Source organism: Hippocampus zosterae, chromosome 3 (genome assembly GCF_025434085.1).
Source record: "Hippocampus zosterae strain Florida chromosome 3, ASM2543408v3, whole genome shotgun sequence".
Lineage (NCBI taxonomy): Eukaryota > Metazoa > Chordata > Actinopteri > Syngnathiformes > Syngnathidae > Hippocampus > Hippocampus zosterae.
This window is the reverse complement of record NC_067453.1, coordinates 26,518,136-26,774,966: the sequence shown is the minus strand read 5'-3', so window position 1 is coordinate 26,774,966 and position 256,831 is coordinate 26,518,136. Positions and strand designations below refer to the sequence as shown.

Genomic DNA, 256,831 nt, shown 5'->3' with positions numbered 1-256,831 from the left:
CCCCCAGTTTGCCAGCCCACCTCTGGTCAACCACACCCTCATATGGGTGAACCATGCCTTTGTCTGGACCTGCGTGTGTGTTCGATGACCGTGCTGGACGTGAAAGGGTGCTCTGTGTAAAATAGTGGCTGCGGCGCTATTCATAGATTTAGCATCAAGGTAATTGGGTACATTTCCTGAAGGCTGCTTTTCAATTCGGACTCCACTGTTGCGGTAGTCAATCGGGGGCGGCTGGCAAATTTTCGACAGCGGATGAGGCGCATTTCTCTTTGGGGAGGGGGTGGCAATATAAATGACCTTGACCACGGAGATGCTTTGGGCACGTGCGGCGTCCTTGTCGGTACAGAGAGGGGTTTGAGAAGCGTTCGCTTCATCTTCAGGGTTTTAGGTTGGGCCTCAGTGACAGATTAGTTTAGACATGTGCTATTTATGTCTGCTTATGGTTTCCAAGGCTTAAAATAACACTGTTCCTCTTATGGAAACACGGTGCCCGTTTGTTTAATGTAAAGGCACACCCACGTTCCCCCTTCCCCAACCCCTAAGACTTTTATTGGAAACATTTTCAGTCATATATATATATATATACTGTATATCTTAGAATTTGATTTTTATGTTGTTTTGCTTTCTACCGTCTTTGTTATTAATTTTATGTCTTATCGTGGGTTTTCTCCGGGTGCTCGGGTTTCCTCCCACGTTCCAAAAACACACATGGCAGGCTGATTGAACGAACACACTAGGTGAGAGTGTGAGCGTGCATGGTTGTTCGTCTCTGTGTGCCCTGCATTTTGGCTGTCAACTGGTTCAGGGTGACCCCCTCCTACTGCCCGAAGACGGCTGGGATAGGCTCCAGCACCCCCCGCGACCCTAGTGAGGATTAAGCGGTTCAGAAAATGGATGGATATTTGTTGTTGTCCGAATTATTTCGTTGTTATTGTTGTGACTGAATTTCCCTCGTCAAAGTTAATTAATTAAACATCTCTGCCTGGCGACTGTACAGTATTGCGCAGTAGTAAAGTATCAGTAACCTGACTCAAGTTCCTGCTCCACCCGCGTTTGGTGAAGTGCTTGAGAACGTTTGGCACCAGATTTGGTGATCTCCAACGAAACTGCTTTAGATGTCTGTCTTCTCGCTAACAGAAGGGGGCAGTAGAGGTCCACCTCTCCTCCTGTCAAGCCGCACCTTTAAGTAGGTTTGGTGCCAAAGTAATTGAATATTTATGACAATAGAACGCTCGTGGCAAGACTCATGTGTCACTGATGATAAATAAAGGCCGGGCCTGTTAGGGTACCTCTTGTCAGGAAATGATGGGGGGAGGGGGCCAGGCATTACCCTCTTCCTCCTATTGTTGTCACCTGGGTGCAAACACACAACCAAACAATTCAAAATCCAACAATGTGGACCGTTACCAAGGTGATGGACAACAGTCAAGAACAACTTGCTCCCCAAGTGCGCCCGAGCGAGGCCGATGGCGAAATCAAACTGCAAAGTGGGTGCGGAGAGTAAAAGTGGTCCCGAGGCGTCCGTTACATAAGAGCGTCATGACTGTATATGAGGAGAGGTGACTGATGAGACCCGAGGCTCCTGATGAGAAGAGATAAGAGTGGCGTGGGCTGTCAACCTGCGGAGGTTCTCACCGAAAAGAAGAACAAAAGGCGACTTTTTTTCCAACTAATGTGCTGAGTCTACGCGTGGACTCACCCGCCACCCACACGTAGTACCGCTTCCGCTTTCACTTCCTGATGATTTTAATAGTTGTCGGCATATAGAGAAGAAGTTGCCAGATATTATTAGACGCGAAGTTCCGCTCAAGAGGTTTATGGTTTGGAGCTGATTGGAATCGGGTTATGGCTTGCTCCAGGCACTCCGGCTTGTTTGCTTCTCAAAAGGATTTTGCCATACGTACTCTATGATGGACTCGCAACCACTCCAAGGTGTACCCCGTCCTTTGGCTAAAGTTAGCTCCAGCTCACCCGGCTCATGGCGACTGCATTCGGTAGACCTCAACCATCGTTGAAGTGAGAGCCAATGGAATTTCCGGCCCGGGGGGAGAAAAACGCTTATTGAAGCTATTTACCTGTGCACTGAACTTGTTTCAAACATTCAGGTTCAGGTCTAAATTGCGATTTTTGAAACTTTGCAATAAGCCGTTGACATTGGACAGAGTTACATATAATAATGAATAACCCGATTTAAACGCCAACGCGCAGATGTGGGGAAGCAAATAAATGTCATTGAATCGTTTCGAAACCCGTGTATCGAAACTCGTATCGAATCGTCTTTTGCGGAGAGATGCACACCCCGAGTATATACTGTATACGTCGTGTATCTACATACAAGTTCATTCCGCTTTTGAAATGTCAAGAAAATCGATGCTTCATACCCTCTGAAACCGAACCGTACCGTGTCGAATCGTAATCCCACTGAATCAGACAGAATCGAAACGCTTTTATGCACCCTGTAAGCTGATAACATGGTAAAATGTCCACTTTGGTAACCGGTGTGCATGAAAGGGTTCAAATTGAATTGTATCGCCGCCCGTATGTCGAGATGTTTTTTTTTTATCGGAGAAATTTCAGTTCATTTCAACGGGCAAAATTGAATTGGGACACAGGTAAATTATGTAAGTATGTATCATTCGCAGCTTCTGCATATACTCAGCCATATACATATACATTCATTCATTCATCTTCCGAGCCGCTTGATCCTCACTAGGGTCGCGGGGGGTGCTGGAGCCTATCCCAGCCGTCTTCGGGCAGTAGGCGGGGGACACCCTGAATTGGTTGCCAGCCAATCACACAACCATTCGCACTCACACTCACACCTAGGGACAATTTAGAGTGTTCAATCAGCCTGCCACGCATGTTTTTGGAATGTGGGAGGAAACCGGAGCACCCGGAGAAAACCCACGCAGGCCCGGGGAGAACATGCAAACTCCACACAGGGAGGCCGGAGCTGGAATCGAACCCGGTACCTCTGCACTGTGAAGCCGACGTGCTAACCACTGGACTACCGGGCCGCCCTTATACATATACATCACCCGCAAATAACAATTAAAAAAAAAAAGTACTGTACTAATTCTCATGACACGGGCAGCAATGTATCCAGCTCCACCCGTTCGATACCGTACCGTAGTTAGCATCGAAGGTCGAGCATCCAAATTCAATTCACCAAAAAACGGAACTGCACCGAGTTATGCGGACTGTGAGTGGGGTGCCAAAAATGCAAAGACTCAAATTTCTGTGCTTCACCTTTCTGAGATTAAAATATTGTCTCTCAACAGAACTGAACTGCACCGACTGGTTGAAAGTCGGAGGTCCGTTACGCCCTCGCTCGTGTGGACATACGGGCCCGCTCGGAGACCTTTCATGTTCACCGAGCCGTGTCATGGCTTTCGCCCGTTGGCCACACGAGCTCCGGGGGATGTTTGATTTGGACCCCTGGTTTAATAATTTCACCTCAGCAGAGGCGAGGGTGATGTGTTTACACACTGCTCACTTGAAGGAAATGCTGACTTTGACGCAGGCGTTAAGTTGCATGTTACGCTCAGGGTCAAAGTTGTCGCTAGCTTGCGTTTTTCCGCATCACGTTTATGATCACGGTCGTGAGCGCAATATTTTGATTCCGTTCTTATTCCGGACATTTACAACTCTGAGGAAAATTATGCATTCAGGGCCCTAACTGCAATTCTCTGTTCTGTTCATCACCTGGAAGTTAACAAACGTGCATCGAATTCTGCGGCACAAATACTGTGGGGGCGGCGTTGAGATTCAAAGTGAATCATTTGCAGAAATGGCGGCTACGCTACCAATAAAAAAAAAAAAGGGACAAGGTGGCCTTTCGGGGTATTTTGCGCCATTTCAAATCTGTTGACTTTCGCACGTACTGGGAAGCCTGAGTTGCTCTCATTAATGATTTGCGGGTGTGTGTGCAAGGTGGTGGACAATAGAAATACACGCACACATTTCCCTCCGTTTCCCGACCACTTCCCGCCCTCTGAATGTTTGAGAGGATTAGTCAGTAATAAGTGACATCAGGCTGAAAATGTGGACTTTGACCCCCATGCGTACACCCACACCGACTGCCGAGTCATGCCGCTATAGCGTTGCACCATTGGGGGGAAAAAAAAGAGAATGACATCATTGCAAAGGGCATGCGGAGTCTTTTGTCCGTTGGGTGCGCAGGCATCTGTGTGCGAGTGTGATTCAGAGGGGTGCAGACTCTGACTCACCGTCTGTCTGCCAGAGGTGGCTTTGCAGTTCTTCCTTTGCTTTCCCGCCAAAATCTCTCCCCTCACTGCCCCCCCCCCCCCCTCCCTTAAAGGTTTGTTCCATCGAAGAGCACCCCCACCCCTCCCTTTCCTCCTTGGGCTTCTTTTCTATCAACTCTGAACTTTGACCTCCTGCCTCTGTTGACTCAAGAGGCCGGCACAGGCCACTCAGAGCTCCTCGAGCCGTTGCAGACAATCACCGCATGCGTGCGTATGTGTGTGTGAATGTGTGTGTGTTTGCAATGTTGTTTGTGTGCTACTATGACTTGTAAGTGTGTAGTCCCACCCACCCCGCCACTGTCTTAAATCAGGGTAAATTCAGATTCTGAAGTAGGACGGTATCCAAAAATTGTACTTGAGTAAGGTTACTTCAGCAAACTACAACTTTATGACTTGAAGAAACTTTGTGTGCGCTCGTGTGAGTGTGTGGCTTCATTTGATTGCTGAAACTGTGTGTCACAAGTCTCACAATGTCTCACAAGTCTCTCCGACAAACCGAAGCATATTCATCATGCAAACAATAGTGCAGGGAAATTAAAAATAGCCAGTCTGTAGGTTGGAGCTTCGCGCCGGCATGGGTGCGTGAGAGTGCCCCGTTGTTGACCGTGCGTGTGTACTCGTTATAGAGAGAAGGTAGAAGTGTGAATTATTTTTTTTTCTTTTTCAAGTCCAATGTGACAGCCAGTGTGTGGTCGGGGGCTTGGCTGCTCTAGAGCGCCTCGTTGTTGCAGCATGGGTTTATTCCAACCACCAGTAGCTTTAAACAGGATATATTTTCACAGCTTAAACCTATGTTTATTTTCAGACATAAAAAAGATGCTGGATGAAATTGCATTCATTTTTCGAGGTCGTAAAAGTCGTGTTTGATTGACAGCTGATCACTAAGTGGGGCGTGGTTTCAGCATGATCAGCGGACACATTCACAGCGTTTTGTGAGCTGAGAGAAAAGCTTGATTTTTCTTTTTTACAATTTGAACCCTTATTTTATATATCATATATATATACATATGATTTCTTTGTTTTTAAATCATTCAAATTTGACAGGATTGTTAACAACACTCTCTCTGTTGAAACGTCAAATTTAGAAAAAAAATGTTGTCCATTCCAGAGGGACTTAAAATATCACAGCACACCACGAAACAGAAAACTGTCACCAACTGACCTAGCGTAGCATCAATTCACTCTCAGTTGATGTAAAAAAAAAAAAAACTCTGAACAGTCTTGACCCGCCGGGCATAGCCCAACATATGATGTCATCAGGGTCGGAGGGGAAGTGGCCAAGCCAACGCAACCAGATTGCCTTTGGCCTTCAGAACAAACCCGATTCTATTGGACTCCTGCCCCCGCTGCTCATGTTACAGAGGGCAAGAGAAACAGAGACGTTGCAGTCAGAAGTGACCCATAGATCATTTTCTCCAGTGACGTCTGACGGTTTGGCAACCAAGCACTCAAGAACTGACCCCCCCCCCCCCCCCAAGTTCGGTTCCAATACTATTGCAGCATTTTTTGACTTTGTTTTGTCACTTTGCAGTCAGGGACAAAGCAAAAAATGCCACATTGAAAAATATGACAAATAATAATAAATCCTAAGGGCGGCCCGGTAGTTCAGTGGTTAGCACGTTGGCTTCACAGTGCAGAGGTACAGGGTTCGATTCCAGCTGCGGCCTCCCTGTGTGGAGTTTGCATGTTCTCCCCGGGCCTGCGTGGGTTTTCTCCGGGTGCTCCGGTTTCTTCCCACATTCCAAAAACATGCATGGCAGGCTGATTGAACACTCTAAATTGTCCCTAGGTGTGAGTGTGAGTGCGAATGGTTGTTCGTTTCTGTGTGCCCTGCGATTGGCTGGCAACCGATTCAGGGTGTCCCCCGCCTACTGCCCGAAGACAGTTGGGATAAGCTCCAGCACCCCCCGCGACCCTAATGAGGATCAAGCGGCTCGGAAGATGAATGACTAAATCCTAATTGGCCAGCATCTCTTCTATTGGATGTCGTCGGTAATTTTTAAAATCATCGAAAACATTTCAGAAAAAGAACAGCACTACAATGCTGTTCTTATGACACTTGATGCCCAAATAAGAGATGAAACTAACATAGATGGAAGTGAATAACACGGACCGGGGCAAAAATTGCAAACAAATGAGAGCTGCGGAGAAATGTGATGGCAAGGCTAATAAGAGGTAGTGATACAGGAGGAGGAGGAGGAGGGTGTGTCCTCTTTCCTTGCACAAAGTGCCATTGTCCGCTGAGCCCCGCACACGTCAACAATGGCTTTGAGTGACAGGAGGCTCCCAAATATCCTCGGGGTCCGCAATGGCGCCTTTGTTTCCTCGGCTCGCATTGTGGCAGACAAAGGGTGCGCTGCGGCTGGCAGTGTTGCGGGGCGACTTTCAAAGTGTAGTTTTCCAAGTAACCGCTTTACACACACATACGTCGGTCAACAGAGGGTGGAAAAAAAATGGGAAACGATACACTGATTAGCCTGTTCCATGACACACGAAAGACCACAACACGCCACGCCATGCGTAGGGCCAATGACGTGCGACTGCATATTGATCGAATTTTCCATCAGGGTGCACCGAAACCACTTTTTTCCAGACCAAATACTTACTGTACAGTTGAGTAATTGCCAGGACTGATTATTGATACTTGATCAAAACCATTGCTGCTTGCTTGTTTATTTTGTAATTAAAATAAAATGCAGTTCAGAAATTATTGAACATAGAGTACATAGGCATAGGTTTCACTCAAATCTCACCCACTCGAAAAAGCGCACGCAAGTAAAGTGAAATTGGAGTTGGTGGGGCAGTTAGTGACACATACATCGATGCACTTAGAGGTGGGGCGAGACAAATACAATAATTTTGAAATGAACTCTACAATGGACAGGGAGCCAGTGAAGCCATGCAGGAATTTGAGTTATGTGCTGTCTCCTCTGAGCTCCAGTTAGGAAGTGAGCAGCAGCATTTTGGAGCAACTGGAGATGCTTCATGGAGTACTGGCTGTATCCAAAATAGAGTGCGTTACAGAAATTTGATTTCCTGCAGAGAGGTCAAGAGTGGCTTTGAGGAGAGAGCGTTCAGGGTCTCCGGGGAGCCGAAGTCTATCCCAGAGGACTTCAGAGGCAAGGTAGACTACACCTTGGACTGGTCACCAGTCAGGGCACAAAACTCAAGCCCCATTGTCTGCACCCAAAGGTGACTGTACTACGATGCCATCAGTCCAAGGTACCATGGCAGTGCCGAGACCTCCTGGAGCGGGGTGTATGGGATCTTTGAGGGGACAAATCGTAGCCTGCCATCTGTTAGCTCACATAGCGTAAAAGCAACCCCCCGTTTTTCGCAGTGACACTACCTGGCCTACCAATCAGATTTGACGTGAGACAAGCTCGGCCCGTCCTTTTGCGAGCGCTCGCCAATCCATGACACGCACGACCACAAAGCCCAATTCCCCTTCCTGCTTTCCTTCTCTGATCCCGAGGAACCAGCCTGGGCCGCGTCCCACTGTCAGATGTGGCCTAGCCAAGTGTGGCGGAGTCTGCCTGGTTTTAACGCGGCAGGGGCCCGGCGGAGGCCATTGTGCGAGGTCTTGCAGCGCAGCGGGTCGCCGGCAGAAGCCGCCCGGCGGGAGTCTTTGAAGCCGGGCCAGCGGGGTCCAAGTTTATGGGGATAGTTGGGATGTAGAGAGGAGAAAAGAAGGAAAGGGGCGGGGTGAGGTGGCTGAGAGGGAGCCCCTTGGAGAAGCAGTTTAATAAAGATATTTAATACCACAGAGGGGCCCTGTTTTGACTCTTTGAAGGGACATGGGTTTCAAAAAAGGAGGCCAGACAGCTGATTGTAGAGACAGAGTCCAGAAAAAGGGGCCGGGGGTGTGGGGGGTGGTCTAAGGAGGATGGCACATAAGGGAGACAATAATGAGGGCAAAAGGAGACACATAAAAGCAAAGCGAGTGGTACAAAATAATTGCCAACCTTTTTTTAATTAAAAGCTCCTTTTGAAGAGACAATTTGTCAGGACTCGTGTTAGCCTAAACATCGCGTCTCTTTAGCTCCACCCGCAAACCATTTGGAAGCTTCGAAGATCCGGTGGATCAGGTTAAACTAAAGTCCAGTTTGGAGAGCAGATGCTGACTCAACAATAGGAACTTAAATTTAATTCCTTGGTTTGATAAAAATCATTTTTTACTGTACAGTGAAGCCCCGTTTATCATTCCGGAATGATCTACTGCAGGTGAAAATCTGCGAGACCATATGCGAGAGATGCACCGACATCATTTTTTTTTTTTCATCTGGAGTATATTGGAGTGTCCACTTACAGCCTAAATGAGACGGGCTATTTTGACCATTCGTTCTGTAGATGTGTTACTCGCCAATGGACAAAGTGCTTGACGTTAGAAACCTGCAGTTGTTTGTTTAAATGCAAATTTGAGCTTCTCACACGTGAGGGCATTTATTTTGGAAAAATCCATATCGAAAAGACGGCTTTCAAAACCTTGTTTGCAGCAGTGTCGCAATGAACAGCGATATTGACGAGGTAAGCCACTGTTCCTCGAAGGTAAAAATAACTAACCAGTCTGAACTTTAATGACGGCATAATGCAAAGACGAGTCACATCGCAGCTGATTTGAAGGCCTTTGTTTTGCACATCTTTTGCGGCGGTCTTGAGGCAATTTTCGAGTGTTGGACTTTCGAGGTTACACTGTCCGACATAAATTCCGCAACATTGTGCTGACAAAGCAGCTCTGGTTTGACCCGTGCGCTGTCCCATTACGGCTGAAAGGGGCTTGTTGTCCCGTCTGGCGACTGTGGGCAGATTTTCAGGTCCATTGTGCCCTCGGAGACCACTAGCTCTCCTCCATATTCATCCAAGCAGGGTGGAATCTAATAAAACGCTCGGCTCAGGGGAATCAATTGTTGTCCGTCGTCACACGGCAACAATAGTTGGGCTATGCAGGCCATGCGGAGATGACCCCCAAATAAATCGACTATTGAGAGTGTAAATTTGAGGGTGGATGTAAAGCCTGTGAACAAGCATGTGGGCAGTGACACCGTCCTATCACGCAGACATTGAGTGGATTTTTAAAAAATTCTATAGCTTACCGAAATATCCATCCATCCATCCATCCATTTTCTGAACCGCTTAATCCTCACTAGGGTCGCGGGGGGTGCAGGAGCCTATCCCAGCCGTCTTCGGGCAGTAGGCGGGGGACACCCTGGATCAGTTGCCAGCCAATCGCAGGGCACACAGAGACGAACAAACATCCACGCTCACATTCACACCTAGGGAGAATTTAGAGCGTCCAATCAGCCTACCATGCATGTTTTTGGAACGTGGGAGGAAACCGGAGCACCCGGAGAAATCCCACGCAGGCCCGGGGAGAACATGCAAACTCCACACAGGGAGGCCGGAGCTGGTATCGAACCCGGTACCTCTGCACTGTGAAGCCGACGTGCTAACCACTGGACTACCGGGCCGCCCTCTTACCGAAATAAAGCTTTTTTTTTTTTTTACTAAAATTAAAATTGAATTATGATTGTTATCCATTAACCCTGTCATGCACCCTGCAACCTGATAACATGATAAGTCAGGGGCGTCAAACTCATTTTAGTCGCGGGCCAATTTCGAGTTACGTCTTCCCTAGGAGGGCCGTTAGGACAATGAAACCACAAAATTATTACTTGTACACAACAAATTGATAGATTACCGTTTTTTAAAATCAGCCAAGTGTAATAGTTTGTTCAATTATTGTTCAAGTGAGAGTAAACGGGGTAACAAAATTGCTGCAAAATCTCAACGTTATTTATTACACATTACAATTCGAAATTTCCGTACAGATTTTAGCAAGTTGACGCACACGATTTGCTTTCGCGGGCCACATAAAATGACCTGGCAGGCCGGATCTTGAGTTTGCGTGATAAGCTGTCCACTGGGGTAACCGCTGTCCTTCAAAGGGTTCAAATAAATAAATAAATAAATAAATACATAAATACATAAATGAGAAATAATTTCATACAAATGTGGTTCGAATAAATTTATGGAGCACTTTACAGGATGGGAAAATATACAGGCAGGAAATTGTTCTTCATACTTTGCGTAAAATCTGAGCTTCCATGGAAGCTCTGCACACCGCACCGAAAACATAAGCTTGTTTGGTTGCAGTTGAACAGCAATCATCATAGCATGGCGGCTAATTCCGGGCTTGTCACTCCAACGAAGTATCACGTCTAATCGGCCAGCGCTCTCCTTTTGGCTCATTGACTCGCTGACTGATTTGCTCATTGTTCAAAAGACATTGTGACATCCTCTTTTGTGTTGTGTGTGTGCGCGTGCTGGCATTGGTCGATCCAACCGGGCTGTCTTTTCCATGCTGTGACAACGAGGCACTCTAAAGCGGCCAAGCCAGCACAAAGCACCTGTTCACTCTTTAGTGGTCACATAACGCTTCCTATTCTTCCACGCTTCCGTCCGTCTGTGATGTGTACACATTTGGGGCTGACAACGAGGCACTCGAAAGCAAATGTGCCTGCCAACTGTTCAAAAGGAAGATGTAGATACACCCGATAACGGCTGATCCCAACAAAGGTGCTCAAGTTCTTACATGTCGGGCGGGGCAACATATGATTTGGGCCCCATTTTAGCCCCGTCCATTAAAAAAAAAAAAAAAAAAATCATGAAAATTGAAATGCTGAAAAACAGTTGGCTGCTCAATGTCCACCATTGAGTATGACGTAGTTCTTAGTGTTTTCACGTTTTCAGGAATAACCTTAAAAAATGTGAAATACGTTTAAAAAACAAATCTCTGAATCTTAAAATCTCTGTTCCCTACGACGGCAACTATGCTCCATTTCAATGTGCAAGTGGCTATTCGTTGGCCTTCTGTGCGCTCGTTTGTAGCATTTTGGATTGCGCTTACGTATCGGATCCCTGGAATGCGCGCACGTATTCAGCCGCAGATTTTTTTTTCTTCTGGAAATTCCAATTAAATTGTCCGCAACCTAGAATGGACACCCTTCCAAAGCAGCAAGTAGAAGCGCTTCCATAAAGGAGAAAAAAGTTCTCTCTGGCCGAGGAGGTGCCGCGACCTTGAATGGCCCCCCCCCCGTGTCCATTGTGCTTGTGGGCTGTTGACTTGTCTCATTGTGACACTTAATGGAGCAAGAGATAAGAGTAGCGGCGCTGTTTAACGCGGCAGTCGCCCTGGCTCCAGTGCTTGCGGCCGGCCCAGTGGTCTGTGTCTCGGTCTGGCTGCAGGCTGGGAGGTGTCGGGTTACTCCACTTGAACAACAATGGGCCTACGGCCTGAGTCAGCACTATCTGGCCGCTGGGCCCTCCCCGCTACTCGCCGGCTTTTTCCCTCCAACGAGTCGAACCAGCCAATAGCGACCTGGTATCGCGGAGGGAGAATGCACATGCACACCAAGTGCAAACAGGAGGAAGTCAAGTGGGGGTTGGGAGATTTTGTGAGGGGGGCTGGGGGGGGGGGGGAATGCAGTGCAGGATCTGTGCAGATGCGTGACATACAAGCAAATTCAGTTTAGTTTTTAAATGGAAATAGTATCATTTGAAGATATAGTATATGCCCCTTCCTGATTTCTGTGTTCACATACAAAGGTTTCAGTTCATCAAACCGATTTTAATATCACACAGAGACCGCCCAAGGAAATACAAAATGCAGTTTATAAATGCCAATTTAATTTATTAAGGCACAAAAAAAAAAAAAATCCCGAACTACCTATCCCTATGTGAAAAAGTAACCCGCGCCCACACAGTTTTGGGAAAGCGGAGTTCAATTTCACAGGCTACACCCGAGCACCAAAATTGTTTAATCAAGAAATCACAAAAATAGAATCTGTCATAAATAGCGAAGTAGGCTACAAGATCTCAAGAAACACATGCATCACGCCACAATCTGAAGAAGTTCAAAGACAAAAAAAGTTATTGAAATCCATCAGTCTGGAAAAGGTTACAAAGCCATTTTCGGGACTCTGGGGCTTCACCAACCCACTGTCCGAGCGATTATCCACAAATGGAGAAACCTGGGAACGGTGGCAAACATTCCCAGGAGTTGTCGACCAGTTAAAATTACTCCATGAGCACGATGACGACTAATTCAGGAGGTTGCAAAAGAACCTAGAACCACACCCAAAGAACACCAGACCTTGCAGGCCTCAGGTCAGGTCAGGTCAGGTCAGTGTTCATTCAAGTCAAGATGGCGCCCGAGTAGGCAGCCGTCAGCAAGTGCTCTCATGAGCCTTGCTTTTTTTGTTGTTCTGGTGTTTCTTTTGTCACTTTGTGTTTGTTGTTACGTCGTGTGGACTTGATGTGGACCTTTTTCAGCATTTTTTGGCCACGACATTCATCAAGGAGGAGACTCTGTGCTTGGTGGTTGCGCCTTCTCGGCAGCATGGGTATACCAGCACTGTTTTTGACTGGAGGAATGTCGGCGCCATTTGACTGTCGTTGCTGGGCGCTTGTGTCTTGCGCCTGTAATGGGCAGCATTTTTCACAGCCCCGCTTTGTTCAGCGGAGAGATCGGTGCTGTTGAACGGTCTGCGGCTGGATGGATGGAGGTCTTGAGGAGCCGACGATGAGAAGAAAGGAGCGGATGCGGATTTGGAGCTGGGAGTCGCGGCTTGGAGTTTGAAGCGGATTATGTGGGACAGGAGAAGTGAACTAATCTCTTTTCGTCAATGGACGCTACAGCTTCGTGTTTGCTTTCAAAACTTTGCTTGTAGCAGACGTGTGCACATTTTCAGCATGATGTCTCTGATCCACTGGTGAAAGGACACTTTGATCCTCTCCTCTTTCATCTAGAACTGCTTCAGACAACAAAGTGTATGCAGAAAAGTGGTGAAGATTGCACGACTGTCTCTGTCCTATGTGTTGTCTTGTGTTATTTTTGTTATTTTGACTTCAAAATGGCGCCGCGAGAGTGGCTGCCTTTCCAGCAGCTCCTATTTTTTTGTTGTTCTACTTCTTCCTTTCATAACATTGCTGCTGTGAATCTGGAATTTCTCCATTGCGAGACTAATAAAGGTTTTCTTAATCTTAATGACGCTACCATAAATAAGACACTGGCCAAAAATGGCATCCACGGGAGACCACCAATTATCGCAAACGTTTGATTTCAGTTATTGCTGCCAAGGGCGGCACAACCCGTTTTTCACATGGTGACAGGTAGGTTTGGATTTGTGTGTGTGTGTGTGTGTGCGTGCGTGCGGCATCCCTATGACTGTTCTTCCTCCTGATTCTTGAGCTCACTTCATGGTCAAAATCCGAAAAATCCGAGTCTTTAATCCACAATTTGCCTTCTAGTTGACGTGACTACATGATGTTGCGTTCAAATCCTCGCCGCTTTGTCGGTGGTCAGTGGAACTGAACAGATTTTTGGGCACGGAATCCCATGTTTTCATGTGGATTTGCAGGATGTGGTTACAAGTTCAAAAGCGTCTTCTCAACTCCCCGCACACCATCTGCTGTCCTATGTAAGCTAAACCGCCTTTATTTACACAATAACTTATAGAAAAGATGAGCCGACACAATAGACGCCGCAAAAAGAAAGGAAAAAAAAAAGACGTGCGATGTTTTTATGTATTTAATCCTTACTTAGACTTGGTGTGTAATGTAATACTCTTCAGTCGGTGCCATGCTTGTTATGCGTGATTGTGGCCTCACAAAAGGACTCGTCTGGCTCGTGAGGAGACGCTTTGTTATTGATGCCATCGAACGGATCGTATCCAGCCATCTCTTGACAAACTCCAGGAAGTTAATCTCAGCGAGACCAAAAGATTGTAACATCTCCCGGCTCTTGTTTTGCCCGAGGTGGAGACAAAGGTGTCAAATGATGCTGTGTGGCAGCTGTCTCCTTCACGACCGGCGCGGTTTCCGGGGCAACAGTATGCTTACGAGACAACAGCATTTCAATGGTCGGAGCATGGCAGTGCCGAAGAATTCCTTCGAGTTCGTTTGTATTTCGTTCGACTTTCGTTCCTCAAATTCAGTTTGTTTTGATCATTTTTTTAGAGTTTTTTTTTTTTACGCAAGGGTTTTTTTTTTGTTTTTGCATTCACCTTTTATTGGTTTTAGTATTATATTTAGTTTTTCATTCCTGGAGCATTTAAATGAACTGGTTGACCGACCTGCGGCTTTCAAATGTCACACAAATAAATTTGGTGGTCGAGATACTGACGACGTAGTCGCCACTCCACACACTTCCTCCTGACACCCAAATCATAACGTCCTCTTTCCTGCAGCTCCGGCTGATTTCCTGCAACCTAGTTTTTAGAATCGCCTGTGTGCGTGCGCGTGTGGTGTGTGTGTGTGTGTGTGTATGTGTGTGTGCGTGCGCGTCTGTCTGTCTGTCTGCCTGTCTCCAGCACTCATTATTCGTTGATGGTTAGCTCGCTGTGGAGCCAGCTGAATTCCTGGACTGCTCTATCCTAATTATTTGTAACTTTAAATCAACCCCCCCACCCCCCCGCGCGCGCACACACACACACACACACACACACACACACGTTCTGTCGACAGACTCCTAAATGAACACCATAAAGCAGAGAGGGGGCCGGCTCCAGATTACCCCACCTCCCACGCACCCCCTCCCCCCCACCCCGAGGGCCGCTGTTGCCTCACCCTGGCTAAGAATGCTCTGTTTAAATGTTGGACATTTATGGTAGGTGATATGGAGGGTAAAGTTCAGAGGCCAGGTCCAACACACTGATGCTGTCGGTCGGTAGGAAGTACCGGTAGATTCTCTGAGATGAACATGAAATTAGTTTCTCCGATAAACCTCCTTCATCCTGTAGGGTTGCTAAAAGAAAAATCTTTAACAATAATGGCTTGCTGCACCCGCCGCACCCACTACAAGAAATCAACTCGCGTCTGGTTTTGAGGAATCCAGCTGTTTCTTCGAAAATGATTCCGAGTTTGGCACAATGGGAGGAGCCGCTTTGGCCACAGGCCATGTTGAAAATGATGGTTAACTTCCAGGAACACGAGTACTTGAAGTAAACTTGACTTGTTGGTCTTGATCACAGTGCTGCGGCAAAAACAGGGACAAAAGCCGTCGGTAGACAATGGTTACAAAAAAAAATACAGAAATTAGCATCACTGTCCAATTCTTGCACATTCGAAATTGGACCATGAATTACCATTGCAAGCACGACATTTTGATTTGCTTTTTCTCTGCAGAGTCGTGGATGGGTGGGAGGCAGGGATGGGCACAAAAGACTAATAAATACAAAAATATGCTCACAGGATCTTTTCCATGCAGGTGTGAAAAATATCCTATCAGTCCTGCAAACCTTTCTGTCCCAGATAAATTGCAAACTTCACCAACAATCGTTGCTCCGCAGTGGGATAGGTGCTGTGGGTTACACCCCATGTTGAGAGGTACTGCTGCGCCGCTGTGGGAGTGGTCACAGCCGACTTCAATGACTAGTTGCACACTGGAATTCAATTTTTGGGGTTGAATTTTGCTAAAATATAGTACATATCAAACATTTCATTTCAACACACTTCTCATTCAGCACGCCTCCAAAGTTTTGACGAGCGCTCTAATGTCAAATAAAGCTACATTTGGTATACAATCAGCATGTGGTTTTTTTTCTCGTTAGCTTTTGCCCATTAATTTTGAGTCATCTTGAGGGAAAGTTGGAGGTTTTGCCTCCAACATGGTGGTTTTGGGGATTTTTTTTTTTTTTTTTGCGGTAATGGTTTGAGTACTTGTGTTGTTGTGTTGCAAACGAATGGCAGCCACCTGTTGCAAAGTCAAAACCTCCGACCCCCTATCACACACGTGTGTGTGTGTGTGTGTGTTAAGGATCCACCACTTCTTTCCTCTCCTGACACCTCCTCCAGCATGACCAGCTGTGTGGATACAACGCACGGAGCGCTAATTGAGAAGGAGGAGCGATAGTAAAGCGCGACTCCGGACGCTTGTCTGCGGGATGTTCCCCCATCGCGCATGCGTGCGCACTTGAGTTGACAAAGGCTTTTGATTTTGACGCTTGCATGTTTGGTTCCCTGCGTCTAATAATGTTTAGGCAACAGCTGTGAAAATGAGAGCTTCGTTTCCCATCACAACACACATCAAAACCAACATCGTGGAACTTGTGTCATAACGGTGGTCATACATTTGGAAATATTGATATAATAATATCAAATATTGGCGCAAAAAAATAAATCGGTTTGGGAAATATATGCAAGTGCACAACAGAAATAACCATCAAGAGTCAAAACTGTCCACAAAAGGCACAGCCTAAAGTGCAATGACACACTCGATACCTCCTTGAACGACAGAAATTCACAGAGCCTCTTGAAATAATCCCGAGAGTCAAAAGCGAGCTACAATCTCTTGGCCCCCGTTGTCGTTCACTCCAGCAAGAGCCAATCACGTGACACATTTCAAATGCTTCCCCCAGCCTAACACGCAGGCATCATTTCATCTCATGCAAAACCGTAAGATTTTTCTTGAACTCGTTCCAGGTTTCTGTTTTTGACGCAGTCGCTGTGTTTACTGATTTTTACACGCACAACTGAAAGTCACGACAGCAACGACAAACACTCTTATCTCGGATTTCAAGTCAACTGATGTGGGTTAATCTGTTGTCGAAAGGATTTAGGCTCAGCACTGATACAGTTTCCAAGAGCTCCACTGCCACAACTAATGAGAGCCCTAATTAAAAAACAAAAACACAGCTCTCTTTCTAATACAATTAGCAATATATTTATTTTCATACAAACCAGTGTGTGAATTTTTTGTGTTCAGTTGTTCAATTATTTATTGAGCACTTTTCGCAGAGAAGATTCCCAAAGTGCTTATCTATTGTTACGCCTCTGATGCGCCGTGTCAATAAGGCTCAAGAGAAGAGCCGCGTTAAGTGGCATCATCCCGTTATTTTCAAGCCTGCTATTTTCCGGCCATTTGTCACGTCGCGCATTACGCCGGTAGCGCTTCCAATCCCAGCCAGGATTGTTATCCTTGCAGCATAAATGGGAGGACTGAAGTGGATAGATAACACACAGCACAATGCCGGACCACAGGCCACACACGCAACGCAACTGGAATAGCCACCTCACGCAAAAAGGCAACACGCACAAACGTGGGTGGTCTCTCCACTGCGACAAGGGGTTCTTGATAGTCCTGTTTGGAGGCATCGACCGCTAAACCAGAAACACACACGCACACACATCCATACACACACAAACGAGCACACGTAGCCTCGCTAACAACGGCGAGGCACAGTCATGTGGTCCCTTGGCCTCTTACTATACAACGCTGATGAGATTATGGCGGTTTTCAGTGGCTTTCAGGGCTCGGCGCGTGTGTTTGTGTGTCTGCTTTTGTTGAATAGTGTCTGCTTCGTGGGTGTACAACTACCCCCAAAAAAAACCAAGAAAAGGTTATCAAAGGTGTTCCGTGTTAGCATGGTGTTAGCCATCTTTCAACTGTCAACGTTGCTTCAAGTCCCCGTAAAGTGAAATCTAAGATTTCGTAGTTGATGTGACACATCAATGACAACTTTAAACTAATCCATGGGTTTTATTAATTCTACAATGATCAGTTGATATCCGGAACGTCACTCAGTTGAGTGTAGATCTACAGATGCTAATGCTAACATCTCCTTTGTTTTGCTTCAGTAGAAGGGCACTAAGCGTGTGTATTTGTGCGTCAGCGTTTGTTGAATAGTGTCTGCTCTCTGAGCGTACATCTCCCCCTCCAAGCCCCCCACCCCCCAGAAAAACCACTCGGTTGTTATTCTTGAAAAGACATCAGAGTTTTCTACGTTCGCATGTATTGCATCATTCAACTGTCACAGTAGTGATTCAAGTCGCTGTAAATCTGTGAAATCTGAAATTTTGTAGTTGATGGAACACACCACAAACGACTTTAAACTAATCCTTGCTTTTATTAATTCTACAATAATCAGTTGATAACCGGAACATCACTCAGTTGAGTATAGATCTACAGATGCTAATGCTAACATCCCCTTTGTTTTGCTTCAGTAGAAGGGCACTAAGCGTGTGTATTTGTGCGTCAGCGTTTGTTGAATAGTGTCTGCTCTCTGAGCGTACATCTCCCCCGCCAAGCCCCCCCCCCCCCCCCAGAAAAACCACTCGGTTGTTATTCTTGAAAAGACATCAGGTGTTTTCTGTGTTAGCATGTATTGCCATCATTCAACTGTCACAGTACAGTGTTTCAAGTCCCTGTAAAGTGAAATCTGAGATTTCATGGTTGATACAACGCCTCACTAACAACACTGCTGCACATCAACATGGTTGGTTAGACAGCGTGATCATTGCACAGATGTGCCTTAGGCTGCCCAGCATAAAAGGCCCCTCTAATGTGCAGTTTTTGTGTAAAATGTGAAAAATGTGATTTTTTTTCTTCTTTTTCCTCCATAAAATAGTGTCTTAACCATGAACGCAGGGTGTGTGTAAGAGCACAGACAGCTGCTGGGTTTGCATGAAAGCCCAACACCTCCCTGCTTGGCCACAACACTCGCTCCCTCATCACACACTGTCTCCACCCACACTATTTTTGGAAAAACAAAAAGTCTGGATTTGCTCATGAAGGACACACACTCACTTAAAAAAAAAAATCCCTCTCTTGTCCTGCCACTCAAACGCCAAACACACTCTTTATTTTGTCATCGGAGAGTACAAATGCACACTATACGCCCCTCCGCCATCCTTTCTCCGTACATGGCGGCCACAAATAAACACTTACTCTTGTTCCTCAATTCACCGACTCATTATGAGGAAAAAGGCCGTGAGACTCAAAGCGTCATCATTCATGTTCAAATGAGCGTTTGTTTGCTTGGCCACAAAGAATCGCAATGGGCTTTTCATTTCAATTATTGTATACACTTTACATTAAGCACATTGTTTGTATATTTTTGTTGGGTTTAGGTGCCAAGGGCTCGCTGCCATGCTGGATAAAGAGCAGATGGTGACCCGGACTGGGCAAGAAAACCCATTCAGTTGCTCCGTGATCTATTCAGCTCCTCCACATCCGAGGCAGCAGGACGACAGGTTGGTTTGGTTTTTGAACACGCCGCTGTCACAAGGCGAGAAAAAGGAACAAAAACTTTTGTCCGGATTCAAGTAGGCAGCCTGGCGCGTCCACTTTTTGAAAGAAAGAAATGGCCCTGCACCAGAACTGCCTTGAATGACTTCATAGTTATCAATTGAAAGCAACAAATAGTAAAATGATAATTCATTCAAAAAAATCTAAACAAGGCAATCTCAAATTAAGTTAAATTCATACCCCCCAAAAAAAGCACCCCCCCCCCCCACCGTACCCCCACAATAGAAGCAGTTTAATTTCAAATACCAGCTAAATTCACAGTAGAATCTCTTAAAAATTAATAAGCTCTTGAATAAAAGCGATGCATCCATAACTTGGATGCATGCATAATTTGACCCCCCCCTCCCCACACACACACACACACCATTTAACAAGCATTCAAATTGATCATTCAACCATGTCACACGTCCTGGAGCTGCTGCTGCCATTTAAAAAAAAATGTAAATACGGTGTCCGTCATTTCCCTCCAACATGTTCGCACAGCTCGCGTGGTGTGAAGTAACACCATGCTTCTCATGTTGGCTCGCTGGTCCGCACGTGTGTTTTTCCGCAACTACGGAGGGAGGAAAGAACTGAGGGAATGCGGACAGATACAAGACTGCCGGCCATCTTAACACCTCTTTAGCACCGAAGGTCTGCTAAGTCGAAGGTTGACTTCAGATGGACGCCATGACATTTGAAATAATAATTGGACCGGTCCTAAAAATATACCCCCATTCAAAATTCCGATTTTTCTTATATGACAGATAAATCATTTCAAAACATCTCCCACCATGAATGGGAGCTACAACCCATATAACTCTATTGACAAATTCATTCATTCATCTTCCTAACCGCTTGATCCTTACTAGGGTCGCGGGGGGTGCTGGAGCCTATCCCAGCCGTCTCCGGGCAGTAGGCGGGGGACACCCTGAATCGGTTGCCAGCCAATCGCAGGGCACACAGAGACGAACAACCATTCGCACTCACACTCACACCTAGGGACAATTTAGAGTGTTCAATCAGCCTGCCATGCATATTTTTGGGAATGTGGGAGGAAACCGGAGCACCCGGAGAAAACCCACGCAGGCCCGGGGAGAACATGCAAACTCCACACAGGGAGGCCGGAGCTGGAATCGAACCCGGTACCTCTGCACTGTGAAGCCGACGTGCCAACCACTGGACTACCGGGCATGCCCGCCCTTTAACATGAATATCCCAATTTGAACAGGGGTGTGTGGACTTTTTACACCCATTGCACATCCTTAAAAATCGGTCGAGCTTTTGCTTTGACAAAAGCGCAATCCCTATTGAACAAGGATGCCCAAATCCAGTCCTCCGGGACCCCTATCCAGCCTCCTCCAACGCATCTGCATCTCATGCAGCTTATCAGCACACACCTGATTAACGGTCCTGATCGTTTGAATCAGATGTGTCGGAGGAGGGAGACATCGAAAACTGGCTGGTTTGAGGACCGGACTCGGACATCCTTGCTGTAAATGATCTCCAGACTGAGGCTGAACAACATGGCAACAAAAATGTCCCGTTTTCACGGGTGCCCGTGGACGTTTTGTATTGGATATCAATCAAAATGAACAGGATTCTTTGTTCAATACATATGTACGTATCACATGGCAGATTCGTATACCTTGCTCGGGGGCCGGCGTTTGCTTCCGCCCTCCACCCTATCCTGCCTCCATTGTGTGGTCGCCGGGAGCGACAGGTGCTATTGTTCCCCCGCAGACGGTTGCCGCGTTGGCACACTTCGGAGGTAGAGCCTGTCCGCCGCGCGCACACGCACAAATACACACAGTCACTTTCCGGGCTATTTCCGGCGCGAGCTCTTCCGAGACAGGCCATGCCGAGACGGGAAGCGGCGTCGGGGTCACGTCGGGGCTACGCAGGCTGGCAGGTGTCTCGTCTGTAGCGTTTCCCGTGAGAAGCGCGATTGTTTGTCTTCTCTGTGTCTCGGAAGAATTGAGTCAACAAATTAAAAAAAAAATGTCTGTTCTCCCTTGGAAAAAAAAAAAATCATTCAAAGAAGGAAAATGTGTCTCCACTTCTTCCAGATGCAACAAATCTGGCATCTCCACGTTGCATCTTTGATTGTAATCTGTTAGGACAGACAACAGCTGTCATTTCAAGGCGGGCACCACGAGAGGCCACAAAGCCAACAGCGCGTTGTTGAACATCTTGTACGTGCATTTCTTTTTTTTCAATTTCCCCTCTCACGACACGGCGCGGCGGGCCACATGTGGCGTTGGTGTATGTCTTCAAACGCTTCGCAGCCAGTGTGACTTAGACGCGGGAGAGAAGTCTGTGTGATCAAAATGGCAGAGAAATTAAATAATTACACACACAATTACGCACAATTACATTGATAAGCTTGAAAAGCCAAAACGAAGACAAATAGCAACTGTCATAGGACCTTCAGTATCACATGAAACAGATTCAGGAAGCTTTGCACTACAGGAAAACAACAACATGCAACTATTTGCTTCAAATAAATACGCTCTGTTTAATTTGTTCCATGACCACACCCGCAACTCAAAACACTCGTATCTCAAAGCGTCTTCTCCCAGTGAAATAACTGGAAATGCCATTAATCCGTTCCAAACAACAAAAAAATTGTTTTTTTTGTTATCGATTAAAATATGCTCTAGAATATCCATCCATTCATCCATTTTCTGAACCGCTTAATCCTCACTAGGGTCGCGGGGGGTGCTGGAGCCTATCCCAGCCGTCTCCGGGCAGTAGGCGGGGGACACCCTGAATCGGCTGCCAGCCAATCGCAGGGCACACATAGACGAACAACCATTCACACTCACACTCACACCTAGGGACAATTTAGAGTGTTCAATCAGCCTGCCACGCATGTTTTTGGAATGTGGGAGGAAACCGGAGCACCCGGAGAAAACCCACGCAGACCCGGGGAGAACATGCAAACTCCACACAGGGAGGCCGGAGCTGGAATCGAACCCGGTACCTCTGCACTGCGAAGCCGACGTGCTAACCACTGGACTACCGGGCCGCCCTGCTCTAGAATATATAATATAATATAAAAACAGAGCCCTAACATAAAACGGGTGTTAACTTGGGAACGTCACATTTGTCACTGATCAGCGCCGTGATGTCATTTTCAGTCAATTGGCAAAATGGCAGCCTCCTGAAATGTATAAAGAGCTTCTTTCATATTGCACAAAGGCAATATAAATCAAAACGGAACACTTTTGACTTCACTTGCCCTTTAAGCAAGAGGGGCCTTGCTTGAGGCTGTTGTGAATAAGCAACATGTTTTCCCTTTGTTTGATGTGTAGTTTGACAGTGAACTTCAAACAAGAGTGGCAATAAACAGCTTGAAGTCTCTGGAAGATTTTATTTTATTTTATTACTATTTGCCAAGCTGCTGAGTTCAGGAATCCGTTTTGTGAAAACTGCAGCTACATTTTGTCACAGGAAAAATGTGATTTGCTTGATTCTGTATTTTGCGCATGGGATTGTCTGGAATCTCAAAGAAGAGGTAGGAACGGATTTTGGGAACAGAAAATGTTCCCAAATTCGAGAACGACCCATATTGTGGCTTTCAGCACACTCAAATACGCTTACGTTTTATTTTTCTTTTTTTAATTAAGCCCGTTGAATGTATACGGCCCCTTGAAGTCGGGTGCTCGTAGTCGACCTTTATGCATTTACGTGCCTACTTGACGTATTTGTGCAACGAACAAGCAGCGCAGTGTTTACCGTCTGCCTCGGGAGAAACCAAACAGAAGGCCAGCAAAATGGATTTGCAAATTTAGGGGTTAAACACGCGACCTTTGGCATAAAGACTTCTGTTATTGGCTTTCATTGGAGGCGGCGCATGATCACACACACACAGACGCACACACACACGCACACACACAATGATCCTTGTTCAAACATATGCATACAGTCTAAACAAGCTCCCAAACAAGGCGCTTCAATGTGAAACTCCCGTCGGACCTTTGAAGCGTAAGCCGAGGCTCAAGAGGCGGCGTGAGCTCGCGTGTGTGTCACAAAAAAAAATCCCTCATCAAGGCGGCTCGTCACACTCGCAAACATCACACGTGTCTGCGGACAGCAGGATTATCGGTTCGGGATGAAAGGTCAGGCGCGGCGTTGTGCCTGGGATCAATGGTTAGGCTCGATGATTCCTACTGAATGGATCTTTGCCAAAAGGATTATTTATCTTTGATGCGTAGATGAAAATAAGATAAGATATCCTTTATTCGTCCCACACTGGGGAAATTTACAAATGTGATGACTGAATTATGTGTTGTAGGTACTGGTATGATCCAAAGCTAACACCGTTTCACGTGCTTTAGTAAACACGCTTAAAAGTTTGGTCCTTCAGGTAGCTCGGATGATTTTCACCAGAGAAGACTTGTGAGGGAACTGCAAGTGCAAGATGAAGGTTGAAGTGACAAACAAACATATCAACAGAATCTAACCATCAAATGAAAACAGTGCTTGTTTGATTGAACTCATCCAGTGCCGTAAAACATCCAGTGTCAAAACGTGCATGGCAGGTTAATTAAGATATCCTTTATTTGTCCCGGTAGTCCAGTGGTTAGCACATCGGCTTCACAGTGCAGAGGTACCGGGTTCGATTCCAGCTCCGGCCTCCCTGTGTGGAGTTTGCATGTTCTCCCCGGGCCTGCGTGGGTTTTCTCCGGGTGCTCCGGTTTCCTCCCACATTCCAAAAACATGCGTGGCAGGCTGATTGAACACTCTAAATTGTTCCTCGTGTGAGTGTGGGCATGGATGGTTGTTCGTCTATGTGTGCCCTGCGATTGGCTGTCAACCGATTCAGGGTGTCCCCCGCCTACTGCCCGAAGACAGCTGGGATAGGCTCCAGCACCCCCCGCGACCCTAGTGAGGATCAAGCGGTTCGGAAAATGAATGAATGAATGAATGAATGAATGGGGAAATTTACAAATTTAATGGAACACTCCAAAAGCTGTCCCTAAGTGTGAGTGTGAGTGCGGATGGTTGTTCGTCTATGTGTGCCCTGCGATTGGCTGGCAACCGGTTCAGGGTGTCCCCCGCCTACTGCCACAAGACGGCTGGGATGGACTCCAGCGTGGCCCGCGACATTTGTGAGGATAAAGCGGATTGGAAAAATGGATGGATGGATGGATGGATGAATGACTCTATATGCGTATACATCTCCCAGAAAATGAGAAATAAGCTGCGCAGTAAAAAAAAAAAATGAACAAACAAAATTAAATAATATTGAATAAAATAAATACAACCGGGCGGCCCGGTAGTCCAGTGGTTAGCACGTCGGCTTCACAGTGCAGAGGTACCGGGTTCGATTCCAGCTCCGGCCTCCCTGTGTGGAGTTTGCATGTTCTCCCCGGGCCTGCGTGGGTTTTCTCCGGGTGCTCCGGTTTCCTCCCACATTCCAAAAACATGCATGGCAGGCTGATTGAACACTCTAAATTGTCCCTAGGTGTGAGTGTGAGCGTGGATGGTTGTTCGTCTATGTGTGCCCTGCGATTGGCTGGCAACCGATTCAGGGTGTCCCCCGCCTACTGCCCGGAGACGGCTGGAATGGGCTCCAGCACCCCCCGCGACCCTAGTGAGGATCAAGCGGTACAGAAGATGAATGAATGAATGAATAAATAAAAGATTTAAAAGATTTGATTTATGAGTGAGGGAAGCGGCCTTAGAAAATTGATACATGCCTTGAAAACAAAGAGAGGCCGGGGGGGGGGGGCTAATGCATTAGCAGGTTAATGCAGTGTGCTCATTTGTGGGGAAATGGGACACGGTGCGTGTTGTCGATTGTGAGGTTGTGGGTGGGAGCCGTGTCTCTTTCTGGCACTGACGAAAAAAAAAAAAAAGCGGAGCGGAGCGACTTCCCAGAAGTGCTGCCCCCTCTCTTCCTCTGGGAAACCATTTGTCTTTCACGAGCGCCACGCCAGGCCACGCCCCTCTGGAGTTTCACCTTTTAACAGCATCCCTCGAGGACGCCGCAGTCGCTTTCCTCACGTTCAGGAAGACTTGACGGCCTTTTAGCGCCGATCAATTGCTGTCGTGCCATCGTGCTTGCGCGTGCAACAAAGGCTCACCCCGAACCGATCGCTGAGGCCGAACAGGACTGCAATGTTGTAACATCTTGTAACTTGTATATGCGGTGAATCTTTTTCTCCTGTCGTGTGACATGATTGCATAATATTGTCAGAATATCATCTCACGATTCACTCCCACCTGCATTTCCCCGGCGCCCCAAAAAAGAGAGAGAAAACTAAAGATGAGGTCAATTGTCACCCTGTCTCAGGAGATGTCCTTGCCCTTAAACAGGATGTCACACATTAAGTTTGCCAAATGGAAAGATACCAGGGCTTCCCTAAAGGAAACCAGAGAACGCAGGACACCGGATCACCGGCCGGGTCGTCGTCTCGATATCCGCAGGTACAATAGAACCCGCTCCACTAAGCGCTATTCAGCGCAGGTAAGGGATACGACGCGAATGTACCTACACTGAATAGACGGCTAAGTATCTGCTGTTCTTTCTTCACGTGGGATTGTGTCATGGTGGCGCAGGAAACGGGGTGAAGAGGCGGGGGGGGGGGGGGGGCCAAGAACAACGCTTTCACCTGCAGGTGACATCATTGGCCAGTGGAAGTTTCTCGCGTGCCGGCGTGTCCCATGCCTTCTTCATTCTCCCTATTCCGTTCCCCGCATGCGTGTTTGTTGTGGTTTCAATTGATTTTGGGCACTCTCACATCGTATGTTGTCAACACAAAGAGCGAGCCACATCAAAAAGTAGAGATTGCATCGACTCCAACTCAATAGTTGTGTCTCCTTTAGTACTTTTGTATATGTCATTATTTAACATAGCGGCCCGGTAGCCAGTGGTTAGCACGTCGGCTTCACAGTGCAGAGGTACCGGGTTCGATTGCAGCTCCGGCCTCCCTGTGTGGAGTTTGCATGTTCTCCCCGGGCCTGCGTGGGTTTTCTCCGGGTGCTCCGGTTTCCTCCCACATTCCAAAAACATGCGTGGCAGGCTGATTGAACACTCTAAATTGTCCCGAGGTGTGAGTGTGAGCGTGGATGGTTGTTCGTCTCTGTGTGCCCTGTGATTGGCTGGCGACCGATTCAGGGTGTCCCCCGCCTACTGCCCGGAGACAGCTGGGATAGGCTCCAGCACCCCCCGCGACCCTAGTGAGGATCAAGCGGCTCGGAAGATGAATGAATGAATTAATTATTTAACATTAACGCTTTCATTTAGCCAAGTGATCACATGCATGTGGTGAAGATCAGATGTGACGCATGCAAGAGCCCGAGTGTTGTTTGTTTGTCAGCTTTGGGTGGGTGTGGGTGGGGGGACTAACAGCGGGACGGGGGGGGGGGGGCGCTTATGTGTATTCTGAGGATTAACCTGAACCTGTCAAGCGTTAAAACTGGATGAGTAAATCTACGGAAATCAGAGGATTGACCTGAATCTGTCAAGCGTTAAAACTGGATGAGTCAATCTACGAAAATCAACATTTTAACTGCAGAAACGTATTTGAGAGTGTTTCAAAATGCTCTTGAGAAAGGAGAGAAAGAAACTGGATTTGGCGACAGCACCAATTTGCCGGTTAAAAATCATTGACCAGTTTCAGACCCCAGTTCGAGACTGTTGGTTTAAGATCACAAGCCGGGGTGGGGAGGGGGGGTGGCAAGACCGTAGAATGGGATGTACAAGAGCCACTGGGACCAAACACCATCACTTCAGTCTTCCTTTCATTGAAATTCAAGAAATTCACCGCCATTTAGATGATAACCACAACAACAACTACTACAAAACGACTTTATCAGCTACTTTATTCCGCTAGCCAGGAGATATGTTAGCATCTACCTTAACTTCTGCCCATTAGGGCTGGCGTTAAGGCAATTAAGACCCAGCAGACTCTACCACGTCATTTTAGCTGTCATTAGCATCGATTAGCATTTGAATGACGACGAACAGTAGCGTTTTGAGTCGGCAGGCTCCTTCCAGCGTCTCCCCGTGCGCTCTTGTGTCGATCAAACGAGCCAAACAACTGCACCTTTGTCCCAGTCGTGTAAGTCATCGCGTCGGCCACATTCCTGCATAGATAAAGAACACGGACGACTGAGTGAGACGTTTGTTTGAAGACACGTTTGGATCATGACAAATAAATCCGCTACTCACCTCATAACAAATAAATCTGCCACTCAACTTCAGTTTAGTCACCTTAGGCTGAATTTTATATCGAGATAGATAACAGCTGTGTATGTGTGGCCGCGTGTGTTTACTTACAAAGACTTTTTTAGAATCTTGCCCGCCAAATACATTTCGACATTGGGTTTTTATTTGAGCTGTCACAACAAAAGCCACCAAAAATATCTCGATAATCAAGTTGACCTGTGAATGAATCACTGTGAGTGAATCAATCAATGAGTCTTACGGTGAATATAATAGTACAATATCCTCCTAAGGGGCGGCCCGGTAGCCCAGTGGTTAGCACGTCGGCTTCACAGTGCAGAGGTACCGGGTTCGATTCCAGCTCCGGCCTCCCTGTGTGGAGTTTGCATGTTCTCCCCGGGCCTGCGTGGGTTTTCTCCGGGTGCTCCGGTTTCCTTCCACATTCCAAAAATATGCATGGCAGGCTGATTGAACACTCTAAATTGTCCCTAGGTGTGAGTGTGAGTGCGAATGGTTGTTCGTTTCTGTGTGCCCTGCGATTGGCTGGCAACCGATTCAGGGTGTCCCCCGCCTACTGCCCGGAGACAGCTGGGATAGGCTCCAGCAACCCCCGCGACCCTAGTGAGGATCAAGCGGTTAGGAAGATTAATGAATGAATATCCTCCTAAGCTCTATGTGTTCAAACAGTGAAAGGTCATCTCTCATACTCAAAAAAAAAAAGTCTGCATTTGAATATTTTTAAGAATTTTTATTTCATAAATGAGTTTCGCAATGTGCTTGTAAAATCACACAAACATTTGACACAACTTATCATATCAACACTTTCAGGTTTCTGGTATATACAGTACGTGAGCATGAGCAACTCGAGATGTGTCAGGGCATGTTCACCATGTCCTGTCCACCAAGGTACGTACTATAATCTGGAGTTTACATGACAATGACTGATTGCTACATTCAAATCGGTATACAAGTGAAGTTAAAACATGTCTTTGCGTGACAGAGATTCCTTGATTTTTTTTTCAGTGACCACTCTTTCATATCACAGATCCACTTTCCCAACAAAAATGAATGAACATAACCCAAATAACTCAAAAAAACAATTTTTTTGCAAAGAAAAAAGATAAATTACATGTGATAAGAATGTGCAGCAATACCACAATTAAGTAGAATGTCAAGAATTAAACAGCTTGTTTTTTTTTTTTCCCACCAGTGGACATTGTGCTGCTCCTTCTGATGTGCTCACTTTGGCCACAAGGGGGTGGTAATGTTTTTCTTTTCCCAGTGCATTTCAATGATCATCAATTACATTTGGATTTTTAAGATGCGTGGGCCAACCCGATACCTACGCCCCACGATTATCCGGCGTCAAATGTACGTAGATGCATATAATAATAAGCGTCAATTTGATCATGAACACAGAAAAAGATGCAGAGGAGCTGCAGTAATATTGATACAGTCAAAAGGTTTATACCTTGCTGCAGTATTGATGCCACTTTCAATTGACCCCATTACGGTGTATTCACATTATGTGTTAGCATTAAGCTAGCAGACATTCATAACAACAACAAAAAATGAATGTGGTTTGGTTCAATCAGTTCATTCTTTGTTTCATGTTTAATTTTACACTAAAATTCCAACCAGGCGTGGCTACAAACTGTTCGCTGTTTGCTAAAGGGCACACGAGCAGTTTAGACATCATTGTTAGAAAAAAGATCACTCTTAAATCTAATTTTTGCTAGCAACAAAAATAAAATTTTAACAATCAACGCAGGGACGGCTCGGAAGTGTAAGGGGAGGCACTCGTAAAATCACGCGGCGAGATATTTTTTTAATGTTGAAGTAAACTCGGCTGAGCTTGTTAGCGCAGCCTTGCTGCTATGAGCCAATCTGACAATAATCCCCAGCGGTTTGCCAGAGTGGAATTCTTTCCCATACAACTATACTCACCATTTGGACATCTTAAAATATAAACTACTTAAGCCGAAACCTTCCCTCCCTCTAAATATGTTGCACTATAAATATTTGGCGCGTCTGATTTATTAATAAAAGTCCATTACAGGAGGAACATTTTGTCTTTGTTGACATGATGAATCTCATCTTTAAATAAATGTGCTCATAATCCAAATAAACTTGCAATAAAGATTGTTATCTTGATCTTTCTCGTTCCTCTCATCACTCGTTCCTGCTGCCACTTTCTTTCCGTGCATGTACCCCCCCCCCCCCCCCCCCCCCCCGCGCCCCCCTCCCTTCCACTCTCTTCATGCACGTTGGATGAGATTCAATTCCGTGCGGCCCACAGGAGAGCGGGATGTGTTTATTCTTGTCGAGCCTCGGGCCATACAGCTGCTCTTGATATTAACCCTGAGACATTTTGCGCTATGCATCACATCAGAAATGCAATATCTCAGATGGAGAGATTTTTTTTGGCCGTGGGCCACTGGATGCTCGGGTCAGGAGATGTTCTCCCCATTCTGGCCGGGTCGGCTCTTTTCGTTTCATGTGTTTGCTTGTATTGTATATTTTGAGCTCAGTGCGTGTCTTATGCATGTTGAAAGCATTTTGTCAAAACGTGTTGTACTCATTTCCGCAAAACTTTCTCAGGAAGGAAGATCACATTCATTTTTTGTATGCATCCAATTTTTATTTTATTTTTATTTTTTTCAGGACACCTTCTGAATTGATTGACTCAAAGCTTGCCTGTAGCTCAGGTTTTGGCTTGCAACACAAAGTGTCCCAAAAATTGACCAAGCAACGGCTTGTAACGCGGGAAAAAAACTTATAAGTTTGGGCACCCGTAAATCAAAGAACAACTGTATTAGGTAAAAGTGACTTTTGAAATGGCTCGTTTACAAATACTTACCCTCCCACCACCACCTCCATCACAGTTTACAGGTTTCACTTTTTGAAACAATTAATAATAACTGTATTTTGGTCCAAATAAAATTTTAACGCTTTGAGGGACAGCGGTTACTACAGTAGACATCCTATCATGATATCAGGTTACAGGGTGCATGAAAGGTTTAGTTAGATGTAATTCCACGATCGACCATGTTATGGCGGCACACTTATTTAAGTTGAGACGGTATAAATTTGGACAAAGTAGAACAAAACAGGATATAATTCAGCACAAAATTGTTCTCTGTAATCCTGCTATGATCCTGCATTTTACGCCTACAGAAAGTGACCACCAGCTTCTCATTTTGTAATGGAAATCTTCAGGCATGGTTATTGATGTGTGGGAAGTTGGGATTTGTTGACATAAAGGGCGTGTGATGTAAATTTTACAACAACAAGCCTAGAGAGTATTTCCAATCGGGTATTTAAATATCACGGTTTTCATGTGTGTGGGTGGTCTGGAACGTAAACCCTGCAATAGTTGCCGCGGTTGGCTCTCTGGAGTATCTTAGCACCCATCAAGTTTGAAATTAAACAACAATGTGATTTATTTATTTTTTTAACTTTAATTGTGCCGGAAATGTGTCTGTTTAGATTATGGCAATAATTTCATGTCACAGTCCAAGTCATGCCACCCTGATATTTTCCTTTCTCGTGAGTGACGCGTGGTGCAGAGGTTGGCAAATCCTGGTCTAGAAAGTCAAAAGCTTGCCACAGTTTGGCTTTAGCCACAGGTGCTTTTGCCACATCTGATATGAAGGTCACGAAACCGTTGCTAATTGTTGGAAGCACAGACAAGACGTTTTAGAGCGGCTCTTAAACGAGTGCAGGGTTGACAAGTAATTTAGCAAACAATAGCAAAAAACAAAACAAAAAAAAAGCAAGTCATTGGCACGCACATTGGAAAACACTCATACACCCCCCCCACCCCCCACACACTCTTCGAGTTGTATTTGTAATTGAATCCTCATGTCAGCAATTGCTGCAATTGTTTTTATAACCCAAATTCAGCAAATTATTTTAATGAGAGGGGGGACAGAGGCCTCGCTGCACCAGCAGCTTTCAAACTACCGTTTTATTAGCCACTTAATTCAAAACAAATGTTTGTACTCGGAAGGCTGCATAAGACGCCTTGACATGCTGTCGTCTCGGAGGGTAAGCGAAATCAAGATCGCATTGTGCTCCCGTTTTCGGGGGGGAGAAAGTATTTTTCACGATAAATGGACAGCAGCAAAATGTGTAACAAATATACTAAACACACACTTGCTAATAATGTGTTTTTTTTCTTTATGTTGTCGGTCATGAGCTAGGCTAACACTATATACCATATACTACCGTATATCACACAACCAAAAGTCAAGCTTTATAGCATCATGACTCCGCTTATCACACATCATTCGACTCGTTGTCGAATAGTTTGAGTTGTCGACTCCATCAGGACATTGTTTACTTCGGCTCGTTACGTCTCAGGCCTGCATTTATGCCAGGGGTGTTTGTTCTTATTTTTATTTTATTTTTTGCTTGGACTGAGTGATGATGACATGACCGGCTCTTCCTTGCGATCATGTGATGGGGGAAAAAAAAAACTGGGGTGGGATTTAAAGCGTCGTCTTTATGTGCTTCATGGCAAATTTCCCTCATAAAAGCCAAAACAACCTCAAAGCAACCAAATTGCAGTTTGGGGGTAGGGGAGGTCTGGAGGAACATGAAGGGCGCATTTAATGCTCCGGGCAAAATCAGTCTAGGGAGGCTTCCAATCCGGCTCCAGTGGTCTCACAGTTTGTCTGCAGACATATGTGGCGCTCAGCGTGCGATTAGTGCCACTATAATTTGGGTTTAGTCATCGTTTGGTGGTAAACACGGCGGCTGATGCCACACTGGCTGGAGGAAGCACAACGGCGTCCCGCCTGGCTGACTTCTCCACCCCCCTCTTCTTTTGGTTCATTTCTTGATGCAATTTGGCCCAGGCGACTCGAACGCAGATGAAAACCTGAATACCTCAATAGACAAGTAACCACAGTAAAGTTACGAGTCGATTTGCGATGTTCCAAGTGATGGATTTCCCCCTCGTCTGACTTTGATATAAGGCTTTACACCAAAGAGAAGCGTCGGTAACAACTTTCATTATCGCTTCCTTTGATTACAAGGGAAGGACCCTTTGCTAGGCATCAGAGGGAGTTTTGGACTTCCTAAAGTGCACCCCCCCACCCCCCCAACCGCCCCGACACGCAAGCCTTCCGACGAGTGCCGAAAGTGGGTGGCATTAGGCAGTAGTTAGTTATGTAATGACAAGGCTCTCTGGACAGTGAGCCAGATGTCGGCTGCCGACGGTGAAGCGGGACTCTCGAGCTCACTCCACCTTTTAATTTGCTTCCATTTTGGGATTAGAAATTAAAAGAAACCAAAGCAATCAATCAGGACTTGGACCAGATCTGGATTCTCAATTCTTCACCTCATTTTGGTCAGTTTCCAATTTTGTAGGAACAGTTTGGCGTTGGCACGCCAAAGAAGGTCAGTCAGTCAAGTCTGCCATTGCTGACTTTGGTGTCAAGTCATGTTCAAATCGAATGGAGACGTCGTGATGGCAAACCCTCATTCAGGCCCTACATTAGTGTCCTGTGACCTCACCTCCAGACAAGGAGACATCATGGCCATCCTTTCCAATACTTGCCTCCATTTCGTGTATTTTCTGCTTTGGCTTTATCTGATGGCTAAATCGTATCTGCTGGACCAAAGTTTTGTCAGTTCCATTTGGGGCGAATCAAATTCGCAAGAAGAGAAGGAAGCACTAGTAGCCTGTTTCTGTTCCCCGATTTAGGGGCGTAGTCAGTAGAGCTGATTACTTGTTTCCACCCTTCAGCTTTACACCTGAATGCTAGGTGGCTACATGTTAGCACTGGTCCCTGATCTGCATTTTTTTGTGGACTTTGTTTGCATTAGATTTCGTTTTGTTTCACGCCCCCCCCCCCTTGTTTCCCCATTTTCACGTCTTGCTCGTTTCTCCCTATTTTTGTCAGCCCTGTTCCCTTTGTTGATCGATCAGCCTGTAATGTCTTGTCAAGGTGTGCCCTTATTGTCTCATCACTTTTCTTGTCTTGAGCTCCCTGTTTTTTTAACGTCTGTTTCTGTCGGTGCCAGTAATGTCGTGTCATGTTTTGCTGCCTGGTGCAGTGAGCCGCTTCCTTTTATTGCACTACTATGCTGGCCTTTTTTTGTTTTATGTGAATTAATCCTCAACACCGCATAACCTTGAACACTGACACTACTGCAGAGAGAAAAATCTGGCAGGATGGTCCCCCCCCCCCACCCCCTCTCCCAAACCATGTCAGTGCCATTGTACAGAACAGCAGCGCGGGAGAAAAAAATAAATGGAAACATTCTGCTTATAGGCACTTCAAAACCAAGCTCCCTTGGTCCTCTGATATCATTTTGACCCCACTGCGATTGTATCAATCGAAGCTTGGCAACATTTTTGACCCGATAAAAATCTCCTGCTGTAGTAACGAGTCCCATTTCACCGGCCCAAAAAAACCCGTGCAAAACCTCAATCTTCTCTTTGAAGACTCACATGTTGTGTCTTGCTCACGACACTCACTTGAGCCCTCGCCGAGAACTGAGAGGTTAAGACTTGTGACTTCCTCCCACATGTGCAGGTTAAAGTACTGCTTTTTTTCTTCAGAAGAGTGGGGGCGGAATGGGTTTTTTGGCGCCAAGGCTTGCCAAAATAAGAATTCCTTCCTCCCCCGCACACATATCTGTCCTTGGCTCTCTTTCAGTATTTGAGATAACTCTGCCGTACAGTCTACCCATCCCCCTCGTCCTCCTCTTTACACACACACACACACACACACACACACACACACACACACACACACACACACACACACACACACACACACACACACACACACACACACACACGCACACACACGTAGATGTTATCTAAGCATTTTCAGCCAAAGCGGTGCGGTAGTGACAGCCCAGACTGATGCTTACATTTACTTTGTGTGCGAAACCTGCAGCAGAGTGCGATTACAACACACCAGCCCTGTCAGTATGTTTTCTTTGTGAACACTCCTGCTTAGGGAGACACAGATCCACAAAATGCATTGCGTGCATGGATTCCCACTCTTAAAGCCAGTGCCCATATCTATGGTGTGTGTAGGTGTGTGGGTGGGTGCGTGTGCGCGTGGGTCGGTGTGTATGATGGAAGCCAATTGAACGAGCTGTCCGGCTGACGTCTCTCTGTCATGATGCGAGGGTTTGTCAGGTGACCCAGAATAGTGTCCTCATACGTAGCCGTGTGTATCTGCGCATGTGTGTGCGACTGTGTGTGTGTGTGTTCATGTACTTTGTACGTGTGTGTGTCTCCACAGAGTTCAAACAAAATGCGGTCAGAATTGGGGGAGAGAAAAAATGTTCAACCTTCGAATAGAAGACAAATACCAATCTTACTTACTATGTCTACACACACACACACACACACACACACACACACACACACACACACACACACACACACACACACACACACACACACACACATGGGTTTTTGCATACAATGTGACGGGGGTCACAACTATGATGGTCTTGAGCTCCACGTCGCTGCCGCCTCAAGAATACCAGACACTAGGATGTGGCTTTTCCCATTTTTTTATTGTCTGCAACACAGTATGGCAAGAAGATAGGTGAAGTCTAAAGTGAAGTGAAGTGACTTCCCTGGTAGCTCTGCCTGAACTAAACATCATCCATAAGAAAACTAAATACACAACAAAACAAAATATACAACATAGGTGATCGTATATTAACTATTTACAAAGAGAAGGAAAAAAAAAAACACACTTCCACTGGTATCTACGTGATGCCCCTGAACGCATCACACGCAGCAGAACGGCCGCACAATGTGCAATAATGGCGGCCGCGACGAACCGCGCGGGTACACGCCAGCCACACTAATAGCCAAATGAAAAATGACACGAAAAACTATATAAAGTACAATCAAAAGGAAAGAAGCATTTCCTGCAACACAGTATGGCAAGAAGATAGATGAAGTCACGGGGGCTTTTCAGTCTCAAAAATAACTGCGCAACAAAAAAAAACAAACAAACACCTGTTAACTCAATGGATAAAAACTTTCATTCGACAAAACTTAAATGAAATAATGACACAAAAAGCAATGTGGACTCGGAACAAATCAGGGAACTAATTAAATACACAGCGCCGTAGAAAAAGGGAAAACAAAGTGAAATATTGTAGTTAAAATAGAAATGAGGGCGGCCCGGTAGTCCAGTGGTTAGCACGTCGGCTTCACAGTGCAGAGGTACCGGGTTCGATTCCAGCTCCGGCCTCCCTGTGTGGAGTTTGCATGTTCTCCCCGGGCCTGCGTGGGTTTTCTCCGGGTGCTCCGGTTTCCTCCCACATTCCAAAAACATGCGTGGCAGGCTGATTGAACACTCTGAATTGTCCCTAGGTGTGAGTGTGAGCGTGGATGGTTGTTCGTCTCTGTGTGCCCTGTGATTGGCTGGCAACCGATTCAGGGTGTCCCCCGCCTACTGCCCGGAGACAGCTGGGATAGGCTCCAGCGCCCCCCCCCGCGACCCTAGTGAGGATCAAGCGGTTCGGAAGATGAATGAATGAATGAGTTTAGCCCCAATCCTCCTTTGTCCCACTATGTACTTAAATAAACCAAAAAAAATCGACCAAATGGTGTATAAATTCTCTGCTTTGATTCAAGAAAATATACCCTGCATGAATTCCTGCCTTTTTTTTTCTTGTCGCATACAGCGATGTTCAGGGGGCTCCAAAGTATTTGGACACTTTTGGGCTTCCTGATTCCCATGTCATCTTCTCCTTCGAGGCAAAATAGAAAAGCGATTTGACACCTCCGACTCATTGCTGACACATGATTTCTTTACAGTGTAAAAGCCACCGCTCGATATCATTCCTCCCACTCGCACACCTGCAGTCAGCCCCCCCGTCTCTACACACACACACACACACAGCACTGTTGCAACCGCAAACCCCACCCAGTCATCAGCAGGCCGGCCTTTGCCCTCGCAGCCTTTGGGGATGGAGGCCGACACAAGCCCGCCTGCATGTATGGATTCAGCGCGATTCACAGCGGGAGAAAACACTGAGCCGATTGTGTTCATCGGGGAGGTTTTTGTTTCATCGTAAATGTCTTGTCCAGCTGGACGCCAAAGCATCGCAGGGTCACGGTTCGAATAGATGTGTCCTGTTTGTCCTTAAAATCATCACGTGTGCTTGCGCGTTGGGCCCCACTTTGGCATTTTTTTTAAATGTCATTTTATGCACCGTGGGCGGCCCGGTAGTCCAGTGGTTAGCACGTGGGCTTCACAGTGCAGAGGTACCGGGTTCGATTCCAGCTCCGGCCTCCCCGTGTGGAGTTTGCATGTTCTCCCTGGGCCTGCGTGGGTTTTCTCCGGGTGCTCCGGTTTCCTCCCACATTCCAAAAACATGCGTGGCAGGCTGATTGAACACTCTAAATTGTCCCTAGGTGTGAGTGTGAGCGTGGATGGTTGTTCGTCTCTGTGTGCCCTGCGATTGGCTGGCAACCGATTCAGGGTGTCCCCCGCCTACTGCCCGAAGACAGCAGGGATGGGCTCCAGCACCCCCCGCGACCCTAGTGAGGATCAAGCGGTACGGAAGATGAATGAATGAATGAATGAATTTATGCACCGTTTAAGATCTTCAATTATAGAACTAAGGCAACAGCATTGCCATGTGGTCGGGTTGCTCCGTGGGGTAAGATGGTCAATTTCCTCTTGACCGTAAAAAAGGCATCAGAAAATACGAACGGAATAAAACTTTGCTCAAGTAACTGAAATTCTGTCATAGACAACAAATGAAAGCCTTGAACTTTGGTTGCCCAAGGCCCGACGGGAGCCGCTGTTTAATTGAAAGCGACCCATCGGACCTTAATGAGGTTTGCTCCCCAACCGGTGGGTCGGCTGCATGCGGGTTTAAGAATCTGCAGACTATACGGCGTCGGCAGCCCACCCGCCGCTGTCCAAATGCGGCTCATTCAGGGGGTGATTAACTGGGCTGGGACCAAAACGACATCGTTGAACTTGAAATGAGCAGTTTTGCGGCGCTGGTGTCCAAATTGCAGAGTTAATTGTTGTTGTTGTTGTTTTTTTTTTTTTTACTCGGGTGATCGTGTTTATTTGCTAGTCGGGGGTTCCGGTTACTCAGCCGGGGCGCTACAGCTGTCCGACGACACACTGCCGTCACTTGTTCTCGTTCTCGTCTGGGGTCGTGACACTGTTAACGATGCTTGAAAAGCTTTAAGTGACTCGACCTCGTTTTATGGGCTAAAAGACAAAAAAAAAAAAATGAGTGTGTGTAATGTGTTGAGGGGAGTTAACCACTGTTTAAACATTTTTCTCAAGACGGTCATGCTGCAAATTCATCCACTAGGATGCCACGCATGGGGAATAATTCTTTCACGGGATCGGAAAGCGAAAAATATTCACAGTATGTAAACATCTTTGAATCGGCTGCCAAAACAATGATTTTGTTTCAAGCCTCAATGGCACAGATGAGAACAATGAACAGTGATATGTAACACGAGACCAGCGGGGTGGCCGCCATCTTGAACTGGTCCTGCCTTTCCACTTCATTTATTTCTATTGGGTTAGAGTTAGGGTTGTGACTTGGGATATGGCTTTTCAACTCGGGTTAGGGTTTCAAACTAGGGTCAGGGTTTCAGAGTCGGTTCACAATATCAGTGGACAATTTTAAACTAGGCGGCCCGGTAGTCCAGTGGTTAGCACGTCGGCTTCACGGTGCAGAGGTACCGGGTTCGATTCCAGCTCCGGCCTCCCTGTGTGGAGTTTGCATGTTCTCCCCGGGCCTGCGTGGGTTTTCTCTGGGTACTCCGGTTTCCTCCCACATTCCAAAATTATGCATGGCAGGCTGATTGAACACTCTAAATTGTCCCGAGGTGTGAGTGTGAGCGTGGATGGTTGTTCGTCAATGTGTGCCCTGCGATTGGCTGGCAACCGATTCAGGGTGTCCCCCGCCTACTGCCCGGAGACGGCTGGGATGGGCTCCAGCACCCCCCGCCACCCTAGTGAGGATCAAGCGGTACGGAAGATGAATGAATGAATGAGTTTAGCCCCAATCCTCCTTTGTCCCACTATGTACTTAAATAAACCCAAAAAAATCGACCAAATGGTGTATAAATTCTCTGCTTTGATTCAAGAAAATATGCCCTGCATGAATTACTGCCTTTTTTTTTTTTCTTGTCGCATACACAGCGATGTTCAGGGGCTCCAAAGTATTTGGACACTTTCGGGCTTCCTGATTCCCATGTCATCTTCTCCTTCGAGGCAAAACAGAAAAGCGATTTGACACCTCCGACTCATTGCTGACACATGATTTCTTTACAGTGTAAAAGCCACCGCTCGATATCATTCCTCCCACTCGCACACCTGCAGTCAGCACCCCCGTCTCTACACACACACACACACACAGCACTGTTGCAACCGCAAACCCCACCCAGTCATCAGCAGGCTGGCCTTTGCCCTCGCAGCCTTTGGGGATGGAGGCCGACACAAGCCCGCCTGCATGTATGGATTCAGCGCGATTCACAGCGGGAGAAAACACTGAGCCGATTGTGTTCATCGGGGAGGTTTTTGTTTCATCGTAAATGTCTTGTCCAGCTGGACGCCAAAGCATCGCAGGGTCACGGTTCGAATAGATGTGTCCTGTTTGTCCTTAAAATCATCACGTGTGCTTGCGCGTTGGGCCCCACTTTGGCATTTTTTTTTAAATGTCATTTTATGCACCGTTTAAGATCTTCAATTATAGAACTAAGGCAACTAAACCATGTGGTCGGGTTGCTCCGTGGGGTAAGATGGTCAATTTCCTCTTGACCGTAAAAAAGGCATCAGAAAATACGAACGGAATAAAACTTTGCTCAAGTAACTGAAATTCTGTCATAGACAACAAATGAAAGCCTTGAACTTTGGTTGCCCAAGGCCCGACGGGAGCCGCTGTTTAATTGAAAGCGACCCATCGGACCTTAATGAGGTTTGCTCCCCAACCGGTGGGTCGGCTGCATGCGGGTTCAAGAATCTGCAGACTATACGGCGTCGGCAGCCCACCCGCCGCTGTCCAAATGCGGCTCATTCAGGGGGTGATTAACTGGGCTGGGACCAAAACGACATCGTTGAACTTGAAATGAGCAGTTTTGCGGCGCTGGTGTCCAATTTGCAGAGTTAATTGTTGTTGTTGTTGTTTTTTTTTTACTCGGGTGATCGTGTTTATTTGCTAGTCGGGGGTTCCGGTTACTCAGCCGGGGCGCTACAGCTGTCCGACGACACACTGCCGTCACTTGTTCTCGTTCTCGTCTGGGGTCGTGACACTGTTAACGATGCTTGAAAAGCTTTAAGTGACTCGACCTCGTTTTATGGGCTAAAAGACAAAAAAAAAAAATATGAGTGTGTGTAATGTGTTGAGGGGAGTTAACCACTGTTTAAACATTTTTCTCAAGACGGTCATGCTGCAAATTCATCCACTAGGATGCCACGCATGGGGAATAATTCTTTCACGGGATCGGAAAGCGAAAAATATTCACAGTATGTAAACATCTTTGAATCGGCTGCCAAAACAATGATTTTGTTTCAAGCCTCAATGGCACAGATGAGAACAATGAACAGTGATATGTAACACGAGACCAGCGGGGTGGCCGCCATCTTGAACTGGTCCCGCCTTTCCACTTCATTTATTTCTATTGGGTTAGAGTTAGGGTTGTGACTTGGGATATGGCTTTTCAACTCGGGTTAGGGTTTCAAACTAGGGTCAGGGTATCAGAGTCGGTTGACAATATCGTGGACAATTTTAAACTAGGCGGCCCGGTAGTCCAGTGGTTAGCACGTCGGCTTCACAGTGCAGAGGTACCGGGTTCGATTCCAGCTCCGGCCTCCCTGTGTGGAGTTTGCATGTTCTCCCCGGGCCTGCGTGGGTTTTCTCCGGGTACTCCGGTTTCCTCCCACATTCCAAAATTATGCATGGCAGGCTGATTTAACACTCTGAATTGTCCCTAGGTGTGAGTGTGAGCGTGGATGGTTGTTTGTCTCTGTGTGCCCTGCGATTGGCTGGCAACCGATTCAGGGTGTCCCCCGCCTACTGCCCGGAGACAGCTGGGATAGGCTCCAGCGACCCTAGTGAGGATCAAGCGGTTAGGAAGATGAATGAATGAATGAATGAATGAATTTTAAACTATGGTTAATGTTTCAAAGTAGGATGTCAGTCTCGCAATAGGGTTTCAAATGAGCGTTTCAGACAATCCCACCGCACTCCCATCCTGTTCCCATTCAGAATGACTCCCACTCCGATACCGCTCCCATTTTGGAGGTCAGCCACATTCAAAATGGCTGCCAATCTGTCCAAGTTTTTTTTTTTTCCCCCTGCTGGATAACGCCCCCGTATCGTTCCGATCCTGTGATTAAAAATAAATCTGACTGCGATCCAGTGGGAATCCTGCGCGCTTCCCCTGCAAAAATGTCACCCTTGATATCAAACCAGGGCCGTGCAGAGGGGTGTGGCCAAGAGGGTGAGCATCCACCTGAGGGGGGGGGGCAGATCTGCGACATCTCCACGGCAGCCAAAATTTATCACGGCAATCCCGTCGCTAATCGGATGTTAGATCGCCATGGTCTGCCCCGTCGCCGTACGCACCTCGACGGCGTGGTTAGATGTACAAAGAAAGTGTCATTTCACCCCGAAAATTGGATCACTCCCCCAAGGCAACCCTGATGATTTATCACAGCACTCGGGTTAGGATTAACTAATAATAAATACGCTTCAGCTACTTAATGTCAAAGAAAGGCGCAATTCTGTTCACAATGAACCCGCCTGTTAAGCTACGCTAAAAATAAATCAAATAAAATGGGCCTTGCGCGTGTCTGCCAGTGCAACTTTGCGGGCCTTTGTCATGGCGGCCTTTCCACGTCTACCGGGCCTTCTAGAAATAGCTTTGGCATTTCTTGCGGTGTGTTTATACGGGACGGACGCTTCTTAAAGCGGAGGGTGGGCTGCCTCCCAGTCAAATCACGAGCTCAAATTGTGGTTCGGCTATTCTTAGTATAACGTTGCCTATGTGGAGCCCTGAGTGTGTCTTAGGGTGTGTGTGCGCGCGTGTGTTGGTGTGGAGTCTGCCAAACGGAGACAAGGGGAGGCCTGTGTCCGCCCCCTACCTATTAATTCTCTTGGGGGTGGTGGGTGGGGGAGTGGGCGTCTTTAGGCTAGCCACAGCTAAACTGGGCTGTTTGTATATCCAGGCCCGACATGGACTCGTGCAAGATATGTGTTCGTTGTGTGTGTGTGAATGTTAAGGTGTGGTGCGAGGGAGCCGAGTATGTGTTTAGGGATCCGGGAAATCCGTTGAAATGATGATGATGATGGCTTCTAAATTGCTGACTGACCGTTGATGTCTGTGTGAGAGCGTCACGATACTACTTTTATTCACGGGCCAGTGTTTACAAGCTGCCTGGGAGCAGCCGACGGGGCTGAGAGTAATTTTTGCAATCTTCAAGGCTGTCATGATCGTGCGCATGCTCATTTTCATCATATTCTTTTCTTTTTTTTTTTTTTTTCATGGAGGTTGCAGAGTTGAAATTAGTTTAGCATTTTTATTGATTGTTAGTTTTTATTTCATTTGGACTTTTCTTTTAATTCGATTTGAGAGCAGGTTTGTTTACTTATTTTGAAAATGTTTTAACTCGGTCATACCAGCCGTTTCCGATGATGGTCCTTAAAATCCGTTTCCAATGATGGTCCTTAAAATCAGTTTCCGATGATGGTCCTTAAAATCCGTTTCCGATCAGCACAACTTCCCATTCATCAGGTTAACATGAAGGCATGAAAAGTCTGAAAAGACGTTTAAAAACGTCTTTGGGAGTGAATGAGTTAATTCCGTTTGTGTAAGTTTTAGAATTAGTTTTAGTTGGGGGTTTTTTTGTTTGTTTTTTTTAAATAAATGGAGTATTTGTCATATTTGCAAGGGAAGAAAACGGTTGTGAAGTATGGTGTAACAAAGTCCATCTTTCTTCTGTATGGGCGTACTCTGGAATTACATCCATTTAAAATGAACCCCGAAAGCTCCTGGATGATATTAGTCGACAAAGATGAGAACAAAGGACATCCTTTCTATCAGTCCAGGTAGTTTTCTAAACGTGCAATTTCGTTTCAGTCACTAGTTGTATTTTTTTAGAGACATTTTCATTTTTATTTTCTTGTGCTAGTTTTTTTCCCCAGTTTTAACGATAGGCATTTTGTTCATTTTCGGGAACTAACGAAATAACCTTCGTGTGTTGCGCTTCCAATTATCGAGCAGATTCCTTAACGTTTCTCAAATCAGCTGTCATTAGGTGAGGAAATGAGACGGGACGTTCCAAGTCTGAAAAATATGACTTCATAAAAATATTTTTTTTCTTTGTGACTGATAACATCTCCCCAAAATGTTTAAACCCAAACAATGTATTTACCGTAAACACGAACTACAAGCAATTTAAAAAAGAAGCTACGTCGTGTTCCTCAACATGTCCTCTTGACAAAATAGTACACAGTTTCGGGACAACGGCTGCGACCCGCGTGCCTTCCCTGTAGCACAAAATGTTCTGGGTCAGAGCAAGCCAAGCCTTCCGGACTAAGTTGCAACCGTCTCACTTTGACCGGATCACCGCCAAGATGATCGCAATAACACGCGCCGTCGGCGCAAGCCTGCCCGCTCGGATCAGGTGATGTTTTCACTGAGAATGTGCGGCAAAACAACTTGGCGGGTTCCAAAAGCTCCGGCGCGGGCTCCCATTTGCTTGCCTTTTAATTCACTTCATATCACAGGGCTCCAACTTGAGTGCGACAGTCTTGACATTTGAAGCTGTTCAATCATTTGAAAGAAATGTCGCATACGCTGCCGATCACAATGTCCAATTGGAAACATTCATTCATTCATTCATCTTCCGTACCGCTTGATCCTCACTAGGGTCGCGGGGGGTGCTGGAGCCTATCCCAGCCGTCTCCGGGCAGTAGGCGGGGGACACCCTGAATCGGTTGCCAGCCAATCGCAGGGCACACAGAAACAAACAACCATTCGCACTCACACTCACACCTAGGGACAATTTAGAGTGTTCAATCAGCCTGCCACGCATGTTTTTTTTGGAATGTGGGAGGAAACCGGAGCACCCGGAGAAAACCCACGCAGGCCCGGGGAGAACATGCAAACTCCACACAGGGAGGCCGGAGCTGGAATCGAACCCGGTACCTCTGCACTGTGAAGCCGACGTGCTAACCACTTGGCTACCGGGCCGCCCCAATTGGAAACAGCAACCTGCAAATATTTGATAGAATTTTCAGTAGGGCATCCGAATACCAAAATATGTGACAGCTGCAGCCCTCCAGATAGCTTCAGGTCATCATCATCATCATCTTCCTAACCGCTTGATCCTCACTAGGGTCGCGGGGGGTGCTGGAGCCTATCCCAGCTGTCTTCGGGCAGTAGGCGGGGGACACCCTGAATCGGTTGCCAGCCAATCGCAGCCATTCGCACTCACACTCACACCTAGGGACAATTTAGAGTGTTCAATCAGCCTGCCACGCATGTTTTTGGAATGTGGGAGGAAACCGGAGCACCCGGAGAAAACCCACGCAGGCCCGGGGAGAACATGCAAACTCCACACAGGGAGGCCGGAGCTGGAATCGAACCCGGTACCTCCGCACTGTGATAGCTTCAGGTCATTTCAGCAAATTTATTTTTCAGACGCGCGTACTCAACTGAATGACGGAAAATAATAAGACGCTCAGTCGTACGTTTTTTTTTATTGCGTTTGTCTTCGAGACTTTCTGGCATCCGGTTGTGCAGGGTAATTGTCAAAGATGGCTTTTTAATGAGACAGCTTTACTAGCAAATTCCAATATTCGGACGAGTGTACACGCACAAATTTGTCAAGTCGGACGTTTTAGACTTGAGCTTGCGCACGAAAGGAACTGAATCGATGCGGGGTTGGCGCCATCATCACTCACTTCAAACCTGGAGCTGATCTTTTTTTTAATGACCTTATGATTGACAGCATCGGCCCGGTAGTCCAGTGGTTAGCACGTCGGCTTCACAGTGCAGAGGTACCGGGTTCGATTCCAGCTCCGGCCTCCCTGTGTGGAGTTTGCATGTTCTCCCCGGGCCTGCGTGGGTTTTCTCCGGGTGCTCCGGTTTCCTCCCACATTCCAAAAATATGCATGGCAGGCTGATTGAACACTCTAAATTGTCCCTAGGTGTGAGTGTGAGTGCGAATGGTTGTTCGTCTCTGTGTGCCCTGCGATTGGCTGGCAACCGATTCAGGGTGTCCCCCGCCTACTGCCCGGAGACAGCTGGGATAGGCTCCAGCAGCCCCCGCGACCCTAATGAGGATCAAGCGGTTGGGAAGATGAATGATGAATGATTGACAGCGTGAGCAGCAGAGCTGAGCGAATGCGCGGCCTCGTTGGGAAGGGTTCGGTCTGCGTTGGGCAGGAGACCCGCGCTCGAAAACGTTTCCGATCAGCACAACTTCCCATTCATCAGGTTAACATGAAGGCATGAAAGTGTTTCTTACAGATCAGATGTCGCTCCTCCACCCCGCTACGCGCAACCAGTCGTCAGAGGAATTTTCATTCTTTTCAAAGCGACTCGGCCTTCTTGGGTGGTCCTCGCCATGTGCCGACTCCCGAAGAGCGCGGAGATGTGTGTGTGTGTGTGTTTGTGTGTACACAAGTATTAAAGACTTACATTTTGTCCACGTGGCTTTGCGTTTTTTTTTTCTTTTCTCCATGCCCATCTAATTAGCCTTTTGTAGCTATTTAGGAGGGTGATAATCCAAAGCGGGCAGCAAGTGGTTATGACATAACTGTGTGCAGCTGTAACTTTGTCGGTTGTGGTCCGATTTCAAAAGTAAAACTATCCTCCCTTTTTTGTTACGGGGGAAGGAACATGAATTCTCAGGTGCAAAGGGTTTTGCTTTTGGGGCCTTTTTTTTTTTTTTTTGTAGAAATACTGAAAGGCATCGAACTGCGGGACAAAAAAATTTTGGGGGTCGTATCGCGATGACCGCTTGGATTTTAAATGCAATCCATCTCAGGAGACTGTTGGACCTTCCCTGTTCCCAACCAAAAAAAAAAATGTCTCCCTGAAATATCTGTGCTACTTTTAGCAGTAAATTTAGCTTGATTTATTTTTAAATGTCCAAAAAACAAATTAGATCATTCAACAAATTCAAAATAAAATGTCCTCATCACCATCGATGGCATGTTAGTCTTGGACAAACTTAATGCACACTTTTGTTCACAGCAAAGACAAATTTTGCTCAATCGAAAATGCAATTTTGCATACATTTGCAAAGAGAAATTTTGTTTTTCACCAAATCGAATTGGGAAAAAAAAAATCTGACGACATACTCTTTGTCAAACGTGGACGGCATAAATTGGCATGTTGGGAAAAAAACAAAGCGTACGTTTCTTCGTCTCATTTTTTCATGAACCTCAAAGACAAGGCTTCAAATAAATGTAACATACGTCTTGTAGACATCGTCAATTTGGGGTTGCATTTTCAGCAACATCAAAAACATGAACATCAAAGATCATTTCTGGTTTTGTTTTTGTTTTTTGTTTTTTTGCCGACACCAGAGATCATTTTCCGTCTTTCGTGAACCTGACAGACGTTTTTCATGAACGCCAAATAACTTCATGTTTTATGGTTAAACTTCAAAGACATTTTTGGCATCTTCAATGAACCCGCATTTTGTGTGTGTGTGTGTGTGTGTGTGTGTGAGAACATCAAAGTCAATTAAGTATTCAAAAAATGTACCATGTGTGTTTTCATGAAGCCATATAAAGACAGTTTAGTAACTTTTGTAAAGTTTGAAGAAAGTCTCGATTCGACGATAAACCTCACGTACATTTTTGTCAACGTCAAATCATCAAAGACGACTCGGAGTGACGTCGGGACTGAAGCTCGCTCACATTTCAACCTAGCGCCTCCTGGATGAAACTATTCAAAAACAAACACCAAAAACAGGTGTGTCCGCTGATCCTGTGGTCCGAGATTGGCATCGTGCTTTTTATGAGCAATGTGCAGTCCAGCTGGGCCGCCCCCAAGCACCCCCTTTCCCTCGCATTAACCTCCCCCCCCCCAAAAAAAAAAAAACTAGCGCAGGTGTTCAGGTCAAGTACTCTCGCTGCACAAATCAACTCTACAAAAGAAACCCCAAACAGTTTTGACTATTTACCGTTGTCTTCACCAAGTGATTTCAGGGGAAACTACTCGGGCTTTGCCGCTAAGTAGTTTCGTGCTAAATGATAGCGTGTGTTGCCAGACAGGCGTGCGCTGTGGTTAACGCGTAAACGCTCACCTCATCCAGCCGTCGCCTGCGGTGTGCTGATTTGACATAAACAATTCGCAAGTCTGGACTTGTCTCACCGCTTTCATTCTGGTGAAAGCGTCATCGAAACTCGCAAAAGGATATGAAGGATTCGGTACACGCAACGCAATCAGGTGCTTCTATAATTAGAAATATGTTGACGATATGGGAGCTCGCCGGGATTTCGACATGAATCGCTCGTAAAATGGGATCTGAAGTCACAACGCGGTCTGCTTTGCACATGAACAGGAACAGGTCAACTTAGCCAATAACAAAATTGGAGGTGTTTGTTTGAAGATACTGTGAGCCCCCAGTCCTCAAAAATACTTATTTTCCGCACTATATAAGGCGCACCTTCAATGAATGACCTATTTTAAAACTGGTTTTCATATACAAGGACGGCGGCCCGGTAGTCCAGTGGTTAGCACGTCGGCTTCACAGTGCAGAGGTACCGGGTTCGATTCCGGCTCCGGCCTCCCTGTGTGGAGTTTGCATGTTCTCCCCGGGCCTGCGTGGGTTTTCTCCGGGTGCTCCGGTTTCCTCCCACATTCCAAAAAACATGCGTGGCAGGCTGATTGAACACTCTAAATTGTCCCTAGGTGTGAGTGTGAGCGCGGATGGTTGTTCGTTTCTGTGTGCCCTGCGATTGGCTGGCAACCGATTCAGGGTGTCCCCCGCCTACTGCCCGGAGACGGCTGGGATGGGCTCCAGCACCCCCCGCGACCCTAGTGAGGATCAAGCGGTATGGAAAATGAATGAATGAATGAATATATAAGGACTCATCCAGAGGGAATGGCTTCTCTCTTATGGTCTCTAAATAAGGGCGACCGCATCTGCATGACACGCAGAACAGATGGGAGGGAGGGCGAGCGCAAGGACGGGATTGTATCGTAAGCAGCGCGCGGCTGGGCACCAGATTATTGCAAAATGATTGCAGAGTCTCAACGTTATTTATCACATAAATTGTCCCCGGGCGGGATTGTGAGCGCGGAAGGTTGTTTGTCTCTGGCGCCCTGCGATTGGCTGCCAACCTGTTGCGATAGGCTCCGGCACGCCCGCGACACTTGTGAGGATCAAGTGGATCGGAAAAAGGGACGGATGGATCTATTTCGTCCTATTTTAACCCTTGAGAACAGATTGTCAATTTGCATTGCTGACGCGGCAGCAGACGGCAGAGTAAAAGTAAATACCACGAGATCGACACGTGCTACCGAGTGATGTCGTTATGTCATCAATTGAGGTGAAGTGAGTTTTTTACTCGTTGAGATCATTCCAGTTGTTTGGGGCTGAATATTGAAAAAGCACATTGACCAAATGTGGTGCGGGACTTTCAAAACAATGATTTTATTTTATTTATTTTTTTAATGCTCGAGCAGAAGGTTGGCGGTTTGCACAGTGAGCAGGCAGTGACCGTTGCGCGCACATGCACATTCAAAAGTTTCAGGGAAGTCCATCCTGAAATTTCACCCGGAAGCCAAATATTGCATCCCCGAACACGGATGAGTAATTATTCCACACGGAATACATCAACGGGCGTGCGAATAATGACGGCCTTGTAACGTTCCGCATTATCGCAGGTGTTTTGAGGCCGGATCCAATGCAATAACCCCGGCGCTAATAAAACACACGCAGGTGAAATGTGGCGGCGTTGCCGGCGGACCTCCTCGCCGCATCCCTTACACAAGGCGCCCACAAAAGACGGCAAACGAGCAAACACAGCGCCGGCGAGCAGCTGTGCAGGAAGACCAAGGAAAAGGTGCACTGATAAAGGCCACTCTGTGCCTCGGCCTGACGAGCTGTGCCTTTTTATTTATTTTTTTTTTTTTACAAGCAGACTAGGCGGCCTTTTACTGTCTGCTAACTCAGCGGCAACAGATGTGTTTACACTGCACCTTTATGACCGCTCATTAACGAGCCGTCGGCTTGTGCGTGCGCGGAAACAATGGAAGGTCCGCTCCGGCGACATGTGCGCTCCGAGGCACATTCATTCATTCATCTTCCGTACCGCTTGATCCTCACTAGGGTCGCGGGGGGTGCTGGAGCCCATCCCAGTTGTCTCCGGGCAGTAGGCGGGGGACACCCTGAATCGGTTGCCAGCCAATTGCAGGGCACACAGAGACGAACAACCATTCGCACTCACACTCACACCTAGGGACAATTTAGAGCAGGGGTGTCCAAACTTTTTGCCAAGGGGGCCAGATTTTATGTGGTAAAATGTCGGGGGGCCGACCTTGGCTGACATTCTTTACATTGAACAATAATATTGTTCAACAAATTTTAGTAAGCCAGTCTGTTTCACATTTCCATTTTTATTTTAATTTCAACAATCTTAAGAATTTCTTTTGGTTCATTTGAAACAGGAATTTGAAATATGACATATCAGTCAATATAAACACGGAGTGATGTCTTGTTAACTCGTGATTGATGCCCTCTAGTGTCTAAATGTTATTACTCATTTAGTGAATGCTATTACTCATTTAGCCACTAGAGGGAAGCAGTACTCTATGAAACATCACTCGCCAGTCTACGAGACCTCAGTCAATGCAACACGTGTTCCATTGCGCCCAATCTGCGGGCCAGACGGCACTGATTTTATGACGGGGGCCGAGGGCCGGATGAAATTCGACCGCGGGCCGGATTTGGCCCGCGGGCCGGACTTTGGACATGCCTGATTTAGAGTGTTCAATCAGCCTGCCATGCATATTTTTGGAATGTGGGAGGAAACCGGAGCACCCGGAGAAAACCCACACAGGCCCGGGGAGAACATGCAAACTCCACACAGGGAGGCCGGAGCTGGAATCGAACCCGGTACCTCTGCACTGTGAAGCCGACGTGCTAACCACTGGACTACCGGGCTCTCCGAGGCACAATGTAAAAAAAAAAAACGGAAAAAGAATGTCGACAATGGATCCAGGGATGAATGTGAAAAGCAGGAAATCATTTAGATGATACGCATTATACCTGGATAGGCAAAAAAAAAAAAAAGGCCGCGGCGAAATTGTGTGTGAGCGTTATCGATGGATTTAGATGGACAACTGACTGGACGGTTGCACTTGGAGTGGCGCTCACTTTTGTTGCACGTGGATGTCGTACATGGACTTTTGTTCTACGAACTGCACACTTTCCAGTGTGGCAAAGTTTCATTTCATCATTGTTGTTCCATGAAAGGGTCGAATGAAAATTGCCCCCCCCAAAAAAATGTACCCGATATTTTTTTTCTTTTTTTCTTGAGCACAGCGCAACTTTGCAAAGTCGATACCCCAAATTATATACATATGCAACCCCCCACTGTAGCTCATTGTGGTTCTCTTTCCACTATTTCTTAGGAGAAAATGTATGGCTTGCAAAAAAAATTAAAAAAATAAAAATAAAAAAGGAATTGCACAATCAACATGTTTGAGCACTTAATTTGACAATGGATGTAAAAGGTTGGATCGTCACTTGGACGAAAACCGCGGATATGATGCCAAGTATTCTAGCCTACGCGAGCCAGCAATCATTTTTAAAGAAATGTTGCAAGAGAAAATAACTGTGGACCCCCCCACCCCAACCCCGCATACTCCCATTCAATCATTAAAAGAACTTTTTTTCTTTCCTTTCCTGTTGTGCAGTTAACATTTTTCCTTTTTGCCAAGCATTGTACATTTCAGTCAGTATTGTTGTTGTTTTTTTTTTTTTTTTTACTTCAACTAAAGTAAATGAGTTGAGTCCGTATTTTCCTCAGTCATGTTGGCTGTACTTTACTTACGTACAAGGGCAAATACTTTTTATTTATTTTTTGGTGGGGTGGGCGGGGGGTCAACTCTGTCGAAAGCACCGCAGTAGACCGATTTAGTTGGGCCCGAATAAAACATCCGAAAAGCAAACGCTTGTGATTTTTGATAAAAAAAACATTTGCTGGATTGTTGCATCATCATTTTTTTTCCCATTGAAATTTAGTACCCCGAATTGGGCCCCGGTCTGCCGGGTGTGCTTGCATGCGTGTGTGTGCGTTTATTTGGATGTGAATAAGTGCCAGAGGAGAGATGTACGCACAGAGTAGGAGGAGGAGGAGGAGGAGGAGTGGGTTTTTTGGGGAGGATTTGGGATATCACTGTTTGCTCTGGCCCGCTTCCAAAGGACCTCTGGGCTTCTCTCAGCTGGCTATAATAAGAAATGGAGACGAGCGGAAGGGTGAAAGTGACCCAAAAGGAGACGGCAGAGCAGGGGAAGATGCGGCGCGCAGAAAGACGTCGGCCGGCTGAAATAGCGGGCTGGCTTGTCCGTCCTTGATTTGCTCGCGCTGCAATCGAGATGGAGGAGGAGGAGGCGAGTAAGTGGGAAGCTGCAAAGAAAAGTCCAGCCATCCTTTTTCTGATCCGTTTATCCTCACAAGTGTCGCGGGGCATGCTGGAGCCCTATCCCAGCCGTCTTCGGTTCAGTAGGCGGGGGACTAAATACGAAATAAATATTTCAACGTCCTGTACAAGGAGTTCAAGTATCTTGGGGTCTTGTTCACGAGTGGGGGTAGGAGGGATCGGGAGATCGACAGGCGGATCGGTGCAGCGTCTGCTGTGATGCGGACGTTGTATCGGTCTGTCGTGGTGAAGAAGGAGCTGAGCCAAAGGGCGAAGCTCTCAATTTACCGGTCGAGCTACGTTCCAACCCTCACCGATGGTCACGAGCTATGGGTCGTGACCGAAAGAACGAGATCCCGGATACAAGCGGACGAAATGAGTTTTCTCCGCAGGGTGTCCGGGCTCTCACTTAGAGATAAGGTGAGAAGCTCAGTCATCCGGGAGGGGCTCCGAGTCGAGCCGCTTCTCCTCCACATCGAGAGGAGCCAGATGAGGTGGCTTGGGCATCAGATTCGGATGCCTCCTGAGCGCCTCCCCGGTGAGGTGTTCCGGTCATGTCCCACCGGTAGGAGACCCAGAGGAAGACCAAGGACACGCTGGAGAGACTATGTCACCCAGCTGGCCTGGGAACGTCTCGGGATCCCCCGGGGAGAGCTGGAAGAAGTAGCTAGGGAGAGGGAAGTCTGGGCTTCCCTGCTAAAGCTGTTGCCCCCCGACCCGGACCCGGATAAGCGGTAGATGATGGATGGATGGACGTCCTGTACACAACAAATTGTTGGATTACCTGTTGTGAAATCAGTCAACTATCATCGTTTGTTCGATTATTGTTTGAGTGAGGGTTTACGGGGTAACAAAATGATTGCACAATCTCAACGTAATTTATGACACGTGACAATTTGACATTTCGGTACACGTTTTAGCAAAGCTCATGAAAGTTGACACCCATGATTTGCTTTCGTGGCCCACGTCAAATGACGCGGCGGGCGGGATCTGGCCCGCGGGCCTCGAGTTGGACACCTGTGGTCTACATGAAGCCCTTCGTGGTCAATTTTCAATTCACGGGGGGGAAAAAAAAATCACACAATAGATCGTTAAAATGTATCAACGTAAACCTGCTACTTGGAATATGTTTAAAAAGTGTGTTTTGAAAATGTTTTAACACTCTCTACGTTGTGGCTTTTCAACTTTGGAGGGTGGGTCGAGAAATAGATCAAAAAGAATGAAAGATAAATCAAAATCACCCCCCCCCCCAACCACCACCACCCCGCCCATCCCCCAGAGGCAAAAAAAGCTTGAGGTCAGTGGCCACTTTGGGCTTTCTAATCACTCCCACTTTTGGGGGGGGGCGACGGTGTTCTCATTTCCAGGCGACCTTGAATGCCCTGCGCTGTTGAGCAATCTGGGCTGTAGCACGTGCAAATGCACAGCAGGCGGGGGTGGGGGGGTGGGGGGGCAGGACACTCGCTTTGTACTCCTTCCACTACTTTCCAAACAGCCTTGACGGATAACCGCAAATGTCAAATTAGAGACTAAATGGGGGGGGGGGGATACTCCTTACCTAGCTGCAAGAGATGAAAACATGTCATGGCCCAATCATTTTACGTCTCCCGCACACTTTAAAACACATTCAAGCTTTTTAACTCATTTAGTGCCAAGAACGTTTTTTTTTTTTTCACTGCACTTCCAATGCCATCATTTCAAACTTTATTCTATACGTCAATTTTCTTACTGCTCTGTCTCTTTTGCGCTAACATTTCCCCTTCCTGATATGGTGACACTGGAAATGCTTGTTCTTCGCCGCTGTTGTCGCTCGCTAGCCGATCTCCTTCCAATTTTCATGTCGTTTGCCGCTTTGAAAATAATCACCTGGGTCCGCATTATTAATTGATCATTTTGTTTTGTTCTCATGAACCTCTGTTTTTTTTTTTTCTTTTCTTTTTTTGGGGCGAGGTGGCTCAGGCCTCCTCGGTGCAAGTTTGGGAACAGGAAGACGATTCGGGAGATTAACGAGGCAGGAAGGAAGCAGATACAAGACGTACTTCTGGGGCTACGTTGTAAACATTTGTGGACAGTTTTAATGTCATGCGCTTGACGATAAGGATGGCCCTCTGATCACTGCGTCTTATCATTCCGAGTAGTGGAAGCACTCAGGGGGCAGGTCGTTATGCAGATCTGACACCCCCCCCCCCCCCAAAAAAAAGGCCAAAACAAAGCAATGTCTGTATGTCTGTGACAAAAAAAAAAAAAAAAACATCTCCGTCCCGGGGGTGCTTTTGTTGGTTTGCTTTGCTCACCTTCCCCTTTCCCCGCAAGGGTCTCCTCAGGCCAACACTGTCTTAAAATCTTAGCGCTTTCCTTTGCAGGGCGAGGTGAAAATCCACTTGGATGCAAAATAAAGGCGAGGATTTCATCTGTTAGTGCCACAGTCAAAAGGCCACTCGGAGCGATGAAATCTCTCTGCTTTAAAAAGTCACTCCAGCGACCGCAGCTATTGCGCCGCTATCAAATTAGCCATAATTGTTGTTTGTTTATGATACATTGGTGTGTGTGTGTGAGTGTGTGTGTGTGAATACAGTTTAACCCTATAACCTGATAACATGTCCACTGTCCCTGAAAAGGATCTCAGTATGCGCCCTACCGTCCTCCGCTCTACCAACTGAGCCATCAAAGGCGACAGTGAAGCTCTTGTAATACTTTGAAGGTGATTATAGGCCGAGTAAGGGCGGCCCGGTAGTCCAGTGGTTAGCACGTTGGCTTCACAGTGCAGAGGTGCCGAGTTCGATTCCAGCTCCGGCCTCCCTGTGTGGAGTTTGCATGTTCTCCCCGGGCCTGCGTGGGTTTTCTCCGGGTGCTCCGGTTTCCTCCCACATTCCAAAAACATGTGTGGCAGGCTGATTGAACACTCTAAATTGTCCCTAGGTGTGAATGTGAGTGCGAATGGTTGTTTGTTTCTGTGTGCCCTGCGATTGGCTGGCAACCGATTCAGGGTGTCCCCCGCCTACTGCCCGAAGACAGTTGGGATAGGCTCCAGCACCCCCTGCGACTGTAGTGAGGATCAAGCGGCTCGGAAGATGAATGAATGAATGAATATAGGCCGAGTAAAGAGCAAAAGCCTAGATCGACAACGACGGCGTCCCCGTAGTGTCAAAAGTTACTCCTTGGAGCCTGATTTGAACCAGCGACCTAAGGATATCAGCAGGCATCACTACAGTCCTCCGCTCTACCAACTGAGCTATCGAAGGGTACATAGACTCGCTTTTATTACTTTGAAGGTGATTAAAGTCCGAGTAAAGAGCGCAGAAGAGGCCAGGACCTCAAGGGATGCTGGTTCGTGACGAGCTGGTCTGATCTCTCCACTCCAGACATGAATGGCCCAGCAAATCATCCATCCATTTTCACACTGTCCTCATTTGAGTCGCACCGCCGTAGGTCATGCGCAACAACAAGTCTGTCATCCGCGGGCCACGACTTCACACAACGGTCACATGGGGGCATCCTTGAACCGGCAGTCAGAATCCTCCTCACTCATGGGCCCTATCTGACACACACACACACACACACACACACACACACGCAAAAACCCCACACTTACCCTCACCAAGTGCCACCGGGCCGCCTGCACTGCCCTCATTGAACAACATTCTCGATTTTGAATTCCTTTGTGAAAAATGTTTTAAACTTGCATTAAGTTAAGTACTGGGCATTGAATTCATTCATTTTGATCTCTCTCTTTTTTTTTAAACATAACAAAAATCTGACATTTGAACAGGGCTGTGCTGCTTTTTGTTGTTGTTTTTTGTTTGATTGTTTTTTTTATTGACTCGATATCTTGGGGCGGCCCAGTGGTTAGCGCGTCAACCTCACAGCACGGATGGTTCGACTCCAGCTCTCCCCTCCCTATGTGGAGTTTGCATGTTCTCCCCGGGCTTGCGTGGGTTTTCTGCGGGTATTCCAGTTTCCTCCCACTTTCCAAAAACACGCATGGCAGGTTAATAGAACACTCTAAATTGTCCCTAGGCGAGATTGTGAGTGTGGATGGTTGTTCGTTGGCTGGCAACCGATTCAGGGTGTCCCCCGCCAACTGCCCGAAGACAGCTGGAATAGGCTCCAGCACCCCCCCGCGACCCTTGTGAAGATAAGCAGATGGGAAAATGGATGGATGGATGTCTTGGCTTACCCGTTGTGCCAACAACAACTTAACATACTGCAGCTTTATAATTGCCAATCATCAAACTCAGGACTATCAAAGCGATGCCCCAGCCGTACTTTTCATTCGTGACTAGCGGCTCATCTTTTTGTTCCAAAGCCTCACCTCTGCGACCCTCGCCCGCCTTTCACCAGCCGCGCTCTCTCCCAAGGGGCTCGCCAAATATTTGGGGGACACAGACTGGGAAACGAGGGCAGATGGCTTGCTTCGGCCTCACATCTCTTTCTACTGGGAATTGCAGAAGCCTTTTTGAGCATTCCGATAGAGGCCATGGACAGATAAGTGAGTTATGCAGTTAGCCGCCATCTGGGCCCTGCAGAGCGCCTGGCATGCAGCTGACAAGTGTGTTCGTTCGTCTCTGAGCAAAATGTAGTCGTCTTATTTGAGGGAGGCATTTCCATAGTGATAGGGGGATGGAAAATAAGATCAGATCAGATAAGATAACCTTTATTTGTCCCACACTGGGGAAATTTGCAGTCCACATTGGCAATATTGCACTGGAAGAAATAAAAACAAATTGTTTCATTGCACAAAATAAATGTTTCAGATGGATGCAGCCCTTGATTGATTTCTCGACATTCTTCGGTAATTAAACTTGATGTGTCACATTCGGCTTGGCTAATGGCTGACTCGGGTAATGAATATGTTTGTGTTCGGCGGGAATGGGGCTGGGGGGGGGGGTGATTCTTCTTTGCACAACAAGCAACAGTTTAGCAGAGTAAACAACTCTCCAACAAAAACAGGCTTGACACTGTTTCTTGCCACTCCAATTTGAAGTTAACTGTCAAGCTCAACATGAGACATCACACATAAACATAAGAAAAAGAGAATTAGATGTTGTCAATCCATTTTCTGTGTTGCATCTGAAACAACCCCACAACTTTGATCTCCACTAGCTCAATGTCAACCTTTTGGCATTTTCCATTTTTGAAAATATATGTATTGACTTCTGTTTGTTTTTTTTTTTATTTTAATTCATTCTTAGCGCTTTTTAAAAAACTTTTTTTTCCTTGAAAAGTCTTACTTTTGGTTTAATTTGTATTAGTTTTGGCCTTAGTTTTAGTTTTTTTAATGTATGGAATAATAATAATAATGAATGTTAATTTATAAAGACGGTGTAATAAAGTCAAGTAAATTACAATTGACCTGTCTTCCATACCGACGTGCACCAATTCTAAAATAAATGTTTAAAATGAATTTTATGTGTGTTCATTGACAAAAACAAAGGACATATTTGCTATCATTTTAGTAATTTTTTTTTAATGTAAGATGTAGGTTTTGTTTTTTTTAAAGAGCATTTTTGTTTGTATTTTATTAATGATTTTTTTTAATCTACCTTAAGTTATTTTGTTACTTTTCATTCACTATTATAACCTCGAGGCTCACACAATGCAAAGCACCGTAGAGGCACCGATAGTCACTACATCCCTTTAAGCTACAGATATTTGAACACAAACGGTGCATCAACACATTGAGACAGACAGTTGAACAAAACCCGTTGTGAAAAACAAGTAATATCGCTGCAGTTTCCTGATTTACAGTCGTTATCTTGGTTTTTGGCTTCATGACTTTGTTCTTCTCTCTTCCCGTGGCCACATTGCACACAAGAGAACGCGTCAATCAGAATGTACAAACTATTTTTTTTTTACATTACATGTAGTTATGTAGGCGGCCCGGTAGTCCAGTGGTTAGCACGTCGGCTTCACAGTACCGGGTTCGATTCCAGCTCCGGCCTCCCTGTGTGGTGTTTGCATATTCTCCCCGGGCCTGCGTGGGTTTTCTCCGGGTGCTCCGGTTTCCTCCCACATTCCAAAAACATGCATGGCAGGCTGATTGAACACCCTAAATTGTCCCTAGGTGTGAGTGTGAGTGCGAATTGTTGTTCGTTTCTGTGTGCCCTGCGATTGGCTGGCAACCGATTCAGGGTGTCCCCCGCCTACTGCCCGGAGACGGCTGGGATGAGCTCCAGCACCCCCCGCGACCCTAGTGAGGATCAAGCGGTATGGAAGATGAATGAATGAATGAATGTAGTTATGTTATTGCTTTATTTGAAAGTATATATTATAGAGTTCTATTTTTCCTTACTAAAATCTTTTTCGTTGGCACGTGCCTTCCCCTTCATTTCAATGAATTTTAAACCGCAAACACGGTCATGGGAGGAATGAGACTGGAAACTCAGGGTACCGCTGTAACTCAAACATACGACTAGCGCCATCGCTGTCTGGTGCTGACTTGTGAGTGCATCTTTGTACGGATTTTTTTTTCCTTCTCTTTTTCGTCTCCCATTGTGGACAAATTTGGTGCCATTCTTGTGCAGCTGACGGCGTCTTAATGGAACATAGCATCTGTTATGAAACAATGGGGAGACTGCAAAAGATGATGGCAGGGGACCATGTTCGCCTTGCCAATTTCCCCTTTTCCCATCGCCGGGGGGCTTTGTGCGCCGTCCATTGACGCCGCTAATTCTGATCCGCGCTTGACTTGCCGCATATCTGCCTGTTGTTATCCAGCTTGAGGCGCGGCCTTTCAGCCATTGTGCATACGTGTGTGTACAGTTTTACAGAAGCCCGCATCCCATTCACGGAGAAGCGGCCGTGCATCTGCCCTTCACTGAGTGTAATTGTTGCAGTGCTGAGCGGTGCCAGGTTTTGCCATTCGGAATACCGTGCGTGGCCGAGTCCCAACAAAGTGCGCTCCGAAAAAATAACAGGTGCGCGCGGTGGGATATTTCACTTCAAATTATCATCGAAACTCTCCGGTGTCTCCATTCATCTCCTGCACGTATACCCGCTTTGTGTTTCACCAAACGGGCCAACGTTTCACACGATGTAGATTTGGAGAAGCTCATCATTACTCGTCTTACGAGTTTAATTCGTTCCGTAAACACGCTTGTAACACAAAACTGTACGCACTCACTGAAATGTAAATGCCATCAATCACCTTGCAAAAAAAAACATCAACAAAAATTTGCAGAGCAAAATTTGTACTCTGCAGTGTTGTACTTTATGAAAACTTGCACTTACAGCATCGCGTAATGAAACAGAATTCAAATCGTTCAATAAGATCCACGAAGCAATGCAACTTTGTCAACACTGATCCAACTCTTGTATTGGATAGTAGGCTGCGCTGGTGTGCCTAATAAAGCGGCCAGTTCACACACACACCCCATTTTGCAATTTTCTCTGAAATCCAAAACGCCTAATAATCAGAGTAGATGAATATTGTGATTTTTTTCTTCTACAGTAGTTTTTTTTTTCTTTTCCCTTGCCCTCCTGATGGGTTTAGATCAGGGGATGTCGTTCATGTGTAAAACGTGGGTGGGCCTGTGGTACCCTTTAAGACATTTATCTGATTGCGGGTCATAATAATGACATGATGATAAATAATAATCAAATAAAATGTTCTTGATTTGAAATCTGAATCGTCTTTGATTCTTGTTTAAAAAAAAAAAAAGTTAATTAATCCTGGACACTTTGAGTCATTCCCCAGTGTTGCCAAGATGTGTTTTGGTCCCTGCAAAGCCCACACACTGTGGGACATTGGTCACTTTGAATGACCCCCTCCCCGCGTTACCATTTGCCTGGTAGACATGTGGCCGTTTCATGTCTGCCGGCGTTGTGTACACAGCGTGTCACGCTGGTTAGGGCGCGGTGGCATTTCTGGACGTGTAAGCCGCACGCATCCACGGCCTCGTGCACAATGTGGCTGAATGCTTCAATGTGGGATGCATAAAACACACACAGACGCTTTGCCTTTCTGCTTAAGTCCTCATCAAAGCCGCCCTCGCCGCGTCTCGCTCCCTCCTCGGCCATCCATCCGTCTACGTACAATTTTGTGTGTCCGTGTGTGCTCACATGCGTCTAAATAGGCCCTTCCCCGCTGCGTAATTGCAGGCCGCCCATCAGCCCATTGGCTCTGCGCTGCGTGGCGACTAAAAGATGTTACGCTAATCCCCCCGGCATAAAGCCTTGGGTCAAGCAGCTAGCGGCACTTGAATTCAACTCCGGGACGGCAGCCGCAAATTAGGACAGGGGCGACAAGACCCCGCAGCATTCTGGGTATTGTTGTGAGCTGCCAACCGGTCTCAAAAGACCATGGCCCCCGTGAGAAGGAGCAGCCGGGGGAGACGAGGAGATTGATGGCGGCCCGGTGACCTGCCGGCTCCCTGATAAATTCATATCAGCGCCAGACGCTGAACACTAGGGGCCCGTATTTTCGCAGACAGGCGCATGTGCCCTGTGTGTAAAAGCTGCCACGTCTTCATTGTCGTGCTGGGGCAAGTCGAGTTGACCGTGTTTGGGAATTTGGCAGACCGCGCTGCGCCAAGCTGGGCGTTGCGGCAGACGTTTTCGTTTACACGTTCTCGATTTGGTGACAGAAAATAGACGACATTTTACACAGGGTTAAAGCAGGTCTAAGTTGTGGCGCAGGTGGTGTGAAGCGATTTTGGTGGATTCAATGGAAGAGCAGGAAGGCAGATTCTGTCCTCCGCTGAAATGTGGAGAGGGCATCATCGTATTTCATTCATAAATAGGCGTGCATCGAACCCTATGAATTATTGTCGAAATCAATTCATGGAACGGCGGCCCGGTAGTCCAGTGGTTAGCACGTCGGCTTCACAGTGCAGAGGTACCGGGTTCGATTCCAGCTCCGGCCTCCCTGTGTGGAGTTTGCATGTTCTCCCCGGGCCTGCGTGGGTTTTCTCCGGGTGCTCCGGTTTCCTCCCACATTCCAAAAACATGCGTGGCAGGCTGATTGAACACTCTAAATTGTCCCTAGGCGTGAGTGTGAGCGTGGATGGTTGTTCGTCTCTGTGTGCCCTGTGATTGGCTGGCAACCGATTCAGGGTGTCCCCCGCCTACTGCCCGCAGACAGCTGGGATAGGCTCCAGCACCCCCCGCAACCCTGGTAAGGAACAAGCGGTTCGGAAAATGGATGGATGGATGGAAATTCATGGAACTTGTTGTTATTGTTATCACCTTAAGCATCCATCTCACAGCGGGACAGCAATCAGCTGGGGGTGGGTGAGGGAGGGATTGGCTGGAGGCAGTGGACTGTTGTCAGACACGGACACTCGATTACGGGTCGAAAGCTGTCTCCAATCCACAGTAGCGGACTTTACAACATCCGCAAATGGAAATTTTCTTGTCCTTCCGCCACGTAGCCGTGCGCCGCATCCATTGGATGGCTGACAAGTCGGCTGTGTTCCCACCCACAGCGGCGCAAACGCCACTTTCAACCTGCGAACGCCTGCCAAAATGCCAAAAGAAGGAAAACTCCACCCTACGTTCACTGTGAGACTGCACGACACGAAAAGAGGGACCCTTGGGCTTTTCTTGGAGCAATTAGACCCTTCCCAACCTTGAAAACATGCCCTCAAACCATGTGATGACTTCTCTCGCCCACTACTTCTCTTAGTGCCGCTTTCCCCTTGACAATCCTGCTACGTTTTTATGGCGTACTAAAAACGCTACAATACGATCTGCTGTATATGCAGATATGCAGAGCTCCATCCCTGAATGTGCGCGTGAGTCGCCAGCTGTCGTTGTTTTGCGATGATCGGTTCCACGTTGCGCCGTGCGGCGGGCCTTACGCTGCTTTTCATGGACGGTTAAGTCCACTTACAGCACCATGACTGATCCTATTCCAAGATCGCTTCACCAAGAGCTACAGCGGTGTTTGTTCTCTATTAGTCCTTTTCATGTATTTGTTCATGAAATGCCTACTTGGTAAAAAGGGGTCCTTAAAACAAGATCTTCGTCAACAAGGTTAAAAAACCCGTCGCCGGTGTACCCCGGCGGCGGGACCGGAGCTGTTGAGTCTGATGAAGGATGACCCTTTGTTGGGTATCTCATAAAGGCCTCCGTGCCGCCCCTTTTCATAAGAGCCGGCCAGCAAAAGTGAGGCGTGAATAGCATTAGTGCAAGTCATTGCACCCATAGCGGTGTGGCCAGGCCTGAAACGCCGCCTGCGAGGCCTCCACGCCAACTTTTAGACGGTGAAATGATTGAGGGAAGAAGAAACCCGCCTCGCCAATAGAGGAAGGGCGAGGAAGGAGGCGCATCACGATGGATGGATGGATGAACGGACGAGATAAAAATGCCGGCAGCAGACGTCTGACAGAAGCCTCATATCCCCCGCGCAAGGCGGGAAGTGAAAGGGAACAGGTTTGCCTCCGAGGGGCTGAAAGCGCTCCAGACAAAAGGCGCCCCGGGGAAGAATGGGGGCGGTCAGGACTGGCACTGGGCTGGAGTTAGATCTCATTTCTCAAGTGTCCGGGCACTATCTGTCTCCTCCTCACGCCCCAATTACTGCCACATAGAGCGAACCCCCCGACTCTCCTGCGGAGCCGCATACGCTCGTTGGACTTGTAAAGCCTGAGATGGATTCGGACGATGGGTTTTTGACATCACTGGAAAAAAGCTGCTGTAGACCACCACTCACATTCAGAAGTTCACATGCAGACTAGCCTGTCAACCCACTCACTCGTCCGCACTCACTGCCTGCCCCGCTCACCAAGGTTGCGGGGCAGGCTGGAGCCTATCCCAGCTGTCTTCGAACAGGAGGCAGAGGACACCCTGAACCGGTCGCCAGCCAATCGCAGGTGCACGCAGAGACGAACAACCATCCATGCTCACACCCACTCCTAGGGACAATTTGGAGTGTCCAATTAGCCTACCATGCATGTTTTGGGATTATGGGAGGAAACCGGAGTACCCGGAGAAAACCCACGCAAGCCCGAGGAGAGCATGCAAACTCCACACAGGAAGGCCGGAGCTGATACTGTCATTTCATTTTATAAAATGACAATTACATTCTATATTATTATGTTTTTGTACAGTACTGTGCTATTTTTCATCCAGCAAGATCACGTGCCTTAAGATGGTCATTCGTTCGATTGATTTTCCACTGAGGCCTGTTCCTAATCATTTGGTTCTTCGACAACACGAGTGAGGCCAAATCTTGCCCGTTGTGTTGCCAAAAAAAAAGCACAACATGAGAGATTGCACCATGGAGCTAAACATTTGATCAAATGCGACAACGGCAACGTGGGCTGAATTATCTTCGTATTTGCTCCCATTCGAGTTTGCAGTTCAACACGTCCGCAAATGTCTTCATTCAATTCACAAACTGCAGTGGGGGGGGGGGGGTTGGAATGACTTTCTGACATCGCTCAAAAAGCCACCCAAAATTAGAAATAGCTCTTGGTCGGAAGAAATGCATTCCAAACAACTGCAAACTATCATCGTAAGCATGTGGTTAAATGTAACGTTTTATTGCTGTATGATCTTTTGGGAGAGCAAAATACCACCAAGTGAAACCACAACGATACCGATACAATAATCCCTCGCGATAAAAACGTTACTCCTTCATGGCTTCACTGTTTCGCGGATTTTTTTGCGTATACTTAAAAAACGTTTTTTATTTTATTTTATTTTAGGTTGGGCGGCCCGGTAGTCCAGTGGTTAGCACGTCGGCTTCACAGTGCAGAGGTACCGGGTTCGATTCCAGCTCCGGCCTCCCTGTGTGGAGTTTGCTGGTTCTCCCCGGGCCTGCGTGGGTTTTCTCCGGGTGCTCCGGTTTCCTCCCACATTCCAAAAATATGCATGGCAGGCTGATTGAACACTCTAAATTGTCCCTAGGTGTGAGTGTGAGTGCGAATGGTTGTTCATTTCTGTGTGCCCTGCGATTGGCTGGCAACCGATTCAGGGTGTCCCCCGCCTACTGCCCGGAGACAGCTGGGATAGGCTCCAGCACCCCCCACGACCCTAGTGAGGATCAAGCGGTTAGGAAGATGAATGAATGAATGAATGAATGAATGAATGAATTATTTTAGGTTTTTTTTTTTTTTTTTGCTGCTTGGCTAAGGAACTGTCAACTCGTGTGAACAGGCTCCACACCTCATCGCTGTACAGCTTGCCAAATTTTCTCCGTGCCAAAACCCACCATGTTGACGAAACGCTTCTGTGCAATGTTTCTAAAAACTGTCAGTTGTTTGGTAGTAAACGTTTCGATTTATTTATTTACTTATTTTTAAATGCTTGTGTCTGAAAAAAAAAAAGAAGTTTAACCTTATGTTCCATTCAATACCGTCTTAATAAAAAAAAAAAAAGATGCCCACTTCGCAGATTTCACTTCTCACAGGCTCTTTTTGGACCATAACCCCTGCGATGATAGAGGGATTACTGTCGTGTCACTCAAAAGTGTGCATTATGTTGTCTTTCTATCGGCTCTTGTTACGGACAGGTGTACCTAATATTTTGGCCAGTGAATTCACAACATAGCTCTTATCATGGGAATAATCTCAATAAACACGCCACCATCGTCCTACCGTTAAATATTCAATTGAAAATGATTTCTTCCCTTTTTTTTTTTTTTTTTTACCCCAAACAGTTTTGAATGTTTTTAACAAAGAACACATCCTTTGCCGAGCACGCATGCGCATACACGCACACACAGAAAATAAGATATTTTGTAAAGCCGCCACAAGTTCCCTGTCATGCCGGCCTCCTGCGTGGATAAAGCCGCCTGCAGGCCCCTTTTGTCCAACGCCAACATGAATACAAAGTGGATAGAAGAGGGCAAAAGGGAAAATTGGCATTGTGGCAAGTCTGGAAATGGAAAGCGAGTGAAAGTTGTGAATGCGTGTGCATGTGTGTGCGTGGTTTTTTTTTTTTTAATTCTGAAACACGTTTTTTTTTTTAATATATTTTAACGGAACACAAAAAATAGTCCTAAAAGTCACAAATTAGTTCATTTGTCATACAGGATGTTTAAATGCAATAAACATAAGTCCATCCTTTGTTTGTTTATTGAATGTATAAAAAGGTAACAGAAGATGTTGTGATCGAAAGCGAAAAAAAAAAATCAAAAAGCAGTATAAGAACTAAACACCTCACCTCGCCCAACCCTTCCCTTATTTTTTGTATATTTAGGCTTATTTGTTATGAATACAATAATAGGTTAATCAGACAGTATACCCCCCCCCCCATTTTCTCTTCACTTTATTTAATAATTTATTATTTTGATTATTAGTACAAATACTACTATGTTTTTACACTACAAATACTACTATGTTTAATTGTACACAAAATCTAAACGCTCAAGCCTGATTGCAGCTCCCCCCCCCCCCTTCCAGGGGCCTTTTCTCAAAACTAGGAGTGTTTATTTGTCCAGGAAAGACACACTTCTCTCCTTTGTTCGATCGTGCAGTCACGTGGTGTGCGTGTGCGTGTGTGTGTGTGTGTGTGTGTTCCTTTGTGTCTATGAGAGAGAGAGAGAGAGAGAGAGAGAGAGAGAGAGAGAGAGAGAGCGAGAGAATGCGTGTGTGTGTGTGTGGGGGGGGGGTGTATGTGTGTGTGTGAGAGAGACTTGCCTTAAATCGCAATCAGGTAAACATTCGTAATCCACTCAAACACTCCCACAGGCCGACTTCCAGCATAATCTAACGGGGTCATATACAAAAACTGGAATTTTGTATTATTTTTTAATAATTGTTGTGTTCTTGTGCTTTTAGTTGCCAGTGGTTTGCAACTACAGTACCCCGTTACTAATATTTTTTCCCCATCTCCCATTGCAGTGAAAAGTAACCAAAATGTCCCGAAAGAGCTTTCATACTATATGGTACGATGCCATTTTGTAAATTCGAAAATGTTTGACTTCTGATTTGAATTTGAAGGTCGACTAGCATAACAGTGTTTTTTTTTGTTTGTTTTTTGTTTTTTATAAAGAACACAAAAAGAAAGGGTGACATTAACTAGACGAATGCTAAAGTAGAGCTTAATCTTGCGTCAACTTAAAAGTGTCCAATAGTGTCTGGTCTGCACTTTCAAAACAAACACCAGGCTAAATTTAGCATCCCATTCATCACGCTGTAGGGTTTAAAAAAAAAAGAAGGTGTGGGTGTAAAAAGGGGGGTCAGGGAGCTTTAACTCTGTGACAAAGCCTCATTTGCAGGTCAATGCGATGGCACACTCGCCTCTCGTCTCCGTGCAGCTCGCCTTTGTTCCCGCTCGCCTGCGCCCATGCCAGATGGTCGTGGAAAATGCTAATTCTCCCGGCCCGATTTGCCTCCTTTCTGCATTTAATTGCACACGGTCTCGCTAATTGTGTGCTGCTGTCGGGTGGAGGAAGATGTGATTTAAAGTTTTAAGGGTTTTTTGGGGGGTGGGGGAGGGGCTCTAAAATGACGGTTGGATTTTTTAAATTTTTTGCAGCATGAATTGGATTCACTTTGGTTGCAGGCCTCAGCGTCCTGCTCGAACGGGGAACAATTCGAGGGACTGCGTTGTCTATGCCTCCTTGCTCTCTTAATTGTCCCCCCCCCCCCCCCCCAAGATGATTATATTATTTATTGGCTGACAGCAAAACATGCAGTATGCTTGATTGCCCTTAAAATGAGTATCATGTGATATGGCTTAGCTGTTTTTACTTATTGATTGATTTATTTTCAAAAATACAATTCATTGTGGACTTAGAGTGCGTTATGTTCTGCGTGGAGCGCCGCCTTTCACTGTGTCTATCTAAAAAGTACGATTTGGGGGATATATTTAGAAATGTATGGATGCATACATTTTATACGGTAAATGTAAAGAGTTTAGACATCCCTGTTCAAATTTGGTTTTGTTAGAAAAAAGAGCAACATCATTCAGTACCCCCAAAAAATAAGATTCCACCGTTCATGTGACCTGTAACCTGTACAATTTCGCTGACAAAAGTCCATCTGTTTTAAAGGGTGGATGAAAAATAAATAATGCGGTTGCACAAGTGTGCACACCCTCTCTTAACCGGGATGTGGTTGTATCCTCCAATCACATTCAACCTCATGTTGCACACGTCTGCAATCATTTCAAGTGCATCTGATTAACCCTGAATAAACGTCTGCTGTTCTAGTAGACTTTTTTGTTGTTGTTTTTTTTTTTGCTTTCTAGCAGCGGTAATCACACTGACTGGTATTTGGAGCAGTTCACAATTCCCTCCACCTTGACGAAGGCCTCAGCTCTCGAAGAGGAAAACGAACCTCAGAGCATGATGCTGCCATCACCTTGTGACACTGTAAGTATGCTGTTCTTTTGGCAATGAGCAGTGTTGTTTTTGCACCGACACCAACACCGACTTTTGGCCAAAAAGTTCACAAAAAGCCCACTAGAACATCTGAACTTTAATATCTTTTCATGTTTTCGTGCTCGTGATTCCCTTAAACGATCCCATTGCAGAAATGTCACGATGAGGTAACGCATCCCGCACAAATACGCCAACGCGAGACTTCTTCGTTGCGTTCAAAGGTCATATGGGACACGGCGGGCGAGGGCCTCACGAGAGTGATCCCCACCCCTTCACCCCACATCGGCAGCTGCTTGTGTTATTATATTCCATTGAAGGCTTGTTAGTGAGAACTGCCATCTTCTCCCTTTGTGGCCATCAAAGTGGCCCAAATTGAGTCATAACAGCCACTTCCTGCGCATAGATCATATTAAGACGTATGAAAAATTGGATGGACGGACGGACGGACAAACTGCCTTTAGCAGGAGCGCTCGCATTGTATTTTATGTGGTTGCACAGCTGAAGAGAGGGAAAAACTGGAAGGTGACCCCCATTAACTCCGAAGGGGAGGTACCCGAGCCCCCGAATGTGTCCCTTCTCCAACACTTCATTAAAGTAACACATGAACAGCTGTTGTCTTTAACATGTAAACTATTGAGATTTTAAAAGTCTACTCAATGACCCCCGCGGCTTCCCGCGGGCATATGTGCGGTAATTAGCTGGATATAGCCATAGATTAATTATAATATTTTTTTTTCGGCCATTGGTATCAATGGAGCAGCCAGACAAAGTGTCTTTTGTTCTCTGATGCGGGACATTCTGTGGCCGACTGAATGGGTCTTGGCTATGTCTACATGGATTTGCCATATGGCAACAAAAAGCAAAGAAAGGAGCGCGAGAGCGCTTTGTGTTGGAAATCAGAACAAGCCCCGGCGGCTTACGGCTGCATAGAGCCGACAAAGTCAGCCTTGCCATCAAAAGTCTCCATTTTTATCATGTCACACAGTCAAAGCCATTCGAGCAATCGCGCCGTGCTTTGGATAATTAGCATAATGCGGCCGGGCATGCGTGGACGGAAATATGTCAATAAACTTAAAAGAAGATGCCGTGTCAACTCGTAAGAGCCTTTCTGACATGGGTTGTGTTTAAAAAAAACAAAACATGATTGACTTTCAAGGTCACCGAGATGTTTACCTGCGTTTAGTAGAACAGCACGAAATAAAATGTCACTCCTCATTCTTTAAATGATTCATGAGACTTTTGGATTCATTCATTAGATGCCGTCCGATCCAACGTCTCGCAAGGTTTGCTGACGTCGATTCAGGAGCACTGACACATGCGGAGCGATTATATGCCGGCCGGCGCAAACAGTCGTCGCCATGAAAGACTCCATCTTCACATCTTCCGTTTTCAATACGACGCGGGGAATAATAATGCACTGCCACATGAATTCATCGAAAGGCTGTTCAAAAGGCTTGGAGGTTAACTTTAATCTGATTCTGCGAGAAACAGGGAGGCTGTTATTTGACATGGATGCTGGCGACTAATCGTGACGTATTTACTATTTGACATAATGCTATGTGGGCTATATCCTGTGTCAACAGCATTATAGTTCGGATACAGAATTGACAAGTGGTTCCCTAAAAACAGCTCAGTGGAAGCTGCGACGCCACACTTCGATGTTGACGGACGCATCATGCGCTCGCTGCGCATTTGGCTTCTTTCATTTTAGTGTAAACTTACAAGTAGGACCCGCTGAATGCTACGTGTCAATAGAAGAGCCCAATTACAAAGACTTTAGGTTTTTCTCCTTTCCAGCTCTGGCAGGTGGTCTCCACGCCCGGTGTATCCACAGTGGAGTAAACAGAGTGTATGTGTGTGTGTGTAAGTGTGTGAGTGGGTCTTTTAGGGGGCTCGTTGAGTGCGGCTGCATGTGGGGGAGTCTCTCGGTTTGCGGACAATGCGGGGATCCAAAGGCAGCTGCTGCTTCTATAGAGGGCCAAAGGGCCTTTAAATCCCAGCCTATATCCCACAGCTGCCATGCTGCTCAAGTCTCAATACAGGCCCCTTTAAAAAAAAAAAAAAAAAAAAAAAGCACCCACCCCCACTCGCACAAGGTATATTATCAGCACCTGAGTCCCTCTGTGGATGGAGTGTAATCCACTCACTCAATAGAAAAGAACAGTGACAAGAAATGCAAACGTTGATTTCATAAAAAACATTTTATTCTCACTTTTTTTTTGCTCATGATAGCATTTGCATGGAGAACAAACATGTTTAACCAAAAAAAATGGCTCAGAGACACAAAGACAACTAGTGTACGCTACAAGCTACATGATTGCAAATACACCACCAACAGAAAAATAATAAAATAACATACGCCGTACGGCTAAATCAAGAATTCACTTAACGCGTATAAAAGAAACATAAATAAATTATAAGTTAAAATAGGTTTTAAAATATACATAGAAGATATAACCCAAAGACACATTACTTAATTATAGGCTGATGTCTCTATAAAGCTGTACACTTTTGGCCAGTGTAGACAATTGAAAGTCTTTTTTTTTCTTACGGATTGCACAGATGTTAAAAACACTGTCGAGTGGCAGCAACAATGAATGCTACATTTGTACTGGATAGAAAAAAAAATATCACTCCCCACACCGAGAGCTCGGCCGGTTCAATCCTGAGAGGCCGGTGGTGTCTGGCCAGCGCTGCTCCACCGCACCAGGGTGGGGAGGCGGGGTGGTGGTTCCGCCGGCTATCGTCCATTCACCCCTTCCTCCTCCTTTACTTTCCTTCCTCCGTCATACATGCCCGCGCAAGCAGTAGTGCAAAAATCCACCTGAGGAGGAGGGGGGAGGGAAAAAGAAAATTGTGAGGTGTCCTCGACGAACAAAATGTAGAAACACAACAAGCGAGACGAGTGTCTGCCTCGCCAGGATGCAAGCTCAGCAAAGGGGGCGGTACCCTTTTTTCCCGCCACAGCGCGTGACGCCATACCCTTCCCCCACTCGCCCTTACTATCGCTCCGCCCTGCCCCTCCCTCCTCGACCTCCCCTTCACGCCCCCCCCCCACACACACACTTCGCTTTTTTTGGGACGTGTTAAATCCTTTCAAAATACGGCGAAGAAAACAAACAAAATCTTGAACCTCAATTGATTATTTAAAGCTTCAAGAAATAACCGTAACACCACCCATCGTAGTACATAGTAGGTTTTGAAATAAAATCGATGAAATAACCAGATGGAATCACCCCAACACAACCCATTATGCAATAACGATTTTCAAAGCAAAGCAAAATTGATCAGTCGACTCATGTAGATGACAATAATGATGAAATACGACAAAATGTTTGCCTACTGAAATCGGTAACATGTCCCAAAAATTGTAAATAGTTATGATTTTCAAGATAAAACAGACAAAGATCAGGTAAACGGCCTTAAGACCTTAAGACGACTAATAATAATGACATAGTAAATATAATGAAAATTCGATTTAGAAGCAAAAAAGCATTGATCTTCAAAATAAAGCCGAAAGGGCTCATATTAAAAAGCCTGATAATGATTTTTAACAACCAAAATGACTGACTGAAATAATCAACACGGTCAGGCTGGGCAGTGAAAGAGAAAAGACCAGATATAACAGTCTTGACTTGTACTAAATAACACGATGTAATTCGAGGACTTAACAAGTAAGCAATAGGTATTGACATTGTTTTTAGAAGTGTACCTTCAACGGATCCTTTTCCTCGGGGTTTGCTCCATGGGAATGGGAGACTTGGAATGATGGCTCAGCTCCACACACTTTCTCTCCGCGGCCCTCTTTCGCTTCACGAAGAAATCTAAACGCAACAAAGCAGAACATTTCAGGCGGCGTTCTTAAATTCGAAATTTCGCCCCGTAGTATCATTTAATGATTATTCAGCCTGGATGCTGCCTCAACCTACCTGTGATGTGCGTGTTGTTATCCGCGGGGGCCGTGGTCGGCCTCTTCTGTCCGCCACAAGGGGCCCGTCTGTGGGCCAACCTCCGAGAGTTGAGCTTGTCCGCGCGGTTCTCTTGGTTGAGCTCGGACGGCGCGCCGGCGCTCCCCTCGGGCGCGGCTAGACGTTGTAGCGCGTCCGGGTGCAGCTTGACGGGCGTCGCGGGCACGCTGAGCTGGGACGAGCCCTGGTAGAAGGCTGGGGTGCTGTCCGAGGAGACCTCCACCCACTCATAGTCTCCATCCAGGGGGGTGTTGGCCTCAAAATTAAAGTTCCACCGCTGCCGGTCGCGCTCGGAAATCTCCCGCAGTTTGACGCTCATCTCCCGACTCAGCTCGTCGTGGTCCACCGGTCCGAAGAGGTTCCGACACACGCCGGTGCGCTTGTGGAAGGGGAAGGTCCTCCGGGCCATCAGCCTCTCCATGGCGAGGTTCGATAACTGGGCGTGAGACATGTCCCCCATAAGGCACAAAAATACAGCGATTTGAAAAACAACAAAAACAAAAATAAGCACAAGATTTCCAATGCGGATTCCTCGTGTGTGTTTGCCACGCTGCGCGCGTGTTTAAATGTACCGTGCTAGTAAAAGTCAGAGAGTATATAACCTCGAGTCAAGCCGTCAGTCAGAGCCGACACCTCGGACGACGTAGTGATTGGCTGCTTCAAGTCCAACCCCCCCCCCCCTCTGCCTCCAAAACACACATACGTACACGCCCCCCCCCCCTCCACCCCAACACACACACACTGAGCTGCCCGCGTGTTTCCGCGCTGCCTCCACGCAATGTTTCCCAATCGTCAAAAACATTTTTTTTCACGGCACACAACCAAGCAAAGATGTCACAAAAAGCGAAAGAGCATTTCATTATTTATGGGGTTGTAAAATTATGGGAATTTACAGCTTGGAAGCTTTCCATGAAAAAAAAACCAGAAACCAACAAAAAGCTAATAGTGAATATAAATATAGATTGTTGTGACGACATATTTTAGCATAAGCCAAACTATAATGACCAAATTTCATTCAAGTATCGTTGAATATGAAAATGATTACCTGAGGGGTTTTACCAAAATTCAGAGAGCAATTTGAGGGAAAAGGAATTTGGATTTGAATGGGAGGCTGTTTTAGGGAAGGGTGGGGGCATACATTGCAGTAAATCTATTTGGAACACTGCTTTTCAGGCATATAGCAGACAGAGCAGCAAAAGTATACACGCTATGCATTCACGTAACAGAACATATACTAGTGCTAAATCGCGCGCACACACACACACACGCACACGCACACACACATAAAACAATTTTCTTAATTAAGGCCATGGATTGGAAACATCTCCAAATCTGTTGTAGTCTTCGCTATTGCTCTTTAGTTTACGTCAATCAATCAATCAATCAATCAATCAATCAATCAATCAATCAATCAATCAATCAATCAATCAATCAATCAATCAATCCAATCAATCAATCAACCAATCAATCACAGTAGAGAAGTCGAATGAGTACATTTTGCGTATTGACAAAAAAAGCAGACTACACCACCATAAAAGTAAAAAGTCCTTGGGGTGCGGGGGGAACAATACTCGAGTAAACTACAGATACCTGAAAAATGCATTTAAGTACAAGGGAAATAACAAAGTGCTGTATTTGTACTTCCTTACTTGCCACCACTGACAGCAGAGTGCCAAACCCTCATTATTTGCTTGAGAGATTCTTATTATATAATTTGATAAATTATCAGATCAATAAAATACCATTGGCATCAGAAAAATATGCTTTAATTTATTTTTTTTAGATGTATCAGTATTTCCCATATTACAACAACACAGCACTGCCTCCAGGCTTCACTCCAATCTTGCAACGTCAGACCTCCTCTTGAGATTTTTTTTACTTCCTAACGCTCAGCGTCAACTTGAGCGTAAACAACCGGCTGACGTTACACAATGCATACAATACTGTTTTTTGTGAGGCTTCTTGTCACACCTTCTACCTGCTTTGAAGTGTGCTGTATTGCAGTAGTAGTAGAGTTGCATTATAACCACACCAAATGTGTGCCAAATGCTTGTGGGAACAGAGTCGCGTGGGTTGGGATTTAATTACATCTTAGAATGATTGCATCTTCAATTGAATCCAAACCAGGTTTCATAAACCCCCGGGTAGATTCTCCATTCTGATAACTTCAGGTGCAAAGAAAAACAAAAAAAGTGACGGCCAACGCCTTCCTGTTGGGATGGTGGGCACACAGCGTCCCCCAGCGGTGCAAAACATAAGAGCAACTTCGGTGAAACAAAGTGAGAAACTACTTTGGTAAACGTTTCTTTCGCTCGTGTGTGTTTGGCGCAATATGACATAATTTTGTGAAATGTCCTGTTTTGCCTTCGGCGCGCATACAGGTTCAGATCTCAGAATTGAACTCGCGTTGGTGTAATGGTGTTATTTAAAAAAATATATATCGACATTCACATTGTGCTGAAACAATCAAAACTCTCGTTAAGGATAGATTTCCATTATTTCACAATGGATTGACTTTGATTTGATTAAAATTTGATTGGTTGTATTTATAATGATGTAATGGTTGTTTATGTTGACAAGATCAAATCAATTGTCATTTTAATGAACGGTTGGCTGCAATACCGCAACGCCAGAGATGTCGCGACAGTCGATTCATGCGTGGTGCCATGGCGCCGTCTAGTGGCCAAATGTGGCAAAACTAAAACTATCCATCTGTCCGTACATTTTCTAATCCGCTTTATCCTGACGAGGGTCGCGGACTCGCGGGCGTGCTGGCGCCTATCCCAGCTGTCATTGATCAGCAAATGAAAAATAGTAATGAATTATAATTATTTGTAAAACCAAAACGCCTCACTGGCACCTTGGAATCCGACGACTGTATATATTTTCTAAACAAAGGGAACACAACTACGCTAGTTGTTACACTTGACGCCCGGGGAAAAGCACATAAACATGATGCCCCCCAAAATTGCAGGTGCAAATGAAAGAGGTGGATGTCCCATAACCCCGGTAGGCAGCCCCTGCCTGCACGTTCTACTTGAAACTCACTCACGCTAAATGTCAAAGTACTAATTATAGTCATTTGAAGGTTAAGGTCTCAAATAGAATCCACTTTGGCGTATTATGTCCCCCCTCCACAATCTTCCGTCTGAATGAGACACAAAAGGAACAACTAGTAGCAGATGTTTCCTCACACTTGTTGTTGGAACACATTAGCGTTGGTTTTGCATCCGGTTTTTGCTTTTTCTTATAATTTTCAGGTGTGTGTTGTGCTTCCACCCTCCGTCCCACCAACAGACACACACACACACATCCACAACTGACCTGAACCAACTTTGTCTTTTGCTGTCGAAAGGCTGCGGGCAACACCACCAGGCCTTTCGGCAGCAGGACTGATGGCCATTCGATCCCTGTAAAAACTGCATGCGGCCTTTTAAGCAGGACAACCTACTGGGACACACCCAACTAAAGTGGTTTCCTCAATGAGTTAGCTTCTGTTTCCTCAGATAATGACCCACTCTGCCAAATTATATATGAGCGGGTCTGTAAGTATAGATCTTGCGGCAACAATGAGCTCTGGATTCTTGTCATTGGAGGCAGGATACAATAAAAGAAAGAAAAATGCCTGCATCTAAAGAAACAATGGTTGCTAAAAGTGTTGTCTTTGCACATATGTGAGGAAGGTTTTTTTGTTTGTTTGTTTCAGGAAGCTAATTGCATGTAGTCAAACACAATCCGTCAGCTCCCAGACCCCGGAAGCCTTGGGCTACTCCCGCCATTCATTTATTCCTTAATTATAAAGCCTCCGACTACAGTTTACGATCCACTGCAGCCATTGTTGCTCTTCATACTCACAGATGTAGTGTTTCGCAGTGATATCACACGTACAATAGAATACACTTCAGTCACAGGAATGAGAACAGACCTGGGCATAATACGGCCCACAGGTTACATCCTCAACTCAACTTTATTTAAAAACAACCAAATCTACATACAAAGTGTTGTATAGAAAGTAAAAAGCAGACGTATAGAAACAAAGGCAGTTCAAACAATACATTAATTACATAAAAAACAGTACTCAGTATGTAGAGCAGCAACCTATTTTCACTTTTGTTAATTTAGTGACTTTTCCGACCCCAACTATGTAGGAAAAAAAAGAACAAAAACAAAACGAGCGGCAATGGCAATTGTGGTATTTTGTTGTCTGTCATGTCGGCGGTATTAGTAGAGCGAAGTTTTTTTTGGCGACGTAGTTGGTGTAAAAAGTTTCATAACCACTGAGTTAGCGGTAGGTACGATCTGTGTATTCTTTCAGCTGTAAAGTATGCTGTTTTTTAAATTATTTTTTGTGATAACCACGTGGAATCTATATGTTTTCCTACAAGAACGTCACGTGATTTTATATTTTTTCTTCCACTGTAGAGTACTGTACTGCACTGATTCTCAAACTGGGTTTCGCAGACAATAAAATGCCATGAGAGGTCGTCTGCAGCGAATTATCTCATTTTATTAAATTCCTCAGATTTTTTAAAAACAGATAATATATTTGTACGTAAGCTTTTTCATATTGCCGACCTCCCCACAAGATCGTAATACTTAGCGTGAGGTTCGTCTCATGATATCATGTCGTGATTTTTGGTTTTTGCGTATCATTTATTATTATTAACTCTTGTAAGCATTTTTGTGACATTTTCTTTAAGTTGCGAACTGCGGGATGTAGTTTTTATAAAGTAAAATAAGTGGAAGGATAAGGCAGTAAATACATTTTATTTCCTCACGTATTAAATTATTTCGTTCCGGAACGGAGGGCAGCGCTGTAGTACAAATTGCTGGATAAAATCCGTCAATAAAGCTAGAGTAGAAGAAGAAATAGGGGGCCTGCGCATGCGCAAGGACGTCTGTACTCCAGCGCTGAAGCGCCACTTGTGGCGGTCTTCTTGGCTCGTATGAAGCGTTCCATTCAAATAAAAACAATTATTCCGCTCCGTGAGCGGTAAAGTTGCGCGACATGACTCGACGTGGCCGCATTTCGGAAAGTCGCGTCAAACGATGTCGTACTCCAACGACGGTTCCCGAGGTTAATCCGCTTTGGACGTCTCAATTATTTGTCTGGCATGAGAGGCGCGAGTGGTGATCCCCTCTCTCCGATTTAAGTCGCAGACAGACAGCGGCGGCGAAGCTTTCAACATGAAAAAATTATTCAGTTTCTCCAAGAAGAAACAATCGCCGTCCCGTACGGCCGACAGAGGCAACGCACTCTGTGTGGGCTACGAGGTGAAAGAGAAAGACCTGGGCAAGTTTCTCAAGGCTGCCTGGCGCGGAGATGTGGCCAAGTTGGAGCATCTCGTCAAGAGCAATGATGTCAGTCAGCTGGACAAGCACAACAGGTCAGTGAGGGCTCCAATTTCTTGTTCACCTACACTTCAGAATATCCACCCATGTTAATCATCAATCCGAAAGTCTAAATTTGAGCAAATTCTCCCGAATGTCTTCAAACCACGATTATTGTCATCTAACGAGTGAGCCATTTCAGAACTTTTATTGAAATTAGTACGAATGTTAATCAACATTTAATATAGTTACCATCTCCACCTCCGACCGCTGTAATATGCTCATTTTCGTGACAAAAAGCAGTTTTGGCACCCGCCCTCCCCTCCCCTGTTTAATTTGTACCGCAGAGGAGGACGTCGTTGATGTCAGATTATCTTTTCTGTTTGGTGGATTGGCTTTAGCCCTGTCAAATATTCTGTAAAAATGTGACAGAACCCAAAGGGCAGGGAACGCTGAATTAGACATATATCGGATTTAATAAACTGTGTTTTATTTATTTCAGTTCTTTTCTCTATCTGTGTTTTATTTATTTCTTGATGATAGAATGTTACGACAATTCATAATATATTTGAAGTAATCTAGGTATTAAAATAGACGTAATATCCTTTCTTTTCATTTCTTATGTAAATTATCTCCACTATTTTTTATAAGGGCTAACTAGGATGCATTTTCAGAAATAGATGACACATTTACTTATTTTATTTCACAGTTGATCATGAAGTGGGCACTCAAAAGACCCAACTGTTTGTATTCATGCCCTTAAAATATAAATTTCCCATGCGCCTCTTTTAAACTAATTGCATCACCTCTAAACCGGTATTGCATATACATCTAATTCCATTATGAATATTGTCTTTTATCCTACAGAACAGCCCTTCACCTCGCTTGTGCCTGCGGACATGCTGAGGTGGTGAGATTTCTCGTGGAGAAAAAAGCCAAGCTCAATTTATGTGACAATCAAAACAGGTCCGCCTTAATGAAGGTACTGTCAGCCGTGAGACACTTGGATAAGTTGACATTTTTGATGAACATCAACGATTTTCACGATCATGTCAATTCTCCCTCATTTTATCAGGCAGTGCAAGGCCAGTATGAACTCTGTACTAATATTCTGTTGGAAAACCACGCTGATCCCAACCTGGTGGACACAGAGGGAAACTCGGCTTTACATTTAGCCTCAAGCATCTCATCCGTCTCCACCGTTGACGCCCTCGTGGATCATGACGCTGACATCGACGCCCAGAATAAGGTGAGTGCCATTATTGCCGGACATAAGGGTAGAAAAAAAAACCAACCAGCTTTTGGATCAAGGCTTTCTGGCCACTATGATGAGAAGTATATACGGTACAGCGGAATACTGATTCACTATTGTTGTCTTAAAGTGTCAATCAGTTCTCATATCCAGGCAACAGTTTTATTTTCCAAGTGCTTTTGTAGTCTATCTTCCATTCATCCAAGGTTCCATACTTTGTTCCTTCTTCTTCATATCGTTAGCCTATATAGCATCATTGCCCTCATCATATTTGAATGTGGAACCAAAAAAATAATAATAAAAACTGTCCAGTTGCTTTTGATTCGTCGTTTGCAGATTAGTATGACCTGGATGACTGAGAATCTAAAGCCATAAAGAAAAATACAATTTTTAACATGCACATTGGTGCATTTTTTAAAATTGCTATTATAAGATTAGATGAGTTAGAAATGACGGTTGTATTGATCTACATTTTACGGCAAAATCTAATTTTTAGGAGGGGATTTCTCCGCTGACGGTGGCAGTCCAAGAGGACCACATCGAAGTGGCCGAGATTCTGTTGAAGAAAGGTGCCGACGTCAATATTTTGGACAGAGATCGAAGGTCGGTGACAAATAATGACTCGTGGAATGTACAGTATTGAAACCATCCTAATGCAGCTTCATAAATGGCTTTGTTTGTGCGCGGCCTCTGAAAAAAACTACAGGTCGGCGTTAATGATAGCTGCCGGCAATGGTCACGTCAGCATGGTGCGACTGCTCTTGCAGTTTCATGCAGATATTACTCTGAAGGATAACAAAGGACACTCGGCCGAGGATTACGCAGTGATTGAAGGCCACCACCCGTAAGTTTCGATTTGGACCAGTCAAGGACTGACACCAAAAGTGCTTTATACTCTAATGAAGCCTCTGCTTAAATGTCAACCTGACAGGTTCTAGCTTGCCGTCAATCTCAGTGTCTTGACTCTGTTGCAGCTGCGCCATCCTCATTACTGAGCACGGTACCCTACGGAATCAGGCAGCCTCTGTGTCTCATCCTGGTCCAAGCAAAAAGAAGTTGAAATCTGAGTTGGGCAAGGCTTCCCGAGCTATTGAAACTGACTTCCCTGTGGGAGGACCGGCCACCGACAAAGATGGTGAATAGTTTATACAAGATCATGAAATGCCATCGCTGTTCAGTTCAGTTCAGTTCATTTCAGCTCATGATACGTTAGTCAACCCCGATCTGGGTGCGTGTGACAAATGCTAAAGGCTTTTTCTCCGCATATGACTCTTTATGATGAGCAAGCTCCTTTCTGTTCGCAAGGAAGCGACCGTTTGCCGTTCCCAAGTTAACTGGCTGCAATGTGTTAAGCCCCGCCCTTTACTTTACAATTGTGGGACGCCAATTGAAGAGCGCCGCAAAGCAGTTTCTTTCTTTCTTTCTTTTTTGTTTTAAATGATTGTCATAAATTTTGTGTATTTATTCCTTACAGTCATTGACACTTCGCACGAGTGGTTAAAAACAACACAAATATCGGATTAATACGTGACTAAAATAAATCATGTATAACATTTTTCAAGGTCGCTTTAAGATGTGCTTTTAAATAGGACTGTTTTTCATGATCATAATTATTATTGCTATTGGCAAAAATGTTTACTAAAGCGAAGAGTTGTGCTCAGTGGAAACCGTACAAGAGTTTATTTATACGTAAAATGGCATTCCATCTGTCGTGAGTCCGTTTTTTTAAAGGTCACTGCATTGATTCAGACTTGGAGGAGAATTCTCAAGCACACTCACTAAGCCGGTGAGCTTTGATTCCTTTTCACTGCATGAAACGTACACACATTAGTGACCGTCCACCTTCCACCTCTTCTTTCCTGTGATTATAGGGTGTCAAAAAAAGGCGTCGCCGATGAATGGGCTTCCTCTGATGACGACTGCGAGTCACTCAGTGTTGAAAAGGTCAGTCAAGTCAACATCAACAATGTACTGAAATGTAAAAAGTCCCGTTTGTTTGCATGTAACCTCCTGTCTGCTTTTTTTTAAGTGAGCTTCTTTGTTTTATTTTTTGTTCCAATTTCCTTTCAGACTCCACCAAAAATGAACCTCAGGAAAATGCTTGAATCAAAACGAGGAAAAGGTACTTGCCAACAATTTTTCCGTGCAATCCTCCCAATAGTTGATTTGGTGTCGATGGTAATTGAATTCATAACGTTCATAGCCTTTGCAGTGCTCGACAAATCCATGAGTGCTTCCGAGTCTGACAGTGACAATAGTCCCCCGAGAGTTGCGTCCAGTAAACCCCTGAAGCCCCCCGTAGGACCCTCACCTGCTCCTTTCCTTCCCAAATCCTCCCAGATGACCTCTACCCTTCTCCTAATCTACTCAAAGGTACATGTTTATGATTCTGTCGCTTTCCTTTGATGCCGTTCCTCTCCTTTTTTCCCCTTGCCCCCCCCTCTAAATATTTCAACAAGCCAAACGTCTTTCGGAACCTGTCGAGGGAAACCGTGTTATCATAGAGCGACTGTCAGGAAGTGAGTCGAGTTCCGAATCTCGAGCCCAGAAATCGGAAGATGATGGCTCTGAGGAAGAAGAGGAAGTAGATGAAGATGAAGAAGAAGAGGAGGAGGAGGATGACGATAATGAGGAAAAGGAAGAGGAGGCGGAGGAGGGGAGTGAGGATGACTCTGATACAGCTTCTGTTCAGTCGAACACTTCTTCAGAAGACGCGCAAAATCCCCCCCTTGCGGAACTCGATCTTGATAGTGGGAAAGCTCCACAAAAACGTCATTCTGATCGTATTCCCAGTCACGCCAGTGTGACTCCAGATAATCCTTCGCGAGCATCTGGTATGTCACGTTCGCAGATGTTACGGTCGTTGGACGCGGACCAGGATTTGGTCGTGTCAGCCGTTAGAGTGGAATCGAAATATTCCGACGAGGATGACGAATTCATGTTGTCACCGAATCAAACGACCGTTTCGAAGTGCAGCGCGAGGCCCGGCGGCGCACAAATGGACGATTTGTCAAAGGAGCGTGATGACAGCAAAGAAACGAGCCCTCAGATCAATCCTCAAACAAGTCAAAGAATTATGCTGGCAGAAGGCACAAAGGGAGACGGCGAACCGGACACGGAAGGTGGCGTTTCCAAAAATGAAAAACGCAAATCATCATGGGGCTCCTCCTTAGAGGAAACGGACAGTGACGGCTGTGAGGAACACCATGACATCACAAACAGGACCACGTGGCCAAAAGGCGGCGAGGCTACATCGCCAGGAGGGACCGGCTCATGGCCCAGAACACCCCACGATCCACAAACGCCCCTTGATGAAATAGCGCCACCTCCCTCTCCACGTTTCAAAAACAGACCATCAACAGCAGATTCTGATTGGGATTCCTCATCAGAAGAAGACGGGGCAACCGTTGCCGAAATTCATGCAAAAGTGACATCAGAAGAGCGGTTGGTTGAACCCTCTCCGTCATCCAATGAAAATGGCCGCGGAGAAACCCTCAGCGAAAACACCCCTAGAACCCGAGTCCAACCATCCAAATCCTCGCACGGCCAACCAGCTGATGAGCAACCTGAGCTGAAACCTTCCACCACAACTAATTTGCAACGTTCCCCACAAGGCGGGGATACCCATCCTCCCGTTGAAGAGTCCGCGAACAAACTCAACAAAGAGAAGATGGCCGTTATTGTGTCAAGCAAAACTGACGCCGCTGGCGATCACCCGGATGAAAGCGTGTTTTCCGAACCGTTGCCTCACACCGACATTGACGATGTTGATTTGGACTCGCCCGATGAGGTAGGGAGCTTCAGAAGACACGGCGAAGGTGTCACCGTGCTGGCACAGTTCGTTTTTGTAGCGGGTAGTCATCGATCTAAATGTATATTTAGATTTATCACTAGAGTTGCTTGTACTTTGGGTTTTTGAATCTTCTACAAGTTGTCTCTTTGTGTTTACGGTGACTCAGCTTTCCCTGCTTTTTTTTTTTTTACCCTCGCAGTCCATTCCCACCGATCAAAATGTCTCATTAGCTCATATTTGTATACAGAAAGAGGAGGATGAGAACGATGCTAGTCACGAGGACCCAGACGGTGATGATGAAGAAGATGACGACGACGATGAGGACCAAGGGGAGGAAGAGGAGGAAGGAGAAGAGGAGTTGGCAGAAGATGAGGAGGAGGACATCTCAGATGATCAACTAGAAGGGAACAGAAGTCTCCCGGATGGTACGACAGACGTCCCTGAAAAAAGAGACGCATCCAAAGACGCAAAAAGCGGTAAGAGCAGTTCAGGTGTCCCTTCTTTCTGCGGTCGGCGAGTACCAGTGTTCCCTTAAATGATGCCATGCCTCGATTAAATGCCGGGTGCATGCATTGCATGCACACTTACCTCAAACAACCTCTCTTTTTTTTTTTTCCAGGGGTTGCCTTGACTTAGAAGTTTCTGATAATTTGTTCAGTGACCACCCTCAAGTTTAATAAGAACAATATTAAGAATACACTCCACAGCAGGCATGTCCAAAGTCCGGCCCGGGGGCCAAATCCGGCCCGCGGCCGAATTTCATCCGGCCCTCGGCCCCTGTCATAAAATCAGTGCCGTCTGGCCCGCAGTTTGGGCGCAATGGAACACGTGTTGCATTGACTGAGGTCTCGTAGACTGGTGAGTGATGTTTCATAGAGTACTGCTTCCCTCTAGTGGCTAAATGAGTAATAGCATTCACTAAATGAGTAATAGCATTTAGACAGTAGAGGGCATCACTCACGAGTTAACAAGACATCACTCCGTGTTTATATTGACTGATATGTCATATTTCAAATGATCCTTGCAGTTGTGGATATGTGTATTGCTTGTTCATTTCCATGTTGTTCGAGTCAAAGGTTTTGTGACTATTGAAAAGTCATGGTGATACATTTTATCTTTCAAATCAATCAATTTGCACTCAGGAGACTTCCGTTTAAGAAAAAGTCAAGTGAATAAGCAGTTGCATGTGATATACCTGTTTCAAATGAACCAAAAGAAATTCTTAAGATTGTTGAAATTAAAATAAAAATGGAAATGTGAAACAGACTGGCTTACTAAAATTTGTTGAACAATATTGTTGTTCAATGTAAAGAATGTCAGCCAAGGTCGGCCCCCCGACATTTTACCACATAAAATCTGGCCCCCTTGGCAAAAAGTTTGGACACCCCTGCTCTACAGTATTGTACTGTACTAAAAAAAAACAGTATCTGTAAAAATAGAAATAATTTGTGCAGTTCTTGTAATCATTGTGTGGCTCCTTCCGCTGTACATGCATTGGCCACCAGGTGGCGGTTTACAACATCTGATTATTCCCCGTCTCAGTTGACTTGGGGCAGTCGGCAAAGGTACAGACTGAACCGGTCGCCAGCCAATTGCGAGGCACACATAGACAAACAACAAAATTAAATTGCTGTTGTGTTGTTGTTGTTTGTTTTGGGTTTTTTTTTTTTTGCTTGCTTGCTTGTTCAAGTATTTGGTGTCGCATAATGTCATTCGTGCCTGTGCTGCAGGGAGTCAGAGCCTCTTCTATCTCATCACACTCATCATTCACACCTATGGACGATTTAAAGAGTCCTCAATGAACTTCACATTAAAACAAGTTTGCGGGAGGTAATCAGACTGGCTTTGTTGTATGGTTTTGAGGTGGTAGGTGGCCAGGAGACAGAGCTTCGATGTGGCGCATTTGAAGATGCTGAGATTTTCGGAAGCAGCGACGACCTCTTCAGTGGGACAGCGCAGACCAGAAGGTGTGGAGGCAAGGATAGAGAGGCCAGATTGAGATGCTTTGGATATTAGAGGTCGTGGCAGAGGATATAGCGATAGAAGGATGCTGGAAATGAAATTGCCAGGTAGGAGACAAAGAGAAAGACCGAAAACGAGATGTGCAGATAGTTGGAGTTGGGACAGAAATGGAGCGGACATGGACAGACATGTATGTTAGGTTTATCATCCATGTCTTTGGACTGCGGGAGAAAGCCTACGTTGCTAATCTGCATTTGTTTACTTTAGGCAATGTATAAATCAATCAATCAATCAAAGCCCCACCTCTTACAAGTGCCTTGGCCGCTGCAGCTGAGTAAAGCCGCTGTTATGGCTAACGTGCTTGTCTGCTGCCAATTGACATGTATGATATGATACATCTGCTTCCCACGTTATTCCTCTTTCATTTCCATGATTTGAATTAATGCATTTATTTTGAAAATCTCAGGTGTTTGTTCAGAGTCGTGTCTCGAGAGGGAAGAGGAAGAGCAGGACTCTTGTGATTCTGAGGTATAGTACGTTGAATACACACATTGGTATAAATGTTCTTTCAGCTCTTTACGTAAAAAAAACCCTCTTCTTTTATTACTTTTTAATCACTAGCATGAAGACCAGAAATTGCCACGTACAGATCAACAAACCGTACACGCACAGAATACTGTTGGAGAGAAGATGGAAGATGGTAAGCTGTCATTAACTTTTTTTTTTAAATCCTTTTATGTTCGAGAAACCGGTTTTCCAAATACATTTCAGTGTTGTGTGGTTTCATGTAGCCAAAACAACCTGTTGCATTTTTATTTTTGTAGACTTGTTATATAATCCCTCATTTTTAAGAGGGGCAGGAGGCGGGTGGATGCCCGAGCCTTGGTGGAGTAGAGGCAGGCAAAGAGGTAGCCTGCGAGTGGGTAGGAAATGTCAACGGTCACCGTGTTGATTTTGGGCAGCGGCATGTTACCTGTGCACGATACCTGACCATCTACTCATGAACGCTTTTCACAGAATGCATGCGGCGTACGTGCACGGTTCATGAATGGCATTCTCGCTCTTCAAACCATCACTCTGCTTCATAGTTTGCCAAAAAGGGGAATAGCAAGTGGGGAGTCAGAGCGAAAATTGTCAGCTGCAATTTAGATGTTGGTGTGAAAAGTGTCTGCGATGCTGAGTTTTTGTCACCAAAACGAAACATGGAATCTAAATCAGTGGTTCTTAACCTAGTTTCGATCGAACCCCAGGGATTCGCAGAGTTGGTCTCAGAGTTATAAGACACACCCGACTGATGATGTTAATTAGTTATGACACGCCCACTTGGCCATCACTGGCTCTAGATGATCACATGACATTGCTTGTCCAATCTGTGCTGTGGGAAATTTAGTTCGCTTAGTACTCAATGTGTGACTGTCATGATAGTACGTCGTACAATTAAAAATTTATTTTTAAAAAAGTATAATTATCTCTTAAAAAGTTATTAACTTTTTTTCTGTTGTAAATAAATGTGTTTTTTTTAATATATCTTGGGTTTTATTTAAAAAAAATTGTTTATTTATTTTTCACTCATGGAGGGTTCAGTGAATGTGCAGATTAACTTGTTGGGTTTGGTACTTCTAAAAAGGTTCAAAATGCTTAAAATTTCTTAATCAGGTATTTTCATTAACCGTCATCTCATTTGCATGGCATCTTTCCTTGAACGTCTGTGTCATGGAGTCCATCCATCATATTGGAAGTACATAGTTTCTCTTTTTACTGTCTATTTGTTCATGAAAGTGCTTCAAGTTTCATACTCTCAATTTGATCACCTTGACAAGATGCTAATTTATAGCTGACCCCTCAAATGTTGTCACTGAACTGTTTCCACTTCTGTCTTAGTTAAAAAAAAAAAAAAAACAACTTCTTCTGGCAGACCAGCACGAGCTTGTTTGGGCTGAATGTAACACGGTTCAAATTACGACCTGAAATGACGTCACTTTGCAGGCCTTGGTGCTGTTCCGTCTGCTGCTGAAAGTAAAGACACCAGAGATGGTCAAAAAGAGGATCCAATGCGAAAAGAGGTAAAAGCTCATCACCAGAATGACGGTACTGTATTATTTTTATTTGTTTTTTGAATATATGTAATAGTAATGGCTGATTCTCACACTGCTAGAATGAGGAAACCAAATGGGGACTGCTTTTGAGCAAATGTGAAGGAAAAAGCAAGGAAAAAACAGGTCAGTAAGTTTACAAACCTGAGACAATACTTCTTCTGTTCTTTTGAATACATACGTTTTCTTTCTTTGCTTCTTTGACAGACCTGATGGAGGAACTTGGTTTAGGAGATTTTGACTATGCTGAAGGTCAGAATGACTTCTTATCAAGACAAAATTGTTCAGCTTAAGTTGGAGCGGGTGGGTCAATTTTTTGCCCTTTTTTCCGTCCCTTTTACAGATGCATCAGACTGGGATACATCAAGCAATATCAGTAAGAAAAGCCTGCCTGGAGGCACAGAGACTCCCCCGACACCCGAAGAATTGCCACAATCCTCCATTAAGGAGAAGGAGCCCGATGAGTCACCAAGAGCACCCGTCGCTCCTCCGAGGAGGATCGGAGCAGACGAGAAACGGGTCGCCGCTCCTCATCCACAGCCTCGTTCCAAGAAGGCGGTGCCTCAAGAGAGTGACAGTAAATCACTTTGCACTTTTCTTCTTATTTCTTTAAACTTGCCATTCAAGTCACATTTCAACAATCTTGTTTCTTTTGCATGTTGTACTTCAGATTTGGATTGTGGCCAAGACATTTCGGCTTCATCATGCACGGCGGCCAATCGGCACCTTCGGAATGCGAACAGAGATGGTAAAAAGTCCCACAACTCTTTTCTTAGTAGTCCTACATGTGCACATGTTCTCTGTGTAAAGACTCTGCCTGTTCTTCGGCTACTCTGAAGTTTCAACAGAGGCAGAAGACAAAAGATGCCATTTGCAACATGACAAGCAGCAAGAAGAGGTGAGAAATCGCTCGCTGATCTCTCACACAATGCTTATTTCAATCGTCACCACACCACACATTCCTTCACACTCATGGAGAGAAATTTTTAGGCAGGAAGATGGGGGGGGGGCTTCAACATGGTTTGACTTTAAATTTCTATATAAAAATAAATAAAAAAATATATATAAATCTGGGCGGCCCGGTAGTCCAGTGGTTAGCACGTCGGCTTCACAGTGCAGAGGTACCGGGTTCGATTCCAGCTCCGGCCTCCCTGTGTGGAGTTTGCATGTTCTCCCCGGGCCTGCGTGGGTTTTCTCCGGGTGCTCCGGTTTCCTCCCACATTCCCAAAACATGCGTGGCAGGCTGATTGAACACTCTAAATTGTCCCTAGGTGTGAGTGTGAGCGTGGATGGTTGTTCGTCTCTGTGTGCCCTGCGATTGGCTGGCAACCGATTCAGGGTGTCCCCCGCCTACTGCCCGGAGACGGCTGGGATGGGCTCCAGCACCCCCCGCGACCCTAGTGAGGATCAAGCGGTACGGAAGATGAATGAATGAATGAATGAATGAATGAATGAATGAATGAATATATAAATCTGCACCTGGCTTTCCTCTCCAAATCGTGTAAAGGGTTGTTCATGTCATTAATAGAGGGACTTGCGTATCGGGACACCTGGTGATGAGATCTTTGGAACGGTGTGCCCTCTGGAATTATAACATCTTCCATTCAATTTCGGCAAATCACACATCCGATCAATTAACATACTATGTTGGCAATAATTTTGCTGAACTCACATGATGAAAATGTCGGCCATTGTTTGGGAAGATAATAGTGAAATGCCTTGTTTTGTTTTTTGGGTCTTGTTTTGTGCCCGCCCCCAACCTCCCCTCAAAAATAAGGAAAAAGATCATGCATTCGAGTCATGTGACTTGGATTCAAGTCACCCACGCGCGTCTGAACTGGCGGGCTTTGTTGGGGGAGGCCATAACGTGGTTCGAGATCAGCAAAGACCCCATGATGATGTTCAACCGCTGACCCGGTATGAGAAGCTTTGGGAAGAAGTGGAGATGAAAGAAGCAAAATCCACCGTTGGATTTGAAGAGCAGTTCAAAGCAGAAAGTTTCGCTGATGAAATGCAGGTGAACGCATCCTCTGCTGAAGAACAGTCAAGCGACGAGGAGAAAGGAGATGCCATTTTATGCCTCGCTGCTCGCGCAAGGAAACTGGTCCCACTTTCTGTCCCGGAACAGAGGGCGTCTGCTTCGGACGAATCTGCGTCGGATTCTGCTGACTCCTTCGAGACCGAGGAGAAGATACCGGACTGCCGCTTCCCTGCTCGTGAGAGCATCATGGTTGAAGAAGCCCTCCATCGTGAGGCACCGCAAGCTGACAAGGCAAAGGAGGAGAGCAGGGTCGACTCCACTGGCCGCTGTAAACCTGAGCTTCGTCACAAACCTCAACTAGACGAACCTGAAAAATACCACAACAACTCGAAGAACCCGCCAGAATTTGCTAGTTCTCAGCCCCAGAGGCTCAACAGACAGTCTGCTTCTTTCCCTGTTGTTGCCCTTCAAGACTTTCAAGAGGACGTGAAGTTGAACCAGGAAGTCGAGAAAGAGGTAGAAGATGGACCGCCCGGCTCCTTTAGTTCCTTTCGATGTTTGCTGTCCTCTCTCATTATATTTTTTATGAGGGGGGAAAAATGCTGATTGGCTCCAAATTTGTCAAACAGCATGAACATTTGACCCTTTCGTTGTGTTATTTGACCGATTAAAGTTTCTTTAACTATCCACCCTCATTTCTCCTTTATCCTCATCCCACATGGCATTTTTATGCACCGCGATTTTCATTTATTTATGTATTTATCGGGAATATTCTCTGATGATTTGGACCTACAGTGGATCTAAAAAGTCGCCTTTGACAAGTGCCATTTTTCTTTCATTAACTCCGTTTGCACAGTTTTGTTTCCATCTCATGTTCAAATGAGTGTACGCTTTGAGTTGTTGTTTGTCTTTCCACAATGTTGTTAGCGGTAGACTATTGCATCCTGCATGGACTTTGCATGTGTTGTAGTCCTTAATTTGCTGAAAGAATATTTCCGTGTGCGTTTCTTTGTCAAGTGCGAGTTCCCGCTTTTAGCTCTCCAAAGAAATTCCAAATGACCGTGTACGCCAGACATGTAAAACAAAATACGAGGTCCAACCTTTTTTCGCCGTTGCTGTGGTCTTTTCAGGCTGTCAAGGAGACTCCCGAGGCTGCGGTTTCAGTGAAAAATCCGAGTGCCTTCAGTGGCACAGGTGGGAACGCCTTCGAGGGGTTTGCCATCGAGAAGCCCGAGGTTGGCTCAGTGAGCCTCAATGAGACGTCGAGTCAGGCTGAAGACTCCCAACAAACACGGAAGCCTCTAACCTCTGACACGTATGTGATTTCTTGCACTTGTTTTTTTTTTTTTTTTCCTTTTTTAAATAGTCTTGACATTTGTATGTTAACATATTACACATGGGACAAATAGAACCCATTAGATTTTATTGGAGAGCCAAATAAAGGATGTAGCAGAACAGTATGGTTTGCAATGTTCCTTCAGATTAAACCCTCTTTTCTGCCTTTTCACGTTTCACTCAATAACTGCTTTACATGGGGTCACTGTCATCCATTTTACGGACCCCTGTCTGTGTTTTTCTTTTTTTTTTTTTTCTCTATATCACGAGAAGCGTACCGGTGGAATCCCAACTCTCACATCAGCGGACCTCCGGCGTCGGCAAACCCAAAGAACAAGCTGTACAGAAGGTCTACGCATCCAGAAGCCCTCAGACTGACAACAGAGAGCTCTCATTGTTTGACGACAGCACTTTAAGTGACATGTCGGATGATGAAGCAAGGTGTGTATTGTGCCTCATGACACACATTTGATTTGGAAATTGTTCATTTTCAATTGTTCATCCCCCCCCCCCCCTCTCTGTTGGCAACAGGCATAAAACTAGAGACCCGAGAACAAAACAGGTAATTTAATTTTTGTGCCTTTTTTTCAAGACTGAAGTTCAATACTGTATGTCGATTACGGCGACATTTTTGCATTTATTCAGCAGTCAGAAGAAATTGAGATGTGTGAAGATATTGACGAGCTCAATTCGTCATCCGACGTGACCACAGATGATTCAGACTTTCGCTCTTCAGGCCATCGTTGTAGCTCTCTCTTCATTCAGAACCTGGATTCACTTGTGACTGGTGCGGTTCGTTTATTCAAACAATTGAACTGAACAGATTTCCACATACATAAAAAAAAAGCAGATCACTTCAGTATTACGGCTGTCTCATTCATCACAAATTCCCCGTCATCTAAGTAGCTAGTCTTTATTTCTCAGACTCCAGGAGCATGGTCAAGCTGCAGAACATTTTCCACAAATATGAGCGCTCCATTCAGAAGGCCAAAGGCCTTCACAGCTTTTTTGCCAAAAAAGCGAGCCTCCTGGAAACGGATAAGGCTGAGCTACAGCACTCTCTGGATGAGGTGAATGATGTCAAATCGGCCTTGGAGCGCACTCAGCTGGACTTGCAAACGCAAGTCACCAACCTCAAGTGAGAACTACTTTATTCTCTTTGTATTATTATTTTTTTCATAATCTTTGCTGTCTCGCGGTTGCGGTGCAGATTTCAGCTAAAACAGGAGCAGGAAAAGGGACGTAACGCCACCATGATGTACAACACCACCGAAGATAAGCTGAGGAGGACAAAGGAGCAGCTGCAGGTCGAGGTTCAGGAGAGGCAGAAAGTGGAGCTGGCTCTTCTGAACTTGGAGCAGGAGATGCGAATACTAGTAAACAACACGAAGCAGGTACGACGCGTGCGGTTGTCCCCATCAGAAGCTGCGAGTCGGCATCTCATGAGACTTCTGGAGGCCATTCCGTAGATGATGTTTTTTTTTTTTTTGTATTTATCCTTTATCGCTCCAGCTGGAGAAGGACTACAATCAGACCCAAACGCTGTTGGCTCAGGAGCGCAGCGCTCGCACAGTGCTGGAGAATCTGCTCAGCAGTCATGTGCGCAAGCAGCAAGAGATCGAGGAGGAGAACAAAACGAACATCAGCAAAAGTCACCAGGTACAGCGGCGGTAGTTTTGTCACCCTTGCGAGCCATTGCTGCGATACTACAGAACAAGAGTCAGTGAGGATGGTGGTGGACGTGTTTCACGTATCTAAGTTAAGCCAGTTGGTCAAAAAATTGTGTAAGTCAAAAAAGTTCAACGAACATTTCATCCGTTTTTCAAATACTTTAAAAAGAAATGAAGAGAAAAACTTTCAAATACTCATTTTTTTAAATTATATACTGTATACAAATCGTATACTGTACATGTGTTTATATATTGCCATCGATGCAACTATACATTATAATTATTTCGACAGTGTGTATATAAGGGATATATATATATATATATATATATATATATATATATATATATCCCTTATATATGTCTGTGTTTATATATATATATATATATATAGTAAACATAGTGTATTTTCCCATTTTAAACGTGTTTACAGTATCATATACAGTATGTAACCTGAATTAGTAGTTTATTCATCTTTTGTTTGCAAATGAATACAAAATCTTACAGTATACATGGAAATATATTTTAAGGCTTGATAATATTATGTAGAGGGCCTACAAATTTCATATGTTCCCCTTTTTTCCTTTCTTGGGTTAAAAAGTCTGTTTAAATTCTCGTAAATCTGTGGGCATAAGAGGGCGTTGTGCGACTGAAGTATTTGCGTCCATGCATTTTTCAACATTCATAGGCCTTGTCACAGCTCACGGAGGCCAGCGACAGGGAGCGGGAGCTGCTCCAGCAGATTTCTATATTTCACGAGCAGCTGAGCACCCTCAGAACTGACCTGGAGAATTCCCAGGCCAGCAGCAGCATCAAGCAGAGAGACCTCCAGGAGGAAAATAAAGCCCTCAAGGAACAACTGGAAGAGGCCAGGCAAGCTCTCAAAGCCAACGGGAACACCATGAACCAAACCGCCTTGGACTTCAACAACCAGACGGCCATCATGAAGTCCGAGTTGACCGTCACCGCGACTCGCCTGGAGAACGAGCGTCAGACCCGAGAGACCCAGGCGGCGGAGTTGGAGTCGGTCCGCGCTCGCCTGACCGCGGCGCTGCAGGAGGCCGAGCGCTCCATGGCGGCCCGGTCGGACGCAGAGAAAGCTCTGCTCCAAGAGAAGGAGGAACACCGTCGTCTTAAAGACAGACTCTCGAGTGAGTAGCGCGAATTCTGTCATGACAAAAACTCTGGACAAGTTCAGGTTTCCACCTCAAGATTGAAACGACAAATAATGGGGATGATTATTGATCATTGCAGAAAATACTTAAGTCCATAAAGAAAAACAATGTTGCACATTTTTGACTGCAATTATTTTATAACCGTTAGCTTGTGAATCCAGCCAAATACGCCAATATGTCAGGTCATCACCAGGCAAAAGACGCTCTAGGCCTCGACTTGACTCTTTTGATCCCCCCCCCCCAACAAAAATGTTTTTTTTTTAGTTTTTTTTTTTTACCCGTCACACACCTACTTCTGTTCTACCGGACTTGCATCCTAGTCGACTTATGTCCTTGTGGACAAGTGTCTTTCTTTACTTGTCCAAATGGACTTGCATCCTTATCTACTTGTGTCAGAATGTATTTGCAGCCTAGTGTACCAGTATCCTCGTCCACCCGTTTACCAGTCTGCTTGCACCCTCGTGGACTTTTGCCCCTGTCCACTTGTTTCCGAGTTTACTTACATCCTATTGGACACAACATTGCAGAGTGTGACCTATTCCGGGTCGTGGAACAACACTGACTCAGACTTATCTGTACAGGTGAGGTATCCAGTCAGCACGAAGCAGTCAGCAGCCTTTCCCAGAAGTTGTCCAAGGCAGAGGCGCACGCCAACGGCATGGAGAACGAGGCCCATCGGGTCATGCTGCAGCTGACTGAGAAAAACCTCCTGCTGAACACCGTGCAGCGCGAGAGCGACCAGATAGCCACGCGCGTTAAAGAGCTTGAGGCCGCTCTGCAGGCCGAGAAGGAACTGGTCACTCGGGCCGCAGCGCGCCAAGAGGCTACACAGGAGCGCCTAGCCCAAGTGCAGAGTGAAGCCATGTTGCTGCGGCAACAGCTGGAGGAGGCTCAAAACAAAGGTGTTGCAAAGGAGAATGCCGTGACAGACGCCCAAAAGTCTTTCAGTGACATTTTGTCCAAGCTTCGCGCCGACTGTGAGGACAGAGTACAACTCGTGCAGGACCGCAATCAAGACCTGGCCGCAAAAGCTGCTGAACTACGAGAACAAATCCACCAGTTACAGGAAGAGAAAAATGAGAGAGAGGTGAAAGCACAAGCTGAAACTTTTCACCATCATGACCACATTAAAGTGATTTTTGTTTTGTTTTCTTCCTGGCACAGGCAAGTCAGAGGCAGCTGCAGCAGGAGTTAGCAGACTCATTAAAGAAGCTGTCCATGTGTGAAGCCTCTTTGGAGATCAACACCCGCTATCGTAATGATTTGGAGGAAGAGAAGACTCGACTCATCAACGACATGGACAGTCTTAAAGAGAAGGTCATGACGGGGAACAGCGCCGACTGACTTTTCACCTCATTGGCTCATTTGTGGTGCTGATGAGAAATGAAAACACGCACTCGGCATTTTATTTTTTTAAACAGTGCTGATCTTTTCTCTCACTCAGATGATTGAGCGAGAATCCCAGTGCCTTCAAGGTGAGAAACATGTGAACGACCTCAGATGTCGTCTGGACGAACGAGAGAAAGAACTCGGCGCCGCCACTCAGAAACAGCAGGAGGCGCTGTCTGCTGCCGCTGCCGCCAATGTCGTAGTCAAACAGCTGGAAGAGGCTGTGCAAAGGTAAATGTTGACAGTGTGTTCTCACTGTGCAACAGAGAGCACAGTTTTCAGTCGGGAATCAATCCTACACACTCTTATTTTATTTATTTATTCATTTGGCGTCTGCCGCTGTTGTGAAAGCGCTATATAAATCAGCATGTATTGTATTGTATTGTCTAGGCTGGAGATTGAGAATGTCAAGCTCGAGGCTGCTGCGAAGCAACAGGCGAACAAAATTGAAGCACTTCAGAAAAGCTCTCAGGAGGAGGCAAGGGTGAGTGCAACTCATTTGCATTCACACTTTTATAATACACAACGACATTACTTGTACTCTCCCGATTTACATATTTAAGCGCATGTATTTTGTTCCCAGCTATCTGACAGTGCGAATGGACAAATGGTTGGTGTTTTAGATTTTGATTTAGTTTGTCTCTGACTTTTGCCAAATGAAATTCGGGGCCGATTCTCTGGTGCCTTTGAATATATTCAGCTCACACCATGCAAACAATTATTCAACGTGGCACCCATTCATTGTTGGAGGTTTTTATTGCTGACCGCACTGATTCTTTTCCTTTCGATGTCTGGGTCTTTCACTTCTCTTTTTCGAGCTGCATGATGCATGTTCCAATCTATCCGGAGTCCTCAGTAGCCCTTTAAATATTCAAATCAGCCATTTGCTTCTTTATTTTCAATAAACACAACACTTCAGGCACCATCATATTAAACTGTAACGTTTGTTCTTGCCTCTGTAGGTCAGAGATCGTTTGGAAGATTTGGTGACCAACCTACAAAGTAGTAAGATGACTTTAGAGGACCAACTCAGTAAAGAAGTGAGCGCAATATTTACTTTAGCTGTTTTATTAAGAATTGCATTCGATAAAAGCAGAAATGGAAAGAGGTGCCCACACTCTGGAAAGTACTTTAATAAAAGTACAGATACTTGTTTAACGCGACACTGATCACTAGCCTAAGGTAATAGACTAGTAAAGTCAGAATTATTGTCCCTTTTTGAATAAAAAAAAATAGTTTTAAATCCTTTGTGGAAACCGATTTAATGCCGTGTATTAAGTTTTTTCCAAACAAATGTCTCGCTTATGTATATTTTCTTTCAATGTGTTCAGGTGCATAAGCAAAGCATGTTGTCGAACAGCGCCCACGACTCGCAGGCCATGTGGGAGGAGGAGCTCAAGAGCCGCTCCAAGTTGGGACTTCGTCTCGCAGAGCTCGAAAAGGAAAAAGGAGAACTCAGCAGCCAGGTGAGTGTCATTCTGATTTGAACCACCAGAACAGTGTAACAGCAAACACTCCTGTAGTCTTCATACCTACCCCCCTCCCCCTTTGTTGATGGCTTTTGTGGTGTGTGTTAAGGTGGAAACAGAGAAGAAGAAAGCAAAGAAAATGGCAGAGCAGAAGAAGGCTGTCGATTATCGATTGGAACAAGAGATGGAGAGAAACACAGGGCTTCAAAGGGAAATAAACAGGTGAGTCCTGAGCACCGCCTTTCATTTGTCTCACCTGGGACTGACATGGCCTCCCATTTCATATTTGCAAACAGCACCCCATGGGAGAGCAAGCATCTCGAGGTATAGAATAGTCCCGATTTTGACAAAATTAGAACTTTTTTTCTTTCATCGTTGCAGTGGCATTCAAAAGACACTTGACCTTTGAACCCGATTGTTGGGTCAGACGAATTTTTAGCATTAGTTTGTTTTGTAAACATCCCATTGTAGTTCACACTAATGTGTTTTTTCTCTCCCCAAATTAATTTAAGGCTACGGACTCTATGCAAAACGGCAAAGAGGACGGCGGAGAAAATGCGCGGTGGCGGCGCAGGCGACTTTGCTTCTCCGCTCAGCAGTCTAAAGGTGGACCTGGGAAGACCCAGCTGGGCTGATGGAGCTTTTGATGGAAGAAGAGAAAAGGTTTAGTTCATCTGATGCATCGCTGTCATTTTAACCTATGTCACCCACACAGTATTTGAGCGGTTTTATCAAGCCCTTCTGGTCTCCTACAGGGAGAGCTGGAGAGGGGAGCGTTCCAAGGCAGCCTGTCGGACAGGAGGCTACTGGAGGAGGAGGTGCTCAACCTCAAACGCAGAGTGGAGGCCTCCGAGGTCGAGCAGAGGCAGATGGAGCAGTATCGGCGAGAGGTGGAGGAGAAAGCCCGGCAGGAAATTCATCATAAACTACAGGAAGTCAACCTTTTCCTGCAGGTAGAGTATAAAATAACGAGTCGGCTGACTTATGTGGTGCACCTGCTCAATCAAATTAAAACAAAGGTAGATTGGATATTGATGAAGTTTTTTATTTATTTATTTATTTTTACTCCCAGTCTCAAGCGGCAACCCAGGAGGCACAGGACCAGATCCAAGCGGCCAACGAGGCCAGCCTGCGCTTGAAGATCCAAGAACTGGAGAGCGAACTGAACCGAGCCCGAGCCTTCCAACACGACACCCTCAGCCAAAGAGAGTCCGCGCACACGGAGCTGGAGCGCTTCGAAGAACTCTACCAAGAGGAGCAGAAGCTGCGCAAATCTCTCTCCGACGATCTGAAACGGTCTGATCGTGGCTGCTTTATAAAAAAAAAACAACATTCAGCTCCAAGTCACGTCGTCAACTATTTGTTGTTTTCTGTGTACAGGACTAATCATCAGTTCACGGAAGCCAGTTCCAGGTTGGTCAACGAGCGAGGCGGGTCTCTCCTCACCCCCCCTGGACCGCCGTCATCTGGGCTTGTGGTCCCTCTGGGCGGCCCGTCCAGAAGCCTTTCCCCTCGGCTACTTGGCCCTGTGGCGGAAGGACAAAGCAGTAGTGTGGAGGACTACCTGATCATGGTATGTTCACAATAATACGCCGCACAGTGGTGCCTTGACTTGTAGTACGAGTGTCCCAGTGTATGAGTTTTGAAGTTCCAAAGCCAAGGTGATATCATCTTAGTAACGTCCTCTCGACATAAGATGCCGTCATGTCTCTCCTGACGTTTCTTCTCTAAGTACGATCCATTTCAATCTAAAATTGTCGCCTCGAACTGTCGACTTGCTTCAACCTTTGTGGTTTCTCCTTCAAGGACACTTCTTTTCCTCCGCCCCAATGCCTGCCGCTTATTAGGTTGCCGATGTCCTTTCAGCAAGACCAAAATAAGTCGAGATTTCATGAAAATCATATTGCAAATTGTTGTTTCCTTCAGATGCAGCGCCAGTTGGACAGAAGCATATCAAGGGAACTCAACAAAGGTGCGAGAACAATCCCTCGACAACGGCTATCGCGTTGTATTTTGCATCCGCATCCATTTTTGCCTCCTCAGCCTCGGCGGAACTTGACGTCTCCTTGGCCCGCATGTCTCCGGTGGGCTCCGCGGCAAGGGTGGACCTGGACCCCGTTAGCAGAGCAAAGCAGCAGTACTTGGAAGTCCTAAAGAAGAACCATGAGGTCTAAGAATCACTCGAGGGGGTCCCAGGAGTAACGCGTTGAGGTAGAAATGTTTGGCTCCCGTGTCACCACTGACCTCTTCATGTGTGGCTCGTCAGTAGATGCCGAACAATTTACTCTTATCTTGCATCATTAAAGGGAGTCGCAGAGAAATATTCAGTCAAAGGTCACTTTTAATCAGCAACTAGTATTCGAATGTTATCGTTATTGATAATGTTGCTTGTTTCACGGTTGGTCATGGGAACGAAAAAGGTCCTGGTTAACATATTTCTCAATGAACACAATTTTGTTTTTGTTTTTTGAACAGAGGAACCCCAAGTTAAGTCTGTATTCATGTCACTAATTTTAAAGGGGTCGATTTTTTGGAGGGGTGGTGGCGCACCCAGGAGTTTTCTTTCTGCAGCGTTGAAAAAATGTACAGGATGTTTGTCTGTTAACCAATACTGTATATAAAACTGCAAAACCCCCACCTTGCTGTAAATTTCAGGGGTTTAAGTTGCATGAGAAAGCCAATAAAATGACTTGAAGTGAACTTCAAAATGTCACCGAGTTGGGAACTTTCAAAATTGCTGAAAAACCAATAGCTTAGGGCAAGGGTCCTTTGAAATTATTAGATTGATTTATTCATTCATTCATTCATCTTCCTAACCGCTTGATCCTCACTAGGGTCGCGGGTGTGCTGGAGCCCATCCCAGTTGTCTCCGGGCAGTAGGCGGGGGACACCCTGAATCAGTTGCCAGCCAATCGCAGGGCACACAGAGACGAACAAACATCCACGCTCACATTCACACCTAGGGACAATTTAGAGTGTTCAATCAGCCTGCCACGCATGTTTTTGGAATGTGGGAGGAAACCGGAGCACCCGGAGAAAACCCACGCAGGCCCGTGGAGAACATGCAAACTCCACACAGGGAGGCCGGAGCTGGAATCGAACCCGGTACCTCTGCACTGTGAAGCCGACGTGCTAACCACTGGACTACCGGGCCGCCTAGATTTATTTATTTATTCATTTATTGTTTGAAAATCAAGTCCTTCGTTTTCCTCAAATTACACTTAAAATGGTGGCTTGTAAATCTTGGAAAGGACACTCTCGACAAAGTTAGCAAGATTCCCTGAGTAAATGCTGCTATTTGCAAATTGCAATCAAGGTAAAATGATTTCATACGTATTTCATCCAGAACAAAAAAAGATGACACAAATAACCCATCAATAGTTTCTCTGTTGCCTCATTTCATTCAACCACATTTATCCATCCATTATCTGAACCGCTTTATCCTCTTGAGGGGCCGTCGATCCGATCCCAGTTGACTTGGAACATGAGTGAGCCGGTTTAAAAGTGCAAGAAAAAGGAAAAAAAAAAGATTTTGCAAAATGAAGTATTCCTAACAATTCATCTATTCAAATCTCTTTCAAATAGCATCTTTTCAGTCCTAATATGTCGAAGCAGTTTAATAGATATAAATACTACATTTGACTATTCATGATAAGGTACACTTGGGTTATTTACTTCAACACAACAAAAGTATTTCAAAAGTGTTCTCCTTAAACCTGCTGATACGTCGAACACCGACACATTGTTATAAATCGGCGTCTTGACTGAAGAAACGGCAATATTTGCAGCTGACCTCCACTGACGCAATTCTACGTAGTTTACCTTTCATGCAGTTTATAACGAGCAGTAATTGCAGGCATCTTATTCTCATGACAGGGAAGGGGCCGGGGGGGACGAGTGCCCCCACCACGCTTGTCTTTTCCATTGGCTTTGATCCACCCCCTTCTCGTGTGAGATATTCAGATGTGCTCACATTTATTTTGGTTTTCTTTACCACAGATGGGCACATCTGACAGACTGACTATTAAGTGTTATTATTTCTTTCTCCTACCCCAGCCCTCCCCCAATTGATGCCACTTCACACACTACATGTAAAGCTCGCTTTGATTGAGGAGGTTACAAGCATCAGATTTACATGTGGCCAAGAATACAAATAGACACATGATGAATGAAAATGTGGGGAGTTGAAAGGATTGAGGGTTTTTTTTTCTAATGAAAGTTATGACGGTTAAAAACAAAGCTCTCCTTGTCGGGTCATCTTTTTGTCATTGATGCTTAGTCAAAAAAAAAAAAGAAGAAACAAAAGCAAAGTCTTGTCATGTGCAAATACATAAATTTATCAAACTTTTTGCTGTTGCCTTAATCCAGGTGTGGGGATTTTTTTTCTATCAGGAAGCACACTCAAGAAAAAATGTGAATTAAAATTAAGGCTGAATGATTAAAAAAGCGGTCAATTTTTTTTCCCCTCATTATTGTGATTGCAATTTAATCTGCATGTAATATTAGTTATATATTTTATTGAGGTCCTCTTTCTGTTTACTGTATTTGTTTTAACAAACACAAGCATTTGATTGATCGATCAACAATAAACGATATCAAATCATCATGCAAATATTTGGCCTGGCTGTGTAGCCTTATGCTTAAAAAAACAAACAAAACAAACAAAAACTCACTTAATGTTGAAGACACTTTCGTCATTTACTTCAGTTTGAGTTGTTAACTTACTTAACACTTTGACTTGCGGTCTTTTGTATGCCGCAAAAGGAACCTAGATAAGAATTGTATGTTTCTTCAAGTTTTTATCTTGAAACATTTTCTTGTTTTGAACCAAAAACTAAATGATTGTTTTTAATTATTCCTCAAATAATCATGATTCATATTTTCAATATTTAACCGTGCAGGCCTACACCAGGGCATGGTAAGGTTGAATCAAAGCAATCTTCTCATTTGCTGACCATGTGTTTTTTTTCTAATTGTTTTTCAAAATTGACTTTTGCCATGACGCTATTAACTCTCTCAGGGACTGTGGTGACTACAGTGGACGGCTTATCGAGTTATCAGGTTAGCGGGCATGAAAGGGTGAAGCTCGCTTCCCTACCGCCAATAGACTCTACGCAACAAGGAAGGGCTCTACTTTAGGTACACTCACGTTTTGTGCCTGCGTTTGTTGACGTGTTTATATGCAGTCCAATCTTGTTGACTACAATATTTCTTTTTCCCATGTTGTCTGGCCAGAAAGGTGATTGCCGTGGTCGCCGAGAAGATGGTGTCAATGTAGCCAGAATAATGTAGCTGCTGAGTGGAAGTTTGAAGTCCTCGGTTGTGGCTTGAGAGTAGAACAAATTGAGACGGACAAGCGGAACAAACGCGGGTGTATGTTTGTTAGCGTCCACCCGCTGCCGTCCAAATGAGACATCGCCACTCTTTCTTGTCAGCAGCAGAATAACAATTGTCTTAAACGCCATTTAAACGCACCTCCTGGCTCCCCCTCCAGACGGATTGACAATCATTTTTATTTTTTTATTGCATGCCGTTTTATTTTTGGCTGTTTACTTTCTGCTTGTCATCCCACTTGACGTCCTTTTTAAAGAAAAACCGTCATCCGTCGAGAAGATCTTAGGCAGACTTAAAGCTTTCTTTTATGTTCTAAGACAAATACGTGAAGGGATTCAAGGGGGGGGGGGGCGATGACAGACTCGGTGTCGCCCCGCTCCTCGGCTCCTCACGTGGAAGTCAATGCCACGATATTACAACAAGACACTTTGCTCTCCGATAACGAACAAGGAGGGCCCTTATGCAGGTCAGAGTCATTAAATGGCGCTTAATGTACGGAAACGATGTCTCCCCCCCCCCCCCCTCGAAGTAAATAGTTTTGAAATTAAAAAAAAAAATCAATTTGATGAGTCCCACGCTGGCTGTCCAACAAAACTTCACTGACAGATAATTGGCCCTGGCGCATTTATTTTAATACTTCAAAAGCGACTCACTGTTTTGTTTCTGTTTTGTTCCAAAACCTCATAGGAAATAAGTTTTTTTTTTGCCGACACTGTCATCATCGTAACAAATGAGATGATTAAACGGCACCTTTACATGCTCACTTATGTGGAGCACAATTTCAGCTTGGACATGAGAAGGGTGACCGTCCACTTGCACAAAGGTATCAACCCCAAAGTTCCATCGTTTCATCTCACTGCATCCTCATTCTTATTTTTTCCCACAGTTCTTTCTCAGTCCCTGTCGTCTCCTAGTTGCGGTGGCAAATCCGACAGCACTCAATGCAAAACTCCAGACACTCTGTCGACTCTCCACAGGACTGGAAGAGGACCGAGTGGCAATGGGCGTGGCAGGCGAGCTCCTCCACGGGCGCCCGGGGCAGCGTGCCGCAGGAGCGGGCGCAGGCGCCGCAGCAGCAAGCGCAGAGTCTGAGCGTGCCCGACGCGCAGGTCTCCAGCAGGGCCAGCAGCAGCACGGAGCATTGGCAGGAGAGGCAGGCCAGCAGCAGGTGAGCGCACGAGTCTGATGGACACAAACACTCACTTTGAGTATCTGCCCCATGCAATTATATTCATATATTCCCAATAAACCATGAATTTCCGGTATTTGTATGTTGCCGATGGATTTATCGTCCAATCAGATTTCGGCCGCTACATGTTGCCGCGTCGATGTAATCAGTCCAAGGCCTTCAGAATCAGTATTGCTGGTTGATGTCACTTAAAACATATTAGCAATGTGACTGTTTCTTAAACCAATCAGATTTCCAATTCTTCCTCACAGGGCCAATTTGCTGGTCCATTATAAAATTGACATTTTTCTGACCTGTACTTGGTTGGTCAAGTGTGGAAAAGGGGAGCAACCATAGCTGATGCAACAGTTTTTTTAAGGCTGGAAGAGTCGTTAATTCAACACAAACGCGATGAGCACACTCACGCGGGAGCTGCTGTCGACCACAGTTCCTACCTGGCCACTCGCACATCAGACTCACCAAGGTCATCACAAAATGTTTTTGATCTGGTCTATTTTTCCGACTTTGTTTTCCCCGAGATGGGCCTGGAATAGGCTTGAATGAATAATTTGAGTAAGAAATATTATTTTATTTCAGACATGCTAGTGCTTTCGCCAGCTAACGGCTCTACACTGATTCGTTGATCCTCACGTCACTCACCAGGCCAGACTCCGCCTTTTAAAGCTGCAAAAAGTGCAGCTGTTACATTAGAACTTGAGGACGAGGAGCCTAAAGTGGGCAAAAATAATACCTGTACTTCACGTCCCGCTGCATGTTGTGTTCAATATTGCAAAATGCTATCAGAGTACTCAATTCTGAAATGGTTCGATGGCTGGATTTATAAGCGGGGCTTCACTGGTCACTGGTTCACTGGCTTCACTTAATGATCCTTGAGCTATTTTGACAAAATCATGTCACCGAATTTTTATTTGGACACCTGGGCCCTGTTTTGAGAATTGTGAAAACAGTCGACCAAAACATACTTTTAATAAGATTTCTTTTTGTTTATTTTATTCCCCCCCCCCCCCAAATGCATTTCTGTGGCTGTCAGTTATGTACACATTTTGTCGCCTGTAAAATGTTTGTCCCTCTTTTAATATGCTGATGACGACTCGACTGTGCAGCTCCTCTTCTCGAGTGAACAACCAGAGGTCATCGCGTGTTCTAAAAGCCTGTCAGATAGCATCAAATCCGCAGCGTAATTGTTCCATTAACCCTAAAAGGACTCTCCCGTGTTTTGTTTGCGGTGCCAGGGAGAACTTGAAAGCCGCACTGATCATGTGCGATTGCGTTTTCTTAATCACAAAAGCCTTGTTCAGCCCTCCAGGGAGAGTCATCAAGAAAAAGGAAAAAGGCCACAAAGCCTCGCCGGTGATGAGTTTCCACCACAAAGAAGCTGTCGCCGCATAATTGCGCCCTACCCCAATTGGGTGCGTGTGAAATTGCCTACGTTAACCCCCGTGGTATGTTCGCGTGGATCTTAACGCGATGCTACCCGTTGTTTTAGTGCTCGTTTCCCGTTTTCATCCTCACAAGGACCAGTGGAGAAGCTTCTCCCCGTGGAGAAGCGTTTTGGCCTTTTCCCAAGTTAGCCACCTGAGTAGTACTCCCCCTAACACACACACAAATATGAATATAAGGTATGCTAATAGCTACGTGGAGACGGAGAAACAAACATCCTTATGTATTTATTTATTGTGTATCTTCATAGCAAGCACATATTCACACTGATGAAAAAAAACGACCACATGCATTGGTTGTTTTTTTTTGTTTTTTTTTTTTGCTTTTTCCTTTGGAGCTTCTCTTGCAAAGAAAAAAATTGGCTCTGAACAGATTCCTCAAAACTGACGATTTGACCCCCCCCCCCAAAAAAAAATCGACTGAATGACTGATTGTTATTTCGAGAAAAAAAAGTAAGAAGAACTAAGCCCCACCGTTTGGCAAGTGTTAGCGACCGTAGTAAAAGTTTTCGTTTTTCGGAACGAAAATCAAAAATCATTTGTTTTTGATTTTTTTTTTTTTTTTTGCCAACAGCTTTAACGCTCGGAAACATTTTTTTCTCGCGCCAAAGAATTTTTAAACACATTTTCTTGAATGTGTTTAAACCTGATTGCGCTTACCTGCAGGTGTAGCAGCAGGTGGTTTTGAGTCCGCCGCACTGCGAGAGTCGCGCGCTATACCCGAGCTGCGCGATCCAACGCTGTCGTTCGGGACCGCCGGGTCACATTGCGGGCGGTTGGCTGCGCGGGTAACACGTGGAGTGCTGTCGCGCACTGCAGAACTCGCTTGTGGCAAGGCTGACCCTCTCTGAGGCTGCGCTGCACGACACGGACGCACGATGAAGCTTCCTCATCCAATATGTAAAACAAACCAGCAAGTGTGTAAGAGTCTATATGTTACAGTCACATCACTGTTGACAAATTTCCACCTACTGTCGATGAGATCTGTTAACATGGTCACGGGAGGGTCTTCTGCTCTAAGTTGAAATGTTGCACTCCCTGGCATACATCAAAAACAATTTCTAGTCACCTGATTAGGCACAACTCCTGCTTGGCGTTTGCATATTAACCTCACGCTCGCGCGCCGCTTAGATTGGTTGACAGAGGACGTTGGAAGTTGCACGCGTGAAGAGTATTCGCCACGTTTCATGAACATTACATTGTAGAAAGTGTAAGGAGAGCACTTGCCTTCCTGAGTTTCGTCTTTTGTTTGTTGGCCCACCAGTGGAGATTCACCCATCCTCCTTCAAGACGTCCCCGGGCTCCTCTTCACGAAGACGAAACCCCACCCGACTAAGATGTGGGCCCCACTTTCAGGAAAAAGCGTGAGTAACCTTCTGTTCCGCTCGTGTTGCACTTCCAGCCACAGTGACTCTTCCTTCCCGTTTCCTGGCAATGCGCTCCAAACAAGCGGATCAAACATGGCGGAACGCCTTCACACGATGGAGCCACATGCCCCGCATGGATGTTAGCTTTAACGTCACAGCCTTTGGCTCACTTAGCGCAAGTCGGCCGTCCATTTTCTTGGCTTGTTGTGGGGCTGCGAGTGGGCCGAATCTTATCCCGGCTTTGGATATGCACCCTGGACTGGTCACCAGCCAATCGCAGGACACATATAGATAATAATAATAATAATAATACATTTTATTTGAAAGCGCTTTTCATCTCACTCAAAGACACTTTACAAGAGCATAAAAACACAGGATAAAAATGTGCATTTAAAACAAGCATACATAATTTACAAAAGTTCATTTGGATGAACAAAAGAAAAATTGGTAAAAAAGATTAAAAGGTAAGGTAAAGGTAAGTATTAAAAGATAAGACAAGCAACTGCTCACATTCTCATCTGTTGACAATTTTAGAAGCTTTAATTTCTATTATTCCAAGATGGGATCGGAATTCAGATCTTTGGAAGGCAGATGGGCTGCCTACACATTTGTTTAAAAAAAATTATATATACAATACAATACATGAAATACAATACAATGCAATGCATGCTGATTTATATAGCGCTTTCACAACAGCGGCAGCTGTAACAAAGCGCTTAACAAAACTGTTAACATAAAGTAAAATAATAAACACAACACATAACAAAACACGGACAGTCATGCAGTCCTAACCACTTTTCCGTCACACGCTTTGTGTTTGAAGTATATGTATATTTATTTAGTTATTTTCGGGCATCTTAATGAGAGAAAGTAAAATGTAAAAGTAAAATTTGATCAAAAAATATAAATTATTTTCTATGGATTTTTTTTCTATTAAAAAAACAAAACAACAATATTAAATAAACTCTTTATCCTTAGAGCCAAAATAAATAAATAGAGCCACGCATACGGTATATAATAGCAATTATCTTAAAGCGTAGTAAGTATTGATCTGGATGATTGGCTGATGCCTTGTGATTGGACATGTGACAGCTTCATCATCATCTTCATTTTCCTCATTATTATTATTACTTCTCCATGAGTAGAAGATGCTTGATAATGATGCTTTCCAAAGTACTTGACAGTGTGTGTGTCTGTGCATGTGTCTGTGTGTGTGTGTGTCAGATGAAAGATACAAACGCGCACGCACACACACACACACACACACGTGAAAAGCGTTGAGGTTGTCTTCTCGGTAAACACACAAGTGGCGGGAGGGTGTCATAGTAGTGACAGCCAATCACCTCAAAGGCGTCGTTGGAGGCGGGAGCAACGCGCAAGCTAACTTGTGATCAGCCCAGACAATTACTGACATTAGTCACAACATGGCGCCTTTGTTCTCACTAGCCTGGTGAAAGCTGCACTTTTCAGCTTGGATGAGACGACAGCGTGCCGCCGACGCCTCAAGCTCTCAATTTGACGCTTTCTTGAGTGTTTTTCGCAAGCCGCGATGATGCGCCGGAGCCGGGCAAACTTTTAAGAGGCAATATTCCAAAAATGTTGATCAAAATGAGTTGAAAATGAAACATTTCGGTTGTTCCAAAACTGGGGGGCAATTTAGAATTGTTTGGGTTTTTTTTTTACTTTGAAATTTTTGGGGGGTTCGTTTTCAAGTATGATAGGTCATAAACGGTCATAATTGCAGTCGCCCATCAATGGTACACTTTTTGTATGAGCTATTTTTTTTGTCATACAATCTGTTTGGTGTGCAGGGTTGTTTCGGGTTGCCTAATCAGGCATATGAAAAACATATTTAAAAAACACTGAAAAAATCCTTGAAAATAAAAAAATATATTTTTGAATACACTTTATCGCTTATACTTGTTAGCTTTTTTTTTAAAACTATGCTCAATAGTCCAAAACAAATTATATCATAAAAAGAAAACCCTTGATATGATGATGGTTGAGTGAATTTCAGTGACTCATTCCACCACGACTAAAAATGGAGCAAATGTGAAGAATAAAAAAGAGGTCTCACGTCTACCCACGGCCGGTGCAATTAGCTTGATGATGTCATTTCTGCTGAGCGATGGAGTTTATTTTATTTTTTTTAAATTTGCTCTAAATGGCTAAAAATGTTTTCGTAGCAGGGTTATGTGTAAATTGAGAGCCACAAACTTGGCGCACAATTATTACTCTTTCAAAGATGTCTGTGATTTCGGAGGGGGAAAAAAAAAAAGAGCCCTCGACTAAAAATCACATCACAAAATCTGCAATGATGCTCACTCGTTTTTCGACGCCTGGCCAATGACAAATGTGCTCTTTTGCTCATTTAGCATCATGCTGCTTGTCACTCGGCATTCATTTGCATTCATTCATTGATCACAAACACCAAATCACTCTTTGGGTCTTGTTTTTGGATCATTTCATTTTGTCCAACCATGATCCAAACTAAAAAGTAAACAAGTGCATTTAACCTAACATAGCAACCCCAACATGACTGGATATCGGTCTCCATAGCTCCATCTTGGAGCTTGACCGGGTGTTTTTTTTTTCCCCACACCGACATGGGCTGGTGCAGTCCCCACTGAGGATTGTTGCTTGAACTGAAGAAACGTTCTAAGACGAGAGACGAAAACGTCCTTCAAGACAACCAGAACAGTCCAGTTGCGATTGATTCGTTGTCCTGAGAATGAAATAACCTGGAGGAACGGTGAATATTCTTGAGCTTGGTGTCAATACTCATCATGACGCTTAAGTAGACACCTGCACTAAAATAGATCACATTGACACACTGTATGTGAATTTAATAAAAAGTCCTCAGTCAATAATGAATTGATGATGATATTTATTAAGGAGACACATATTGCAAAGTCATTATTAGATGGTTCCACAATTTAGGGCGACGGGGTGACTTCGTGGTTCCATGGTCTGCCTCACAGTCGCGAGCCCCTCGGTTTGAACTTCAGCTCTGGGCTAGTCGTGTGGGGTTAGCTTGTTCTCTCGGTGCTTTTGGTGGTTTTCTTCAGATGCTCCAACTTTCTCACACGTTCCCAAACACATGCACGCTCGGAACATCGGAGCATCTTCATTGTCCATAGGCGGGAATGTTTGTCTTAATGTGTCCTGTGAGGGACTGGGGACCAGTCTGGGGTGTACCCCGCATCTGGGTCACCTGGGATAGGCTCCAGTGCAACCGCGACCCTTGTGAGGATAAACAGTATCAAAAAAAAGTAGAGGGAGGACCACAATTGACACCATTACATAATGTAGAGTATATTTCACATCCAGTGTTTAATCGTAAAAGATTAACTCATCGGAGGAGTCACAACAAGTCGTAATCGTTGATTTGAGTCCTGTTGAGCTGCGGTCCGCCATTGTTCACCGTCACGGGTTCTCGGCAGTGAGAGTGTAACATGTTCAAGTGAAAGCTGTCAGGGAAAAAATATGTATATTTTTTTAATGTTTTTTTTTTCTGAGATTTTACACGCACCTTTCAGTTTCAAATTCGGCAAATGGTCACCATTGTGCTGGCGAGTCCAAGCTCTTAGTGTTTCCGTGCATGAATCCCGGCGACGTTGCGTCTGTAAATGACGTCTGAGAGACAAAAATAGAGCTAAATATGTTTTCTCAACCATTTCCTGTTGAAAGTGAACACGTCTTACCTGTGAGCGGGCATTCGAAACCGATCCAAAGTGGGCGCTCCTCATCAGTAGTGAACTCCTGCGAGAGAACCATTTCATCATGAAAAATCTATTTACTACGTGATTGGGATCTCAAGTTAAATCAAAATTAAAAAAAAGATCCGAAGATGGACCACAAATAGCCCAAATTTGCACATGAGTCACACCCATTGAAATGCATGGGGAGAAAATAACTATCGTTATTTGTTTTTTGTTTTGCACTATAAGGCGCATCGGGTTTTAAGGCGCAACTTCAATGAATGGCCTATTTTAAAACTGGTTTCATATATGGGGCGCACCACATGATAAGGCGCATAGAATAGAAGCTACAGTAGTGGCTGCGGTTGCTTTAAGCATCCACTAGATGGAGCTACGCTAAAGGGTATACAATACAATACAATACAATACAATACAATAGTTTTATTTCTATAGCACTTTCATAACCGCTGTAGCTGAAACAAAGTGCCTTATAGAACATTTAAAATACTACGTCCAAGAAATCCGAATATAGATCCTTATACAAGGCTTTGTGGCAATGAAGCGGTAAAAAAAATTTCAAGGCGTTAAAGCGACTCATGATTGCGCCGCGTGTCTGTTGAACTACCCCGTCATCTTCTGCGACCGCCGCCGCTGGTATTCCGCCTCGTCCACCGTCCACACGGCGCCTTTCGGGTTCTCCACACGCACGAAGCATCTGTGCAGGCTCAGGTTGTGGCGCACGGCATTCTGACACCAACATGACAAATATTTTGAGAGAAAATGGAACCACAAAATCAGCTCGGAGAAAGACGATATCAATTATTATGGAAAGTTTACTTTTTAATTGCTTTATACAAAGACAGAGGATATAAAAGTCTGCACACCCCTATTCAAATGTCCGTTTCTTACGTGCGTTTTTTTACCTTCCACGTGGCGGCGTTGCGGCGGAAAAAGGCGAAGGTCCTCGTGAACCAAGTATAGATCTCGTTTAGCGTTAGCTGTGTGTCTGCTGATTCTACAATGGCCTGTCAAAGGAAAATGTCACCGAAGGGAAACTCGCTGGTTCTCATTAGATTTACTGTATGAGAACTTCAGATGAGAAAGAAATCAATGACAGGTGTCCTGGTAGATTGCACCTGTCTTATTAAGGTTGCGTATGTGAAAGGTGGTCTGATGTCAGCGTTCATGTCGAGGTCATGTTCTTTTTCTGTGAGAAGAGAGGAACGAGATGAAAACAGTTAGGAGTAGAAGAAACAATTTAAGATAAGATAAGATATCCTTTATTCGTCCCACACTGGGGAAATTTACAGCCTCCAGCAGCAAGAATGTATGTAGAAAGAAGAAAGGAGAAAGAAATTTGTAGGTCTTGTTGAGAATTAAACATTTTTACAATAATTTTTGGTCTGTTTTTGTGTGGGGCTGGGGGTGTCTGTCCATTTTTGTGGAAATTTAAATTTAAATTCAGTGGGACTTTTTTTTTTTTATTCGGGGAAATATATTACCATCTTCGGAGGAATTTTTTTTTGCCTGTTTTTTTATTTATTTATTATCTTCCGAACCGCTTGATCCTCACTAGGGTCGCGGGGGGTGCTGGAGCCTATCCCAGCTGTCTTCGGGCAGTAGGCGGGGGACACCCTGAATTGGTTGCCAGCCAATCACAGGGCACACAGAGACGAACAACCATTCGCACTCACACTCACAACTAGGGACAATTTAGAGTGTTCAATCAGCCTGCCATGCATATTTTTGCAATGTGGGAGGAAACCGGAGCACCCGGAGAAAACCCACGCAGGCCCAGGGAGAACATGCAAACTCCACACAGGGAGGCCGGAGCTGGAATCGAACCCGGTACCTCTGCACTGTGAAGCCCACGAGCTAACCACTGGACTACCGGGCCGCCCGCCTGTTTTTTTTTTCATGACTATTTTTCTGGTTGTGTTGAGGGTGTTTGTCTATTTTGGTGGATTTTTTTCGATTTATTACAGCATTTGGGGATAACCTGAATGTAATTCAATACACGCACATCCCAAAAGCATACACTTTTCAGGGGGCAAAATGCATTTTTGTTGACCCTTAACATTGCATCACCACAAAATGGACCAAATTTAGAAATTCCGGCAGAGAATATATGACCTGTAGAGTAGGCCAACCGATGATGGCGACGTCTCACGGCCCCAGCGCACGATGTAGGAGAGAGTCTCCCCCGCGGTGGGCTGTCGACGGGGGCCAGCGATCGGGGAGGATTCGGCGAGGGTGGGTCGCAAGCGACCGAGCTTGCCTGCAAGTGAACAAAAGGAGGTGTGAGGAGGACACCATGAATGAGCGAATGGATTGGCTTGTTTCAGAGGTAATTATCACACAAATGTCAGGCACAACAGGAGGTCCATTAGTCGCAGGGCGAAACTGTTTCGGGTGGTTTGTTATATAGGAGACGAACTGCTGATTTGGTTTATGGCCTCAATGCTAAGTGAACACGACAGAAGAACTGAGAAAGACATGACTGATTTGTAGTGAGTCGCAATTGATTTTTACTGTCAAACTAAACATAAAACAAAGAGAGTTACATGTTGTGGATTTAAAAGTACCACAATGCAAAGCACCATTGACGGGCTAATAAATAACATTATTCGTGTTATCACAACCCTTTAAGCAATGGATATTTGAACACAAACGGTGCATCAACACTTGTAGACAGACAACAATACTTATAGACATATATTCATATAAACATAAAACACAGTTCTATCATGGAGTGTTACTTGTCCTCACTGGTGAACGACGGCGGCAAAGCATCGCTGTCACAACCGTATAAAAATGCGGCAGAGAAAATGTGATGTTGCACAACTTTTGTCCACACAGACATCAGCCTATGCAAGTTACCTGTACCTGCGGACAAAGTGAGTCGGCAGACACGCCACGTGGCGTCAAAGGTCCGAAATGGGATTCCGCAGCGGGCGACAGCTGAAGGTGAGCCGTCATCGCTCGCAGGCGCTCTCGTTCCTTGCACAGCTGAAGGAACAAACAACGGCGAGATAATTGACATGGTGCAAGCTCATCGGCGCCGCCTACAAGAAACGTGTTCAGCCGTGGCACATTTGAGAGCAGGATCTTATGACTAGACGATAGCGGTGTACCTAATATTGTGGCCAGGCCCACCTGAAACTCCAGCTGTTGAACCACTTGCATCTGGACTCGACACTGTGCTGCACTTTTGTCATCCAGTGTGTGCTCGCCGCGCATGTGCCTGCAACACACACACAGATGAGAAAAGAGGGTCTGCGGCCACAAATTGATCATCAATTTTTTAAATGCGCCTGGGGAGCATTTAAAAAAAATCTGACCATATGACGCTGCTTGGCTTTCGTTGAAAAGACAACAAAAGTTTGAAGGTTTTATTCGCACGAAAAAAAAAAAAAGGCTACCACCTACCAGCTAAAAAAAATTATCTGACACTTCTTTACAACCTTTAAAAATAGTTTTGCAAATCAGTACTCAACATTACGTGAATCACAATTTCTGAAATTTATATTTGCGTCATTTCAGTATTTTAAGTCTGAACATTTTTTTTGTACAGCAAACTGAGAGACATCTCTCAAATCATATCAGACTTTAGATTTTAAAAAAACAAAACATTTGATTTTAGACATTTTTCTAATTTCAGTTCTTTTGTAGATCACATTCCCCCCCCATTTTCCAAATATGTAAATTAAAGAAGTCGGCAGTAGTAGCTCAGCTAGCTGGATGAATGAACATGAATCATTCCACTTACGTGATAAACTGGCTGTAGTTTTGGCAGGTGGACTCGCACCCGGGCCAGTTGCACACGCCGTGACCGTACAGGACATTTGGAGCTCCGAAGTCAGCTTGACTGAAGCTGGATGAAGAACCACATCAGGTGATGCAAACATTTTTTAAAAATATATATAACTCATGTTTTATGGTCTTCGCGTTAGCCCGAGGAGAATTGTGACAGCAGCTCGCACGTTTGACTCTCACGGCTTGTCGTCTTCTTCTCAGCGCCTTTGTGATCGCGTTTGACGGCGTTTTGTGCTTCTTCTTCTGCTACTGCTGCTCCTCCTTTTGTCATCTCCTTCGAAACCTCCTCCAACTCCACTGAGCTGATAGCGGCTAATCGACAAACGTTCGCATCATATAGCTTTTCGTAATGAATGAAATATAGAATATTGAAACTGGATTTTTTTCAGCAGTCAACGTCAGCTGATGCATTTCAGACCGAACTACTACAAATTTTTTTAAATGCCCCGGCCCTTACACACACACACTAAACAGTTTGAAAAATATTCCTGAATGCCCGTTCTTGCTTGCTTGCTGTCAAAAAAAAAAAAAAAAAAAGAGAGACCACATCCTACGTTGTGCTTCGAGATGACATTTGGTGCTATTGCGATACATTGAAATCAATTCTGACTTGCCCGTATTTTGCAAAAATCCATTGAAAAAAAATTCCGGAATCAAACTCTGCACTACAGTGCGGGTGCAAAAAGAAGAAACATGATGTGGCGGCGGTTCACAGCAGCTTTACCTGCGGGGGGGCGGGCTGATTGCTGTTGATGAAGCTGCTGCTGGATGTGCAGGAGCTGCTGGAGCGCCAGCTGCTCTGGAAGGAGCTGGCATGCAGACAAAACACCGCATATCGACTTGTCAAAACAAAACAAAACAAAAAAAAGTTACGCCATTAAATGCATCTCAGTCTTTACCTCTTGGCTTTTTTTGAGCGGCTGCTGCTGAAGCAAGCGCACGTTCATCTGCTGCTGTTTCTTGTAAAACTCTTTGAGATGATGCTGGAACAGGAAAATCAGAGCATGAGCTGACATCAAAAGCGATGCTTGACTGTCACGTGTGTCGGCTCGTCAACTTTTTACACCTCGAACAAGACTTGGTTATTCGTCGGAGACAAATTGGAGGTTTGTCACATGATGCCGTTTTAACTTCTATGTTCTCTATTGGACTTAAAAGTTAAATACAACTGAACTGTACTTCGCAACTGTACTGTCCTGGATTTACAGTCGGTTCACTTCACGTAACTTGGAACGTGTCAATGTTTAATTGCTCCCTTGACGCTGTGCTCTCTACTGGAGCAATTAATTGACTGCTTGATTTGATTTGAGCAGCTTCGGTCAAAAAAAAACAAAAAGCCAATGCAGAGTTTTACAGGAAAAGGCGAAGGGTGAAGTCGCCGAGTATTAAGCGCTTACACAAAATTCATCATCTCACACAATCAAATTAAGTCATGAAAAGAATGCGGGCGACTCGAAAGGTGGAGACTGGTTATCACGTCGGCCTCACGGTGCAGAGGTGCAGGGTTCGATTCAGGTCCGGCCTTCCTGTGGCGAGTTTGCATATTCTCCTGCGTGGGTTTTCTCCGGGTACTCCCACATTCCCAAAACGTGCATGGCAGGTTGATTAAACACTCTCAAATTGTCTCTAGGTTTGACTTTGAGCGCGAATAGTTGTTCGTCTATGGGTGCCCTGCGATTAGCTAGCAACCAGTTCAAGGTGGTCCCCCCGCCTGCTGACCAATGACGGCTTGGATAGGCTCCACCCCCCCCCCCCCCTCCACGACCCTTGTGAGGATAAGCCAAATAGAAAAAGGGGAAATGGTGGATATATGAAAAGAAAACAAAACCCGTTTTTTTTTCCCTGAAACATTTTCCGCCCCGCTAGCCAACAAAAGTGTAACCCCTTTCTTTTCCATGCTTGCTTCATATTTTTAGTCCGTACTTGAAATGTAAACATCCTTACATCAATGCTGAGTAAGAAGCTAACCGTTTTTTTTTTGTTTTGTTTTTTTTAATGAATTAGGACCGTTGGGATACCTGGTGGAGGATGAAGGCCTTCTGCTTGTGCTGCATCAGAGCGTGCAGCTGGCCGCTGGACAGAGGCCGCGTCACCTGACGAGGAGTCATCATGGCCAGGAAGACCTTGACAAGGAAAACCGTGGGCCGAATGACAAGAGGTCAGCTAATGACACACGCACGCGCCCAGTCACACGAAGACAGCGTGGCTGTGTTACAGCATCACGGAGGCTAAATGAGGTGGCCTCCGGGTTGAGAAGTTCATTAAGCGGCACAATTACATGCTTGTTGTGAGCCCGAATGGAAGTCGGACGCCTGTTCATGAAGGTGAGCGCACGCTGAATGACAAGGGAACTCGTTAACATGTCAAGAAATGACCGCTCGGCAAGATTTGACTTTGACGTGGACTGAAGACTCTCGCAAAAATATGCAGTATAGAAATTGCTGAAAAAAAGGGAAGACTGTGTATGAATTGAATACATTTTTCTTAGTCGTCAGAAAAATAAGAAATAAAATGACCACCCCCTCCCAAATAAATCTTTATGTATATCATCAGTTTATTTTTTTGACCTTTTTCGTGTAGACATTTGTAAAATGTCTGAGTATTTTCAAAAATGCCATACAAATTTGATTCATAGTTGAGAAATTAATGTACAATAACGACAACTAATGTACCAAATATTTATTTGGTTCATCGTCTGTAGTAAAAAAATGTTAGCTCACAAAATCAACAATCAACCGAGTTGTTTGCATTCCTGTTCTGCTCGCTGGCACATTGGCCTCATTGCTTGTTGCTAGGCGGAATTATTACAGCTTCACTGTCCCTGCCCCATTGGCCAGTAAAGAAATCTAAGTATGCCAGTCGATAAGGATTGGAAAAAAACGAGGCAGCATTTATTTTGCAATCGGATTTGCCGCTCTGCGTTCCCTCGAAAATTATCTAACGCGCTGCTCCGTTCTTCTGATCAAATAATGGAGGACTAGAAGAAGGAAGTGCTACCTGTTTAAGACCAAGATTGTCCAGAGTGCCTCCTCCTCCTCTTCCTCCTGCTTCTGCCACCTCTCCCCCGGGATCTCGGCGAGCATCTTCTTGGTTTGGGCGAGGAACACGAGAACACTCGGGCATTACACTGCGAGTTTGCTGCTGGGGAGGAAGAAAAAAAAAGTGGGCACAAGTCCTGCTTCTATGCAAGCAAGAGAAATAGTCCTTCATTTGCTACATTTGGAAAGGGTTAGACAGAAATAGATTAGCAGCTTTATTTTTAGAATATTTCCACGAATATAAAATATTAGCGATCCAATCCTCAATGACCGCAGGCTCACAATTTGTCAAGTTCCAACATTGTACACCTGGTAACAAAATGATCGCAACCCATAAAATATACAGAAACACTCTTGATTGACAAATTAAGCAATTTGTTCATCGCTATGCATTGCGCGCTAGCAGTTTTTTAACATATGCAGATGGTCATTTTGATCTCAAGACTAGTTAATAAATTTTTTTTTTTAACTACTAATCATAACCCCTCAATTTGATTTTCCTGGCGTTTGCATTTCACACACAAATTACGTTTTTTGGTTCTTTGCTACATTTTTGAAGAAAAAGATTTTATGGACAGATTTTCATGAAATACAATTGCTGTAATATACAGGAGCCAACATTTTGTTTTTTTTGTTTTTTCAATCGCTATTCAAAATCTGCATTTACAGAGATCATCAAAACTTCATATCATTAGCCTAATTATAATTGCGTGTTATCACAATGGTAATTAAAAAAAATACAAATTTGCATGCTAACATTTTTTTTTCCTTTTTCTTTTTTTTTTCAAACAGGTGGTAGCAATCCGCACAATTTGAATCAGGGCGATTGCCCTCATCTTGTTTGTCAAATTTCTTTTGCAAACGACTTGGCAGACGAAGGATATGTTCATGAATGCCTTTGAAGTTTGCAGTTGTGTATCTGGGCACGGCATCCGACTGTTTCTAATATTTTGACCCTTGTGGGTGGCCAAATAACCAAAGTATTTCGAAACACCTCAGTGTGACGCGGTGCCCCTGAAGATAACTGAAAACCTCAACAGAAAACGCTGTTAAAGGAATAAAAAAAAAAAAACACGGCTTATTTGTGGGGATGGGGGGGTTAAAGATCATCCCATCCAGTATATGTACGCGATACGCTCGGATACAAAGTAAAGCAGACTGAAAATGATTATATTTAAATTATTACTCAAAATATTTCCGCAATCTCGTACATACAAAGCGCACTTACTGTTCCGGAGTTGCGGTGAAGCGAAGCCCGCGCTCGGTGTTGACGGAGCTGCCGAGAGTGAGGATGACGATGAGCATGTGATGAAGAAGCTACCTGAGTGGGAGGCGCCGCAATTTAGACAAGGACGGTGTGGGTGGGCGAGGGGGGGGGGGAATGAGCAAATGAGCAGGCGTTTTAGATCTATTTAGGACTTGACTGTTACATCTCTCGTAAATAAATCTTATCAGAGAGAGAGAGAGATTCGCAGGAGACACAATTGAGTATAAATACACAACAAAAAAACATGCACGCGTTGTTTATATTTGTCTTTGGGACAGGACGAGTATAGTCTGTTGGAGTGCGTGTCCTCATTTAGAGCATCCGTCACACTCTTAATCAAAGGCCGATTTAGTTGTTTGAACAGCAAACGGGAAGTCAATTGTAATCGGAGGAAGGTTCAGGTGTACAGAAATTGACACTGTTTTTTTTTTTTTTTTGGTGGGGGTGGGGGCTTGTAATGTTCAAAGTGTTCCACTTTAGTAAGGACAAGAAGGAGCTAGTCAATTGAGGCTGTCGAGCTGCTCCACTGTCCCACGGCTTCCGATCACCCCCCCCCACCCTTCCCCCCCATTTGTGCACTCCTATTTTGAGGCATCATTATGTCAATCAGTTATTAAAGCATTGACAAGCTGGGAGACGCACCACCGCCATGATAGCAATCTGAGAACCCTGGGGCCATTAATTTGGTGTCGGCTGACCCCCCACCCCCCACCCCCCCCCCCCCCCCCCCGAGGTCAAAGAGGGACTGCGGCCACTTGCGCAAAACTCCTCTGACTTCTATTGTTCTTTTGGATTTAGTGGCAACTTTGCCAGATTGTACTGAGCAACTAAAACAAAGGCCATATAAGCCGACTGTTTTCTTACATGATACAGTGTGTTTTAAGATATGAGTGACCTTTTGACCTGCGTTTTTTTGAGACACGAGCCATCGGGACAATTTTTTCGCTTTGGCCTGCGAGCAAAAATGTGAGATGCGGGCACCGTGTGTGGCTGTGAACTCAACTCATGTTCACAAAATGCAGCAGATTGTAAACTCCCCTTCAAAGAAAAAGCTCCTTACTCTTTAATGCCACTCCCAGACCAAATGATCTGTCAAACATACAACAAAGAGAGTTACATGTGGATTTGAAACGACCCAACTCGGCCTTCTGCTATCTTAATGCTAGCACACAATGTAAAATGCCATACGTGGGCTAAGGAATTGCATTGCGCAAGTCACAGTGTTGTAAAACCCTCCAAGTGACAGATATTAAAACGCAACCCATGCATCAACACTTGGAGAGTCAAAGGCATATCTTCTTTATCCTCTGCAAAAAAAAAGTGTTACAGCGTCTTCCTGAGTCACTTACAGTAGTTGCCATTCTTTTGTGTCTGCATGGCGATCTTACACTGGTGCCAGTGACGATGTCATGCATACCGGAAGGTTCAAGCTGTTTCATTCTTTACTTACTATTTAAAATTCTTATTGTGTTTTTATAACTATTCTGTGCAATTTTCATAATTAAAAACATGACTTTTTTATGGTGAATGTTGGAACGGATTAGTGGCATTTCCATTCATTTCAATGAGGAACGATGATTTGAGATACAAATGTTTTAAGGTATGAGCATGGTCACAAACAAATTAAGCTCTTGTCTCAAGGCACCACTAATTCAGTTCCATTTCATCTTTTCTCGTCATTCATCCATTACAATAAGTAAAGCGAGATGTTGTGACATTCCGTGTGTATTCTTTGAGCCAACCGTAGAGCCACAATCTCGTCTTTTTTTTCCTCTATGAGGTCATAAGGCCCCTTCAATCTTCATAGGTGAAAGAAAATTCTTCATTAGCTGATTGAGGTACACAGCTAACCCTTGTGGCGCTGGTGCCATACGGACGTGCTGCTTGTCTGCTGCGAGGGGAGGACGCAACACAGGTAGTAAAAAAAACAAATAAGAAAATTTATATCAAGAGCGATAAGAAAGTAATGGTGCTACGTGCGCCTAACGGCGTCATGGGACAATCAGGAGGTCGCGAGAGCCTCGACCAAACGCTCTGACTCATAGAGGCGGCGGGATGATCTTTTCTGTGCCTTCGCTTTAACTACTGTACATACTTGAACTCCCTTCCCACCTATTTTTAGTGTTGGCCCTTGCCACAATGTCACGCGTAACTCGACGCCATCTGTTAAGTCAGAGCTTGTTGAATGTCACTTGACAGAGGCAGGGGCGGCACGATCACCTTCCTGTCCGCTCTCCCCAGCCCAGCGGGCCCATGGACTCTGAGGTTCAAGCCAGACTGTCCCGGGCCTGTCGCCTCCTTTCGCCGGGCCCGGACATGGATGAGGACGAGGGCGAGGTGGTGATCAGCATCAGGCCCAAGTCCTCTCCTCTGCCGCGGCGAAGGAGCTCGCTCTCTGACGAGGACTCGGAGCCCGAGCTGCCGCCTTGTGCCTCCAGGAGAGTGTCCTTTGCCGACGCCAAGGGTCTAAGTTTGGTGCAAGTGAAGGAGTTTGATTTGTGGGATGTGCCCAATCCGCCGGGAATGGAGCGCCTGGATGACGAGGGACTGTCTACAGAGGAATACCGCCTGTCTCCGCTGACTTTCCAATCGCCGTTGTCTCCGGAGGATCTGCTGGTTAGGGTCCAGGAGCAGAAAATAGAGTTGGAGTCCCTGGAGTTGATCCCGGGAACCAGCACGCTCAAGGGGCTGATCTGCGTCCTCAACATGTCCTTCCAGAAAGCCGTCTACGTGCGGACCACTTTGGACTGCTGGGCCAGCCACTTTGATCTCCTGACCGAGTACATCCCCGAATCCGGCAACGCTCAGACGGACCGCTTCTCCTTTAAGCTCACCTTAGTGCCACCCTTCCGAGAGCAGGGGTCCCGAGTTGACTTTTGTCTGCGTTACGAGACGCCCGTGGGAACCTTCTGGGCCAACAATAACCACCGGAACTACGTCCTCTTCTGCCACCAAAGAGCAAAGGAGCCGAGGGAGAAGCCCCAGACGCGGACTGCGCAGAAGAAAAGCTGTCTCAAAACTCTGAGGTACGACGAGGCACTCTAACAGCGCACCGTAAAACAAGAGTGCGGATGCGTTGTCTGCATACATTGATACGTTGTTGAAGAGGAAGTGAATTGCTCTGCTTGACACGATACGTCGCCGGCATAGATAGACGTACAGAGATACAAAGTGACCCGAATGCGGTGCGAAATCTGGGCGTGTTGACACGAACACAAAGCTAAACAGGCGGAAGCAGTTGATACGTCGCGTCTGTCGTCCGACGGGTGAGCCTTTTATTGTGCCTCTCATGATATGTTGTTGGCATAGATAGATGAACGACCTCTTGTTTGGAGTCAATATTTTTGGACGAAGTGAAATCGGACAATCTCACGGCACGGCCGAGGATTTCTCTGACCGCAGTGGTTGGGAATCACCGACGTGTGCCTGCCAGAGCCTTGACCAACTCAGCTACCACCAAAAGTGCTCCCTAGACCCGATTTTGCAACTTCTGTGAACAACAGTTTGACAAGTGACTCCCAAATTGCGTCTAAACTCGCTTTGTGTTTAAATTGTAGAGCTGACAGTCAAAACGACACTGCAGAAACACCATCCCAAGAAAACCTGTCGGCAGGTACACCCTTGATGTTTTCTTTCATCTATGAATCAATGCATTTATGGAGAAAAAAAATGAATCCACCAAGCCTTTTTCTTCTCTATAGACAGCGCACCAAATGGAGAAACAGTTGACAGTGAAAAGTGGAAAGTGGCCCAAGCTCCGCATCGGTCGGATGACGACGGGAACAATTTACAGGTACACTGATGACGACAACTTACCAATTAGGCGGAACGCGTTAGCTAGTTTTGCATCACATTTACCTTTTTTTTTTTCATGGATTAAATTTGGGACTACCACAAAGTGTCAAGGATTAATGAAGCCTAAGCATCACTTCTTCCGACTTGTTCGCCCCCGCGCTCCCAAATAAATAAACTCACGAATGGAACTCGTGGCCGCCTTGTGATGTGATGTTGGCGTTGTTGGAATTCAGTGGGCTAGAATTTTGCTGTGTTGCACACATTACGTGGAGGATGGCAACCGAAGATACAGATACATTTGCGGGTTTTAAGAGGGATACACATACACACACACACACACAAGTTGTGATTCATAATTCTTCCTTTTGTTGATGGACAGGCTGAGAATAGGTGGAACTGCAGTCGAAGAAATCAGCGAAAGGCTGCCCGGATGGCTCGCGTGAGGGACTACTTTTCCGGAACAGACGACGTACTAGATGAGAAAAGCGATGCAACGCGTCCAGAGGACGAAGGCAAAGATGAAATCCCGGTGGCGGTTCAGGAAAATATGCAACGTTGGTGTGAAGAGGAAACAAAATTCGAAGACTCTCGCGGTATTGTGGAAAAAACTTTCGGGGAAATGCCAAATCAACAAGATGAGGCACAGGCGCGTCATAAAGCGGAGACACGCGAGGATGCCAGTTTGACTTTATTCTTCCAAGGCGAGGCGAGCGCAGACATGTCAAACGATGAGCCTCCACCCACTGAACGTCGCCGCCCTTTTGTCTCCGGGGCAGAAGAGACGAATGAAAGCTGCCCAAATAAAAGCAACGGCTTCCCTTTTGAAACGGCGGGGACTCTTCTGTACTGTCAGATGCTTGGCACGGAGGAAAATAATTGGACACGTCCACAACAGACCGAGGGTGAAGACCAGCCAACCAGCCTCAAAGTTCAAGCAAATGTTATCGGGAAGAAAAATCACCAGGCCGATCCGAAGCCTGCAAACTCGTCAGAGTCCATGATGAAATCCACAGACCTTGAACAGGAGCATGTGATGGAGAATGCGACTCAAGGTTGCTTTGATGGCAATTGGAATGTTCCTCTCCCGGAAAACGGCATGTGGAATGGCGCCGAGGACGCTTCTGAATGGAAACTATCGGCTCAAAGAAACGTCAACATAACCCCCTTTCACAAAGATGTGAATTTACCATCGGGGGTTTCGCACGCAATTCAGGTGTGCGCACGTCTGCCAATGGCAGGAACTGTCGCGATGAAACTCAAATGTGCCATTTTTGTCCCCTTTTCAGAATCCGGTTAGCGACAACGTGGATCAGAGCGTTAGTTTGGGGCGCACCGACTGGTCTGAAACGGAAGAGTCTGATGCGGAATCGGTGGAAAATACGCCGAGCCGTGAAGCAATTTTGGAAGATGTGAACGAGAACGCAACGAAACAGCGCCTTGACGACGCCGCTAGGAATGGTACCAAAATGAGCACAAACCTGATGGAGAGGAACACCGAAATGGCTCCACCCTCAGGGGGCTCACAAACCATTCAGGTACCAACGTGTCTGCCGACGTCTGAATCTTTTGGCCAGTCCTCGAGAGACCCCCTATCCAGACTCGTTCAAGAAGTCCCGCTCCTCCAACGCACCTGATTCAAATGATCCGTAAGCTCTACAGAAGTCCGATCGCGATCCTGACCCTTCGAATTCAGGTGTGTTGGAAGGGAGGGACATCTAAAACCGTCTGGATAGGGGCTCTCGAGGACCGGACATCGGCACCCTTGCTTTAGGTGAAACCAAAAATGATGTCCCGCTTTTGTCACCTTTTCAGAGTCAATCAGAGCCTGTTAGTGACGGTTTCGTGTCTGCAGACCGGTCAGATGCACAAGAGGCTGTGACGAAATCAGACGATAGACAGAATTATGAACCTCTTCAGGAAAATGTGATTGAGAACTCAATCGAAGAGCGCGTCGACACCAATTTGAACGTTCCTGAAGACACTTTGCATCGGGCCAATTGTGTTCCTGGTCGTACGTTTTCGGATCAAACAAACATTAGCAAGAGTCACTCAGAGCCCGTTAGCGACGGCGAAGACGGCGAGGCCATCGCGGATCACACTGATGGCTCCTATCTACAATCTTCTGTGGTAGGATCAACAAGTATTTCACCTTCAGAATCTTTAAACCACACCGAAGTTTTCGGCAAGGCAGTCACCGACGAACCAGAGACGCACGACCCCGCTACCGCAAGAACACCTCAGATTTTTCTTGGACCTCGGGGGGGACCGTGTTGCACCGGAGGTGACGAGAGGCACGGTTTCCGAGACGATGAAGCATTGACGTGCAAAGATGACTCACAAGGTGTCTCGTTTTTAGAAGATGAGGCAAACATTTCTCAAACGGTCAATCTGGATCCTTTTGGCGCTGCAGAGACGGACGAGGCTCAAAGGTGGGAGGCCAAGGTGGAGGAAGAGGAAGCGAAGGTATTCCAGGAGGTGAGCGAGGAGATCCAACACTGTCCACCAATGGAGAAACCAGATGACCTCAAAGAAGAACTTGATATCGCAACTCCGGGGGCAGCAGAGCCTGACGATGTCGAGAATGAACGCTCCAAGATGATTTTTGACATTGGTGAAGATGCCGGAGAAACTGAAGAACATGTCGCCGATATGCGGAAAGGTAAACTAGAGGTTGAGATGTGGCAGGAGGTGGTCAGAGATGAAGATGGGGCGCATATAGAGTTGGTAGATAAAGCGCCAGCCGTAGATCTTGGAAACCAAGAGCAGAAAATCCCAGCGGATGATGTCACGAGGTCGGAATTGGATCTAAACAATCTGATGGACTCTTCCCCGAGTCGTCTGCGCGAGGCAGACGCAGCCGTCGAAGAACCCACCCAACAAAATCCAGATGGCAAGACTGCGACTGGCGATGAGAGTGAGGATGGGCCGTGCGTGTTTGCCGAGCAACCCGAGGGCGACGGCGCCTCGGCCGAGTCCGACTCCGATGACGAGGTGGAGCTCTACATGCACTGCCTGCGTGCGGTCCAAACCAAAGACCAGGGAGCCGAGGCCAGCTTTGGCCTGAGCAAGAGGCCTTCTCTGAGCACAAGCAAACCGCTCTCCTCACCCATGCCGTCCATCAGCGAGTCTGCGGATGAGGAACACGTCGGCTGTCGGCAGCAAACGGAAAACGCAGCTCGGTCGCAGCCGAGTGAACCGGAAAGCGCCGGCACGAACGTGGCAAGGCGAGAGACCTGTTCCTATCGCTCCGTCTCCAAAATGTTGCTCTATGTCGCCTTGTTCGCCGTGTTTGCAGTCACCGCTTATTATTACGACTTTCTTGCGTGTTTTGGACTCTACCTGATTTCTGTGGTCTGGCTCTTGTGTCAAGGAGAGAAACGGCCCATGAAAGACAACTCGATAGGATAAATTCCATTGAGGAAAAAGAATAAGACGATCAAAACCAACATCGACCGGCGTGGTTTTGTCATGATTATTTACATCTTGGTCTTGCTGGTGCAGCGGCAAAGCAAAACTAAGATTCGAACAGTGGAATCTTCAATCACTGGGCAACCAGCTCTATGAACAGAGCCATCGCAGCCTGGCTGGGGCCCCGCCCACAGTCGTTGATAGCTCGTGACCAATTCGTCTTGCTGGTTTCACCAGCTTACATGGTTTAAGCTCCTGCTGTGTGGCGGTGGTTCAGTGGCTGGGGCGGGTTGCCCGATGACCAAAGGTTCGAATGGTTGAATCTTGACTGGGTTTGTTGTGATTTCGTTGCTGGTTTTGCTAGCCACACGAGCAAGACTGGCTGGTGACACAAGCAGGACCAGCACCAAAACAAAACCATGCTATAGTCTGCATTTTTTGTTGTTGTTGTTAGTTTTTCAAAGGGTTGTGGTTGTATTTGAAATTCCAATGCAACGTTCACATCTTCACATCTTTTGCTTGCTATATCGGATTTTTTTTTTTTTATGCCACAGTATATTGTCAAAATGAAGTCTTTTACTCATATCCAAGCAGGAATCGTGTTCGAATAATTTCTTTAAGCAAGATACTTGATGTATCATTTCGGACAGTTAGCTTTTAATTGTAACTACCATATTTTCTAAAATTAGCAACATTTGTGTGCCTCAATCGCTGCCTTGTGTGCTTTGTCCACTTTAATAAATAAAACACCACACCTACATTAATGCCTTATTAGGGAAAAAAATGTGTACAAATATACCCTTAACAGATGCTTCCGGCTCCACTATGAGGAAATAATAGTTTCAGATGACAGTCTAAGCTGACTAAACCTTTAAACTCTTACAGCCATTTGTTTTCTGTAAACTTGAGAGTATAAAATAATCAAATGTAAATGAAAATTCAATTGCGCTACGTAAAGGATGCATTTATGTTCAGATGTGCGGTACAGCGTTTGGAAAGTCACTGAAATTGAATTTTTATGACATTTTAATTAAATGGAAATTCACGTCAGGTGGAGTCAATTCATATTCATCTGTTAGTGAATTGTGGATAGAATTTTATGTGCTGTATGCGTGTGTGTGTGTGCATAAGTGTATATATAAATCAGCATGTATTGTATATAGAGAATCATCAACAATTGCTTCAGAAATTGATCATTCTTTTTGACAATTGATTAATCGTTTAACCTTTATGAATTTCAATTATCTAAATCATGAGAATTTCAGCTCGGTAATGAATAGTATCTAATTTCAGTAGTCTCAACAGATTTGCACTTTGGAAAAAGGTCAACATTTTGCCTGTTGTCTGACATGGACTAAACTAGGTTACAAAATGATACTGATAATGTTTAATGGGTTTGATAATATTTATGGTTGTGTTTGTGTGTCATATAAAGTGCCATATAAAGTTTAGTAGGGCACAGCAGCATTAGAAGAGTTTAAAATACAATTTAGACGTTTACCATCTTATTTTGTTCGCAACTGCCTGGAGCAGTGCAAAGAATCGAAGGGAGAAAGGCCTTCTTGCGTTTTAGAGCAGGGTGTTGACATTTACGAGGTGTCCTGAATGCGACAGCAGAGAAGCTATATGGTTTCATGGCTTGTGATTGGACGTCACGCTGTCACTTCTGAGCGCATGTGAGCCGCAACCAGCCAATCGGCTTGCTTGTTCTTGGCACGTTGTACCACCGGCTCGCCGGTGCAAAGCAGCTGTATTGAGGCTGGGGGGAGAGGAAGAGGAAGAAGCAGGCCACCAGCAGCCGAGCTCACCGGACCGGTGCGATGGACCTTCGTGACGACGTTGATACGGGGGAGACCGAGAGACATCGCGCTCTCTTCTACTTGCCCATTCCAGAAGCGTCCCCGGTTAAGAACGAACAAGAAAAGCTGTCGGGGGTGGTGAAAAACGTCCACAGAAAGCTCCGCAGGAAATACCGAGAAGGTGAGGCCCTCTCGTCTGCTTTTGGCGAACCGAACGCTAGCTTCCCCAAAACGACGCATTCTTTTTCTTTCTCTAACTTTTTATGTGGTTGTTTTTTTTCCCCGTGTTATTCTGTTTGATATATTAACCACGCACACGTTAGCTGTCGTTTATACGGTGGACTGCGGGTCACCGATGGAGGCCGCCTGAAAGCACTGACGAATAAATGAAACACACAACAGGGCAACGTTTGTGCTGAAGCGTAACTTGACGCTGAAAGAAGAACCGTCAAGACCGCAACAGGTTATATAGAGTCCAGTCAGTAGGCCTCCTCTTGGGGACTCGTAGCATGCAGGCAGGCAGGCATGCATGCATGCATGCGCGAGCGTGACTAAATATTTTTTAAATGCAACGGCAGGAACGTGTTGACAGGGCATTCATTCAACTAGACGAAATGTTAAACACAAACCAGCGCTCGACTGAACATTAGCTCAGAAGTTAGACTTGGCAGACACCCGTCGAGGAAATTTCAAATGTGGACTCGCTCTAAATAAAACCACGCGAACTGGATTTTTCAGCATAGCATACCATCCATTTAAGCCACAGTTCGATCATCACGATTGTCGCTTATTTTACGGATAGAAATCTGTCCCAGAAGTGAGCTGTTCCCTGGTAAAAAGGTATCAGAGTGTGTCACAAGTAGATACATGTATCTGAAATGTTTTCATTTTATTTTACTTCCAGATTTTTCTTTTTTACGGGAATATTGCTCCAGAGTTGTTGTTTTTTTTATGCTTGCCAGTTAATTTCTGATCTTGCTTTGCTGAATCATCCATTATGCCTTCACACCGTTCTGCCTTCTTGTCTGTCATCCTTAATCATAAGAATAAGAAAACCTTTATTCGTCTCACAATGGAAAAATTACCAATTTACAGCAGCAAAGTTATGAAAGGAAGAAAGTAGAAGAATAAAAAGTATAGGAGCTGCTGTAAAGGCAGCCACTCTAATAGCGCCATCTTGAAGTCATAATAACAAAATAATACAACACATAAGACCTTCCCTTCAAACTAAGTATTTTCCCCCCTGGCGTTTTTCTTTTTCCAGCCTGGCCTCCTTTGCCTCTTTCTCTTTTTTTCTGCATCCTTCTTTCCTTCACTGTAAACTACTTGTCTTCTTTCCTTAATGTCAACTTATCTCCCTTCTTTCCACCACCTCAGACATACTTGCTTACTTTTATTTTGCCGCCAACCTTATTTTCTGTCTAAAACTGTTTTATCAGTCAGGTTATGGTTTGCGTTGCATCACACCGAGAGTGCCAGTCCGGACAAGTGCGTGCACCGAAATGGGAAGTCTGCAGAGAGGGTGAAACAAACATTGAATCAACATGTCGGCCGTTTGTGGCAACTGTCATGTGTTGCCTTTTTAAATACTGACACAATGTATTGGAGCTGCTGTATGAGCTAAGCATCTGAAACGTTTTTTTTTTTAGGAGTGTCATAGAAGAGCCATTATGCACCTAAAAAACAAAATGTCAACTCATACTTGGGCGCATTCACACTAGGCCGATGGAATTAGTCCTTGTCCGCTGTATCTGATTAGCGAGTTGCACCGTCCAAGATAAACGCCGATTATCAGGAGTCCGTGGAATGAACGGGAAGAGTTGGTCATGAGAGGTCTCCTATGGGAAGTCATATGGCCCCACATTTGCAGAAGAGTGCGCCGATTGAGAAAGATGGCTGAGAAATGCTAAGTTGCTTGTTTTGGGAGGCGCTAGCTAAACCATCTGATTGGCTAACAAGCAAAGTGTGATCCGCTTGAATGACCTCCGGCCGAGGCTTGAAAATGGGCCCGAATTTTGCAACCCGATTCCCTCGCCGCCGATCTTGTTTTCTGATGCCACCCCGCCATCTCTTTCCTTTCCTCCACAGTGGGCGACTTTGACAAGATCTGGCGCGAGCACTGCGAAGATGAGCAAACGCTGAGCGAGTACGCCGTCGCCATGAAGAACCTCGCCGACAACCATTGGGCCGTCAACTGCGAAAAGGAGGGACGCATCGATTGGTGCCACAGGTGAGACTTCCTTTTGGGGGGCACACCCCAGGTCATTTTACTTGGCCCACTGAGGTTTGGAAATAATGCCTGTTGCGCAGAATAAGCCACAGACGCAATTTGTTGGTTAATACAAATGGAGTTGTTGTTGTTGTTTGAAGCTTCATTGAGACCGCGCGCGTGTGTGCAGTGTTTGCCAAGAGTATTTCCGGGATGGCGGCATGAAAAGAATGTTGGAGAAGGATGAGAAAAGTGCCTCTTTCTCCGCCGGTCTGACTGTAGCGTCTGCGAGTGGGCGGCCGTCTTCTTCGATCCAACGGTAAGACGAGTTCTGACTTTCTCAACAGACATATTTGTTCCGGTCGGACAGTTCGCCTGCCTCTTTGCGTTTCGACATTCAAGAATTCCTTGATTCGCGTTTTCCGTGGAATGTATCCTCAGGTAGTCGCTGAAAAACTCCAGTTTTGATTTGCGTGTTTTTGTGCTCTTTGCCGTAAAATGCCACATATGGAGCTGATCGGACAACGCAAACATTTTGAAAGAGAACCTATTCTGTGTTGCAGTCCAGGTGCTCACATGGGGAAAATCCGCCTCCTGGATGTGGGAAGCTGCTTTAACCCTTTCAAGAAATTTGACGAGTTCCTCACCGTCGGTATCGACATCGTGCCTGCGGTCGAGGTGAGAGCATGCCGGTCTTGTTGTTGTTGTTGTTGTTGTTTTTTTTTTTTCTTCCCGTATGTTGTGGAAAAGTCGCCGCATGTCAGCGAAAGCATCGAAACGCGTTGCACTTGTTTTTTCCGGGCGCCTCCTGCGAGGTGACGCGGCCGGGGGATGAAAATGCGAAAATGACGAAAGCGGACTGCCGTTGTGTTCCTTCAGAGCGTGTACAAGTGCGATTTCCTCAACCTTCAGCTGCAGCGGCCCCTCCAGCTGACGGGCGACGCCGTGGAGGCGTTCCTGCGCCACCTGCACAACCCCATCGACGCCCTGCCGGGGCAGCTCTTCCACGTGGTGGTCTTCTCCCTGCTCCTCTCCTACTTCCCGTCGCCTTACCAGCGCTGGATCTGCTGCAAGAAAGCCCACGAGCTGCTGGACCTGCACGGCCTGCTGCTCATCATCACGCCCGACTCCTCGCACCAGAACCGCCACGCCCTCATGATGCGCAGCTGGCGCGTGGCGGTGGAGTCGCTGGGCTTCAAGCGCTACAAGTACGTCAAGTACTCCCACATGCACCTCATGGCCTTCCGCAAGGTGTCGCTGGCCACCACCAGCGACCTGGTGTCGCGCAACTACCCCGAGATGCTCTACATCCCTCAGGACTTCCACCCCGGCGAGGAGGACGAGGGCGGCGAGGCGCAGGCCCGCTCCGACTTTGAGGACGAGCGGCTGGCTTGGGCCTTCGCCGAGCTGCCCGACACGTGCGACTCGGATTCCGGGGAGAGCCAGAGCGGCTCGCTGCCCGGCTTCCAGGAGCTGGAGGACCCCATCCTGCTCCAGACCTAGACCCGGCCCCCTGGCCCGGATCTTCTCCCTTCTCTCCCCCCGTTCTACTGCTGCGCTGCCAAACGTAAACCTGCTGCATTCTCCTCGCCCCCTCCCTCTCCTCCAGACAACTTGCACAGTGTGAAAGAGAAGACGTTTACACACTATTTTTCTCGGAACACTCTCGCTCGACGTATATTTTGATAGTTCGACAGACTTTTTTTTCTAAGAGTTGGAAAGTGAGCGCCCCTCGTATATCAACACTCCACCGCTTCTTCTTGACGTCCAGCAGATCATCTCCCGCTGTGTCTGCATGCTGATGAAGAGCGTGTGTGCGAACAAGACCCCCGGGAGGGGGGGGGGGGTGCACCCCTAAAAAAAAAAGATAACTTGACTGGCGTGATGGTTGGCGATTGCGTTGAAGAGACTGAACAAGTGGGCTCGTTTGATCATGTTAAGCGCATTCTTTTCAAAGACATTGATGTTGTCCGATGTTGCATTTAAAAAAAAAAAGAAAATCCTTCACAATTTATGCATCCTTAACGACAATGTGGTATTTGTAGCATTTTAGGATCATCTAACTGGAGTATTCTACTAATGTGACTTAAGTGTATCACAAGGTACTAATGTTTCAAAGTCGTACATTTTTTTTTGGAGGGTGGGGGGGACGGACCCCTTTATTGTTTATCTTTGTCTTAATACTGTAGTTGTTTTCAAGCAGACAAACGATACAAATATGTCGCTGCCAAACAGACTCGGTGGAAACGGTAACTTTTCCATATGACGCGTCCTGCTCTGTCAACCAACGGGTGAGCAACCGACGAGGCCCTGAGCATTTCATCCGGCCAGCCACGTGATTTCAAAAACAAAATCGAGGCACAATTTAATGCACAAGTGATGGATCAAATGTCAACACAAAAGGTTGCCCACCCCTGGCGCGTAAAAACTGAAGACTGAAAATTCACCAGAACTGAAAATGTTTGCACTAGTTGACCCTCTGCAACAAGCGTAAGGCGATTTTATTTAATGTTTTTTTTTTAATCAAAGCAATAGATGCTGCTGAGGTTTTTAAGCTACCAGCTGAGGGCGGCCTTTGTTGGGTTTGCGCGTGTGAATGACGGCGTACTGGCACTTTATCTCACTGATCCCAAAAGGGCGTTGCAAATCGACCTATTTTCTTACGATGACCAGCAAGACGAGAAAGCGGCACGTCCGGAGGTGCCTTTAGAGACCCCCACCAGCCCTTGCCTCCCAAACCAATCCACCCTCCCCGACAGATGTCACAGTTCAACAGCACACAAAGGTTATTCTTGTCGTATAATTCATGTTCATATCGCTTTTGTTTCAATAGAGCATCACTCGCAGTCGGTGGTATTGTTATGGAGTGGTGCAGTAGTCTTCCAGTGTTTCCCTGAGACTCATTTGCATGGTTTATCATCATCAAACGTTTAACGGTTCAGAACAACGTGTTCCCTGTATGGTTGTGTCTTTTATAAATGAATGTCAGTGGAAGGTGTCTTGTATTTTTTTTAATGGTGCAATGGAGTGCATTATTTGAAATTCACATTTATGGAGGTGATGATATGACTTAACCAGTGCACTTAATTTCAAAAGTACTGTTGCTACTAGAAATGTATCCTATTTTAATCTAAACTATACTGATAAAAAAAATTTTAGAAGACCCCAATTCTTCCAGTTATTTTAACATTCATGCAGTTCCGTGTCTAATAGTACTGTGAAGTGAAAGTACAGTATAGAATACTGCTGAACACAATTGTGGCCTCTTTTTTTTTAATTCGTAAATGTTTCCCAACTCCGTTGCAGACGTTTATGTGTGTTCACTCTTCGGTCCAGTTCTTCCCAAACCAGGGTAAATGAGATTCTGCCTTTTTGCGTAATTATGAAATTTATTTTTTTCCAGTATGAGGGAACCATTTCCATTTATTTTTTAACCTCTGCCGTTCACCACCTCAAATTTTTACGACGCAAGCTATTCATTGGACTTCACCTGTCATTCATTGTCAGACAAAACCACTGCTTTGGTGTATTCTAAAACGTTTAACCAACCGCACGTGTCAAATTGTACGCAAAACTCCCAAACAGCTAATCAAGATAGCCGGCTGTGATACAAATGTTACCATGTTTATTTTCGCATACTTTGGTCCTTCTGTACATACTTGCAGTAATTATTTTGACATTTAATCTTCAAAGTCAGTTCGGGTGATTTTTGCACTGAATGAAAAGCGGCGCTTCTCTCGAGACCTTTTCGGTCCCTCGCAGCTGCCGTAGCCGACGCTCGGTCATCAATCATGGCGTTTTGAAAACTTTCGACGCTCCGAAAGTTCCTGAACTGAAATGTTCTTCACGAACTGGCAGCAGGTCCCACTCTCTTTACAAGTCTTCCAATCCAACAACTCCGCGGATATCCACATCGGGACGAAAAATGCCACTCTCGTAACTTACCGGCGATCGTTGTTATGCGCGCTAGCGTCGACCGGCTCAAGATGCTAACTTGAACTAGGCTAGCCACTTTCGCCAAGTTAGCAAACAAGCTAAGCCTTGGTTATCTCGCGACGTTAATGTCCTCAATGTAGAGCCGACGCCGTGTTGAAACATCGGCGTGTCTGTTTTCGGCGTGTCTGTAGTCCGTTGCGGCTTCGAATGGCGCGTTTCCTTCGGTACTGCGTCAGCCACTGCTTGCAAGCGGCAATGACCCGACTTGAAGGTGCACACGGGGAAGGGAGCGTGTGGTCGTCGGTCCGCTGCCTGGGCTACATGTCCGGCCTCAACCTGCTGGTGGCGCTGTGCCTGGGTCTCTTCGTCCGCTGGGAGGAGATGGCCGAGTCCACGCTACTGGTCATCATCATCTTGGCTTTGCTCGTCCTGGCGCTGGCCGGCGTGTTGTACTGCTACTTGGGCACGGAGCGGCTCAGCCTCAGCCTCCTGTATCTTTGGTTCGGCTTTCTTCTGGGCCTTCTGTGCTTCGTCAACAGCCCCGAGCTGGAGGGCAACGTCAAGGAGCAGGTTGCCAACGGTCTGCTGCTGTCGAGTGTGTCCCTGAGGACTCTGTGGGCTCTGCTCGAGAGGATGCTGGGCTACTCGAGAAGCCGGCCCGCCTTCGTCACCTCGGCCGAACGGCTTCTGCTGACGGGTTTCGCCGCCGCCAGCACGGTGCTGCTCCTCCACAAAGCACTGAGCGTCACGGTGCTGGCCGGCGCCCTCTGCGCCGTCACGGTGGCCCTCAGGATGAAAGCGGTGCTGGCGCTGACCAACCTGGCGTGCTTCATTGCCATCGGCGTGGACTTCTTCCTCAAAAGCCTTCAAGTCCGAACCAACCCGTACGCCCTGGGCTGCTTCTTCGGCCTGCTGGTTTGCGACCCGCTGCTGGACATCTACTTCAGCGGCCTCTCCGTGACCGAGCGCTGGCAGCCTTTCCTTTCCCGAAGGGGCTTGTGGCGGCGCCTCACCCTGCTCCCTCTGCTGCTTCTGGAGGTGACCTTCCTCGTTCTGTCGGCGCAGGTGCTCGGCCGCTTGGACCGCTGGTACCTGACCATCCCGGCGTTCGCAGCCTGCGCACTCTTCTGGGCCATCTGCCACTTGGTGTTCTTCATCAGCCTGTGGGGCTTTCACAGCAAGCTCAGTGACTGCCAGAGGGTTTGCCTGAGCCAGGGTTGCGGGGCCAGCCGGCTGGATAAGATCATGGCGTCCAAGGGAATGAGACACTTTTGCCTCATCTCCGAGCGCCTGCTGCGTTTCACGCTGGTGTCCACCATCGCCGTTGCCGCTTTGTCCTGGCAGGTAAGCGGCGCCGCCTCATCGCGAGACCCGCGGCGGCCTTTCCGTATCCAATCGAGTCGCACATCGGATTCCCATGTCCTGTCGGAAGTTGTCCTGAGCCGCGTCTCCGTTACATGCAGGTGTCCAGCAGCATCTTCTTGAGCACCTTCTTGCTGGTTCTCTCCCTGGAATCCGTCGTCCACGGTCTGTTCCACGAGTTGGGCAGCAGCCTGGGAGGAACGTGTGTGGGCTACGCCGTGGTCATCCCCACTAACTACTGCAGGTACATTTTGTCGTAGTGCAAGTATTGCATTGTCCAAACTTTTTCACCACCTGAAAATGACTTGGCTCATCCATCGAGTACTACCTTTTCAACATTGACCCGTAAAAGCAGGCCCAATCTGGATGTTGGCGTACTTGAACACAAATGGTAGCAATTGTACATTTAGACAGAGCACACAACAGCTCTCCTACGCATAGATTACCGAATTGGCCCGAATATAAGACGGCCCTGATTATAAGACGACCCCCTCTTTTTCCAAGACTCGAATTTGAAAAAAAACGACTTTTTGAACATCAAATGCATTTTTATACAGAAAATAATGAAAGTACATCTGTATCAAAAGATAACAATAACAATACAATACAATACAATACAATACATGCTGATTTATATAGCGCTTTCACAACGGCGGCATGTTATTTTGCCTCATTCAAATCTTAATATCTGAACGTTTAAATATGTTAACCAAAGTGCAATCGCAGTCGTGAATGAATGGCTTCTGGTTTTTTGAAATGAAAATGACATCATAACTTGTCCTCAGCGGCCGGTTAACCCACTTTTCTCCAGATTGTCGCCACGTTTCTCCATTTTCTATTATTTTCTTCTCTTTTCTTTCTTACCGCTCTTTTACCGCTCTTTTTTATTTTCCTTATTCGCGCTACCGCTATTTTTTTATTTTTAATCCTCGTGACAAAGGGGTTCACTTTGGCCTGGGGAGTAAAGTTCAGCATTCGCTTCAATGATATCTGGCGCCATCTAGCGTCGCGAATGCGTATAATGTCTCGACCCCGAATATAAGACGACCCCCACTTTTTCTTCGTCTTATTTCAATGCAAAAAAAACACCGTCTTATATTCGGGCCAATACGGTGTTAATCTCAGCGAAGGCTGACGAACACGACTGCGGCTTGACGATCTTCCGCCCGTGTTTTTTTGCGTATTTGTATCCCGTGGCAGTCCCGACGGGCAGCCCGTCCTGCTGCCCCCCGAACAGGTGCAGCAGCTCAACCTGCGCTCCACGGCCATGCTGAGCAACATCCAGCGCTTCTTGGCCCAGCACCTCATCGAGACGTTCGGCTGCGACTACTCCACCGGCGGCGTCACGCTGGAGGCGCTGCAGGCCAAGCTCAAGTCCTTCATGGAGCTGCGCACGGCCGACGGGCCGCGCCACGACACCTACGTGCTCTTCTACAGCGGCCACACGCATCGCACCGGCGAGTGGGCGCTGGCAGGTCGGTCACTGTTCTCATGACTTCTCGGGTCCGGGTGATGGAAGCTCAATCGTGCTTTGCCCTCGGAAGGAGGAGACACGCTCGGCCTGGATCAGCTGTTGGACTGGTGGCGGGAGAAGAACGGCGCCTTTCGCTCCCGCCTCATCCTGGTGCTGGACTGCGACCACTCGTTGCCCACGGTGAAAGCGGCGCGGCAGGTGGAGGGCGTCCACGTGGCGGTGCAGGCCGCCACCTCGCCGCGGCCCGCCGAGCAGCAGCGGGGCGATTTCCTTTCGCACTGGGTGGCGTACAATTGCGACGGGGACGGCGGCCTCCCGTGGTCGCGGCGGGGCGGGGCGCCGGCGGCCATCTACGGCGTGTCGCGCCGCTGGAGCGACTACACGCTGCACCTGCCCACCGGCAGCGACCTCACCGACCACTGGAGGGCCTACTTCCCGCGCGTCACCTACCCGGTGGTCCGCTTGGCACTGTGGTGCGGCGGCCTCAGCCTGCTGTGGCCCTGCGGCGCCTGCCTCAGGTGCCTCAAGAGGGTCAAACTCAACTGGTTTCCTCCCGCTGTTCTTGACACCAGACAGGGTTTCAAACTGGTCCGAGCTTAGGTGGGGAAAATTGCTCGCAGCCATTTTGTGACGCCCGGCAGCTCCTTTTTCGTCTTCCCAACCAGCAGCCATTTTGTTACTGATCCCAAAATATAACTGTGCTGCGTTGAATTTTTTTTTTCTTCCCCATGTCGCTTATCCTCATTCGCATCCCGCGTGAGTTGAAGCCTATCACAGATGAATTTGGCCGAGCGACAGGATGCACCGATACAGCGTCCAGATACTCCTCGTACTTTTGATATTCCAATTACCAATTGACACAAAAAAAAATGCATCGAGTCAGGTCTGATTTATTTATTTCGTTGCCTTAAGAATTAGTGACCCGATATCGGCAGCCGACGTGAGTACCCGATGCCTTCCAATAATAACTGATACATGTTCTCGGGACCTGCCCATCTGTAATTAAGTACAGGTGCCGCTTTCATTTAAATCCCTGAAAATGTGTATACAAAGATCTTTCTTTGACATGCAATTGATAATATGCCAAAGTTATACAGGGACAAATATTGTCTTAAATATCAGTTGCTGATATCAGAAGCCTCCAGGAGTACCCAATACCTTAAAATAAGTCCCGTCATGGTAACCCGATGTTACCTAAATGGCATGAGGTACATACGGCCATTATGTACATGTGTACATGCCATTGGCGACCAGTTGTGGGTGTCACCCGAGATAGGCTCCAACTTTGTGACCTGAATGAGGTTTAAACAAAACAACAAAAAAAGGATGATTGTGAGAGTCGGAGCGTTGATACTAGTTTGCACTTGTTTTTTCCAGTTGTGTTTGTTTTCCTTAATAGTGTTTAAGAAATGTATTTGACCAGAAGACACCTTCCAGCATCATGAAGCGCTTGAACTTTATCGTATTTCATGGAGCATTAGGCGCACCGTATTATTAGGGGAAATACCAATGAATGGGTCCATTAAAAAAAAAAAATCATACATAGATGCACTGTCGATTGTTGTGAAAACTAAAGGATGTCGTGTGCGCCTTATGGTCTAGAAAATACAGTAATTTGCCATCGTATTCAACAAATAATAATGTGCTCTTCTCTTTATTTTTCAGTGTCATGAAAATTAATCATGACAGGTGTACATTAAAAATGTCATTTCGGTCAAATGTCGAAATGCCGCTCATCAATTACAAATGCTAAGCAGTGTCAAGCAGACATTGTTTGCTGGTCTAATACATCTGTTAAGCACTGTCGTTTTGATCGCCATTGTAAATGACAAATTTCCCACGTGCCTTTTTTTGCTCACTGTGATGACACCAAAGTGCTTTTTCGACACAGCCTTTTTGACAGCCTTTTTGAAGCAACTTTTTGTTTTTTGGAAGACTTTTGATATTCGATGTTCCCCCTTGTCTATGCATAGACTCGAGCCAGTGATCATCATGTGAAGAATTTCACACTGGTGAAAGTGGAATTTCAAATTGAAACTAGACAGACCCTTCACATGGAAACGTGTTTATTATTTCTGCTATTATTCACGTTCGAATGTTTTTACAATAACTTCTTGAATAAACATTTTTAAATTGCCTGGTAATGTAGTATTGTAATTATTATTATTATTATTGTTTGAAAGCTTGAAGGCCTTCACACGGTCTGCCACTTTTTTTTCAGCCCACTTTTTAATCACGCATATACATACTTACTATACATGGTCGGGTTTTTTTTTCAGCTAAAAACGCCTTACAATAAATACATGGTCGTTTTTTCGTCGAAAATTGCCCTACTATACATGGTCGTTTTTTTCGGCTCAAACTGCCTTACTATACATGGTTATTTTTTTCAGGTTAAAACGCCTTGCTTTACATGGTCGTTTTTTTCGTTGAAAAACGCCTTACTATATATAACCTTTTTTTCGGCTAAAAACTTACTATATACATGGACGTTTTTTTTGTCGAAAATTGCCTTACTATACATGGTCTTTTTTTTCGGCAAAAAAGCCTTACAATAAATACATGGTCGTTTTTTCGTCGAAAATCGCCTTACTATACATTCTCGTTTTTTTCGGCTAAAAACGGCTTATTATACATGGTTATTTTTTTTGGGTTAAAACGCCATGCTATTCATGGTCGTTTTTTTCATTGAAAAACGCCTGACTACACATAGTTGGTTTTTTTCAGCTAAAAATGCCTTACTATACATGGTCGTTTTTTTCGGGTAAAAACGCCTTACAATAAATACATGGTTGTTTTTTTTTTCGTCGAAAATTGCCTCACTATACATGGTCGGTTTTTTTCGGCTAGAAACGCCTTATTATACATGGTTATTTTTTTCGGGTTAAAACGCCTTACGATACATAGTTGTTTTTTTAGTTGAAAAACGCCTTACTCATATATATATAAAACTTTTTTTCGGCTCAAATCGCCTTACTATACATAGTCGTTTTTTTCGGGTTTAAACGCCTTACGATACATGGTTGTTTTTTTCGGCTAAAAATGCCTTATTATACATGGTCATTTTTTCGTCTAAAAACGGCTGACTATACATGGTCGTTTTTTTCGGCTAAAAACGCCTTACAATAAATACATGGTCGTTTTTTTCGGCTAAAAACGCCTTATTATACATGGTTATTTTTTGGGGCTTAAAACACCATGCTATACATGGTCGTTTTTTTCATTGAAAAACGCCTTACAATACTTTTTCGTTGCATTCTCGTTTTTTCGTCTAAAAACGCCTGACTATATAAATGATCGTTTTTGTCGGGTTAAAATGCATGGTCGTTTTTTTTCGGCCAAAAACACCTTACTATACATGGTCCTTTTTTTCGGCCAAAAACACCTTACTATACATGGTCGTTTTTTTCGGGTAAAAACGCCGGACTACAGATAGTCGTTTTTTTCAGCTAAAAATGCCTTACTATACATAGTATACATGGTCATTTTTTTCGTCGAAAATCGCGTTACTATACATAGCCGTTTTTTCCGGCTAAAAACCCCTTAGAACATGGTCGTTTTTTTCCGTCGAAAATCGCCCATAAAAACCTAAAGTTAAAAGAGCCCCTTGAGACCCAAAAAGTGCCGGCTCTTTGCACTCAACCGATCCAAATGAACCGGATCACTGAAAAGAGCCGAAAATCCCATCACTTAATCCGGTGGTTTGACGGCTTCAAAACTGTTCTACCTGTGGCATTAATTTGACATTTCACCCGAAAAATGTTCAACTTAAATGCATTCATTTGCATTTTTCAGTTAGTGTAATCAACAATTTATTAAAATTCCAGTAAAAATGTTGAATATTTTACTATCTATCCGCAAGATGGCGCACATACTCTATCAATGAGGCGATGCTTTTCACTGACACACATTCCGTCAAGAATAGTCGAGCTACGAGGCGTTCTGTGTATTTTTATTGATAACATAACAGCAGCACGTCCCAGGTTAAGTTGCGTTCTCAGACCAAGGTACAAATGGAAATATAGCAAACCAGAAAATGGCTTCTGATATGTCAAACTATGATTCTTTTCGTTTTTCACACTTTGGTATCTCAACTTATATCCAAAATGACAAACTTACAGAAAGCATTTAGATGTTTGTTTGTTTTTTTAATAGTAAAGAGGGTATTTATTGCAAATTCTATCGTGACTGGAAAAAAAGCAGACTAAGACTCACTGATATGGAATGTAAACACAAAATTCAAAAAACTCGACTTAAATAAGGTGCAAATAGTTGGTGCTTGAAAAAGTCCAAATGTGTTTTATGGCTTCAGAAATGAAAGCTCTCCAAGCTTTTTTTTTGGTCTTTGAACTAAGCAGACATGAATAGTTGATTCAAGTAACAGGACACCTTTGTGATCAAGTTGAGCACTTGTGAAGCCTTTTACCACGTCACCGCCCAATATGCTTGCTAGCCCAACAAACCAAGAATACCTCAGCACAAAGGTTTGAAAAGCCTCCCCAAACGCAAAAGAGCATTTCCACTTCTTCAGTAGCTTCGTATGGACTTTCCAAAACAGAAACAAGCTAGAATCGGAAAAAAATTCAACAACCTCACCATTTTCCAATCCCAAAAGTGTTTCTTTTTTTTCCCAGTTGTGGTTTTATGTTGCTATGCTGTTGTTATGCTCTGCTGAGCAGAGCGCGATTGTCCTGGTGGTGTCTTCATACCTAATACTGTACAATCTAGTATTCGACATCTATATTTGACCCTAAAAGATACAATGCAAACCAGCCTTACATGTTTCAGCAGTTACTTTTTTCTCCTCCCCCTTTTCCACTATAGCTTTTTATTTTTGGAGGCCAGCCTGGCAAGAGTTTTGAATGACGACCCTGATAAGCGATTGAAGGACTTTTGAGTGTAAGCTGGAGTGATAACGTCAGACAAGAAAGTACCGTCAGCAAGCATCGGTTTTGATTCTTTTGTTCACCTATCCTTGGGACTTTTTTTTTCTTTGGTGGTGTGGCATGAGATTTTCCAAATGTAAAATGAACCACTGAGAAGAACGACGGTGGGCTGAAACATGCCCCCCCACAGTGTAAAATGAAGAACTAAGAAGCAGAGTGGGCTGCCTTCATTTTGGTCCTTTTGCTGGGACGGTGATGGTGCACCAATGGTTTCAGTCCAAACACCAAATACCGGTCAAATTTATGAATATTCAATGAAAGATGAGACAAAACTTACTCTGAACATGCAGATGTACCAGAGCAAAAACAACCCCCCCCCACCCCCCGCCCCCAACAATTCACTTCTTCACTTGTCTTTCTAAAGGAGAGAGAGAATTAGCCCACTCTCGCTCTCAGCGGCTCAATTTTACATTGGGAAAAACATGAGAGAAATGAGCCAGCTGTACTTTCAAATACACTACTCACAAATATATTTGGATTTCAGGGGAAATCTTACGCTGAACCAAACACAAAAAAACAACAACTAACCGTTGCAAGATGAACCAAATTCTGACCTTTTGAAACTGTTCAGTGGTTGACTACTCTTTGCGCAACTTACCGCATTCCCAACGAGAGGCCAAACGGCATAAGTCACAACAAGTCAGACAACAATGTGCCTTGACTCAACAAATGTTGGGAAACACTGTTTTACTTACGGACGCCGACAAGAAAATTTTTTTTTAAATGCAGCGCCGGATAGGCGACCGTTGCCCACTGTGCGGTCGGCGCCGTTTGTAGCACTGCGGTTCAGAGTGATGCATTTGTGGGAACTGCCGACACTCTACCGTTTGGTCTCCTTCCTCCTCCGTCGTCTTCGTCAACATTCCAAAATGTGGCGTATAAATAACAAAATGTTCCACGTATGACACCTGAATAGGCATGAAAAATAAACAACAACAATCAAAATGGACACCGCGCTTCTCCGCGCAAGCGGCGTCTGTCTTTGCGTCGCGCTCGTTTGCGGGCTCTCTCGCTCACTCAGGACTTCCTGTGGCGGAGGACGTCGGAGCCGCCGTTAAGTTTGCTGCGGCCCGATGGGGCGCCGTTGCCGAGGGGGCGCTCGCGGTCGCCGGAGTCCTCCTGCTTGCGCCGCCGCGTCTCCTTGTAGCGGAGGGTGATGTCACTGCACGGCAAAAAAGGACACCACGTCAACGGGCTGTCAGGAAATCGTCGTCTTTCATTCTTTATGTTTATTTTCATTTATGTCATTTTCTTTGGCACTGTCATTTTTCTTCAAACGCAATGTTGTTTGTCTTATTAAAATTGGTTTTTAAAAAAAGGTTTTTGTGGGGCCGGAAGGGATCATTTCAATTCATTTCAGTTGAAAGATGTATTTCAGGAAAGTCAAGACACCACTGGATGCATTTGAAATCATTTCCATGAAAAAAATTAATAACAAATATAATTAAAAGATGCAAATATTTCAGGGAAATGTGTTGTTGTGATTATTTTAGCCTTTTTCTTAAAACTAAAATAAATGGGCTCATTTTTTAAAATGCAGTTAAAGTCAATTGATTTTGAACAATTTGATTATATAACTGGTTCCTTACATACACACACAAACACACACACACTCACACACACACATGCACACACATGCACATGCACACGCACACGCACACACACACGTACATTAATACATTTGTGACCTGTTTTTGAAGAATTAAAACATTTTCAGTTTGGATTTTCATGAAATAACTGACAAGCATGAATTCTTAAATTAAAATGAGGCTCGAGTCAGAGCACCGTTTTCGCCATTCTTCTTGAAATGTGTTCCGAAACGTTATGCATTTATCTCATTGACATTATTTATCCAAGTTATGTACTTATTCTCAACAATTTAATGAAATATTCGCCCAGCCAGCCACTTCCCTCGTATCAATTATTCACCCGACGCATTTCCAAGGCCAACTGTTTTTCAGCGCAACGTTGACCTCATTCCTCGGCCCCGCCCCCCAGCGTTTGACACGCCGCGCCGACTCGTTACCGGATGAAGAAGCGCCACAGCGTCCAGACGAGGATGACGAGGAGGCCCAGGATCCAGCACTGCGTGATGAAGAAGGGAATGGGCAGCATGATGGTGTTGGGGTCGTACTTGAGCACGATCAGGAACTCGGTGACTGTGATGGCCGCCACCAGCCACGCCTGCTGGCCCAGCTTCTTGTGGAACTTCCTGCCGGCGAAAAAAAACAGAAGAGCTGCTCAACAAAGGGGGGGGGGGGGGGTGACGGCGGAGTTGGTGCGCAACGGTGGCCCGCGCCGATTATCGACCGGAACTCACGGGTCGTCCATGAAGTCGTAGATCTCCCTCATGGCCACGCCCCCCACGTTGACAAAAAACACCAGTCGCAGCAGGACCAGGTAATGTTCCGGTGGCATCCACAGCACGAACTTCAGGTAGAAGGTGTTCAGCTCGGCCAGCAGGAACTTCAAAAACATTACAATAGCATTTCACATATTAGGGAAAAAGTTAAACATATGTCACCTTGAAAACAATGCCAGCCCTACCGCGCACTTAATCCGACCTTGAGAAGGACTGAACAAAATAGTGCAGAACAAAATGCAGCCAGTAGTGGAAACAAGACAATTAAGAAAGAAAAAAAATTTTTTTTTTTTTGCACGTTTGCTGGCACCGATGCAACTAAAGCGAATAATGAGTTGCCATAACCCACGTGGTGATAGTAGTCAACGCTGACCGTTTATATCAGGCACAGGTGTCAGATTCATGGCCCGGGGGCCAGATCTGGCCCGCCACATCATTTGACGTGGCCCGCGAAAGCAAATCAAATATGTATGAGGCTTACTAAAAGGTTGACCAACATATTTCAAATTGTCTTATGTAATATATAAGCGAGCGATTGTACGATTTCTTCTTTTCAAAACCCTCATCACAGTCACTTAAACTATTATAAAAATGTAAACTATTCTTGACTTCCTTATATGGTTTCACAGTGGCCCGCTACAAATTCCCGAGTGCTGTTTCACAAACTGGAATAACCCTTCAAATTGCTTGCTCGGAAATACTTTTTTTTTTTTTTAAACACTCATCCTTGTCCGGCCAAAATGGCCGCTCGCAAACCAACGGGGACGGCTCACCCGAGCGTCTCTTACCATGAATATGATGCCTAACACGGCGAGCCAGCGGCGAAGGTTGGACGCGGGCTTCCACTCGAATTTCACCCAGCTGTACGGCGTGAACTGGAAGGCGATTCGCTTGATCTTGCCCCTGAGAAACAACAACGCCTTGCCGAAGTTGTCTCACCTCAAAGGAAAGAGGCAGCGGCGTGACCAAAATCTTACTTGTAAGTGGGAATGTTCCAAAGGCCCTGCCACTGATACGGCTTCATGGACAACCAGGCCAGCGTCTTCATGCCACAGTAGATGCCCAGACCATTGCACAGCAACACATCCATGATCCACTGGGACAGCAAATTCATCACACATCCTCTAACGTCAACCATTCAAATATCAAAGCTGCCAACGACGACAACGACAAATGCACGTACGTGATCCCACCAGCATTCGGAAAAGTTGGGCAGCTGGTGCTCCAGGCTGTACTCCAGGAACTCAAACATGACACTAATGATCATGCACATCCACCAGTCCCGAATCATCAGCGTCTGCGGGCAGGAAGAGTGAAAAGTCGTCAGCGGGATTTCGCCCGTGGGATGGGCCGTATCGCGGGAGGGCAACAGTGCAGTCTGAGCGTGTTGCGGGCCACGCTTACCTTGATATACCACCCCAGGAAGTGAGCCGGGACAAAGCCGTCCATCTTGTCCTGTCAGGAGGTAAGGGTGGGGGGAATTACGTCGAACAAATTAAAAAATGCATTCTACTGAGTGTTCCAAATACAGCTTATTGTGAAACTTTGTTTTCCTTTTTTCCAGGCTAAATAAATTTTTAAAAAAGGGGAAAATAGAAGAAGAAACCGTATTTCCCGCACGATAAGGCGCTTCGGAGTTTAAGGCGCATCTTCAATGAAAACAGTTTTCAGATATAAGGCGCAGCGCATTACAAAGCGCATAGAATAGAACGTTCAATAGTGGTTGCGCTACGCATCCACTAGATGGAGCTACGCTAAAGCGAATACAATACGATACATTTATTTATATCGAGCTTTCACACCCGCTGCAGCTGGAACAAAGCGCTTTGTAGAACATTTAAAAATAAGACGTCCAAGAAATCAGAATGTTGATCCATATATGAGGCGCACCATTGGCTTTTGAGAAAATGGAATGCTTTTAGGTGCACCTTATGTTGCAGAAAATACGGTAAATAAATAAATGTATATGTTTGAGGATGTTGCGGCAATTATGTCAAAATATGTTTGTTTTTTTCAAAATGAAGCCCAATTAATTATGTATACCAAAGACTTTTGTTTTGTTTGTTTTTTTTTGGGGGGGGGGACGTACACGTGTGTAATATGATCCGAGTAGACCATGGAATGAACAATTCTATAAATTACACAACAATTAGAAAAAAAGTTGTACCCAGAGGTTGTGCAAAGGGTCAGTGGTGTTGCCAGGATCGTAGATGAGACAGTTTCCTCCATAGTCTCGCTCGGGAAGAGGCACGCCCAGTTTTGGGTCAATGTATTTCATGAACTGTCGCCCGTCATGCACCGTCTGGAAAGAAACAACATTTAGAATTTGAGCTGGAATGAGAGCGACACATCGATATGAACAGTGAGCCAACCGAGCCAGTGGAGACGCGCCAAGTCGCACGATGGGAACGTTTTGGTTTTTTTTTTTGTAATGGCAAGCATTAACAGAGTGCATTCTTGGACACACGTCGTCCAAAACGACTTGCACCGAAGAAAAACAGAAATGCAAGACTTGTTTTTATGGCCATTCTTCTTGAGCTGCATTAAAAATACGGTCAGAATTTGGTGTACTTGGACAAACGTCTTTTGAGTTCAGCTCAAGAAAAATGAGTGCAAAAGTGTCGCATTTCTTTTTTGGTTCACCTGATGAAATTTCTTTTCTTTGCAAACACAAAAAAGAAGTGACTATTTCGCGACGAATGGTCGACCCTGGCGGTCATATCTCTCCACAATTACTCGACTAAGGACCAAGTAGTTGAGAGGGAGGACTTTTAAAATCATTACAGGCTCTCTTCAAACATTTTTCATGCTCACCTGAAAGAGGATGAAAATGAGGAAGAGCTCGTAGACGACAGTCACGCAGAGCCAGAAGCGCCAATAAGCTGCAGAGAGACACCCAAACAATCAGCGTTGGTCGTCTCTTGTTATTTTCTTCACCCAGTTATTGTATCAATGGCCGCAATTGCAAATAAATGTGTTCATCACACTGATCCAGCGAGAGATACAGGTTTGCTTTTTCTTGAAAAGCCCTACGGGTATTTTCCTTGGTTGTCTGTGCCAAAGAGTTTCGAGTCGGTTGCCATGAGGTGAACAACAAGTGCAAAACTGCCTCGCGGCGTTGAAGCACGTCTTTTGATCCGCATAAAAGAGGCAGACGGGAAACGGAAAGCCAGGAAGATTAACCCGACGTTTGCGGGCTGCGTTCAACACCCACTTATCTTCCTTCCTTCATTTCCCGTTGGAGCCGCAGGAGGTCACGGTGATAAGAATGCTGGCGCTTGAAAAGGAAACGCGCGTTGGGAAAGGCACATTGAGAAATCCTGTCAGTGGGTTCGACCAAAAAGAGGAACGAATGATGCTCGCGACTTTTGATGAGGTCTGGAAAAGAAACTGTACAGGTACAAGCTTTGTGGGCATCGGGCTGCCAACAAAACAACCATCGCTGCATACGAAGTGCTGTACACAAATCAATGAATCAATAAATTGGTTTATTAAGGCCCTTGGAGGACGACAGAATTTTTGATAGCAGTGTGTCGAGCCCCACTGGTTTGATTTCATGCTAGCTAACCAGCTGAACCGGCATTTAGCAACATGACAGGCTAAACGGGTCGGCGAAATTGAGCGGCCCAGATGGCGTCCTTCGAGGAAATTCAAGTCCTGAAAGCGAAACGTGACCGTAAGCTTGTATCAGGATTCCCACTCTTCCACGTGCTTTTTATTTATGGACCATTTAAGGACTTTTGAGGGCTAATTTAGCATTCTTTTTATCCATTCGGCAGGGGATTCATGATGGATTTAATGTTCGCTCAGCGATATGCGGGCTGAACAGAAAGCCACATATCACTGAACTGGTGTTCAAATCATTGCTGCCAAAGGAAGGGCAGATCGTTATTTTTAGGGGCGATCAACTAACCCTTTATTTGACATACTGTATGTCAAAAATATAATTTTCCTACCTGTATTACAGGTAGGCAAATAAAAAAAACTTGAATTCATTCTCAAATAAAGTACACTAAGAATTTTTTTTATTTAGAAAATATAAAACTTTTTTTAAGGATTTTTATTGATTTTTGAAGCTTTCCCTGAAAATTAAGGACAATTAAGAACATCATTTTACAACTTTTTTTAATGGATTTTTAGGCATATTTTTTCACAAATCTATACTCTACTGTCGGTCAGTCCCCACGTGCGCCCCCCCCTTTAAAAAAGTGATAGCTTTGGAGATGCGAGGATTCCGCTAGACACCAGCGGACACATCCCTCAAAGATATTAGCACATATTGGAAATTGTAACCTTTAGCCCCAAACATTGCACCCCTTTCTCACTTTGCCATTTCGGGTGAGAATTTTTGGAGGGTCCCAGACCATACTAGCAGTGCTCGTCTTACCTGGATGCGGTCGAGTGAAGGGTCCGTCTTTTGCTTGTGTGACCCCAAAACAAAGGAAAACCAGGATGCTGGCCACAATCCCCCTTGAGAAAACCAAAATGAGAGAACGACGTTTAAACTATGAGGCAAACGAATGATAAATTGACCGATGACGTTTTAATTACATTTTCAATGGGATATTGAGAATTTCAGTGAATGTTCTGAACTCCTGGTTCAATGCCTGTGTGAGTCACGCTGCCTGGTGGGTGTTTTTTTGCATTTTATTTCGCCCATTCACACTTGAAAAAGGCCCTGAAGACATCCGAATCTATGCAAATGTTACTCTGCAATGCGGCTTACGACACCGGACGTCGTCCATTAGATTAGCAGGCACTCGTTAAAGTGCGTGGTGACGGGATGGGAATCGACGGGCTGCCTGGGTTCAGCGGGAACAAGATTACGTAGCAAAGCTTAGTAACAGTCGGCCCCTGCGAGCGTGTGCGTGTGTGTGTGTGTGTGTGTGTGTTCGTCCACTTCCAGGAAGAAGCTGGACCATCTTTATCCGCCAGCCAATCGGCATCGACCGCGACAAATCTTTGTGAAGAGCAGTCCCCGCTAGTTGCGAGAGTACAATGAAGTGAACTTTTCGCTCGTTTCTGGCTCACAAATCAGATCGGAGAATAGGAGTCAACAAACAAGCAGACACTGACCTCTTTGTATTGAAGGCCGTGTCTTGCGGCGTCTCCTCGAGGAGCGTGATGTACACCAGCGCGCACGTCAGGATGAACAGAACGGTCACGGTGTGGGCCCGCCTGTCAAAATAGAAGCGGAGTGTTACAGCGGGGCGAAGAATCCAAAATAACACGCACGGACGGCCGTGGAAACGTTGACGCATGACATCGTTCCCCTTTCTTTTCCCGTTATAAAATGATACCGTATTTTATGCACTAAAAGCTTTCCATTTTCTTAAAAGCTCACAGCGCGCCTTAAAATCACATGCGCCTTGTGCATGGTCATTACGATAATATTTTGACCCCAAAATGGCTCCTTGCTCGAGACATGCCGACAACGCAGAGTTCAAACTGAAGACGATCGGTCACGCAGTTGAACACGGAAATAGAGCAGCGGCAAGAGAGTTCAACGTGAACGAGTCAATGCTACGACTTGCTGTTGGTTAAGTGAACTGTGTCGCTGCTTTATTAAATACGTTTTACTGACATCCGATCGTTCTGTTGGCGTTTCATTGAGCGTAGCTCCATCTAGTGGATGCATTGTTGCTTGCGTCTTATAATGCGGTGCACCCAGTGTATGAAGAAAATGACAAAATAGGCCATTCTTTGAAGGTGCGCCTAATAATCCAGTGCGCCTTTTAGCGTGGAAAAAACTATTTATAAATATAAAGGTACTATTGAGCTAAATGAGGATCTATAAAGCCACACGGACACAAATCAGACCACCGCGGCATAACCCAAACCCAGATAGCTTCACTCTCGCCGAATGCAGGAGGAGGTAGCGCCTACCCCGCAAGGGCGAACATACCAATGAGCAGTTTATAATAATAAGAATAATACATTTTATTTATAAGCGCCTTTCAAGACACCCAAGGACACTTTTCAATAACAAAAAACACAAAACAAGTTTAGACTTTTTCACATTTTTATTGGCGGAATATCTGATCGTCAATCATCCCGTTTTTGTTGTTGTTTTTATTTATTCTTCTTCAGCGGGGTGCCGTTTGCCGTGGTGCTCTTGTGGAGTTCGGAGCGACACACACTGCTGTCTGCTGAGTGATCAGCAGAAAATTCGCAGCGTTTTTATGCATTACAATTGAAAACAACGGGCTAAAAACTTAAAACTAAATATATATAGCAGACTACGACAGAAGGAGAAATCAAGGCTGCCTCGCTTGGTGTGCTCTGTGAAACTAATTTATGTTTCCACCACAGGTACTGCTATTGGCTCATATGGGAGAAGTGAAGTTTACATAAACCGGTGAGCAATAAGCCAGTTTATTTTCCCCTCCCTGAAAAAGCAATGCCAAGAAAAAAACAAAAACACGACACACTGCTCTTTGAAAATGCTAGCCAAAGAGAATGTCAGTTTTTCCGGACTGGCCACCTCTTGCGCATTCAAGTGTACGTCAGCAGGTGCAAGCTCAACCGACTTTGCCAGTTTAACAGAAAAGTCGTACCCAGTGTCTTGATGCCGAATCACAAATGTTGGCAAACATCCCGAAACCGTAAACGCACGATGATCGCACTTCCGTCAACATCTGACGTGACAAACAAACAACAGCATTTGCCCTTTTCGACAACAGGGTGGGAAATGCGAGCATCCGGTGTCATACCTCACGCGTCAGTCACGCTGTCCTTCCATGATACTCCCTACAAATGCGGGAAATTGGCAACATTCGAGATCGAGCCCGCTTCGGTTACGCTGCCGCTTGAGTGAATTGAAAATAAAAGAAAGGAGATGAAGAAGAACGGAGGGTAAATTTTGTTTACGAGCAGATAGACGGCTGTATGGCGGCAAGGTGTTTGAAGTGAATGAAAAAAAAAAAGCCAACCGGCGCGAGCATACAGTACAGTATTACTTAGCGAACTATATATCTATAAGATTGTTACAATAATAACCAATTGAGAATATTATCGTGATCATACTCGAGTTCTAAATTCTAATTCTATGGTAATTTATGTCAGTGTATATAGCAAGTCAGCTGCCGTGCACTGTTGATGTCGTCAAAGAAACAGTTCTTGAATTTATACAAAGGCACCTTTGTCTTTATTTATTTTATCGTAAATAATTTGAGAGATTTTGTTCATTCCAAAAGGAAGGCACATAATTGTAGTGTTTCAAATAATTTGATTGGTCAAATATTTTCTACATTTTTGTACCTAAAAATAAAGGAGCAACTGAATAATTGTGACGGCAATACCTAAATAATTGTGATATTTTTTTTTTTTTGCATAATCGAGAAGCCCTATGTATACAGTCCATGTAAAAAAAAAGTATAAACCATTTTCACTCCCTTTTGCCCAAAGTGAATTGTCCGTTCACAGGCGCTCGTGGGTCCATTGACCTCAAATTGACCCCTGTGCTCCATCATGTGCAAGCTGTATGAACACACGCGTTCGAGGTCAATCAAGCATGCGACAAAATGAAACGTATAAACATGATAACATTGTGTTTGTCAATTCTCCATCAACAATAGATTGTTATGTCACATTTTATACAGTATCTACGATGTACAGTATATCGTCACATTGCAAAGCTCTACGTCAAGGTGCCACTATAATAGCTTTGGTCAATATTTCACTCCAAGTAAGTACATTATTGAGCAAATTGAGATCAGTATTTTGGGGGATGTATTTGAGAAAAATAAGTACCGGGACCGTGCCTCAATCAAGGTTTGAAAACACTTCTGTAAACAGTTGACATGGGCCCGAAGCACTCACCAGAAAAACGTGTTTGTCCCGTCGTCGTACACTTCGCACTCCGTGTTTTTCCGCTGTAGGCTCTCCCTGGAGCCCTGCTTGGTGACTTTGGCTTTAAGCGTCGAGCTCGGATCGGGGCATCCGGGCTCACCCACGGCATCGTTGACCGGCTCCGGGGCGAACCTTCCGGCTGCGTTCACCGCGGCCGCGCAGCTCCTCCTCGCCTCGAGCTTCATGGCTTCCGCCGTTGCCTCTCAAAAGGATCAACCGGGCCGGCTCGACTGCTTTAAAATTCTCCAGTCAGGCGTCACTCGTGTCAGCCGCACCCAAGCGACTGTGATGCACCCTGACGGGAAAGAAAATAGTGTTATTCAGCCAAGAGACGAAGGAGAAGATCAGGAACCGCCTCCCACTACTACCCGAGACTCCGCAACAGGCCAGGCAAACCAGGCAATTGCATAGGGACACGGCGAGGACACCGTGTAGGGATTTGCCACATGGGGGCTCTTACTACCTGTTGCCGGTTGGCGACTACTGTAGTAGGGGGCCTTAGGAGACGGCTGATATTGGTCCATATCAATGACACAAACTGGAACCCCGTTGAGACACTGCAAGGACACGTCAGGAATCAGGAAACTCCCAATTGGGGCCCGTAGAAGGAGCCTTGTTTATTCTAAGCAGGCTTTGGTTGCGTCGATTATTTAATCCGGGATCTATTTGTTCATTCCTCGTCCAGGAGCCCCAGGTGGTCTGGAAACGCCCCACTTGACAAAAAACATGTTGTCGACATGTCTGTGTAGATAGTCAATCAACCAGGACATGGCACTTAGCAAAGGTTGGCTCAAGGCAACTTGGCTTTTCTTGTTTTTTTGAAAATGTTTCATCTTCAATCCAAAGTCTTCGGGTTTCAATGTTTAAATGTGTGTCTTGAAAGAGGCGAGAATGAAACCATCTTTGTGAAATTAAGTTTGCTACAACTTTTAATAACGAGTCATGAAAATGATAAACAAATGCAGGGGCAATTATGGAATATGATGGGACATTTTTTTAGGCTAGCTCTTCACGTGGAACCAAAGAAGTAACAAACGTAATTATGTGCGTTTGGATGGCAAAACAATTCAGGTTATTCACTACAGTATTTCACTTCATAACAAGACAAAACACTTGATGTTGCACTTTCATCGACGTGGTTTTATCATTACTTCACCGATGTGGGAAACCCGAAGAGAAATGTGAAGAAAACAAGTTCGAGACCCCATGACCTATTGCCCACTGATAACAACACCCTCCCGACACCTTTTCCCTTCAGACCTTGTTCCACCGGAAGACGAGCTGTTTTGCCACCAGGTTAGTTTGCAGGACGGTCGTTCACAAGCCACAACGCATTGAATGAAACTCCCAGGGGTCACACCCACCAGATGCATAAATCGAGACTCCGCACCTACAACTTGTTTTTTGGAGCAACCTTAAAGGTGAAACGTCTCCCAAGCATTGGAAAACTCAAGTTGCCTGATTCAACTTTTTTGGACGGAGCCCAGACTTGTCAAGACAATTCGAAATCTCATTTTTTACATAACAACAAGGCCGGGCTGTCGACCGTGTTAATGTCACGAGTTAATTTTCTTCTCGGTGTCTGACTAAGAGTTGAAATAAATCACGGCGACAGCATTTTTTAAAAAGAACTGTAAATCCTCGTCTCGTGCATTTGGCTAGCCACATTGGCTAATGGTAGCATGCTGTGTTTGACCTTGTCTGCCAGGATTTTAACTTATCAGTGGCCTGGAATGCCCACTAAACACTTGTCAAGGCCGCGTTGGAGCTGCTTCCCACACGACAGCATTCGCGTTATATTAGTCATGTTACCGGAATATTAAGTGAAAAAAGAAGTAACTTACCGACTAAATTTACAGTGTCGGTGGTTCTGGGCGGTTAGTGCGCCACTTGGACTCCATCGATACAAGCATTTCAAATGCAAAAGCCATCAAATGACGTCGGTTTTGCAAGAAAACGCGGAGTACGCGTTACGATGAACAAATCCAGTTTCAATAAGCCGAGTCCAGAAAACGTCACATAGGGCAGGGAGTCTTTCATTTCGATTCACAGAAAGGAAACCGCCCCGATTCCCTCATTTCAAAATAAACGCCTCGGAAACCTTAAGTCATCAATTAGATTTTATTTTGAAGTCCATATCAACAAACACCAGTACAGCACTGTAAATTTCACCAACTTGCAGCATTGTGGTGTTCATTACCGACAATTTAGGACTTTTGTTGCTAGATTTAGCAACTTTATAGACTACAACTTTTTTCCCACAAAAGCAACGAGCAACATTTTCGGTGGAATATTTAAAAAGGGACTTAAATGCTAAACACGTTTAAAAACAACAACAACAAAACGAAATGAGGGGGCCTCTTCTCTGCATGTTTTCCATCTCTCACCATAGCGGCCCTCGAGGACTGGAGTCTTGAGACCCCTGAATCCGATTTTTTTTGTACTGTGCTGGATTTAATTTTATTATCAAATGAAAAAGTTGAAGCCAGTTACATTATGCAATTTGATCATTTTCAGTCATTTTTGCCATTACAGGGAGCCCCCCCCCACCACTTGGATAATTACTGTTGTAAATAATAACGTGATGACAGACATCACATAACGGCAAAGTCATTTTGCTACTTCTTTAGTAATCCTCCTACCCCCAGTTGAATTTATATTTATTAAATGGCTAATTATCCAGAAATAAGTTGAATTCTTGTGTAGTTATGACATACTATTTTATCATCACCTTGACCAAAAAAATGCAAATAAAAATAATCAAACATTCCTTCAGGACAGGTTTGCCCACACTTGCTGTCAAAAGAATGAGACACGAGAGAGCCCTGTCGGTCGTTTAAGCTGGCTAGCCTTGCAGCAAATAAAAACAAAACATATAAACCCGAGAGGAACTGAATATCATATTTAATAATAAAATTAAAGTTCAACGGTGTGCATAAATTGCATATGTATACATAATGGTGATTTAACAGCTATGTCTACCAAATATCTTTCAGTTTGGGGTGTTGCACACATTTATTTACAACGATCGGCTAATTTACAGGATTTACAAAATTTCTCTATTTACATCATGACAAAAAAAAATACAAGATATGTACAGAAAAATAACATGACCACAAATACAAAGGACAGAACATGTAACGGTAAATGGCAAAATAAATGCAGCAACATATGAATAAGTCACAATCCCTTGTTCCCTAAAAAAATAAATTATAACACTAAAGCCAAGACAAACATCTCCCCTTATGATGGCACATATCAATAATTAATGATACATACATCAAATGAAAAACAGCAATAACAGATACAAATCCCAAACGAGGATTATATATAAAAATCTCTACTGTATGTTGCTTATAAAAATATCTCTTTTACGATGCAAGATACAGTAGGCGGTAGAAACACCCCAATTAGCCACCTTAGTTACATTTGCAATCTCACCAGATCATAAACGTTGCCTTTTCATACTGGTTTAGACCGACACCGCCAAGGGAGGTAATAAAAGTGCGAATTGTGGTTGTACTTGGCGGCGTCATTAAGATTGCACTCGATCACATGGAGCCGATTGAAATTGTGCAGCCGGCCAATTGTCAACAGTTCAAGTACTGTGTCACATCAGGGGGTGTAGCTAAAGGCGTGAGTGCTTAAGTGCAATGTGCATTGTGTGCGCGTACTTTTCTCCATTAAGGGGAAATTGTAACCTTGGTGGAACATGACAGATGAGGTCGGTGCAGTCTGTATTTGAAATGTAGCGCCAAAATCACAAGAGCAATGGTGGGCTAGGGCCATGCTCCTTAGATGCATTTATTCATCCAAAAAGAGCCAACAGCCAGCAAGCACTACGAGCTCAAGTGGAGTCGTCTCAGTCTGATGCTTCTGAAGTTATCAGTCACATCTTTCTCGGCTTGTTGTTACTGCAGGGACATTCCTCGCGGTTGTTCTTTAGGACCACTGAAGCACTGCTGCTTGGTTCTGGTAACAGGGTCCGGCTCCATCCTTGAGGCATGCGGGCCATGTGCACATCAAGAGTCGCTTTGGCTGAGGAGGGGGATGGGTTCGGTCACATGACACGACGCGGCCACAAATCATTGTCAGCCAACCACTGAAACGGCGCGGCCAACAATGCTGGAGTGAATTCAGAGTCCTCACCCTTGCTCGTCTTCATCGATTTCCCTCAGTCTGCTGCGAGGGTTCTCTGTGTTCAGCGCTGGAAGGAAAACAAATCGACTCATTTTCCAAATGTTGTGTTTCCACGTGACATTCTGTCTGTTAAATGGAAGCTAAGGTACATACAGGTGATCGTTGTGAAGGGGACTGGAGTTTTTACTCTGCTTTGATTTCTTAAGTAACATACAAAAAACACACACACACACATACACACTGAATCATTTGCTGTGCACCAGAACACCTCACTCCTACAAAACATGTGCTTTGATATCCATACCTGACAATTGAAAAAGAAATCGCCCGAGTAGTTTATAAATATGATTATATGTGCATGTTGGGCATTTATTTGGAAAAGTGTTTGATTTTGAAAGGCAAGTACACGCACAAGCATTCGTTTTTGAAGCAAGAAAAACCATAGCATGTTGTAATAACATGTTTCATCTCTATCGTTTTTTTTGTGATACGTGATTAAATAGAATGTAAAGAATGGTTTGTGCATCATAATTCAATGTGACCGTGCGAGTCCTCGTGGTGTGCACGCGCCCGCCACTTGGGGGCAGTATAATACGGAGATACAGCATACATAAATATGTCAAACCAAAGCTTGAAATCGGATGTAAGAGCTGCTGCTGTTTATTATTATTTTTTTTTATTGTGCAAAGGATAATGAATTTCAAGCTGAGCAGACCCTCTTAAGACAAAGCTATGGAAGTCTGTTTTTAGTTTGAGAGTAAACGTTAACTGTGAGCTTGAATGAGCTCTCTTTTCGAAAAAAATGTTCACGATATGCTCAAGTGAGCCAAGGCAGCTCCCATCACCTAAGCCCCGCCCTACCTCAACCGAGTGATTTCATTCAACACGATATAAAACGCAGGGTAATTCGCCGTCATTTGCGTATTTTGACAGACGGGTGTCACACACCTCACAGGAGTTTGCGTAAATTGTGGGGAAAAAAATACAATGTGGCTCCATTAAAAAAAGCATGAGGGCACATGTCTGTACATGTGGACAAAAGGCTTTGTCTGTGTTGGTGTCATAGGCAAAAGAACAGGAAGAATACATACACATGTGAAGAAGACTTAACCTTTTCCATAACTTGGTACAGCTGATATTTTCAAAAGAAACACCATGAGTCATGAAATAACAACGTCTAATAAAATCACAAAAAAAAAACCTACACACACACAAAAGAAAATGTTTCACACAAATGGTGATGAGCGTCTTTACAAACCTTGGAGAGGTAATCCTCCACATTGCTGCTCGATCCTTCAGCCACAGGGCTGAGGATTCTGGAGTTGCGCATCCTGTACGGTGCCGCCACCGTGGTGGAGGTAGAAGCCGCGGGGCCGGCGATCCCCGGGATTGCTGACGACACAAGAGACTTGCAGCGCTCGCTGAGCAATTTGGAATTGGCTTCTGTGAGCCGGTTGTTACTCCTGCAGACACGAAACAAGCATTTTTGCCTCCACTGAGAAGACTGACAATGTGTTCACACTGTTTGAATAGAAACACAGTGCTGATATTTGGTCCGTTTACAATGTGATGAATGAGATTTTTTTGGTTTTGTTTTTTTGGCTCGCGACCTTTGTGAAGATAAATCGGATCAGCTAATGGATGGATGGATGGATGTTGTTTGTATTCTAGAGCAGGCATGTCCAAAGTCCGGCCCGCGGTCGAATTTCATCCGGCCCTCGGCCCCTGTCATAAAATCAGTGCCGTCTGGCCCGCAGGTTGGGCGCAATGGAACAGTGTTGCATTGACTGAGGTCTCGTAGACTGGTGAGTGATGTTTCATAGAGTACTGCTTCCCTCTAGTGGCTAAATGAGTAATAGCATTCACTAAATGAGTAATAGCATTTAGACACTAGAAGACATCACTCCGTGTTTATATTGACTGATATGTCATATTTCAAATGATCCTTGCAGTTGTGGTTATGTGTATTGCTTGTTCATTTCCCCGTTATTCGAGTCAAAGGTTTTGTGACTATTGAAAAGTCATGGTGATACATTTTATGTTTCAAATCAATCAATTTGCACTCAGGAGACTTCTGTTTAAGAAAACGTCAAGTGAATAAGCAGTTGCATGTGATATGCCTGTTTCAAATGAACCAAAAGAAATTATTAAGATTGTCGAAATTAAAATTAAAATGGAAATGTGAAACAGACTGGCTTACTAAAATTTGTTGAACAATATTGTTGTTCAATGTAAAGAATGTCAGCCAAGGTCGGCCCCCCGACATTTTACCACATAAAATCTGGCCCCCTTGGCAAAAAGTTTGGACACCCCTGTTCTAGAGGTTACTGTCCTATATGCCAGTAGTAGCCCAAACATATGCTGTTTTTTTTTTTTTTTGGATGGATTGTTCACTCGTTGCCAAACTGTCGCTTCTCATGAAACGAGTTGCGTTGCGCTCACGGCCGTCACAAAGCGCTCGCATCTCAACTTGCTTTTAACTGAGCCGAGCGCATTCGTTTTGCTCAAATTCGAGCGCCGCCTTCAAACCTTTTGAGGTCGTTACTGAGGGACTTGCGCAGCCACTGCTCTTCTCTGTGCATCTGCCTGTAGCGCTTCAGCTCTTTGTGTATGGCGTCTCTCTGGGCGACGGTGTCGTGTTGGATGCTTCGCACGCGTTTCAGTTCGCCCTCCAGTTCTTGGATTTTGGCGCGCAGGCTGACTTCGGTGGTGGTTTTTATCTGGTCTTGTGCCTCCTGCGTCGCTGCCTGGGACTGGGAGAGCAAAGCCAACAAACGATGACGACACCGTCGTCTTGTTTTGCTTTCGTCATCATTTTGGTGTTATTGTACCTGCAAGAATAGGTTGACCTCGTGTATTTTCTTCTGTATTTCCTGTCGGGCCTTCTCCTCGATTTCACGGCGGTACTGCTCCACGTGCCTGTGCTCCACCGTGTTTGTCTCCACTCTGCGTCTCAGGCTCTGCACCTCGTCCTCCAACTGCTTCTTATTCTTCTCCAGAAGGTTGCGGAAGGACGTTTGCCTCTTCAGCTCGGCTTGCAGCTCATTCACCTGGTCGCGTTCGGTGTGAAACAAAATAGAAATTGTGAGGCGCTGGTGCACTGTCGATGTTTAAAGCGGCGCAATCGATTGGTCCACAAACCTTTTCTCTCTCTATTTCGCTTGCTTGGTGATCACGCAATTTCCTCTTTGCACCCTTAAGTAGCCCTCGTTGCCTTAACGCAGTCAAACAAATAAGAACATGCTGTTGACAAGCAGTACATGGTTCAAAAAGAAGAAAAAAGAAACATCTCATCAACACCTAACTAAAATTTTTAGAGGTTTCCAAAACATGGGCCCAGGGTACAAATTGTAGAAGGGAAACAAATAGAAAGCTTTGCGCATCACATAAAATCACCCCACTTATTCATTCATTCATTCATTCATCTTCCGAGCCGCTTGATCCTCACTAGAGTCCGCGGGGGGTGCTGGAGCCTATCCCAGCCGCCTCCGGGCAGTAGGCGGGGGACACTCTGAATCGGTTGCCAGCCAATCGCAGGGCACACGGAAACAAACAACCATTCGCACTCACACTCACACCTAAGGACAATTTAGAGCGTCCAATCAGCCTGCCACGCATGTTTTTGGAATGTGGGAGGAAACCGGAGCACCCGGAGAAAAACCACGCAGGCCCGGGGAGAACATGCAAACTCCACACAGGGAGGCCGGAGCTGGAATCGAACCCGGTACCTATGCACTGTGAAGCCGACGTGCTAACCACTGGGCTACCGGGCCGCCACCTCACTTATTCTCAGGATGAAATAAATAAATACATTATCCGGGCCCTTCAGGCACTGCAAAGTCATTTTTGGTTGACAGCAGATGACAAAATGTCCGCCCCGAGGAGGATTTTGCTCCTCCATTCGTTTGACACAAATCAATTTGACCAGAATGTCGCGTTTATGCTGGACTGAACATCCGTCCATCCATCTTCCGAATCGCTTTATCCTCACGAGGGTCCGCGGGGGGTGCTGGAGCCAATCCCAGCCGTCTTCGGGCAGTAGGCGGGGGACACCCCGAATTGGTTGCTAGCCAATCGCAGGGCACGCAGAGACGAAGAACCATTCGCACTCACACTCACACCTAGGGACAATTTCGAGTGTTCAATCAGCCTGCCTCGCATGTTTTGGGAATGCGGGAGGAAACCGGAGTACCCGGAGAAAACCCACGCATGTTCGGGGAGAACACACAGGGACTCCACACAGGGAAGCCGGAGCTGGAATTGACCCCGTCGGGCCGCCCATACGACAAACCGCTCACGCTAATGTGAGTCTTCTATGTAACGTAGCAATCTAAATTGGATTTGCTTTTTCCCAAATGTGTGTGTGTGTGTGTGTTGTACTTTGATATGACATTATAAAAAGAGAACAAAAGATGCTCGGCAAACAAAAACGTGAAACTGTGGTGTGTCCAGTACCTGTGGATAACCTCGTCCCGCTGTTTGACAGAGATTTTGGTGGAGGCTAGTTCAGACGCCGCCTCCTTGTATTTCTGAGTAGTAACGGCGAGTTGTTGCTCTTTTTCATCCAGACGATTCCTGAGATTGGTCGCCAGTTTCTCAGCGTGATTGCAGTGGGATTCCCTTTCCTCCAACTGCACGGCATAGCGCAAGGCTCGTCAGCAAAATAAAATACGGCGTTTTTATGACTCTTGTTGAATCTTGTGTATGTCAGTTTCAGGAACACAAGCAGTACCAGGGAAAGAAAAAAAAAAACAGGAGAAAAACACGATTTGGGTACCTTTCTTTTCAGCCGGTCCACTTCTTTGTAGAGTCGAGCTTTCTCTTCCTCTGATTCGTTGCGATATCGCTCGTGGAGTTCGAGAGAGGCTTCACACTTTGAGAGCTTCATCAATGAGTCCGCCAAGTCGGCCTGCAACTGCTTCAGACTATCCTGGAGCAGCACAAAACCCAGAGACAACGTTTAGACCGGGGGGGGGGGGGGGGGGGGGGGAAGGATCGCCAAAGTCTGAGATCATTTGACTGTACCTCTTTGTCCTTTTTCTCCTCCTGTAATTGGTGGATATGTTCTCGAAGTTCAGCGGCCTTGGTCGCGAGATCCTGATTCCTGTCCTGCACGAGTTGTACTCTGTCTTCACAGTCTGAGCGAAGCTTGGTCAAAATTTCGGTGAAACACTTTTGGGCGTCTGACACGGCGATCTCCTTTGCAACGCACTGTTTTTGGGCCTCCTCCAGCTTTTGCCGCAGCATGATGCCTTCGCTCTGGGACTGGCCGAGGAGCTCCTGCGTGGCCTCTTGGCGCGCTCCGGCCCAGCTGACGAGATCCTTCTCGGTCTGCAGAAGCGCTTCTAGCTCTTTGACGCGTGCGTTTATCTGGTCGATTTCACGCTGCAGGGTGGCGATCTGCGCATTTTTCTCCGTCAGCTGCACCTCCACTCGATGGACTTCGTTCTCCATGGAGCTGCCATGTGACTTGGACTTGGACAGCTTCTGGGATAGTTTGGTGAACGCTTCTCGTTGATTGGCCATCTCACCTGTAGAGAGCATTCAGTTGGTCAAGTCAAACGATTGGGACTTGCCTTTTGCTGTTTAGCCTGATGAGACAAAACACGCGAACGAGCTCGCTGGCCGTCAAGACGCGTAGATGACGATAAGAATTCAGTAAGACAACCGTTCATACTCACAACTACAACATTTTACTCTTCAATAAGCCTAACATGTTAAATATAATTGTATAAATTACATAACAAGCATGTTTTCGATTGGGGGTGGGGGGGCGCCTGTAGAAAATCCACACGAGCGCCTGGGAGAAAATACAAACACTACACGGGGGCGGGGCCTGAACTGAAACGCTGACCGAGAACCTCAGTCATGGGCGGACGGATTAATGACTACATCGAATCATTCATTCATTCATTCATCTTCCGAGCCGCTTGATCCTCACTAGGGTCGCGGGGGGTGCTGGAGCCTATCCCAGCTGTCTCCGGGCAGTAGGCGGGGGACACCCTGAAACAGTTGCCAGCCAATCGCAGGGCACACAGAGACGAACAACCATTCATGCACACACCCACACCTAGGGACAATTTAGAATGTTCAATCAGCCTGCCACGCATGTTTTTGGAATGTGGGAGGAAACCGGAGCACCCGGAGAAAACCCACGCAGGCCCGGGGAGAACATGCAAACTCCACACAGGGAGGCCGGAGCTGGAATCGAACCCGGTACCTCTGCACTGTGAAGCCGACGTGCTAACCACTGGACTACCGGGCCGCCTACATCGAATCAAAAATAGGAAAAAGAAAAGTCCAACAGCCCCCGCCGCTACTAACTTGCAAGTTTGTCTTTGAGCCGCTGCTGTTCTTCCTTCTCTTGGAGTAGAGCTTTGTCCATTTCCACCCGAAGTTGCTCGGCCTCTGCCAGGCGGGTGCGGACGGCCTGAGCCTCGCTTTCCAATACGCTATGAGCTTGATACTGAGCCTCCAGTCGGGCGTTAGCGAGGGTCACTTCGCACTTCAATCCCGTAATCATGTTGTTCCACTCCAAGACACTTTGGGCCTGGTTGTCGCTTGTAAGTCGGAGATCTTGGCGAAGCTCTTCAAGCTGCTCCTTGAGGGCTTCGTTCTCTTCAATGAGGTCCCTTTGTTTGTTGCTGCTGTGCGCCTGGGTCACCTCAAGTTCTGTCCGCAGATGCTCCTTGAAAGATTAAGGGTGGCAAATTAGGCTTCAAAATTGAGGTCGAGATACTTTACGCGCGAAAAAAAAAAAGCTAACAAACGAAACAAAATATTTTTGTGTACTTGATCTGAAATATTCAAACGACAGTACTCCCGAGCAGAAAACATTCGAAAAGGCTTGAGAATTACCGCGTTATGTTTGGTTCTCTTGTAGTCTTCTTCCATGGTCTGTTGCTTGCAGTCCTGACTCTTGAGCTTTTGCTGCAACTGCGCATTTGTGCAGCGTTCCTGAGACAACTGCACGTTGGCCTGTCGGAGGTCCTCTTCAAGCTGGGGAACAGGAAACGCAAAGCACAAGGGCAAAAGGTCAAATCATTTCCAAATCCGCAACAGCGTTCGGACAATTCCAAAATCACCGCCGCCGTTCTTTCTCACCTTGGTATTGTTGAGTTGGGACATCCTGATGGTATTAAGCCAATCTTCCTGCTGTTGTTTCGATGCCGATCTGTTCATGTTGACCGAAAAAAAAAAAAAAAAGCTCAGCACAGCCCAAAGACTTTGTCAGCGACGAGTGCTTCAAGAAAAAAAAAAAAAAAGGTTTTACCTGAGGTTTGCGAGCTCCGTTTCCATTTGCATACGTTTGTGCTCCATGACACATTGATCATCTTTAACCTCCTCCATTTTGGTCTTTAATTGTGCCTTCTCCTCTTTTAGTTTGGTCACCTTGACCGCACAGCCATGATGGTCTTTTGGCTTCAGAATGGCGTGCTTGTTTTGTTGGCCTACAATGTCCTCCAGCTTCACCCTAAATTGGTTATCTGGTGGGGAAAAAAAAAAAAAGTTTACGTGAGGAAGTCTACAGCCTATAAACCGGGTTGATACATTCATTCATTCATCTTCCGAGCCGCTTGATCCTCACTAGGGTCGCGGGGGGTGCTGGAGCCTATCCCAGCTGTCTTCGGGCACTAGGCGGGGGACATCCTGAATCGGTTGCCAGCCAATCGCAGGGCACACAGAAACGAACAACCATTCGCACTCACACTCACACCTAGGGACAATTTAGAGTGTTCAATCAGCCTGCCACGCATGTTTTTGGAATGTGGGAGGAAACCGGAGCCCACGCAGGCTCCCGGGGAGAACATGCAAACTCCACACAGGGAGGCCGGAGCTGGAATCGAACCTGGAACCTCTGCACTGTGAAGCCGACGTGCTAACCACTGGACTACCGGGCCGCCCGTTGATACATAGGTATTCTTTCAAAGTTTTAAAACATTCTTTTCATATTGTTTGGTATTGTAACAAGGGCTAATTGAAGGTGTTGAGGGGTAAAGGACATGTGTGGGATGGGGGGGGGGGGGTGTTTGGGGGAGATCACCTTCCTCAAGAGTCCCATCTGATGAGGACGTAATCTCATCAAGCTCCTCGGAGATCTCCATGTCGTCGATGCGCTGAATAAACAAATAGGACGTGTTAGCTCAATTCACACTGTCCCGCACTGAATTTCACTTTTCAAACTGACGACAAGTGAAAAGACATCCCATTCGTTTTGTTTACCTGTTTTTTCAGCTTCTGCTTGGGGTGCGACCTGTTGCCAACAAACAGAAAGTTCTCGTTAGAAAGGTGTATGGGTTTATCCCAGTCAAATTAACTTCAGTCGGCATCTACCACTAACACGAACCCTACGGCGGAAGCTCCAAAATTGAACGCCGCAAAAAGTCAACAATTTGGGAGTTTGATCAAAACTGTCCTTAAAAATACGCCTCAAAAGTCAAACAAAACTTTGATGATTCGTGATATTACCATACATACTTATAAAAATTCTACTCGGCGATGTAGAGCTTTGCAAAGGTTTACGATGCCAGCAGTTATAGCTCGGAAAGAAGCGCCTCTGCATTATTTCCGATGCAATGAAAAGATGAACAGTAAACAAGCGTCGCACGACATTGTGTTCAACTTTGAAGGTTCCTCACTATTCTTAATATTGTCTTATTTAGAAAATATAAAACTCTAAGCATATACTTTTAACGGGCACTCTCGACAACTTGGATAAGACTCGAGAAGAACACTATTGTACATCCGCGCCAAAGGGTACGACGATAAACACGGAGATGCCGCAACCGGTATCTACCTTCCTTCATCATCCGACCCATCGCTTAAAGTGTCATCGTTCACAACGAGATCTCGGCTGCTCGGAACGACTCTGGTGGAGTGAGCCTTGCTAACTACTTCCAGTTGTGAGATCCTTTCTGCCGTCTGTTCTTCGGGTCTGTCCGCAATGGAGAACCGCTGCGGCAGTGGCGATAACCCCAGTGGTCTGCTACGGAAACACAAAGCAAACTGTAAGATCCGTTCGACGCACCCTTGAGCCCTACTCCCAAGCAGAAAATTGCTCATTAATTCTGTGAGTGCATTTTTTGTCCGCATCTGGAAAAAAAAAAAAATATATGTATTTTTTAATCTGATTAGAATACATCCTCATTTGAGTTGCGGGTGAGTTGGAGACTATCCAAGCTGACATCAGGTGAGATCTCGATTGGGCAAACCTATAAACAAATTACAGTCTCCAATGAACCTAATGTATGTTTTTGCTATGTGGGAAGGAATCCTGCAGAATCCAGAGACCCCATGCAAGGAAGGATGGAGCAAACCATTGTAATTTAAGTCCCTGTCAAGTGAGAATAAATGTCTTCTACAGTAAGAAACACCCGAGAGAAAATTCCAATGATTAAGTCAAAATTGTTTCACTGAAAGACTCCAGAGGCTGGAATATTGGCCACTGGTATATCACAACGCTTTTTTTCAGGCGGCGACAACAATGAGCCCTAAAGCGGCCACGCTGGCCTGAAGCCCCCGTTCCACAAGCATAAGTAGTCTTTTGATTTGACGGGGGCGCATCAATGGCTTGGTCTGCAAATAGCTGCTTCAACTTGTCCACAAGTGTGAATGTGCGACTGAATGAATGTTTTGCCTAACTGTGCCTTGTGACCCGTTCCAGGGTGCACCCTGACCTCTCACCTGCGGTCAGATGGATTAGGCTCCAGCTCACCTTGTGACCCTAATGAGGACAAGAACTAAAGGACTAATTATTAGGAGCAGTTAGTGGTAGTATGTACAGTGCTACCTTGACTTCATACAAGTTTTCAGTTTTAAAACGTTACTCGGTCCTTTTTTAGCTTTGCATTATGAGCACAATTCAGACATGACTCAGCAAAAAAAAAAAAAAAAAAGCAATTAAGGGACTGTAATGCCATCACGTGGGCCCGTTTTCCATCATCTGGGCTCCACACCGGAACAGCCTTGCTTAGTCCTGAGTGTTAGGTTTTCAATTTCTCGTTTTCAGTGACATGCGGTTATACTGGAATCGGTTCTCGGAACCTGCGGCCGTGGCGCCACATATCTTGTCATTTCTTAAGATAAGATAAGATAAGATAACCTTTATTCGTCCCACACTGGGGAAATTTACAGCCTCCAGCAGCAAGAATGTATGTAGAAAAAAGTGATGAGCCATTTTCTGGTTTTAAACCATTGAGACAGAGTTGGCCGGCACGTCATAACAATACAGTATATACAGTACATATAATTGTATTGTACAACAATACGCAACCATGTTTACAATTTCACATGTTCTAATGGTTGAAATAGAGAAGCTTGGGCTAAAAAATTTCAAGAGCGTGCAAAATGCTTGCCGAGCCCCTTCAACTTAAATGAGCTAGGAGCCTTCCCGCTCAGCCGGCCCCCGCCTTTGGGTATTAGACACCAGAGAATGAGGTCGGCAAGCCGTTGACTTGGAGAGGCGGTCAAATGAATGATTGAACTTTCAATTTAGTACGAATGTGCATCGGTCGCGAGCTTTGTGTGCCACTAGAAAAATCACAATTCCACTATTTCATCCATTGTACATACTAATAAATAAATGATCAAATATGGTTACATATTATTGTAAAACACAATATATGTGCACTGTATTTGGGTCTCAACGGTGGTTGGCCGGCTGCGTCCCGCTGGCTTAAACGCAGAATTGGATTTCTGTCTATAAGTAAAAGCTTCTGTGCAATTGATGAGCTGTACTTTAAGCTATTTACTTGTTAAAAACAATACAAATGTTATTACCAACATGTTGTAATTCCAGGTTCCGACCAAACACGAAATATCGCGTCATACGTTCTTTTGTTCGTGAGGTAACTACACCAAGGTTGCTTTGAGTAGAGATAATGAGGTGTGAACATTGCTCGTCAATCTGGTGACTCATGGTTGGGTTAGCTTCTAATTGCTATCTTGGTTGAAAATCCAACAGCTCTAACGAGGTCAATCTACTCACCATATACGTCAGGAGTCACCTATGTGCTGGTCGTGGGCATCGGGTAGCCCCCAAAGAACAGATCAACAAATGCGTTAATTTCACCTCGCTTACAATATATAAAACAACTTTCTTACATTCCCTTCTGTTTTTTAAAATAAATTCACTGCGTGTCTTTTTTATTTTGGGGGGGTGACGGATTAAAGGTCTCTAGATTCATTTCATTGGAGAAAACTGATTTAATGGGAGATTGGAATGGTTTGGTCGCGAAAAATCATGAAGTTATAAGTCAAGGTAGCAGTGTACTACATTGTGGCAGCAAGTTGGTGTGTCGGCCATTTTTTTAAAAAATGTGAAACTGCCAACTATATATCAGAGGGTTGCAAGTACACGAACCGTTGCACATATGCGCGATTAAAACCACTGCGGCTAAATGGAGTTGTGCATACCTTGCTGCCTGCTTCCTTGAATGCAAAGAGGCGTCAGCTTGACTTGACATTTCTTTGCTTCTTAATGAACTGCCTTTGCGGCTCATCGAACTCTCAGTTTTCTCACTTGCATGTCCTCCGGATCGTCTTCCACCAACGTCGCTAATACTCTGATTTTTCATTGAAACAATCGGAGCAGGCTCTTTGGTAACCTGAAAAGACCACTGCAAGAGGAGTTCGTCAAGGTCAGCCATCGGGTTACTTGAGACTTTTTCAACGTCACCCGTTTACATTTGCTTTGCTTAACCTTACAAGTTACCATTGCTACCAATGTGTCAAGCTACTCAACATTTGTGTTTACATAGGCGAGGTTGGAAACAAAGTTGGCCATTTACCCAAATGAGAACATGGTCTTCTTGTGGTGCTCCCTCAAAAAGATAATGCTAAATATCTTTTTGTTTAAATAGAAGATTGAAGCACGCCTGCTTGCTTTGACGGAATTATATTACATTAAGTATCGAAGAGAGCTCCAAAAAATTTCCTCGAGCGATTTTAATAGACATTCTATCCCCTGCGCATAAATAGAGCAGACTTTTCAATACATTACAACTTGATCATCACACAGGTTGAACACAGATGTACTGGCTGACACAGACGGACGGGTGGGTTCCACACATAATAAATCCCATTTGTATGATTTATGACAGTCAGCCCAATATTTACATGTTTGCTGTTTTTCCCCCCAATTGCGAATGCCATAACCTTTCGCCCTTCTACTTAGAGGATTTGATGTGCTTTAAGTGATAGGGGACACTAAAAACTTTAGAGAACTGATATAAAGCGTTGACATCATCTTAATGATGTCACTGCCCCCCCCCACCCCCCCACGACACCGACGCCCCCAAGCCCGGGGCACACACCATGTTGCTTCTTAAGAGGATACTTATACAGGAAATATACTGCATATCAGAAATTACCTCCGTATTTCTCCCCTTTGGTTTACTGCCTGCTTCCTTGTCAGATTGCAAATGACTTCTGATGTCTCTCGACATTCTTGAGGTACCAGGGGAGCCTGAGAAGAGAACGTGCTTACAAAGAGAACGGGACCCGAGTGTGCGAGTCAACCTGTTGACAAATACTCCGTGAGTCTTCTTACCTGGCCCGGGGAATTCTTTACAATGCCGATCTTCGGGTTTGGGCTTAAAGCACGATACAAATATAACATCTTGGTCGTAATCAGATTCTGAAGAGTAGAAATGACCAAATTAGTAAAATGTGAAGAAAATGTTTATACTCATGCGGTGGTGCCTCGAGATACTCCTATTTTTAATCATCTTTCCTCATTGAAATGATTTGGAATAAACCGTCTTTTCCCTATTTCCCCAGGAAATAAAGCTAGTAACGTGCTTTTTTTAATAAGGAAAGCAGCACTTTTGAGAACAAAATTATAAAATAATGAAAAATAATTCAAGGAATGAAAGTTCAGGTTTTAAGGCATCCTTTCGATTAATTCGGCGTGCCTTGGCCACCGGGGGAAAAGGACAATACAATCATATAGACACAAACGAAGCGTCACTATTACTCTCAATAACTCAATTATGTTGAAAGCACATTAGCCGTTTTTGTCAGAGGATCAAGAATATACGCCTGTAAGTATTGTAATTTTTGTCTCTAAATGTGGGCAACTGGTTATCCACCTAACAGGTCAAAGATTGAAAAACATGCATGGTAGGTTAATTGAAGACCTAACTTGTCTGTAGGTGTTGAAGGTGAGTGAGAAAGTTTGTTTGTCTACATGTGCTTTGCGATTGGGGTAAGGATAAGCGGTATGGCGAATGAGGGGTTAAATGTGTTGCTCTGCCATTTTTTGTTCAAATATCTGTTTCTTTAAAGAGTTAATGCACCGCAACTACTGATGCTAGTTGTTAGCCCATCTGGCCGCTCTCATTACGTACGCGCATTAAGCTAGGAGGGCAAAGTTTGCTTGTTTGAAATACACAAATTGTGATTCTCCTTACTTTACATTTAGTTGGACAGTCAACGTCAACTGGGAGGAACATGAAACAGTTTGAATGGCACTTTTTCAAGAAACGATCCGCAAAAATCGACCCCTATCTAGAAAAGATCGTACGCCGGGTCACGCATATCTCAAGGCACCACTTTATTAAGAAATATACTGAAAAGAAATGAAGGTTGTACAAAGGATGCTGGATACTCTCATGACAAACCCTTATAGGAAAAAACATCCCATATCATGTAAGTCTAAAAAGTGATAGAAAGACAAAGGCCTGTCTGGAACTTACTTTCACTCTCCGGAAATATCTTCTTTCTGGGTCGTGGGCTCAAGTGTACGGCCTCTGAGATACTCCTGCCAGATGCCTTTGGCTGCACCTCCACCTCCCTCACCTCCGCGGAGGACGTGGAACATTCTGGGAATTCCTCGGATATCTGAGAGGCCACTGAGCCTTCTGGCAGAGTTCTCTTACTGACGTTGCTGGTTTTATCCCAGTCTGATGCAATGGCAACGAGAGCAAGGCGTCATATAACGAAGACCTCAAGGTAACGTGACACGTAACATGACTGCTCGCTTTTTTTTTGTTCAACTCACTATTCAAAATTCATAGCTTTATTTTTACTTTGAATACTGCCACGCTGTCTTTCACTGCAATAAAGTGCAAACACTTACGGGTACTTTATACAAGATGAGTGAACCTCACCTGAACCAGGTTCTTCCGTGTCTGTCAGAAAAGCAAAGAGATGTTAAGGACAATCTTGCCATGGCTTAGCTATTGATCGCCAACTTGAATACTGTTGAGTAGGGTTACTCCACTTACCAAATTTTGTGTTTTTTTCTTTTTCCAATTGGGTCAAAAACTTGATTAGTTGGCTCATGTCACTCTGGTTACAAACATTGTTTTTTTTTAATGAAAACGAGAATCACTATATTCATACGGCATTCTTCTAATTAGGCCTACCTGTTTACGCTTTGGATCCTCTTTGTGTGCACCGGCGGAGTACACGCGGTCAACATTTAAAGCTGCAGGAGTGGACAGAAAAAAATGTTTTTGTTCAAAATGATATGCACAGGGTTGCATTTAACCTTGTCAGCTGCCATTGCACCTTGAGGGACAACAATAGTGAAGGGTGGAGCAAAGCTGCACCGTACGGTCAGCCATTTCCAATTCTCATTCAGACTAGAATACATCATCAACGCTTTAATTAGCGAACCTTTATTCTATAACTTAAAATACAAAGGATGCATAAATCAAAAGTGTTTACCATCTTTGCTTGAGGCACGTTCCAGGGATTTCGACCTTTTTTTACTTGGACTTGGCGGGACCAGCAAGGCGGCATGTTTCCTCCTATGCTCCATGATAAGGACGCTACAACTAGAGGACAGTCAAGAGAATGGAAACGTCAGCATGCCTCTGCGATGACGACAGGTGAGAACAAAGAAGCTCAACCTACGTATCGTGGTATTCCAACTCGGCATAGTCCTCCGCTGAGTGTCCTTTGCTGTCCTTCAATTCAACATTGGCTCTAAACTTTAAGAGCAGTCGCACCATGTCGAAGTATCCGTTGCCCGCAGCTATCATTAACGGTGACCTGGAAGTTTTGTGGACAGTGCACAAACAAAGCCGCTTAACAAGAGGTGAATTTAAATGTACAAGAAGGGTGTCACTGTTTTGGTTATCCGACCTCCGATGTCTGTCCAAAATATTAACATTGGCACCTTTCTTCAACAGAAACTCTGCCACTTCTACTTGGTCCTCTTGGACTGCCACAGTCAGGGGTGAAACGCCTTCCTGAAAATAAGCATCAGAATTCAAGTTACATGTAACAACCAATGGGGGGAATGCAAGTAAAGCGGAACAAGCCGAAAAGAAAAAACAAAAAAAAACAAACATGTTCACAACTTCACCGCACACCAAATATCATCTGATGCACCGCAATGGAAAAACTGAAAATCTTCATAGGGCTATAAGGGTCCACTTACAATGTGCTGCTACTGCATTTTTAACCTCAAACACATAGTTGTCAAAAAACTAGCGCAGAAAATGGGCAACGATAAAAGAGGTTATTAGAATATATAAAAAATGGGGCATGTTTGTTTGTTGCGCAATTAGAACAAGTCGATAATTTGGTAAAAACATTGACCTTTATGACAACTGACCAATCGTATCGGTTTGTAGAAAAATACAAACTGACTATATGAAAATAGTTTTTTTTCTGAGAGTGACAGTGTAAAATTATGAATATAATTGAGCACTACTGTAAAACAACAATGTATCGTATTTGACGATGCCGTGGATAGGGCTCGCCGTTAAAACATGGAGAAAAATTAATCATGCCACCACATGTATTTTTTTATTGGCTGTTACATCTGCAACGTCAATTTAAATTTTACATGGTGGGCCACTCATGAAAACTAGTTGTACAAAGCCTGCTTACTGCGCAACAGTTGAGTGAGTTAAGGCGTGTTGATGTCAGACAAGTGGTCAATAATCACCAGATTTTTGATGTTGATGTCAGCGCCATGCTTCACGAGCAAGATGACGGTGGACATCAACGGGATGCTTGAGGCCAGATGTAAAGCCGTGTTACCGTCTGTGTCCACCAGGTTGGGGTCGGCTTGGTTTTCCAGTAGAATGTTGGCGCAGAGATCATGCTGTTCTTGCACTGCCTGATTAAATAGAACAGATGACAGATTAGGAGAAAAAAATAAAACATCAATGAACGAAATGGGTTCCAAGTGTGTAGATGTCCAAGCTTACCTTAATTAAAGCAGACCTATTTTGATTGTCACATAAATTGACCTGGGCTTTTTTCTCCATGAGGAATCTCACCACCTCGACATTTCCGCGGGCACAAGCAAGGTGAAGTGCTGTTCTATAACATGACAGATTACTTTTCAATATTTCTTTTTTTTTTTTGTAAAACTATAAAATGTCAAATATGAAAGTGAGCATATTTGAATTCAAAATGTTCAAAATTGAGAGATCTATTGAAATTGCTTACTGGTATTTAAATATTAAAATAGGTCTATGGCAATTTATCAGTGTAACCTTGGGCAAAAATTGGACACCAGTGAGTGACAGGGCACAAAATGACAACCACACTCACTTCGTGGGAATGATCCCACGCTGCCCGCTCAGAAGTTAGGAAAGTGTCCCGTGGAGATCTTAAATCTGGAGCCCTTTGTATTCATTATACACCTTATCTTATACAGTCACATCTATCGGAGATTTAGAGTCTTCTATTAAGACTCTAAATCTCCGATAGATGTGAATGTGAGTAGGTGTTTTGTCTCGCGAATTCACCCAAGGTCAGCTCGAATAGTAGTTTTAGCTCTCCATGACCCCAATTATGATTTTTTACGTAAGGGAGTCTGAATCTCGAACAGATCATTTCAATTTCCATAAATTAAAATGGGGAAAATGGACTTCATCTGAACCAATTAAATGTTGAATAGCGTTCCGAAGCTGATTGTGTTGATTGTGTTTTACAGATTTTTAGTTATCTGTAAAAACCACCACGTTTCAAGAGGTTTGACGGTTTTGGCCTCATTTGACAACATTGAAGATAAGATGGCCAAGTTGTATAGTTAATTCAACAAATACACATTGGGAGCTATGGCAAACAGCACACTTGTACCAACACTGACCTGCTTTGCTTGTCAACTTGATTGATATCAACGATTTTGACAAGCTGCTCCAGCTTGACCATGTCACCCAGCCAGGCAGCCTTGTGAAACTTGCCCATCTCGTTTTCTCTTATATCACTGGCAGTGGTGACTATGGAGGCGCTGTCAGATGCATCAATTGATGATGTCTTCCTCCTTGGGAACTTGAATATTTTCTTCATCCTTGCACAGCAGCAAAGCGATGCTTTGGCACCGCCACACTCTGCTACTTAACTGCTGTTAAAGGATCACCGGTGGCGGCTCTCATCCCTTAACAAAACAGACAGATTTAGTTCAGACTCAGTGTTACTTTTCAAAGAAGAAAAGCCCATGTGATGATATTTGTATGTGGGCTTTCTCCAGTGGTACGTGAAAGAATTCCTGCCTGAGAACCACTTTTGAGCGACAAGAATAAATTTGTTTATGTAAGTTTTCATATCGTTTGAATTCAATTTTCACTAAACTGTTTGAGAACTTAAGAAGCTAGATAGAGAGAAGTTCACAAAAATGCACAGCAACAGTACGACAAATGTAGGAATACATAAAATAGAACTGTAGGCTACAGCATTGATAGTGGGGGAGTTTTCCATGTATGCACTATGCACCTAAATAAATTAATTGCTGTCCCTCAGAGATAATAAACTTGTTTTAAATGTGGACACGTGACGTTTCAAGTTTTGATGCTACCGTGTTAACATTCCAGCTAGCCTACTTGAAAATGTTATCTTTATATATCTTTAGATACACTTTATGAAGGGGGGCGGCTGTTTTCGATAACCACTTGGGCCTACGCTGCTGCATTTTATTGTTGGTCTCTATGGTGGTACTTGGAGATCTTAAATCTGGAGCCCTTTGTATTCTAAAAAGTTTGAGAACCACTACGCTCATACATCATGTGACGCGTCCCAGCAGTAAAGCTGTCAAATACTTTATTCGCAAAACGGTTTGTAAGTCATAGTGGGACGATAGCTAGATAATTTGCGAATATATCTAATCATTTCCACAAGCCAAAATATATGAATAACAGAGTTAAGGGTGAATACATACCCACACTTTCCTTAAGTGAGCAGGATCGTCGCGATAATGTAACTCTAAACTCGAGCTCGCTGTTGTGACCATTTTCATGATCAACCACAAAAACTTTTTGTGACTTTCTGTGAGGCTTTTTTTTTGCAGGTTTTGCAAGAAATGTAAGTAAACAGTCAAGGACGAAAATCTCAGACGCGTCATGATATCATTGATTTCGATGGCTTTATTGTCACACGCGTCTATGCATATAAATTATTAGTTGCCTCTACCGAATGATGTCATTTAAAACGTCAAAGTTTTTTCAAGGGGGGAAGTAGACTGCTTTCAATTCACTTCTTAGACAGATATTTAGGTAATTTATCGCCAAAGAAATCATTGAGTAATGATTTAGGAGAGCAAACACGCGGTGTTGGGGTCTTTTATCAACGGCGTAGTAGAATGTGCTCATTCATTTTGCTCACCCGCCGTGTCGCACGGGTCGAGGTGACGAGACAACTTCGTCGTCTTGGTCAGTTGCCACCACGAGACGGGTTGTTGAGTCATTGCTCCCTATGGCGGGCTTGCCTTCTCATCCACTTCTGGAATTGGATGACGAACATCTTCCGAGTTTCAAAATTTAAGTGTCCATCGTCTTCATTTACAGAAGAATTGGGAACATAATTGGTTTAATTTATTATTTAATTGGGTAACCCCAATCATTGGTCAAAGAAAAGAAATAGCTGTGACACTGAAAACAGTATTGTAAGACGGCTCGAAGAACTCCAGTTTTTCAGTTAGACAAAAAGAGCAAGACGACACCTACTGGTCAAGCAAGAGTAAGTCGCCATTGCAAAGGCGCCAAACAGAATGGTCACAATGGCCACTGAGCTCGATGATGTCATCGTGCAACAAGAGGTACTGTACTTAGAGACTGAAGAATCGCAGAAAAGCAGAGTGGTGGTGCAAAAAATACTTAAATATTGAAGAGCGGCACACGTGCATTCCGAAGTTTGGAGGTTACGTGTAAAAGACAAAGTGCATTTTAGGTCTTCTGAAATTCTAGTCAAGCTGAAGACAATAGCGTATGGTATCGTAATTACTGATCAGATTTGTACTCAGTGATTATCAAAAGGTTTCGGTCTATTACATTTGTTTATTTCAGATTCCGAGTTGATAAAATCAATTATGTTGAATAAACCGTTTGAACTGACTACTTTCCAAGACAATGTGTTGCCATGGGTACACAATTGTACATGCAGACTTGTCAACCTCAGCAGGAGGGTGGGGAACAATCCACTCTGTGGTCAGTTCTTGCATTGCACAGGTTTATTCATTCATTCATTCATCTTCCGTACCGCTTGATCCTCACTAGGGTCGCGGGGGGTGCTGGAGCCTATCCCAGCTGTCTCCGGGCAGTAGGCGGGGGACACCCTGAATCGGTTGCCAGCCAATCGCAGGGCACACAGAGAAGAACAACCATCCACGCTCACACTCACACCTAGGGACAATTTAGAGCATCCAATCAGCCTGCCAGGCATGTTTTTGGAATGTGGGAGGAAACCGGAGCACCCAGAGAAAACCCACGCAGGCCCGGGGAGAACATGCAAACTCCACACAGGGAGGCCGGAGCTGGAATCGAACCCGGTACCTCTGCACTGTGAAGCCGACGTGCTAACCACTGGACTACCGGGCCGCCTGCACAGGTTTATCCATTCAGTTAATACCATTTGTTCAATTGGATGAGGTTTTCTAAATCTAAAAGTACAGACTGAAATTGAGACATCAAAACATTCAGTACAACGAGCACCAACATGATGAGCCCAAACTGAAAGTTTTACTCTCTATCGGAGTTGCGTTTCACCCATTGACAATCTAGATCAGAAAGAAAAGTGAATCCAATAAATGTTGAGACATGAGACATTTTTTGATATTGCTGTTCTTTTTAAGTTTAGTTTCAAACTTGATGTCACTTGCAAAATGCTCATTTCAAAGGAGTAGATGCAGTCTTCTAATACAGTCAATGTACTATTACTACGGTGACCTAACACCATCCAGAAGCAGCTGGACTAAATTGGGTCGAGGTGGCATTTTAACCAAACCACCTCCTCCTCGGATCGTCCATCGTGTCTTGCTCCAAACTGGTTATACCTCATGGTTCTTCTTCAGTACATTCGCATACTGTTGCCTTGCTCTACTCACGGGTGACACACAGGCCGGAGACATGTCCAGTTTCACAGAAGCTGCGGAAGGAGGACGCACCTTTGTTACATTTGATATATTCTTCATAAGGCGGTTGGTTCTTGAATGTTTAGAAAGGCGCCGAAGAATCACATTGTCATCGGCTGTTCTACTGCTTTATACTCACGATTGGCTAATTCTCTTGACATGGCTTCGTCCAGATCTTGCCGCATCTGCAGAGATACAACAGAATGCACTCAATAATCATGGCCACGTAGTCAATCGTCAACAATATACCCATGAAAAGAAACCACTTCTGTTTTGCAGCGACTCGTCATTCTAACGAGTGGCAAAGAGCCTGCCTGCCATTTTAAACTGAGCAATTTCATCACATAATATGAAAGAAAAATGACCATCTATAAAATCGAAAGAAGTTGAGCGACCAACACTGCAGTATTACTGCTAAGTCCCCCGCTGCAAAGACACACCATCAATGAAAAAGTCACTAATGTTGAGGAAGTGAAACCAAATAACCGGCGCATAGTTTGGACACGCTGTATTCACCAACCTTGGCCAGGTAGTCCTCCACACTGTAGCTCGGTCCTTCGTTCAAAGAACTGAGGGCTTTGGAGCAGTGGCATCTGTATTGGAGGCCCATTGCGTTGGCTGCCGAAGCTACGCAGCCTCCGTCCAAGGGGGGTCCTTGGCTACGTCTGAGACTCAGCAACTCCTCCTCCAGCTGCCTCTTGGTCCTCTCCAACTGGCTGCGGGAGGACACTTCCTTCTCCAGCTGCGCCTGAAGTTCGTTCACCTGGCGAACTAACTGAACAAATGAAAAAAGACTGTCAACACTGAAACACACTCCGAGCATTGCCGTTTCGAGATATCGTCGCTGTCCTGTGAAGAAGGCGTTTGTCCATTTCTGTCTGATTCATTTATATTTATACATTCGTGAGCTGTTTGTGTTCCGGCACCCTGAACTGGTTGCCAGCCAATCGCAGCGCACACGTAAGACGAACATCCATTTGCGCTCATAATCACACCTAGGGAGAATTCAGAGTGTCCAATCAGCCTAAAATGCTCGTTTTTAGAAGGTGGGTGGGAACCGAAGTACCCGGAGAAAAACCACACGGGCAGAACGTGCAACCGCCATATGTGGAATTGAACCCTGCAACCTCTGCACTGTGAGGTCGACATGCTAACCGGTCGCCCACCGTGCTGTGCTGCCTTTGATAATGAATATGTAATATAATAATATACACAAGACATCACAATACAATTTTATTCATGTGGCGCTATCAGATATATGAGCAGGTTTATCACTGAAAACGCTGCAGTAGTGGGACAAACCTTTTCTTTGTCCGCTCCAGTCATATGCTGATCCTGCAGTTTCCTCTTAGCGATTTTAGCAATCGATTGTAGCCTAAATGCAGGAGTGCAATACAGATCATTGAATCAAGTGAATACAGACACTCTTTGTCAAGAAGTATTTTTAGCGAAATAAAAGAGCCACCAAACCCAAATGACAATTGAAGTAATTCACAAACCAAACCGACGCTGGCAATCCAGCATGAATGTTCAAAAGGTGTATTTATCTTTGACAAGTGTGAAGCCGAGCTTTGCAATCACCTGTACGATTCCTTTTGAATCTCTGAATTTCTCTTCATTTCCTGTTCCAGACGACAGTCTGTCGCCCTTTTTTGCTCTGCTAATTCCTCTGCTTTCTTTTTCTCCATTTCCACCTGAAAGACGTGTTCAATGAGCATGTCTAACAATCCTCAAGTGGTGCAATTTCGCGCCCACCTGGGTGTGGATTTCATTCTTTTGCTTTTCGAGCTCCGCTAGACGCAGTCCTAACTTGGAGCGGCTCTTCAGTTCCTCTTCCCACATGAGTTGGGTGTCCTGGGCGTTGTTGGACAACACGCTGTGCTTTTGCACCTGAGCAGAAGAACCACAAAAACATTTCTACAATATTAGTTATATTCTATGTTCGATAAGGGTGACAAAAGTGCCGCTCACCTCTTTGCTGAGTTGGTCCTCCAGCATAAGCTTCCGGCTTTGAAGATTTGTCACCAAGTCCTCCAATTGAGCCCTCATCTACAGATTTTTGGGGGTTTTGTTTAACAATATAAAGGTTATATTTTAGCTTTTCTGTGGGATTCAAAACGCATATTCTTGCTCTCCATAACCAGGAATTGAGGACGACGACGCATCCCGTTGGGCGCTGACGCCGAGAAAAGACGACGCCCCCGTGCAGCGCTCACTCACCCTTGCGTCCTCCTGGGCCGCCTTCTGAAGTGCATCAAATTTGTTGGCGTGTTGCTTTGCAGAAGCCTCCAGCCTGATGTTGTTGAGCTCCAGTCTAACGCAGCAGACAGTGATGTGACATTTTGGGTCAACAAAACATACGAGGACGGTCGTTTCATTGACCTATCCGTCACCGGGCGGGTTGTGTGTTGTCGGTGTGCCCGCTTTACCTTTGCACATCCTCCTCAAGCCGTTTGGTGATGTCATTAGAGGCGTCCGCAGCAGCCTGAGCTTCCTTCTGTTTCCGCGCTGCAATGCTCAGTTCTTTTTCTCTTTCGTCCAAAAGACTTGCTCGCTCCATCATTTGCTTCTCCGCTCGAATGCATTGGGCTTCCCTTTCCTGCAGCTAAATTTGAACCGAGGGGCATTTTCAGCAAACTGTTTGAATTTCCCTTTGCAGCCGTCTGCTTCCAAGAATTTTGCTTGCTTTCTGCGCCTGCTCATGCTCAATGAGCTGCGATTCCACTGTCGCAAGCAACCCCCCACCCCCACCACCCCACAATTCCAGCTTCTATACAAAGAAAGTGTACCCCCCCCCCCACACACACACACACACGATCCCAGCACTTCAACGTTTGGCAAGTGATGCAGCTACACCGACAAATCCGTCAAACTTGCTTTACCTTTCCTTGAAGGTTTTCAATGTCACGGAGGAGCCGAGTTTTCTCTTCTTCCAAATCGGTGCGATACCGTGTGCTGAATTCCAAAGAAGCTTCACACTTTGAGAGCTTCTTTAATGAGTCATCCAACTCCTGCTGCAGCTGCCTCTGACATGTCTGTGACCCCAGAAACAAAGTCAGAATTACTGCATCAGGTCGTTTACACACACAAAAAAGTTGCTCGCTCCTTTTATCCACGACTGATCTTACCTGTCTCTCCGTTTTCTCCCGCTCTAATTTACGAACGAGAATTTCGAGTTCAGTCACCTTACAGTTGAGCTCCTTGAGCCCCACCTGCGCTTGTTGCACCCTTTCCTCGCAATCGGCGCGGACCTTAAACAACGTGTCGTTGAAACCCGTTTGGGCGTCTGTCAAAGCGGTCTCATTTGCAACGGCTTTGCTTTGCGCCTCCTCCAGCCGCTGCCGCAGCAACGTGGCTTCGTTCTGAAATTGGTTTAGCTGCTCCTGAGTGCTCTCTTGGCGCGATGCAGCTCGAGCAGCCAGCTCCTTCTCGGCCTGCAGAGCGGCTTCCAGCTCCTTAACGTGCAAAGCCGTCTGCTCGCTCTCGCGCTGCACGCTGTTCAGCTGCATGGTCTTCTCGACCATCTGGACCTCGTATCGACGTGCGTCGCTCTCCATGGTATTTGCGTGTGCCTTCATCTTGGACAGCTTCAGGGACAGTTTGTTGACGGCTTCGCGGTGACAGGATACTTCGCCTGGAAAGAAACAAACCTAACTCATTCGCTCCCAAAGACGTCTTTAAACGTCTTTTCAGACATGGTCCAGAATTGGTTGGTACTGAATGAGTTAATAAGACAAGTCGACCCGCCGCAAGAGCAGAGGCGCAAAAACTGACTCGCAAGGCGTTGGTGTTCATCCTTCTCTTGAAGCAGAGCTTTCTCCATTTCCGACCGAGCTCGCTCAGCCTCAGTCAGGCGGGCGTGGGTCAACTGAGCCTCAGCCGCTAAGTTGTTGTGGGCCTGTTGCTCCGTCTCCAGGCGGTCAGTCGCTAGTTTGAGCTCATACTTTAATGAGGTAATCGTATTGTTCCAGTCCATGGCATTTTGGTTCTCATTGTGCTGTACAAGTTTGAGTTCGTGCCGAAGATCTTCGACCTGGTCCTTGAGGTCCTCATTCTCCTCGGCGAGGTCTCTCTGTTTGGTGCTGCTGTCGGTCTGTAAGACCTCAAGTTCGGATCTCAGTTGCTCCTGAAAGTTAAGAGAGTTGCACTTACAGGAGACGCGTCGTGCATGTTTTCACAAAGTTTGAAAGTTCTTTCCTGGTGTCTTAATAAGATGTCTGTGTTTCGTCAAAACAGCTCAAGGATGAAGAATTACAGCAAGTATGACGCAAGGCAAACGTCTACCTGCTTTGAGGAGACTGTCCTGTCTCATTAAAAGGCGCCACAACCCCCGCCACCCCCCCCCCCAAAAAAAATCAAGTCTGTACCACATATCAAAAGCTAACTTTCTGGGTCTAATACAAATCTCAATGCAGCGCTGTATGCCTTATAGCTTTGTGATGATAGGCATGATTATATTACATCCCACTCTGTCTCAATGATCAAACTTGTATTGCAGTCTTTACTTTTGTCTTGTCTCAACTACTGCCCAAAAACAAACTGCGGACAAACTTCAAATGGCGCAGAACCGCAGTAGTTCTGCAAGATAGAAAGAACTGTTGGGTGGATGCAAGTGGCTGTGATGGATGATGTTATCAAAGACTGGCAGGTCGTCTTGTGACATTTCCGTTTATTATTGCAGATAATATAGAGAGCAGTAACCTATTTGCAGGACAGAATCAAAACTGAATTGATTGATCGTTGTGGTTGTTGTTGTTGTTCGTTTATTTCAATCTAAAAAGAAGTGTCTTCACATTGGTGAAGACCAACGGGGATCCTAATAAACGTGGAACTGTGAGGCAATCCCCTCCGTGAGTCGTCACCTTACCGTGGTGGAGGGGTTTGTATGTCCCGATGATCCTAGAAGCTAAGTTGTCTGGGGCTTTATGCCCCTGGCAGAGTCACCCATGGCAAACAGGTTCTAGGTGAGGGGCCAGACAAAGCACGGCTCAAAGACCCCAATGATGATTACGATAAATGGATCTCGGTTTCCCTTGCCCGGACGCGGGTCACCGGGGCCCCCATGAACAAAAGGCGAAGATCTCAATTTACCGGTCGATCTACGTCCCAACCCTCACCTATGGTCACGAGCTATGGGTCGTGACCGAAAGAACGAGATCCCGGATACAAGCGGCTGAAATGAGTTTTCTCCGCAGGGTGTCCGGGCTCTCCCTTAGAGATAAGGTGAGAAGCTCGGTCATCCGGGAGGGGCTCAGAGTCGAGCCGCTTCTCCTCCACATCGAGAGGAGCCAGATGAGGTGGCTTGGGCATCAGATTCGGATGCCTCCTGAGCGCCTCCCCGGTGAGGTGTTCCGGTCATGTCCCACCGGGAGGAGACTCCGAGGAAGACCAAGGACACGCTGGAGAGGCTATGTCACCCAGCTTGCCTGGGAACGACTAGGGATCCCCCGGGGAGAGCTGGAAGAAGTAGCTAGGGAGAGGGAAGTCTGGGCTTCCCTGCTAAAGCTGTTGCCCCCGCGACCCGGCCCCGGATAAGCGTTAGATGATGGATGGATGGCTGGCTGTGAGGCAATTTCAGAACAGTTTATTCAGACACATTTAAATGAGGTGACAATTACCTCGTTACTTTTGCTCCTTTTGCTCTCCACTTCCATCTCTTTCTGCTTGACCTGTTGACTGTTGACCTTCTGATGGAGTGCATTCAGCGTGTTATGATTCTGCGCCAAAAGCATTTCGGCCTGATTCCGATCCTCCTCAAGCTGGGCACATGAAAAACATTTTTTTTTAATGTCAAAACAATACAAAAAAAAAAAACTAAACTACCCATCCGATGCTGCTATTTCTCACCTTCTTAATGACACTTTCATTCGACACAATAGTATTCATGGCCACTGTGAGCTGAACTCTGTGATGAGCAAATATGTCCAGAAGTCAATGCCGCCAATTAATTTCACAAAAGGCTATTATTGAAATCAAAGGTACTGCATTCAGGCAAACGATAACATTTCGTTTCGGGCAGAACACACTTGGTGAAGAGAAAACAAAGCAGTTGTTACGTGAGGTTTGCGACGTCGGTTTTCAACTCCATGTTGCTTTGCTCCAAGAGACGATTTGAAATTTCCAGTTGTCTCAGCCTCTGTCTTAGAGCGCTATGATGACCATTTGCTTTCAGCAAGTAGCGCTCATCGAAGTCCCATAAATTCTTCTTACTTCTGGAGTCTGAGGAATATCAACATGGCACATGCCAGAAATAGAGGAGCAAAACGTCAGTTGGCTTTCCAATTCACAGTACCTGTGGTGACTGCATCCAGTTTCCGAACGTGGAGGGCAATGTCGGAGTCTTCTGAAATGCCGGCATCATCGGTATCTTTGGATATCTCATCATCTTCGGTGGTCTGATGAAAGAAAAAGGGCACGCCATTCACACACTTGGAACTTTGGCCTAAAGCAGACTTATGGGACAGCGAAAAATAATGAGAACTTTTGAACACTTGAGAACTTACCGTGAGAGTGCTCGGTGTTCTTTTCAGAAATTCCGCCGATTTCCACCTGGCGTCGACAAACAGAAAAAATAGCGGCTACTGCAGAAATTGCACTTTGCCTCGCAAATGACTTTCTGTTCAAACGGCATCTTGAACTGGCATAATGTCTCACTGTCCCGTAAAAACATACTTCTAAAAACATGCTTTCCATGTCGGTTTCAAAAAAATGTGCAAATATAATTTTTTTATGACATAGTTGTGTTTGTCTGAACATACACATCCAGTGTAACCTATACGTTCATAGAAAAACGCATGCGGGCACAAATACCTTCTGTCATCTTCCGACAGATCGCTTAAGGTGCCGTCAAACCCAAAGAGATCCCTGCAGATTCCACTGATGTCAAAGGTGAGCTGATGTGCGAGTTGTGATTCTTCTGGATGGCCATTGGGTCGGATGTTCAAGGACAACTGATGTGCGAGTTGTGATTCTTCTGCAAGGCCATCGGGTCGGATGTTCAAGGACAGCTGATGTGGGAGTTGTGATTCTTCTGCCAGGCCATCGGGTCGGATGTTCAAGGACAACTGACGTGGGAGTTGTGATTCTTCTGCAAGGCCATCGGGTCGGATGTTCAAGGACAACTGATGTGGGAGTTGTGATTCTTCTGCCAGGCCATCGGGTCGGATGTTCAAGGACAACTGATGTGGGAGTTGTGATTCTTCTGCAAGGCCATCGGGTCTGATGTTCAAGGACAGCTGATGTGGGAGTTGTGATTCTTCTGCCTGGCCATCGGGTCTGATGTTCAAGGACAACTGATGTGCGAGTTGTGATTCTTCTGCAAGGCCATCGGGTCGGATGTTCAAGGACAACTGATGTGCGAGTTGAGATTCTTCTGCCTGGCCATCGAGTCTGATGTCCAAGGAAAGCTCATGTGTGAGTTGCGATTCCACACTGCCGCCCGAATAGATAAGACAATAATCGTTTTTTAACATATCGCACGTACAGAACCTCACACATTTTTGCACTTGGCAGATGTATAAATCATTGTAAACATGAAGGGAAATCAAGTGTAATGTGAAAGGGGCACATGGAAAATGATGCATACCTCTGAGAGGTGACAGCTTTCTCTACTTGTTGAGAGGGTTCAGTTCGATCGGCTAACCTGGTCTCAGGTTGCTCATTTGGAGGTCCCTCTGATGCCCTTCCACCTGCGCCAGAGGGAGCACTGAGATTCGCCATTGTCCAAGGAGTCTCGTGGGCCAACTGAAAATAAGACGTTGGCATTGATGACTTGCAACCTCTGAAGTAAATTTATCACATGGACGACACAGCTCCAGTGTGGGGATGGAAGGCAACAGCGTCTACTACTACGGTGGTCACGTGAGACACAAAGAGAGGCTTCATGCCGTTTCATGCCACTCCCACTTAGTCAAACTAAATATATGTGCTGGAGCCTATCCCAGCTGTCTTTGGGCAGTAAGCGGGGGGGGGGGGGGGGGGGGGTTATACCCTGAACTGGTTGCCAGGCAATCACAGAGACAATTACACATTGTGTATTTAAAACAACCAGCGAGTGCTTGAAGCATGAGCCGCTATCTTAATGCTAACAAATAATTTTCATGGTTTGTATTGATAGTTGCAATTTTCGAACCCTTTGAGCTACGGATATTCAGAGACAAATGGGATAACAGAGAAATCTTTTGGGGTTTTGGAGGGAGGGGGGAACAGATTAAAGGCATTTCCACTCATTTCAATGGGGAAAGATGATCTGAGATACAAATGTTTTGACCTATGGACGCCAACTCATATCATAACGCACCACTGTAAAGGGAATATCAACCTTACCTCAGGTTCTTCTAACTGAATGCTGTGAAAAGGTCCAACTTTGGCGTCGTCGGCTGTGTCGTGACCAGCGGGGAAACCTGTGATGACAAAGTCGACACTGCTCTCCTTCTTGGTGAGCAACTCTGGAGTCTCACTCCGGGGTGGTGCTTCTGCTTCCCGAACTATGATGTTCTCACTACCGGGCAACTGACATTCTGGTATCTTCTCATCTTCCAGGGCCCTACCAGAGGATTCCACCACAAAGTCTTCTGATCCAGACAGCCAATGGTGGGGTAGATGAACTGACCGAAGAGACTGCACATCCTCTTCATCGCTTGACTCTTCGTAGGGCGAGGTGGCGTCACCCTGCTTTTCTTCATTAATGCTTACCGATTTGGACAGTACGTTAAACATCTCCCTAAAACTTTGAACAACATTACTTAAGATGGATTTCTCCTCCTCCTCCTCCTCTTCTTCTTCACTAAGTTTCTCATTGCAGATCCCACGTAGAGCTGCCTCCTTATAAGGTGGGGGTGGCAAAACAAGACGGACCAGGAAAACAAGCTTTTACCTGAATGCATAAAATATGTCTGCAAAATCCATTTCATACATGGATACAACTTGATACGATCTTAAGATTGGTTCAGAATACATGTCACATGTGGGCTTGAGAAGTGCACTGGGTGACAAGATCGTATCCTTAAAAACAAGAACTTTTTGACAATGATGTATAGCATGCCATGTGCCTCACGCAGCATTCAAAATAGACTTGTGTGTTGGTGACGTGATCACCTGTTGGTGCAGCTTGTCAGAAGAAAAACAATTTTTGCCGTCACTTTCCAGTGTTGAGACTTCATTGCCGCCTTAAGGAGAGGTGAGACCTTTACATCGAGACCATGCACTCACTACTCAGACGGCCAAGAAACGGCGAGTGTTTTTACCTCCTCCGAGTGCTTCCCGAAGCTGCCGTTTGTCTGTTTTGGTCTCATTACAAAATGAAATCAAACTGTCTTCATCCCAATCTGATTCTGAAGAAGTGCGATTGAATGATGAATGAACCTGTACTGGTGGCCTGTTTTAATGGTGTGCACATTTAATAGTGAAGTGCAAATCAGGAAACGAAAGGCCAGTTGAGTTTTACCGTCGCTCTCTTGAAGAATCACATTTGGGGAATGGAGACGTGCAGGTGAAGTAGGAGATGCGACAACCTTTGTGTCGTCCGGGCTGATTGTTACTGGCAGAGCAAAGGGCACTTTTGGAGACACATAAATCACCTCTTCTTTAAGCGATGGACTGGGCTGAAATTCCTCTTTGCATGCAGGCAGATTTCCATGACTGGCATTGATAGATTTGTCCATCTCTGATTTTCAAGTGCAAAAAAACACAGGCACAAGTTGTGGCATTTAATGATGAAACGTGCAATGGATTTGGCTGTTAGTGGGGCAACCACTGAAACAATTGTTTGCGTTTCAACTGGGGCTGCGATTTTACACTTCTAAGAGTTACCTTCATTACAGTCAAATTGTCCAAGACCTAGCTCTTCCATAGGTTCTGTCAACCAAACCAAGTAAGATGTTAAAGACAATGATGCATGCTAGTAAATAAAAATCAAACAGACTTACCAAGCTTTTCGATGCTTTCTTCTTCACATTTGCTTAAAAGCAGCCCCCATTTGTTCAGGTCAGTCTAGAGAAGGGGAGGAGACGGAGTGGAATTTATATATTTTTTTAAAATCCATTTAGCCTGTATTCTTATGTTAGGCTTACCTCTTTTGGTTGAAGTTCCTCATTTATACAATGCTCAGCTCTTGCCCCAAAAAGTTCAGCAATCGGTGAAAAGATACCTGTTAAACAAATCAAAAGCAGTAAGGTCTACATTGCCTGAAGATGATGTCATTTAACGCTCACGAGAAGACTAAAATGAAAGCATAATTCAACGGTCTTGACCAAATACATCAAGGAATAGAAAATTGTTTGTCCAATAAATCCCTTTCCAGTTTTCTTAGCGAATATGACGTCATCGTGAGTTGTTGGTGCAGAATGGTGGGGGTTTGAAAACGCAAATGCAGGCGGACTAACCGTGGAGAGCATCGTGAAAACTACTTTTAAAAACTGACATAATCACACGGAAAGGAACTTTTTGATCATTTTGGGATTACAGAGTGAGAGGAAGACGTTTGAAAGTGGCCCGGTGTCCGTTGGCTCAATATCCTGCGAGTGGAGACACGCAGTTTTTTCACGAGACTGCGAGTCTTTGGATGCTTTCAAATATGTGATAAGTGGCCATGAACACATCAATTTAACTGTTATGAAATCCACCTTTGCAGTGCGAGTCCCGTCTGGCTGTTTTTTTTAATTTGGTTATTGGATACCAAAGGTATCGCCGCAACGAACGGCTGGCTCAACGCGGTGGACAGCTCCCGTGCCACCAACTTCCTCACCACCGTTAGGCGACACTAATTTTACCACCGTATCATTTTCTTCTGCGTCAAATAAATTTGATGAAACGTCGTCGGCGTATCCCCATATGCCTCAAATGTAAGTCTGTAGGCCGATATGAAAAAAGAAAGCTAGCTTCCGATGCGATTTGACGGTTTGAGTTATCCCGCCTGCCGGCGATTAACATAAATAAAATAGAATACTGCATGACAATTATCAATTGAAAATGAGTCAACGGAGGGGATTCCACTAGACGTCATATTTTTTAAAAATGGACACATAAAATTAACAACAACCCGCGAAGCATTTTTTTCTGCAAGGAGGGCAAAACAGACCTTGGGCGACATGAACAGAAGCTCTTAGCAATAGGAGTTAGTTACCAGTTACGAACTAGCTAGCTAGCAGTCGTCGTAACAAACACACCTTGCCATTATTCCACAATTGCGGCCCACTTACTCGACATTTCAATAGAGGTTTGGTGAAACAAAATGGCCACGACAATTAACCAGAAATGAAATGAGCACCGCAAACGCGGCCATTCCTGATGTCCGCGTTCCAGTCTGTACGTTTAATAGCCTGCAGCCATAGGCTCTCCCAATGTTTTTGAAACGGCCGATTTTCTTTTGGAATTCAGAAAAATGTTATCCCATTTCCACTTAGATGTGCACACCCGTACACACAACAGCTTGGCGTGTTGATTTATTTCTGAAATTACTGAAATACTAAAACCTCAAACCGCAACAAACAAAATCGATCAAACGCGTAAATCTGTCGTTCTTTTGACACCAATTGTGTGCGCGCAGCTTTTGATGACGTGCACGGAACGCGATCGATTGGTAGTTTGCCTTGTCATTCTTAAATACTTTTACTGCTTTTGTAAACACTACACATCGGTGTTATAAACACTCCAGTTCAAACTAAGTGATGACACACAAGGAATTTAGTAATGTAAGGTCATGTAAAAGCATCACCATCTTTGCTAGTAGATGGTCCTTCCCAAGCTTCGAGGGCTTCGGATGGGTGATGCGGCTCGAATTTGATGGTCTCGTCACATTCAGCTGCAGGAGCCCGGGAGAGCGCCTGGTTCCTTTTGGTTCCGTACTCAGTAATAAGGAAGGCACAGCTATAACAGAGTCACGAAACTGACATTGTCGCCATGTTTTGGGTCTAAATGCCTCGCAGGGGAATAGGTTCAACAACACAGATTAACACAGTGGAACTGCTGAGGGTGAACCCAACACAGGCTTGTCGAGTTCCGATTTGTTCCAATTCAGGGTAAAAATTTCCCATAGAAAACAATGTGGGTCAAAGAAAAGCGACAAGTCATGTTTTAAGCAACATATTAAGATTTTTTGATCAAACAAGTGTAAAAGTAAGTTAACCGCTGCATAATAAAACTAAAATGTTGTGCAGTTGTGCCTTGAGATAGCAGTGACCCAACTTACGAGTGTTTGGAGATACGAGCAGTTGTTTGGTCGATTTTTTTTTTTTTGCCTTGACTTGCATGCAAAAGCTTGAGACACAAGTGCTGTATGGTTTCAGCGAACTCAATTCAACTCACTTAAACAAGCAGCAGTTTGGCAGATAGTGAACAATTCTTCAATTAACAGGCTTCAGGCTGTTTATTGCTGCTCCCAGTTCAAGTTTACTGTCAAATTAAACCTAAAACAGAGAATTACATGTCTTTTTATAACAACCACGTAACTTTCCTTTTAAAGTGTGAGGCTAACACATAACGGGAAACACCATGGACGGCAATGAATAGCATTGGTGTCTTGGTGTTATAACCCTTTAAGCAACAAATATTTCAACCCAAACAGAGGAGCAACACATGGTAACAGATTACATAATAATAATAATGAGAGGCATATATTCTTCTATTCTTCATCTTATGCGATGAACAACTAATAATCGGTGTGACTTGGTGATGAGCTGAGATATTCTCTGAAAATACGTATGTCTACATTTTACTCGCCCGAAAAGGTCAAGGCAAGCGCATGAGAAAGAGCAGCACAATGGCCATTCATTCATTCATTCATCTTTCGAACCGCTTCATCCACACTCGGGTCACGGGGGGTGCTGGAGCCTATGCCAGCAGTCTTCGGGCAATAGGCGGTGGACACCTTGAATCGGTTGCCAGCCAGTCGCAGGGCACAATAATGGCCATTGCACTCAAGCAAATAATGCAGCAAACAGGATTTTCTTTTTTACATTCCATTGGATTATGACATGACTGTATTTTTGTATGTATAAATACCATGTTTGTTTTCTGTTATTAAAACCACATTACAAACATTTTTTGTTGTTGGGCAAGTGGGACCAATTAACGGCACTTCCATTCATTTCAATGGGGCAAGATGATTTGAGATGCGAGTGTTTTAAGTTACAAGTGTGATCACGGAACAAATTTAACTTGTATCTCAAGGCACCATAGTAAAACAAACTGCACAATTTTTTCAAAAATTGGGCTGGGTTCTACACTAAATAACCTTAAAATGAAATTGTTCCACTGCAAGATTTGAAGAAAAAGATTGGAAGAAAATATGTCTTGAAAAATGTGAGTAAGGACAAGAACGTGAACTTACGGTCGGTGGCCATTCGCCAGAGCGTGATCCTCAGCCGATAGTCCTTTGTTATCCATCAGTGTAAAATCGGCTTTAAACAATAAGAGCATTCGCACCATGTCCATTTGTCCATTGGCTGCAGCGATCATTAATGGTGACCTGTAAGTTTATTTTAGGGACCGGTGCACAAAGTAACCACTTTTAACATGTTGAGATTTTCTTAAATTACAGGATGGATTTGTGTGTCATCGTTTTGCACCAACCTTTTGTGTTTGTCTAAAATATTAACATCAGCGCCTTTCCTCAAGAGAAACTCGGTCACTGCAATGTGGTCTCCACGGACTGCCATAGTCAAGGGTGAAAGGCCTTTCTTCAAAATGAAATCACAGTCATCGGAACTTACTCGCGCAAAGTATGCTGCATTTTAATGTCTGTCATGTGTGTTTGGGACGGACGAGGAGAGAATCACCAGATTTTTCACATTCAGGTCAGCGTCCTTCTTCACGAGCATGATGACGCAGGAGAGTGATGGGATTTTGGCGGCCAAATGTAGGGCTGTGTTTCCATCTGCGTCCATTAGGTCGGGATTAGCTTTGTTCTCCAGCAGAATGTTCACACACAGATCATTCTGGCATTGCACCGCCTGAAAGCATGAAGATAAATCGACAGCCACTGGTGACAATCAAAATGCATCAGGAATGAAATTGTCTTGGGGTCTCGGCTCACCTTCATCAAGGCGGTCCTCTTTTGGCTGTCGAATAGATTGACCTTGGCTTGTTTGCTGAGGAGGAACTCCACCACCCCAGCATGTCCGTTGGCACAAGCCAGGTGAAGTGCAGTTCTGTTAACGCGTGAGAATGTTTCTGCCAAGCAGGAGTTTTTCTGACCACATTTATCTATATCTGTGACGTCGTTTTTTTGGCACTCACTTACCTATTGTGCTTGTCAACCTTATTAACGTCATTATTGCACATGGCATGCCATCGCAGCTTGCCCACATCACCCATCCAGGCAGCCTTGTGCAAATTTTCCATCTTCCTTTTTTTCACCTTGTAGCCAGCAGTGGTTGGACCACCGCTGTCTGGTGCACTAGTTGGTGCTCGCATCTTGTTGAAGTTGGCAAATAATTTCTTCATCTTCACCTCAGCAGTAGCACAGCGACTTAATTGATGAAAAATGATCAGCGATGGCAAAACTCCTTATTCCTGAAAATAAGTCATGCAATGACTTATGTGGTTGCAATGTTTGTTTGTTTTTCTTCTTTTTCTTTCTACCCACAATCTTGCTGCTGTAGACTAAATTTCCCCAGTGTGGGACAAATAAAGGATATCTTAATCTTAATGCTTTTAAGTCTTGGTAACTGCATATAGTTTTGACATTGGTAAATTAAATACGCAGAAATGTGAAACTGATGGGTCTATCTAGCTAAGTGATACTGTACTCATAAGTCTTTCACGACTCGAGTAGTAATAATGTTACATTGTCTCCCTCTAGCCGTATGCATCAGAATACATGAATTAAGGTCACATTACCAATGCAGTAATGTCACAGTGGCTTCAACTTTTCTAAATCCACTACAGTGCATTTTTAAATGCAGTTCAGTTGTATTCAATTTTTAATTGCATTTACGTTTAATCATTTTGAAATGTTTGCGTTTTCACCTATGTATTTAGGTTGAAATTCTCGTTTCATTTTTACATAAACCTGTAACATCATACTGACTCGTAATGTTATGGTGTTATTCTGTCTCCATTACATGATTTCCGTAGGAAAAAATGAGCATATACGGTTAATAGGGTATGCTTGCCTCCCCGCCCACCACCACAGTACAGACACTATACAAATATACCATTCTTATTAAACTTGTATCATCAAGAAAAATAAAGATCCTCGTAAATATTTTTTTACCCTTACATGCGCACCTCAATACCCCGTGGCATTGGAAAATGTTGCGTTTGTCACGCGCATGCGCAACTCCGTACCCCGTGGCATGGGGAAAATGCTACGCTAAATACCTAACATATTTGAAAAACAAATAAGGCGAAGTGTTAAAACGATTTGTGTGATTAACGACGCATCTTAAAAACGTGATGTTTTTGGTTGTGGCGGCAATACGCTTCCATAAATCTTTAATAAAAACTGACCTGTTTAAATGAAGATTGTGGTCTGCGTTCTGACTGGCTTTGAAGCAATGTACTTCGTGCAACATCTTCCGACTGACACCGAACACATTCAAACAACAGTGGTGGAGAAGAAGGCTAAAATGATCATAAAAGCCACCAACTATGGTTTGTCAATCACTTCGTCAAGACATGAAAGTGTTTACTTTTTGGTGCCACTAAGAAAGCACAGGCTTTTGCCACCCGGAAGTAATTGACGTCAGAGTAAAAGCCGTCAATGGCTGCCAATCTATTAATTGAAAATAAGTAGCCTACTGCCTACTCATTATGCGGTATTTGAATTAATTAACCAATCAACAGAATGTCTTTGACATCGAACATACAACATCTGGATATTCCAGCAACCTATCTGTATTGCAAAACTTAAAGAGTCTGTTGCTAAAAACTTAACCAATGTCTAATGTACTAAACAGGCGAAGCCACCTAGCTTACATCGTGACACACTTTATTCGACAGTTTTGGAAGTTTACATTTACTAATAGATCAAATAAATATAAACACAAAAGGAGGGTGTTTTACATACCCACGTTTCCCGAATGGGAGGCTGGCTAAAACGATTTGCCCCACGTGATTTTCCTAGTTTCATCTCCTTTTTTGTTCAAGCACAACTTCTTGCTTTTTACACGTTTCAAACGTATTATTTGATTAACGCATTATAAATTAATTATAATGTATTTTTCTCGGCGCATCGGGAAGGACGAAACTGCCGAACGCGCCATGGTATAAACTGAATGCTTTTCGGTTGCTTTGCTGCACGCCTCAAAGCCGAGAAATTCTCTGAGGTCTCCAACTAATGACGTTTTTTAACGCCACATTTAAAGAAGCAGGAGGCCGAGAGTCTAAAGAGGCAAATAAATGCACTCACTTCTCACATATTCTTGCAAATTGACGTCACTCCTTTTTGAAATCATTAAAAACAAAATAAGGTACGGTACTTCCGCGTTTTCACGACAATTACAATTCCAGAGAGCTTCCCCTATTGGTAGAAATGTTTCACCACATTTTTTTAATTCACCAGGAAAATTAAAATCAATCCCACAATCCATTTTCATGCTTCGTTTACCATTCAACTATGTGAGTGGCGACGGTCTGTTCAATTAAGCGTCGTCCCAGTTGTTAAAATGTAATGAGCATGAAGACTCTTTGAACATATGGATCAAACAGCTGCTGTGCTCCCGGTTCGAAAACAGCAAGCTGTGCAAAAAGTATACATTAAACAGTTAACGATGTGCGATCCAGTAGCGCGGCCGTCTTGCGCGTTCCGGTGAATTGATGTGAGATTCTATCATTGACCACTAGATGTCACCGTTTGTCAAGAAAATTTCTGAGATGGCTTAGAATGCACGTTAATGCCGAGATGCGTTCAGAAGAATTGACATGGAAACTTGGACTACGAATAGGTTTTGGAGATATTATACTGCATCATATGATACTGATTTGGACATTGAAGGCTGTTATCGCAAACCCCAGAGACAAAGCAATAAAAGTACTGTATTTTGAGGCAATGTCATTACATCATTGTTTTTCCATCCATAATCAAGATACCTATATTGTCCTAATTAAAGCTACGGCAGGGGCACATCGACAAAGACATGGACAATTACGAAATAATATGAGACGAATTAAAGCAAACATCAATTGTTTCCTTCGGGGAAAAAACATCCGCGCATCCATTTTCCGATTCGCTTTATCCTCACAAGGGTCAAGGGCATGCCGAAGCCTATCCCAGCTGTCTTCGGGCAATCGGCGGACTCCACCCTGAGCTGGTTGCCAGCTAATCACAGGGCACATATAGACAAACAACCATTCACAATCTCAGTCACACCAAGGAACATATAGAGCACACGTGTCAAACTCAAGACCCGGACCAGATCCGGCTGACCACGTCATTTTATGTGGCCCGCGAAAGGCAACCATGTGTCACAACTTGCATGACCCTTGCTAAAATCTTTCAATATTTATATGTCATGTCTTTGTTTACCGTTTGTTGCTTGTTATTTGCAATACTAGTGTAGCCTATACTACCTGAGACAAATTCCTTGCGTGTTTTATATACTTGGCCAATAAAGGTGATTCTGATTCTAATTGTGACTTTATATTTGCGTCATGCTTTGAGCCCAAAGTGGAAGATCAGCATCGTAAATAAATCCTTGAGCCAGGTAAAAAGACTCAAAGGTTTATTTGTAAACAGCAGATTGACTTGCATACTCAAGTCCTATTCTATTTGTTTTCCCCTTGTGCCTCAATAATGTCAAGAAACATCGGAGATCATTTGAAATTTAGCGAAGCAGCCAGCTGAAAACAAAAGGGGAGAAATACCGAGATGAATCCAATTACTATATTTTCAGTTTAAATGTCCTCTTCAGAAAGAACAGCAGGTGTTCCCCTTACTTGGCGGCGTTGACCTCGTGGGGGGGCTGTGACATCATTAGGATGATGTCACTGCTTTATATCAGATCTCTCAAGTTTTTGTGATCCCTATCGTTTAAAGCACATCAGATCCTCTAAGTAGAAGGGTGAAAGGTCATGGAATTTGGACTTAGGGAGGGGAAAAAACATGTAAATGTTAGGCTGACTGTCATGAATGATACAAATGGGATTTATTAGATATGGAACCCCCCCATCCTTGTTCGGTTGTGTGATGATCAATTCGTAATGTATTGAAAAGACTGCTCTATTTATGCACAGTGCATTTTTGTCTATTACAATTGCGCAAGCAAATATTTTGAGCTCTCTGTGATAATCAATGTAATATAAATCTCTAAAAGCAAGCAGTAGTGCTTCACTCTTCTATTTTAACCACAACAAATCTTTCACATTATCTTTCGAGAGGACCAGAAGAAGACCATGTTCTCATTCTGGTAATGGCCAACTTTGTTTTCAGGCTTGTGTATGTGAACACAATAGTTGAGTAGCTTGACACATTGATAGCAATGACAATTTTTTAAACACTCCAATAGGGTTAGTAGATATCCTTTCATCACGCCGAAGTACAGCGAGCGTAAATTGGTGACATGCATGGAACATAGATTAAATGAACCCAATAACTGACCCTGACATACCTTTGTACATTGGTAGCACTAGTGACGGTGGTGGAAGAGGATCAGAGGGACATGCAAAAGAGAAAGGGAGCTGCAAAAGCAATTCGGTGAAAAGCAAGGAAATGTCAAGTCAAGCCGACACCTCTTTGTATTCAGAGAAACAGGCAGCAAGGTATGCGTAACCGCCAATTTGAACAAGCAGTTTTTGGGGGCACACTGCTTGGATTTTCCCATCTGTACCCAATTTTTAGGTAGTTGGCAAGTTCACATAAAAATTTTACATTCGGCAACTTATCAAAAACTTGCTACCTTGACTTATTAATTTAATTTGTTCCGTGACCAAGCCCAAAAGTCATTCAAATTTTATATTGCCCTTATAATAAATCGGATTTCCCCAATTGAAATAAACTGGAAAATCATGCGCACAAGATATGGGGCACAGCACTTCAAGCTGAGATGATCATAAAGCATCAACACCACGCATCTTGCATGTACACATCATAAATCAATGTTACGTAAATGATCAGTCAGTACAATATTCAACACACACTCGCACATGCGTGGCATATTGAGCGATGTCTGTCGGCGGCGTTGGCGATGGACTAAGAAATTGGGTTGTTTTCCGCTGGCTGGGTGTGGATTTTAAGCAAACGGTTTACTTTCACCCAAAGTTGGTTTAATTGTTTTGACAGAGCAGATTGGGTTGAAGATTGGATCTGAGTGGTCTGAGAAGCCAAAGCTGATTGGTGTTTTGGACACAGTTTTGTTGTGTTCTGAAGTCGATCTAACGCAACATTCTGAGTAAATGTTGGTATTAGTAGCTGACCAAATGATTGGCACGTCTGTGTCATAGTTCTGAGGTTACGGGCTCAAATTTCTGCTGTGAGCTTCCTAATGTGGGGTTTCGACAGCACACGTACCAGAAACATACATTCGGTGCATTGAAGACTCATTTGTTCATAGGTTTGATTGGTGCTTTGTTGTATTCAATCTACGATGAGTCCCGCATCTCACCCAATGTCAGCTTGGACAGTTTCCAAGCTCACCCAAGACCCGAATGAAATGGCGTGTGGAACGGATCTTGCCGCTTGACTTTCATCATGGCGTTTGCCTCGTGTTTCCTGAGCAGACCAGTGTCACAGAGGCTCTCCATTGCGGACAAACCTGAAGAGCTGGCCGCAGAGAAGATTTCACTGCTGGAAGTACTTAGCAAGGCACACTCCGCCAGAGTCGTTCCGAGCGGCCGAAATCTCACTGTGAACGATGACATCACTTTAAGTGACGATGAAGGAAGGTAGATATGCAGCATCTCGTTAAGTAAACCGATATACCTTTCTGACAATAACTCTGTTTGTTGGTGACAGGTCGCAACCCAAACAAAAGCTGAATAAACAGGTAACCAATAGAACGAAATGGGTTTTCACGGAATCTGTCATCGATCTTAAAATGCAATTTCAAGACACTTTGCAGTCTGGAAAGTGTCAATTCAGAGAGCATGTTTTGTTCACACCTTCAGTACCTTGACGAAATGGGCATCTCTGAAGAACTTAATGAGATCACGTCTTCGACAGATGCGATCCTGCATGAAGGTGAGCTTCAAGCCCTCTGAATGTGAACTTGACACCTCCATGCTGGTTGCAACACCAGGCAATATGAAAATATTAGAACATCTATGCATCAACCTGGTCTCGAGTCTGTCGACTTCCTCGTGCTATCGTTGGCTTATTTCCACCAGATCACCAATTTAGGGTGAAGCTGGATGATATTCTGAGGCCGAAAGACCATCATGGCTGTGCCGAAAAGGTGACCAAAGCGAAAGAGGTGAAACTGCAGTCGGAGGAGATGAAAGACGGTCAATGTGTGGAGCACAAACGCGTGCAAAAGGAAAGTGAACTCGCAAACCTCAGGTAAGACCTTTTTTCTTGAAGCACTCGTCTCTGACAAGGTCTTTGGGCTGTGTCGAGCGTGTGGTTTTTTTTTTCCCGGTCAACATCAACAGATTATCATTGAAACAACAGCAGGAAGATTGCCTGAATACCATCAGGATGGCCCAACTCAACATTCGTGAGGTGAGGAAGAACGGTGACAGTGATTTTGGATCGGTACGGCGAATTGTTCAAACGCTGTTGTGGGTGTGGAAACGATCTGACCTTTTGCCCTTGGGGCTTGCATTTCCTGTCATCCCAGCTTGAAGAAGGACTCCGGCAGGCCCACATGCAGTTGTCTCAGGAGCGTTGCACAAATGCAGAGCTGCAGCAAAAACTCAAGAGTCAGGACTGCAAGCAACAGAGCATGGAAGAGGACTACAAGAGAAGCAAACATAATGCGGTATTTCTCAAGCCTTTAAGAGCGTTGGCATTATGATGCTGCTCTGGAGCCATTTCAATATTGAAGTCCAGATATTTCAAAATCGAGTATTTATTTAAATCCAAGGTCAAATTTTGGTGGGCAGAGTTTTGAATAGGTGTGGAGTTTGCATGCTCTCCCCGGGCCTGGGTGGGTTTTCTCCGGGTACTCCGGTTTCCTCCCACATTCCAAAAACATGCATGGCAGGCTGATTGAACACTCGAAATTGTCCCTAGGTGTGAGTGTGAGCGTGGATGGTTGTTCGTTTCTGTGTGCCCTGCGATTGGCTGGCAACCGATTCAGGGTGTCCCCCCCGCCTACTGCCCGAAGACAGCTGGGATAGGCTCCAGCATCCCCCGCGACCCTAGTGAGGATCAAGCGGCTCGGAAGATGAATGAATGAATGAATGAATGAATATATAATATATATATATGTATATATATGGGCGGTCTGGAGCTCCAGTGGTTAGCGCGTCGATCTCACAGTGCAGAGGTACCTGGTTCAATTCCAGCTCCAGCCTCCCTGTGTGGAGTTTGCATGTTCTCCCCGGGCCTGCGTGGGTTTTCTCCGGGTGCTCCGGTTTCCTCCCACATTCCAAAAACATGCATGGCAGGCTGATTGAACACTCTAAAATGTCCCTAGGTGTGAGTGTGAGTGCGAATGGTTGTTCGTCTCTGTGTGCCCTGTGATTGGCTGGCAACCGATTCAGGGTGTCCCCCGCTTACTGCCCGGAGACAGCTGGGATAGGCTCCAGCACCCCCCGCGACCCTAGTGAGGATCAAGCGGTTAGGAAGATGAATGAATGAATGAGTTTTGAATAGGACGGCCTGGTGGTCCCTCTCATTTAAGATGAAAAAAATAAAATAAAATAGTACCTGAGAGATGGAAGAGCCCATCCCAATCCTTCCAAAGGCAGTTGCAAATTATTCAGACGACTCCAGGCCTCTTGCGTTGCCATATCAACCTCAAAAACATTTCCTCCTATTCATTGAACGGGTTCCGGCTCATTTCTATTGGTGGGATGTGGAAAAAAAAAAGACAAAAATGTCCGAGATCGTACAAGAATAATTGTTCGAACACTGTTGTGGATTTGGAAATGAATCGACTTTTGCCCTTGCGGCTTGCGTTTCATGTACCCCAGCTTGATGTGGACCTCCAACAGGCTCACGCGCAGTTGTCTCAGGAACGCTGCACAAATGCGCAGCTGCAGCAAAAACGAAAGAGTCACGACTGCAAGGAACAGACGACGGAAGAGGACTACAAGAGAACCAAGCATAATGATGCAAGTCTCAGTCTCATTTTAGAACGTTGGCAATTTGCTGCTGCTGCTGCTGCTCTGGAGCTGTTTGAATATTGCTGATCAGATCAATCTCTTTTTTTTTTTTTCTTTTAATTTCCCATATCCCAACAATATTTCAACCCGAACTCACCACCCTTCATCTTCCAGGAGCATCTGAGAACTGATCTTGAGGTGGCCCAGGCGCACAGCAGCACCAAACAAAAGGACCTCATTGAAGAGAACGAAGGCCTCAATGAGCAGCTTGGAGATATTCGCCAAGATCTCCGACCGACCAGTGACCACCAAAGTACCTTGGAATGGAACGATATGATTGCGGGATTGAAGTGTGAGGTGACGCTAGCCAATATCCGACTGGCAGAGGCTGAGCAGCTTCGGTTGGAAATGGAGAAGGCTTTGCTCCATGAGAAGAAGGAACAGCAGCGACTTAGAAAGAAGCTTGCAAGTTAGTAGCGGTGGGGTTGTTGAACGTTTTCTTTCGCCATATACAGTTCTACGGGAAACTAGCTGTTCGCACCTTCGCCTCACAGTGAGAGGCTCCGAGTTTGAATTTCAACTTTTTTTTTGAGGCCATGACTAATTCCTTTGATGCCTTTCGTACAGGGTGTCTTTGCCATGATGAAAGCTCGCCGATAATTCAGTTGTAAAAGTGTTGACTGACTTGACGAGTCCTAATTCAATGATCTCTCCAGTTGAGAAGGCCAATCAACAAGAGGCATTGACCAATCTGACCCGTAAGCTCTCCAAGGCGAAGGCATATGGCAACTCGATGGAGAACGAGGTACCTCGAGTGCAGTGCCAAGTCTGATGATTAGCAGTGCCACACCAGCACGCCCAGAGACAGCAATCATAAATTCTTCACGCAGACGGGCGGGTGAAAATGAAAAGTTCAAATTGCTCTATGGGTGGTTCGAAGACTGTATGGTCCGATCATACGGTCGATCGCCGACCCACTTTGCGAGTCGATATTGTCTTCAGATAAGATAAGATAAGATATCCTTTATTCGTCCCACACTGGGGAAATTTACAGCCTCCAGCAGCAAGAATGTATGTAGAGAGAAGACATAAGAAAGACAAAAAAAAACAACAAACATCTTTCAATTAAATGCAATATGAACACAAAATGGATAAATCGCAGTACTATTTACAATTTTCCTTCACATGATTTAATTATTATTATGATTGTTATTTTTTATTCATCAGCCTGACAGCAGTCGGTAGGAACGAGCGGAGTGGGAGGGACTGGCCATCATAGCTTTTAGCTTAGTTAGCATCCTTCTGTTGCCCACCGCTTTCGATTCACCGCTTACAATATTACAGACGTACTGCGCAGATAAAATTAACAACCTGACTGAGATTTGTGCTGTCGTTTGTGTGTGAATACGTTCCGAATGGTGAAAAATAGCCATTGCGACCACTTCCTCTTTGTGATATGCCGACACACCCAGAAAGCCCTTTATACCCTTACGATTCCGTTTAAAAAACAAAACAGTTGTGACACAATGAACTCTCCATCGAGTTCCACGCCGTTCATAATGTGATAATACGCCGCTAGATTAAAAAAAACAATGTAGGTTCGTTTCTTCCGTGTCCACGAGGTATTAGTGACGATTGACTTTAATGTACTGTATACTTCCACCGGGTACGACTTTAGTAAGTTGAACGGAACATTTCTGCAAGCTGCGTGTCCAGCGCGGGGTCCGATTTTATTGGGAACGCACGTTAAAATAAAAGTAGACCGAAAACATTATTTCACGCGAGTCGCATGCACTATTTCGTCAGTATATTCTTGCGCGTTAGTCAGCAGGATTTGAAAGGCGCGCAGTTCAATTGGTGATTTCTACCAGTTTTTCAACTAAATATTTTGGATGGGGGTAGTGGCGCTTTAAAATACAGTGTAAAATACAGTAATTTATTTTATGATTATTTTATTTTTTTACTTGAGTGCTCGGTTCCAATTGTGTCTACGCCATCCCGCAGACACAAATGTCACCGCGACTCTCAGTGACTCGGTACGGGGCAATAATATTAGTCGCTCTTCGCAGAGGATAAATAATGTACACCTTTTTGCCATTATGACACAATGGAGCAGACCACGTCTTTCAACAATCTCTTGCGTGCAAAGAATGAACTATCTATTATTTTACAGCACAATGCACTGAGTTTTATTTCATTTTGACCCGGTTTGCAGCAAGTTTATTTTTGGGGTCATGTCACATTTGTGGACGAACCACCCGTATACTAGTCAAACTACGAGTAAAAGTTCAAGTAGTTTTGTATGCGTCAAATAATTAATACAAGGATTGGGTAGGGGAAAAAAGGCCTTTGGTAAAAAATGTCTCTCCTTTGTCATTTAGCTGCTGGAAAGAGAAGCCGAATACATCGAAGCTATGAAAGAAATGAAGGCGCAAGCGAGTCTTTTGGAGGAAAGAAAAAAAGAGCTGATCATTGCGTCGCAGAAACAGAATGAATTTCAGGCCGCGGTGGCGCAGGAGGCTGCGGCGGGGTAAACAACAATACAAGATCCTGTTTTCACTTATCTAGCAAGTTATCGATAGAAAAAAAAATGAACATGTGTGTATGTTTTGTTTTTTTTTTTTTTTTTTACCCGATATGTTGCATCATGTCATTGTGCCACATGAGACTGGAGCTTGACAACTTCAGGATGGAAACTTGCGCAAATCAACATGCCAACACATTCAATGCACTTCAAATGGAGGCTCAAGAAGATGCAAGGGTGAGTGCTCACACTTTTATTCTTTTTTTGCCACAATCGGCACCCTTGAAATGGCACACAACAAAACGGGCAATTTTCACCAGCTTCCGTTGGCAAAACGGAGGCCTAATGACATCATATGCGTTATCGAAGTTTTGGTTTTCAAGTTTGGTTTGACTTTTGAGAACTGTTTCTAAGTACCGTTTTGATCCAACTTTCGACTTGTTGACTTGCTGCGCGGTTGCTGCCGCCGATACCCCGATGCTGTCTTTGGAGTGGAAATGATCAACCAATTATGTTTGAAAAATCTCATCTCTGGTGAACTAGACAATTGAATATAGCAATATTCATTTCTGTAATGAATTTGTTGGCAACAGATGGCAAACCAAACAAATGCTGACAAAAAAGTTAACCAATAAGTGAAATGAATGTTTGGAAAATCCGCCATGTGCTTTGAAAGTGAAATTCAACAGTTTGAATTTTTTGTTTTGCTCACACATGCAGCACTTTGACAACACGGAGATCTGTCAAGAGATATCAGCTGAAGATGTGGCCCGCCCGACACGTCGCAAAACTTCCTTGACTCCTTCAAACCTGAACTCATCGCATTCAGGTAATGTTGGTTGCACTGCCAAACAATGTGTCAATTACCTAAGCCTGCTTTTCGACTTCCTCATGTAGTCGTTTTTTTTAGTCGCCAAAACAGCCATTAAAGGTTAAACTGGAGGAAATTGTAAGCCAACAAAAGTGAGCCAAGTGAAACAGTTAAAGGCGGAGTTGGAAGAACAAAACGGAGGAGATGCTCAATGTGCCACGGAGCGCATTCGCATCGCAAACGGAAACTGAAATGGAGGATCATCATCAGCAGATTTCTCTCGATGTTTCGATGACGTGATGGACCAATGAAGGAATATTTGCAAATAAGTAACGTCCCTCAGGGGCGGCCCGGTAGTCCAGTGGTTAGCACGTCGGCTTCACAGTGCAGAGGTACCGGGTTCGATTCCAGCTCCGGCCTCCCTGTGTGGAGTTTGCATGTTCTCCCCGGGCCTGCGTGGGTTTTCTCCGGGTGCTCCGGTTTCCTCCCACATTCCAAAAACATGCGTGGCAGGCTGATTGAACACTCTAAATGTCCCTAGGTGTGAGTGTGAGCGTGGATGGTTGTTCGTCTTTGTGTGCCCTGCGATTGGCTGGCAACCGATTCAGGGTGTCCCCCGCCTACTGCCCGGAGACGGCTGGGATAGGCTCCAGCACCCCCCGCGACCCTAGTGAGGATCAAGCGGCTCAGAAGATGAATGAATGAATGAATAACGTCCATCAGTTTGAACGTGAACCAAGTTTGGGCAATTTTTGTCGACCGACGCAACTTGTTGCAAATCGACAGAGGCGCTCTGCGCCATTTGGGCGTCAACGCGGCTGACTCCAGTTGTGTCCAATCAAAATTGGAAGTGTTAAGTTTGCTTAGGAGGAAGTCAAAGTTCCCGGATACAAGCGGCCGAAATGAGTTTTCTCCGCAGGGTGTCCGGACTCTCCCTTAGAGATAAGGTGAGAAGCTCAGTCATCCGGGAGGGGCTCAGAGTCGAGCCGCTTCTCCTCCACATCGAGAGGAGCCAGATGAGGTGGCTTGGGCATCTAATTCGGATGCCTCCTGAGCGCCTCCCCGGTGAGGTGTTCCGGGCATGTCCCACCGGGAGGAGACCCCGAGGAAGACCCAGGACACGCTGGAGAGACTATGTCACCCAGCTTGCCTGGGAACGACTCGGGATCCCCCGGGGAGAGCTGGAAGAAGTAGCTAGGGAGAGGGAAGTCTGTGCTTCCTTGCTAAAGCTGTTGCCCCCGCGACCCGGCCCCGGATAAGCGGTGGATGATGGATGGATGGAAGTCAAAGTTTTTGCGAATGATTCTTCCCACGACACACTGAGAACCGCTGCGGTTCAATGATACCACACCGAGGGTAAACTGGCTGAGCTGTGCTCACTCATATTTAAAGGTAATCATATTTAAAATCGTTGGATTACTTACAAACAGGACGGCCGGGTGGTCGACTTGTTAGCGTGACATCCTCACAGTGCAGAGGTGCGGGGTTCAACCCCGGCTCCGGCCTCCCTGTGTGCAGTTTGCATGTTCTCCCCGTGCCTCCGTGGCTTTTCTCCGGGTACTCCGGTTTCCTCCCACATTCCAAAAAACATGTGCGGCAGGCCGATTGAACACTCTAAATTGTCCCTCCCCAGTACGTGGACAAGAGACCCGTGATGACCCGTGTGTAGACTTTATTGGCACATCTTAAGAGTGACAAAGTTGGCAGATGTCTTCGCTGATGTACAGTATTTCATTGTGCAACGCGTGCTCGTCCGCAGAGCCCCCACGTCCGTTGGCAGTGGATGTAGAGGTCGATGATGATGACGATTACATCTGGAGTGATGGAAGCTGTGAGGCGATAGCAGATGGCGGCAGGACACCCGACCAGCAACCGGGCGGTCGCCGGCGGAGGGACTGGCAACGGGAGAGCGACCTGTTCCTGGATCTGCAGCGATGTGGGTTTCAGATGCTGGAGCGGGAGCTCGGCACTCTGAACACCCGCCTCCAGAGCCTCCAGATTTGCGTTCTCCCGCTGCTCACTTCCATCGACGAGAACCTTCGGCAGATTGCGCAGTCGCCGCCGAGCCCAGTCCGGTCCAGGTGGACTCTGAGAAGAAGATGGGGCAGGTCGGGTGGTGAGGGGAGGAGAACGACCGGAGACATGGATAGTCTAATTCCTGATGAATAATAAAAGAAACGTACTTTTATCCTCACATGTTGATTCATCGGTCAAGTGCGGCGCCAGGCGCCCCCTCTCGTCCCGCTCTGCCGCTCTCCACGGTGACCCGGCGCAGCCAGTTTATCCTCTCTGTCATTACTCCTCGTCTCGTCTGAGACGGCAAATTAGCATCCGTGGCAAATAGCGATGTTGTGTGGAACAGTGAGCTGCAAAGAACGCACCCGACACTCGGCGGGCTGCATTGGAATGTTCCACCAGAGCGATCCAGACCTAAAAACAAACCCAACACAGTTTTGTTGTTTTTTGGGGGGTCGTCACCGGTGTCCAGTCGGAAGATAGACGATTCGAAGGAAACTTTAGCGTGTAAGTGATCTTTGTTTTTGACTTCACAGCTTCCAACAAGCAACATGACTTGCAACTCTTGTACGTCGTCATCTGCGGATCAGATGTGTTGACTTCATATGTACATGCGATTTTCTTAACGCCGCCATCTTTCACGCTTCCCTTCGAGGGGCCTTTCTGTTTTGCCGTCAATCATTTTTAATGAGGTGCCGATTGGCTTCTTGACAGAGCGCGCCGAGACATGCCGGGCAGTTCTCAGGCTCGCTAGTGCGCCTTCGGTGTTGACAGGAAAACTAAATCAACGGCACTAAATCAACAGGAGGGCCAGTTTCTGCGTAAACATTCGGCGTCTGCAGTCAGTCAGCGTTTTGTTGGATCTGAATCCCCTGTCAGTTGCCGTGTGGCGTCCCCCCGGAAGAATTTGTAATGAACCAACTATTTTTTTTTTTTAGGTTGGATTCATTTGGTCGGATGACGTTTCTAGCCATCTGGAAATGTTTTATTTATTCATTTCCTAACCACTGAAATGTTGCCATTTCTTCAAGTGCAACGGTATTTCCACAATTTTGAAGTTTAAGTCCTTTCACCCAATGAAGACAAGCATTTGATACACAACAATGATACAGGTTTGCCAAAATGTCACTCAATATTTTTTTTTTCGTTTCATCATTGGAACAAACATGAGGCCATCGGTATCCAGCTTGGGCTTTGCCATTTTTTTTTTTGTTCAGGACACCTTTGTTACTGACGAGTTTACGGTTGTCACAGCTCCTTTCGAACAAGGATACAATCACAACTAGGGACAATTTAGTTTTTTCTGCTTTTTCCCTGTCGCTTCCAATCAGAAATTGGGACGACATGTAATTTTTCTTGTTTATCCACAATGTAACTTCCCTCCACACCCCTCCCATCCTGGAATAATAAAATGTTGCGTTCCTCTCGTCTTACGTCGCAGCATCCTCCGCGAACCACAAAGTCTCTTGCCACTATGACAATCAGTCAGACAGTTTACCCGGATTTTCAGCACGCTTTGTATACACAAGCATTCATGGCATATCCTTTTTTAGGTCAGGGAGAGGGAAAGCAGAGACAATTTGAGGAAGGGGTTATTTCTGCAAGCACTTCATTCTGAGCTAAAAATGAACGCGCCCGAACTCGAGGACCAATCCAGTTTGTGCAATTAAAGCTGCCACAAACCCGAATCCCCTCAGCCGCTGCAAGAGCAGCACCAGATGATCAAGATAAGGGACATTGCCGACTTCCTGCGTAAAACCCCTTTTCGTCAAACCAGTGGACCTTCCGTGGGAATGCTCTGCCCCCATTTACTTCCCATCCTACAGTTTAATGTGTCTTCTTTGGACTGGTGTAACACACACACACACACACACACACAAAATGATCTGCTTTGTCCTCACAACGGTCATAGGGGCTGCTGGAGCCTATCGCAGCTGTCTTTGAGCAGTAAGCGGGGGACACCCTGAACCGGTTGTCAGCCAATCGCAGGGCACACGAACAATCATCCGCGCTCACACTCACACCTAGGAACAATTTTGAGTGTCCAATCAGCTCGCCATGCTTGTTTTTGGAATGTGGGAGGAAACCGGAGCACCCGGAAATAACCCACGCAGTCACGGGGAGAGCATGCAAACTCCACACAGGAAGGCCAGAGCAGGGGTCAAACCCACGACCTCGGCATTTGAGGTCGACGCGCTAACCACTGGACCACCGGGCCGCCTCTGCACTTCAATATGAACGGAAAAAACCAAAAGCTCTTGACTAACGATTCCAATAAAACGATTACCCATTAAGAACTCTTTGTGTTGTCGGTGCAAAAATGGAATGAAAAGCAAAAGTTAATTTAGTTCTTGAGCTGTGACTTTGAGCTGCACTTCTATGCATAGCAGCAATTGATGGCCTCGCTTCACTCATTTTGTATCATACTTTTACTGACGCTGGACTCCACCGATGCATAATTCTTCGATTAGCATCACATTCATGTTTTGGGAATTCGAGTGGAAGCCAGAGAGAGAATACGGACGCCATAAGGGGAGGCCAGAGCTGAGATTCTCATCGCTAACCTCAAAAATGTGTGGCGAGTGCGCTAACCGCTAGTATGCTGTGCTGCTGAGAATAACAATAATCAACATTTATTATAGTTGACCATATTGACCACTTTCGTACTTCGATCCTCATGATGAAAGATGGGACTCGTGTCAATTTCCACTTCATCTCTATTGCATCCTCTTCGACTGACGCTGACGCAAGAGCATTTAGCTCTTTAGCGCACATTCAGTGACACCGTACAAAAATAATAATAATAATAAAAATAGTGGATTAAATCTTTTTTAGTAAAAATAAAAAGTGATCCTCTCGGTTTCTCCACTTTTCTGGGATAGCTGCTTCATTTTCCTCACAGTATGTGTTTATGCTAGCATCTTACTGAATCAGATTTGCACAAGTTCAGTAAGAAAATGAGAAAGGAACGCGGCGCACTTGAAATGGTAATGATAGATGACGCATTTTAAAGTGACTTCGAAGCACCCTGTCACAGTTTTGATGCTTTTCTGGTCACCCAAAAGCAGGAATTGAATCCTAGTAGAACAAAAAGGAAAGTCAACGAGCCACATTGAATCCCCAAAATATGAAGACAACATAACCCAAAGGCAAGATTCAAAGCAACAACCACAAACCGGATGAAGCAAACACAAACAACTGGACTGACGACGGCGGAAAGAAAGCAGGAAAGTTAAATAGAAGCAAACGAGACACGTGGACAAGACACAAGTCGCTGGGGGGAGCGAATTGCGAGAAACGAGCACAGGTGGCCCCTTACGAAACATTCATTCATTCATTCATCTTTCGTACCGCTTGATCCTCACTAGGGTCGCGGGGGGTGCTGGAGCCCATCCCAGCCGTCTCCGGGCAGTAGGCGGGGGACACCCTGAATCGGTTGCCAGCCTATCGCAGGGCACACAGAGACGAACAACCATCCACGCTCACACTCACACCTAGGGACAATTTAGAGTGTTCAATCAGCCTGCCATGCATATTTTTGGAATGTGGGAGGAAACCGGAGCACCCGGAGAAAACCCACGCAGGCCCGGGGAGAACATGCAAACTCCACACAGGGAGGCCGGAGCCGGAATCGAACCCGGTACCTCTGCACTGTGAAGCCGACGTGCTAACCACTGGACTACCGGGCCCCTTACGAAACAGACATGGACAAAAAAAAAAAACAGGCAACACGACAGAACTAAAACGGAATCAAAATGAACAAACAAAACACGGATCATGACACACGTGAATTAAGACTAAGTGAAAACTTTATTCATCGTTTTTTTAATGAGAGGCCCCTGAAAATGTCCCCAAGACGATTGCCGGTGTTTGCCTCATGGTACCTCCGTCACCGCGCGTAAATTTCACACTCACATTCAAACCAACGGACAACGCGAGTTGGTCAATTAAAAATGGATGCCGGCAGTTAGTACTGAATTGAAGCAAAAATGACATAAAAAAAAAAATACATTGAATGATGAGACTGCTTGAAAATAAAAACATCCAATTTAAGAAGTAATATTTGTCGAAAAAAAAAAAATTCTGTTCTCGTAAAACCCAAACAAGAAAAAAAGATCAGCCGTATTTTCTGTATTTTGGCCAAATTGTATAACTGCGGCAAGCAAAGTCGGGCCTATTGTGGAATGTGTGAGGAAGCTGGCGTGACAGAAGAAAAATCCCACAAAAGCACTCGGAGGGGGAACCGTGCAAACACTACACAGGAAAGGACACCACGATTCCAAACCGCAGCGGTGTGAGGCAGCCGTGCGAACCACCACTTTACGATCTCTACGGTCACAATGTCCTAATTATGTCAAATAGAGTGCCCCGTTGTGACTTGGCGACGAAAGCAGCAATAAGAAAAATGAGGTCGCCTCGTGTGACAGCATGCGCACGCGAGGTCGGCCATGGCAGGAGATTGTATTTGTATTTACTTTATTTTAAGCAGGAAAAGTCATTTCAATGTGATGATCTTTTATTTCCTCTCTTCAAACCTAAAACAACGTCTGTCTTCTGCGGGCATGAATTCCAAAAATGAGGCCTCCATGGGGTCGACGAGTGAGGTCACAAAATATGGTGATCTATTTTCGCCCAGCGAGACTTGAGAGGACCCACTCCTCTTGCCTGTGGAAGACACATCAACCGTAACATCACCCAGCCTCCTCGTCCAGCCACCCCTCTTCGTTTCGGACCGCTTGCGCGCTTTGACAAATGGAGGCAGTCGGCGGGAACATGTGGAAAAGATTTTGTTGTTTTCCCATCGAACTTCGTGGCCAGGAACGCGCGGGCAAATTCCAAGTCACACCAGCGGAGAACCAAAAGAGGTTGCGAGGCAATGTGAGGACATCCATGCATGGTTACGCAATGGAAAGGTTTCATTCTATCCATGAAATGGATAGACCACCACGGGAAAAACGTGCATTACATTTTACGATCTTGACCCAGCATATGTTTCGTCTGCTCTGAAATTCTTTGCCGTCTAATGAAAAGCACGTATCTCCGAATGATAAATTTTGGACGTACAGTGGTAGCTCTACTTACGAAATTAATATTTTCTGGAAGAAATTTCTTAACTTGGAAATTTTGTACGCAGAGACGCGTTTTCCATGTCAATGCCCTAATCCGTTCCAAGCTCCCTCCAAAATTCCGACATAAATGTTTTGTGAAGCATTTAAAAGCCTCAAAATATGTAACAAATACATGTTGCAACTAGATTAGTGAACAAGAAATGAGAGTTGTGCATCATGTAAAAAACAAAGAATAAAAAAATAAAAATGATGGTCTTAACTTTTAACTGCGTCCTCATCGTTTTTTGCCCTCTGTAATTCATGTTCTCTCTCAGAAGTGGTTTTTGCCTGGCGTTTTGTAAAGACCCGATCCAAGGACGTTTGCTTTTGTCGGCTTTTAACAATTCGTCAAAAATGTCCAACGCAAACATCAGCATAGTGAGCGATCGCCGGACTGGTGAACACTTTTTCTGGGTGATTCTAAAACTATCGGAATGCCTCATGGGATGTTCTTTGTTTTACTGTTTGGTGCTTTCTACCGTCTTTATTACCGATTTGTTTTACTGTTTATTGTATTTGTTAAATTGCTCCATGTGCAGCGCTTTGTATGCGGCGATGGCTGTTTGAAAGTGCCCTATAAATACAGTTGACTTGACTTGACTTGACTTGACATGGCCCGAAGGACGAATGACGAGGACGCTACATCGACACATCTATCGACACAAATACTCATATGGTAGAGGTCCCTCTTAGCCAATGGGATGCCAGGATGATGCTCGGTAATAGCCAATGGCAGAGCAGCTATTAGTATGTTGCGTTCAGGAAACTCGCAGCTGCGTAGCCCATACAAAGTTTTTACCTTTCGTATCTTGGAATTTCTTCCGTAACAAGAGGCAATATTTTCCTGTTGAGGAATTTCCTAACATGAACATTTCGTATGAAGAGACGATCGTAAGTAGAGGTACCACTGTCGAACGTGTCTGCCCTGGTGGAAAACAGTGTGTTTAATTCTTTTGGTTGTGTCCACAACACGCTTTGCCCAAGGCGAATGTTGGGTCTTTTCATTTCACCATCACGCACATCATCAGCCAGGAATGTGGAATATTTCGACTTTCTAACGCAATCGCTCGAAAATAATACGAATGAAAAAAAAAAAGACGTGTAAATCACTGCTGCCGGTTCATAACGCAGACCAGTTGGCGAAACTGCAGCGTCTCCTGGCACGGTGGTGATATTACGCAACGAGATATCTGCCGTCGACAGATGTGATTTATGAGACAGGAGGGGATCGTTGCTTTTTTTTTTTTTTGTGATATCATGAATCAGTACGATTTTGGAAGTTGTGGAATTTAGACTCCAAGATAAACAGACGCAGTAGAAGTATTCTGTGAATGTTATGGAAAAGACTGCATCGCCTTGGTGAACCCCGTTCTTAAGGCATTCAAAACAACATTCCATCTCTACAGACCAAAGCTTGTGGTGTAAATATGTGACAGCAAAACCATCGGGAACAGCCTGCTAGAACAGCTAAACTTCGTTTGGGGTTAGTCGGCGACACGTCAAATGGCGGCTAATGTGTGCCGACTCCTCTCAAACGTGAGTTTGAATGCATTGGGTTGATTGAGAACACAGCCACATCCCCAGATAGCAGAGGGTGTGCACACTTATGCAGCCACGGTTGCTGTAAGTTTGACTTCCTCTTTTCAGGGGAGTGGTGTAAGGTACAGGTCACACAAATGATTTCTCTTGAGCTCATTTTTAGGATGGCAGAATTTGACATTTGAAAAGGGTGGGTGGACTTTTTATTTTCTTGATCTGCCGTACATATCCTAGTGTGATTTTGAGCATTTATAAAAACACATTCTGACAAATGTTCATTGCTCACACAATGTTCCCGATATGTCAAAAAAAGATCGAAATAAGTCATCATTAAGAGTACTTGAGAGCACTGATAAATGAGCGCAGGAAGCCAATCGCTGTTGTGGTTTGGAAGACGGCCTCCTAATTGATGGCCGCTTTTCCGTTCAGTCATCAGCTGTGCAACCGCAATTAGATTAACGCGCTGCGGTCTCACTCAGGTTCGTGTTTCCACGTCAATCATGTGATGCGTATGTCAGAGCCCAGTGGAAAAGTCATCAGACCAACCTCGCATTATAAAACGCCCTCCGACGGTTGAACTTTGATCTTTTTCTGAAGACGGTCTTGTTAAGAGTCCAGTCTTCGTTACCGTGACGAACAGGGACTGAGCAATCAATGATTGTAGGTGCTGGATTTCTAACCTATTCTGCGCATCCAACAAAAGGTCACTTTGGATTTGGGAAAAATGTTTTTCAGTGGATAACTGTGTAAACGTACTTACAGATTGTGCCTGAACTTGTCAAAAGAAAGTGGATGGAAGTGGATGTGATGATACCCTCTCCACTGTTAGGATTCAAAATGGCTACCCTTCTGACTTTTTGAGTGCTTTTAACTACTTCCGCCACTAGGGGCACTGCACTGCACTGTCAAGCGGTTTTGGGTGGTTTTAACTACTTTCACCACTAGGGGCACTGCACTGTCCTGTCACACAATCACTGGAGGCAGAATACTGGTTGCAAGGAGGGAATCCCAGAAGCCATCGAGTGAATGTCAAACGAGAGAGGCCCTTTCAAAGCCGAGGTGGCTTCCGTCATCAACTATTGCTCGCAAGAATGTCCTCACAGCCCGCGTTTCATCCCATCGAAAAAAATTGCAATTTATTTTGCCACAAGGCTGATGAAGGATCTGTTGGTATGCAGGAGGGAGATAATACCCACTCACTTTTTTTCCTGTTAAATTTTGTTAACAGCGTTAATTGTGGCTGCGTCCTGTTTTTTTTTAACTACTTTGTTGACATTTTGAATAAGAACAGCTAATTTCCCTTGTTTGGCGAGTTAAATGTCAGAAACCATCCCGAGCCGAAAGTTCACCTCACGCTTTTGTAAATGACTACTTTTTAAAATGTCATTAAAATAGGCTGGTTTTTACTGGCATTCAAATGCGCAAAAAAAGGCAAGCTCAGGATGACTTAATATGATTGCAGAAATGCCATGAATGTTTTCTTTTTGCTAAAAGTGTTCGTTACATAGAAACATCTAGGGCATTTAAACCCGTTCTCTGCGTACTTCTGTTTTTTGTTCTTTGTTTTGACTGAAGCCTAGACAACAGGACGAGCGAGGCCCGTCGCGCATTGACGGAGAAATAAATCACCACAGAGAGAAAAGATTTGCCATTTGCTTCTTAGCGAGGTTTCAATTTCTTTGCTTCATTTGTGAACGGACTCCCCACTGTGGACTACCGGGAACAGACACTCATGTTTTGGGGGGAGGGAAAAGTTTTCTTGGCTCACGCATTGTTGACTTGGGGAATTAAAAATAAAAAAAATAGAGAAAAAAAGCCACTCACCAAGTCTGAAAATATTGTGGAAAAAAAAGATATCTCCCATGCATCATTGACTGACCTACATTTTTTTCCCGTGAATGCAAGTCACTGGCTTCCCTGCAGTCGTCGCTGGCTTCCTTGCGGTCATCACTGGCTCCCTCACGGTCGGTCGTCGCTGGCTCCCTCGCGGTCGGTCGGTCTTGAAAAAGTTATTGTCCGGGTCCAAGTTGTTCTCAGGGTCAAATGTCTTGTGGTCAGTAGGGTTGGAAGTCATCACAGGGTTGGAAGGGTCATCAAAGGGTTCGAAGTCCATGTTTTTTGGTATGTGAATTTCCTGCTTCAGTAGGGTCAGAGTTTTTATCGTCGGGTGGTGAACAATTCTCAGTATGCTGCTTGATGGTGTTGAACTCGAACCTGTTGTGTTGGAGTACTGGTGCGGGGGTGGACGATAAGTTTGTCATGTCTTAAGTAGGCAGTTTCCCCCTCAGCTTTTAATTTTGGGAGGAGCTCTTTTCTTTTTTGTCGTACGGCATCTGTAAAGTCTTCGTTGATGTAGATGTTGGAGCCTTTTAAGTATTTAGCTTTTTGTAGGATCCTTGATCTGTCCTTGTATTTTAGAAATTTCACCACAACTGGCCTCGGTCCAGGTCTTCCAGGTTCTTGTCTTCCTGTGCGGTGAGCTCTCTCCACCTCAATTTGCCCCTGTATCAGCAGCTTCTCCTTGAGGATTTTTGAACTTTTTCCTCAATTCCATCAATTACCAAGTTGTTTCCTCTTGACTGTCCTTCCAAGTAGTCCATCTTGCCTGTTAATACAAGCATGCCGTCACATATTTTGTAGAATTCTGTTTGCATGTCTTTGGAATGCCGAGTTTGACAGATTAGATTTTTTTTTTAATGTCGTCTACCTCTTTTTGGGTAAAGTTGATGCTGGTTTTTATTTCTTGGACTTCCCTGGTAAAAGTGTCAAGTCGTGAGTCTGTTGAGTCTATTATCATCTTGACAAATCCTTTGAAATGTTCTTGTTGTTGTTGCAAGAGCGGCGTAAAAAGCTCTTTTTGTTGCTGGAGTAATTCGTTTACTTGAGTGAGGGTCAGGAAATCCTCATCCTGCTTTGTGTCTTGCTTCTGTTTGGGTGGCATTTTGTCGGGTCTCGTTGCTAGCCGGTTGTATGCTAGTTTGTGGTCAAATGCTGTTCCTGGCTGAGAATATGCAGTAGATAGAAAACATGGCAAGGGGGTTCCAACTTGAATTAGTCTCCCGTAACAGGAGGAGGGAGTTCTTAGAGCTGCTACAGAGGAGCAATGCGGGAGGAGGTAGAAATATTTTGGAGAAATAGTGACAAGTCTTTCAATATCCACATACGTCTACTAAAGATGACACCACACCATAATAAATGAACCGTCTGTGTGACTGAATTACTCCGATCACCATAAATGTCCATTTGATGCTTCATGGTTCAAGTGGGATTAAATTGAAGTCAAATGGAAAGTCAATACAATTACTCATTTAAGGCTTTGGAATGGTGTTCAGACGGAGGTCTCGTTGCAAAAAAAAATCGGATATAAGAATCCGATCTATGACCACATATGAAAGGGATACAAGTCATGCATGGGCACGATTTAAAAAAGAACAGACAGGTTTTATTCTTTAATTCTGCACTGCTGTAACATTATCCAATGCAGGAATATTTACACTGTGCTTCAAAATAGGAAAACAAAATAATAACTGTAGTTGAATAATGATTCAATTAAAATTCAATTAAAAAAATTCTTGTTATCTGCTTCATATGAAATCCTCCCAGGCCTGAGTCTACTTCAGATAGGAGCCCTCATCTCCAAGTCCAACTGCAGTCGTTTAACATGTGATGGTCCAGAGACGATGACAAATGTTTTAACTTTTGGACTCCGTGTGTGATTGATGGTCGGTTCCTTTCTTGGCGGAGGTTGTCAGGTAACACATCAACAAGGCAATCCATGATGAACGTCAAATGTCTTTGTCGGCTTTGTTTCTTTCTTTGTCGGCCCGCGTGGTTTCAGCTTATGTTTGTGCGATTTATCTTGAAAAAACTCAGCCTCAGTCATTTACCATTTGGGAGTGAACAGGAGGATGACAGCACCAAAATCAGCACATGCTAACCACGTGACTGCAAAAGCATTGTTTGACTCAGGGCTGTCCAAACCTTTTCTTTCATACAGAAAAATCAAATGACGTAATGGCCATTTTGGCATTCTTTAACTTTATTTTATTGACAGACCCAGGCAGTCACATGAGCGGACAGACTCCGCAACATCAAACAAATGCAAAGATTTCACAGCGACTGACTGATGTAAAAAATGGCAGAAATCTCATTGACCTTACAGATGGGCTCCAGCTCAACCACTGCCCAAGTGACCGATACTTGGAATGGGAGACTCAAACATCCTCTGCCTTTTTCCAGAACACCCAGAGAAAAAATGTTAAGTTGCATTTGAACAACTGCTCACTACCAGGAGTGGGGTTCGAACCCACGTGGACTGGTGTCCATAGGATCTTAAGTCCCACGCCTTAACCGCTCGGCCATCCTGGTCGTGACCACAACATGATTCATAAAAATAAAATATTTGTGTCGGGGGGTTTAATCAGATTTTAACACCTGTAAGGCTCTCCCCCCCACCCCCTTCTCATAATATGGAACTATTTGTTTACTCTTAATTTTCTTTCTTGGACTTTATGCCTCGCTCACACCTGTTTTGCTCTGAATAGCGTGATGACCACCCACTTGCTTAGCTTGCAAAGTCACAAACAAAAACACCAGCTGAATTATGTCGCATGTGGTGGATCATACGGCCATGTCTGTCTCGATTAGCATTCCCAAGCGTATCCTGAAAATACATCTCAGGTTGTGCTATTTTGCAGTCATCTTCAGCAGTGCACAAACAAAAAGACGAAAGCAGCCCTCTCAACCCCTTGTACTTGAACCCCTTGTAATGAAAAGTGATTGGATGTGCAGCAGGGACATGGGGAACAATCCACGTCTCCATCTTCCTGCCGCTTTGATGACCCACAGTAGAATTTTTAATAAAGAGAGAAATGGATGAGATCATCATTTCAGCATTTTTCGCAGTATTTTATAAAATAACAAGACAACAGGAAGTAGAAATGTGGAAGAATTTAATCTTTATTTTATTCATATTTAAAGCAAAATTAAACATATATGTACAATACAATAAGAGGGGCAAACATTCTTATCTCCAGAATATGAATGTGAATTTGATTGGATTAAATGATCAATGAAATTTATAGTTATTCTTTTTATTTAAAAGCCCTCAGCCTAAAAAAAAACAATAAAACCATTCCACAATAGGTATAGTATTATTATTATTATTGTTATTATTATTATACAATCCATCTTTATGTATATGAGCTGCAGTTGTGACAAAGTACTTCACACAACATTTAAAGTAATAATAGAAAAAAGAAAAACCACTAAATATTCTTATCCTGTCTTATCTGATCTCATCTTTTAACTGCTTACATTGTTGAGCGCGCGCGGCAAGAACCCGCCAGAATCGATGTATTTAACGATGTATTTAATTTTATCCCAAAGTGGGAGAAGATCGGAGCTGGTGTGATGAAGAGGGTCACTTTTCCATGACACTGAAGCTCCCACAGATATTAAATATGGAATAAACCCTTCTTTCTTTTTTTTTTCAATTAAGACAGTTCACGATGCATCACACACCAGAGGATTTGTTGAGAAAAAGTGTGGGAAAGCACCCAGGGAAAGTGAATGGAAAAAGGCAGGCACTTTAACCTCAAAAGATTCATTAGAATTGACTTCTCATTCTCCCGTTGCCATTTAAGTCCTTTTTTTAGGCGCCTGGAGGCACTTTTCATTTTTATTGTATGCGTTTGTACATCAAGACTACTAAAACACCCACTTCACTTCACTTGTTTATTCAGGCTGCAAGGGATCCCGTCCAGTATATTTTCTCGTCTGCTCAGAGTTGTCACTGAACGTCTTTTGGAATGTGGAAGGGATTTGAATCAAATCAATTTTCCTTTGACTTTCAATATTTCTCAGATATTAAAACGGCCTGAAGTCCGCAACGTTGCCAGGCTGTGCTTACCTGACTTTATACAAAGCATTTGAAAAATTGGCATGTGGCTGTGTTCAGAAAAAACCCCCAACAACAATCACATTCAAATCCATGTGAAACAACACACCTACCACCATTTAAAGTGCTGAACCCCAAATAAAGTTCAGCTGTTCTAGTATGCTTCTACTGATGTTTTTGTCCTCAGACTGCTTAAGGAAGCACAACTTGACAGACAAAAACCTTTAAGGAGCTGAATGTCTTGCAAGTACCGTGGGAACTGAACACCAAATAAAGTTCAGCTGTTCTGGTATGCTTCGACTGACATTTTTCTCGTTACACCGGTAAGGGAGTCACAAATTGGTAGACAAAAGCGTTTAAGGAGCTGCATTTCTTGCAAGTACTGTGGGAATTGAGCCCCAATAAAGTTCAGCTGTTCTAGTATGTTTCACACTGGGAGACAAAAACTGAAGGAGTTGCATTTCTTGCAAGGACCGGCTGTTTTCTAGTGGATGTGATGACAATCTCTTCTGTCTGGGTTATGGTTAGAACAGCAAGACTAAAATCTTATCTTACAACAAACAAACCTGGCAAACCTGATAGCACAAAAACCCCTGCATGTCAATTGGAACACAAAACAAGAGCAACAAAAAATGCTCCTACTGCTTCATGTCAATGAGAAGTGCTGTTACTTCTCTCAACATGCCCAAGCACCGCCTCGTTGTTGGGCAAAGGTGGATCAGAGCAGTAAAACGCCTACAAAGGAAAGCTCCGAACCGCGTTAGGTTTCTTTTTTTTTTTCCTTTCCTACTTCCCCAAACAGTTGTGCTGCTTCACCTCGAAATCAAGTAAGTAACCCCACAACTAGCTCTAACTTCACGGTAAAAAACAAACAACTCAGGATCGGTCGAGGCCGCGTTACGTTCTGTGCATTCAAATAAATAAATAAAAACACAAGCCAGCGAACAAAAGCTCACGAGATAAACGCAGCAGTCATTTACTGTGTATTTCTCCTAGCGTGTGACGACGGTTAGCAAACTAAAACGACTCTTTGTATTCAAAACACATAACATGGACATTTTAAATGACATTGTCATTGTATTAAAGTAAGTACGGTAATCTTGTGACTCCGACTTAGATTTAAAAAAAAAAAAAAGAACATTCAGGAGAACAAAGGGCATCTCATTTACCGTTGTTTAATTTGAACTGAGGCGGAATTGGGAGGTTTTCATCTGACAACAGCATATTATTGTTTTTTTTTTTTTTAGTACAGTCAATAGTCAGGCACTTGGGGGTTTAAAATGAAGACAATTAGCACTGTGTTGTTTGAAAACATCATAAACTGCTGAAAACAACGGCACGCATTTTTTTAAATAGCAAAAAAAAAATGGAGATGGATCTGGATGATTTTATTTCATGCAACCACTTGACAAAATAAAATGGAATAAACGCACCGTGCAATGAATGTTGCTTAAAGGGGTTGGCCTCGTCAGTCATGTCTGGAGCTGGAGTGTGGCTCATTGTGAGCGTTTTCATATTTACTTTCCTGACTGTCCTGTTCTGTGAGTGTGTCTGCATGATGAACAATTGACTCCTCGATGGTCTGGAACGGCTTGTAAAACTTGGAAAAACTGTGAGTTGGGACACTCGAAAGTCAAGGTACCGTGGTAGCAAACTGTCATGAAAATTCAACGGTTTACGTTGTGCTTCGTAGCCTGCGGTCCCTGCCCAGAAGATGGATGAGATGAGGTTTGATGCGGGCAACGCCGCGGCTCCTTCCGCCGACGTTCCTCCCCCTCTGAAGCAAGGCGAGACGTTCCACGTCTTCATCAGCTACAGCAGCACCGACTCCCAGTGGACCCACTCGCTTATCCAGCAGCTGGAAGCCCAGGGCCTGCGCGTCTGTTACCACGAGCGCGACTTCACGGCCGGTCGTACCGTACTGGAGAACATGTCCGAGTGCATCCAGGACAGCCAGAAAGTCCTGCTGGTCCTCAGCTCGGAGTTCGTCAGGAGCCGTTGGTGTCTCCTGGAGGCCAACATGTCTCTGTTCAGGGACTGCCTGGAGAGGAAGCCCATCATCCCCGTGCTTCTGGAGCCGGCCGTCTGCGTCCCGCTTCACCTGTGCCACCTCACCTACCTGGAGGCTCGGGACGCCGACTTTCTGGCCAAGCTGCTGAAGGTGCTCTTCACCCCCAACCGGCAGCTCCAAGGCTCCACGGTGGTTCCCTACCAGCCTCCGTCCATCTACAACGGGAAGGCCCTGCAGCCTTTAACTGCTGCGAACGTGGAAAGTCTTTACAAGTGGGATGCGGGGCAGTTCAGTGACATGGACGTACCGGACCAACTGCGCCTGATCATTGAAGACCCAGAGAAGTACAGGAAGGCCATCGCCACCATCAACAGTGTGTCTCAACAGAAAGTTTACCCGAAATGGTTACAAGCAATTTTGATGGCCGTCGCGTTTATATTTTATTTTACTTTAGTAGGCCTTGTCGCATTTATGAGCGCTCTCCTCGCGGGGAATCACAGCTCGTATTTCTGGTACCTGGTGCTCTTTTGTCTATGCTGCGTTTTAATTGGCGCACTGGTTCAGGGGCCGCTCATCAAGAGGGATGGTGTGGCTCACACGGTCAAGCAGATGCAAAAGGCAGCCGGTCAGGCAAACGTCATCCTCTGTGAGGAAAATATCTTAATGGGCTGCCAGTCCAATTCAAAAGTCTACATGGTCTACGTTTCTCTGAGTGTGTGTCAGCGGGAGTTTGTGGAGCTCTTCTCCGAGCGGGCCAGCGCGGAGAGCCTGTTTCAAAGAGCTTTGCTTTATTTCTCGTCAGGCTACGCCTGCTGCCTAGCCAAGAGAAGCTTCCCCTTCCCCATGCCTGCATCCCGCGGTCACTTGGAGGGGGGTGTGTGCTTCTGTCAGTACGTCTCCATGCAGCTGACTCGGGGGGAGTGGATGTGAGAGGGCCTGCGCATTGGCCACATCATTAAGTGCACCATGTTGATGAAGTCACATTAATGGGGGGGTTGAAAGGATTGAAATCGGCCTCGTCACAAAAACCGGGCTGTGTTGACTTTTTATAGCCGCTGTAATTCTGAATTTCATCCCGACATCCATTTCGTATGGTTCTTGTCTTCATTGGGGGTCGCAGGTGACTTGGCACTAAGATTGTCTCGTTTTCAAGAAACATTTCGTGCATGTTTTCGGTATGTGGTTGGGAGTCATGGTACTACGAGAAAGCTTACGCGATCGTGGTGAGAGAATCGATTCGCATATCGCTAAAATATCAATACCAAGTCAGTATTCGATATCGGCTCGATATTAGCGCGATGAGCTTGATACCGTCGTTTCAGTTTAGTTCCTGGATCGACTGCTACGGTTTTGTCCAAAAGGAAACAGCCAGGTTGCCGTACTTGCTGCTTTCATCTCAGCCCAGAGCCGACCCACTTTGCAGCCTTGCCTTCCCAACACCGCCTCCTCTCCCCTCATGGGTTGTGCTGTCAGTCATGTGACTACGCCGCACAAACAAGCTGCCAGCTCTGATACGTCCGCCCACGAAACAAAAGCCAAACTAATCTGTATCTCAAACCACTGCCACACAAAGCACAGAGGAATACAGTACATGCAAACTCCAGGTAGCGAGGTCTGAACCCAGAATCAAACCCAGAACCTCTTAATATGAGGCAGATATGCCACACTGTAGATCACAGTGTTGCCATTGTCAGAAATCGTCCAACCTGCGTCATTCTTTCTGTGAGATCAGAAAATAATTCAGGAAAGTTCGTATCAGAGGGAAGCTTCAGAAAGCAGAAGTGTGTACTGTCTCTTTAACGCAAAAAAAAAAGTCAAAAAGCAGAGAAGTGGCCCTGTTTTCCACTTCCTATGTTTACTTTCACTTCTTGCTCCACGGCATTGTGTGGTCACTGTGTGTGGCTCCGTCTACCATGAGCAGGTAGGAATGTACATTGTTGTGCTGTGCACGGATGTATTTTAAGACTCGTTTTCATTCTGAGGAAAAGTAAAAAAAAAAAAAGAAAGAAACTGGTCTTCTATTAAGTACAGTAGCTTCTAACAGCCACACTGGCATTTTGGTGTTTTTTAATTTCTTTCGTGCTCATCTTCCCTTCCTTAACAGAAAGGCAACCCGAAAAACAAGAACTATTTCGTCATGCTGCCCACCATACTGTACATATTGTTTAGCTCAAACTTGCCGACGCAGTGATACGAGTGTCAACCCAACTCATTGCACAAGAAGTAGCACTTGAGCAAAAAGTGAATGATGCTTCAAAAAAGAAGCTTAAATGCGGTTGAATGCCACTCGCAGTTGAAGTTCACTGTCCAACCTAACGTAAGACCAAGAGTATTAAACATTGTGTGTTTTGATAAAACACTCTAAATTGGTGTGGGTGTGAGGGTGGATGGTTGTTCGTCTCTATGTGCCCTGCAATTTGCTGGCAACCGATTCAGGGTGTCCTCCGCCTATTGCCCAAACACCGAACGAACTGTCATCAAAAAGGAACCGGTTACATTGTACTTAGTAGTCTGTGATCTCTCTCCAGAAGATGGATGAGATGAGGTTTGATGCGGGCAACGCCGCGGCTCCTTCCGCCGACGTTCCTCCCCCTCTGAAACAAGGCGAGACGTTCCACGTCTTCATCAGCTACAGCAGCACCGACTACCAGTGGACGCACTCCCTTATCCAGCAGCTGGAAGCCCAGGGCCTGCACGTCTGTCACCACGAGCGCGACTTCACGGCCGGTCGTACCATACTGGAGAACATGTCCGAGTGCATCCAGGACAGCCAGAAAGTCCTGCTGGTCCTCAGCTCGGAGTTCGTCAGGAGCCGTTGGTGTCTCCTGGAGGCCAACATGTCTCTGTTCAGGGACTGCCTGGAGAGGAAGCCCATCATCCCCGTGCTTCTGGAGCCGGCCGTCTGCGTCCCGCTTCACCTGTGCCACCTCACCTACCTGGAGGCTCGGGACGCCGACTTTCTGGCCAAGCTGCAGAAGGTGCTCTTCACCCCCAACCGGCAGCTCCAATGCTCCACGGTGGTTCCCTACCAGCCTCCGTCCATCTACAACGGGAAGGCCCTGCAGCCTTTAACTGCTGCGAACGTGGAAAGTCTTTACAAGTGGGATGCGGGGCAGTTCAGTGACATGGACGTACCGGACCAACTGCGCCTGATCATTGAAGACCCAGAGAAGTACAGGAAGGCCATCGCCATCATCAACAGTGTATCTCCTAATAAAGTGTGGCTTCGGCCACTCTGGATCAGGGCTGTGGCCTATGTTGCTGGCGTGATAGCCTTTCTGTCATTCATGGCAACATTTTTATACGCAACAGGTAACTCATTGGCTAATATTTTGCCTTTAACCCCCTCATATTTTCCTATGGGTGGATGGGCCATAATTATCATATGTTTCTTCTCCGTTCCGATCGGCTTGCTCATTCACCTTTCTCTTTGGAAGAACGATGACGAGAAGCACGTCGTGAGAGAGATGCAAAAAGCCGCGGGCCAGGCCAATGCAATCCTCATGGAGGAGAACGTCCTGATGGGTTGTCGGTCCAATTCAATCATTTATCTGGCGTATGTTTCTTTGGACGATTGCAAAAGGCAGTTTACGGTGACGTTTGAGGATCCGGCCAGCGCTGAGGAACTCTTTAAAATAGCTCTCGTCTGGTTCTCCTCAGGGTACGCCTGCTGCCTTGCAAAAAGGCACTTCCCCTTTCCTCAGCCTTGCCCCGGCCCGGGGCACTTGGAGGGAGGAGTGTGTTTTTGCCAGTACGTTTCCCAGCAACTGAGCCGAGGGGAGTGGAAGTGAGTGTACTGCGCACACCGAGACCTTGTGTCCACCACTCGCGGGCCGTGTATCTTGGCACCTGAGACTTATCCGTGTTCTTGAGTAGTTCAAAACGTGTCTTTCCTTTGTTTCTTTTAACCGTGTACCCAAAATAATTTTCCATGGGAAAGGATCTTTAAAGAGTTAATTCATCTTGGTGATGGTATTGATAAATCAAGTCTCGCCATTTTAAAATTAAGACAGTATTGTGACAGAAAACCAATAGAAACAGTATTTCTGATTAAAATGATGCATCATTTGACAGCATATTCTCTTGTGTTTGTAATCATAATCTCGGTTTTCAAACTAATGTCATATTTACACATGATATCACCGAGCGGAGGCATGTAAATGCTGAACGAGCGGGCCAAGTATCAATCCCTGTGGGACTCCACATGTAACTTAAATGGTGCGTTCTCTATGAGAAGTAAGAAGATTTAAACCTAAGATTTGGTCGCTTAAGAAAGGATCGAATAACGGCAGTCTTAAACGCTGCTGGTACAGTGCCAGAGGACGGTGATAAATTCATAATATTTGAGATGGACGGGCCTAAACTCATCAACAGATCTTTAACGTGTTTGCCAGGAAGCGGGTCGAGAGCGTGCAAGTTGTCTGTTTTGCTGCCTTAACTAACCAGTTTTGTGAGACTTTCAAGAGACACTTTTTTTAAAAATGAGAAAGAGTTGTCAGGCAACTATTAACCCTAATGCTTCAATATACCGTATCTATAAACTGCATTGTTGCTGTATGACAATTCATACCTTCAACAAATTATTGCAAGTTTTCATTAATGCCTTGTAAATTCATACCGTAAAAATGCATCTGAAATTATTATTATTGTCCACCGTCCTGTATCTCTTTGCTTTTCCCGTATGCAACCAATTTCGAGGTGGCAAGCTCTTTATGCAATATTTCAGCCAGACAGAAGATGAGCAATAAATAGGAAGACATCTGAAAATTTGGTCAAGATGTGAAACCAGCACGCCATACTGCAAATGACAGGATCCACATTTGGAGAGGGGATTCAGGATATGAGGAAGTGTGCGAACAAACAGTGGGAACACACACTAATGAGAACATTGGATCATGCAGCCTTCACAGCAGGGTTGACCGGCGGGTCAGTGGTCACGCTGTGTGAGCGACAGCCGTGTCGTGTTTGATGAGCAATGAAAATATGTGTTCAATTAAAATCAGATTAAGAGGCCATGACGCATGATACAAGTGGCAAATAATGGTGGCACTCATAACGAGAACACTCATTCGTATCTTGTGTCATCGCGTGTCAGTGTCAACAGAAGTGTTTATGTCATCGCTTACTGACCTGTTTTTTTTTCCTAATATAAATCAAAAGGTTGAGGCATTACCCCAACAACCTATTTAGTATTGTGTTTGTACTTTTGAAGCGGTGCAGATGTGGTCAGCGGCTTCTGGACAGCTTTCAGGATACGATCGAGGGATGGTGGGAGCGAATTCAACTCAACTCGCGGTCTCAGCCAGCAGCACTTTTGCTGATACGTAGCTAACGACAATTCTTCAAAAAAACAGACTTGTAGCTTTTTATTGACAATCCCATTCCAATAAAAAGCTAATTTAAAAAGCATATATAATGTGTATTTAAAACAACCACCTCACATGGAGTACAGACATACAGTCTGCTAGCTCAATGCTAACACAGAATGCGCAAAGCCATCGACGGGCTCAGGAATACAGTATCATCATTATCACTGCGTTACTAAATGGATATTCTAAAATGGATATTAAAAGACAAAGTGTTGCGTGACATGTAGGAGTGTTCCTTTGGGGGGCCAGGAATTGTGTAATTGCATGAAATGTACTTGAGTAGAAGACTACAAGTCAAAATGATCACCGTCAGCAGGAGGCCCCATTTTCCAAATTTCAAAGTGTATGAAAGTAGCATTTTTGAATGGAAAAATTGAGAACAGACTGCCCGGAGACAGCTGGTATAGACTACAGCACCCTTGTGAGGAGGAATGAATTACAAAATGGATGGACGGATGGAATTCAGAACAGACACATTATCATTTAGTGCAGACATGATAAAGCCTTTTTGTGCGCTGACAATGATAATTACTTCTGCAGTGTGAACAGGGTATCATTTCAGTTAGTCCGCAGAGACATACACATGAATGTGAACGCTTGTGTTATGTTTGTCTGGACCAATACCGAGAGGCACACAAGGTCACGGTTGCGATTGCCTTTGGGACCACAAATGCCGCATTTCCTCAGCGTGGTAAAGCCACTCAATGCACATTCGCATTCTAGGAATAATTATCAGGTGTCAAGTAGGTAAAATACAGCAAACGGACTGAGATAGCAACATGGATGAAACTTAGGCGGCCTGTGACAGAAAGTCCCACGGTCAATTGCCATGAGCGTTGGCAGCCCTTGAGCAAGGCACTTAATACCCCCATTGGGCTTCTCCAGGGCCCTCGGAAAGACCTTTTTACTTTTAACTGATGTTGGGCCATCTTACTGTGCTGATGCCAAAAAAAAAAAAAAAACGCACTGCTAGGCTGGGTTTTGTTTTAGCCACACCCAAACAAAATCCAAACAACTGAGATTTAACAGCAAATATTATCAGGTTTTGAATGCGTTTTTTTGAGCACTTCTTTTTATCCAGTTTATTTAGTGCTGACAAATAATGTCAGACATCATGGATGAGCTAACAGATGCATGAACCAGCATAAGTGATTCTGTCGAACCTAGGCAAATTAAATTAACGTAGCAACAGATTTTCTGACCCGCTTTATCCGCATAAGGGTCATAGGAGATGCTGGAGCATATCCCAGCGGTCTTCGGGCAGTAGGCGGGGGACACCCTGAACCCGTTGCCAGCCAATCTCAGGGCACACCGAGACGAACAACCATCCGCATTCACAATCACACCCAGAGACAATTCGGAGTGTTCAATCAACCTGCCACGCATGTTTTTGGGATGTGGGATGAAACCAGAGTACCTGGAGAAAACCCACACAGGCATGGGGAGAACATGCAAACTCAACACAGGAAGGCCGGAGCCGGGATCGAACCCGCGACCTCTGCACTGTGAGGTCAACGCGCTAAGGCGAGCCTCATCCTCCATGCTGTGTGCGCTTTGCCATGTACTCCACGTCGGCGATGTCAGAACAAACATGATAAGTGGTCACGAGAGGAGACCCGGCTCAGCCTAGAGCAGGGGCGACTTAATTGGGCCTTTGTTGTGCGGCGCTGCCTGCGTCATATGCGGGGGGGACAGATTAGCGCCCACGTGGAATTGTTTGCGACCTGACTTTGGCATGCTCACATGCAGTTTGTTTTTTTTACATCACTCAGTTGACTTGAATGGACTGGCAGTGGTTTAATTTCCAGTTGATGAAAGCGCTGGGGGAGTGATCATGATGAACAACAGTGATAATTATGATTAACATGACCTTTTGCTTTTCCATTGCTGACAGGGCTATGGAGGATTTGGCCAGTGAGCTGGTAACCTTTTTAAAATGTTATTCTGTACGAGATAACAGAGGCGGTCAAATCCGTGTTTGCTGTATTGTTCCAGGCACGTGCACAGATTGTGACTTTAATGACAGAAAAACATGTGGTTGGGCAGTTTGTAAGGCCCTGAGTCAAACTTTAAGCGAGAAGCATTTTTTATTATTTTCAAAATGACTGGCCGCAAGCCGCGCGTCTTGGGGATGGAAACACAGCAGAAGACTCTTCTCAGGTTATACCTTTCGTACTTTCCTATTGGAAAAGCTTTTGTAATCATTTCCAATTCTGTTTGTGTAAATTACAGTATTGATTTTTATTTTATTTTTTGGTTCCTGAAGAAAACATTGCTTCTCGATGGTAAATGATGAATTAAAGTCTCCATGTCCTTTTAGGAAGAAATGCTTTAGGAAGAACGACTGAATGAATCAAAATGCTGTGGCCATTTGAAAGTGATCCAAACCAAGCACGACAAACAAACAACCAACATGCACAGTTCAATTATTCTAAAAAGCAATGAATCACATCAGAGCATATTTTCATCAATGAATTCTGCTTTCATGTGCGCAAGTGCATACATTATAGCCCGGATTATTAGCCCAGAATATTCACTCGATGAAAACCAGAGTGGTGATGTTCTGCCTCTGAGCTTCTCTCAAGAAGCTTTCCCCAATTGTATTGTAATTTCAATTGTAAATTTCCCCAGTGTGGGACGAATAAAGGATCTTATCTTATCTTATCAATGCCACTGTAATGGCAAATGGCAGGAAGTGACATCACTCACTCATCAGGACGTTCTCCAAATGATTTCTTTCTCATCCGCACAGTGTGAGCCAATAACCTCCTTCCGCTTCGGCGAGAAAATGAAGCCCTGTTCCTACTGCTTTGATCTCACATGTTCATCTGCATAGACGACAGAATAGATCTGCATCAATAACTGGATTGATTCGATTACACCTGCGTCAGCAACCATCAGTCACACAGAATGAGAGCTGGCAGAAATGCTCTTTAGGCTCCACAGGGAGTAGAGTTTTGACGTTACCGTGGAAGAATAAAGTGGGTTCTGGGAAGACTTTCTTCTGGGAGGATTTTGATGCATCTGTGGGAATCGTGTTGCCCCATTCATCCAGAGGATAATGTGAGAGGGCCTCGTTGCTCGTCAGCTCTGCTCTAGTGCATCCCAAACGTGTTCACCGGGGTTAAGTTGTTCCCCACCAAACTCACCCGAGGATTCCTTTACCCTTGCTTTGTGCACTGGGAGCCGCTAAGGGAAATTCCCCATATAGTTCCCACAAAATGGCTGGAATAAATGAAGAATTAAAGGGGACGTGTTGTAATGACAACGAGGCACTCTAAAGCAGTCACACACGTTGGTTGTTATGCTAGATTTGTTTTTAAGATAGTTTGTTGTTCAACCTCCTCTCTGCGATGTGCATGCACTTATGGCGGACAACGAGGCGCTCTAAGCCAGGCCAAATCCATGTAGGATGTCATGCAATGGCACTTTTCTAGCTCGGGTACTCAAACCACTTGACACGGTTTAATCATTCACCTACTAGGAGCAACCGGGGGTTCAGTATCTTGCTGAAGGACACTTCATCATGGTCGCAACGGCCAGGGATCGAAACAACAACCTCTGGGATGGGAAATGACCACTCGACCACTGAGCCATAACCCCCCCCCCCCCCCCCCCACCGCCCCAACGGAAAGATGGCAAACCAAAAGGCACTCTAAAGCGGCCATGCCGGCAAACTCCAGCATCCAAAGGGAAGATGTATTACTGGGGTGAAGGTTTAACTAGTTACCTTTTAAGACTAACTGGTCAATAGCATGGATGAGTCAAAAATCGTGTGAAGCCCCTGCGACTATCATACCAGCGCCCTTATTTTTGTCCACGGTGAGTCACATTCATCATTAACGGTGAGATTGCTTGCTCAAATGAGCCGACGCTTGAAGAAGAATGAGTCAGATTCTGATGCATTTGATCATTTGACTCGTACATAACCCGAGAGAAGCCAGCTGTGGCCTCTCCCCGATTCACTTGTGACTTTGTGATGAGTTGTTTTAATTCACTGACCCACATTCTCGTGTGTTTGCATTGAGCTGCAAGGATCGCAAAGACGTTCCAGCTCTTCAGGCGCCAAGTATGTGGCTCTTTGTTCGGCTTTGACTAATGGGGTTTCTTTCGCAACAGCTGGGTCAGATATTCAGAGACTACTAACAAAGCAGCTTGAGATCAGAAGTTTTCAGGTCATATTTCAGCCTGGTTTTACAGGTGAATTAAAATCTTAAGTGACATAAAAGCAAGGTACGAGCTAGCTAGCTAGTAACTATTAGCTAACTCATTCAGCTTTTAACTTTCAGTCGCTATATGTCACTTAAGCTTTTAATACGCTAGCACTATTGTTTGTGATCTTTACCTTCGCCATTCTTCCGTGGGCATTCCAGAATAACTCAACAACTTAAAAGTAGCCCTTCCATGCCACTGAAAATGCCGTCACAACATCCATCCATCCATCCATCTTCTACCGCTTATCCGGGGCCGGGTCGCGGGGGCAACAGCTTTAGCAGGGAAGCCCAGACTTCCCTCTCCCTAGCTACTTCTTCCAGCTCTCCCCGGGGGATCCCGAGGCGTTCCCAGGCCAGCTGGGTGACATAGTCTCTCCAGCGTGTCCTGGGTCTTCCTCGGGGTCTCCTCCCGGTGGGACATGCCCAGAACACCTCACCAGGGAGGCGTTCAGGAGGCATCCGAATCAGATGCCCAAGCCACCTCATCTGGCTCCTCTCGATGTGGAGGAGAAGCGGCTCGACTCGGAGCCCCTCCCGGATGACCGAGCTTCTCACCTTATCTCTAAGGGAGATAAGTTTGACACAATTCTCACTTCCCTTTTATATAATATAACCATAAGCCAAAAATGAAATAGCAGACTAGCTAGCTATGTTACTCACCCTGAAATGCAAGATCTATGCGGATGTAGTTCTCCTTTCTGTTGACGATGGTCCAAGCAGGGCTCGCAGTTTTGTCTCTGGTGCAAACAGTTGGCTTCTCCACAAAATAAAGATGAACATCGGGCCACGTTGTAATCTCTTCCTCCCACTCTGTAATCCCATCAGGATCGCAAAGTTGCAACCTGACAACAAGCAGGAAGCATCGATCAAGCTACTGGGAGAGAATTGCAAAAAAACTGACCACATCACATTTCTGGCATAGGCAGCAAAGACTGCGGATCAGAGCAGGGTATGAAGAACTGAATAAACAAGGAAAAGACGCGCCATCCGGAATTTCAAGGCTTTGTCCCTCTATAACACAAGAGTGAAACGCAAGGCCTCTCAATTATAAGTTAATTAATGAGAACCTATTGACCACCCATGACAATGTAATTGGTAAACGGATGCAGTGAGGCTGAATTCGGCACTGAATTGTACTGTTGTACTTGAATGCCTCAGGATTTAATAAGGAAAAAAATGGGGGAAAAAAAGGTCATCACATTTTTGTCGGAGTAGAATGGCTCTGCGCGTGAGATAGTTCCAAAGCAACCACAACATTCTCCAGCGGTAGTTTAGAATCGCATCCAATTTAATTTAACAATTACTGTTTTTGCAGGTGATAACATACAAATCTATTCTCCAATTTTCTGCGTCTGATCAACAAGTGCAGTCAAATGATCGGTCTCATAAAAATACACAGTAGGTGAGTTTGTGAACACTTTGTAGCAATGCGAATATTGGCGCCCCGATATTCCTTTATGGCCATTGCGTCACTCGCATGGCTGTTCCAAATTGGACCCTGAACGCCTCACCATGAAGCAGTAATACAGAGAAAAAGCAAAGTCATGATCATAAGGATGCAACAAAATATCACTCTGAGTAGATTGTATGCAGCTAAAATGTACAAGAAAAAGTTGTGCATGCTCAACATGGTTCGGGTCAAACATTGCTTGAGTAATCGACACTAAGCAGATGCCTTTCAGTGCTCATCCTGTTATGGCAATAGTCCGTTGAGTAAACTTGCTGCGTCTCGCATTGTAGTTCATATGATCGTAAAAGTGGATGACATGCTTCGTATCTATGTAGCATCAGCCCCCAAACCACAATTTATATATCAAGCGTAACTAAGCAGCAGCTGCTGTCGTTCTCTTTCCATGAAGCAAGCGTATAATTCAATGTCTGGTTTTCTCTACATGGACCGCACACGGGCAGCAGACAAATTGAAATTCATGCTCGTAGAAAATGTGACAATTCAACCTGGATCAGATTTAGTTTTCTGGCTGGCTTATTTTACACAGGAATGTATATTTGATTGTCAAACAAAAGAAAATGAGTCATTTCGGTGGGCGTTTTGCCAAACTTCCAATTTGGGAAAAAAAAAAGAAATAATAAAAAGAACACTGTATACTTTTGATCTAGATCCCAACACTTCCCATTAAAAAGATATCGTCATTGGTCACGGTACACCTGGAACATACAAAATGCTTCTTACTCTTGAAAAAAAATATGGAAGTGGTTTTCATCTGAGACGTATGCAATGCGCGCAAGCCATTGGACATCCATTAAAATGCACATGGTGTCGAAAGTACATCGTCGCCTCCTTCTGGCGCGCGTTATTAAAAAGGGCCACATTCTTCAGAAGCGTGACACATTATAAATGCATGTGACATGACGCGTACCTTGAATTCTTAGAAAGACGGATACGTTTTAGTTGCATAACACCGGCATCCCCAGGTTTGGATTTGATTAGAGTCGACGCCAATGCCGGTACACAAGTGCATCGAACAGGAAGTGCAGAAGGAGTAATTGCAGCATTTTCGTCTGAATGTACAGCGGATCAAATAAACCCTTAGGAATGGCTCTACTACCATCGGTATTTGTCAATGTTTCCTGTTTTGTTAATTTAGTCAGGCACTTGGGTAGACAGCCCAAGGTCCTAACACAGACGATTGACCTGAATTTAAAATGACACAAAAAAAAACAAAGACATAAGTGCTTTTAAAGCTGCTATTATGAATTTATGTTGCTTTATTAAGCAATTTGATATGTTGGGCGGGGGTGTGGGGGGGGGGGGCAATAACGCAGAGGTTGTTTTTCGTCGCGCAAGCTGTGCCCTTTGCTGTGTTTCTAATGCAAATGCTGCACTTGTTGAGCTATCATTTTGTGCCGGCAAAACTTTTGGCTGCCGGTTTTGCTTGCATTTATTGTTTTTTGCCTCGTGCTGAAATAATGAACTAAATTAGCGCAAATACTGTTTGTTGCGATTGTATTGATAGAGTCGGTTACTCTCAGGCCTGCTTTTGGTCTCAAGCAATTGCCAAGCAAAAAAATGTTCAAATTAATTTAATAGGGGAGAGGGTACAAAATAAAAAAAAAAAAAAGAAAACCAAAAACCAAATGGTTATGTACATTCTCTGGCCTTTGATCTGCAACATGGGGGTGAGTATTCAATGCATTAGCTGCTGTTAGACTGTGAAAAGCCCTGGCGACAGTCGACACAACAAGCATTGCCGGGATTTCCGGCCACGTTGACGATGTCGCGTCAGGTCATCATGTCGTATGGCCAATTGGAGCAATCAAGTCCACATCTTAAATTTGATCTCCAAGAATCTCCCCGGGGCCTCCATAAACAGGAGATGGTGAACGGAGGGGAACTCCCCACTATAGTCCTTAATCCCCCTCCCCCCCCCGGGACAAATCAGAAGAGGGACACACAAACACGCTCCAAAAGCTTCAAAAATAGTTCCTCGCTGTGCTCCTGATGTGCGTCTGACACACTGGAGGTCATTCTGGAAAACGCCCCAGAGCCATTTAAACTCTCCAACAGGAAATCTTAATCAAGTGCGGGCCAAAAACAGGAGCAAGGGGGCCTCCCCAGGGCCTCCGGTTTGTACTGTTTACTGAAGGATAATGAAGGAGGGTTTCTGCAGAGTGAATGCAATAAAGATCTGCTATCAACGCGTGGATCAGATAAATTGACCCACTGAAAGCCGAAGTGGGCTAACTCCAATTTTGCAGGGTAAAGATTTCACATTTTATGGCTGCTGCCCCAATGATTGCCGCTAAAATTTTGCGCAACAGTGGTGAAAGTCCGATAATTTGTCATGTCTTTAATGAATGTATATGTTATGATGAAAACAAAAAGTAATTTTACAAGAATAAAATGATGACGTTATGAAGAGAAGTCAGTTAAATTTCATTTGCCAGACTTAAACTGTAATATGAATTTATAAAGTCCCAAGAGAATGAAAGAAGAAGAAAAGGTAGACTGCCGACTGTAGAGTTTCATCATATATAGACTAAAAAAGAACAACTTTTAGATCCAACTTTATTCTGTTCCGAGACGCTTCTTATACGCATCTTAAATAATCTTTTCCCTATTGAAATGAATCGAAATTGAGTTAACCCGTTTTTTCATCAATGGACGCTACAGCTTCTTAGCACGTATCGCATTTTGAGCATGATGTCTCTGATCCAATGGTGAAAGGACGCTTTGATTCTCCCTTTCATCGAGAACTGCTTCAAATAAAAGTCTATGAGGGAAAAGTGGTTAAGATTGCGCCGACCGTCCGTGTTTTGATGTTATGTGTTGTGATTATTATTTACTTTATGCTATCTGTTTTGTAAAGCGCCCTGTTACAGCTGCAGCTGTTGTGAAAGCTCTATAATATGAATCAGAAGGTATTGTATTGCCTTGTTATGTTCAGTGTGTGGTACTGCTGAGTGAAGTGTTTCATAAAACATCATATAAAGCAACCAGAGCATGAAATGTGTTTATGTTTCTAGTGCCGTTTGCTTGCACACTGTCATGTAGTCATGATTCAAATGCAATGGGCCCATTTTCAGTGAGCCGTGCATTCTATACGGTGCTTTGATGGGAGCTGCAAATTTGATTTCATGTTTCGGAAACCCTTGAAAGCATTTTTAGGTGGCGGTGGGGCACAATCGTTTGCCCACTTTTGTCTCACTTGGCAAGTGTTAACATTTTATTCCAAGTTCTCATAGGTGCTTCTGTGTTCATGCATCCACGAAGTACGTACAGTGTTGCTTCATTTATTTATTTCATAAAAATTATTATGATTGTTATTTTTTATTCATCAGCCTGACAGCAGTCGGTTAGGAACGAGCGTCGGTATCTCTCCTTCTTGCAGCGCGGGTGTGTTTTATAACGACATTCACTTTTCCCTCAAAATTCTACGCAAAACTAAGTTGGACTGAGTTTTGATATTTTGCAGTGTCCATGCGTGAGATCACCGATGTAAGACAATGTCACGTTGTGCGCGAAGCGATAGGATAATTGCTTCGTGCACAACAAAAATAAGGAAGTGGATCCCCGAAATGCAGACACCAAACAAGGTCTCCGTAGCAAAAGGGTTTAATATACAAAAATTCACACCGACAAAGTAGTAACATAAAGTGCTGGTCAAAACAAGGACCAGAGGGCACAAAAAACAAATAACAAAAAGCGCTTGCACAAAAGGCAAGGGGGAAAATAAGAATCGCGAAGGCAAACAAAAAACAATGTAACCACTACACGCAAGCGAGAGCCAAATCATAAACAAAGAACCATACTTATAAAATACTGAGCACCGAGAGTTCAAAAAGCGAAACACGACGAGGTCTGTAGCAATAGCAGTCAATGAGCAAGGAAGTAGCAAGGAAGTAGCAAGGAAGTAGCAAGGAAGTAGCAAGGAAGTAGCAAGGAAGTAGCAAGGAAGTAGCAAGGAAGTAGCAAGGAAGTAGCAAGGAAGTAGCAAGGCGAAATACAATACTCCAGCGACGTGCCTATCAGAGGGCTCCTTAAATACAGAGTGGGACTAATCATAGATTGGCAGCAGGTGTGCACAGAAGTCCGCTAATGCCACCTGCTGGCCAGACTGAAACATAACCGTGACAGACCAAGTAAAAGCGTCTGGTTTCTTTTCCCGTTGTGGAGGCAGCACTTTATCACTACGTCCATGTGGAACATACAACGGACACACATTTGACTCCCCGCCCCAAACATGGACAATTTTGTAGCTAACGCTCATTTGTACAAACACTGCAACTCTGATTATCATTTGGCTTTGACATAATAGTGCTTCTCACCTTCTCAGTGTCCACACTGAGAAGGTGAATTTGTGATTTGCGAACCGTTCACAGGACTAACTTCTTAGTTGATCTTCGATCTGCTTGAAATGATCTGAAATAACCCCTTCATGTTTTCGGAGAGTCTTCCGGACCAGAAGTCGAAAAACTAACGGGAAGCTCATTGGGGATTTCTCCGCAAGCATTCCAATGACAACTGTGCTCAATCCGTTCGTTAAATCGACTCTAAATAAGAAACACATATGTGACATAAATCTTTCATCTGGGAGAGATAAGCCCCAGCATACAGTTGTGGAAATCTTCCCTCGCTGCACAAACAGCATTCCATGTTGTCAGTCTGCCACAAGACTCGCACGGCGTGCGAGGTAACACATGGTTCTTAGTAACCGCTCGCTCGTTGAGATTATTTTCTTCTCGTCTCCTTGCGGGAGACGTGCGACGTGTTGAATGCTCGCAAGTCCTTTCAACACCAGCGTGGAAGGGGGAAAGCGAGGAGAAGGCGCGCGTGTCCTCGCCAAACGGGGAGGGATTAAGGAATGCACACTGTAAAAAGAGTTATTTGAAAGTCACACTTGACCCACACATCTGTTGTATTTTCAAAATAAAAAAATAAAGAAATAAGAGAACAAAATCTACCATTTCAAAACTTCCATGTGTTTTGGAGATTTTGTTGCGGTCCGATGAAACCGAGGTCGAACGACTGTATATGTTAGAATAATTGAAAATGATTTGTAGTTAGTCGGAAGCACTTGAAATGCCGGCAGCTGTGTGCTGACTCCCGTCGACGATGAATGTACAGCACATGTGACTAATTCTTTCACACGAGTGCGGCCGCGTTCGGTTGTTCATTTTTACATCGCCTCTCGAAAAGATTCTTCAATGAAAATGCAATTTCAAACTCTACAGCAGGGGTGTCCAAACTTTTTGCCAAGGGGGCCAGATTTTATGTGGTAAAGTGTCGGGGGGCCGACCTTGGCTGACATTCTTTACATTGAACAACAATATTGTTCAGCAAATGTTAGTAAGCCAGTCTGTTCACATTTCCATTTTTATTTTAATTTCAACAATCTTAAGAATTTCTTTTGGTTCATTTGAAACAGGTATATCACATGCAACTGCTTAGTCACTTGACTTTTTCGTAAACAGAAGTCTCCTGAGTGCAAATTGATTGATTTGAAAGATAAAATGTATCACCATGACTTTTCAATAGTCACAAAACCTTTGACTCGAACAACAGGGAAATGAACAAGCAATACACATATCCACAACTGCAAGGATCATTTGAAATATGACATCAGTCAATATAAACACGGAGTGATGTCTTGTTAACTCGTGAGTGATGTCTCGTAGAGTGCTACTGCCCTCTAGTGTCTAAATGCTATTACTCATTTAGTGAATGCTATTACTCATTTAGCCACTAGAGGGAAGCAGTACTCTATGAAACATCACTCACCAGTCGACGAGACCTCAGTCAATGCAACACGTTGTTCCATTGCGCCCAACCTGCGGGCCAGACGGCACTGATTTTATGACAGGGGCCGAGGGCCGGATGAAATTCGACCGCGGGCCGGATTTGGCCCCCGGGCCGGACTTTGGATATGCCTGCTCTACAGGTTATGACATCAATAGTGAAAAACATTTGAGTTGTTGTTTGGAGGGTTTTTTTTGTATCACAAAAACGGTAAATTGAGGGGTTCGTTGTTTTTGAATGGATGGCTCTACTTTACGAAACGGCAAAAGGTCGGGGTGTATTCCGTTTGTACGCAGTTTTATCGAAAGGACGTTTACACCGCAATACGATCGCGAACACACTCTCGGCAACGAAAATCACTTTCCGCTTTCTCTTACTTCAACAGCCAATCAGAAGCTGTCAACATAAAAGCACGTTTACGCAATTATGAAACAACAGAATGCAATTGAGGTCATCTTCACATAAAATGAAATGATGCTCAAAAAATGTAAAAGACAATAATTAATCATATAACACAAGCTGACAAAACCATAGCATTTGAGCAGTGCTGCGTAGACGTTTTATAATTACGTATAATATAATATAAAGACGTATAATAATTTGACAATGTCAACTGTAATCTGGCGGGCCGTGCATTTTCAACCGTAGGCCTTCAGTGACGTCACATACATTAACACAATATAGGCTCGTCAAGGCAGCACAAATAACTGAAAATGATGAGCAGCTGAGATTGAACGAATTTCAGTGTATGAAGCTGACTACAATGCGCCATTATAAATTGCAGGTGAGCTGATTTATTTGATACCTTTTTGTATCTTTGTCATTTTATTTCGTGACCATTGATATTAACGAAATAAAATAACAAGAAGAAATGTAAAATAAAATTCATTTACTCACCAATGTAGTGCCTGGTCACTGAGCTGCAGATCTACGCAAGTGTCCCCAAACGTTTTTAAACGCACAGTAGCTTGTAAGTGCCCAGCCGTGCTCTGATGGTTTCTTTGCTGCCTTGGTAAAACGACTTAAATTAGTAAATTCAGTGGAAGGTCCGTCTTGAAAATTGTGTTGAAATTCCCTGTAGTCCTGCAACCAGATCGACGTCTTCTCCTTCGGCCATTTTGTGTCAAAATGCAGCAACAGCTCCCTCTAGCAGGTGCTAATCCAATCACCGAACGCACGTCCAGTGACGTAAGCCCTTCTAGCTGGCCCTGGTACGCAGACTCGTGATCTGATTGGCTATTGCAAGCTGTACCCGTTCGTTTACAGCGCTCAAGGGCTTGCTCTGTTTAATCCGAAGGCTCCGAGCATGTTTGGTTTACCTGGCAACACAAGCTATCTGAAATATGATTGGTTAAAAACTCTACCAAAATAAATAAGTTATTTATCGAGTAGCTTTCAATGTTATTTAAAAAAAAAACATTGACAGCCACTCGACTAAGTGGAAATAATATGATGTAAAGAATACAGAGAATAATTTTGTTGACATATTTATGAAAATAAAATAACAAATTAAATTTATGTTTTGCTCTGAAAAGTAAAATTAACATTGAAATTACCGGAGTCAGAGAAATACGAAAACTTATCAGTATTCTTCAACGATCAACATAACTGGCATCTCTCATGAGCAAGCTCTTGCCGTGAGTCTCAATACTCAGTACTGGGGGGCGTGGGCGTGAATTTTTTACAGCGTATCAACCTTGATGCTCTGACTTATGATTCGGGTCGAGAGGCACCGCAGCAGCAGATGCAGAGCAGCAGCTCAGCGGGCTCTCTCTCTCTCGCTCTCTCTCCCTCGCTCTCTCGCTCTTTCTATCTCCGTCTCTCTCACTTCGTCGCGCTCCACGGCACCTTATACGGCTCGTCGGGTCACGCAGCCCTCCTCCCGCGCTCCCGCGATGCCCCGTCGCTGATCCGACGCGCACCCTCGGCCCCTCGGTCCCACTTCGCGATGGGCAGCTCCGGCGGCAACGACAGCGTCCCCACGAACGCCTCGGACCCGTTCGCGCGTAACGAGGAGGTGGCCCAGATGGAGATCCTGGTGCTGAGCGTCACCTTCGTGGTGGCCGTCGCGGGCAACGTGAGCGTCCTGCTGGCCCTGCACAACACCAAGAGGAAGATGTCGCGCATGCATCTTTTCATCCGCCACCTGAGCTTGGCCGACCTGGTGGTGGCCTTCTTCCAGGTGCTGCCTCAGCTGTGCTGGGACATCACGTTCCGCTTCTACGGGCCCGACTTCCTGTGCCGGATCGTCAAGCACCTGCAGGTGACCGGCATGTTCGCGTCCACCTACATGATGGTGATGATGACCGTGGACCGCTACATCGCCATCTGCCACCCGCTCAAGACGCTACAGCAGCCCACGCGGCGCTCGTGTGCGATGATCGCGTCGACGTGGACTTTCAGCCTGGTGCTGAGCGTGCCGCAGGTGTTCATCTTCTCCCTGAGCGAGATTCAGAACGGTACCGGCGTCGAGGACTGCTGGGCGCACTTCATCGAGCCGTGGGGCGCGCGCGCCTACATCACCTGGATCACCGTGGGCATCTTCCTGGTGCCCGTGGTCATCCTGGTGGTGTGCTACGGCTTCATCTGCCACAGCATCTGGAGGAACATCAAGTACAAGAAGAGGAAGAGCGCGGGCCACAAGGACGGGCTCATCGGTAAGAACTCGGTGAGCAGCATCACCACCATTTCCAGGGCCAAGCTGAGGACCGTCAAGATGACGTTCGTCATCGTGCTGGCCTACGTCGTGTGCTGGGCGCCCTTCTTCATCGTGCAGATGTGGTCTGTGTGGGATGACAAGCTCCAGTTCACCGGTGAGCGTGAAAATATTGAAAATGCTCGGCGTGCGTTCGAGCCGTGCGCGCTTTCGGTTACGCACGCCTTTTACGCGTGGGCGGCGGGGGGGTCGCTGAATAAGCGCGCCCAAGAGAGAGCAAACGCGAGTTAGTCGACAATCTCGATCCACGTCGTGTTCATTTCGAGTGAAAGGAATAAAATAGAGAGTGAGAGCACATAACCACAAGTAATTAAAACCCGATCTGAGGATTTCTTTAAAAAAACAGCCCTCTCGTTAGAGAGCCATTACTTGGTGTAGTTTGACGTGAATTGAAAACAAGCGAGATGTATTCAAATAAGATGTGATTTGAAAGCAAAACAGTCATTTTGAAGTTCAAGTCTCATTTGGAAAGAATGTTCTCTATAAAATCAAACAGTAGTTGAAATTACAGACATATTTGATTTTTAATGTAAAAAAAAAATCTTACATTTTCTATGACAAGCAATGTCGTGAATGTCCTGTAATTGCCCTAAAAATAATAGTATTTGCATTTCAAGCAGCTCCACGCAACTGTACAAATTCATCCGGTGCTCCTCAATCATTTTCTGTTACGCTCCTCTAAGGAAGCAGAAAATATGCCCCCCACCCCCCATACCTCTGGATAACATTGTATCCTTTTTACTGATACAGGAAGTAAATAATAATAATAATATACATGAACTTACACAAAGAACACACAATATTTTCTTTTATCTCTCCTCCTTTCTTTTCATCGCTTTGAAATATCTTTTCATAGTGTCTCTTAAGTGTTCGTTCACTGCACTTGATATCCGCTGCTGTGTGCTGTGTGAGTGCATACTTGGTGCAAGCCCCCCGCCCCCTAAAAAAAAACCCACAACAACAACAACAACCTTACACCTAAAGCTAAAGAAAGTGCCACCACCACCTACTGTAGGGGATGTGCAATTACACTTTATTCCAGCGCGGCAAAACCACAAAAAGCATATTCCCTGGGGTCACTCGCGCCCCAGCTGGCTTTGCTCGGCCCCACTATTTGGGAAGGACCGAATTAGGCTAACGGTGGCTCAGCTTACACGAGCATGGAATGTGACATGTTACGTAGACTCTTATCTGTGCGTCAGCCTCATCCTGTAAAATAAATAAAATGTGCGCAGGTGTTATCGCTCTCTCACTTCACCGCCATAGGAATGAAACTCAGACAGCCGAGCCTACGAGTCAAGTGAATCAACTCATTCTCTCTCTCTCTCTCTATCTCTTCCAGATTCCGAGAACATGGCGGTGACGCTGACGGCGCTGCTGGCCAGCCTGAACAGCTGCTGCAACCCCTGGATCTACATGATCTTCAGCGGCCACCTCCTGCAAGACTTTGTGCACTGCCTGCCCTGCTGCCAGCGAATGAACGCCGACTTCCGCAAAGAGGACTCGGACAGCAGCCTGCGCAGGACCACGTTGCTCACCAAAACCACCAATCGCAGCCCCACCGGTAGCTCCGGCAACTGTAGGGAGCTAGACAACTACCCCAAATCCTCCCCTCAGGCCGAATGAATGCGCTGCCCGGCAACTGTTTCCTGGCCTGTGGAATGGAAAATGGAAGGTACACAAACATTGTTAGCACGTCCGACCTGCGGGAGTGGAACTAAGAACTCTCTAAAAATTATTTTCCGGCTGGATTGTGTGTGCTTACGTTTGTCTCAAAGGCTCACAGAGATACTGGAGGCCATTTGTGTGTGTGTGTGTGGGAGAGGGGGCGGGGCAGCACAATCGGAAGACAAGTAACTAATGTACCATGGTGACGCATTTGACATTGTTTCGTTGAATCTAGGTGTCTCACGAAAGTTCAAGGGTGATTGTCAGAAAGCAGCGGCATCCTCTCGGCATTGTGCGAACGTTGCGAAATATCGGCATTCTCAATTACGCTGCTATGCGTCAACGGAAACAAGTATTTTTCTCATTAGCGTGTGAAAGCCAGATGTCGACCCCCAGGGACAGAGCTTTGCCACGAATAGTGGAAATTGCATATATATGGAACCCGCCCCCAGACCCCAACCCCACCCAAAGAGTTAGTAAAGATGCCACAAGATACCGAGCACAGTACTTCAAGCCGAGATGATGATAAAGCATCAACACCTTCATATGAGGCCCACTAATATGAGTTCCATACTAGCCTGAATAACTGAGGACAAAATGGCACGTCATCACACACGGGCAAACAAATATGCACACGAGCACTTTACACAAAAAGCATGATGACATTCAACTCACCTTATAGAATTCACACACAAGAATGAATGTTGAAGGATACGAGTGGATTGATATGTTGAAGCTGAGAGACAAAAATAGCCGCAGTGTTGTTGTTTTTTTAAACGTACATTTTATTCATTCTTTAAAACTCCCAAACAAATACAGACACGTGGCGGCCCGGTAGTCCAGTGGTTAGCACGTCGGCTTCACAGTGCAGAGGTACCGGGTTCGATTCCAGCTCCGGCCTCCCTGTGTGGAGTTTGCATGTTCTCCCCGGGCCTGCGTGGGTTTTCTCCGGGTGCTCCGGTTTCCTCCCACATTCCAAAAACATGCGTGGCAGGCTGATTGAACACTCTAAATTGTCCCTAGTTGTGAGTGTGAGTGCGAATGGTTGTTCGTTTCTGTGTGCCCTGCGATTGGCTGGCAACCGATTCAGGGTGTCCCCCACCTACTGCCCGAAGACGGCTGGGATAGGCTCCAGCACTCCCCGCGACCCTAGTGAGGATCGAGCGGCTCGGAAGATGAATGAATGAATGAATGAAATACAGACACGTCTCTCTTCGACAGCGTGCCTTCTCTTCTGAATTCGGCTCGAGAGGCGTTCAATGACCGCCTCACAAAAAAAAAAAAAAAAACGCAGATTAATGATTCTTTCAATGGCACCAAGAAAATCGAAAAGAATGCAGAAAATCCAAAGAGGGAATCACAAAATACATTCTATGGGGGTGTTTGTAAACACACAACAAAGGCAATTTTTAAAAACATCAACATAAACAATTCTGAACCACTTCAGTCTCCTGCAGTTGGAATGATTCAACTTTTTTTTTCCCTACAAGAAGACCAAAGAAATCACATTCCAGGATATGCAGTTAGATAGGTAGATAATCAGCTGTTTGTTTTTCGTCTGTTGGCTTTTGGACTCTCAAGGAAGGAATTGTGCGTCTTGTTTCGGACCAACGGACTATTGGCCCAAATACAAGACGGTGTTTTTTTGTATTGAAATAAGACTGAAAAAGTGGGGGCCGTCTTATATTCGGGGTCTAGACGCAATACCCATTCACGACGCTAGACGGCGCCAGATATCATTGAAGCGAATGCTGAACTTGGCCATCAGGTTTCGCTGAAGTTCATGTGGAAAACTTGCCTAAATGTTTAATTCGTTATTTACCCAACTGTTGCTATTTATCTGCTTGAAATGACACGAGTCAGTGGATTTAAGCTTCAATCAGACACGAAAATCTGTCTTTGGTTTGAATCCATTTATTATTCATTCTTGTCATGTTCAGGGAAAGTCCAGCATTTTAGAAGTGTTGTGTGCTTGTAAACAAATATCTCACATGTTTCAAAGAAAAATGTCATAAATCAGAAATTGTTCAAATGGGCCCCGGGAGTTGATTGCGATTTTGGACTTAGCCCTCTGCGGTCGCCACAGTGAGTCACTCTCATTATTGGTTCGGCACGGCCGTTTGCTATCAGTTCTAAAACATTTGATTGGTTTCTGGAAACTATGTTTAAAAGGTGAGATCGTGTCAAGGCAGTGGTAATGATGTCACGGCATCACTTGATGTACTTTGGCGCCCCTGAATTGCTTTATTTGGTGATTTCGCTCCTTGACGGCTTCTCAGCATGCGCACGCAACTCGGAAGAGAACAGCACGTTCTGGCTTCCTATTGATAGCTCCATTTCAAGCATTTCTTACTGTGCTGATTAGATCTCAATGCAGTACAGGGCAACCCAACCCCCTTTTTCCTGTCAAAGTGTTTACAAAGGCAGAACCACCGCGGCGACTCCGAGGTGTTGAAAGGAACTTTTGGACTTTGTGGCGAAGACGCCACGTCATCCTTCTTAATGATCAGCCGTCCTCTTTTAAAGTGGATCTTATGAAGAAATCCTTTGACTGATATCCGCTTTTGGTGGACGCTTGATAGCCGGATGAGAACGGTCGTTGCGTAATCCCTTTGAAAACGGCAAAAGGTCGGCGAAGACGATTCAGTGTCGCGGCGGAAGGGCCGTCATTTCGGAGGAGCCGGCGTGCCTCCTGACCCCCTCGCAAGCCTCCCGTGGCCTCCTCCGTTACAGGCCCTAGACATTCCTCGCGCGCCACGTCAACTTATTCTCTTCTGGCATCCTGCGCTGATGACTTGCCGGTTGGAGGGAAAGCGGAGCTTCGGATTTACGTCATTTCCCCTCAAATTAATGTTTCCTGCAAGACTGTAAATGGCCTTGGCGCTGCGATACCTCTCAACACGTGTACAGGACTGTGCAAAAGTCTTAAAGCTGCAATTAGATTACATTGGAGGGGGGGGGGGGTTCAATGTTCTAATGACCTCCACCAAGGCGCGAATGGAAACAAAAGTGACAAAAGTCAATACAAACGTTGACCACAATTTGTTCCGTGACACTGGTTTCGACCAGTGTCTCCATTCATCTCTTTTGTTTTATGAAGCGCTTATCCACTTGGAGATGTTGCCAAACGCGATCCCGGCTGACTTAGGGTGAAAGGCAGGGAGGAGAAAATTGGAGTAGTCAATGTTATTTGTATGTTTTCACAAAACAGTCCTAAGTTTTGATTTAGACTCTCGAAATTTTCACAGTAAATGTCGTCAACATCACATTACCGTCAATCTCATCTCTTTCTGAAAAATAAATAAATTTCGCTTTGCAAAAGGACAACCCATTCAGAAATGCGAACATAAATGTGTATTTCGGTTTGAAATTGCTTTACTGAAAATGTGTGGGGAAAAAAAATGACAAATTCAAGTCAGGTCAAGTCAAGTCAAGTCAAGAGTATTTCTCGAGCACTTTCAAACAGCCATCGCTGCATACAAAGTGTTGTACATGGAGCGATTTAACATGCACAATAAACAGTAAGAGAAATCGGTAATAAAGGCGGTAGAAAGCACCGGACAGTAAAATCAAGAACAAATCTAAGTCATGCTGAGTCGAACGCCAAAGAATACAAGTGAGTTTTGAGGCGCGTTTTGAAGATGGGCAGCGAGGAGGCTTGCCGAATGTTCAGTGGGAGGTCATTCCAGAGAGAGGGACCAGCAACAGAAAAGGCTCCATCCCCTCTGAGCCTCAGTTTAGTTCTTGGTACTTCTAACAAAGACTGGTCCACAGACCTGAGGCAGGTGTGTAGGGGCGGATAAGCTCAGTTTGCTGATATTCACGATGTGACAATTATATAAAAAAAATAGCAAACCAATTGATCATTTATTATATCATCATATTTTTATTGTTGAATCAAACCCTTGCTTTGATTGACCTGCAAAAAATTGCTCCTCAAAATTAGAAAGATACTCCTCGCAAAGAAAACATTGATTGACAAAAGTGCTCCGAAAAGAAGAAAAAAAAAACAACCAAAAACCATTAATGAAAAAAATAAGAGCTCTCAGGCGGCCCAATGGTCGAGTGGTTAGCTCGTCGACCTCAAGTGCAGAGGTTGTGAGTTCAATCCCAGCTGCAGCCTCCGTGTGTGGAGTTTGCATGTTCTCCCCGTGCTTGCCTGCGTGGGTTTTCTCCGGGTACTCCGGTTTCCTCCCACATTCCAAAATCATGCATGGCAGGCTGATTGAACACTCTAAATTGTCCCTAGGTGTGAGTGTGAGTGCGAATGGTTGTTCGTCTCTGTGTGCCCTGCGATTGGCTGGCAACCGGTTCAGGTTGTCCCCCGCCTACTATCCAAAGACAGCTGGGACAGGCTCCGGCACAGCACCGCAAACCTTGTGAGGATGGAGCGGATTGGAAAATGGATAGATGGATGGATGATAGCTCTCATTAATCTAGAACTCCTTCATCACAAGAGACTCACAGTCCATGTCTTCACAGTACACCGACCAAGTACTGTTCACAATACCAGCTCATGCTGTGAGATAACCCAAAAAAAAAATAGGACACCTTCCAAAATAAGACCGGGATAATATCGCATCAACCCGTAACTCTCTTGCCATTGGCTACATGTCCCCAGCCCCACCAAAAAAAAAGCAACAAAGACTTATGCACGGTGCTGTCCACACCCGTTGTATGAATAGCACTTGTTTTCAACTGTAAATATGAGCGATATATGTAAATATATGCCTCTGTAATGCACGTGTGAATATCTTGCAAATACATGTCTCAAACCAACACTCGGCCTCCTTGCTTTTGCATTCAAGTGGCAGACGACAATCATGGCGCAATTTTTCGGCGCCTCCCAGCTTGGTGAGACGCGACCACTCGAACAAGTCACAGATGAGGAATTAACCCAATTTCACTTATTTGGTCTGTAAATGATGTATTCACTTCAAATAATTAATCTTTGTTCATCTATGTATGCCGGGAGCACTTTGTGGCAGGAAGAACTTCGTTTAGTCACGAGACTAGACTTGAGTGTTTCCCAACTGCTGTGCCACGGCGGGTTAGCGTTTCGTGCGAGGCCATTAGATGTGCCATGGCAAATGGGCCAATTTCACTTCATCGAGGCAACGTCATGAATATTTCAGCATACACGAGGAGATGTTTGTGTTTGCTATGGCGTGTTAGGTGTTACCGTGGTTACCAAGCAACCCCCCCCCCCCCCCCCGCCCCCACCCCCCATTCAACAGTTTTCATCAAAGCATTCATTGGGAAGCTTTACACGTCTCGGTACTGATTTCAATCACATTTCAATCACAAATTGGTACTGATTTCCAGACTTGACGCTTAGGCTAACGCGGGCTACGTGCGTACTGACAAGCAAGCCAAATCAAAGCATTTTGCCTTTCTTGCCATCAAAGTCGGCTAAAGGTGCAAGTCGCGAGCGTCTCTGAAAGATTTAGGGAAGGTGACTTATATGATTGGCCGTGCATACGCAGTATGTTTATGTACACTACGCTGGAGCAGTCAGCACGCAAATGGCGATTATAATTCATTCATTCATTCATCTTCCGAGCCGCTTGATCCTCATTAGGGTCGCGGGGTGTGCTGGAGCCTATCCCAGCTGTCTTCGGGCAGTAGGCGGGGGACACCCTGAATCGGTTGCCAGCCAATCGCAGGGCACACAGAGACGAACAACCATTCGCACTCACACTCACACCTAGGGACAAGTTAGAGTGTTCAATCAGCCTGCCACGCATGTTTTTGGAATGTGGGAGGAAACCGGAGCACCCGGAGGAAACCCACGCAGGCCCGGGGAGAACATGCAAACTCCACACAGGGAGGCCGGAGCTGGAATCGAACCCGGTACCTCTGCACTGTGAAGCCGACGTGCTAACCACTTGGCTACCGGGCCGCCCATAATTATTATTATTATTATTTTAATTCCGTGTGGCCTAAGTGTAAAGGTGATACTGTTTTGCATTTCAGCCTCGGGATGAAATCTTCACCCGAAAACCAAATATCCCCGACTCTTTGCGAGCCGTCTGCATATTTAAAGCACTGGGGCCGAGCTCCGCTCCAAGAAAGCAAGAAAGCCATCGGCTCCTCATTGGAAACAGCACATTTCTACGAAATCGCATCACGCACATCAGTTTGCTGCAAACAATTTGCCCCCGGCAGGCACTTTCATCCCCTCCGATCCTCATTTTTAGTCATCTGGCTGCGCTCCACACTGCGAGAGTCTGCTGACCGCATCGCACGAGCGCTGCGGGGGTAACCCTTGTAGGAGATGGGGATTCAATCTTTATAAGGAAGGGGAGCGTTAAGAGTCCCCTGGTAAGTAAAAATGCTCGCTGAGAGCAGTCAAACAATCACCGGGCCTGCTATTAGGGATCATATGGCTACTTCAGGCGTTGGGGAAGGCGGGTGTCTGTAAACTTGATGGACGTATCTGGAATTCCCAGGCCTGCGGGCGCTCAGCATCTCGTTAGGCATGCCAGGCATGAAGAAGGAGCACGCCGGACACGCTAACGCGATGTGGGCTCAAGGCATCAGTCAACGTCCGGACTGAGCTAATGCCTCAGAAGCCGGCAATAGAGCTCCTCCGCAAGGGAAGTAATAACGGCTCCTGGGGGAGATGCTTAGAAAAACACACAAGGAAGCCGTAATACTTTGGGTGTTAAGTACAGAGCTCTCTAGCTAGCGCTATGGTAACACCAGTGTTTTCCCAACCTTTGAGTCAAAGCGCACGTTTTAGAAAAATATCACATCTACCCACCAAATAATAATTCCAAAGAAAGGGACCAGCAACGGAAAAGGCTCGAAAAAGTCATCTGAGGCTCCGCTTAGTTCTTGGTACCTCTAACAGCGTCTGGTCGAGAGAGTTGAGGCCATCTTGTACCGGGTAGGTACGTAGCGGCGTAGTAGCTCAGAGAGTTATGATGAGGTGAGCTTTCAAAACAAATAAAAGGATCTTAAAAAGAACGAGCATCTGTCAAGAGGCGAGCAGCAGCATTCTGGACCAACTGGAAATGCTTAATGGAGGATTGGCTGACTCCAAACTAAAGCCACTTCTGTTTTCTTCCGTACCACTTGTTCCTCACTAGGGTCGCGGGGGGTGCTGGAGCCCATCCCAACCATCTCCGGGCAGTAGGCGGGGGACACCCTGAATCGGTTGCCAGCCAATCACAGGGCACACAGAGACGAACAACCATCCACGCTCACACTCACACCTAGGGACAATTTAGAGTGTTCAATCAGCCTGCCACGCATATTTTTGGAATGTGGGAGGAAAACGGAGCACCCGGAGACAACCCACGCAGGCCCGGGGAGAACATGCAAACTCCACACATGGAGGCCGGAGCTGGAATCGAACCCGGTACCTCTGCACTGCAAAGCCGACGTGCTAACCACTTGGCTACCGGGCCGCCTCTTCTGTTTTCTTTTCATTGAAATTCAAGAAATTCAGTGCATCCGGTGAGGAAACTCAATTTTTGGATAACTGAAACATCCATCCATCCGTCCATTTTCAACACCGCTCATCCTGAATAGGGTCACACAGGACGACACCCCGATCTGGCCGCCAATCAGTCAGAGGGCACAACAATTAACTTTTTTTTCTTGGTGTCTGAGAAACTCTCACTGCTTTCTTCGCCCCTTTATATTCTGCACCGTGAATGAAGGCCCACGTAGGGAAGCACAATCAATCACAAAATCCATCTCACTTTCTTCTCACCCACGCAGACGAGACGCAGCCAAGATGAGGAAACGTGTCACATTCCTCGTCTGATTTCAGCGAGTGTTTTTTCTCTCCGCACTGAAGGAGGCGGAGGAGGAGATTGGAGGGCTTGAACAAAGACGTCGAATTGATCCAAAGTCAGCCCACAGCATGTGAAGAAGGGTGCGGCGGGGCTCAGGAAAATAAAGATGGCTTCTGAAGTAGCATTTGGTTTTGATTGACACGCACGCCACCGCACCTCCTGGGCCACACACACACTCCCTCAACAAGAATTTGACAAGTTTCACGTTTTTTTTTTCTCTTTCTTCTTTCTTCTTTCTACATACATTCTTGCTGCTGGAGGCTGTAAATTTCCCCAGTGTGGGACGAATAAAGGATATCTTATCTTATCTTAAATGCTGCAGACAAAAATAAATAGGGTTCCCTACGCCAAGCACAAAAGCAACAGATTTTATTTTTATGTGTTTGTTATTAATTCTGGCAAAACGCGGCATACGGGTAGCATACACCCACACATTCACCAACAGAAGTGGCATTAAAATATGTATTTTTTCAGGGGGGTGGAGCAAAGCCTGTTTTTCATGGAAAACACTTATTGGAGTTAGATTTTTGTTTTTTGAAGAATTTTTGTGGCTGGAAAATAACGTTTTTTTTCTCCCAGTGCATTTCAATTATACTGGTGAATATTTTTTTATAATTATGTTGACTTAGATTTGTTTGCTAATTCAAACGTTCATTGGCATGGTGTTTCCAAAATTGCAGTCATTTTTCCCGTTTCTGCTGCTTACCCTCCAGATAAGCAAAATTCCACAAAAAAGGACAAAATCCGACTTCAACGGACAGTTAGGACGGCAGAAAAAAATCGTTGGCACCGCCCTACCCACTCTTGAGGACTTGCACACTGCAAGAATCAAGACAAGGGCACGGAAAATCCTCCTGGATCCCCCGCACCCTGCCCACCACCTTTTTCAGCCACTCCCCTCAGGCAGACGCTACAGATCCATGCACCAAATCCAGTAGACACTTAAACAGCTTCTTCCCTCTAGCCATTAACTCCTTAAACAGTCACTGACATAGTCACTCTTCTTGCACCACAAAATGGTACTACAAAACTACTGGTATACTCTAAAATGGTTCAATGATTTTGGTGTTTACGATGATACTAGTGCAGCGTGTTATACCGGAGACAAATTCCTTGTGTGTTCTACATACTTGGCCAATAAAGATGATTCTGATTCTATTAATGTTATTATTTAGTTTTGGTTTGTTTTTTTTTAGGTTTCAAATATTTCAACTATTCTATCTTACAGTTTTATTTACACCCAGATACATTTATTTAATTCAGAAAACGTCTGTTAATATGTTGACACAAGTTAGCCGAGGAAAGAACTTTGCTGTTTTTCCTCCCAGGAAGTGAGGCCAATTGTGGCTGCAGCTGATACTCCTTTGGCCGCCTGTTCTTCATACGTTCTATTCTTTTGCCAAGCCGTGTGTTGTTTTTATTTGGTTAAAGAACACTAATCACTTCTGTCGAGTCACTACATGTGGAAGTCATTTTTTTAGCAGATGAGGATTGAATGCGCTGTTCCATGACATGCAACCCCTCCCCTTTCCTTCCCTCGCCATTGTTCTCTTCCCACGTTCCATTCAGCAGACATTTCATCGTTACTATTGAACTCCTTCACACACGTTTTGTTTTTCTCTTTCACGCCACTGACACACGTACAAGCACACAAAACAAAACAGTCGCACCAAAGCACGCAGCAGTCAAGAGAACTAGGCTGCAAGTTACAAAATGGCAAATACCCTGATTCTTGGCTTGGGAATCACAATGGAGTTTGCGAATCCGGTTGAGTTGTTTTAAAATGGGGATCCCGTTTGAAAAGGTCAAGAAAGCGCTACAGGATGCTGATTGGAAAATGTGATTGGATATGTGACATGTAAATGGTAACATTTTAGGAACAAACCCACGAGGATTGGCTTCTGTCTTGGATTTACTCATTTCTGTTGCCCATGATGGTGCAACATTTGCCCTCCTTCAAAGAAAATGATGAGCATCCCCCACCGGGTGAAGCTAATTTCCTCAGAAGTTCAGCCACGACCGTGCTTGATTTACAGGCTTTTGCCACGGCGTATGAAAGATGAAAAGCCAGATCAAAACATCATCAATCACACATTTGCTTTGCCCTTGCTGTGTTGTGTCGTGCTGTGAACAGATGATAGGTTCTCGGAAAGTGTAGCTTTGGAATCAGGTGGGTGTCAGAGGAAGAGTCAAGAGCTGGAGTTTGTTTATTTCTCTATTCCTCCTACGGAAAGTACGACTAAAAGGTAGCTCTCTTGATGTGTTGCTTATAATTTAACAACACATTTCGTGGAAGGGGGAAGCAAAAACAATCAGGGGTCCCCAGGGCTCTATTTTAGGAACATTATGTTTAGCCATTAAGCGCATGTTTACATATGCCGACAAGTGAAGGAAACCATACAACCTGTTTTCAAATAATAAATTCTTCTACTGAGTTCCAAACTCCGCCCACATATTTGATGCAATGCATATTAAACACCGTCAGCGTTTGTGCTTATCTGATAACAATGTTTAGATTTTGTTGAAGCTACTTGCTGATTTTTTTTGTCATCATTTTATTTAACTTAAACTCCTCAATTGAGTTACAGGACTGAAAGTAACAGAAACGAGTTTTTAAATCATAGAATTAGCTACTCCGTTGCATTTATGCTATTAGCATGTTGCTACTAAGCAAGATACAGAGATTCAAAAACAACAAAAATCTATCTTGAAAATGAATAAGAAAAAAATAATTCAAGTAACAGGATGTTGCCATGATTTTAAATGGGTGGATGGCTCATGTTTGGTCTTTGTAAAAAGTTGAAGTGTTTGTTTGTTGGCAGGAAGCCAACTTTCTGCACCCCGTTCCCCGCTTTTGTTGCCATAACTAAATACATTTGTCAACATTTTCCAATAACGCAGGTCCACCTCTGTTTGTTTGTTTTTGCAACATATAATTTTATCCCAGAGGAAATAATGGAAAGATTATGATTGAGTCGACCACGCTGGCATGATTTGATTCTTTATTCTTTTTTTTTTTTTTTTTTTTTTTTTTACACAAGAAGAAGTTGCAATTTAATAAGAAATACATTGTAGATTTAGCAAGTTTGATCTTTTTGAGATTATGGTTGTAAGCAATGAGATATTTTTACAAGTACTCATTTTAGAGGAATAGTTTGTTGCCCGCTTCAGAACCAAAAGTTGAAATACAGCTGTAAAATATGTTCAGTAATTAATTTAAAATGGTAAAATAATCATTTCTCATTTAAAATTGAGTTATCACCACACGTTACATATGTTTTATTTATATGCATGACGTGTACGTGTCACGGTGCATTCTGTGTACACGGCTGACACCTGCTGGTCAAAATATAAATGACAACTCAGAAAAATCCAGCAGGTCCTCGGTTTGCGAGGTTCTGAACATCCGTTACCAGGGCTACGAACGGCATGCGATGAAGAATTCATCGTCACGAGGGACACGAAGGCAACCTCAGATTCCGCTATACTTACGGTTTTTCATTTGTTTTATATTATGGCCTCGATGTGTTTTTCATACAAATAATTACCAACTGTGTTTATGATCTCCTACTGCGTTTTCGACTTACGTACAAATTAACGCCGCCGACTGTTGCATAGTGTTGATTCTTACGTACACGAAGAACTCACCGGAATTCCAGAGCAACCGATACATTCCACACCAGCACACACACACACACACACACACACACACACACACACACACACACACACACACACACACACACACACACACACACACACACACACACACACACACACACACACACACACAGAATTCAGTCCGCACAGTAATTAGGTCAGTAGAGCTCTGGGTAAGGCATGACTTATTAATTAGACGCTCTGCTGTCTGGCTGTTCGGAATTTCCTCATTCAGACATTCCCACCACGAGTGCATGTAAAAAGGACAACATCCCTTTGTTTTAATTGCTTATCAATATAAAACTATCAAATATGAATCTGTTTTGTTTTCCGGATAGAGTTACTTACTTTTGTTACGCTAAAATGCTCATTAGCGTTTCAGATATACAGTAATGTATACCTTTTGAAAAAATAAAAATAAGAGCCATTTACCACATTTACTGTTGTTCATATTTTGTTCTCACTCCCGGTTGCACCTGAGGGCAACGTGAAAGCAGGTTGATTATGATGAGATTTAACAAAAAAGCTGCATCCAACTTCAAGGTCAATAGAGTGTCACAGGACATTGCATACATCCACCAAGGAAAACAAGTGGCACGTCTGACTTGTGTTGATTTGCTTGTGTCAGCACGCAGGGTACTTTCTAGGTCCGGACCTAACTAAGTAAGCACTTTAGCCAAATGTTTTTTCAACTGTCTGCCTGTGACAGTGACAAGAAGAACAGTGCAATCTTTTTCCGCTAGATGGCGGAATATACAATTAATTTGTGTAGGCACCAGTCGCCATTCATAGCTTTGTGTTGAACAAAACCATCACATATTTTACAATATTTACATCTGTGAGTCAATTGAGACAAAGTCATTATTTCAGTATATACTTTCTGTGGACATTTTTCTATGGTGGCATGGAGTAATTTCTCTAATGTAAAATGTGACGCAGTAAAGGGAATGCAGTAGGAATAAGGAAGCAGTGTGTCATCTCCGCAAGTGAAAAAATAAACACAATTGAAATGTGAAGCATATTTTTCTGATGTTTTATTGTCCTGGAGTATGATCACGGATTTTTTTTTAAAATAAAAATTTCGATTTATTTATTTGCACCTTGCCCCGCGAGACGCCGATCAATATTCGCCTTCGACCCCCTCAAGCATGCCACCTTTTTTGAAAACAGCACGCGCGAGCAGCGGGTTGGTCACGTGACCTGGCACTCTCCTGTGCGCGCGCGCTAGCTGCTGTGCGCGCGCGTACGTCGTGTATTTCCGGGTTCGGTGAATTAGAGCCCACACTGCGTGAGCGTGTTATCCGTGTTGCGACATCTCTCCCCGTCTCGACACCAACGGACACGCTCACGACGACACTCGCCGCGACCCTCGGCGCGGCGCACCTCACGCTGCCGAGCCGCCATGCTCACTCGAGTGAAATCGGCGGTGGCCACCTTCATGGGGGGCGTGATCACCTCCCGCGGCGGCAGCGACCGCGACCCCTCCGGCGCTTCTGAGGTGGCTCCGAAATTCCCTTACGGCAGACCGGAGTTCCTGGCACTGTCGCCGGAGGAGGTGGAGTGCTCGGCGGATCACTCGGCGAGGCCCATCGTCATCGTGAAGGAGAACAAGCGGCTTCCCTGGTCCACCGGCTATGCGGAGTGAGTAACCTGTTTGCTCCATCTTTCGCCTTCCTTCCCCTGCATCCTTTTTTTGGGTGAACGCTGAAGAGCATTCCACTTATTCCACATGACTCACCTGACTCAAATATCCAAATATTCACAACATTTGGGGAACTATTGTCCGAATTCCCAACTCCGTTTTCCCACACATCCCATTCAAGTGAATTCAAAGTTCAGCATAAAACTTTCTCATCGGTCACATTTCTACTTCACGCGGTTCAATTTCAAGAGTCGGTATTCAAGATTCAAGGCGTCTTGGGGACTATTTTTTCCACATTGCTCACATTCCCACAGTTTTTACGATCCCACATTTTCCAAGCTAAAATTCTGAAATCAATACAGACGTTTTACATATTTACAGCCTCCTTCCAGATTTGGCGATCTGTTCAAAAGTCTCCAATTCCAAACTGTTCAGCTCAATCGGGACATTTTGGGAACTGTTTTTCACTCCCGTCACTTTCCAAGTTTTGACATGATTTCCATTTGAAGACATTTTACAGATATACCCCCGTTCACATTTTTTCGACCTACTCAAACCATTTGAACTTGAAACCATGAGGCTCATTCACAATATAATATCCACAAAGCTACAGCCATACAGCACTTCTCAAATGTCCACATTTACAAACCAATTGAGAGATTTTACATATTTACCACCTACCACAATTCTTGCCTCATCCAAACCATTCAGCTTGGGCTCTTCAGCGTTCACACGCCCTATTTACGGAAATCGCATTGTCATAGCGATTACAATATTCTTCTTTATCAATTCATACAACTGTGTTCTGAGATGGTTTCATTTCATGTCAACTCCACAACATTAAGATAGAATGGATCGTCCTTCAAATAGATACCCAATTGTTTTTGGCACAAGACCAATCAAACACCAAGCTAAAAATTATGGTAAACTCAATTGAAATAGAAAGAGCGTATGAAACCAAGTTTCTCGGATTAGTAATAGACTCAAAACTATGTTGGAAACCACATATCGATAACGTAAAAAGAAAAATAGCCAAGACCGTAGGGATCCTCTACAAAACCAAGGAAGTGCTAAATAAGAGCTCTTTGTACACATTATACACTTCATTATTATTACCATACATGACCTACTGTGTGGAAATATGGGGAAATGCCTGCAAAACAAACACTCCCTATTCTCAAACTACAAAAAAAAGCAATTCGAATTATTAATAGATCAAAATATACGGAATCCACAAATCCACTATTTATCAAATTAAATACGATGAAATTTTATGACCTGGTTGACTTTAAAATAGCCCAATTAATGTACAAAGCACACAATAACCTGCTCTGCCAAAACATTCAGAAGTTTTTTGAAATTGGAGAAAGCAACTATGAATTAAGAGGTACCAACTTATTCAAAAAAACTCAAAACAAGAACAAACATCAAGCAAAGAAGTTAATATGTGGACTAATCTCGAAACGGACCTAAAAATGAGTAAATCGCTTGCTGATTTCAAAAACAAATTCAAAAAAATAGTACAAACAACCTACATCAATCAGTGTTAAAATGATAAATTCTAAACATTAAATATAATGATAAATCAGAACTAAGTTGATAAATAGAGAAAGGTATTGCAATATCCATTATGAATACAAGAGAAAATTGACACAAGAGTGCCAGGGTGAGGATGTATATAATCCCGATACAAACCAAAAGCTGTAAAAATATCACGGTTAAGGGTAAAGTATGAGCCTTAATGGAGACTTCTTCTTACTTTTTCTTTTCTGATTGATATAAAAATGATTTAGTAGATATAAACACATAACGGGGTAGGACTAGATAAGTTGTTTTACTTCATCCTACTCCCTTGAACATAATAACTGTGTTGAATGAAGACTGATTTCTTTCTTTTTACTTTTTTATCTACCTTATTTTCTGTCAAATTATTTCTGTATATGTTTTATGTTCAATAAACAAACAAACAAACAAAACAAGATACTGGACAACTGCGGTCCAATACAAGACTCTCATCAGAAATAATTAAGTGCAAAAATGCTGTCAGCCAAAATTTGGCCTTCTCTTTCTCTGCACCTCTTATATTGTATCTTATTACCGTATGTACCTAATATTGTGGCTGGTGAGTATTGTGTCATATGCTCAACAGTGAATGTGACCTCGAAAGTTATATAATCCTCCATTTAGTCCGTGAGGCCAGCCATCAGATCCAGAGGAGCGGGTTAGGAATGTTTGCTCATTGAATGTTTACTTTGTCACTTGCTCTCCAAAAAAAAAAAAAAAAAAAAAAGGCATCTGCTGCACTTCCGGTGTCTTTTCTTGTTGCGCAAATGTTGTGGCCTGTGTTGTGGTTACAATCACTCCTGCAGATAAATAAGAATGACGTGCACAATCTGTGGCCCCTATCTCTTCACACAAGCACCAAAAGCATCGTCTGGTCCTGTCCGGTTCGGTTCTGTTATGAGTGAAAGACTGAGGTCACCGTAATGAGTCCTTTGAGGCAATCCTTGCACGCTCGACGACACGGCAAATCGATCAAGTCTCAAAGAGGGGCTCGCTTTTGTGCAGTAGCCCCCCCCCCCCCTCCCCGCACACACACACACACCCTTGAGAGCAAGTCTTCTCTTCGTGCTGGTGGTAGGGACTATTTCCTGACGCGGCACGCTTTCACAAGTTCATAAAGTTGCCCATTTTTGCAGCGATGTGAGATTAGTTCCCTTTTCCACGTGTGGATGGATGGGTGGGTGTCCTTGTTGCTTTTACTTTCACAGATGTTACCATGTTAAGAGTTCCGATTAAGAGTAGTCGCCATTTTGAATGTGAATGTCCCCCCATTCACACACACACACACACACATTCAATCTCATTATTTGTGAAATGTACTCAAAAGATTCCTCACTTGCAGGTACGCCATTTTTAGGCTGGCAGTATACCAAGTGACCCAAGTTAATGTTTCCATTGTCTTTTTTCTTTCCTCCTGAATTCATCACATTCAACTTCATTCTTGTAACAGGTGATCCTTTGCTCACTCGCTTTTGTTTTGTTTTCATTGTTGCTTCATACTCGATTTGAAATTCATTCTAATGACGTTGACAGTCAAGTCAACAGTGTTTATAGCGCACTTTCAAACAGCCATCACTGCATACAAAGTGCTGTACATGGAGCGATTTAACATGCACAATAAACAGTATGACAAATAGGTAATAAAGGCGGTAGAAAGCACCAAACAGTAAAATCAAGAACAAATCTAAGTCATGCTGAGTCGGACGCCAAAGAATACAAGTGAGTTTACAAAACAAACAGCGTTGCTTTTTGGAGTGCAAGGGCAGGTACTTCTCATCCCATCCATCCATTCATCCATTTTCCGATTATCCACACAAAGGTTGCGGGGGGGGGGGGGGGTGCTGGAGCCTATCCCAGCCAATCGCAGGGCGCGCATAGACAAACAACCATTCGCACTCACGCTCACACCTCGGAACAATTTGGAGTGTTCAATCAGTCTGCCATGCATGTTTTTGGAATGTGGGAGTACCCGGAGAAAACCCACGCACGCCCGGGGAGAACATGCAAACTCCACACAGGGAGGCCGGAGCTGGAATCGAACCCGGTACCTCTGCACTGTGAAGCCGACGTGCTAACCACTGGACTACCGGGCTTCTCATCCCGACAAAGAAAATAAAATAATTTCTTGGTCGGTGAGCTAATTGGTTTAATGAACCTCACCCACTTGTGCGCCGTGTGATGCGGGTGTCATTTGAGCTCACGACAAGTGCTCGGCATCCTCGACCCAAGCTGGCATCCATGTGAGGATTCATTCAACATGTGATTTGTTTGCATCTCATGTGCGACATAAATCCACCACTGCTGAGCCATGTTGGGGATTTGTCAACAGCTGGCGGACCGACATAACTTGTGCTCGTGAAAGCTCACTGGCAGCACAGAAAAACTGAAGGCTTATCATGTGACGGGATCCATTAAGGATCTTATTGTTAGCTTCCAGCTCCACAGCGCAAACACTTTTAACATTTTTTTTTTTTAATGGAAGCCCTACAATTCATGATCGGTAGCCGAATTTTCAACGTAAGCCGTAACTGAGGCCCAGATGATTAACGTATCGTGAGTAACAAGCAACCGGCAAAACTGAGATTGCAACAGCCGACGTTACGCTCTCATTGACAAAACTACCTTGTCACCCGCCAGGCCGTGCTCTACCTTTTAAAAGCCAGCCAGCCATTATCCGAAGCGCTTATCCTCACGAGGGTCCAAACATACATTAAGTTCACGGTTATTATCGTGCGGAACGCAAGAATAGTGACCCCAAGTGGACAACAGTTATAATCGCACTTCACATAGCAACAGGTTAGCCGCCAGTCGACCTCACACTGCAGAGCTTGTGAGTTCGATTCTGGATGCGTCCTTCCTGTGTGGAGTTTGCATGTTCTCCCCGGGCCTGCGTGGCTTTTCTCCGGGTACTCCGGTTTCTTCCCACATTCCAAAAACATGCGTAGCAGGCCGATTGAACACTCGAAATTGTCTCACGGTGTGAGTATGAGTGCGGATGGTTGTTCGTTTGTGTGTGCCCTGCGATTGGCTGGCAACCGGTTCAGGGTGTCCCCTGTCGACCACCCGAGGACAGTTGGGATCGGCTCCAGCACCCCCACCTCCCGCCCACCCGTGACCCTTGTGAGGATTAGTGCATCGGAAAATGAATGAATGATAACGCAACATCCATTTCTATTATTTCGTACGCAAATTGGAATTCCGAATGAGTCGGAAGTGGGCGATTAAGTAAATGGCAAAAATGAGGAGAAAAGTGGGCTGAGCCGACCATCTGGCAGACTAGTAAGTAATCTGGACTAGATGTGAGGACGGCATACAGCATCAGTTGGCAGAATCACTGTTGTTTATTTATTTATTGGGTCAAGTGTGTGTATAAAGATTAGACACAAATGCTCCAAATATTTCAACGCAAGGCTGACCTTTGTGTGGAGTAGTAAAAGAAGATCGCAAGGGAATGAAAGGTTGACAAAAAGTGTGGGAGCACATTTAAGCCTCCAGCTGTACTCTGCTGGTGGCTTTATTTTATTTTTATTTTTTGCATGCCTGCTTAAACAAGTAAGCAAATAGGTCGCGCCGGTCCCAACTGAGACGGGACGAGCGATTCCGCTTCACCAGGGAGGATTTTTTCTCCGCGGGGTGAGAGCGCTGCCTGCTACACTTATCTAGATCTCTCTGAATGGATCAGTGAGTACGAGACATCTTTGATTGAAAGTGACATCTTTCATGCTCTGGTGCCCTTTCACAAACTTTTTTTTTTTTTTTAATTACTTTCATTCGAGGGAGAAGCCTAGCAATCATCCATTCATCGTTTTTTTTCGAGAGCGCTTGTCCTCATTAGAATATTGTGGGTGAGCTAAAGAATATCCCATGGCCCTTTTCCACCACGCTTGTGCGAAGTGCTAGTTCCGGGCCAGTGCCCAGGTTAGTTTTTTCTTTTTCCACCACATGAAATTGGCTCTAGTTCTCGCTGCGGTGCTTGAAACTGGGCCCAATTATTTGTTGGGCCAGACTACATCAATTTCGCACGGGGGGGAAAATAATGCTTCGCCTGTGATTTGGAGTATCTCATGTCATCGTCAAAGCCACTGACGTGGTAATTTGGGCCACGTCATTGTCCCGAATGTGAAAGGAGGTACCGGTAAGTGAATACGACAGCGCTGGGTGTCAGAGGCCGCGGTGGCCGGAGGGCAAATGCGAACACGAAAACCCTCCTGCCCAAACTTTTCCGACTTTGAAAAGGGTGGAAAGTTCAAGTGTCTCTCGAATAGTGAATTTGTTTGTGTGTCTGTGCGAAGGAGAAACTTGCCGTCACACTCTTTAACACAAGTGGCTTTGTCGAGCTTTCAACAGTCATAAGGACATCACATGATCGGAAGGTGCATGATGTCTGAATGAAGGCAGATCTTATCAATAGCCTCTGTGGAGGACTGCATGTGATCGCTACATGTGGGTCATTTGATATGCTCGAAATCATTTTTCCATTTCAAAAAAAAATATATATGTCTTAAAAGTGTCATCTGCCTACACCATGTGCTGTTTGTCTTTCCAGGACGATCAATGCAGGAAAGAGCACTTTAAATGAGGATCAGGCCTGCTGCGAGGTGCTGGCGGTCAAGCGAAGACCGCCGGGAAGCTCCGCCGCCCGAAGGAGGTCATCCCTGCCTAACGGCGAGGGACTGGGCCTCAGGGAAAGCCTGGTATGTGCCAACCATCACGTTTCTTTCATCCTTGCATTCGGCTCAGTTTCCATCCAGGTAGCCCCTCAAGGAGCCCGGGACGAGCCCGCCGGGCTGCTCTAAAAATAGCTCGCCAGTGAGAGGACATTCTGATTTTCTAGAAACGTGATAAGTTTTTTTTTTTTCGAAACCTGTACTGTGCCTCCCTCCCTTATAGAAGCATAGTTTGGGACTTGTTTGTTTTCCTCACCCCCTTCATTATTTTTCTCCTTTTCATCTAAGAAAATAAGGGCGTTACCTCTGTTGGTCATTGTTGTTGTGTTTTTTGTCTCTTGTGTGGGTTGTAAAATGTTAACAGTAAACAATAAAAGAAATAACGATGCAGTGCAAATTGGTATTGATCCATTTCCTAATTCTTGGGAAAAATAAATGATCATGATCACAATCAGGAAGGTCATCAGTAACTCGGGCTTTCATTAAGGAATCTTTTTACAATACATTTTTCTATCGATCATTCCATCAATTGCTTAGCTAATCACCTCGCCTCTTGTTTCAAGGCACAAATTTGAATCAATGTCTTTTGAGCAAATTATTATGAGGTAAATATTACGTAAGGTAGGGCGGCCCGGTAGTCCAGTGGTTAGCACGTCGGCTTCACAGTGCAGAGGTAGCGGGTTCGATTCCAGCTCCGGCCTCCCTGTGTGGAGTTTGCATGTTCTCCCCGGGCCTGCGTGGGTTTTCTCCGGGTGCTCCGGTTTCCTCCCACATTCCAAAAACATGCGTGGCAGGTTGATTGATCACTCTAAATTGTCCCTAGGTGTGAGTGTGAGTGCGAATGGTTGTCCGTTTCTGTGTGCCCTGCGATTGGCTGGCAACCGATTCAGGGTGTCCCCCGCCTACTGCCCGAAGACAGCTGGGATTGGCTCCAGCACCCCCCGCGACCCTAGTGAGGATCAAGCGGCTCGGAAGAAGAAGAAGACTATTATGTAAGGTTTCGAGATTATATTATCAAGGTATTGGCCTCACGGCAGAAAAGACCAAAGTATGAACACTAAACAGATAATCAGCCTAACTGATAACAAAGTAGCTCAAGAGTCGAAACAGAGGCTTGAGACGGTGGATTTTTAGCCGCCCCTTTTCGCTACAGGATGCAGCACCCCCCAAAAAAACATGGTACTTTGAGCCGTTCTTAACATTTTGCTTGTCTCGTTCTCTCAGGAACATCTTGAAATTGTTGATATAAAGTTGGCGCTGATCGGCTTGGCGGCGAGTGCAGTTGGCTGTTTGTCTTGTGAAAAATGTAATCCGCTCTTAAGTTTTGCTAACATGCTGCATTAGTTCTACTTTGGGTTTCTGAAGATGCCACACACGAAAATTCTCCCCCCGGGCATGCTCAGGAAAACATGCATTTTTTTAAATCTAAAAAAAATAAGAAAATAACTACTGTGCTTCAGTCATGATTCCGTTCAAATGTATTGCACCTATATAAAAAGAAAAAAAATCATGTTGGCCAGTGTACCAATGTGCACAGTTGGACCTTTTAATTCTGTGATTCTTTAAAAAAAAACACCGGATGTCTCAATACTTTCGAACAATAGTTTTTTCCCCCCTCCCCAGC

The 256,831-nt window shown here is 45.1% G+C and overlaps 15 protein-coding genes, 3 long non-coding RNA genes and 1 other non-coding gene across 26 annotated transcripts in view; 11 read left to right on the top strand and 8 right to left on the bottom strand.

Moving 5' to 3' along the window:
- Positions 1-19,183: 19,183 nt before the first annotated feature.
- Positions 19,184-96,552, top strand: si:ch211-272n13.3 (ankyrin repeat domain-containing protein 36A). The gene is made up of 46 exons (XM_052061955.1): positions 19,184-19,298; positions 66,297-66,420; positions 75,552-75,784; positions 76,596-76,710; positions 76,804-76,977; positions 77,477-77,583; positions 77,687-77,824; positions 77,955-78,115; positions 78,697-78,766; positions 78,852-78,924; positions 79,051-79,102; positions 79,440-80,770; positions 81,021-81,249; positions 83,202-83,263; positions 83,357-83,435; positions 83,560-83,658; positions 84,722-84,798; positions 84,891-84,954; positions 85,036-85,080; positions 85,172-85,405; positions 85,499-85,576; positions 85,668-85,726; positions 86,606-86,845; positions 86,957-87,325; positions 87,940-88,124; positions 88,418-88,585; positions 88,676-88,706; positions 88,790-88,931; positions 89,069-89,282; positions 89,355-89,538; positions 89,657-89,803; positions 90,500-90,962; positions 91,568-92,073; positions 92,151-92,303; positions 92,431-92,606; positions 92,766-92,859; positions 92,959-92,985; positions 93,338-93,415; positions 93,707-93,841; positions 93,954-94,066; positions 94,357-94,507; positions 94,600-94,797; positions 94,917-95,140; positions 95,225-95,417; positions 95,771-95,816; positions 95,888-96,552. Exons 1-46 carry the CDS (start codon positions 19,195-19,197, stop codon positions 96,016-96,018), a joined length of 8,076 nt encoding a protein of 2,691 aa, XP_051917915.1. The 5' UTR covers positions 19,184-19,194; the 3' UTR covers positions 96,019-96,552.
- Positions 68,612-70,991, bottom strand: cdkn1cb (cyclin-dependent kinase inhibitor 1Cb). The gene is made up of 3 exons (XM_052062208.1): positions 70,359-70,991; positions 70,142-70,253; positions 68,612-69,253 (listed from the first exon to the last, which is right to left on the bottom strand). Exons 1-2 carry the CDS (start codon positions 70,855-70,857, stop codon positions 70,144-70,146), a joined length of 609 nt encoding a protein of 202 aa, XP_051918168.1. The 5' UTR covers positions 70,858-70,991; the 3' UTR covers positions 68,612-69,253; positions 70,142-70,143.
- Positions 96,553-100,057: 3,505 nt separating the features above from the next.
- LOC127598370 (myoD family inhibitor domain-containing protein-like) lies at positions 100,058-103,692 on the bottom strand. Of its 2 annotated transcripts, XM_052062209.1 has the most exons (4): positions 103,030-103,692; positions 102,779-102,840; positions 102,467-102,664; positions 100,058-100,360 (listed from the first exon to the last, which is right to left on the bottom strand). In XM_052062209.1, the coding sequence occupies exons 1-4, from the start codon at positions 103,083-103,085 to the stop codon at positions 100,089-100,091; spliced, it is 588 nt and encodes a 195-aa protein (XP_051918169.1). In that variant the 5' UTR covers positions 103,086-103,692; the 3' UTR covers positions 100,058-100,088. The 2 variants fall into 2 exon arrangements, with proteins under 2 accessions (XP_051918169.1, XP_051918170.1); XM_052062210.1 differs by having other exon boundaries at positions 102,779-103,692.
- A 1,713-nt stretch (positions 103,693-105,405) lies between these two features.
- Positions 105,406-113,900, bottom strand: LOC127598320 (forkhead box protein P2-like). Its single transcript, XM_052062112.1, has 15 exons — positions 113,688-113,900; positions 112,709-112,813; positions 111,590-111,673; positions 111,415-111,499; positions 110,858-111,002; positions 110,644-110,748; positions 110,031-110,118; positions 109,761-109,883; positions 109,008-109,152; positions 108,011-108,081; positions 107,798-107,899; positions 107,500-107,621; positions 106,878-106,935; positions 106,702-106,809; positions 105,406-106,643 (listed from the first exon to the last, which is right to left on the bottom strand). The coding sequence occupies exons 1-14, from the start codon at positions 113,898-113,900 to the stop codon at positions 106,732-106,734; spliced, it is 1,524 nt and encodes a 507-aa protein (XP_051918072.1). The 3' UTR covers positions 105,406-106,643; positions 106,702-106,731.
- Positions 109,110-112,842, top strand: LOC127598396 (uncharacterized). The gene is made up of 4 exons (XR_007961914.1): positions 109,110-109,221; positions 109,734-109,841; positions 110,662-110,769; positions 112,695-112,842. It is a non-coding gene; the product is annotated as an uncharacterized LOC127598396 (long non-coding RNA).
- Positions 113,901-116,834: 2,934 nt separating the features above from the next.
- Positions 116,835-123,248, top strand: ppp1r3ab (protein phosphatase 1, regulatory subunit 3Ab). The gene is made up of 7 exons (XM_052062009.1): positions 116,835-116,910; positions 117,237-118,021; positions 118,553-118,608; positions 118,697-118,788; positions 119,170-120,003; positions 120,077-120,325; positions 120,603-123,248. The coding sequence occupies exons 2-7, from the start codon at positions 117,249-117,251 to the stop codon at positions 122,196-122,198; spliced, it is 3,600 nt and encodes a 1,199-aa protein (XP_051917969.1). The 5' UTR covers positions 116,835-116,910; positions 117,237-117,248; the 3' UTR covers positions 122,199-123,248.
- Positions 123,249-123,933: 685 nt separating this feature from the next.
- On the top strand, positions 123,934-128,048 carry bmt2 (base methyltransferase of 25S rRNA 2 homolog). Of its 2 annotated transcripts, XM_052062152.1 has the most exons (6): positions 123,934-124,178; positions 126,086-126,227; positions 126,397-126,525; positions 126,770-126,884; positions 127,119-127,414; positions 127,524-128,048. In XM_052062152.1, the coding sequence occupies exons 1-6, from the start codon at positions 124,019-124,021 to the stop codon at positions 127,831-127,833; spliced, it is 1,152 nt and encodes a 383-aa protein (XP_051918112.1). In that variant the 5' UTR covers positions 123,934-124,018; the 3' UTR covers positions 127,834-128,048. The 2 variants fall into 2 exon arrangements, with proteins under 2 accessions (XP_051918112.1, XP_051918111.1); XM_052062151.1 differs by having other exon boundaries at positions 123,938-124,178; positions 127,086-127,845.
- Positions 128,049-129,948: 1,900 nt separating this feature from the next.
- LOC127598297 (transmembrane protein 168-like) lies at positions 129,949-135,112 on the top strand. The gene is made up of 4 exons (XM_052062061.1): positions 129,949-131,486; positions 131,606-131,748; positions 132,705-132,979; positions 133,049-135,112. The coding sequence occupies exons 1-4, from the start codon at positions 130,350-130,352 to the stop codon at positions 133,576-133,578; spliced, it is 2,085 nt and encodes a 694-aa protein (XP_051918021.1). The 5' UTR covers positions 129,949-130,349; the 3' UTR covers positions 133,579-135,112.
- Positions 135,113-136,909: 1,797 nt separating this feature from the next.
- Positions 136,910-150,194, bottom strand: ptdss2 (phosphatidylserine synthase 2). 2 transcript variants are annotated; one of them, XM_052062120.1, is made up of 14 exons: positions 149,982-150,194; positions 148,108-148,432; positions 145,363-145,464; positions 144,674-144,756; positions 143,101-143,168; positions 142,454-142,588; positions 141,691-141,741; positions 141,470-141,583; positions 141,264-141,382; positions 141,075-141,189; positions 140,245-140,390; positions 139,951-140,136; positions 138,942-139,086; positions 136,910-138,832 (listed from the first exon to the last, which is right to left on the bottom strand). In XM_052062120.1, the coding sequence occupies exons 2-13, from the start codon at positions 148,320-148,322 to the stop codon at positions 138,942-138,944; spliced, it is 1,479 nt and encodes a 492-aa protein (XP_051918080.1). In that variant the 5' UTR covers positions 148,323-148,432; positions 149,982-150,194; the 3' UTR covers positions 136,910-138,832. The 2 variants fall into 2 exon arrangements, with proteins under 2 accessions (XP_051918080.1, XP_051918079.1); XM_052062119.1 differs by having other exon boundaries at positions 136,910-139,086.
- Positions 150,195-151,133: 939 nt separating this feature from the next.
- Positions 151,134-170,714, bottom strand: LOC127598279 (ankyrin repeat domain-containing protein 26-like). Its single transcript, XM_052061995.1, has 30 exons — positions 170,402-170,714; positions 169,337-169,624; positions 168,447-168,561; positions 168,182-168,355; positions 167,371-167,477; positions 167,140-167,277; positions 166,951-167,060; positions 166,647-166,708; positions 166,506-166,569; positions 166,389-166,409; positions 165,975-166,181; positions 164,828-164,914; positions 164,649-164,743; positions 163,693-163,895; positions 161,075-161,263; positions 160,501-160,531; positions 160,322-160,394; positions 159,551-159,764; positions 159,382-159,451; positions 159,136-159,276; positions 158,602-158,965; positions 157,303-157,808; positions 157,055-157,207; positions 156,733-156,908; positions 155,419-155,491; positions 155,109-155,327; positions 154,807-155,030; positions 153,536-153,740; positions 152,287-152,344; positions 151,134-152,175 (listed from the first exon to the last, which is right to left on the bottom strand). The coding sequence occupies exons 2-29, from the start codon at positions 169,534-169,536 to the stop codon at positions 152,339-152,341; spliced, it is 4,227 nt and encodes a 1,408-aa protein (XP_051917955.1). The 5' UTR covers positions 169,537-169,624; positions 170,402-170,714; the 3' UTR covers positions 151,134-152,175; positions 152,287-152,338.
- Positions 170,715-170,793: 79 nt separating this feature from the next.
- LOC127598397 (uncharacterized) lies at positions 170,794-172,280 on the top strand. The gene is made up of 2 exons (XR_007961915.1): positions 170,794-171,686; positions 172,066-172,280. It is a non-coding gene; the product is annotated as an uncharacterized LOC127598397 (long non-coding RNA).
- LOC127598276 (ankyrin repeat domain-containing protein 26-like) lies at positions 172,065-189,565 on the bottom strand. Of its 5 annotated transcripts, XM_052061979.1 has the most exons (34): positions 188,598-189,565; positions 188,039-188,110; positions 186,828-187,099; positions 186,621-186,735; positions 186,364-186,537; positions 186,158-186,264; positions 185,916-186,053; positions 184,302-184,453; positions 182,659-182,735; positions 182,515-182,578; positions 182,399-182,443; positions 182,034-182,252; positions 181,834-181,920; positions 181,685-181,755; positions 180,914-181,411; positions 180,174-180,331; positions 179,399-180,019; positions 179,092-179,137; positions 178,881-178,983; positions 178,645-178,807; positions 178,436-178,493; positions 178,207-178,347; positions 176,363-176,714; positions 175,717-176,222; positions 175,471-175,623; positions 175,018-175,193; positions 174,809-174,902; positions 174,560-174,637; positions 174,344-174,478; positions 174,170-174,282; positions 173,891-173,963; positions 173,109-173,363; positions 172,728-172,773; positions 172,065-172,602 (listed from the first exon to the last, which is right to left on the bottom strand). In XM_052061979.1, the coding sequence occupies exons 3-34, from the start codon at positions 187,028-187,030 to the stop codon at positions 172,505-172,507; spliced, it is 5,319 nt and encodes a 1,772-aa protein (XP_051917939.1). In that variant the 5' UTR covers positions 187,031-187,099; positions 188,039-188,110; positions 188,598-189,565; the 3' UTR covers positions 172,065-172,504. The 5 variants fall into 5 exon arrangements, with proteins under 5 accessions (XP_051917939.1, XP_051917940.1, XP_051917941.1 ...); XM_052061980.1 differs by lacking the exon at positions 188,039-188,110; XM_052061981.1 differs by lacking the exon at positions 182,399-182,443 and having other exon boundaries at positions 188,039-189,565.
- Positions 189,566-192,215: 2,650 nt separating this feature from the next.
- On the top strand, positions 192,216-200,257 carry LOC127597391 (cytospin-A-like). Its single transcript, XM_052060382.1, has 13 exons — positions 192,216-192,409; positions 192,480-192,510; positions 192,632-192,704; positions 192,851-193,022; positions 193,115-193,184; positions 193,303-193,443; positions 194,603-194,743; positions 194,909-195,203; positions 195,451-195,539; positions 197,116-197,264; positions 197,402-197,495; positions 197,979-198,087; positions 199,829-200,257. Exons 1-13 carry the CDS (start codon positions 192,216-192,218, stop codon positions 200,236-200,238), a joined length of 1,968 nt encoding a protein of 655 aa, XP_051916342.1. The 3' UTR covers positions 200,239-200,257.
- Positions 200,258-211,017: 10,760 nt separating this feature from the next.
- On the bottom strand, positions 211,018-211,100 carry trnal-uaa (transfer RNA leucine (anticodon UAA)). The gene has a single exon. It is a non-coding gene; the product is annotated as a tRNA-Leu (tRNA).
- A 3,067-nt stretch (positions 211,101-214,167) lies between these two features.
- Positions 214,168-216,462, top strand: LOC127598338 (uncharacterized). Its single transcript, XM_052062147.1, has 2 exons — positions 214,168-214,243; positions 214,325-216,462. Exon 2 carries the CDS (start codon positions 214,346-214,348, stop codon positions 215,570-215,572), a length of 1,227 nt encoding a protein of 408 aa, XP_051918107.1. The 5' UTR covers positions 214,168-214,243; positions 214,325-214,345; the 3' UTR covers positions 215,573-216,462.
- On the top strand, positions 216,452-218,858 carry LOC127598332 (uncharacterized). The gene is made up of 2 exons (XM_052062137.1): positions 216,452-216,563; positions 217,171-218,858. The coding sequence occupies exon 2, from the start codon at positions 217,174-217,176 to the stop codon at positions 218,431-218,433; it is 1,260 nt and encodes a 419-aa protein (XP_051918097.1). The 5' UTR covers positions 216,452-216,563; positions 217,171-217,173; the 3' UTR covers positions 218,434-218,858.
- A 3,823-nt stretch (positions 218,859-222,681) lies between these two features.
- On the bottom strand, positions 222,682-226,968 carry LOC127598393 (uncharacterized). Its single transcript, XR_007961911.1, has 4 exons — positions 226,604-226,968; positions 224,886-225,067; positions 222,979-223,236; positions 222,682-222,839 (listed from the first exon to the last, which is right to left on the bottom strand). It is a non-coding gene; the product is annotated as an uncharacterized LOC127598393 (long non-coding RNA).
- Positions 226,969-233,272: 6,304 nt separating this feature from the next.
- avpr1aa (arginine vasopressin receptor 1Aa) lies at positions 233,273-240,646 on the top strand. Its single transcript, XM_052060172.1, has 2 exons — positions 233,273-234,296; positions 235,542-240,646. The coding sequence occupies exons 1-2, from the start codon at positions 233,432-233,434 to the stop codon at positions 235,823-235,825; spliced, it is 1,149 nt and encodes a 382-aa protein (XP_051916132.1). The 5' UTR covers positions 233,273-233,431; the 3' UTR covers positions 235,826-240,646.
- Positions 240,647-248,572: 7,926 nt separating this feature from the next.
- ppm1h (protein phosphatase, Mg2+/Mn2+ dependent, 1H) overlaps positions 248,573-256,831 on the top strand; it is a 17,151-nt gene continuing 8,892 nt past the window's right edge. Inside the window, exons 1-2 of the mRNA XM_052060151.1 lie at positions 248,573-248,976; positions 255,087-255,234. Of these exons, the coding sequence (XP_051916111.1) occupies positions 248,738-248,976; positions 255,087-255,234 (387 nt within the window). The 5' untranslated portion in view covers positions 248,573-248,737. The remainder of the gene's footprint in view (positions 248,977-255,086; positions 255,235-256,831) is intronic.

Coding starts and splice junctions, on each gene's coding strand:
- LOC127598279 (XM_052061995.1), bottom strand. CDS start 169,536: ATGAAGAAAATATTCAAGTTCCCAAGGAGGAAGACATCATCAATTGAT. Junction 168,562..169,336: donor CAAGTTGACAAGCAAAGCAG/GTCAGTGTTGGT, acceptor GTCATGTTATAG/AACAGCACTTCACCTTGCTT. Junction 164,915..165,974: donor GATATTTCCGGAGAGTGAAA/GTAAGTTCCAGA, acceptor TCTACTCTTCAG/AATCTGATTACGACCAAGAT.
- cdkn1cb (XM_052062208.1), bottom strand. CDS start 70,857: ATGGGGGACATGTCTCACGCCCAGTTATCGAACCTCGCCATGGAGAGG. Junction 70,254..70,358: donor TAACAACACGCACATCACAG/GTAGGTTGAGGC, acceptor TGTTGCGTTTAG/ATTTCTTCGTGAAGCGAAAG.
- avpr1aa (XM_052060172.1), top strand. CDS start 233,432: ATGGGCAGCTCCGGCGGCAACGACAGCGTCCCCACGAACGCCTCGGAC. Junction 234,297..235,541: donor TGACAAGCTCCAGTTCACCG/GTGAGCGTGAAA, acceptor TATCTCTTCCAG/ATTCCGAGAACATGGCGGTG.
- LOC127598332 (XM_052062137.1), top strand. CDS start 217,174: ATGGATGAGATGAGGTTTGATGCGGGCAACGCCGCGGCTCCTTCCGCC.
- LOC127598338 (XM_052062147.1), top strand. CDS start 214,346: ATGGATGAGATGAGGTTTGATGCGGGCAACGCCGCGGCTCCTTCCGCC.
- LOC127598370 (XM_052062209.1), bottom strand. CDS start 103,085: ATGGGTGAATCTCCACTGGTGGGCCAACAAACAAAAGACGAAACTCAG. Junction 102,665..102,778: donor GTTAACAGATCTCATCGACA/GTAGGTGGAAAT, acceptor CGTGTCGTGCAG/CGCAGCCTCAGAGAGGGTCA. Junction 100,361..102,466: donor ACCTGCTGCTACACCTGCAG/GTAAGCGCAATC, acceptor TGTGTCCATCAG/ACTCGTGCGCTCACCTGCTG.
- LOC127598297 (XM_052062061.1), top strand. CDS start 130,350: ATGGCGCGTTTCCTTCGGTACTGCGTCAGCCACTGCTTGCAAGCGGCA. Junction 131,487..131,605: donor TTGCCGCTTTGTCCTGGCAG/GTAAGCGGCGCC, acceptor CGTTACATGCAG/GTGTCCAGCAGCATCTTCTT. Junction 131,749..132,704: donor ATCCCCACTAACTACTGCAG/GTACATTTTGTC, acceptor ATCCCGTGGCAG/TCCCGACGGGCAGCCCGTCC.
- ppp1r3ab (XM_052062009.1), top strand. CDS start 117,249: ATGGACTCTGAGGTTCAAGCCAGACTGTCCCGGGCCTGTCGCCTCCTT. Junction 118,022..118,552: donor AGCTGTCTCAAAACTCTGAG/GTACGACGAGGC, acceptor TTTAAATTGTAG/AGCTGACAGTCAAAACGACA. Junction 118,789..119,169: donor ACGACGGGAACAATTTACAG/GTACACTGATGA, acceptor GTTGATGGACAG/GCTGAGAATAGGTGGAACTG.
- ptdss2 (XM_052062119.1), bottom strand. CDS start 148,322: ATGAAGCTCGAGGCGAGGAGGAGCTGCGCGGCCGCGGTGAACGCAGCC. Junction 143,169..144,673: donor CTTCACTCGACCGCATCCAG/GTAAGACGAGCA, acceptor GTCTCTCTGCAG/CTTATTGGCGCTTCTGGCTC. Junction 142,589..143,100: donor TCATTTTCATCCTCTTTCAG/GTGAGCATGAAA, acceptor GTTTCTTTCCAG/ACGGTGCATGACGGGCGACA.
- bmt2 (XM_052062151.1), top strand. CDS start 124,019: ATGGACCTTCGTGACGACGTTGATACGGGGGAGACCGAGAGACATCGC. Junction 126,526..126,769: donor CCGTCTTCTTCGATCCAACG/GTAAGACGAGTT, acceptor TCTGTGTTGCAG/TCCAGGTGCTCACATGGGGA. Junction 126,885..127,085: donor ACATCGTGCCTGCGGTCGAG/GTGAGAGCATGC, acceptor GTGTTCCTTCAG/AGCGTGTACAAGTGCGATTT.
- LOC127597391 (XM_052060382.1), top strand. CDS start 192,216: ATGGCGTTTGCCTCGTGTTTCCTGAGCAGACCAGTGTCACAGAGGCTC. Junction 195,540..197,115: donor GCAACTCGATGGAGAACGAG/GTACCTCGAGTG, acceptor TTTGTCATTTAG/CTGCTGGAAAGAGAAGCCGA. Junction 197,496..197,978: donor AGGCTCAAGAAGATGCAAGG/GTGAGTGCTCAC, acceptor TCACACATGCAG/CACTTTGACAACACGGAGAT.
- si:ch211-272n13.3 (XM_052061955.1), top strand. CDS start 19,195: ATGCTGGATAAAGAGCAGATGGTGACCCGGACTGGGCAAGAAAACCCA. Junction 84,955..85,035: donor AAAAAGCAAGGAAAAAACAG/GTCAGTAAGTTT, acceptor CTTCTTTGACAG/ACCTGATGGAGGAACTTGGT. Junction 89,539..89,656: donor TAGTAAACAACACGAAGCAG/GTACGACGCGTG, acceptor TTATCGCTCCAG/CTGGAGAAGGACTACAATCA.
- LOC127598320 (XM_052062112.1), bottom strand. CDS start 113,900: ATGAAGGACTATTTCTCTTGCTTGCATAGAAGCAGGACTTGTGCCCAC. Junction 107,622..107,797: donor GCAACGCCGCCACGTGGAAG/GTAAAAAAACGC, acceptor TGTTGGTGTCAG/AATGCCGTGCGCCACAACCT. Junction 106,936..107,499: donor CGGTCGCAGAAGATGACGGG/GTAGTTCAACAG, acceptor GTTCTCTCGCAG/GAGTTCACTACTGATGAGGA.
- LOC127598276 (XM_052061979.1), bottom strand. CDS start 187,030: ATGAAGAAATTATTTGCCAACTTCAACAAGATGCGAGCACCAACTAGT. Junction 186,538..186,620: donor AGAGGACCGCCTTGATGAAG/GTGAGCCGAGAC, acceptor TCATGCTTTCAG/GCGGTGCAATGCCAGAATGA. Junction 182,253..182,398: donor ACAATTTGACTGTAATGAAG/GTAACTCTTAGA, acceptor CTTGAAAATCAG/AGATGGACAAATCTATCAAT.